Source organism: Bos mutus, chromosome 14 (genome assembly GCF_027580195.1).
Source record: "Bos mutus isolate GX-2022 chromosome 14, NWIPB_WYAK_1.1, whole genome shotgun sequence".
Classification (NCBI taxonomy): Eukaryota; Metazoa; Chordata; class Mammalia; order Artiodactyla; family Bovidae; genus Bos; species Bos mutus.
In genome coordinates, this window is record NC_091630.1 from 65,138,173 (window position 1) to 65,426,530 (window position 288,358).

The 288,358-nt window shown below is 47.3% G+C and overlaps 2 protein-coding genes across 2 annotated transcripts; one reads left to right on the forward strand and one right to left on the reverse strand.

Annotated features, from left to right (window-relative positions):
- The first annotated feature begins 38,596 nt into the window (after positions 1-38,596).
- On the forward strand, positions 38,597-218,924 carry ZHX2 (zinc fingers and homeoboxes 2). Its single transcript, XM_070382426.1, is given in 5 exon segments — positions 38,597-39,541; positions 122,034-122,102; positions 198,482-199,725; positions 199,728-201,224; positions 217,671-218,924. Coding segments are annotated over 2 exon segments (2,514 nt in total). The 5' UTR covers positions 38,597-39,541; positions 122,034-122,102; positions 198,482-198,704; the 3' UTR covers positions 201,221-201,224; positions 217,671-218,924.
- Positions 218,925-252,684: 33,760 nt separating this feature from the next.
- DERL1 (derlin 1) lies at positions 252,685-277,610 on the reverse strand. The gene is made up of 8 exons (XM_070382427.1): positions 277,267-277,610; positions 267,567-267,675; positions 263,598-263,665; positions 262,558-262,584; positions 261,898-261,993; positions 260,352-260,404; positions 258,808-258,918; positions 252,685-254,958 (listed from the first exon to the last, which is right to left on the reverse strand). The coding sequence occupies exons 1-8, from the start codon at positions 277,417-277,419 to the stop codon at positions 254,820-254,822; spliced, it is 756 nt and encodes a 251-aa protein (XP_070238528.1). The 5' UTR covers positions 277,420-277,610; the 3' UTR covers positions 252,685-254,819.
- Positions 277,611-288,358: the final 10,748 nt, after the last annotated feature.

A 288,358-nucleotide genomic window follows, 5' to 3' on the forward strand; every position in this document is an offset into this window, starting at 1 on the left:
CCCAGCCCACAGCTTCACACTAGGGCATCCCCCAGTCTGCCAGGAGGCATCAAGGTCCAGCTTAGAAAGGGGGTCTTGTTTAATTCCTGGACCCCTCAAAGGTCAGTCCCCTGTGAACTTTAGCTATGAGGGGACAGTATCTCCCTCCAGCCCTGCAGAAAGTGGGGGCTGTCCTGTGGGTCCTCTTCTGTTTTCTGATCGCACCACCCACCTTGTCTTAGGGCCCAGGATTTGGGAAGCCCGTAGTGGTACCATTGTGTGCAGGCCACACCCTCACTGTGATCACCCATCTGTCCTCCCCGGATCTTCCCTCTGGACCAGGGAGCGACCCCTCCCCCAACCCACTTGCAGAGACACTGGTAGCAACACTTCCCCAGCTCCGGGCAACCTCTCAACCTACGTGAGTGGTTTCATAATTCATGCCTGCCCATCAGCAGACAGATTTAGCCTCCTGCCTGCTGAGTCTGGAAATACTGAATATTAAAATATCTCAGATGCTCGCCCTTCTGACGCCCTCGCCTCTCAGATTCACAAGCAGTTGGTTGCACAAACCATCTCTGGGACACACATCAGTTTCTCAGTTAAATGGACTTTGAGCACTTTCATGGAAATGGGAAGGTGTATTTGAGGTGACGGATTAGGTGCATGACTTTGGAGAAGCCCTAGTTCTCTGGCTTTGGAAGCCAATGTATTTTTTGCTGCTCCGCGTCGCTGCAGAACCTCTGCCAGCCCTTTTTGTAGCACCATTTGCAATCGAGGGAAGCAGGAATTCTCTTTGAAGGGGATTACTAAGCTAAGTAAAGCAAAAGATCTGAAGAAACTTTCTCCACCCACCTAGGATAGCCAGTCTCCCAGGAATTAAACTGACCAATATTTGAAGATGGAGGAAGCAGAGAGAATCTTTCCTACTTGGTTAAAAAAAAAAAAGTGTGTGTGTGTGGCTTGTGCCCCCATCTCAAAGGTCTAGCTGACTTCCCTCATGCACATCAAAGACTACCAAGCATTTCCCGCCTTTGATGTTGAAATTTTAAAACCTCTACTGAAAGAATTTCTAGGTTAGTGCACACACCTTTTGCTAATACCCAGCAGTGACCAATTGTAAAAGTGGGTTCAGGATTTCAGGGAAGGAGGATGAGAATTCCCCACAGATTCAAAATAGAGGAAGGGGTCTCTCCTCTGTCCTGGTAGATTTCATTCTTTCCTCCACTAGGAATCCTGTGAGCCCCTGACGCTGGCTTCCAGCACTGAGCAGAATTTGGAAGGAGTTAGAGCTGCTTCTCGGGGTGTGTGATCTAATTAAGGAGGCAAGGCCTCCCTGGGGGAAATGAAAGCTCATGTCCAGGCAACACAGAAAGCCTGTGTGGTAACTTAGCATCAGAACCAGAGTGATGGAGTGAGTCTCTACAGAGAGAATATGAAGTTCCTCTACAACACATTCAGGAAAAAGGGAGTTCAGGCCAGAGTGTGTTGTATAAGAAAGAGACAGGCAAGGCAGACCTGGATTCAAGCCCTGGCTGTGTCATTCACTGTCAGTGTCCCACATTGACAGTGTGGGACCTTTCCCTCTTAGGCCTCAGTTTCTGCATCTGTGAAATGGGAATACAATGCCCACAGAAGAGGCTTGTCCTGAGGCTTCATCAGACTTCTCTTTAGGATCCTTCCAAGCAATGCTTCATTAGGAACTATACCTGGGAACTTTACCTAAAAACAAGAGATTTAGGCTTAAAGGTGATGGAATTACAGTTGAAGGGTAAGTTGTTCGTTGGATTTTTAGTAAATAGCTAAACTAAGCATGATGACTGGGCTTCCCAGGTGGCTCAGTAGTAAAGAATCTGCTTGCCAATGCAGGAGACAAAGGAGATGTGGGTTTGATCCCTGGGTCAGGAAAATCCCCTGGAGGAGGAAATGGCAACCCAGTCCAATATTCTTGCCTGGGAAATCCCATAGACAGAACAGCCTGGTGGGCCACAGTACATGGGGTCTCAAAGAAACACAACTGAGCGCACACACACACACACACACACACACACACACACACACACACACACACATGATGACTAATGACAAACAGGGAGCTTTGCTCACACATCTCCTTCACTGAGGGGGTTCATAATATTCTCTTTTCAGAGTTTCCCAGCCAGGAACCCAGAAGTATTCACCATATTAGCTTCCCATTGCTGCTATAACAGATCACCACAAACTTAGTTGCTTAAGACAAAACTTTATTCTCTTCCAGTCCTAGAAGTCGGAAGTCCAAACTGAGTCTCCCTGTGCTAACAGTCAAAGTGTTAGCAGGGCTGAATTCTCTCTAGAGGCTTTGAGGAGAAGCACTTTCAAGTTTCTAGAGGCCACCAGTATTCCTTGGCTGGCAGTCCCTCCTCCATCTTCAAAACCAGCCACTTTGGGAGAAGTCTTTCTCATGCTGCATCGCTAGTCTGCTCTTACCTGCTTCCCTCTTCCACTTATAAGGACTTGTGATTACACTTGGCCCATTGGGATAATGCAGCAAAATCACCCGATCTCAAGGTCAACTGATTACCAAGCTTAGTTCCATGCTCCTTAATTTCCCTTTCCCACAGGAGCTAATGTATTTGCAGATTCTGGGACTGGAATATTTGGGGGCCATTTACCCCAGCTATGTCTCCAGAGATGGGGAGGAAACTGGGTGAATGGAGAGGAATCGGTCTCCTTCCTGTCTGCAGTAGTGGCGGAGCAGCCCTATGGGGACTGGAAAGGCACTGACGTGGGGGTGGAAGGTGTGAGGTCTGCCCTGACCTGATCACTGCCGAAAACTCTGGGCAGTTCACCCTTTCCAGGGCATCAGCTTCCTCATCTGTAAAATGGGAATGATTACCCTGCCTTTCATCCCTGTATCACCGTTAAGAAGGTTAGATATGATTCCCAGCTGAGGGCCTCCTATGAACTGGGCCCCACGGAGGACCGTGAGGTATAGAGGTCATCTTTAATGACCACAATCTCACTATACAAGAAAATCATTCCATGCTTCCTCGCAGTTTTTTTAAGGATGCTTGGATAATATTTACAGAGTTAAAGACACAAAATAGATATAACTTTAGTTTCAATATTTTCCCTTATCATCGTTAGCATTTCCAAAGTTGACACATTTCCAAGGTTGGTATATTTTCTCTGAGATAGTCTTCCAAATAGAGGCACCCTTTTATTATTCGTTTAAGTCACTTCCAGTTTTTTTGTTTTTTAAGTAACATTAAAATGAGCAATGTCACACACTCTTTTTCCCCTTCATTTTGAATTACTTCTAAGGATGAATTCCCAGAAATGGGTTTGACGGAGTAAAGGATGTAAGGGCCTCTTTCAGTGCTTGAGACATATTCCCAAAATGCTTTCCAAAAGTGCTGTACCAGCGTCACCTCCACTAGCCATTCATGAGTGTGAAAAAAAGTAGAAGTATTAGTCTCTCAGCAGCGTCCGACTCTTTGGGACACCCTGGACTGTAGCCCGCCAAGCTCCTGTGTCCACAGAATTCTCCAGGCAAGAATACTGGAGTGGGTAGCCATTCCCTTCTCCAGGGGATCTTCCCAACCCAGGAATCAAACCCAGTTCTCCAACACTGCAGGCAAATTCCTTACCATCTGAGCCACCAGGGAAGGTTGGTTCATGAGTGTATCAACTTCCTTAGTTTCATTTTTACTAATTTAATTGTATCAGATAAAACTCTGACATTAGTTTAATTCATTTCATTGATAGTAGAGAAAGATACACATGCTCCCATACGTACCTGCTAAGTATTAAGATATATCTTATATGACCCAACTTTTTATGTCTTTGCCAATTTCCCTCCCCTAAAGCAGAACTAATCACCTCTTTGTTGGTCTCCTCTTAGTACCTAGTTCCTGTCTCTGTTCTTGGATACGGACACACCACGGAGCTGCAGTTATTGGCTCACATATGACTCCCAGAGGGAAAGGACTAATATCTTCCTTCTCAAATTACCCTGTCAGTAGCCACTAGTTACATGCGGCCGCTGAGCACTTTAAATGTGGCTATGGCACGGATGCAGACTATTATATGTAGAAGGTTTACAACAAGTCCTATTGCATAACACAGGGAACTATATTCAGTATCTTGCGATCAACCATATTGGAACAGATTATGGGAAGGGTATATATATGTATAACTGAATCACTTTGCTGTACAACAGAAACCAACACGACACTGTAAATCAGTTATACTTCAAAAAACAAAAAGAACATGGCTAGTACAAATCAAAATGTGCTGAAAGCATAAAATACAGACTGACTTTCAAAGATTTGAGAAAAGAAAAAAAGAACGTAAACTATCTCATCAATTACTTTTATATTTATTATATTCAGAAATGATAATATTTTGCTATGTTGGACTGAACAAAATAATTATTAAAATTAATTTCACCTGTTTATTTTTACTTTTAGGGGAGCTACTAGAAAATTTTAAACATATACTTAAATTTTTTAAAACAAAAATGTTTTAATATATTTTAAAATATATTTTAAAATTTTATGTTTCTATCAGACAAAGCTGCCTAGGGACCAATGTTTTTAGAGAAGTAATTCATTAAATGTTTGAGAATGGATTTACAGGTTTTAAAGTTCTTCTTTACCAATTGAATTGTGACTCAGTTAAAGATTATTATCATCATTATTATCCCTCTGCCATATTTATACCTGTCTTTAACATCAGTGAGACCAGTTGAAAATTGCCATTAAAGGCAACCATGACTCGAGAAAGACAGAGAATATGGTTAGTCCAGCTGATACTCATTGAGCATCTGCTGTTGCCAAGCACTTTCTAGAAACTTAGGATCACCAGCAAACAAAGTAGACGTGGGTCCTACCTTGAGAAGCTAATGGGGTAGAAACAGACAGTTAATGACCTTGTATATTAGGAGGTGAGAAATACAGTGGCAAAACGCAGAAGAAAGTGCAGGTGAGGGAAGAGCAGGTGCCGCAGTGAATAAGTGGTCGTGGTAGGTTTCACTGAGAAGATGACAGGTAAGCAGACTTGAAGAGTAGGGCACAGTATTCCAGGGCTTCCCAGGTGGCGATAGTGGTAAAGAACCCGCCTGCCCATGCAGGAGACTTAGGAGATGAGGGTCGATCCCTGGGTCGGGAAGATCCTCTGGAGGAGGGCATGGCAACAGACTCTAGTATTCTTGCCTGAAGAGTCCCATGAACAGAGGAGTCTGGTGGACTACATACAGTCCATGAGGTCTCAAAGAGTCAGACATAGCTGAAGAGACTTAACACGCACACATGCACAGTATTCCAATTGTCTCCCTGGGGGAAGAACATTAGACAACAGAAGCAGCTACTGCACAGGACCTAAGGTGGGGCCATATGATTGCAAGGGGCTCATCTCTTAGCCTCAGTTTCCCCTCTTGGAGGTCTCCTCTCTCTAGTCTTGACAGCTCAAATATGCACAGCTCCACCACCTATATCCCTAAGCACTGCCCCTCTCTCCACCCCCTCCTTCCCCAAGCAGAGGCTTTGGCGGTTTCTCTGATTGTCTGAATTCTAGAAAAGGCTTTTACCTAGAGCACTTGGGGGAGGACCGAAAGGAGCCAGAGAAGATATTTATAGATCAGGACAGTCCGTAGGCTGCTCTGCAAACCCGGCTCATCTATAGGAAGAACCGCCAGTTGCTGAAATGATGATCCCAGGGGAGGTGCCCAGTTGATTTGCCAGTCAGCCCAGGTCCATCTCCACTGAGCGAGTGAGAGAAACGGCAGGATGGAGGCAAATCAAGTTGCACTCATTTCCTAATTGGCTTCCCTGCCACCTCTCCCATTACTGTCTCTTTTCCACTCTGCCACATGAGTCTGGGTGTGTCATTTCTGTTCTTAAAAGTGTTCCATCTGGGAATTCCCTGGCAGTCTAGTGATTAAGACTCCAAGCTTCCAATGCAGGCAATACGGGTTTGCTCTCTGGTTGCAGAACTAAGATCCCACATGTTGTTCAGCATGGCCAAAAAATTAATTACAAAAAGAGTGCTCCATCCAATAGCTCCAAGCCCAAAGTTCTTCGCAGGAAATGGAGTCCATCACAGCCTGGTCTCAGCTGAATGCTTCAGTCTCCATCCTTTTTCCTATTTAGACTCTACTCAACACATCACCAGAGAAGGCAATGGCACCCCACTCCAGTACTCTTGCCTGGAAAATCCCATGGACGGAGGAGCCTGGTAGGCTGCAGTCCATGGGGTCTCAAAGAGTCGGATATGACTGAGCGACTTCCCTTTCACTTTTCACTTTCATGCCTTGGAGAAGGAAATGGCACCCCACTCCAGTGTTCTTGCCTGGAGAATCCCACGGATAGGGGAGCCTCGTGGGCTGCCATCTATGGGTTCACACAGAGTTGGACAAAACTGAAGTGATGCAGCAGCAGCTATGGCATTCTGTCACAGCAGATTAGGACACTGCGGAAGAACAGCTCCTGCCTCTGATGCGTTTCCATGTGACTTAGTTTGGGTTTCCTAAACTTGGTTAGTGGTGTGGTTCAGTCGCTAAGTCATGAGCAGCTCTTTTTTTCAACCCAGTGGACTGTAGCCTGTCAGGTTCCTCTGTCCATGGGATTTCCCAGGCAAGGATACTGGAGTGGATTGCCATTTCCTTCTCCAGGAGATCTTCCTGATCTTTCTGAACCAGGGGATTGAACTGGCATCTCTTGCATTGGCAGGCGGGTTCCTTACCACTGAGCCACCAGGGAAGCCCAAACTTGGTGTTGGTTTCCTCAAAATCACACTCTGAGATAAGGACTTGGATGCAAGGAGTTTCTTTGGGACCTGGTCCCAGGAAGACAAGTGAGGAAGTTAGGGAAGTGAGACAGGGAAGCGAGACCAACAAAGGCTGTGTTCACACGAAGGGTATCTTTGTGGTGTGAAGCTCGATGCCCACTGGGGAGCCCCCCAGTAAAGGACTTCATCTCCCAACTAGACAAGGACATGCTGAAGACCCAGTACTGCCCAGTCATGGAGTTTCAGAGAAAATGACCGCTGCCAAAGGGAACTACCACAACTCAATGGCAAATAGCTGTCCCCCAAACCTCAAAATCCTACAAGGTCTGAATTAGCAATTTCACTTCCAAGAATGTATCCTAGGTGAATAATCACAGATGTGAACAAAAGCACGGCTAAAAGAATTCTCATTCCCAAATTGTTTATAAGAGTGAAAAATTGGACACCATCTAAATGTCCAATAACAGGAAAGTGAATAATTGAATGATGGCTCATTCCTACACTGGAATACCCAGCAGCCACTGAAAGTGATTTTCTGTGAGAGTTTTTAATGCCACAGAAAAGTGACCATGATATTGTTTGGTCATTTTTTAAAAGCAGATACATAGATACAGAAACTAATATATATGGTATGACCTAACAAGGGCTTGTCACATTAAGGAAGCACACGTGCACACACACACACACATACACACACACACAGAGACCTGGAGAGAGATGATTAAAAATGATGACAGTTTAGTACTGATGAACCTGTTTTCAGAGTACCTATTGGTCTATGTCTATTAGATTTAGAGAAGAGACTTAGGACATGGCTGAGGGTGAGGGGAGGAAGGAGAGGGTGGGATGTATGAAGAGGGTAACATGGAAACATACATTACCATATGTAAAATAGATAGCCAATGGGAATTTGCTGTATGACTCGGGGAGCTTAAACCAGGGTTCAGAAACAACCTAGAGATGTGGGATGGGGAGGGAGGTGGGAGGGATGTTCAAGTGGGAGGGGACATGGGTAAACCTATGGCTGATTCGTGTTGATATTTGATGGAAACCAATAGAATACTATAAAGCAATTATCCTTCAATTAAAAATAAGTAAATTTTTTTAAAAAAGAAAAGAATGCTGATAGTGGTAATAGCTGAGCGGTTGAATTATATTTTAATTTTCTTTTTTATCGGTATTTTAAAAATATTCTACAGTGTTCATGTTTTCAAGGGTGGCTCTGACAGCACCAGGCTGCCAAAGCAGAGAGTCTGCAAGAAGTGGGGGCATCACTTAACTGCCTGTCCAAATGGGCGTGTGTTTTTCTCTGATCTGAGAGGTCCCGCTGTCAGTCCCCTCTGGGAGATCGGCTTACCTCTAACCTCTAAGTAGCCCATCTGGGCCATGTGCATCTCTAAAATCACATGGGTTTTCCCAGTGAGAAGATACAGCCCCCAACCAGAGAAGGAAATTAAATGCTTTTCTCAGTAAATTTCTCCATCTCCAAATTCGAATCATTCTAATAGGGCTACCTGCTGATTTATGTTGCTTGAAAAAAGATTAAAAGGAGTTGATTCTATGAAGTTATCAGTAGATTTTAATGGGGGGAGGGGAATGCAATGTTTATACTGCTTTTTAATCTCTGATCTTTATGTCCTTTTTGATACTGTTTCTTGCTCTCTGACCATCCTTTGAGGTAGTATTCAGGCAGGATTTAGGTAAGGAAAGGAGAAGACTATAGAAAATCTTTACATTAACTCAAGAAATATTTTCTGATTTTTAGGAGGGGCGGGGTAAGGGGCGGCCCTCCTGCCCTTCTCTGGTTTTTCTTGCTCACAATAGGGTTAGAGGGACTTTCATCTTTTTTATCACTTCTGGTGTCTTTGGCTACTCCCTCCTTTAATAGTTTCAGCCCAAGAAAGGGAGACAACTCCTGTCACTGATCAGAGCCTGCAGTGATCCTCAGATCACGTTTATTGTCGGGTGGACCTACGACGCCCCTTCACATCCTAGACTCGAGAACACAAGCCTCTTCCCAATTACTCCATCACAGAGCAGAGCCTGCTGGACCTGGCTCCCTTCCTGTGATTCTGTGCCCACTGCTGGGTGTGTGATGCAAGCCGGCCAGCCTGGCCCAAAGGGCTAGTTGGGGAAGTGGACTTAGAGAAGGCTCTGTGGTTTCCAGCCAGTCTAGATTTGAGGAAACAAGGAGAAGGAAACTCCATATTTTCTCCTGGCCTGAGGCCCCGTGCCCCTTTCCAGCTTCTATGAAAGAAGGTCTTCTTGTTGGGGGAGGGTGGTTTATGATGCTTTGGTGGTGGTGTTCAGTCTCTAGGTCATATCTGACTCTTGGCGACCCCATGGACTGTAGCCCACCAGGTCCATGTCTTCTGCATTGCAGGCCGATTCTTTACTATCTGAGCCACCAGGGAAGCCCCCAGTGTAGTAGAAAAAGTTAAAAAAAAAAAGTGGAAGTCAACCAGAAGGTTAATATACTGCATCCTGATACAATGTTCTCTGTCCTGCCTCAGTGAGGGTGCAGCCTGGAAGGGTCTCAGGTAATGAAAGTACTGGAGTTTTCAAGTGGAGAAATACAAAAAGGTTGAGAAAGGTTTCAAAGTCTTCTTTATAGCTTCCACTAAGTCCTGCTTCTCTGATAGAATTTCATGTACTCACATTTCAGTCGAAGTGCATGCTGTTTAGTCGTTTCAGTCGTGTCCCCGTGGACTGTAGCCTGGCAGGCTCCTCCGTCCATGGGATTTCCCAGGCAAGAATACTGGAGCGGGTTGCCATTTCCTTCTCCAGGAAATCTTCCCAACCCAGGGATTGAACCTGGGTCTCCTGCATTGCAGGTGGCTTCTTTACTGTCTGAGCAACCAGGGAAGCCCTTCAGTTCAGGTAGCCCTTGATAACCAGGTAATCAATCAGTTTTTTAAAATGTGCTAGATGAATAAGGTGGAGAAAATGGGACTTAATCTAGTCTTGAAGAATGAGTAGCATTTGGGTGGGTAGGTGCTATCATCTGAAATGTTTGTGTCTTCCTAAAATTCATATGTTGTCCTCTTAACCCCTAAAGGGGATAGTATTAATAGGTGGGGCCTTTCTGAGATGTTTAAACCAGGAGGGGAGCCCTTGTGAATGGGATTAGTGCCCTTATAAAACAGGCTCTGGAGGGATCTCTAGCCCAGCACGTGAGGACACAAGAGGTCTACAACCCAGAAGAGGGCCCTCACCTAGTCATGCTGGCACCCTTCCGTTGGACTTTCAGGCTCCAGAACTCTGAGAAATGAATTTCTATTGCTTATAAGCTACCCAGTCTGTGATATTCTGTTATAGCAGCCTGAAGAAATAAGACAGTGAGGAAGAGATGAGCATGGCAATCCCAGGAGAGGATTCCTGCATGCTTCTACTAAATACGGTCTAGGATTACCACCCTTTCTCAGGTGAGCCCCCTTGCTTTCAAGCAACAAAAATAAACTCAGCCTAGCTCAGTGAAAAGGGGAAGATTTGCAGAAGAAACAATGAATGGGCTATCTCATGAGTCATCCCCTCAGTTTCAACCTCTTGCAAAGACTAACTGGCTTTCTCTGACTTTCAGTTCTCAGAAACAGATCCAATTGGACCAATTCAACTCACATGGTCACTCCAGCCAATCAACTCTTGCTGAGAGTCTGGATCCCATGGGATAAACCTGGCTGCTTTGAGCAACTACCAAAAACGAAGGCCAGTACAAGCTGGACCTCACTAATTCCACAGTTCTTTCATATGCTTGAGGTTCCAGCTGTCCTGGAGTTAAAGATTCAGCTGAAATCTGTGACTGAGTAGAAATCTTAATTCATTGTGGAAAATACAGCTGCCAGACTTAGCAAATAAAAGTACAAGATGCCCAATCAAATTTGAATACTTAACAAAAAAATTTATCCCATGTGATATTTGGGACCTACTTATACTAAAAAAAAAAAAAAGCTTCATTGTCTGAAGTTCAAGTGTAACTGAACTATAACTGCCAAACCGAGTGGAAAGCTGGTCCTTTTGTGGGACTCTGAATTCTTGACATTTCCAAAATAATAATCACATCTCTGGGAATTTAAGCACCCACGGCAGATGTAAGGGTTTTGAATATGCCACATCGAGGACACTGTGAGTGAAGCCAGCATCCTGAGAGCAAGAGGTAGACCTGCATAATTATCAGTGAGTTAAATTGCTTTGTTGCAGAGAGGCAGCTTATTAAACATGCATTTCAATTTTGGAGTGATTGGCTGAAGGACTTGATTATCAACAGATGGGAAATCCCTCGCTGCAGCCGTGACCTTTACCTGTCATGTTGGCACATAGGACCACATCAAAATGACATTGGGACAACTTGATCCCAGTCTCCAGAGCCTCTGGACAGGGCACCCTGGGCTTCCCCAGGGCTGGGGTGGGAAGGTGGAGGGCCACGACGTTTACCTAGATGGGTACATGGCCTCCTTGGCTTAAATGGGTCTTTTTATGACTTCACTCTTCCCTCTCTATGAAAACAATACTGTTCTTAGTTGTTAAACAAACTTGGGTCCCTGTCCTGCTGCTATCTCTTACAAGCTTTATGAGCCAGAGCAAATCATACAACTACGCTTAGCCTCAGTTTCTTCATCTATTAATTGGGAATAATAAATTACCCACTTGCAAGGTTACTGGGAGGAATCAATGACCTCCTGCCTGTTTAAGTGTCAGATTCCATGGACCCCAGCCCCTCAAACTTGTCCTAGTCTCCCTCTTTCCTATTATCCAGGTCCCCAAGGTCAGTCATTTTAGTGATATCCTCCCAGCTGCCTCAAAGTGTGGGACTTGTTACTGTTCTGCTCTGTTTATTGGCAAGCTTATAGATTTATTGTCCCACTGTCTCTGTCTCTGGACCAACCAGCTTGCTGGCATCAAATGAGAAATCATGTTATTAAGTCAAATCACATTACCCAACCCCAGACGGCCTCTCCTTGTACTCAATAATCCTTCTACTCTTCTCCAGTAGATGCACAGCTCAGAGGCTTCATGACTACAACAGCATCCAAAGTATTGCTTATATTTTGCTTTTTAAATAACGTAATATAGTATATTGGGCTTCCCCAGCAGCCCACTGGTAAAGAACCTGCCTGCAATGAAGGAGATGTAGGCTTGATCCCTGGGTCAAGAAGATCCCCTGGAGGAAGGGATGGCAACCCACTCCAGTATTCTTGCCTGGAGTATCCCACAGACAGAGGAGCCTGGCAGTCTATAGTCCATGGGGTCTCAAAGAGTTAGACATGACTGAGCAGCTAAGCACAGCACAGTTTGTCATTATCATTATCATTATTGGTGAGGGAGCAGAGCATAAGTACGGATAGGAAATTTATGTCTTCTGAACTTCCTTCCTTACTCAGAATCCTACCTTAAAGTCAGCTACTTCATAGGACTTCCTTGGTGGTCTGGTGACTAAGACTCCACATTTCCAACACAGGAGGCCTGAGTTCAACCCCTCGTCAGGGAACTAGATTCCATGTGCCTCAACTAAGCGTTCACACACCACAACTAAAGATCCTACATATCGAAACTAAGACCTGGCACAGCCAAATAAATATATTTTTAATATAGGTATTTTACCTCTTTTTTAAAAACAACTTTTATTTTTGGCTGGGTCTTCATTTCTTTGCATGGGTTTTCCCTTGTTGCAGAGAGTGGGAATCACTCTTCGCTGCAGTGCTGCTGCTGCTAAGTCACTTCAGTTGTGTCCGACTCTGTGCGACCCCATAGACGGCAGCCCACCAGGCTCCCCCATCCCTGGGATTCTCCAGGCAAGAACACTGGAGTGGGTTGCCATTTCCTTCTCCAATGCATGAAAGTGAAAAGTGAAAGTGAAGTTGCTCAGTCGTGTCTGACCCTCAGCGACCCCATGGACTATAGCCTTCCAGGCTCCTCCGTTCATGGGATTTTCCAGGCAAGAGTACTGGAGTGGGGTGCCATTGTCTTCTCCATCGCTGCAGTGCAGGGGCTTGTCATTGTGGTGGCTTCTCCTGCTGCAGAGCACAGACTCTAGGTGCTCGGGCTTCAATAGCTGCAGCACATGCTCTCTAGAGCGCAGGCACAGTAGTTGTAATGCAAGGGTTCAGTTACTCTTAGCATGTGGGATCGTCCCAGACCACAGATCGAACCTGTGACCCCTGCATTGGCAGGCAGACTCTCCATCCACTGCACCATCAGGGAAGTCTAATAATTTATTTTAGTTAAATAAATAAAGTCAGCTACTTCTTAAAGTCACCAGTTGTGCCCAGGGAACTCTGCCTGCCTATTGGCTGCATGCGTGTGCATGCTCAGTCGCTTCAGTCCTGTCTGACTCTCTGCGACCCTATGGACTGTAGCCTGCCAGGCTCCTCTGCCCATGGGATTTCCCAGGCAAGAATACTGGAGTGGGTTGCTGTGCCCTCCTTCATGGTATCTTCAGGACCCAGGGATCAAACCTGTATCTCCTGCACTGGCAGCTGGATTCTTTACCCTGCCATATTGTCTAAAAATCCCCATTTGTCTATGTCATATTTGGAGTTGAACCCCGTGTCTCTCCCCTATTGCAATATCCCATCCCAGTAGTCATAAACGTCTCCCTTATCATTTCAACAAGTGTTGGAATAATTATTTAACAGTTAATAACACCTGGAGCATTTCTTTTAATTCTGAGGAAGCCTAGGCTCCACCTAAGACCAAGAAGTCAGAACCATAGGCGTGGTTCTGATGTGTACCAGGATTGAGAACCACTGGCCCAGAAGGTCTACACAAATCTCCTGTGAGGTGGACTGACTCTTAGACTGGAGGGTCCCTTGAATTCTGGCTGGGTTGACCTTCAGCTCTGTCTCAGAGCAGCCCTGTCCCCTTTGTCCAGTCCCACCAGATACTGTGTCACTCCTCTGTACATCTGCTAATGCTACCTTCCCTTCCTGAAATGTCCACTCTATGCCCCCTGCCCACCAGGGAAAGATTACTCACACTGAAGAGCCCACATCAAGCATCACCTCCCCTAGGGAGCCGCTCCCAATTCTTCTTTCCAGGGATATAATGATCCCTTCCTCCTTCTGTCCCCACAGACTTGTCAACGAGGTATCACCACGTGGCCTTCAATAGCACACCTGGTGTTACTGCATTCAAGATCATACCGCTCGTTACTCAACAGGCTAGAAATCATAAAACAAGTTGTTGGGGCAAGGAATGATGATTTGGAAAGCCAACTAACAGAGAAGATGGTGGGTTCGTGCCCCAGAGAACCATCTTGCCTGAGGTAGAATTCAGGCTCCTTTAATATGGCAAGGGGTGGCTGCTGCTTCTGCTGCCGCTGCTGCTGCTGCTAAGTTGCTTCAGTCATGTCCGACTCTGTGCGACCCCATAGACGGCAGCCCACCAGGCTCCGCTGTCCCTGGGATTCTCCAGGCAAGAACACTGGAGTGGGTTGCCATTTCCTTCTCCAATGCATGAAAGTGAAAAGTGAAAGTGAAGTCGCTCAGTTGTGTCCGACTCTTAGCGACCCCATGGACTGCAGCCCACCAGGCTCCTCCGTCCATGGGATTTTCCAGGCAAGAGTGCTGGAGTGGGGTGCCATTGCCTTCTCCACAAGGGGAGGCAGTAAAGTCAAACCTGGTTGTCATCAGCCCCCAGAGGGCATGTGTTCATTTCTTCCTCCCTGCAGTCATGCACAGGTGGGCCTGGTCAGGATGCATTGAGCCAAGCAAAGGTATTTTAGCTCAGTGTTTATTCCCTGGGAAGCAAGTTTCCCAGAGATGGGCCATCATGTACAATTTAAGCTTATAGGCAACATCCCTTTAGCGATTAGCTTAGAATACAAAGGGTCTTCCCTGTCACATCGGGACTTCTTTTGCCCTATCCACAGGCCTGACAATGCACAAAGCAAGCCACAGCATGGCTGATGTCACTAAAACATCAGTGTGAAATGCGGCTCCTCACCAGCCACCCTGGCTAAGGGTGTACAGAGTAGGACTTGATATTCATGTTAACAGACACTAGGTTTTCAGAAATTACCCATCTGAAGTTAATACTGACACCTGAAAAGATAAAAACAAAAACTTTCCATCTGGCAAAATGAAACTTATTATATCTGCCAGAAAACTGTAAACTTGGATAAACCTCAGTATTGAACACATAAATTTGTTGATTTCAAATATTAGGAATCCTACAACACAGAGCATTGAACCTAGTATCAGGAAATCTGGACTATAAATGAATTCAGCCACCTTCTAAGTGTGTAACTTTATGTAAGATACTTAATTCTCATAAGCCTCACATTTCTTATCTATAAAGTAGGGATTGTAATATTACTTCATCTACTTTCTCCAACAGGTTGCTTTAATCATTAAATAAAATAAAACCTGGAAAAGCATGTTTCCGTTCATTGCGAAGCTCCATACAAACATGAGGGAGAATTTGCAATTCTTACTAATTGCTTGTGCTTTGCTTTTTTCCTTAATCAGTATCAACACTTTCACATTCATATGAAACAGATCGAGATGTCCATTCAGGAATAAATATGAAGGAAGGTTTATTTTAGAAAGACTGTGGGATGTTGTTAGAGAGATTGTGTCTTTTCTCTTAGGAAATAATATGCAAATAACTTTATCTTGCTGACATTTTTCTGCACAAACTGGAATAGAAACTATCTTGGACCTGAACAATACACTTATGTCTAAATTGTAAATAATAACTAAGGGGAAAGAATAGCTAAGGAGAGTAAAGAAAAGGACAACACGTGATGAAAACCGCAATCTCAAAGGTGTTGCAGATCCAAAGCAGGCCATGTGTATGTAAACAGATGTATATTGATATTTATCAATGTGCTTGATTCTCCTCTTTCTTTCTTATCCATCTTCTCTCCCTGTATGAGCCAAATCTTTCATTTCCTTCTGGATCAACAAGGTTTGGAGATGTGAACACACTTGCAGTGTATGTGTGTTTTGTCTTTTGGTCATGCTACACAGCTTATAGGATCCTAGTTCCCCAACCAGGGATTGAACCCAGGCCCTTGCAGTCAAAGAGCAGAGTCCTAACCACCGGACCACCAGGGAATTTCCTGTGTGTACGGATATGAGTGTTTGTGTGCATATGTGTGTTAAGTCGCTTCAGTACTGTCTGACTCTTTGAGATCCTATGGACTGTAGCCCGCCAGCCTCCTCTGTCCATGGGATTCTCCAGGCAAGAATACTGGAGTGGATTGCCGTGTCCTTCTCCAGGGGATCTTCCCAACCCAGGGATTGAACCTGCATCTCTTACATCTCCTACATAGGCAAGCAGGTTCTTTACTGTTAGTGCCACCTGTGTGAGTGTTTTTTCCCTCTTTTTTTTTTTTAAGTTTGGTTAATTTACACTGTTTTAGGTGTATGGCAAAGTGATTCAGTTATACCTATATATGTATATATGAGGCAGACAAGGTATTGTTCAAAATGGCGTCTAGCATGCCACCAGTAAAATGCTGGTCATCTGGACCTCGGGTATTTCAGTTAAACATAGACTGCTTCATGTCCAATTCTCTTACCACTTGGGTCAACTCGGCATAGGTATACCAATTACTCACAGCATCGGGGAGCTCTCCCACATTCACCCATGTGGTGTGGATGGGAGTGTTAATCCATTCCATCAGGCTGTATGTTTGGTGAGGTGCACCCCTTGCATGAGTCGCCTAGCCTTCTGCAACGTTTGTCTCAACGAGGGGTGAGTGGTTATAAAGGCTAACCATTCTATCTCGTTTCCAGAACAAATGATACTGTCCATCCCTGCGTCCCAGAGTCACGAAAGCCATGTTGCCAAGGGCTCCCCTTGCTTTTGCTGCGACTTCTTACCCAAGGCAACCCACTCTGCCTGAGTATTTGATCAATACGTTGTGAACTCAGTCACTTTGGAGGTCCCTTAAGGATGCTCCTCCTCCCAGAGGCCATGGGCTGCTCACGCTTCACTTTCTGCTGCACAGCTGGGGCCTCACTGACAAGCGGAGACCTGCGGCCTCACAATGTCCACTGTCATCATCCCTCATTACCTCAGTCCAAGGTGCTGGGCTCCTCGAGGCCACGCATCTCTTGCTCCAGCACGCATGCGCACTACTCCAGCCCTTCCTCTGGTCTCTGCAATTCAGGCACTTGCACAGCATCATGGAAGGCACTGTCCATATTCACCTTCAAGGCGGTTAAGAAAATCCACCCCAAAGTGCCAGAGGCAGTCCACATCTCTTTGTCCGCAAACAGGAACTCACCGCCTATCACGCCTCTTCAGTAATATCCAGTGACCTGCCCACTGCCTCCCAGCCTTCCTTCCACTGGGTACCACATACAAAGTGGTGGCCACCAGCTTGCACCTTCCATCAGAGCCTCAGGCTCCCCTACCTGCTGGGCATCCTGCCGGGTATCCTGCCAACTACACCAATTGTCTCACTGTTTGCAAATTCGCTGAACCCAGGGTAGGCAAGACACAAGTGGGGAAGCTGGAAGAAAACTCGAAGGGGTGTAGGAACTGCAGATATGTGTTTTCTCTCTGGGATGGCACAGCAGCAAAAGGGGTTTCTCAGGTGGGGCTCATATAGGTCTACAGAACAAAAGTGGCTGGTGGCCAAGCAAGTACATCATGACCCGCATGTGCCGTGCTGTTTGTGCTCTCAGCTGTTACATAACCATGCAAAATCATTGTTTACATTGTTTACAGGATACGGGGCGAGAGGGCGCGGGGGTGGGGGGGGGAGGGGAGAGGGCAAGAGAGCGAGAGGGCGTGGGGCAAGAGAGCCTGACTGATGCCATCTTGGCTATGTGCTATTTCCCCGCACACATATAAGTGATATATGGTATTTGTCTTCCCCCCTTTTGTTTTTTGTGGTTGGTTGCTAGCCTGGGGTGGTGGTATTTAATCTTATCTTTGACAAGGCATGTGGTATTAAAGTCTGAGATACTTGGGTATCACAAGCTGCTACACAGCTCTCTGGTTAGGCTACAAGGGACATAGACTAGTTCTGGATGACAAGTTCTAGAAGCAGCAGAGCTAGCCAGGGAGATAAATATTTTCTTCAAAGTATTCTTGACGTAGAAGAAATTTTACAGATCATCTAGTCCAACCCTGTGCACTTTCTCATTCTACAGATAAGGAAATCAAGAATGATCAGAGAGGGGAAAGTGACTTTCTTAAAATCACAGAGCTTTTACACGTCTTTCCTAAGCATCTTCCCTGTGCAAGGCATTATCCTGAGACAGGATAATGGGGCCCTTTGCTGCAGTGCGGCAATCCGTGCACCTGGACACACCTCTCCTCGAGTTACAAAATACAAAGAAAATTTATGGAACTAAAAATAACTGCGTGGATGTGCAGTTGGAGCAAATTCTGGACCAAAAGTCATGTCTGACTCGGAAACCCATGGACTGTAACCTGCCAGCTTCCTCTGTCCATGGAATTTTCCAGGCCAGAATACTGGAGTGGGTAGCCCTTCCCATCTCCAGGGGATCTTCCCAACCCAAGGATCGAACCCAAGTCTCCTGCAGCTCCTGCATCGGCAGGCAGATTCTTTACCACTGTGCGACCTGGAAAGCCTGAAAGTTACAAAGACAAAACAAAAACAAAAACCCAGCCGCCATTCTGGAGAGCTACAAGCAAAAAAACTCAAGTGTTGGAAGCAAAACCAGAATAGTAGGAGATAAAAAAATAACAATAATAAGGCAAGAAGGGAAATTGAGAAGGAACAGGCTGGGAAAGGACAGCAGAAAGCAGTAGGTTGAAGGTAATAGAGGGAACATTGTCTTTAGGAAAAAACAAACAAACACGAAGCACCTGCTGGGGGCTCGCATCAATTTAAAATGCAAAAAGCAAATCAAAGAGTAAGTCTTTTCTGATCATGTTAAGAAGTTAAAGCAACTTGGTAGGATTTTTCAACATAGTTATGGTTCACTAACCTTCTCAGATATATAAACTATCCATTAGATCCATACTTGAGTTAAGGCAGAAAAGACCAGATAAGGGGGGAAAATACAAAGAAAAACAACTTTGAACTACATTTCAAAATGTGCAGGGGCTGGAAGAAGAGCCACTGTGTATGGAGATCCTAAGCCCTGCCGCAGGGGGCCAGGTCACCCTGGAGAGTAAGAACCTGAGAGATCAACACGCATGATGTCATCAGCATGAGTGATTGATTATTAAAGGCCCGGGGTGGGGGTAAGATGACCCAGCGAGAGTGCACGGGGTGAGAGGAGAACCTGGGCCAGGATCTGGGAACCTCTGACCTCTCCAGGGCAGGCAGTAGAAAGGAAGAGTCATGGTGACTTAGGTGATTTCTAGGGGAGCGGATGGCAGAGTGCGGTGGCTTGAGGTAGATGCAAAACAACAAGAAAGCAAACCAAAAAATATCTTTAAAGCCACCCTCCTGGCAGCTCTACAGGGGGCAGAAGCTAGTCCGTCCGGCAGTGGGCATGACTGCAGAATACTTAGATGCTGCCACACACACTGGAGAGCCAGACACTCCCACGGGCCAAAAGCTCACAGGCGGTTCTTGGAGGGTGATTTACCATCATACAGCTTAAAAGCTTCAGGAAGCGCTTCACTCCCTGTGTGTGTGCATACTAAGTCGCTTCAGTTGTGTCCAACTCTTAGCGACACTATGGACACACCAGGCTCCTCTGGACCTATGGACTGACCAGGACCCATGGGATTCTCCAGGCAAGAATACTGGAGTGGGTTGCCATGACATCCTCCAAGGGATCTTCCTGACCCAGGGATGGAACCTGCAACTCCTGCATTGCAGGCAGATTCTTTACTGTGGAGCCACCAGGGAAGCCCGTTTCACTCCCTACACACCCCCAACCATGCACACACACACAGGAATAATACATTTTAAATTTTATTTATTGGCTGCACTGGGTCTTCATTGCTACATGTGGGCTTTCTCTAGTTGTGGCAAGTGAGGGCTACTTTTCGTTGTGGTGTGTGGGCTTCTCACTGCAGTGGCTTCTCTTGTGGCAGAGCACGGGCTCTAGGCAAGCAGGTTTCAGTAGTTGCAGCACATGGGCTCAGTAGTGGTGTCCCATGAGCTTAGCTGCTCCTCAGCGTATGAGATCTTCCCCAACCAGGAATCAAACCTGTGTCCCCTGCACTGGCAGGTGGATGCTTAACCACTGGACCACCAGGAAAGCCCAGAAATAATTCATTTAATTAGGGGACTAAACATCCCGGCATACATCTGCTGACCTGGCATAATAATTGATGGCATCCCCTTTCATTCTCCAAGGTATATCAGTTTGGAAAATGGATTCCATGTGATTGCAGAGGTCAGGGATGGTTGGGACAGGGGTGGGGATTATTACAAAGGGGAAGAGAGGGAGAGACCACTGTGGTGATGGAACAGTCTTACATCTTGATTGTGGTGGTGCATACACAAATCTACTTGTGATAAACAATGAATAGCAATACACACACACTGTACGCTGACACACAATGTCAATTTCCTGGTCGCTGTAGGTAAGTAAGATGTAATCACTGAAATTGAGTGAAGGGGACAAGGTCCTCTCAGTATTATCACTACAACTTCCTGTGAGTCTATAATTATTTCAAGATTAAAGGGCTGGGGTTTTTTATGTGCTCTGGAAGCATCCCCTGAGCACTGGAGCAGGGACTTTGGAGAATGGACGTTCATGCATCCAGCATTTGCTTGGATCTGTGCAGTTGCTGATAGGAACATAAGCAGCTGCTGCAGATAGGAGTTGGAGAAGGCTCTGTTCTTTAAAGTTTGGAATTATGAGACAGGGAGATCAAGAATTCTCGATCATTCTTTCATTAGCTCTGGTACAAGAAAATAACCGTTTCAGCATGAATCAGCAGAGATCAATGTACCTTGTGGAAGTGGATCAGTGGATGGCCCAGAACAGCTTGGAGACAGCAAAGAGGGTAAAGAAGCAGAAAAAGGACAATGGATTTTACTTTGGCATCCCCTGGATATGAGCTTCGTCAGGGTTCAGGAACTTCACAGGTGGCTCAGTGGTAAAGAACTCGCCTGCCAGTACAGGAGAGAGAAGAGAAACGGGTTCAATCCCTGGTTGGGAAGGTCCCCTGGAGGAGGGCATGGCTCCTGTATTCTTGCCTGGAGAATTCCCATGGACAGAGGAGCCTGGTGGGCCACAGTCCATGGGGTTGCAAAGAGTCAGACACGACCGAAGCAACTTAGCACATGCACAATGTTCAGGAAAGCAGAGAATTAATAGTTAACCTCAGATACATAACACAGTTTGGTCAACGGCTTTCAGTTTATTCCTATCACAATTTTTGTCCTTCTCAACCACTCAGCTGATTTTCTTGTTTGTGTCACAACTTTAAAGGATCCCATGAGATATTTTTAAAAAACCATTTCCATTTCTTGAATTATTTGCATTTACACCATTCGCATGTATTTCACTCCGATCTTCACACAGACCTACAAAGTGGATATTATTATCCCCACTTTGCAGAGGAGAAAACTGAGACTCAGAGAGGTTAAGTACCTTGCCCAGTGTCACACAGTTTTATCTGTGTGACAGATAGGGATAGGGCCAGGATTCAAGCCCAAGTCATTCAGACTCTGAACCTGCCTCAGCTCCCCCAGTGCTACAATGCCTCTCCTGGGGTGAATTAGGCAGGGCTAGTGAGAGTTACAGGGTCACCTGAGCTAGGTAAAGCCAACTGCCACCAGTCACAATGTCATTGCTTTGGTGGATGGACCGGAAGTTCTCCCTTGGAGTAAAGCATCAGAGTTGGCCCTGTGCCCCATCCACCCCTAGTACCAGGTGGAGCGAAGGATGCCTCAGGTTTGCCCATCCCTCCCTTTTTCCTCAGAGGTCTGGGTGAGAAAGAGGAGAACCCTCCCTCCTCGCCGGAGCACCCTCAGGCTCTGTGCAGACATCCACGGACTACAGACACTCAGGGCCACACATTAAACTGAGACCCTGGCAGAATGGCCAGATGTCCCCAGCCACTCTGCATACAGAGTAGATCCCAGAAACCCGACCACAGTGTCTCTCTCATCACATCATCCTTTAGGTAAGTGGCATCTGCCTCGCATTAGAGAAGAAAGAATTTTCCTGGCCTGCAAACATCTCCAGCAAGAGCTCCACTGGGAAAAGCCTGCAAATTTCACTCTCACAGCGAAATCTGAGGATTCCAGGCCAAGTCGTTAGATCGGATATTCTGAAGCCAAGAAGGGGAGAGCAGCAGCTGAGACGTGGCTGACATCTTGATGGTTAAACTCCACAAACAGCGCCAGGGATTTTGTCTTCTGCTCACGTGACTCGGATGGGCGAATTGAAACGTCTCGGGGTCAGCCCAGGAGACTGGCGTGGTGACCGTACACAGCTCGGAAGTTTCTCTGCCTTTATCCTCAGACGTGGTTACAGAGGAAAGGGACTGAGAACAATTAGTGGTCAATAAACTATGCTTAGAAACTAGTGGCTACAATTTCTTCAAGTGTATTTGCAGGCCCTGGGGTAAGGACTTGAGTTGCATTTATCTCACTGCAGCCTCAAGAGAGCCACACAGATCTGTGTGATTATCATCCCCATTTTACAGGTGGGGAAACTGAGGCCCAGGGGCATCCAACAGTTTGTCTCAGGTTCTACTGATGGGTCAGCACAGAGAGGATTTGAACCCAGAGCTTGTGCTTTTCATTGTCCTTATTTTATCTCCCACATGGATGGTAGTTGGGTTGGAGGGAGGAGAGAAGCAGAACTAGACCCCAGGCCTGCCCAACTCTAAAGCTTGTGCCTACTCAAAATGTTCCATATATGTAGTCGTTTGGGTGTGGCCCACACACTTGTCCACCCACAAGAGCCAGGCAATGAGCAAATATAACCACCTTAGAAGCCTTCACTTGGAGAGGATTTTTTTTTTATTGAAGTATAATTGATTTAAAATGCTGTGTTAATTTCTGCTGTACAGCTAAGTAATTTAATTATACATATATATATTTTATATTATTTTCCATTATGGGTTTATCATAGATATTGAATATAGTCCTGATTTAGCACATACACATGCATGTCAGATGTTGGACTTTATTGCTTATCCAACCTGTATATAATAGTTTGCATCTGCTAATCGCCAACTCCCAATCCTTCCCTCCCCCAGCCTTGGCAGCCACAAGGCTGTTCTTAGAGGGTGTTCCCATTGGCTATACCTAGTCCCAAGTACGCAGGAAGGCCCTCCATGCTCACCACATTGCAAGTGCCACTCACCTAACCATTAACCAAACTGGCTCTGGCTAAGCTGGGAAACAGACAAAGGTTATCCTGTGGAGTGATTGCATCAGCTTCTCAACCCCAGCCCTGGCACCAGGTGGCCTTAAGCTGACCCATAGTCTGCTAGGACCACAATTGCTGTGCCCCTTTCCAAAGCCATTGCTTTACCCTTCCGTTTCCAGTCCCTTAGGGTTTTGTGACCCCAAAGTTAACAGTAATAATAGCTTCCATGTATCATGTACTTAGGGCATCCCAGGTGGTAAAATGGTAAAGAATCCGCTGCTAACACAGGAGATACGAGTTCTCCTGGGTCAAGAGGATCCCCTGGAGAAGGAAATGGCAAGCCACTCCAGTATTCTTGCCTGGAGGATTCCGCGGACAGAGGAGCCTGGCGGGCTACAATCCATGGGGTCACAAAGAATAGGACACAACTGAGTGACCGAGCACACACAGGTGCATGTGCACACACACACACACACACACACACGCACGCACATGGTATACTTACTGTGATCCATAGATTGGTTTGTTTAATCCCCTCAAACACTCTGAGAGTTGGGCACAATTATTAGCCAAATTTTCCAGGTGACGATCCCGAGACTCAGAAAGGTCAGAGTACCTTTTCCTGGGTCACATGTGTGAGTGGGAGGATTAAGCAGCCAGAATGGAGGGTAAATGTTGGAGGAAGAATACACTGGGCTGATTCTCATGTCCTCCTGCAAAGGGAGTTCTTCACCATTAGGTCGCCTCAGGACACTGGCCCAGCAGTACCATGGGCCAATCATGGTCATAGTCATGGTCAATGTGAACCTTAGAAACGACGTATCATGCTTTCTAAACAGACAGACTTTAAAATTTTATTTATTCATTTTTATATGAAGGATTTATTTAAATGATAATTCCCTGATTATGTGCTAAAGTTATCCATATTCACCCCAATCGCTGACCAGACAATGATTTCTGACATTCAGAAAGATCAATATCAGACCCTGGAAATTCACAGTGGTCAAAGAGATTAACAGGGCTTTTATCCTTTCCATGACAGTAAAGATTATGAATGTATTTTTTTTAAGTTTGATCAAGAATTGAAAATGAAATATCTCATCTTAAAAATTAAAAAGTAATCAAAAAATAGCATATTACCCAAATATTTCCATCATCTGAGGCATTTCTGTACATTTGGACTAAAGCACTGAAAAGACAGACTTTTTAAAAACTGCAGCATACCTTTTATCCCAGCAGTTCCACTTCTAGAATTTCATCCTTCAGATATACTTGCACATGTGGGAATGGACATATTTACAAAGTTACTCAGTATTTGTAACGGCAAAAACTTGGAAGTAACCCAAATGTCTATCACTGTGGAATGGTTAAATAAATTGTGGACTATAAAAAAGTAGTTGCTCAGTCATGTCCAACTCTTTGCCACTCCATGGACTGTAGCCCACCAGGCTCCTCTATCCATGGAATTCTCCAGGCAATAATAGTGACGTGGGTAACCATTCCCTTTTCCAGGGGATCTTCCCAACCCAGGGATTGAACCCAGGTCTCCTGCATTGCAGGTGGATTCTTCACAATCTGGGCCACCAGGGAAGCCCACTTGGAAGCAACCCAAATGTCTATCATTGAGGAATGGTTAAATAAATTGTGGAATACGCAGATGGTAAAATACTCACCAAGCATAAAAAAGTATTTAAAGTGAGCTGTGTCTGCAGGGATACGGAAGAGATATGTAGGCATGTATAGGATATAAATCTCCGCAGCATACTGCTAAGTGAAAAAAAGTAAGACCAGCTTGTATGTTATGCCTCCATTTATGTCAGAGGGAGGAGAGGAGAATAAATACAGGTGTTTTCTCAGATATGCATGGATGACCTCTAGCAGGAGCTAGAGGAAATGGAGAGGAAATTCGTTGATTTCAATCAACCTAGATGCTAGGGAGACAGAAGTGCAACATGGAATTTTTGCTCTATCTCATTATATTTATCATCTGAATGTGGGCAGCTATACCGAAATAAATCTATCTATATAAATATTCACACATATATGAATAATCATAAGGGAACGTTCACAGTTCATTAAAAAAAAAAGTCCCTGGACACAGCAGCAGAGACCTTGAATTTGATCATTGTTTCTGCCACCTTGGAAAAGCTATTGGATGTTTCTGAATCCAGGTTTCCTCCATTATAAGGGGGATGGTGAAGAGAGAGTACTAACTCTCTTCCCAGGGGTGTTGACAAGACTAAGAGAAAAATGTATTTGATTCTTACTTCTCCAGATATTTGTAGAACACTTTCTCTGGGCTAGGCCCTGGAGTCTGGGCTCAGAACTACGTATAAGGGACTTTGCTGGCTGTCCAGTGGTTAAGACTTCACGCTTTCACTACAGGCAGTGGAGGTTCAATCCCCAGTCAGGGAACTAAGATCCCACAAGCTGTGCAGTCAAAAAATAAAATAAACAAATAAAAATCAGCACGTCAAAACTAATGCTTTCTTTAAAATGTAAATCATTTAAAAAAATAAAGGTAATGACCATGGGAATTCATGTGACATTGTTAAAAATTGGAAGCTATATAGCAAAGTGTTCTAAAAGAAAAGTGAAAGCCAAGCAGTTGTGTATAACTCTTTGTGACTCCATGGAGTGTAGCTCATCAGAACTGTAGCCTGCCAGGCTCCTCTGTCCATGGGATTCTCCAGGCAAGAAAACTAGAGTGGGTTGCCATGCCCTCCTCCAGGAGATCTTTCCAATCCAGAGTTCAAACCTATACTTTATAGGATATGCCAGTATCCTATACTGGCAGGCAGATTCTTTGCCACCTGAGCCACCTTAGGTGGTACTTCTTGCCTGGCAAACCCAATGGACGGAGGAGCCTAGTGGGCTGCAGTCCATGGGGTCGCTAAGAGTCGGACACAACTGAGCGACTTCACTTTCACTTTTCACTTTCATGCATTGGAGAAGGAAATGGCAACCCGCTCCAGTGTTCTTGCCTGGAGAATCCCAGGGAGGGGGAGTCTGGTGGGCTGCCGTCTATGGGGTCGCACAGAGTTGGACACACCTGAAGCGACTTAGCAGCAGTAGTAGCAGTGGTAAAGAATCTGCCTGCCAATGCAGAAGACATAAGAGATGAGGGTTCAAGCCCTGGGTTGGGAAGATTCCTTGGGGGAGGGCATGGCAACCCACTCCAGTATTCTTACTTGGAGAATTCCATGGACAGAGGAGCCTGGCGGGCTACAGTCCATAGCGTCACAAAAAGTTGGACATTACTGAAGCAACTGAGCACGGACACATGAGCCACTTAAAAAAAAAAAAAAAAATGTAAGCAAGGTGTGTCCAGGAGCTGTGCTTTCCCATTATGCACTGTGGGATTACTAGCTGGTGGGAAGATGGGCATGAAATCAATAGAGAGCTATGCAGCCAGCTGCCTGTTGTCAGAAATACTGCAGCAAGACGGAGTGGCTCTGGGAGAGAGACTATCACAGGGCTTATATGAGGCCTTTCCAAGACAGTCACACAAGCTCAGACCCACAGGCACTTGCCTGGCCAGGTGAGGAGGGAGGAGCATTGCAGGTGAGGAGGAGCATTGCAGGTGAGAATCCTGAACCAGAAATAAACTTGGAGAGTTCAAGGAAGCGGAAGACAAGCAAAATGGCTAGGGAGCAGAGACCTTGTGGGGAGGGGAGAGCTGGAAGCATCAGGGGATCGAAAGATCTGGTGCCTCCAGGGATGGTGGGAAGGACCCCGTGGGGTAGCTTCCAGGGGCAGTGAGAAGACACGGGTGGTTCATCTCAAGGCAAAGGCGGTGGGTGCAGCATTGCAGATGAGAGAGCAGGCTCAGACCACCCACTTCAAATCCGGGCGCTCCCACTTCCTGGTGGGGTGCCCTGAGGCAGCCCTCTGCTTCTCAGTAAGGAGGCAAACAGTGCCTCTGGGTCAGCGTGTGAGGTTTAGGTGCATCCCAGGAGGAAGTCTTAGCTCAGTGCCTGCTGCCTCTCACCTCTCAGCAGATGGCTTCGCAGCAGCAGCAGCCATCATAAGAGTTGCGGTGCATTTCTGGATGGTCCCTGGACCCAACCTCAGCCTGACTCCTACTTTGTGCTGTCCACAAGCAATGAGTAGTTTTAACATTTTTAAGTTAGTTTGAAAACAAAAACAAAAGAATAGTAGTAATAATTCATGACACATGAAAATCTTATGAAATTTACATTTTAGCACCAATAAATAAAGTTTTATTGAGACATGGTCAACCCCATTCATTTACAGATCTCCTATAGATGTTGCCATGCTCCAACAGCATCATTCAACAGCTGAAACGGAAACCGAAGTGCTGCAAAGATATTTATTCTCTGGCCTTTGAGAGAAAACTTTTGCCAATCCTTGCTCTAGAGATTGGATTACAGAGGCTCAAAAATACAAGGAGGAAGACTGATTAGAAGGCTTTTACTGAGAGTGAGCAAAGGAGAACAGTGAAAGGAAGAGAAGGAAAGAGCTGGGAAGGGGGTTCTGGAGAGGTGCTTTGAAAACTAGGAAGGGCTTACAAACATTGGGCTTTGCCAATCTTTCCTACATTGGTCATGGTCGTGACTACTTCTGTCTGTAAGACTTAAGAGGTTTTTGTGGGTTTGACATCAGTTCCAACATTCTATCATTCTGAGGTATTTTATGGTAACAGCAGAGGATGATTTCAGAGTCCAGGTGACTGACAAGCTGGTAGCATCACAGATGTATAATGCTAGCATACTCTGAGCAAGCCCAGTGCTGGGGTGTATAAATAGAAGTCAGAGATCATCAGGAAATATTCCTGGGGCTGAGGTCATCCTCCTGCTACAAGATCATGGCAGGACCAGGTGAGATCTAGGTCCACATCTATTGTTCAATCACTCAGTCGTGTCTGACTCTGCAATTCCACGGACTACAGCATGCCAGGGTTCCCTGTCCTTCACTATCTCCCAGTTTGCTCAAACTCATGTCCATTGAGTCAGTGATGTCATCCAACCATCTCATCTTCTGTCGTCCCCTTCTCCTCCTGCCCCCAATCTTTCTGAGCATCAGCGTCTTTTCCAATAAGTCGGTACTTTACACCAGGTGGCCAAATTATTGGAGCTTCAGCATCAGTCCTTCCAATGAATATTCAGGGTTACCCAACAGCAAACTAGAGTCAGGAGAACATGATGGATTGGAGAGGGGACCAAAAAGTCAGCTGGAGAATAACACCTGTGAAAAAGTTAGAGCAATTGGATAATTATGGATTATCCAATAATGGTGGGTGACAGGTATGAGGCATCTACTATGTCCCAGATGTTGTTGTCAGCTGTTTACAAGAATCATTTCATTTCATCCTCACAATCAACATTACATGGTAGCTACCACAATTAGCTCCATTGTTCAGATGGAGGCAAAGAGAGAAAACCCAAGACAGTACAACTTGTCCATGAAGGAGTCAGAATTCCATTCCAGGAGATCTGGTTTGGAGCTCCCGGACTTAACCACTATGCTTCACTATCCTCTGTTCCAGCCCTGGTGGTGGGGGGCGGGGAGGGACGGGGAGGTGAAGACTGAGGGTTATTTAGGAACTACATTTAGAGTCCTTTTGTTATTTCCCCTCACAACTCCCACAGAGTATAATATCTACAAGACAGCATTTATTATCTTATGATCGATTTATTGCTTTCTTGAAGTCATATGTGACCATTTAATCCTTGCTCATCAGCCTGCAATGCCATCCTCAAAATGTACACACGCACACGTCTCATCAAGGATGGATTAGGATTTCCAATGGGCTTTTTTCAAACTGCAGGTAACTCTCAAAGCACCCAGAGCACCCCTGGGGGCATAGACAGAAGGCCACCGCTAGATACACAGCTCAGGCCCTCTCCAGCTCTCCCTGACATATCACCAGGTCAACTCTTCCACTTAAAACCCAACCAAGTGGTAGGGGCATGCCTGTCTGCATAAGAAACAGAAGCTAGACCAACGACAACCTTAATTATCACTGCCGATTATTAAGTGCAATGTGCCTTCAATTTAATCCTCTCAACCATCGTGGGTTGGAGAAGCTGGGTGGGGATCATTATCCCTGTTATTCACAAAGGAAACAGAGGGTCAAAGAGTTCAAGTACTTGCCACAAACCCTCAGGGAGAGGATGTCTGAGTCTGTATCCATGCTCAAAACCTCCTGATTTTGAATCCTGCCTCCAACTGCAAGGCCATGACGACTCAACAAAGGAATGAATGAGCAAGGTATAAGGAGCAGCTCTGTTCAGTGGATGGTTATTGACCACACACGACATGCCCAGTATTGTATTAAGCCTTGGAGATGCAATAAGACAGAAATAGTCCCTGCCTAATAGAATATAGAGTCCAATGAAGACAGAATTTATTCATTCAACCAATATTCACGGAGTGTCATCATGTCAGAGCCGGACACAATTCTAAGTGTTTAAATATGTGGCAATGAACAGAAAAGGCAGGGATACTGACCTCATATTCGGGCATTTCAAAACACTGTGATGGAGCATTTTAGACAGGCAGTGGAAAAACTGGAAGGGGAAACAAGTCTGGGGCGTGCCTTCCCAGCCCTCCAGGGAGCCATCCAGTGTTGGTGAGAAGTCTGGGCTCCCGAAAGGGTGGTCACCCACCTAGGCACTTCCCAGAGTCATATGCCAGGGGAAGATCTGGGAGAGACTGGCTGGTTTCCAGCCCTGGGTAGCTAAAAAATCCCAGTTGTGCTGAATGCCCTGGAGTTCTCCAATTATTAATATTTTTAAGAGGTGTCATGAAGTTCTCCTCCCAAGTGCTCCAGAAGAGATGAATTTTAATCCACTTTTATGTAAAGAGTGACTATGTTGGCAAACAATATTCTGTCATGGGCTGGGGGTGAGTAGCATGAAAGGCAGTGCCATGATGTTTAATGCCTGGTCCAAAATATTTGAGAATAAAAGAGATATTTTTAATTAAGCATCTTAGAAGTGGATGCAGTGAGAGGGGACATGGTTGGAAATTTTCAAGTGAAACAAAGCAGGTTTCCCCTCTACCACCATACTCCACAGAGTTCATGACAACTGTGCTTGGAGGTTTTGCATAACTGGACCCCTGCAAGGAGGACATGTTTTATCAGAATCTGGATTAGGGTAGAGGTGGCAGGTTGAAATGACAAGCTCCAGCCACCATCTCCTTCAAGTTGGGATTGGGACCTCAGAGGACTCTGAGACTAAATGCTGGTCCTGGCTGTGCCAAGCTAGCTTGACCTTTCTCCTGCCACGTTGCCCAAAGGGGCACACATTCCATGGCAATGTGAAATTTCCTCTTTAAAGTGAGTCAATTTGGAGGAAAGTATTCCATATACAAGGAAGCAGGTGGTCCTACACGACAAACTCAAGCTGGTGCTGGATAAATGGTTGAAGTTTGAAAACTTTGATTGGACCCATCGCTACCTTTCCTGAATCTGAGATGGAGAAACTGAGGCTCCGAAAGTTTAAATGAATTGCCCAAGGACACACAGCAGGATGCTTCTATTCACCCCTTCTCCAGTGTGCTGTTCACATCTGTCACACAGGAAGCTTCAAACTTTCAAGAAAGAAATGGGATTCAAATGTGGAAGATAAGCTCAGAAACCCTGTGTCAGTGGAGGTGGGGCAGGGGGGGCACAGATGGAAATGTTTCCTTTATTTCTCTAAAAGGAAAATGGATCAAGATCCTTTAAAGATACAGGGTACATCTAAGGCAAATCTTCCAGTCAAGATGTCCCCACAACACCTAATTCCCTTCATAAGAGGAGCTGAGCAACCTCTATAAAGCAGTAACAGTAGATTCACCTAGAGACCCCAAGTACACATGGTAATCCTACAAAAATGGCTTTAAAATTCCATCACTTAGGAATTCTGCTTCTGGAAAGATGGAATAGACACAATTTTCCCTATTCCTCCTGCAAAGGACAACTAAAATCCCTGGACATTACAGGCAAAACCATTTCCAAACCTACAGACTCTGAAAGGTCAAGAGAAGAAAGCAGACCAATTAGGAATCTCAGGATCTGAGGAATGACATGGTCATGAGTTCCCTGGGTTTTCTATTGCTTCGTACACCCCACAGTTGAAGCTGACAAAACCAGCAACCTGCAGGGACCAAGAAGTGCTGGGAAAAAAAATCCCAGTGAAATTCAACCAAAGCCTGCTTTGTCTAGTCAAAGGACCAGGAAAGAAGCAGAGTAGCAAGACAAATTTTTAAGACAAAAGTATCTCTACCCTAGTCAAACAACACAGAAAAAACTGTGGCCCAGCCTTAATGGTGCCTGCAAAGGCCAAGTGAGCAGCCCAGACTTCCATTGGATGAAGGATGGAAGACTATCAAATAAATAATGCTCCAAACATCCCAAATTTCATAAAACAACGTAGAACCACAGATTTAAGAAGCTGTGGGTCCTCAGTTGCTCAGTCATGTCCAACTCTTTGTGACTCCATGTACTATAGCCTGCCAGGCTCCTCTGTCCATGGAAATTTCTAGACAAAACTACTGGAGTGGGTTGCCAAACCCCAAACAGGGTAATTGTGTATGTACCAAACAAAGGAATGGGAAAAACTAATAGAATGGAAAGGGGAACTAGACAAGTTCACAGTCACCCTTGGAAATTTAAACAGCCTTTTCTCAACTTATAAAACAACTAGACAAAAATTAGCAAGGGTATAAAACTCAACAACATCATCAACCAACAAGATCTAATAAACATTTATAGAACACTCCACACAATAACAGAGGAATACACATTCTTTTCAAGTGTCCATGGAACACATACCAGGATAGACTATATCCTGGGTCTTCCAAGCTCAGCGGTTATTGGCAGAATTCAGTTCCTTAATGGTTTCAGGACTGAGGTCCTTGTTGTCTTGACTGTCAGCCCGGGACTGCTCTCAACTCTAGAGGTAGCTTTCAGGTCCTCGCCATGTGACTTCTCCACCTCAGCAGCAGAGAATCATCCTTTCTCACGTTGTGAATATCTCTGAATTCTTCTTCAACCAACTCTGCTTTTACAGAGCTCATAGGATTATACAAAGCCTATCCAGAAATCGTCATAATTTCCAGATTATAAGGCCAACTGACTTGATATTTTAATTAGGTTTCTAAATTCTTTCACAGCAGTTATCTTAGTGCTCAGTTGAATAAGCAGGGCTGGGAATCTTGAGTATCTTAGAATACTACTTAGAGTATCTTAGAATACCACTACCCCACTTTCTATGTTAGGCAAGAAATGAGGACACAGAGATGGCTGGTAAAATACCCATCCTCAAGGGGTTACAGTCAAGTGAATGTAGCAAAGAAGTGACTGGAACACAGGCCAATAATTGCTAATTCAAAGAAAATGCAGTAAATATCCTGTTTACTTCAGAGGAGGCAAGACTAACTCTCTTGGGAAGAATGCAGGCAAGCTTCCCAAAGGGAATGACATTTGATCTGAGTCTTGAAACACAGAGGAGAAGGGAAGGCATTCCAAGAAGAGGGTGCATGACTTAGAAAGACGGGAAAGACCACAGCAAATTTAGGGAGTGACAAGCAATCCAGTGCTGAATCTCAGAGGACAGCATTAGAAGACATGGTTTTAAATGATGCATGGATGTAGCATTAAATGGTCCTGATTCAGAAAGAAAGTTATTTTGTTGCAGTTCTCTTTCCGTCCTTTTAATTAGCTCAAGAAAAAGTTACTGGTTTGTTGTTAACACCTTTCTACACCTTTATCCTCTGGCTCTAACTTCTGCAAATGAAAGTGTCTAGCTAGCTTAAGAGCACTCTTTCTTTCTGTGGATTATTTTTGTTGCTACCTTTCATTTGTTACAATCAGTGTTGGATTTCCTTTTCTGGTTGTAAGAAAAAGCTTATTATTATCATCATTATTAAATAAATACATACCTTTAAGTTTTGAATATAAAATGTCAAATAATTTTACAGGTAGTACATACGCCTCTGGGGCAAAAACTGTGAAGATGGTTTGTAAGTGAGCTAATTTAGGACACAAAGGTGTAATGAGAAGCAATCAAGATTAGCAGTCAGGATTTATAGTCAAACTTGAGTTCAAGTTCAACTCTTCTATGATTCTTAGTCTCCTACTCAGACAGTTGTGAAGACTAAGTGAAACCAAGTGAAGGGGCATCTTCAAGGCGGCTTCATGCAGCAGCCTCTCGAGTCCCAACCACAGTGCATGGCTCTGAAGAACGGAGATACAGGCAACGCCAAACAGGAACTAAACTCCAGCACCTACTGAGTATCTGTGCTAAGAGTATTCAACTGCTTAGGATCTGGGATGTGTGTGTGTTTTGTGTGTGTGTGTATGTGTGTGTGCATGTGCTGGGGAAGGGGGGGTTATTCTTAGGCTGAATTCAGCTGTTTTGTGAAAAACAACTAATATCACAACCCTTTTGTGAAAAGGTTGTCACTCAGAGGAGTGGCCAGCGCAGGCGTCATGGACCAGTCCTCCAATCCCTTGTCTGGCTTTCTCTGTGATCTCAGAATGCTACATCCTGCAGAGATCAGTGGGAAGTGCAGCTGGAATATTCAGACACACATGCAAACGAAAACACACATGCAAACGAAAACAAGCGGAAAACACCTCCCATTTCAATTATCTATTGCTATGTAATAGACTAACATTGGCGGTATTAAACAACTATTATTTTATTATCATCTCCCTTGATTCTGTGGGTTGATTGGGTTACGCTGGGTGGATCTTCTGCCCCATGTGATGTCAACTGGGGCTACAGTCAAGTGGGAGGTCAATTAGTCTGGAATGCCCAAGATGGTTCACTCATATGGCTAACGTCTGACTGGGAATCAGCCAGAAATCAGCTGGGGCCGTTGTCCCTGGCATCTTGGTTTTCTGCAACGTGGCCTCCCCTTGAAGCTTGGGCTTCTCACAACATGGCAGCAGGATTCTAAGAGGAAGGAAGCAGAAAATGCCAGACGCATAAGGCCTGGGCTCATATGTCTCAGAATATCATTTTCATAGCATCAAAGCAATCACAGGACTAGTCCAGATTCAAGGGGAGGGGAGATAAACTCTATCTGTTAATGGCGAAGTGTCTTTCATAAAGGGAGGGAAAGGATTGACTGCAGCCATCTTGGAAGAGCATGGACCATACCCCCTGAAATTTTCATTTACTGCAAAGGGTTTTTACTCTAGAATTATGTGTATATTTCAACCCAGTAATGAGTTATCAAGGAATTTATCGTAAGTCATCTTGAATGATTCAAAAGATTTGATGCAAGGTTTTCTATTGCTAATGTTTCTCACGTTGAGGATTCAAATGAGGACTGACCACCCATGCTGTGTCTCACCAGACACAAAGCCTATGGGCCACAGAAACACAAGCTTTGATCCTGGTAACCCATGTGCTTAGCTAAGGTCATTCTAGGTAAACAGAAGATGCGGATACTCTTGAAAAGCACTGGCTCCCTATAAATGGATAAGCCTTGACAAGAAGTGCATTTATTCTTCCTTCATTCATTCAGCATTCATTTGTGGGGCACCTGTGATATGCCATGTTGGTTTAAACATAAGGATACAGCAGCAATGAACTAAACAAAGTACCTGGCCGTAGGAAGCTTACATTCTAGTGGGGATACAACCAAATAAATGCATAAGTAGATATAATAATTCTCCAGGGTTCTATAAGAAAAGAGAGACAATATCTGATAGGAGCCACGTTTAGACCCCTTTTGGTATGATAAAAAGTGACAAAGATGGGGCATAGAAATAGCATTACTTTTGCAGTTACAAGCCCTGGATTTAAATTGTGGTTCAGAATTTAGTTTGTGAACTTGAACTAATGATGTGGTCTTTATGACCCTCAGTAACCCCCTCCATAAAATGGGAACAATAATGCCAGTTCTGCTTTCCTTATAGAGATGATGCTAGGATCAAACCAGACTGTAAAAATCAAAGAAAAAATAAGCTCTGAGTTTTCCCCATTTGGTAAACTTTTAGCTCTCCACTCCAAGCAGGATCAAGTCACTGCCAAGCCAAGCTCCTGCTGTAAACTTGAAAACATCAAATCCCAGCTCCAATGCTACCAATGCCGTGGGGTGATCTCAGGGCACGAGACATTTTATATCAAGCCATGGGGTGGGGAGATACAGACATGCAAGGAGACAGCCTCTGTCTAGCATGCCTCCTTTCTTCCTTTCACTCGCAGGTATTCAGTAAAGCAATCTGAATGTTCTAAAAGGTCACACTCTGTCTCGCTTTGTTGTAAGTCGTGTCAGTAGTGGCCATTCCATGCTACAGTTGCTAAATTGATATTTAACTGTTTTCATTTCTCTTAAGAGTTTCATAATGGAAAGAGTAAATAAATGTAACATATGGAAAGATACATATCAAAATTATAACCAGTGCCCAGTTGGACTGCTGATGTTTTCTTTTTCTTGTTTCTCTGTTTTCTTTTTTCATTCATTTAGAAAAATGCTCATCTAGCAGTGAATGCAGGGATTAGATAGCTGGAAGGGGTAACCCCACAACCCCCATCTCAATTCCAAATCTTTGCCCACCCCCCACCACATCTCTTTTGAGTTTGCAAGCCAGTGTGGATTTGCTGTCATTAGATTTAGGGTCCCATAAGGGTAATGCTGCTTTTTATTTCTTCTCCTCCTGCCATTTCTAAATTTTTAAGACTTCTTAACCTGGCCTAGTTCTTATCAAATCATGAACAGAAGCTGTTTCCTCCCTACTTGGCCTCTATAAATCACAGTGACAGACTCCTGTCTCTCCTTGGTTTTGAAGCCACCAGACAAAGATTTGAATCCAGATTCTTCTGCTTACTGGCTGAGTGACTTTGAAGAAGCTTCTTAAGTTCTCTGAACTGCAGTTTTGTCATCTGTAAAATGGGAGAGAGAATACCCACAGGGAAGGTTGGTTGTAAGGATTTAACAAGATGATGTGTAAGAAGGGCTAATACATAATAGAGGCTTGAAAGATAATTGCTAATAAAAGCAGTCCTGGGAAGCACTGGAGGCTGTTCTAGGCTGAGGGTGGAGCTTAGGTCGTTAATAAAAGGCAGAATTGTACAATCATTAAGAACTCTGGCTCTAGCTTCTGAAAAATCTAGTGTAAATCCTTGCTCCCTCCATTTGCCTTGGACACGTTACTACATTTCTAAGAGCCTTGGCTTCCTCACCTGTAAAATGCACATAATAATAACTTACCTTAACAGTGGTTCTCAAAATCTTATCCAGGCATCCTGGAGGCCCCCAAGACCCTTCCAGGGGGTCCTCAAGGTCAAATCTGTTTTGGTTATAGGGGTACAATATTACTTACTATTTTCACTCTGATTGTTTCTAAAGTATACAGTTGTTTCCCAGAGGCCACATGACATACAGTGTCATTGCTCTGATGGCCCTGTGTTTGTAAATTCCTGTGCTTTAATTTTTTCAATTTCTAATATGGTAAATGTCAAGATGTATAAAACTCAGGTTAACAAAAGCTATTTGGGGTCCTCAATAATACTAAAAGTCTAAAGGAACCCAAGATAAAATCACTGCCTAAGGGTTGTTGTAACAATTAATTACCGTACCCCTGAAACTAATACAATATTGTAAGTCAACTATACTTCAGTTAAAAAAAAGATTCAGAAGCAACTGGTATATGTATACAAAGCACTCAGTAAACATTATCCCTATAATTATTGGTTCCAAAGCTCCTGAATCATAGCAGATAAGGGTCTGCCTATTCCACCTACACATAAAGCAAACTGAAATCAAATTCCAGCACTTAAGGCAAAAGTCACCCTTGTTTCATCCCCTCCTGTTTATTTATATAGTAAAGGTTGAGTCCATGCTAAACTTTGAACAATTTAAAGACACTGAGGCACATAAGAGGCCCACACAGTGCCCAGGAGATCCAAGTGCCCTGAAGATATGGGAACTCAGTGGACAGTCCAGAGGGCTTACCCTGCTTGGCTCAGCCATGACCCTGGCATCCTATTACTTACTGGTCCAGCCAGAAGAAGGAGGTAATGGTGGGGAGGGGGGGTGGGCGGGGGCAGAGGGAACCTGGCTTATAGAAACCCCTCCTAAGCGGTTGACCAGCAAAAGGGAGGTGCAGCCTCAAACAGGAATAGCTTCCTTAAGGTTTCAGTAATTTCCATGGAAACACGTTGAGAGCTGTCATTTTCAAGGGAAGGTGGGGAAATGGTGAGATGACCTGGAAGAGTCAAGAGTAAGCAATATAAAAATATTAAGAGTTGGGGACATCTTTTTCTTTCACTCTTCAGACACACCCTTGAGGGAAAAAAAAAAAAACCACAGCATCCCTAAATTCTGGTTTTGATGGCAACTAACAGATTAGGATTTTAGAGAGTAGGTATCAAATGAGTTTGAGAAAGATGCGACATGACCTGGATCATAGTCATTCAGCAAATTCTTCACAATATTTTAAAAGTCTGCCTCCCCGGCAGCTCAAGCCTCAGGTGCCAGAGGGTCTCGCGAAGAGACCCCCCACTCCCAGGCCAGAATCTAATTTTATGCTGTTAACAAGCAAACCCTACATCAGCAATAACGGAACAAACAGGTGCAAGCCAGTAAGAAAGTTTTGCATACGAGCTATTTTTATTGCAAAAATTCCTGGGGACCCAAAGAAGGAGATTCTGTTGAAGAAACGAGTCTCTGGGGAGATCCTAGGAAAACCTTTTGGCTTCTTTCTTCTCCTCAGCCTCGGAAACGAAAATGCCAAAAGGTCACTCAGTGCCTTGGCCACGCGGTCAGCCCCAGTCCCGGTCCTCGCCTGCAGCCACTCCGTCGCACCCGGCCACCTGTTGCTGCCCTCGCGCCTGGAGCCGAGTCGCAAGCCGCCGCTAGAGTTCGTTCTAATTCCCTGGAGCAAAGGCTGGCCGGGAAACCCCGACGCTCCGAGCCTGCTAATCTTCAGGGCAGGCGGGGACTCCGCAGGGCCTCCCAGCCTCAGGCTCCCTTTGTCTCCTCGCGGCGCTCAGAGCATCAAAAGTCAACCCCAGACAGCATCCTCTGGACCCCTCTTGGCTCGTGCGCGCTCGCGCTCAGCTCACACCTGGGAGATGCTGACGCGTCGAGACGCCCACGGAGAGGAAAAGGGTCCATCCAAGCAGGACCCGGAGGCGCAGACAGGTTGCTCTCCGTGAGATTCCAGAGCGTCTCCTGAATCCCAAATCCCTTAGAGCTCCCTAGCTGAGCACTGTTGCAGCAGCGCCGCGCCCCAAACGCAAGTTCGCGGTTGCGGAGGCCGTAGGCGGAGAGTAGCTACGTCCAGACTCGCCTCTGCTCTAAGGAGCCCAAGGGGAGATCCAGGGGGAGGCAACACTTAGGGATGCCCTCCCGCCAGGAACGCCGGAGTCGCAATTTCGAAAGTGACCCGCCTCGCTTCCGAGGGACTTGCCTGTGAGCGCCGCAGGGGTGTGCATTTCTGGAAGTCTGAGAATCCCAGCGAACGCTGGCCCGGCAAGAGTTTTTAAGTCAGCTCCCGGGGCGTCTGTTTGTTTATTGACGCTTAGGGGGAAAGTCTGAGGATGTTTAACCAACCTCAGACCTGGCGCAAGCGAAAATCTCAGACTCTCTTGGGCAAAAGTCCTCTAATTTCTAGTCGTTATATAAGTAGGGGCTCTTTCTTACCCTGCCTACCCTAAGCGCTCTCGTTCCTATTCCAGGAGTTAAATGTGTCTCGCTTAAAAAAAAAAAAAATTTTTTTTTTAAGTTGTCATTATTTCCTTGAGTCCAAAGGCGGGAGAACGCGCAGGCCGCGCCCCGGGGCGCGCGGCGGCCCCACCCTTGCGCTGCGGGAGGGACGCGGGGTCCCGGGTGCCGCTGGCTTGCGCTGGAGCAGCCGCGCCCCGCAGTCCCTCCGTCCGCCACTCCACGTGGTCGGGATCAACAGTTTGCTGAGCTCATCAATGACACCTTGAACTTTTAATAAAGAAAATGGGTATTGCGCCGGGAGGGTTCGGCCGCAGCCGCCTCGCCGGGTCCTGCTTAATATTCAATGATCTCGCTCGCGCCTCCCCCTCCTCCCCTAGCAGAAATTCCACCGAGTCCGTTACTGGGCTCAGACTTTTAACTTAATTTACGGGGCCCCCACCCCAACCTTGGCTAGTAACCAGCGCCTTGAGGGCTAGCTTCCCCCCTCCCACCCCTCTAGCTCCCGCCTGAAAATTGACATTTCGCCGGCGTCTCCGGAGGGAGCTGAATTTCACTTTGTAACTTTCTGCGGAACCCGAGCCCGGGTGGCAGCTCGGGTGGTGGTATCGTATGCAAATACGCATGCTGACGTTACAGATCATGTGGGTTTTGGCGTAGATTCCCCACTGATCGAGACATTTTTTCCCCCCTTTTTTTTCCTTTTTTTCCCCCCCCTTTTAAAAAATTTTGGCCACTGTTCTCCGTACGGGGGCTTCTGTCTGGCTGGCTGGCTGGCAGGCTGGCTTGGCCCCCTCTTTCCCACGGAGCCCGAGCCGGGCGCCCGGTGGGGAGTGGGGAGTGGGTGGGGGGGGAGCCAGCAGAGTTCCATTTTGGAACGCCCCTGTGCCGCGTCTCCGCGTTCCCAGCCCGGGTCCCCGCGCTCCCAGCCCCCGGCGCAGGTAAGAAACTTCGCCCCGGCGCGGAGCACCCCCCCACCGCCCCGGCGCAGCCGGCCCCGAGCCCCGCACGCCGGGCACCGGCCACTCCAGCCCAACTTTCCCACCGCCGCCGCCGCCGCCGCCGCTCCCGAAAAATGTGTTGTTAATGGGACTTGGCCGGGTTTGTGATTGCAAAGGGGGGCGCGGGATGGGGGTGGTAGGTAGTGTGCAGGCTTTTTTTTTTTTTTTTTTTTGCGGGTGGGAGGAGATCAGAAGAGTCAGAGGTGGGGGAGATTTTTTTTTAAGAGTTCTGATTACAAGTTTGGATAAATGGGAGGCCGAGCGAGGAGGAGGAGGAAAAAAACATGTCTACGTTTCCCTATGTCGACATAAGCCACAAAAAAATATGGCGTCCGCTTTCGACAGGGCGTTACGTAGACCCGACTGTGTTTTTATTTATTTATTTCGGGGCCGGCTCCCTCCCTCCTTGGCCCGAGCGCGGCGCTTTGTGCGAGCGGGGCCGGTCCCGCAGGGACTCGGCCGGGACGTGGCCCCGGCTCCGCGGGGTTCGGCGGGCGGGGGGCTGCGTGTGTGTGCTCCCCGCCGTCCCCCACCCCCCCCGCCCCGCGCTCCCCGCGTCTCCCCGCTCCCGGTGACGATTCGCCGTAACGTGGTGGCAGGAAGCATGACGCCGTGGGCTGAGGCTCGCCTCTCCGCTCTGCGCTCCTGGCGGCTGCCGGCGGCGCGGGCGGGCGGGCGGGCGACCGGCCGAGCTACCTGCCGCGCGGGCCGGGCCGGAGCGCGGCGCTGTCCCCACGCCCCGCTCAGGTGCCGGGGAAGCCGCGTGGGGAGGGGCGGCGGGGGACACCCCGGGACCCCCTCTCCGCAGGGCCCGGCGGCCCGCCCCAGCCCACCGTCGCCACCCCCTCCGCGCACCGCCACCCTCCACCCCCCGGCCCGGAACCGCAGGGGGCGCGTTTCGTCTCTGCCCCCACGAGAGAGGTTCAGCTTTGTTGGTGTTACGGCTCCTTGGTGGGGTCCCCGGGACTTGGTCGACTCTTCGCCTTTACAAACTTGCCCCTTTCCCAGCCGCTGTGCAGGAGGCTGCGGAGGCGCAGATGAGCGGAAAGTTGGAAACCAGTGAGCATCACAGGACGGTCCCCTTGGGCTCGTCGCCGTGCGGAGCTCGGGAGGCGGCGGCGGAAGGGGAGAGGGGTGTGGGAGGCTGGGGAGAAAACTTGACGGGGAAGCTAAGTTGTGATTTGCTCAGGCTTCCACCTGATGGATTGGTTTCCAAGCCAGTGGGGTCTCTGCCTTCACAGTAATTTCCGCGATGGCCTTTTGTTTGTCTGGAAGGTGGGGGAGGAGGAAGGTGGGGAAACCAAGACTTTCCCTGGACCCCTCCCCTTGAAAGTGGCGCTGCCCAGACCCTGGAGTTCTGTCCAGCGCAATCCCCGACGGTCTCCCTCTGTTATCAGTGTTAATGTTGAATGTTAGCCGCTCAGTCGTGTCCGACTCTTTGCGACCCCGTGAACTATGGCCACCCCCACCCTCACCCCAAGTCTCTCTGTCTGTCCATGGGGATTCTCCAGGCAAGAATACTGGAGTGGGTTGCCTTTCCTTCCTCCAGGGGATCTTCCTGACCAAGGGATCGAACCTGGGTCTCCCGCATTGCGGGCAGATTCGTTACCGTTTTAGCCATCAGGGAAGCCACCTGGTGTTGTTAATGTTACTAATAGCAGCTCCCCAAGTCCGAGTCAGGCCGGTGAAGGGGAGCGGGGTGCAGGATTTGGGGGACAGGCATTGCCCCACTTCGTTCCTCTGGTTGCTCAAACCTCGCACAATTATCCTCTTAAAACACACACATACATAGACTCATTCACTCACTCACATGCACATTCTCTCTCCTGTAATGTTGAGCAGAAGTGAATGCCTTGAAGTGTAGGGAGTGAAGTTCTGAGAGCTCTTCAAGATTTCCGTCAAAAGGTGATTTTCTGTTTATGAGGGCAGTGAGTTAAAGTAGTGGAGTCCCAGGACAGTAATGTCAAAAAGCATTTGGACGACAACCAAGTGGAATAAATATCTTGTAAAATGGCATGTTTAACAGTAAAAATAGATTAATGGAGCCCTCAAGTGCTTGAACGGGACTCACATGAAGGTTTAAGTTTAAAGGGAAAGTTAATATAAAGCTGTAGACACATCTTCTTTTAAGGCCAAAGGGGGGAAATGTACAAGTAAGATTGAAATGTGTCCCTGACAGTGACTGGACACACGATCTGGGAATATCGTTGCTATTTAAACACTCTGCTCCATTGACTGTTCTCATGTGCATATTTGCCTTCTGGCCAGGTTTGGTGTCAGCGAAGGATCCACTTGGAAGTTAACAGCTCTTAAGGGGAAAATTCAGAGGCCAAGGTTTTGGGGTAAATGGAATATACTAATTCCCATTTAAAGGCAAAAATCAAGATGCCACAAATGTTTGTTGGCACACAAGTATTCTCCCAATGTAAATGCAGCGTGTCTTGACATGCCCAAAGGCAACCCCACCTCAAGTGTCCTGTCCCCATCAGGACCATGAGACTCAGTGGGGTGCTGTGCATTTGACAAAAAAGGATAATGACAGTGTTTGATAACAGTTGCTAACACTGTTTCAGTGTGCCAGGCATAATGCTGTATATTTTACATGCTTTACCATTTAATTCTCACTATAACCCTATGAGATAAATACGATTATTATCCCAAGTTTACAGTGGAAGAAACTGAAGCTCCGAGAGGTGACAAAAACTTGCCCAGAAGCCACACAACAAGAGTTAGACTCCGCATTTGAAGCCAAGTCTTAACAGCACTCCAGTATAGCAGCTCCTCAGATATGGGAAGTTGTAGTTAGAATGAAAAGTAAAGGCAGAAAAGAGGGAACAGGGACCACTGCCCAGTGGTCCAAACTTGTAGGAATTTTCCTGGGTTTCATCTCCTACATGAAAGAAAGTAAAGTCGCTCAGTCATGAGCGACCCCATGGACTGTAGCCTACCAGGTTCTTCCATCCATGGGATTTTCCAGGCAAGAATACTGGAGTGGGTTGCCATTTCTGTCTCCAGGAGATCTTCCCGACCCAGGGATTGAACCTGGGTCTCCCACATTGTAGGCAGACGCTTTACCATCTGAGCCCCCAGGGAAGTCCTAATTCATCTCTTAATTAATTTATATTTAGCGACTCTGTGTTGATTTGTTTATTCCATAACTATAATATTCATCACACTAATAAAGGGCGATAGTCATTAAGCACTTTTATATGTCAGGGACCAAGTGCTTAAAATTAAACTATTTTGTCTTTGTGAAACCCAGTGGGGCAAGTACTGTCATTCTCTCCTTTATATAGATGAGGACCTAGGAGCACAGAGAGGTTCTCTAACTTGCTCAAGGCCAAACAGTAAGCAGAGTGCCAGACTCCAGAACATGTGCCGTCCACATGCCAGTGCGCTATTCTAGACATGTTGGAGATGCTGATGAAATGGAGCATCTCTCTAACCTTGATGCAAAGCCCTGCTCCAGGCACTAGGGAGATGTTAGTGGACTGAGACCCCTTACCACCTAGGAGTTTGAGCAGCCAGCAGGCCACATCAAGCAGAATTAAATAGGTGCTAGAATTGAGAAGAGTAACTACTGTGGAAGTAGCATGAAGGGCAATGGCACCCCATTCCAGTACTCTTGCCTGGAAAATCCCATGGACAGAGGAGCCTGGTAGGCTGCAGTCCATGGGGTCGCAAAGAGTCAGGCACACCTGAACGACTTCACTTTCACTTTTCACTTTCATGCATTGAGAAGGAAATGGCAACCTGCGCCAGCGTTCTTGCCTGGAGAATCCCAGGGACGGGGGAGCCTGGTGGGCTGCCGTCTATGGGGTCGCACAGAGTTGGACACGACTGAATCGACTTAGCAGCAGCAGCAACAGCAGCATGAAGGGCTCAGTTCTTGCACTGTGAGGGATCCCATAGAGGATTTCCTAGAGTGAGTAGCTGGGAAACTGCCCGTGATTGAGGAGGAACCATGTCTGGAGGTGTGTCTGGTATCATTGCACACAGCTGTTAGCACCAGAAATTCTGCCCACCCATGACTTAACCAGATGGGGGCCTATTTGTGTTGGACAAGAAGAAAGTGGGTGGAATGGTGCCTCAGCTGTACCACTGGGGACCGAGGCTCTGTCTTTCTATTCTGCCACCCATAGAGTTTTACGCATTTGACCCCAGGTCTATCACCTCATGGTGGGAAGGGGGCTGCTGCATCTCCAGGCCTCACATCTGCCTTCCAGGAAAGGGGAAGTAGGATGACTGAGGCACACAGAACATTTACCTAGTGTGGCTTTACTGTTACGTTTGGAAAGGGACACCCCTCTCAGGGACTTCTGTCCTTAGCTTGACCAGAACTGTGCCACATGGTCACCAGAACCTACTGGAGAGGGGCAATCACATGTTTTTAGTTAGGCGCATCAATGCCATAAATACACTGGAATTCAGCTTGTAAAGCAGAAGGGGTGAATGGTGGAAGTGTTGTTGAGCTGGAAGATAAAGTGTGTGTGGCCTCCGATGAGAAAAGGGGTGTATTCTGGATGAAATTAAAACTGCGTCCTAGGGGCCATGTGTGTTCTGCTGAGGTGGAGAGGGAGACGCAGGGAAGATTGTGCAGAGAGATGATGCCAGACTTGGAGGCAGACGTGGAGGAGGTTGATTTAATTTGTAGGTACTAGGGAGCCATTGCAGGCTTCTGAGGAGGGACTGTCAGGTTTCTTAAGAAGGTAAGACTGACAGCAGTGTGCCTTATGGAAATAAATCAGCTTGGTTCTTATTTGAACTAGAATGAGTTCTGGAAAGTTTCAGACCAGGGGACCAGTTCTGCCTTAGGGCAAAAAGAAGACAACACACTAAGAAAGTGAGGGAGATTTTCTTTTAGGTTCTGCCAATAGGAATCCAAAATTAACCTGATGTTAGTCAGCTATTGTGTGCATATTCAGTCAATTTAGTCGTGTCCAGCTCTTTGTGACCCCATAGAGTGTAGCCCACCAGGCTCCTCTATCCTTGGAATTTTCCAGGCAAGAACCATTTACTTCTCCAGGGGATCTTCCTGACCCAGGGGTCAAATCCCCATCTCCTGTGTCTCCTGCATCAGGCAGATTCTTTACCGCTGAGCCACCAGGGAAGCCTTTAGTCAGCTGTTACCAGGAAGCAGCTAGCTTTCCTTTTGCAGTAACTAATGAGTAGAACTGGACACAATGGAAAGGAGCACCAGTTGATTCCCCAAACACAACGCTTGCCTTTCTCCTGACCCTCAGATTCCCCGGGTCCTACCTGCAGCTCCAGCACTCATCAGCAGAATAATTTCGGTTGTGACCCTTCAGCTTTGCTTTTTTTTTTCTTTCACATTTGTTTAAAATTGGAGGATAATTGCTTTACAGTGTCGTGTTGGTTTCTGCCATACAACGTGAATTAGTCATAACCAAAGGTTCGTCTAGTCAAGGCTATGGTTTTTCCTGTGGTCATGTATGGATGTGAGAGTTGGACTGTGAAGAAGGCTGAGCACGGAAGAATTGATGCTTTTGAACTGTGGTGTTGGAGAAGACTCTTGAGAGTCCCTTGGACTGCAAGGAGATCCAACCAGTCCATTCTGAAGGAGATCAGCCCTGGGATTTCTTTGGAAGGAATGATGCTAAAGCTGAAACTCCAGTACTTTGGCCACCTCATGAGAAGAGCTGACTCATTGGAAAAGACTCTGATGCCGGGAGGGATTGGGGGCAAGAGGAGAAGGGGACGACAGAGGATGAGATGGCTGGATGGCATAACTGACTCGATGGACGTGAGTCTCAGTGAACTCTGGGAGTTGGTGACGGACAGGGAGGCCTGGCGTGCTGTGATTCATGGGGTCGCAAAGAGTCAGACACGACTGAGCGACTGATCTGATCTGATCTGATCTGATGTATATAAACAGAGGGGATGCTCCCAGAGGCCCTTCTGTCAGTTTCCCCACACTGGCTTCCCCCAGAAAGGCCACCATCCCTGATTCTTTTCTCAGTTAATCACTTTATGATTTGGGGCTGTTACATATAAACCTGTTTCCTCAGCTCTAAAATGGAGATTATTCCAGTAGCTGCTTTCTGGATTGTTGTGAAGCTGAAGAAATTTACAGAAGGGTTTAGCATAGTGCCTGACACGTGGATTCTGCTCAGTAAATGTTACCTGTTGTCACCATCCTCACCTGCCATCATCATCTTGCCACCACCTCTAAGATGTGACTTTCTTGTATCCTTGAGAGGGGCCAAGTAATTAACATGCATGAATTTGTGCCATAGATTTCAAGACCCCAACTGTCCCCAGTTCATTGCAATTCTCCTCCATCCCACCCTCTCCCCACCACGCACACACACACACACACACACTCACATATGTGCTCATTTGTGGCAAATCTGAGCAACTTCGGACACGGTGAGCTCTCCTGAAATATCACAGTGGGACCCTGGTGCACCGTTCAGGTAATGTGCTGTGTCATGGTTAAATTCAGGCAGTGCCGTTCTGAAAAGATGCTCAGCTGCTCACATACCCCGGTGGTAGACAACAGAGTGGGCATTGTTCTGGGTACTGACAGGGTAGTTTCTTTTGTAGTTGAAAAAGAGAAAGTCCTCTCGATTCCCCGCCCCCACCCTCCATCAAATAGGTTGTGATTTTAACAACATCCACCCCAATCTGTTTCCTGTTTCTATGCTTCAAGTCATGCATTTAAGATGGGTTGATTGGCAATGGGGTGTGTATGTGTGTGTGTGTGTGTATGTGTGTGTCTCCTACACACACACGTTTAGCAGACCCCCAAGAAGAAAAACTGTCTTGGCAACAGTCCATCATGTTCCACCCAAACTTTAAAAGGGAATCAAAAAAGACCAGAGTCAGAATCAAGTTTTCTTGCTGACACCTCTCTTTACCCGCCACCCCACCCCTGGTGAACAGTTTACCTGTTAAAAGCCACAGTCCACACACTTTCTTCCTCTTCCTGCCCTCCTCTTGTCCCCTAGCACCGAAACGCTTAGTGGGGATTAAATCTTATTACAGTGTTTCAGTGCAACAGTATTTACCATGTGAAACCTGTAGCGAATGAAATGCGTGTGCTGTTCATTCATGGGGGATCGATATGAAGGAATGTGGCCCAGGCATTCACTCACTTAGGTATAAGAGGCTCAGAGTAGACTTTAGAGGTGCACAGGCTTGGTTTGGGATGGAGAAGTTCAAAGCACCTGCTGGGTTTACTTTCCTGGATTTAAAGCCACGCCTGGTTCACCTTGCAGGGGGAAATTAGCAAAACCCTGGGAACTGTTTGCTGTCAGGCTCCGGGCAGGGAGTGGATTCCTGTGTTTCTGGGGCCTCGAAGGGTGGCCAGGCTGATTTAGCTCTTTCTCTGGGAGGGAATGCTCCCTGTCGGGGGCCCAGAACAGACTCTGTGGGAGAGAAAAGTAGCCTGCTGTTGAGAAGGGTAGAGAGAAAAGATGAATGAGATTTCCTGGGATGGTTGGATGCCTGCACCTGCGGCTTCTGGACTCCAAACCAGCTGCAGAAAACCGAGGAAGGACCAGATTCTACACAGAGCAGGCTGCAGGCACACATGCAGGGGTAGTGCTAGCATGACGGTTTAAATCACTGTTGCAGAAAGGCAGGAGAACCAGTCCTCCGCGGGGCCGCCATTTGTATCCCTCAGAAGCATCTCCCCCCACCCCGGGCCCCTGACCCCAGCTGTGTCCACTCTGGCTGGTGAGATTGAATAGAATACAAAGTCCCCTGCCCTCCCCAGACACACCACAAACACAGTGCCCCCATCTTCAGAGCAGCAAGAGCATCCAAAAATTGGGTACCTACTGTGTGCCAGGCACCCTGCTGAACGTGCTCTCTTCACTGTGTCCTTCAGAGTGACTCTGAGGAGGGCATCCAGGGCCACGGTGGAGCCTCATCTTAAAGACCAAAGGAGACCAAAGCGCAGAGCGGTCAGGTGCTTGGTCTCAGAGAGGAGGTAGCCGAGATTCGCATTCACATCAGCCTGATGCTAAAGCCGATACTCTTATGCATCACCAGGTCTTTATATGTATATGTAACTATGTTTATGTATCTATTTTTGGCAGTGCTGGGTCTTCCTCGCTGCGGGTCTTTAGATTGGGTGAGCAGGGGCTGCTCTCTAGTGCAGTACTCGGGCTTCTCGTTGCAGTGGCTTCTTTTGTTGTGGAGCAAGGGTTCTAGAGCACACGGACTTCAGTGGTTGCGGCTCCTGGACTCTAGAGCACAGGCTCAGTAGTTGTGACACTTGGACTTAGTTGCTCCGCAGCATGTAGGATCTTCCCGGATCAGGGATCGAACTTGTGTCTCCTGCATCAGTAGGCTGATTCTGTACCACTGAACCACCAGGAGAGTCCCTCACCAGGTCTTTCTGATGTCTTCTGGAGGCCTGGAACTATATGGAGGGAGAAGGGACAGTTTTCGAATGAGTTTCTGGACAGTCTGACAGCTTTTCTGCTAAAGGAATGTAGGGGTCAGTGTACGCAGGCGCGCACGCGCGCAAGTGTGTGTGTGTGTGTGTGTGTGTGTGTGTGTGTGTGTGTGGTGTAAGATTAGTTAAAACAGAAGAGAATTCCAGATCTGTGCCTGTTATCCTTAGCCACCCAAACCCCACTCCCAAGACAATTCTAAGCGTCTGTCAGTGTCTACACCAGAACATTCTCCAGGGGGCATGCCACCCTCTCCTCCCTGGCTCTGGCAAGAGAAGGAATCCCAGTGGGCTGACAGCTGAGAGATGGAGACGAAGGAGAAGCTGGGTGCTACTTTCAGGATGCTAAACAGCCTTGCCAGCCAATGGGGGCAGGAGGTAGGGGGAGCAGGCGTTGGGAGGGTGGAGAATGGCTGGGTTGCTGTTTTTATACAATAAAAGAGGATCATTGTAATTGGGAGCCCTTGAATCATAACACGTCTGCCCATGGTTCTTTCCAGCTGCAGAGCCATTTAGTTAAATAGCACAGAAAACTCCTTTCAGCTGACATTACTTTCCTGCTGTTCTTAAACTACAAGACCGGGCTGAATCACTCAAACGAAAAAGCCATCTCAGGCTCCCTTAGCCCCTGTGGGTATGCAGAGCTCCCATGGAATCTTCCTGGCCTGTGCAGGAGGACATTGAGAAATTATTTTCCTGTGCACTGCACCCTTGTCTTTTGAGGAGCAGCATCTTTAAGGTATTTGCAACCCAGTCTGGTCAGAGCTGGATATTGCACATGGCCAAGTTGTTTAGGATGGGTGGTGGCCCAGAGAGGGTAGGGAAAGGCCTCACAATGACAGGGGCTAGAGGAGGCAGGGCGTGTGGACTGACAGCCAGAAGATGGAAAAAGAGACCGCCCCCTCCTCCCAGCCAAGAAGCGAGGGGAAGGGATGCTGGTGGCTGCAGACAGGAGCAGAGAGGAGCACAGGCCCTCACCAAACCTCCCCTGATAGAGAGCACCGAGGCGGCATTATCCTATAGAACGGCCTGGAATTTAATTGATTCTAAGCATGCAGTGAATTTCTGCCAGAGCCACACAGTTCAGGAGAACTGGAAGACTTCAGGTCATTTCCAAGAGCAGAGAATCCTGGGTGCAGGGAGCCACAGAACAGAAAGGGTTTGGATCACTGGTGGGTTAATGGGAGCCCCTCCAAAGATGGGGGGCTGCTGTGAGATTGAACGTGGCCTGACTTCAGCACTTTTAGAAACGGGATTTATTGTAAAAAGTCTAATGTCCTCTGTTGTCCCCAGAGGGGGATGTTGGGAGGATGAGAATAATAGCAGCATGGTGCGTGAGTAGGATCAAGGAGTGTTCTAGCAGGAAGGAAGTTTCGGGGTTGCCTGCTCCAACTTAGGGAAACTGAGGCCCAGAGAAATGAGGGAATTGACCCAAGGATGCCCAATCATATGGCAGTGCGTGACTTTTCCTCTTCTGCGCTGGCTAGTTTACTTCCTCTGTCCAATCAGCAGACACTCACTGAGCACCTGCCAGGGGAAGAAAACAGCATCCCTGCTCTCAGGAAGGTCATGGTCACTTGGCACTTAGCAGCAACTGCTTCCTGACATCAGAGGCACAGGGCCTGAGTGCTTTCTGTGGGCTAGCGCATGGCACTTCTGGGAGATGGGAGGACTCTGTTATCCCCATTTAATCGATAAAAAAGCACAGAGGGGGGAAGTCCTTTGTCCAAGGTTTCTGGAAGCCAGGCAGTCCTACACCACACCTAGTGCTCTTAAGGCTCAGGCTCGTGCACGTGTGTCCCCTCCTACCCTCTGTCCACCTGCGGCTCCAGCAAGAGGGCTGGGGCCCCACCCCACTGATTAGCGCCCTGGGGGCGGAGCCACCAGCCCTCGCTAAGGATAACACAGGGATGGGTGTGTGTTCAGAGCTCGATGAAGGGCCTTCTCCTGCATGGGGGTTGTTCCCGATGTATTGAATGTCAACTGTGCATAGGCTCTGTGCCCCTCACACCTCACGTCATAGCCCAGGTCATCTGTACGGCAGCCCTGCTGAGCAGATAGTGGGGAGGGCAGAGCCGGAACTCCAGCACACATCCGTACAACCCAAGACAAGAACAGTTGCAGCTACATCGGGCAGGCATGCTGCAGCCGGAAGATGCTGATTGGGAGTCCTGGGTGGGCAGGCCACTTAGGGACACAGCATCGCTGGTGATGGGCCAGTGTCTTTTTCTGTAAAACTAAAGGTCTCTAAAAATAAATGAACTTGGAGGCACTTTGGGCAACTTTCAGTTGAGAAACAGATACTTATTTAAGTATAATAAAAAGTCCCAAGTGCTGTGAGTTGGGCCCTGGGCATCTCTGTAGCATAGATGTTAGTACTAGTCACATTTTAAAAAGTAATTTGAGAATAGCATTAAAACATGTATATTATCATATGTGAAACATTGCCGGTCCAGGTTTGATGCATGAGACAAGGTGCTCAGGACTGGTGCACTGGGATGACCCTGAGGGATGGGATGGGGAGGGTGGGAGGAGGGGGGTTCAGAATGGGGGACAGATGTACACCCATGGCTGATTCATGTCAATGTATGGCAAAACCCACTACAATATTGTAAAGTAATTAGCCTCCAATTAAAATAAATAAATTTTAAAACATAAATAGCTTCACATCCACCCATTTAAAATATACATTCTACTGACTTTTAGTGTATCTACAGAGCTATGCATCCATCACTAGGGTCTAATCTTCGAACATTCCCATCATCCCAAACAGAGATCCTGTGCCCCTTGCCAGTCATTCTCCATCCTTGTCTCCCTCGCCAACTCTAGACAACCACTAATCTTCTTTCTGCCTGTATAGCTTCGCCTTTACTGACGTTTCACATAGAAGGATTCATAAAGTACGTGGTCTTTCATATGCTTCTTTGACTTAGCATGTTTTTGCGGTTCCTCCATGTCACAGCATGCATCAGGACTGCATATTACTTCATGGCTAAATGATATTCCATTGCATCCGTAGACCACCTGGGGCTGCCATGGCCAAATACCCCAGATTGGGTGGCTTAAAGGACAGACATTTATCTTGTCACAGATCTAGAGGCTGAAAGTCCAAGCTCAAGGTGTCAGCAGGTTTGGTGGCTCACAAGGCCTCTCTCACTGGCTTGCAGCCGCTGCCTTCTCTCCACATCCTTGCATAGCCTTTTCTCTGCGCACGTGCCTCCATTATGTCTCTTCTGAGTGTTCAGTTTCCTCTTTTTGTGAGGATTGGACTAGAGTCCACCCTTACAGCTTCATGTTAACTTAATCACCTCTTTGAAGGCCTTGACTCACATTCTGGGAATAGGGCTTTAGCTAATGAATTTGGGCGGGACACCGTTCATATCATACCACAGTGGTATCGTGGGCCGTTTTGTTTATTCGGTGACCTGCTGCTGGGCAGTTGGGTTGTGTCTTCGTCTGCCCATTATAATAACGTTGCTATATCTGTGTGCAGTCTCTGTGTGGACATGCGTTTTCATTTCTCTTAGGTGGCTATCTGTGTGTGGAAGTGCTGGGTTTTGTGTTTAACGTTTTGAGACACTGCCACACCATTCTGGCTGTTTCCGTTTTACATTCCCACCAGCAGTGTATGGGAATTCTGATTTCTCCATATCTTCCCCCACCTCTTGGTATTACCAAGAAGCTCCGTTTTACAGGTGAGGAAACTGAGGCACCGGGTGGGGAAGGTCAATCACAGGGCTAGAGAGGAAAGGAAACAGGCTTTGCACACACACACACCACACACACCAGTCTGACCAGTTCCCTACCCAGGCCTGGGACTGATTAGCAAATGAGTCCCCAGTGTGTGGCATCTCTGATGGCGCTTGCTCTCAGGGTCAGCAAGTGCAGGCTCAGCACCCAAGAGGGAGGGGGTGCCTCCTTAAACGTTGCATCCTGGTTTGCTACTTGCCTCACCTTTGTCCTGGCCCAGCCGCCACCCTGCCCTTGTGTGTGGGGTTCTGTGCTCCATGTCAGGGTTGGGGAGGGATGAGGGTGGGGACACTAAAGACAAAGCCACCATCCCTTCCTGGGAGGGGTCCTCAGTCTGGCTGGAGAATTTGTGCATTTGCAGCTCCACACAGTGAGCCGACCTGGACCTGCGGAGGCAGAGTCCCTGCACACAGGGTTGCTGTGCAAGATCACAGGGGCTCGTACCTGTGAGAGACTTCCCTGGTGGCTCAGCGGTAAAGAACCCACCTGCCAATGCAGGAGATGCAAGTTCAGTCCCTGGGTCGGGAAGATCCCCCTAGAGGAGGGCACTGCAACCCACTGCAGTGTTCTTGCCTGGGAAAGCCCATGGACAGAGGAGTCAGACAGGCTACAGTCCATACGGTCACAAAGAGCTGGACCCAGCTGAGGGACTACACAACAACCACAAACGCCTGTGAGGGACTGAGCACAGCACCCAGCACCCAGGCAGCGCCTGGAAATGCTGACCAGCACCGTGGCGTTGGCACAGACGCACCTCACACCTGCGTCTGTGAGGCTGCCCGTGAGTCACTGTGGTTGAGGGAGGGCCTGATGCTTTGGGTCTGTGACTGGCAGCCTCATCCCCACCCCTCGGGAGAGCCGTCACCCAGCGACCAGAGAGTGACCTGAAATGAAGGAAACTGATCATCCACGCCCTCTGCGGACCTGCTCCGCCTGTCCTGGGAGTGGTGGGTCCATCCACAGAGCCCAGCACTGGCTCTCTTTCACCTCTCGCGTTTCCTGGCTGGGCCGCAGGCACTCCCAAGTCTGGCTCTGTTACCACCAAAGCCAGAGTGCAATTCCTGTGCTCGCAGGTTGAGAAAGTACTTGATGGATAGTACCTGTGGGGATCAGGGTGAGGCAGGGAAGGGATGTTCTTTCAGGGTTGGGGAGGCATATGGTTGATCCTAGTAGGATATTTGGGGACTCAATTTCAAGATATCTGGATATAGAAGATGTTTCAGTGATAGAAATGATGAGAGACTTCTTGCTCTGTTTGGTCAAAGGCCACATTGATTCTGCACATGGCTTAAATAGACTCACCTCTCTTAATAGTTTTTCTTGGAATATAATTGCTTTATAATGTTGTGTTAGTTTCTGGCGTACAACAACATGAATCAGCTGTACATATACATATATCTCATCCCTCTTGAGCCTCCCTCCCACCACACCCCCATCCCACCCCTCTTGGTCATCACAGCACCAAGCTGAGCTCCCTGCGCTCTACAGCAGCTTCCCGCTAGTTATCTGTTTTACACATGGTCGTGTAAATGTCAGTGCTGCGCTCCCAATCCGTCTGTCCCATGCTCCCTCTCTCCCCTCCTCTGTCCACATATCTGTTCTCTACATCCTGTATCTGTATTCCTGACCTGCAAATAGCTTCATGTGTACCTTTTTCCTAGATTCCATATATATGCATTAATATATGTATTTGTTTTTAATCTTTCTGAATTACTTCATTCTGTATGACAGGCTCCACATCTCTACAAATGACCCAAATTCATTCCTTTTTATGGCTGGGTAATATTCCATTGAAAATATGTACCATATCTTTTTTATCCATTCATTTGTTGATGGACATCTAGGACTGATGTTGAAGCTGAAACTCCAATATTTTGGCCACCTGATGCAAAGAACTGACTCATTTGAAAAGACCCTGATGCTGGGAAAGATTGAAGGCGGGAGGAGAAGGGGACGACAGAGGATGAGATGGTTGGATGGCATCACTGACTCAATGGACATGAGTTTGAGTAAACTCTGGGCGTTGGTGATGGACAGGGAGGCCTGGCGTGCTGTAGTTCATGGGGTCGTGAAGAGTCAGACAAGACTGAGCGACTGAACTGACTGAACTGAGCTTGCTTCCTTGTCCTGACTATTGTAAATAGTGCTACAGTGAACACTGAGGTATATGTGTCTTCCTGAATTATGGTTCTCTCAGGGTATATGCTCAGTAGTGGCATTTCTGACTCAGTGGTCCTGCCTTGGGGGACGGCGGCTTGCTGGCAGTTCAGACCTCCTGGCTAGCGCCCTCATAGCTCTGCACGTGCACCATGCCAGCCACACAGCTGCATGGAGCCTGGGTGGCCTGTGCCGTGGTGTCGCTGTGTGTCTCGCCAGTGGTCTCAGGTACGTTCTGGCACTGTGACAAGACCTCTGTCTTGCTGGACACAGGCATTTACACTTTGATCCCCACACCTCCATGCCCATCCCCTGCTACCTGAACACCTAGCTCTGGTTGAGTGGTGGCTCAGTAGTCACTGCTCAGTTGATAAACAGAATCGAATAAAATATAATCTGTATGTGTGTTGAGATAGGAGTGGGGAGTCATACTGGGTCTGACTACCGAAAAATGAACAGAAATTTTTCTGGAGTTGGTTTTTCAATAAGAGAGAAGGAGGAAGTCTTAAGGGAAGGAATACGTGTCATGGCTGATGTCACCATTCCCTCCCCGCCTCCACTCCAATGACATGTGGCTCTAAAACACCAAATCTGATTGTGTCCCACTGACCTCCGAAAACCTCCCAGGAGTCATAAACCCAAATGCTCTTAGGGGGTTTTCAGGCAACAGAAACAAGTAAAGGAGTCAGTTGTAGGACAGTAGGAAGTGATTGTGCATGCTAAGTCGCTTCAGTCCTGTCTGACTCTTTGTGACCCCATGGGCTATGGCCCGCCAGACTCCTCTGTCTATAGGATTCTCCAGGCAAGAATACTGGAGTGGGTTGCCATTTCCTTCTCCAAGGGATCGTCCCAATGCAGGGATTGAACCCATTTCTCTTGTGTCTCCTGTTAGCAGGGAGGTTCTTTACCAATAGCATCACCTGGGAAGTGGTAGGTAGTAGATCAAAGTAGAAAGCACATGTCCAGCTGAAAGGCACTCAAAAACCCCAAATCAAAACCATTTGAGTGGACTTTCCTGTCCATGCCAAGGACTGCTGTTTAATAACTTCTGACCCATAGAACCAAGTCCAGATTCTTTGAGAGCTGACCTCTACCCACCAGACATATTTTGCCATAACCGCTTCCCACTCCACCATGTGCCCCACACTTCAGCCATTCAAGGCCGAGCCCTGAACCCCGCATGCTCCACCTTCTTTCCCTTTTCTTTCCTTTTCTACATGTAGGTCCTTCTCCCCAGCAAGACTCATCCCCCAGACTTAGCCGTTCCCTGGTGGCTCAGACAGTAAAGAATCTGCCTGCAGTCAAACCTGCAGGAGACCTGGGTTTGATCCCTGGGTCAGAAAGATTGCTTGGAGAAGGGAATGGCAACTCACTCCAGTATGCTTGCCTGGAGAACCCCATGGAAAGAAGAACCTGGCGGGCTACAGCTCATGGTGTCAGACACAACTGAGCGACTAACACTTTCACTCATTCCTGCCCTGGAAATAACTGCTTAGAAATCCTAGCATGTGGATTTTGACCTTTTTGCACCTCTGTCTCCCTGAAAAACCGTGGACCAACCTCCGCCCCAAAGGAGAGTTTCCTCTTTGTCTTCATGTTCCCAGCACCAACCCAGAGCTGGCCCCGTGAGCAGGTTCCAAATGACTGTCCCTCGAGTGACTGGTTGGTTCTACAAATGAGTGAATGATCATCGGGCCTGTTTGGGAGCCTGTGCTCTGGGTCAGAAGGAGGTAAAGTAGCAGTTGCTACCCGCTGCTGCCCCTAGTGGCTGGCGTTGCCAGTGCCTGGAAGGACAGTCACTGGACCATTTCGTCACAGGAAGCTGGCCAGACGGCTTCCGTCCCAGGCTGCCTTTGTCCCAGGTTTCGGGGCCTCTTGGCCAAATTCTGACGATCTGCCTGCCTCCCTGGCTCCGCCCAGCTGCCTCATCTGAACATCTGGCCTCTGTGCGCATCCTGGGTGCACTTCTTTCCTCTGACGTGGTGGCAACCTTTGTTTCCTTCCAGGAAGACCGTGTCCACTGTCCTGTGTGGCACCCAGAGCAATACCGCAGGATCTTTCTACCACTTCCAATAGTAAACAAACTCTTTTTTTTTTTTTTTTTTGGCCAAGTCTGAACTTGAAACCAAACTCTAAAGGTGGTAGAAAGAAGGACACGCATTGATTGAATGCCTGCTGTATGCCAGCCATTGAGCCAAGCATGTTGTCTAACCTACCTTATTTAATTTCTTTCATTCCCTCAGCGACGCCACTTGGTAGAAATTTTTATACATTCGACATCTGAGGAAAGTGAGCCTTTATGAAATTAACTTGATTTAAAGCCAGACCTGAGTGATCTCAGAGCCCAGGTACTTGCCACCCTACAGAGCTGGTGTGTTAGTTAGAGGTTATGAAGACTCTGTGTTGAGTGCCTCAGTGAGTGGGATACGCAGACGTGGACCCTGCATTTCCTTCCAGAGTCTACTATTTTGATTATAAAAGGCTGCATGGCTAGAGTGAGTAACAGAGGCATCTTTTCTCTTTCCTTTAGAAGGCGCTTCCTGGCACTAACACAGATCCTCATTCTCAAGAAATGTCCTCATGCAGTATTTTTAAAAAAGAATTGTATTTATTTACTTATTTTGGGGTTGAGCTGGGCTTTTGTTGCTGCCCAGACTTTAGCTGCAGCAAGCAGGAGCCACTCTCCAGTTGCGGTGTGCGGGCTTCTCATGTCGGTGGCTTCTCTCGGGGCTGAGCATGGGCTCTAGGGTGTGCAGGCTTCAGTAGTTGTGGTTCCTGGGCTCTGGACCACAGACTCAGTAACTGTGGTGCACACGCTTAGTTGCTTCATGGCATGTGGGATCTTCCCAGACCAGGGATCAAACCCGTGTCTCCTGCTTTGGCAGGCGGATTCTTTCCCACTGAGCCACCAGGGAAGCTCCCTTACACAGTTTTGTCACCAATTTATTTTCCTCTACGGAGGGAAGAAAAAAAATATATTTGTCTCAAGAGAGTTGGCCAGTTTACTAAATCTTACAGGATCATCTCACAGGTTAGGAAAAATAATTGTTGAGATTTAAATTATTGTGTGTGTGTGTGTGTGTGTGTGTGTGTATAATAGAGAATAACTGGCCTGTGACAGACAGGCATGAATGCTCGAGAACAAGCACTGAGTAAGATGTGTTAGTAGTCAGGTTAGGCTAAGCTATGATGCAGTGACAAATAAACCCTGATATCCTACTGGCTTAACCAAACAAGGATTATTTCTTACTTTCATGAAATGCATCAAAGGGCAAGAGCTCTTCAAGGTAGCTGTGACTTAGGGATCCAGGCAAGCTGAATTTTTTTTGGCTGCATCATTTCAAATTGGCTTTCAGGCTCCTAGAGAGGAAAAGAAGACTAAAGAGTCACATATACCCTCTTTGAACGTGTCAGTTCTGCTCACACGACCCTGCCTAACTGTAGGGAGTCTGGAAGAGCACAGGGGAACACATGGATGTTTGTCAAGTAGGATGAGTCTCTATCCAGCAAAGTCCTGGGCTCACTGGCCGTGTTGAGTCTCATGGAGTAAAGATTACCAGTAGCAAAGCCCCAAGCTGAACAGAACTTCCTGCCACTTAGTCGAATGCCACTTCTAGCTCTAAGAACAGTGTCCAATTGTCCTGCCCAATGGTATGTGAGGAAGTGGTCCTGATGATCCAGAAGACCACGAAACATAAATTTTTTTTTTGCAGCATATTTATTTTTCTTACATTTTGTGGAGTACTAATCCAACTTGGTTCTGCCTTAAGCATCCAGTCTGGCACAAAGGAAATTAAAATTTAATGAGGCCCTAATTACTGCCAAGCATGAATGCTACTGAGTACAGGAGTAACTCTAATGGCTGGTGTTTACCATGAGTGAGCATGCATTGTGCCAGGTGGATTCTCAGCACTGGTGGACGAATTTATATACTCCCCCACCTCCCCTCGGAGGACCTGACCATTCCTTTCCTCCCGAGAAAGGCCTGGTTATCTGCATGTAATAGATGAGGAAATTGAGCCTTGGAAGATGAAGGAACACAGCCAGGAAGGGATAGAGCTTGCTGAGCAGGATTGTTGTTGTTGTTGTTCAGTCCCTAAGTCGTGTCCGACTCTTTGTGACCCCACGGACTGGATCACACCAGACTCCTCTGTCTTCCGCTATCTCCCAAAGTTTGCTCACGTTCACGTCCACTGAGTCAGTGATGCTGTCCAACCGGCTCATCTTCTGTTGCCCTCTTCTTTTTCGAGCAGGATTGACTCGTGAGATTGGGAGTGTGTGGGGGATGCAGGAAAGGCCAGGGATTAAATATTAGTGTCATTTGGGAAAGTAGTTGAAAGCTTTTTGTGGATTCAGCTATGCATATACATTCCAGCATCACCGACTCAATGGACATGAGTTTGAGCAAGCTCCGGAAGTTGGTGATGGACAGGGAAGCCTGACGTGTTGCAGTCCATGGGATTGCAAAGAGTCGGACACAACTCAGTGACTGAACTGAACTGATACATTCCGGGGGAGGTGAAGGCAGTGTCAGAAGTGTTCTGGGTGTTGGACACTTTGGTTATTCATACAACATGTATTCCAGCTCCTACTATGTGACAGGCACCATGCAAAACACTAGGAATGCTACGGTGGTGAAAAAGATTCTATTTCAATCTAGATTTATTTTTCTATGAAACTTTCTAGATTTATTAAATGTATTTTTAAATTAATTTTTAAAATATTTTTATTTATTTGGCTATACCAGGCATTCTTTGTGGCATTAAGAATCTTTAGTTATGGCATATGGGATCTAGTCCCCCAACCAAGGATCGAACTCAGGACTCCTGCTTTGGGAACACAGAGTCTTACCCACTGAACCACCAAGGAAGTCCATAAAAGTCCTTGAAAAGTAACTTAAGAACCTTGATCCTAACAACCTGCCCAGGAATGGCCATGTGTTTGAATCTTAGCTCTGAAAACACTGAATGTAGCCCCTGGGGCTCTGCTCAGAAAATAAATACCCTTTTCAACAAGTGGATCCCATAGTCAACCAGCCAAGCATTTGTTGGTTATCACCTTTGCATAGTTCCTGTCTTGAACAGTCAGCCAACCAATATGAACCCGTAGCCTCCAAGATCATCTAGTCCAACCCTCTGAGGTCTTACAGGAGAGGAAACCCAGGGTTGTAAAAAGCTGAAGGCCCTTCAGCTACTTTAAAAGGTTTCAATGTCAAATCTGGCTCCAGAATGATGCAATGAAACCAAAAGCGCTCCTCTCTCCTCTACACTTACATTCGGGAATGTTAAGATAGAGTGTTTCACCTCTCTGAGCTCTTAACACCTTTGCCCATAAGCCTTTCCACCAGCCCAGAGTGCCCAGGGCAGGAGAGCTAACAAGCCCGTCTCCCCACCCAACTCCTAGGTTTAAGCGGGAGGAAGTGAAGACATTCTTCCCTCCGTTACAGAAGGTAAATAACACATGCAACATCAAGTTACCAGCAATGGGAACTGGACTAGAACCCTGTGCATTTTGCTTGTGCTTCATTTTTTTCTTTCTTTTTTTCTTTTTCAGTACTAGAATTTCATGCCAAGTTCTCTGACCAAGTTACTCACTTCAGATTGGAGCAGGGGTGGGGCAGGTAGAAGAGATATAAATCCAGAGAAATCTATTAAATATCGTTTTGGTGAACTTCACATTTTGTAGCTGGTCTGATGTCCAATAAATCCTAGTGTGTCCTGGTTACCTCTGTGGGGTAGAGGGCTTGGTTGGAGTGAGGCTGGTTGTCCAAGGAGGGAGCCGGACGGTGCCCAGTCTTTCTACTGGGAGAAGCTCTCGTTCTCAGCGACCCTGCTGGATGCTGATGTGTGGTCAACTTTTTGTTTCTAACCTTCTGGTTGAGTCCCAACCACCTGCCTCCCACCAGCCCTCTGCCTTTGCTTTGCCCGAATAACGGCATTGGAATTTACTTTTGAGAAAAAGAAAATGCTTTTGGTTTTTGGTAGCCAGTCCAGTATAGCTGGAGTCTGTCTGTCTTGCACTTCAGGTGACCTTGGCGACAGAAGAGGCTGGTCACCACTGGGTGTCTTTCACCGTGCCCCTTTGCATCCTGCTCTCTTCCTCTGTCCTGGGTTCATATAGAACTGGTTGCCGGCGTCATGGTGGCCCCCTAACTTTTCTGCTCTGCTCGGTGCCCACAGAGGAAGCTAGCATGGGGCCTGTAACCCTTGGCTTCTGCAAAAACAGTGGGAGGGTGGAGGGGGAGGTGGTGTCTGGATCCTGGATGGCACAGTGGAGCCCCCAAGCTGTCATGGCCACCCCTGTGCTCAGTAAATATTTGTGGAATTCCTGAGGCAGGCAGCACCAGTGGGCCCACCCTGACCCTTATCTGGGAGGTGAGCTGTTGGAGATTTGACATTCCGTCGTTTGTTCTGGCAGCTGATGAAACGTCTTTGCACCACATGCTCTCCGGCACCCAAAGTGCAGGTTAACGGTGAAAGGCTTACATTAATCGTGAGAATAGCTAGTGGTCACTTAGCTATTAGTTGTTTTTTTTTTTCCTGAAGGGGGCCAGGAGATGAAAATCCTATTAAACTCCAAGAGCTAAAGAACAAATAACTTGTTTTGTTTTGTTTTTCCCCCTTTCAAAACCGTGTGGGAGGCTTGCCTGAAAGACTTAGAAAAACAAAACAAAAACCTACGACTGGAAGTTGTATCGTGTGTAGATAGGTGCGCACACACACAAACAGAACTAAAACAGCACAGCTGGGGAGATGAATATTTTTGAGTCTTTTCTTTGCCGGTGCCTAGGTATTTGTAACCAACTTTAACAGCAGAAAATAGACATTACGGCTGATAGTCTGTTTTAGAAGTTCCACGTTGTAGACCTCCAACTCTGTAAATCAAGGCTTTCAAGGAATGAAAAGACTAGACATTGGTGGTTGAAAATAACAATGCGTAGAAAAATTCCTGCCCCTGGGTTTGCAGGGAGGGTTTACTTATTGCAAATTGCCTACTTCATTCTGGCTGTCTGTAATAAAACTCTCAGAGCAGCATGGGCAGGTTGTCATTTTTAGCAAAACAATTAATTAAACATATTCCAGCACATTTCCCCCATAATGCCCCCTTCTTGTGAAATGGAGTGTCGGAAGTTGGGTCTGACAGCTGTCCTCACGAGCAGGTTTTTTGACCCGGGGCTGCTGTCTGGGGACTCTGGGAACCGAGGGCGGTGTTTTCACCTCAGAGGAGAACTCTACAGACTAAGGGAGCAGAGCTGTTCAGCTGCGTCCTCCGAACCCCAGAGGCACACTTGGAGGAAGGTGGCTGCCACTTCCCAGCCTTCTCTGCCTTCCCGTTTGGAAGAGTCGATGTGGAACTTTCCCACTCTTCTGGCACGAGTATGTGTCCTGAAAGAAATTCCATACACAGGTGAGGGTCGGGAGGCCTGGGGTCTTGAGCTGCCTGCTGACTCTGAAGGGGCCATCCGCTCCCTCTCTGGCCACAGGGTCCCTGCTCATCAAGAGGACGTGGGCTCACAGCCTGGGGGTCACTGTTCCTCGCAGGGGTCTGGCGCTTGGGTTCCCTCTGCCCGCCCTGGGCTGGCAGGGCTTCTACAGGTCAGGCTGCCTGTCAGAGGCCCGCTGCCACCCTGGCTGCCTCAGCGGAGCCTGTTGACTCAGATCTTTCTGGAAGCCTTGAACGTTAAGAAACTGCCCAGGGAACTGGTGTGACGTTTCCTCGGGAAGCCCCCTCGTGTGTGGAGCGGGAAGGCTGCTGTGTGCAGCTCTGGAGGCAGTGGGCCTGGGACAGATTTACAGGGAAGAAGGAAGAAAAGGGGAAGAGAAGGGGCAGCTGGTGGGAGGGGGTGGGGGGGGAGCGGGGCTGGCATGCTCTCAGGGCCCAGTGCCTGCTCGAAAAGTTAATGGGCCGGCTCAGTGACGGTGAAGGGGGAAAGTTGGCCTGCCGGCCGCCCTCCCGGCCCTCAGCCTCTGGAATGCTCTGTTTATTTACGGCTCCGTGGAAGCCTGATGCCTGTTTCTCTTGGGAAATCACTTCTTCCAGGGCTATGGGAGACTAGCAGGATGTCTCCAGAGAAATCTCTCCCCCAGCCCACCAGCTGGAGCATTTGGGGGACTGGGGGAAGGCCGCGGGAGATGCTTTCGGAGAGAGGAGGAAGGGAGCCCACAGGTGGAGGTGGGGGGCTTCCAAGCGGTCCGGCTGAACGAAGACCCTCTGCTTCCCTCTTTCCGATTCTGAGCCTGGGAAGGGGGTGGGGACTCCGGGCTCTGGGGACTTAAAAGTGAAAGCAGCCAAGCAAAAGCCCCCACCGGATTTCCCTCGCCCTTCCCCCGCCCAGCCCAGCAAACAACCCCCAAATGACACCCCGGAGCAGAGGTGAGAGAGCTCGCAGGGGGCGTGAGCTAGACTTGGCGGTTTAACCATCTGGCGTCTTTCTGCGCTAGGCTGTGACGGTGGCTCTGGGCGCAGCTCACACTCCGTGCTCCTCCTCGCCCACTCCGGGAGTGGGCTGGACCTCAGTCCGCTGTCACCTGCACAGGGAGGTGCTCTCTGCTCCCCGTCATCCCCCCACAGCAGGATTTCTTCACCTCGCCGCTGGTGACCCTTGGGGACAGGCCTCCTGCGCGTTACAGGGTGTTGGTACTAGGAGCGCCTTCCCTCCAGTTCCCTTCAAAAGCGTCTCCAGGTGTTGCCAGATGTCTCAAGGGAGCAAAATTGTCCCATCCTTTCTTCCCCTTCTATTGAGGACCACAGGCTAAATCACATCCTCTGTTTTATCTTCATCTCGGCCCTCTTCACTCTCTGAAAAAATGATCTTACTTTTAAAAAAAAACAAAAAACTTCTTATTTTATATTGGAGTGTAGCTGATTAACAGTGTTGTGATGGTTTCAGTGAACAGCAAAGGGACTCAAGCCATACATACGCATGTATCCACAACCCACTTGGGTACTCTTGCCGAGAATTCCATGGACGAAGAGCCGGGTAGGAAATCCATGGAGCCGCAAAGAATCAACACGACTGAGCAACTAACTTTCACTTTCATTCTCCCCAACCCCCCCTCCCATCCAGGCTGCCACATAACACTGAGCAGAGTTCCCTGTGCTATAGAGTAGGTCCTTGTTGGTTATCTATTTTATTAATAAATATAGCAGTGTGCACATGTCCATCCCAAACTCCCTATCTCTTCCCCCTTTCTTTCCCCACTGGCGGCCATAAGTTTGTCCTCTAAGTCTGTGAGTCTGTTTCTATTTACTTATTTCTGTTTATATTTATTTTCAGTTCAGTTATATGTAAATAAGTTCATTTGTATCATGAAATGATCTTACTTTTCTTTTTTCCACTGGATCCCTCTGGTGCACAGCCCAGAAGCACATTATATTCACCTGAGAAACATGTATTACCATATGTAAAATAGATAGCCAATAGGAATTTGCTGTACAACTCAGGGAACCCAAACTGGGGTTCAGTAACAACCTAGAGGGGTAGGATGGGAGGAGGCAGGTGGGAGGGATGTTCAAGTGGGGGGGGACATGGGTAGACCTATGGCTGGTTCATGTTGATGTTTGGTAGAAACCAACACAATACTGTAAAGCAATTATCCTTCAAATAAAAGTAAATGTTCGACAAACGTTCATGAAGTGCTTGCTCTGTGCCAGGTGTGGTGCTAAATATACAGGAAATGCAAAGTTGAGCAAAACGTGACCCCCATCTTTTAGGCACCTCCAGTCCCCTGGGAGGCACAAAAATGCAAAAACATAAGGTTGCCCTTATCATTGCTAGACTGGAGGTATGTGAACGGCAGTTAAAACTTAGAGTAAGCAGTTCCTTAAAAGACTCTAGAGAGGAACCTAGTTTCTCTCCATGAGGTGTCTTACTTACATTTCACACTTGCACATCATCACAACCTTGCATAGTAAGTGTGGCCCCCATTTCCCAGATGAACAAACCGAGGTACTGCATAACTGCTGATAGGGGCCACCTGCCTGCATGTGGCCCAGCCTGGACTCTAACCCAGGTGTGCCTCTCTCGAAAGCCCACATTCTTTCCAGCACATGATGCTGCATCCAGAGCTGAGGCTCGAACAAAGGATCCTGAATTCTCTTGCGCACACAGCCTGCGAGTAGGATCAATCCTGTGTCTGCCATTAACCACCGACTGACTCTGTTTCCTGCCCATGAAAGGCTACCCCTGAAGTCCCTTAATTCTGTACTCTTTCATTCTGTGAAACCAAGAATTGGACTGTCTTCGTCTGGGTTTCCCAGAAGCACCCCCGCCAAGACAAAAATCTAGATGTATGCTGTTTATCTGAGAAGTGAAGGGACCTGGAGCATTTTCAAGAAAGTTACCACTGAGGGCAACTGGGACTTCATCCCATGGGGACCTCTGGCCACCTGATGGCTGAGACCTGTGTGGTATTTACTCACCAGCTTCCATCAGCCACGGCTGTGGGGTACTCCCCAGGGAGCCAATTCTTCTGTGCTTCAGGCCGCCCATCAGGAAGCAAAGGGGACCTGGAACCAGAGACCCCAAGCAAGGAAACCCAGGTGTCGGCAGTTGGAAGGAAGGCTGCGGTGCAGTCGAGCGGGAAGGACAAGGGAACATGGGCGGGGTGTGGGCAACATCTGCTCAAAGGAACAGCTCTCCACTCTCATTCTCTTTTTTTAGTTCTCAGTCTCATTTATGGAGCACCTATGGAATGCAGGGGCTTCCCTGGTGGCTCAGACAGTAAACAATGCCTGCAATGCAAGAGACCCGGGTTTGATCCATGGGTTGGTAAGATCCCCTGGAGAAGGGCATGGCAACCCACTTCAGTATTCTTGCTGGAGAATCCCATGGACAGAGGAGTCTGGCGGGCCACAGTCTGTGGGGTTGCAAAGAGTCAGACACGACTGAGTGACTAAGCACACAAATGTTTACAAGAGTGCTATAAAAGAATAATAATATTGCATACAGAGCTTCAGGCTAAGTTTGACATAGAAAGACGTTCTGTTCTGATGGAGCTGGCCATCATGGGAGGATGACCAGAGCACTTCCTGTCCAAGCATCAGCACCAAAATGTCTCAGGTCCCAGCTTCAGCTCGGGGGTCACACCTCCTCCTCGTCAGGACAAATACCCGTCTCTTTTCTTCACCTCCCCCTCGAGTTCTCTGCTTCAGGACTTTGGAACTGCTTGCAGCTCCTGATAAAGCTCCTCCTCTCTGACTGTCCTCCCTCTGAACCCTTATGCCTTCCAGTTCCTCTCCCTCTGGAATAACCCCCACCCCCGCCTCTTTATGAGTCAGGTTAATATCACCTCCTCTGGGAAGCCCTCTCTGACTAAGTCCAGTGCCAGGTGCCCTTGGCCCTTTGCCAGGGTCACTGTTCTTACTCCTATCAAAGTAGTCTTCGCTGCAAGACTGTCATTACCTTTCCTCTGTAAACCCTGGGGAAGTCAGGGATGCATGTGCCATTAACTCTGGGCATTAAAGCCACGCCTGGGCATGAAAACTCATCCTGAAGTTGAAACTCAGCTTAACTACTTCCTAACTGTGGGGCTTTGGAGAAGGCGATGGCACCCCACTCCAGTACTCTTGCCTGGAAAATCCCATGGACGGAGGAGCCTGGTGGGCTGCAGTCCAGGGGGTCGCTAAGAGTCGGACATGACTGAGCGACTTCCCTTTCACTTTTCACTTTCATGCATTGGAGAAGGAAATGGCAACCCACTCGAGTGTTCCTGCCTGGAGAATCCCAGGGGGAGCCTGGTAGGCTGCCGTCTATGGGGTCGCACAGAGTCAGACATGGCTGAAGTGACTTAGCAGCAGCAGCAACTGTGGGGCTTGGGTTGAACTTTAAGCTTCAGTTTTCCTATCCTTAAAAATGGGCACAATAATGTTTCTTTCATCGGTGGGTAGTGGGAAGCAGGGAGATGTTTATAAGCATTAGAGAAAATTCTTGAAAAACTGAAAAAACAAAAACACAGTATGTACAAGTGTCTGAGTTAGGGTCCCAGCAGGTAATGGGGAGGTAAGGGGAGCTAATGAATGTTTATTGACAGGCGGGTGGGCAGGCTTACGCAGGGTCAACAAGACATGGGGAAGCCCTGGGCTAGCAACAGCTATGGGCCCTGCCTCCTCTACACCTGATGGGGTAGGAGGCCTCTGGAACTCAAGAGCAGGGTAGCTGGAGCAGAATGGCCATGTTAGTTCTTCCTCCAGATAATAAGGATTAGTAAGAACTAACATTTACTATGGCCAGCACTGTTCTAAACATGTTAATTCATTTAAGCCACATTCATGGGGTAAATGTTACTGTTTGACCCAGTTGGCAGATGGGAAAACTGAGGCATGAGTTCTTTTTTTATTTTCTGTATCCCACAGTGGGACGCCACTCACCTGGACACAGTGGTTAAGGACCGCACTGAGACAGTCCACGGGGTCATGGAGCAGGGTGAAGGGGGGAAAGCGGGCGTGCAGGGGAAAGGGAGGAGATCCAGCACCACGGGTGACTGGTGAGTGCAGGGCTACTGCTAGGGCTGCCACTATAATTGTCGTCATCGTCGCATCATCAAAGCGTGGGGCTGTGCCTGGCCCCTGGGCGGCTCAGATAGTTTCCACTGGAACAAATGAACCACCTTCCTGCTAACTACAAATAATGGCAATGTGGCCCTCAATAGCATATGTGTTGAGTAGTATAATTGAAAATGTTATCCCTTCGTGGGGCTTCCCAGGTGGCACTATCGGTAAAGAACCCGCCTGCCGATGCAGGAGATACGGGTTCGATCCCTGGGTTGGGAGATCCCCTGGAGGAGGGCATGGCCACCCACTCCAGTATTCTTGCCTGGAGAATCCCCATGGACAGAGGAACCTGGCGGGTCACAGTCCATAGAGTCGCAGAGAGTCAGACATGAACGAAGTGACCTAACACAACATCCCTTTACACTTCTGGTAATGTAGGAAATGCTTCACGCCTAAGAGTTTTAATACTGTTGACTCAGCGAATTCTTTTTGCCATTTATTCAGGATTTTCAGACTGTATGGGAAGGAAAGCAAAACACCACCATCAGTGTTATAGGCAGAAACAGAAAAGTAGGTTTTTCCATTCGAGGTGAAACGTTAGGCACTTGGAGGTAGCTTTTGGATTTAGGTTGAGAATTTAACACTCCTGCCTGCGGCCACCTGGAAACCACAGGTGATGCCCTGCCCAGCGGGCACCTCACCGTAAGGAGCAAGTTCATGGTGCTAATACACACGACGCAGGGTTTATAGGGTGTAGGAGGCCAGGCTGGCCACCCGAGGCTTAGGAACAACAGCTGACACTCGCCGTGTGCTCCCACAGGCCAGGTCTTCTCCTGAGATGTTAGCAGGGTTTTCTCATCCAATTCCCATGACTACCTTCTACAGTGGGTTCTGTTATTAGCCCCATTTTTCAAATGAGGAAACCGAAGACCAAGGAGACCAGACAGTTTGCCCAAAGTCATCCAGGTAGTAAGTGGAAGACGCCTAATTCAAGTCCAGAGTCTGATGTTGGGAACTTGGGAGACCTTTCAACTGCAGTGCTGATCACTTCTCTGTTAGAGAGTGGTGGAGAGGCCTTGGCTTCAGCCCTTATTTTACAAAGGAGGCTTAGAGAGGTACAGTGATTTACCCAAAGATACCCAGCCTTAGCAGGAAAGTTTAAATGCGTCTTCATGACTGCTTCCGACTCTGTGCCATCCTGCCCCCTTGGGCAGGTCACTTTTTTTTCTACTTACTCATCTGTAAAATGGGACTAATAATTACACTATTTTTAGTTTACTTATTTTTAATTGAAGGATATTTACAATATTGTGTTGGTTTCTGCCATATATCAACATGGATCAACCTTAGGTACACATATGTCCCTTCCTTCTTGAGCCTTCCTCCCACCTCCCACCCCATCTCACACTTCTAGGTCATCACAGAGGCCCAGTCTGAGTTCCCTGAGTAATAATTATACTTTGAAGAGATACGATCATTTCGGTCCTTACTCCTCTTAGATACAAGGACACCATACGATGTGTATTGACACCTTGAGTAAACTGCAAGACGCTCAGCAACAACAACAGTACTGATAAATAACAATAGTATGCCTGGAGCCCTGGTTCTGGTCAGTAGAGTTCAGAGCTCTCATCTGTTAACCCTCGTCATTCATAATCCATAATTCTCACTACACTCCTTCCCGGTTTACAGTTGAAGAATCAGCTACAGAGAAAGGAATAACTTGCCAGGTTACCAAAGCTAGTGAGCAAGTGCCACTACTAAGATTGGAACCTGACTAGTCTGGGTTGGTGCTTTTAACCAGTAGCTGTATTATCAACAGATGTTGTCCATATTGTAATGCTTTCCACTGCAAATGCATGAAACCAGAGAAAGCCATTTCTTCATGAACCTCATGAAGGTTCTTTCTTGCAATGTCCCAGTGGAGATGGTGATAAATGCTACACAGGCTATCTTTTAGGATAAGAGACAGGAAGATATGAGGTTCCTGGAGAGGAATATAAGGGTCCCAGAGACTCGCCCTGTGATGTCACGTTGGCCGTTGTATCATAACAGAAAGGGCAGAGATGTCTGAAGTGGCTGGAGGAGATCAGGCCCAGAGAGACTAGAAAGAAGAGCTGAAAACAGACCTCCCAGGAAGAAAGACAGCTCATGTGTGTAATCCCATGATGTCATTTAGTTGTGTCTTCCACATGTGATTTTGGACAATAGATGACCTTAGGAGCCATCCTGGGCCCATATGACCTGAGCCACATCCTTTACTCGGCTCCAGATGTGTCAGCCACAGAGCCTCAAATTTTAAGAGCAGACCCTGGAGGGAGGCAGATGTGAGTCTGACTCCTGGCTCCACCCCTTTCCAGCTGTGTGACCCGAGGCTACCCCACCCTGTCATCATCTGTGCAGAGAGGTAATAATTCTGTCTGCATCATCAGTCTTTTGGAAGGTTAAGAGAAACCCTGCACTCAGAGAAGTCACCACCAAAAGAACTGGAAAACAGATTTGCTTTTGTGGGGTGGCTAATTTGTATTATAAGCTGGTGGTTTTTATGATCAACCTCTGTAGTTATTTGATTTCTTGACCATAAGCAAGTATTTCTTTGCAAAAATATATATATTTTTAAAGCATTTTAAGAGATCATGAAAGTCAGCACCACACGAAATGCTTGACAAATAGTAGGAGCTTAATAAGTGCAGGCTGTTGATGTCTGTGTGCTCTGACGGCTCTCTGTCAGTATTGCCCGGATGCTTCAGGAAGGCTTGCTGGGGGTTGCTGTTTCTGCACAGTGCCGCCAGTGCCCCAGAATTACAGTGGGAAAGGCGAACCTGCCAGCTTGAGACCTCTTCTTGCCGAATGGATCGTCTCGCTCCCTTAGCCTGTGCCATTGTCGCCTCCCTGCCACTGACCTGCTGGTGGGCAATGTCTTACTCCAGGTCTAACCTTCTACCTGGACTCAGCTAGTGTGATCTTAGCTGCTTTAAACCTCTTGGTTCCTGGGCTGTTTCCAAGGCTGTTTTGCCAGAGCTTAGAAAGGGCAGAGGGGCTTCCCAGGCGGCTTAGTGGTAAAGAAATCCGCCCGTTAAGCAGGAGATGTGCGTTCGATCCCTAGGCCGGGAAAATCCCCTGCAGAAGGAAATGATAACCCACTCCAGTATTCTTGCCTGGGAAATCTCATGGACAGAGGAGCCTGGCGGGCTACAGTCCATGAGTCGCAAAGAGTCAGACATGACTTAGCAACTAAACAGCAGCAGCAGAGAGGGCACAACGGTGCTCGCTGGGATCCAGCTTCCTGGACTCCCTGGAGCAGGTGGAGGCTGATTAACTTCAGGTTTTTTCATGGCTTTTTAGCCAGTAGGTGTGTGTTGAGGGGAGCCACAATTAGGCATCTTTGGTTGTCATTAAGGTGTTTGAGAATGCCACTCGTGAGCTACTTGATAACATGCTGGAGAAATGTTGGACAGTTCCTTTGGAGAAGTTTACAGGTTAAATGACCACTCCAAAGGGTGCCAGTGGACCTGAATGAAATTGCCTGGACCAAGATTCCTGGTAGTGAGCCTGGGGTCTCTGACTCAACCCCATTCTATCAACATGTTTATCTATGGCTTCAATAAAGACCTAAATGCTTGCCTTAGAAGCCATTCAGTCTAGACTTTTGAATTCATGCTGCTGCTTACAAGCTTACAATAACACGTAAAGACCCTTCACTTCTGAAAACCTCAATTTCCCTGTCTGTAAAATGGGAGATAGTAACACCTGCCTTGTTGGCTTCTTTTGAGGACTAAACAGGTTCACATAGGTCCGAAGAGGGCTGGGCCCCAAGCCTGAGACCTTGCAAAGCATCTAGGCGGCTGTCACTATCATTTCTCTGTGGTCAGAGATAACACGAAGCTGGGAGTGAGAGCGATAGTTGAACACGTTGGGTGATGGTACCCTAGAAGATCTCAAGGGACAGGGAGAAGGAGTCAAATCTAGCAACTTACAGAACAGCAGGGGAACAGGGGATGGAGCCCGGAGGCATCACAGAGTCTGGGTGGAAAACGGGTCCATGGACTGCAGGTCCAGGAGTGACCAGCTGTGGAAGCAGGGCTGTAGAAGCATCTTTTCACAGCGCTGATAGAGTGGTGTCCAGTCGATGAGCAGATAACAGCCCTTCTCCTCAGGTCACAAACCTCACTGTAGAATCGCGCTCAGCCCACAGTGTTGTATGTAAAGTGGGACGTCCACAAACTAATACATTGGAGACAGTCCAAAAGGGGAACCAGGAGGCTTAAGACTGACCTCTTTCTTGCCAAATGGATCCTCTTGCTTCCTTATCCTTTGCCATTTTCATGTTCCTGCCACTGGCTTGCTGGTGGGTAAGCAGTACCTTGGGGCTTCCCTGGTGGCTCAGTGATAAAGAATCTGCCTGCCAATGCAGGAGACACAGATTCGATCCCTGGGTCAGGAAGATCCCCTGGAGGAGGAAATGGCAAGTCACTCAGTATTTTTTCCAGAAAAAGCCCATGGACAGAGGAGCCTGGCAGGCTACAGTCCACAGAGTCACAAAACAGTCAGACATGACTTAGTGACTAAACAACAACAGCCACAAGCAATGCCTTACTCCAGGTCTAACCTTGCGCCTGGACTCAGCTAGGGATGGTCTTTGCTCCCTTAAATCTCTTGATTCCTGGGCTGTTTCCATGGCTGCTTTGCCAGGGCTTAGAGAGGGCAGAACGGTGCTCACACTGACTTCACGTCAGACACAGGGACTTTCAGAGCTTAATTTCAAGATGATTTTCAAATCCCTCCTAAAGAAAGAAGTCCCAAGCAGATCCCGTCTCCCATCCCTGCTTTGACTTGAAGCATGACTGTTTCTACTTAGAGTCATTTGAGAAGAGAAAGAAACCATCGCGATGGATTGAAAACAGGGCTCAGTGTATCTGGTGTGTTCATCATGCTGATGATGACTAACATGTATGCCTCACTCACAGTTTCCAACAGACTGTCACACATGGTCATTATGTCATTCTGCCTTGTGAAGTTTATAGGCTGTCACCGTTTTATAGATGAGAAGGCTGAGATGAACTGGGGAAGGTGAAATGATTTGCTTAGTCACAGTACTGATAAGGTTGGTGGAGAGAGACTTGGACCAAAATATGGAGACAGCATTTGAGCTATGACTCAGTGCTGGCTAAACAACCACACTCAAAAACCATCGCCCTTAAGGCTATGGGAGTCCTTCATACAAGAGAGACTTGCATCCTGTCTTTCTTCCTGAAAACAAGCACAAAGAGCTGTAGCAAATTCCTAGGGGCATCACCTTAGACGCAAAAAAATATTAGAGAAACCAGTTTCTAGGCTTGCTGCTGCTGCTAAGTCACTTCAGTCATGTCCGACTCCATGCAACCCCATAGACAGCAGCCCACTAGGCTTCCCCGTCCCTGGGATTCTCCAGGCAAGAACACTGAAGTGGGTTGCCATTTCCTTCTCCAATGCATGAAAGTAAAAAGTGAAAGTGAAGTCGCCCAGTCTTGAGTCCCTACTAAAAAGATCGTTTTCCTTCCCTGGGATCTGGGTGGCTGTTTTGGTTTTACTAACTTAGGTTTGTGAGAGATTGACACCATTGCCACATTTAGGAGTTTGTGTTGATGTAGCTGTTGTAGAAAAGCACGTATTGGTCCCCACCATCTATATGCCTGCGACTAATTTTTTTTCTCTCTCTCTTCAATTTCGTGCAACTTTTGCTTACAGCCTACTTGGCATAATTGACACATTGGCTCAGACCTCTAAGGCTGCCAACTTGGAGCCTTGGATCAGTGAAATCAGTTATGACAGACGTGATTATTTACAAGAAAATAGAAGTCACTATAATTAGACCTTTGAAAGAGTCCATTTGGGTAGAGAATGAGGAAGCCCAAGTGTAACCTGGCATGATGCGTCTGGATGTCAGCCCTGAGCAGGTCCTTCTCCATGCCGTGGAAGGAGGTGCTGGGGTGGCTGACACCCTCCACAGGCAAGGCCAATTATCAGTGCTCAGGGTACAGCTCTCAAGAGATGGAAAGGTGGCTGGTAGAATGACCATTAGACATGGCACCAGAAGGCTTCAATTCTCAGCTCACTCATTTGTCCTCAACATTGATTTCTTTTTCCGGTTGTAATATGGGGATGACAGAAGCCCCATCTCATCACAAGGTTGTGAAAATTAAAAGTGATAAAGTAAAACAAGTGTCCAGCATTGTGCCTGGCATGAGCCAGCAGGCAGAAAGCGCTGAGTGGTGGATGTTCTTACCCCTCTTGAGCAAAGCACTTAATCTCCTTGAGCCTTGCTTCTTTTCATTGGAGAATATAGATGAAACCATCTCATACAAAGGATGTGAGCACTGGAGGAAATGAGGTGTGTGAAAAGGGTTTCATAACCATTTGTGGCTATTTCATGTCTCCATCTTCCTATTATTATTTTTTAAATACCCATAATAGTTATCATTTATTGCATGCATCGGGAGCCAGGCTTTGTAGTAAGAAGGATCAGTTTCTTCATTAGGCACAAAAGGCATGGTGCCCAGGGCCCACAATACTTTTAGGGCCCCAGAAAATGTTTCATTTTAACTTCACTTAAAATTAGAAGAAAAAATGAACATAATGTATATAAAATTGAATACTAAAATAATAAATAATAATAAACATAACGGTTAATCCAGCCTGGAGTGTATTTGTCTTTATATCAATGTAACATTAAAACCTAATTTTTTATGGGTGTTGAGTTTTTTTAACATAGGAGGGGTCGACACGCAGAGGCAAAAGTGCCTAGGGCTCGCAAAAGTCATAATGCACCCTTGGTTGTGGGAACTTTACAAATGTAGATCCAGTCATTCTTAGGAAGGTTTTTTTAATTCTCATTTTGCAGATGAGGAAATCTAAGCTTAAAGAGGTTAAGAAACTCATCCAAAGGTTACATGGTAAATGAAAGTCTATATTAGTCAGATTCAACTAACAGCTGTAACAACCCCAAAATTTTAATGGTGTAACAACTTAGGAGTCTATTTCTGCCCATACCACAAGTCAACATGTATGTCCAGCAGGCCGTGTTCCACACTGTGATTCAGGGACCCAAGCTCCTTCCCTCTTGTGGCTCTGTCTCCCTCTAGTCCTGGGAGCTCTCTCCATTCAGTGGGTGGGTGGAGAAAGGAGAGAACCCCAAGTGGGAGGTTTTTAGGAGCCAGGTCTGCATCACTTCTACTCAAATTCCACTGGCCAGAAAACTGTCATATGACCACCTGTCACTGCAAGGAAGTCTGGGAAATGTAGTCTAGCTGCTGCCTAGTAGGAAAAGGAGAACGTGAATACCGGGGAGTGCTCTCAACCCCTGATGCAGGGACAGTCAGTATTGGATGCCAGCCCAGGTCTTTTGTACAGAGTCCATGCTCTTTCCACTCAGATGGTTCTTGTCACTTTTAACTTCCACAAAGCCCCTTTATGGGCCCTCTTCTTTTGCCAGACTTGCCTACGCACTGTTCCCTGCACCAGACCTTTGCCTGCTTGGTCCCAGTTGCTGTGGTAGCACTGGGAGGGAGTTCCTCCCTGCCCTGGATTCCCTTTTAGGTTACCTTAAGAAGGCTGCTCTCTGTATCTCCCAATCCCAGCTGCCTGGCTGCTTCTGGGCATGTGATGAAGCCAGTGATCACCTCCTCAGTGTAAGAAAGGGGGGCTCACAGAGGGTTTCAGAGGCAAGAGGAAAGAAGTTTGAGCTGTAGTCTTGGCTGCACCATGAGCTGTGGGCACAGCATCAGCAGGAAGGGGGTGGTGCCTGATGGTTGGGCAGCACCAAAGAGCTGCAATCCTGGTGGTATGATCATTTACCAAAAGTGACGCGTGAAGTCTGCCCCGAACCCATTGATGTGTGTTGCCTTTGAACTTCCAAAGGACAAAGCTGCTGGGGCCAGCTGGAGGCTAGATGCCCTGTGGGCGCTGTAACCCTTGGGCAAGCCCAGCGACCCTGGCAGTGTTCTGGTAGAGCTGGTGTTGGTGGGCACCCAGCTCCTGTAAGACCAGGTCACAGTGATCTGTTAGGAGACCTCTGAGTTGGAATAAATCCCTTCTCCAGGAAGCCCTCAGTGATTCCCCACCTCTTCAGAACTCAAGGGCACTTACTGTCATTCATCTAAAGGCCCTGATTTGCTTTGTGACATCTCTCACAGTCACCCTTTATCTACTGTTAGCCTCAGAGACAAGGAACTGAAACCGTGTGTGGCCAGAACCAAGTGGTCAGGATGCTCTGAGCACTCTGTAGGCATCACAGACTCAACAGTATTTAGTCAGTTCTAACATTTCATCCAGATTCACATCCACAACTGGTTTGTTGTAAGAAGAAAAATGGTATCCAGGCACCATCCTTTCTTTTTATTTGATGGGAAAAGCACACTTTTTATTTTTGTGATGGGAAAAGCACACTAAGGGGAAAAAAAAAAGATTTTGCCCGTCGTCATCTGAGATGTTCGTGGTCATCCCCCTTGTCTCTGTAAGGTGAACACAGTCGCAGTGGATAACCTGTGTCCCTGTCCAAAACAATACAGCTTCAGGCAGACCTGGTCACGTGCCCTGGCTGCCATTCGCCGGCTGATTGACCCTGGATACGTTCCCTCATTTCTCTCTGTTTCCTTATCTGTCAAATTCGGATCTGACTGTGGCTAGCTCATGGAGTGGCTGCAAGTTTAAAAGGAAAGCATATCAAGACAGTGCTTGGCACGCAGCTCTCCTCCCAGCCCCCCTTAGACTCTCACGCAGGCGCAGAACCTTGCTTCAAAATGTGTCTTGCAAGAAGACTTGGCATCCAGGACGCGCCCTGGGAAGAATTTGTTTTTGTTTTAATGCCGAGGACGTTTGCATGAAAACAGGATCTTCGTTGCTTAGGAATTGATCAACTCCTGCTGCTGCTTTTCCCTTGCTGAAGTGCCAGTCCCATATTTGTCGCAGGAAAAAGAGGAACGGTAGGGATGGCTGGGACCTCCGCAGAGGCAGGATCGTGTGGCCCCTCGGGGTGGGTGACAGAGGCCACGGAGTCAAGAGATTCAGGAATCCATCCCAGGGTGAAAAGAGCTCAAAGGTAAAGGGTGTCTTGGCCAAAGGACTGCCACATGAGCAAAGATTTTCTGTGGGTCTCATTTGACTCTGGGAGAAGAGGAGACAGGGTTTAGACAGTGGTCTCCACCTGCAAGGATAAAGTGCAACAGAGCAGATGGCAAGCAGGAGTGATAGGAACCACTGTGTACAGCGGAGAGGCTGGGAGTGAGGAGCTGGACAACCTCAGGGTGGACATGTGCTTAACCTCTCTGCTCCCCCGTTTCCTCACTGATGAAGCAACATGGAAGTTAAATGAGGTGTGTGTGTGTGTGCTAAGTCGCTTCAGTCGTATCTGACCCTTTGTGACCCTATGGACTGTAGCCCGCCAGGCTCCTCTGTCCGTGGCATTCTCCAGACAAGAATACTGAAGTGGGTTGCTGTCCCCTTCTCCAGGGGATCTTCCCGACGCAGGGATGGAACCCACGTCTCCTTTGTCTCCAGCATTGGCAAGCAGGTTCTTTACCACCAGCACCAGCTGGGAATGAGAGTTAAATGAGATGCTGTGTGTTAAATGGCTGGTGTTGAGTAGCCCTCAGTAAAGCCAAACCGTTCATATTAACAATAACCATTCATCACAATACCAGATGCTCTCCATCCTAAGGAAGAGACAGCCAGATGACCACAGAAAGCTGTTCAGAGGAAGGACTTGAACTTGGTTTGGTACAGCTGTGTCCCCTGAAGACCATTCTGGAGGAGGTTTGGAGATGCTTTCTAAGACATTGAAGTAAAATTGCCCACATGAACTTAGAGGAGGGTTCCCAGGACTCCTGCTCCGTGGGGCCATGCCCCACCCACTTGTGGCCCCAGCCTGGTCCCAGGAGCATCAGCACAGAAAGAAGCAAGATGAGAAGAGCCCGGAGTGACAGCTCAACCAGTCAGGCCCTTCTTGCTGCTGCCATGCTTGGCTTCCCGAAGGCAGTTGGGTGTTTGTGTCCAAATGCCCAGGAGAGGCCAGACGCCTTTCTCTTTCTGTATCCTTAATATATGCTAATCAAAGCTGAGAGCCTGCAGAAAATATCAGCTTGGCCAAGCCCTGCTCCCTTGCCTTGGCCTGCCCACCCTCCCTGGGCTTCCCCTCCCATCTGCCCATCCAAGGGTATCCATAAATCCAGCTTTCGGAGCCCTTGGGGGCTGGCAAGGCCGCCACGGACCTCAGTCACATCGCAGTGGAAACAATTGAAAACCACTTGGCAAAACTATGGGGTGATCTAATGTTTTATAGGGAGAATACATTTTTCCCTCCCCATTCTTATTCAAGCCTTGGGGGGAAAGCCGGCCGCCCTGCAAGCTCCATCAGGCTGGTACCCCAGGCTTCCTGACTCTTTCCTTGCCTGTCTCAGGTCACCCCGCCGTGGGGAGGCCAGGCTGCCCAGCTGGCTTTGGCCTCCTCGCAGGCCCCGGAGAAGCAGATCCGGCCTTACCTTCCTGGCTAGCCTGGCTGCCTGAGTCCCCTCAGAGGTGCGGCTGTGGCCACAGGGGCCTGTGGGGAGGCCCATATATGGAGCCTGGGGAATGTGGGCTCTGGCAGGTGGCCTGGAAAAAAATGGCCGTGTTCTGAGGGTGAACTCCGGCGGATTATAAATAGCACCGCCTCCCTTCCCTTTCCAACTTGCTGTCTGTCACCGCAGGGCTAAAGGTTTAAATTCAAGAGGACGGAGCAGGACCAGGTCGGGGGCGGGGAGTGGGGAGGAGGGGGAGATGCCGGATCGTGCAGGAGGTTCCGCTGCTGTCTTGGGGTTGATGAAGAGAAGCATCGCCAGCCAATCAGTGGGGCTGAGAGAGTGGGACGTTTTTTGTAGGAAGGGGAGCAGAATGACTCCTGATTTAATGCATTTTCATAAACCAGTAAGCACTGAGGGAAGACCAAGGGAAGGTCTAACTTCAGGAGGTGGTTTTAGAGAAGCTTTAGTGCCTCTAAAAGATTAATAATGAATATCAGCTGCCTCAAAAGTTCTGAAAGGTCAGCCATTCTGGCCCCCAAATCAACACCCACGGCCAGGTGCCCACAAAGGCCCAGCCTTTGAGCCTTCTCCCAGAGGGTTTCTCAGTGGGTTGTCGTGTGTCTCGGACGCCAAAGAAGCAGGGTTGCTCACTCTGCGGACCTCAGCACTTTTTGCTCACCACGAGGAGGGGGATGAATTTAGAAGGTGCTGGAAAATAAAGAAGTAAAGGAGTGTGGGGCCCTGGCTATAGAAAGCCACCCTGTCCTTCACACCTGGGAAGAGTGATGGGGGAGATGTTTCAGCGAATTCTGAAGGAGGAGGGGCGGCCTGGGTCTGCAGAGTCCTTGTCTGTGTCTTTGGCTCTGTGCTCCTAGCGGCCAGGTCTCCTGATTGACTGCCCCTCCTTCTGTGGTAGGCACTCCGTGGTTGGGACTACAGGAGCTCTGCTGGGCGCCGTGAGGGGACACATGTGCCTGGAATCATGTTAGGGGCGAGCACGCCTCCATTGGCGTTGGTGATTCCTCTGTGAGCCGGCAGGCTGGCCATGCTCACTCATATCCTTCCTTCCAGCACTTGTGGCTTTTGTATCGCTAGCAATGATTTGGAAATGGGTTAATTGATAGAGTCCTTCTCTCCTACCTTTGTTGTTATTGTTCAGTCGCTCAGTTGTGTCCGACTCTTTGTGACCCCATGGACTGCAGCACACCAGGCTTCCCTGTCCTTCACTATCTCCCAGAGTTTGCTCAAACTCCTGTCCATTGAGTTGATGATGCCATCCAATCATCTCATCCTCTATCGCCCCCTTCTCCTTCTGCCCTCAGTCTTTCCCAGCATCAAGGTCTTTTCCAGTGAGTCAGCTCTTCGCATCAGGTGGCCAGAGTATTGGAGTATTGGAGCTTCAGCTTCACCATCAATCCTTCCAATGAAGAGTCAGGGTTGATTTCCTTTTGGATTGACTGGTTTGATCTCCTTGCTTTTATAATCCTCATTTCTTGTGCTCTATGGAGTGATGTTTGAAATTAAGCATGTGAAAACCACAAAATTAAGGAGGAGCAGGTGAACTTTTGTTATCTTTTGGATGCTTCTCAAAGGATCTCCGACCTCACAGAATACAAGCCCTGAGTAAGACGTCCTCTGGGTGTGGGTGGACATCGGAACTTGACTGGGCTGGATTTGGAGTGACCATCTAAGGGAGTGGTTTTGAAGCTGTGCTTCAGCAGCTCTGTTGGGGGAGCTGCCCCAGAGGCCAAAACAGAAAGAGCCTCCCAGACCCTCACTCCTATTTTAAGCCGAGCAGCTCCACTTTTACCTGTTTTAGGTTATCAGATTACATTTTTTAAAAAATGGACTTCATGCCTTAAAAAGTTTGGAAACCAGCATTGCAGCTCGCTCGATCATTTTAGTGCTGAGTAAATGGAAGAGAGGGAAAGGGATTTTTTCAAGATCATGCCCCAAAGCCAAGACCTCTGCCTGGGTACATCCTGTGCTCATGGCTCTTGTTTTGAGAAGGGAAATCCCAGGGTCCTCGGACTGGGAAGGACCACAGAGAGCAACTTATCAACACCCTTTCTTCAGTAACTGAGGCCCCGGGAGGTGACGGGATTTGTTCAAGGCACAGTCATTGCCAGACCTGGGATTTGAAGCCATCACAGGTACTCATCAAAGAGGCAGGACATGCTGTAAGAACCCCAAAGGGCGGCATCATCCAATCTAGACAGCTTCCCAGAGGAAGTTTACACTGAGCTGAGATGAAAAAGATGATGGGCGACTGGGTGACGAGGAGCGAGGAGGGCATCCACACAGAGGAACTAGACTCAGGCCTGGTCCTTTGCCCGTCTTACAGCTTCAGGGAAGCAGAGGCTGGGAAAAGACAGCAGCTCTCGTGGGTGGGCTGCTCCCATCTGTCTCTGTGTTGACCTGTCGCCGAGGGAACTCCACGGTGAGTGGCGTCTCCACCTGCCAGGTCAGGCCATGTGCTGCGGCCTCTCAGAGCAGCCCTCTGGCAGACCCGGAGCCCAGCTTATCAGGAACAGAGCCGGGGCAGGATGGCGGCTGCTGGGAGCTTCCTGCCTGCAGGACTTGAATGCATAATGCACCACGTCTGATGTGAGCTCTGAGAAAGTCCAGATGCCTGCCTGCTCCAGACAGGAAAGGACATCACGGGGACGCTGCATTCGCTCTCAGGGCAACTCCCTGCAGCTCTTTTGCAGACAGACAGTGTTAATCTCTCCCTCTGGACAGGAACTTTCCATGAGGCTAGGATGTGCCCTGCTTGGACCTCGGATCTTATTTCTGGTCCTGGGGTGTACAATGTATTCCTTTATCAGGACTGAAGGAGGACTTGGGTAAAGATCCCTGGAAATGGGCACATTGCTCGTCATCACCCAGACACACTGTAAAAACAAATACATGTTCTTTAGGACGCAACATCCTAGGAAAAGGATCCCCATTCTCTGCTTTCTGGGACGTGTGAAAAACAGCACCTGCTCATGCCTTCAGAGGCCGTGTTGTCTAATCTTGGGCTCTCAATTAGTCTCTAGTCCAGCGGCACTAAAGGGGACCTAGGGCCACCCAGGAGAGAGTGCAAGAATTGCCAAACCCAGAAGTGCAGCGGAGACCCCCGAGTCACTCCCATTTTCTGATGCGCCTTCAGAGGGGGGACTTCTAGGTGACGTGTCCTCCTTTGTTTCCATGACGTGCCCACCTCAGTCCTGGGAGCCTGTGCGGGAGCCAGCGTCGCCCTCCAGCTTTCTCTGTGCCAGCATTTCTCAAAGCCCGTCTGAGGAGCAGGAGTCGTGCAAAACACCCTGTGACACACGGTTCCGTTCTCATGTTAGTTTGGGAAACGCTGTACATGGATTCCTCCTGCACGTGAGGACTCGGCTCACAGAGCATCACCTCCGAGGGGTCTTTCCAGACCTCCACCCCCTTACCTGCTCAGAGTCCTTTTCCATCCTGATTTTGCACTTGTCTGTTTACTTTTGTGCAGTCTGTCTTCGCCCGCACTAAGCAATGCTCTCCCCGTTCTTGCTTGCCTGTTTTTGTTCAGGCCTGCGTCCCTCGTGCCCAGAACACTGCCTGGTTCAATAAGAGAATGTGTCAAGTGCACACATGGACCAATTAATGTATTCAAACCCTCAGGGCTCCTTCATGTAGAATTCTGTTTAACTCTGGTTAGCTCAGTATTTTTTTTAATATTTATTTTTATTTATTTGGCTGCGCCGGCACGTGGGATCTTTGCATGGGATCGTTGTGGCACGCAAGATCTCTTTTAGCTGCAGCGTACAGGATCCTTTTCTTAGTTGCAGCATGTGAAATCCCTTAGTTGCGACATGTGGAATCTGGTTCCCCGACCAGGAATTGAAACTGGGCCCTCTGTGTTAGGAGCATGGAGTCTTAGCCACTGGACCACCAGGGAAGTCCCAGCTCGGTATTTTTTCCTACTTCTTCCCCCTTTTCTTTAATTGCCCAGCTCATGTCATCACCTAGGACCAAGTCACACTGGGCCCTGGGAGGCCAGCCCTGCTGAGAGTAGCCAGCTTCCTGGTCCCACGCCATCTCATCCCCAGGCCTCACTCCCTTTGTGGTCTGATGACCAAGGGAAACTGGCTTGTCCACTAGTTCACTCACTCCTCTGCTCTGAGCCTGTGAGGACAGGGACCTTGCCTGTCCTGGTTCACCATGGAGTCCCCCATGCCTAGAGCCGTGCCTGGGAAGTGCTCGGGGTGATTTCCCACATGAATAGCCCCCTTTTCTGACTCACCCTCATCCACAGCCCATAGGACTTCAATTCCACCAAACACGCTCCAGGACCTGCTATTTCCTGTCAACCCTCACAGCCAGTTGCTGGCCATCTGGTACGGTGGCGGCTCCCTTTATCCATCAAAACACCAAGTGACCATGGACACTGTCTGCCCAGGGCCCCTGTGTTTTGGAGGAAGAAACAGAGGTTCCAAGAGGGCAGGTGGTTCCAATTCAAGACTGGTCCCCCAAGTCTTACTGCGTTGTCCTCCTGCGTTAGTCTTCCAGGGCTGCTGTGACAAACTACCACAAACATGGGGGCTTAAAGAACATACACTCTTGTTATCTGACAGTTCTGGAGGTCAAAGGTCTGAAATCGGTCCAAGTCCTTGTCTTTTGCAGACTCTAAAGCTGCCTGTATTTCTTGGCTCATGGCCCGTTCCTCCATCTTCAAAGCCAGCAGTGGCCAATTGAGTCTTTCTCAAGCTGAATTGCCCTGACCCTGACCCTCCTTCCTCTTTCACTTTTTAAAAAGAACTAATTATTTGGCTGCACTCAGTCTTAGTTGTGGCACTCAGGGTCCTCACTGGATCATGCGAATCTTTCGTTGCAGCATGTGGACTCTCTGACTGTGGTGCTCAGGCTTAGTTGATCTGCAGCATGTGGGATCTTAGTTCCCTCACCAGGGATCAAACCCACGTTTTAACCACTGGGCCAACCAGGGGATGGAAATGGAAGACAGGACCAGATTTTCACGAGGTGCCTCTGTTCGAATGCGCTAGGATTCTGTGAGGCCAGGAGTGCTGGGGAGAGCGGAAGGCATCTGCGAGGAGGTCCGGGAAAGGTCTCCCTCTTTCACTTCTAAGGTCCTTTGTGATTATATTGGGCCCATTCAGATAAGCCAGGATAATCTCTCCATGGCAACTTCCTTAACTTAATCACATCTGCAAAGAAGCTTTGCTGTGTCAGGTGACATATTCACAGGTACTGAGGATTAGGTCATAGCATCTCTCATAGTATTTGTCACATCACTGTATAGCTGCTTCAGTGTCTGCCTGCCTGGCTAAGCCATGACTACCTCACAGGCAGGGCCTGGCCATCTCTGTGCCCAGCTTTGGCACATTCCTGACACTGAGAAAGCACACAGGGAGTGTGGGTCTCCTTGGCTGAGACAGAAGTGGTCCTTATTCATTTTACTGCATTCTCCCCATCCCCATTTCCATTCAGTGATGAAGGCGCCACCTCCCCGCCCCTGCCAGGTTCTAGTGTTCAAGTTCTGCCATGGGATCAGTGCTCACCAAGATCGAGAGAGACCCAGGCAACATCCACATTTTTAGACTCTTCACATACTAAAATATGAAAAAAAAAATGCAAGCTGATTATAGACATTGTAGATCTGTAAAATAATTAAACTAGTAAATTAACTCTTTTGACATCTAAAATACAATGCAATAGAATTGTCTTGCAAGCTTACAGCAGGTTTATATCTAAAATACATTCATTCAGGGTATTCTTTGGGTGTGCATGCTTCAGTTGTGTCCGACTTTTTGCAACCCTATGGACTGTGGCCCGACAGGCTCCTCTGTTCATGACATTCTCCAGGCAAGAATATGCGCAAGAATACTGGAGTGGGTTCCTGTGCCTTCCTCCAGGGGATCTTCCCGACCCAGGGATCGAACCAGTGTCTCTTACTTCTCCTGCATTGGCAGGTGAGTTCTTTATCACTAGTGCCCATTCTATGGGTGTTAGAAGCTCAAATTCAGATTGCCGCATACGTGTCTTAGAGGGACTGTGAAAAGTTGAAGTGTGTGCCCTTTCATGAATGAAAGGCCTGGCCCAAGAAACCTTCCTATTTATATCTCCAGGCCTCTGGCCTTTGCTTGGAATAAAGGGGGCAGGAAAGGCCTCTGGGGTGCTGTGTTTAATACTCGGAGTCAGACGTTGGGCAGGTCACATCCCTCATCCAAACTACTCATACTCAGCTGGCCCGGAGCCCATGACCTCTAAGTTCCCTTTTCACCAACATCTTGTCACCTGGAGGGACTTAGGACAGATTCTGGCACCTGGTTTGAGGTTCTGATGTAGCCGTGATGACAGTTCTGGTTCTGGCCTGAGCTACAAAGTGATTGGATCACTGAGCTGCCTTTCCTGGACCTCCTCGCAGATGCCTTCCGCTCTCCCCAGCACTCCTGGCCTCACAGAATCCTAGAGCATTTGAACAGTGGCACCTCGTGAAGATCTGGTCCTGTCTCCCCATCTGCAGTCAGAGAGGGCAAACCGCCTTCCCCATGCACCCAAGTGGGGATTGAACCCCAGGTCTCCCTGCTCACCCCCTAGTATTTCAGCTACACCATATCAGCCTAGAAGAAGTAGGCTGGTTTCTTACTCTGCAGGGAGTGCAGATTGAAAAGCACAGAAAACCCTGATTTTGAAGCAACTTTGATGGCTTTTTGAGAGAAAACAGAACCAAAGGGGGAAAAAAAATCATCACAAACAGTTTAAAATAATTTGTATGTTATACGCTTTTCTATGTCCTATTTTACAATAAAAACACAATTTAATAAGCCACAAAAACTAAATAAATGGGGTTCCAGGCCCTCAAGTCAGCCAGGAACCCTTAACTATTTTTCTGAGCTCTCCCAGGCCTGCTCTTATTCCACTCACGTTGCAAAGCCTCCTTAGCCCGCTGTCCACCATGGAGCCTGCACGCCTGCTTCTATGGTTTGGGCTGGTCCATCATTCATTCATTTGCTCCTCAAAGTAGTTGTGATGGTCCTCATTTATTCAGTGCATCATATACCCCCAGGTTGGGCTTCCCTGGTGGCTCTGCCGTAAGGAATCTGCCCACCAATGCAGAAGATTCAGGAGACACGGATTCGATCCTTGAGTCAGGAAGATCCCCTGGAGAAGGAAATGACAACCTACTGCAATATTCTTGCCTGGGAAATCCCATGGACAGAGGAGCCTGATGGGCTATACCCCATTGCGTCACAAAGAGTCAGACATGATTTAATGACTAAAAACAACCCCTAGGTTGCCCCTGATGGCACACAGTGTGACATAGTAAAAACAGCACAGACCCAGGTGTCCAACAGAGATCTGTAAGTCTCCTGTCTTAATCTCTCTGGGCTTCAGAGTCCTCATTTGCAAGTAAGGGGCGTGGCTTAAGTCAGGCTTGCAAACCCAAATGCATACAGAGGCCAGGCAGGTGAGCAGAATGCAGGAGGCTAGCCAGGGGTGAGTAATAAGGAGTGGTGGTGACTGGCAAAGTAGAGCATCCATGCCCAGTCTAAAAGGGACACTTGCCGCTGAGATCCCACTGAGTGTTCCCATGCAAGGATATGGATTCAGTGAGGTGGGGGAGCCCCTTTTGAATTTTTCAAGAAGACCTGGAAATCTTGATTTTTATGAGATACTCCCAAAATATTTAAAGCATTGTTTAAAGTCAAAGAAAATATATCTAAGGGCCAAATCCAGTCCCAACCACCTGTTTGCAAGCGGTGGGCCGGAGCCTCGATAGACTGCATTCGACTTTCCCTGTCAGGGGAGATGTTGCCATGTCGGCCTCACTTCCTTTGGGTCTGGATGTGTGTTTTTCTCACTGCAGTCAAGGCTCTGTCCCTGGAAGACAGGAGAGGCTCAGTTAACACTGGCTATAAAGGGCTAGATCCCCATGTTATACTCCTGAGTGCCATCCCCACCCTCACTGTAGCCCGCCAGGCTCCTGTGTCCATGGGATTCTCCAGGCAAGAATACTGGAATGGGTTGCCATTTCCTCCTCCAGGGGATCTCCCCAACCCAGGGATCGAACCTGAGTCTCCTGTGTCTCCTGCATTGCTCCTCTTTATCCGCTGAGCCATCGGAGAAGCCCAAAACCAACACAGCACTGGATATACAGAGATAGGGCCCAGTAGAATGTACTCTTCGGAAAAGGCAATGGCACCCCACTCCAGTATTCTTGCCTGGAGAATTCCATGGACGGAGCCTGGAAGACTGCAGTCCATGGGGTCGTGAAGAGTCAGACACGACTGAGCGACTTCACTTTCACTTTTCACTTTCATGCATTGGAGAAGGAAATGGCAACCCACTCCAGTGTTCTTGCCTGGAGAATCCCAGGGATGCGGGAGCCTGGTGGGCTGCCGTCTCTGGGGTCGCACAGAGTCGGACACGACTGACATGGCTTAGCAGCAGCAGCAGCAGCAGTATGTACTCACTAAATAAGCAACAACAGCAACTTGTAATGATATTGTGGAATCAGCTATGAAAAAGAAGATACATAGAAGCCCATGGATTTTGGCAAAATAGGTGTAATGTTTGGTAAACAGGCTGATTCACCTAAAACCTCTAAGAATAGAGACGCTGGTCTGTGATTGATCCTCCTCCCTTTTAAAAGTGAGAGAAATGGAGTCTTGCTGGCTTCTGTCATTTTTCAAAGGCTGCAGCAGCCCCTTCGGGCCTCAATTAATTTATTCCTTCAAGCCATAAATTTCTCTCTCATCCCTTCTTTATTTCCTCCTTCATTGTCTCCTGCTCCCCAGGAGCCAGTAGACTTCTCAAGGACACGTCTTACTTACCAGGGGCAGGACTTGGGCTTTGGGCAGAAAAGCAGCCCATTATGCCCCAAATCTGTGGCTGTGAGAGTGATCACACCTTCTGCGGCTGAAGGGAGCACAAAGAAACACTTGAGCCCAGTGGCATCAGCCGCTTTTCTTCCCCGGAGGGAAAATGGGCCATTCTTATAAATGTACTCCATTCCCACCAGCCCTCCGCTTAACCTCCAAGCAAGAGAGGCCCCAGTTTCTAGCAGGTTTCCCGGCTGGACACTCCAACAACATATTAGCATATTTTGCATTAAAAAAGGACTTGGAAAATGAATTAAATGATTGGCATGGTGTTTCTAAAGGTTTTTTCCAAACTACTAGTAATTGTGTGGTTTTAGAATTCACCATCCCTGGCTGAAATACCCAGGGCCTGGCAGCCAGCTTAATCAGGAGACATTGTACCAGGCGGGGGCATATTTTAGGGCTCGTGATACCCAGTGATTGCCTGAACAGTACCTGGAGACTTGCTAAAGAGAACCTTGTCCTAGTTTTTCAGCAGAGCTGGCAGTTCATTTTCCTTGCTTACAGAGAGAGCTGAGATTTACGCCCATTCAAAATCTCTTTTTATGAGAGGGGCTGGATCTGCCCTGCAACCATCTGCTGAGGCTCCAGGCAGTGTAGACAGTATCCAGATCTGACAGTGAGCTAAGTGAGGTGGAGCTGGGTGCTCGGTTGGTCACTTACGGCCCTTCTCTGAGCCAAGAGAGGTCAAGGTAGGGGAGCAGGGGTGGATTGGAAGGCTCAAGTGTGTTGGAAGCTTCCAGAACATGTTTGGAAAAGTGTTAGTCACTCAGTTGTGTCTGACTCTTTACAGCCCCATGGACTGTAGCCCACCAGGCCCTTCTGTCCATGGGGTTTCCCAGGCAAGAATACTGGAGTGGGTTGCCATTTCCTTCTCTGGCAGACTCTTCCTGACTCAGGAATTGAACCCAGACCTCCTGCTTTGCAGGCAGATTCTTTACCATCTGAGCCACCAGGGAAGCCCAGAACATGCTTGGGAAAATCCTATTTTGGTCTAGTTCAGTTCAATCGCTCAGTCATGTCCAACTCTTTGCAACCCCATGAACCACAGCACACCAGTCCTCCCTGTCCATCACCAACTCCTGGAGTTCACCCAAACTCGTCCATTGAGTCAGTGATGCCATCCAACCATCTCATCCTCTGTTGTCCCCTTCTTCTCCCACCCTCAATCTTTCCCAGCATTGAGGTCTTTTCAAATGAGCCAGCTCTTCACATCAGGTGGCCAAAATATTGGAGTTTCAGCTTCAACATCAGTCCTTCCAATGAACACCCAGGACTGATCTCCTTTAGGATGGACTGGTTGGATCTCCTTGAAGTCCAAGGGACTCTCAAGAGTCTTCTCCAACACCACAGTCCAACCTCCTTTTTTGCAAGTGAAAGAGATGGAACCCAAAGAGACTATGACTTGCCCAGGGTCACCAGCCATTTTCACTAGAAAGAATTCAGATCTCCTGACTCTTCATCCAGATTTGTTATTTTTTTCAAGTCCAAAAAAGAAACCAAAAAGAAAAGATAACCAGGAGATCAGGGTGTGGGGTTGGAAAGGATTCCTAGGGGCAGATTAGGAAGGTTGAGATGGAGGAATTTAGGAATGGCAAGCTGTGGTAGAATCTCTGGCTTTTTAGAATAACAGAGGGTTGTTACTCTGTTATTTTAATTAATGATGATAATGATAAGGTAATAATTGGTAACATGTGCTTTCTTGGAGCCCTGTTTTGTCTCCTTTAATCCTCACACAGCTCTGGGAAGCAGGTCAGTACGGACATATCCCTGTTTTACAGATGAGAAAACTGAGGCCCAGGGTGATCCAGCTCTGATTTCAGAACCAGAATCTTTAGGGGGAAAAAAAAGAGACTCCATAAGTCAATGATCAAGAAATGGTAGCAGCAGGCCCCTGGAACGTATTAGGAACAGAGACAAGATGAGGAAGAAAAGAGCTGGAACACAGGAGGGCGCTAGGGGCAGCCAGAAGGTTCCCATCCAGAGAGTAGAGTGAGGTGCAACCGGCAGGGAACTAAGGGACCTCAGAGAACCAGGCCCAGGTCTGTCTGTGGGGAGGGCGGCTCTGACCTCAGGGCAGAAACGCAGACCTGGGGCTCAGGAGGAAGGAAGCCAGAGAGAGAGAGAGAATACCTATACATATATTTTGTGTGTGTAGAAGGAAGATACACACACACACACACACACACACCCTCTCAGGAGTGGCTGTAAGGGAGAGAGAGATTACCTGGGGGGTGTGTGTGTGTGTGTGTGTAGGAGGAGGAAGACACACACCCTCTCAGGAGGGTGTAAGGGACAGTGCATCCTTTAACCAGCTCAGCCAGGGTCATTTTGTGCAAAAAGAGAAGCCAAACAAAACCCGGGAGGACAGGCAAAGCCGCGGCCGCTGCGTGTCCCCTGGTGTCCATCCGCGGAACCTCAGGAGAAACATCCCCGGCGACAAGCTGCTCTGCCTGGCTGTAGAGAGAACGTGCGGGTGTGTGGGAGGGAGACGAGCGTGAAGGCAGGCCCAGTGCACGTGGGGCGAGGCGGACGCCGGCATGGCGGGGAGGGGGCTGCCCTGAGGGGCTGCGTGGTCTGTTTCATCTCAGATATTTCCGCCACCTCTTCCTGGGATTCATGGATGGTGTGTGTGAATGGGTCCCTGGATGACTAACTCCAGGTTATTCTCATTGGAAATATAAACCAAGTACTATGGGTTTGGGCTCTACCAGGGCCTTGTGGGTTGGCTTATATTCTACACGAAAGCACCCAGGAGACGGCAGATTGGTATCTGCCATCACTCATCCTACAAATTGAGGGTGTTGATCTTTTTTTAAACCATCGTTGAAACACTGCATTTCAGAAAAAAGTTAGAAAACATTGACTTAACTGTTCACCAGTGAATGAGTAGAGTATTACACAACTATTTCAATGTTGGGTGTGAGGACTGTGTAATAATAAGGGTAGATACTTGCATGGAACATTGGGTAAAGCAAGCAATATATCAAGTGTATGGGTAGTAGAACATTTTTTTTAAAGAAGCTCAGTCGTGCCCTACTCTTTGCGACCCCACGGATAGTAGCCTGCACCAAGCTCCTCTGTCCATGGGATTTTCAAGGCAAGAGTACTGGAGTGGGTTGCCATTTCCTTCTCCAGGGAATCTTCCCAACCCAGGGATCGAACACAAGTCTCTCACATTGTACAGATGCTTTACCTTCTAAGCCACCAGGGAAATCCTTTAAAGAATCTGGATGTACCCAAAGTCAGAGAGGTTAAGTAACTCCCCCAGAGCCACACAACTGATAAGTGGCTGAGCCAGGATTCAACCCAGATGGGGGGGGGGGCGGTGCATCCTCTCAATCACCACTATGCCACACTACCGAGAGCATCTTATGAAATTTTTAGCTCCAAATCTTCAAATACAAAATCATTTGTTTTGACTCTGCAAGATGTGCATGTAAGCAAGGCCTATGACCTTTGCTCTCATTACAGAACTTTGAGAAGTTACAGCAGTGATTAGAGTGGTTAGAGTTACACTTTTCAAAATTTATTTAATGAGCTTCTATTCCCTTTAGAAGGATATGCACATAAATCCGTGCATACAAATTGGAAAATAAGAAAAAAAGGAACATGAGAACCCTCCCATCTTATTCCAGGATTCCAGGAGCAGAGCAAATGTCTCTACTTAGGCACTGTTGGAACTTAGTCCCTTCAGGCTTCTGTGATAAAATACCATAGACTGGGTATATGTATTTTGGGTTTATGGCTCATGAACAACAGAAGCTTATCTCCCACAGTTTTGGAGCCTTCAAGTGCAAGATCAAGGGACTGTCAGATTCAGTATCTGGTGAGAGCCCACTTTCTAGTTCACAGACGGCTGTCTTCTCATGGTGGCCTTACATGGAGAAAGAGGCAAGGGAGCCCTTTGGGGTCTGTGTTGTAAAGGCACTAATCCTCTTCATAAGGGCCCCATCCTTGTGACCTAATCACCTCCCTAAGGCCCCACCTCCTAATACTATCACCTTGGGCATTAGGATTTAACATATAAATTTTGGTGGGGGACACAAGCATTCAGTATAGCAAGGACTGAACATAAAAGACTGGCTCCACCTTCACCTGCTAAGGAACTCAGGGATGAGACCAAATGTACAAGTGAAGTCACGTGACAACAATCGCAAAGCAACAGCATCAGCAGTTGAGATGTCTAAATATTAAGGGTGCCTAAAGAGACTTCCCTGGTGGTCCAGTGGCTAAGACTCAGTGCTCCCAATGCAGGGGGCCCAGTGCAACCCCTAGTTGGGGAACTGGATCCCACTTGCCACAGCTAAGAGTTTGCATGCCGCAACTAAGACCCCACACGCCACAACGAAGACCAAGTGCAGCCAAATACATAAATAAAAATAAATACTTAAAAAAAAAAGTGCCGAAAGGATATAGAATGAATGACACCACAGATGGAATTCAGTCTGATGGGTTTCTTCTTATAAAAAGTTACGTTTGGAGGGGCATTTTGAAGTATCGATGGAAGAAGGAATGGCACGAACTGATTACAAAGGGTATTGATGAGAAAGTGGGCTTGTCGTTCTAGATGGAGAATCTGAACTTGCCCTGTTGAGGTGGTTGAAGTGAAAGTGAAAGTCGCTCAGTCGTGTCCGACTCTTTTCCACCCCATGGACTGTATAGAATTCTCCAGGCCAAAATACTGGAGTAGATAGCCTTTCCCTTCTGTAGCGGACCTTCCCAACCCAGGGATCAAACCCAGGTCTCCCACATTGCAGGCATATTCTTTACTAGCTGAGCCACCAGGATTGGGGGAAATTTACCTCCTACCGTGGGTTTTTTTTGGTCTGGCCTAATCATTGAAATGACACATGATGGATTAATGTGAGAAAAAAACCAGTTTTCTCCATAAACATGGGACTTCCATAGAAATGGGGCACCTTCTCTCAAATGACCAAAGCAGGCTGTTTGTACATCATTTTTTGACAAAGAAACAATTCTTCGTGAAGATAACACGAAACAAAGGGGCTTGTGCTTGGTATAGTGGACTAACGGAGAAGTAACAGTTTGTTTCTATAACTTTCTTAGCCTTGAATTTCCTAACCCCATGAGAAGGGTGCTCTCTATCCTTCTGGTATAGGAAGGGTCACTTCACGTGGGACGTTTATGTCTCACTTTCAAGGGGAGAGACAGAGTCAGAGTGGGTGTTTTTCAAATATTTATTTCGCTGTGCCGGGCCTTAGGTGTGGCACTCAGGATCTTCCATCTTCATTGCAGCAGGTGGGGTCTTTAGCTGCGCCTTGGGAACTCTTTAGATGCAGCAAGTGGGATCTAGTTCGCTGATCAGGGATCAAACCCGGGCCCCATGCATGGGGACCATGGAGTCTTGACCACTGGACACCAGGAAAGTCCCCAGAGCCAGTTTTTTTTAATATCGTTCTTTTTTTTTTTTTTTTGCTACCAAGTGTTTCTCAAGTAACTTTAAATCAAGATAATCACTATGTCGTTGAGACACACTGGGGGGCAGCCCGCCCTGCCTAAAGGGACTTTGTCCTGTGAAGCTTTGCTTATGACTGAACATCCAAAGGAAGCCCACCTGGGCAACCAGCACCAGACCTCTCTTTGATCTTGGTTATTGTATAAACTAGCCTGACTGCAACCCTGGCAGCATTCAGTGGTCCACGATCCTTTCCAAAACAAGAACTGGTTCAGTGAGGTCACCTACTGGTCACCCCATTTGCGTTTGGTGGTCAGTGCCGGTCAGGGTGGTGGTGGTGTTGCTGTTCAGTCTTTCAGTCGTGTCCGACTCTCTGCGACCTCATGGACTGCAGCATGCCAGGCTTCCCTGTCCTTCACTGTCTCCCAGAGTTTGCTCAAACTCATGTCCATTGAGTCGATGATGCCATACAACCATCTCCTCCTCTGTCATCCCCTTCTCCTCCTGGCCTCAATCTTTCCCAGCTTCAGGGTCAGAGTGTAATTCAGCTAAATTAATTTTGCAGATTCCTAGTGTTTTTACAGGTGGGAATGGAGGCCAGAGAATTTGAGATTTAAAAATGCATTTCAGACATACCGTCAAGTTAGAGCTTCGTTTTGGTCCGTTGGGGGTGGCCACCAAGTAAACAGCTTGATTTCCCTCCCCACTGGAGGTACAAAACGCAGCATTCACGTTCGCCAACAGATAAATGTCTCCAATCCCTGGCAGTGCTTAATGGCTTTTAGTAGAGTTAAGGCTGGGAAAAAAGAAACGGACTTCCTCTCATTGGGTAAAATTAAAACCCCGAGGAGACGATTCCATTTCAGGCAGACCCTTTCCTTCTCCGATGACTCATCCACAGCCCAGCCAGCTCCCTTTCGGCTTATTCAGGTAAAAATGGAAGGCAGAGGCCACCCGACTGGGGCAGGCAGTGGGGGTGGGGCTGGGGCTGATGAGCTGGGTGTTGGCGGTTTGTCAGCTGAGATTTGCATTTCTAATAAGGGCCACGTCCTGGGGAGCTGCAGCCCAGTGACTGTGAGTCTCTCTTTAAAAAAAAAAAAATTATATACAGTTTTATTTTTATTTTTTAATTTTTACAGGGGTATAATTGATTTACAATGTTGTTTTTGTTTCAAGTGTACAGCAAAGTGATATACGTGTACATTTATCCACTCTCTTTTAGATTCTTTTCTCATACAGGACATTATAGAGTATTGAGTAGAGTTCCCTGTGTTACACATTAGGTCCTTATTGTGGCTATGAGTCTGTCTCAGAGTGCTGCGTTTTGCAGGGACCAGTGCAGGAGTCTTCATGGCTCAGACGGTGAAAGATCTGCCTGCACTGTAGGAGATCCGGGTTTGATCCCTGCGTCAGGAAGATCCCCTAGAGAAGGGAGGGAATGGCTACCCATTCCAGTATCCTTGCCTGGAGAATTCCATGGACGGAGGCTACTGTCCATGGGGTCTCAAAAGAGTCAGACACGACTAAGCAACTTGCACTTTCACTTTCTGAGACCCTATACTGAGACCCTGTAACAGGGTCTTCCTGGGGAAGACCTTCCTGGCCTGAGCCTTTAAAATTCTATTGTAGCAAGATGCAGGGCTCGCTGGGGAGGAGTCCTCACCAGGCTGTCCCTCACCTGCCCTTTGTCTATGTAAGAGAAACATGAAATGGTGCACTCCGAGATTTTGAGATTTATTGTTTTTTCCGAAAAGAAGTCCCCAGGCATGTCTATCCCAGCATTATTTATACAGTAAAAAAATTAGGAAAAGAAAAACAACGTTCAACAAGAGGTGAATGATAAAAGAATTCAATGATTAAGTAAATTAATCATTAAATAAATAAGTAGTAGAAATCCCTAAGGCATACAATAAGTCTGTTAAGTAATGTGATTTTTCTATATGTTAAATGAAAAAAAAAAATGCAGGATACATACAGTACATAGTTTTTATTTTTTAAAAAACATACACACAGATGGAAATATAGCAAAATGTTAAGGTAGTTCATCTGGAATCAGAGATTATGTTTCCTCTTTTACTTCTTAATTTCCTACAGTACACCTTTTTTCCCCTGGTCATAGAAGTTAAATGTCACAGCAGGAAACTATCATATACCCTCGTTTCTTTCTTTCTTGGTTTGTTTTCCTTCCTTTTTTATCTCCTCACATGAGAACATCAGCTATGCTGTCAGTGGAACCGCCTTGTTCTGCGCAACAAACATTGTATTGCTAACAGGAACCAGAAATCCACAGGGGTTAGGACAAAACCTACCCCTCACCCTCGTTCCCTCCTCCTCCGTGAGTCCATCTAAACCCTTCTTGAGCGTATTTATAGTTTTAGCTGGTACAGCCTCTCGGGCCCACGGAGTTCCCTGTGTTTTCCACCCTCGGTGTGAAGTGGCAGAGGCCTGCCCAATCCGTATCCTCAGATGACCTCCTTCAGAGTCCAAGGGTCCTCCCCGGTTTTGCATTTCTAGGACTGAGCAAACAAAATGAGAGCGAAGACTACACATTCGCAATTAGCCGAGTACACGTCCAGACAACGTTGTTGAACTTGGTGCTGGAAGAGACCTCAGAAACTGTTTAGGCCAGTGTTTTTCTAAAAGTCCACATGATGGGAGTCAGTATTCCAGAAACCAGTGGAAGCTGTACACGACCCAGGATATGGTGGCACTGGCTGCCTAAAAATATCATTTGGGGGGGAAAGGGGGGGCTGTTTTCGTTTTGCTCTAGGCTGGAAGCGGATAACAATGGCTACTTTGTTTGGATCAGAAACTCCAGCATTTGCACAAATGCTTTACTGCTTTGTTAGTGGAGAAACTAATTAATGTATGAGAGACAAAATCTTTTAAAATTCAGCATGTGGGAAGGTGGACATGGATATGACCCATTATCTGGATTCCACCTAAGAGGTGACGAAGGCAGGAATATCCAGCATGCCTGATGGATGAGAAAATGGACTGAGGGCAGCTGCCTCACCCCAGCTAAGTAGGCTGCTACATGGAGGCCAGTGGCTTAGAATCCAGGTGTCCACCTTGGAGACCTGGGCTGCCTCCAGGGCACCCACTCTGCCTGTTTAAACCAAGCCCCTGAGATGCGTTTCCTGTACTGAAAATAATTTAGCAGACTGAATTTTTGACTGCTCCAGCTGTGATCTTTTTTCTAGACTGAGTCCTGAGTCTGGAAAATTATTATTTTCATTGCCTTTCTACATCTTCTCCCATCTTTCCCAGCTGTGAATACAGACTTCCAGGTTTAGAAGATTCCAGTAGGAAAGCAGATGGGCTCTGGAATCTTGACAGCCTGGGTTCAAATCCTGCTTCCCCCACTCACCAGACTCTCATGCCAGGTGTAAACTTCTCTGAGCCTCACTTTTCCCAACTGCAAAATGGGAATAAAGATAGTATCTGCCCATAGGATCATTGTGAGGATTGAATTACATAATGAATGAAAGTGCTTGCCTGGTTCCTGGTGCCCAGAATGTACTCAACAAAGATGAGTTGTCATCCTCAGCACCATCGTCATTATTATCCCTTTTCCATGGAAGAACCACAGCCAGGACCAGAGTCAGCTTTGAACCTGTTTTGCTTGGCTGGACTAGGGACAGTGTCCCCGCCTGCTGTGTTATTCGCTTTATCTTCTAAGGGAGAGCGATTCATTAGCTCCTAGTCACCTGGTACCCATTTTCAAGGTCCTGAGGACTGACGTAGTTTACTCAATCAAGGTCGCACAGCTCCTAGGGGCAACAGGAGAAATCTCCCACGCAGCTCTCTAGAGCTCATCACTCTGCAGAGCTCTGTCCCTTGTGGACACCTCCTCAGATCCTCCAGGCTAGGAAAGAAGGGAGAAACAGGTGAAACAAATGACCAGATTCTCAGGAATCCTCATTGGAATCGCCGAGTGTCTCCTGCATGCCTGCTGCTTGCTTAGTCGCTTTCCTTTATTCAGGAGATTTCAGTGGAGCTGATACTTCCTGTTTCACGTTCCTCCCCTCCTGACTATGCCGGATCCGCCAGCCCCACCTGAGTGTCTCAGATGCTGGGGTGGGTGATGGGGACACTTGGGGCGGGTAGCAGGGCCAGGAGTTGGCTGGTTTTAAGCCCTTGTTCCCGCTATGCTTACCCCAGAGGGGGGTGTTAAAGGAACTCTGTGAGGCAGGTGTACCCCTGAAAAGGCCCTTGTAGGTCTCTAAGGACCCTCTGGCCGGAAGCCTCCCTACCTGCATCAGCCACTTCCTGTACACACCTTTCAGATGGCAGACACTCTGAGACCACAAAGCTGAATGAGCTGCACTTCCTGCCTTCATGGCAGCTCACGGGGCGGGGAAATTGAGGCCTGGACTGTAAGCCGAATCAGTGGGGATCCTTGCACCTATAGGGTATTGGGGGATGGCATTCCTGAGCAAAGGCACTGAGATGTGACCTTGCACGCAGCGGGGAGCCCATCACTTGCTTGCTGTCTGGTTGCTTTGAGTGTATTTTTTCTGCCCTGGCTAGACGGTAAGTGCCTCTAGGCAGGAGATGTAATGAGCCCTGCTCCTTCTCTAGTCCTTGTGCTTGTGGGGTGATGGACAGCTTGGAAAGCACCTTCACCTGAGTCACTTTATTTGACCTGCTCAGCAGCTTTGTGATGTCAGGTTTTATCCCCATTTTACAGATGTGGAAACTGAGGCTTTGAGAGGCGATTTGGTGGCTCAACTACTCAGTGACTGAGCCTGGATTTTGCATTCAGGTCTGAGCTCTGACTTGACCTCCTCCCCAGATCTCACCCTCATGGCCAGCACTGGGGGAATGAGCATGGATTCAGTGCTTGGCAGAGAAGGTGAGATGCTGAGAGGGAGCCAATATGTAAGCATGAGCTTGAGGGGCTCAGTGGCAAAGACTTTGGCAGGGAGACCCCTGGCTTAAGTTCCTGTGACTACAAGTATGAGCTACCTGCACTTAGAATAGTGCCTTCTGTTTGGGGCTCAGTTTCCCTGGATGGAAAATGGAACGATAGTAGGAGATTCCATCTCATAAATCTATAGAAATACGATTGAGAACTTTGGTCTTCAGCACTTTCTCATCTCTCAGCGGCCCCAGTCTACTAGGCCCGCACTCCCAGCCCCCTCTCAGGCACCCCCACCCCTGGGTCTCTTCCAGCCTCCGTGTGTCCCTCTCTCCAACCAACCCAGCCTCTAGCCCAGTGGGATCACCAGGGGAGCCTGTTAAAATGCTGACTCCCAGGCAGCATCCCAGAACCTGATGGCTCTGAGTCCCAGGGAGATGGGCTCAGGAACCTGCATTTCTCCTCTGAACACTCCCAGGAAATTCTGCTCATCAGCCAGTCTTGGCAATCATTGGGTGAACTCGGTAGTCCTCCAACTTTGGCAGACATCAGTCCCTTGGGGTGGGGTGGGAGTGGGTTATGAAATGACTGAGCTGCACCCTCAGAATTTCTAATTCAGCAGTTCAGAGGTGGGGCCCACAGATGCGCTCTTCAAACAAATTCCCAGGTGATACAGGGACCACACCTGGAGAACCACGGCCCTAGCTCACTCCCCAAGCAAAGCAGCAACGGCATCTTAACTTGTGGGCGATGGCTGGGTGGAGCAGTCCTGTCAGCACATGAACTTTTAACAGAGACCTTCGAAATTACTGAATAATTATAACAACAGCTACCGCTTACTCTGGCATGTGCTACATGCCAGGCCCTGGCCTAGATGTCTACGTTCAGTGTCTCATTATTATATTTGGGTTTACAGATCCAAAAACTGTGGATGTGATGAGGTGATCATCTAGTTTATTGTTGTTGATCAGTTGCACAGTCGTGGCCGACTCTTTGCGACCCCGTGGACTGCAGCACACCAGGCTTCCCTGTCTTTCACCATCTCCTGGAGTTTGCTCAAACCCATGTCCATTGAGTCAGGGATGCCATCCAACCATCTCATCCTCTGTCATCCCATTCTCCTCCTGCCCTCAACTTTCCCCAGCATCAGGGTCTTTTCCAGTGAGTCGGCTCTTAGCATCAGGTAGCCAAAGTATCTACAAGTGCCACCAGGACTTTCTAGGGGAAAGCTTGGGCTGTTCTTTACCCCACAAGGCCTCTCTTTGCCGTCTCTGGCAGGAGTATCAGGAGAATGTCCAACCAGGTTCACCATGCAGGCTGAGGGTGGGATTTTTGGTTGGAGGAGACTTTCATTAGTTCCCCACAAACTGTCCCCTGCTGGTGGTGGCCCTTACACCCTTCGGACAGCCTGCCTGCTGCTCATCTGCTGGTTTTGCCCACTTTGAAGGGGCCCCCATGTAGGCGGGGGTCCTTGCAGCTCTAGCAGCCGGAGCCCCTTGGGTGAGCCTGGTTGTTGTTGTTTAGTCACTCAGTCGTGTCTGACTCTTTGCAACCCATGAACTGTAGCCTGTCAGGCTCCTCTGTCCATGGGCTTTTCCAGGCCAGAATAGTGGAGTGGGTTTTCATTTTCTTCTCCAGGGGATCTTCCCTACCCAGGGATCGAACCCACATCTCCTGTGCTGCTACATTCCAGCCTGCTGGGGTTTTGTGTGGGGTCTAGCCTGGCTGATGTTCTGTTTGCCTGTAAGGCCTTGGGATCCCAAGGAACATTCAGCAGGTAGCAGTGGAGCTGGTGCGTCTTAGCAGGGGAGCTTTTTTCCCTCTAGCATGTGAAAATTGGCCTGTTGTTTAATAAGAAGCTCACTGATTTGTGAAAACATGTAAAACACAGAGCAACTAGAAAATACAGGTGGCCAGGAGGGTTTTATCCATACTTAGCTCTTTACTCTTACTACTCATCAACATAGACAAACACACACACACACACAGATCATCGTGCTTGTGTATGTGTGTTGTTTTGGTTTGGGTTTTATTCCAGTTATATCTGGCAGGGATCTCAGGTTTTCTAAGGCAGCGCCTTTCCTTCAGCATGTCCTACTTCTTCTAACTGTTCTCTTCTCTCTGCAAAGAGAAGAAAGGAAGGAAAGAAGGAGAGGGAGGGAGGGAGAGAGGAAAGGAAAGAAGGAAATGCCCTCAGACATGGATCCATTGGGGTGGCCAGGGACCTCCACACAGTGGCTTCAAAGTGTTAACGCTTTCTGTTTTAAGAGGATAGACATGCATCGTACCTGCCCAAACTCTGTCTGCGCTCTTGAAAGCCGCTTGGTGGAGCCCACCCATGTTGGAATTGGCCTTGAAAGTCAGTAGCTCTAGCCCAGGAACTGCCACTTAACCATGCCACCTTCCTCCAGCCCCCGTGGCCAGACTGATTTGCCCATCTCCTCCGGGAGGTGGTGAGAGCAGAAGAGACCATGGATCTAAAACCTTCCCTCCAGTCTGAGAGCTGGGTGGAATCCCAGGAATCCAGGTGTTTTCCTGAGAAACCTGAGGCCCAGAGAGAGGAGGTAAACTGCCAAGGCAGAAAAGCAGACCTGACTACAGTAGAGTTTTGTCCTGGGGGTCTTGTTGCTCTCTCCTTCTGAGTGATTGGTTTGCAAATGATGAATGAAGTATCAAGTGAAAGGGAAGGAAAACTTCTCTGTGAATCTCTCTGGCCAGAGCACCTTTGCCAGCTGCTAAAACTGAACACTTCGAGACTAAATACTCAGTTTGTCTCTATTTCCATCTCTCTGTCTGTCTGTTTCTCTCACACACAGTCACATCCATGCATACGCATTTCTTGGTATAAATAGCAAAAAGGCAGTGACTGTTCTTTACAAGAAAAGAATTACACTCTTTTTCACTGATTATGGGGAAACGTGTTGACCATTGTCTAACTTTGCAAGACAGAATGTAAGACATGAAGGAGTGAAGCTTGACATTAAGAAGAATCTATTGCCCAAACTCCCTTGCATCCATGGAGCTTGGTGGCCTTGTATTTGCCTAACCCCCATTTCCCCATTAGCTGTATCCTCTTTTCACAGACAGACACATTCCTGGTTCTCCTGCCCCCAACACACATAGGGTAAAACAAAGAACATGGGCTATTAAAATAGAGGAGTGGAACTCTATTTCTCACTAGCAGTGTGACCTTGGGTAAGTTACTTAACCTCTCTGAGCTTTAGCTTCCCCATCTGGACAATTGTAACACCCCTTACTATTCCTTTAAGGATTGATAAAAGTAAAGCAGTAAAAGTGCTTAGGGTCTTCCTTGGTAGTCCAGTGATTAAAACTTCCCCTTCCAATGCAGGGGGTGCAGGTTTGATCCCTGATCAGGGAGTTAAGATCTCAGGTGCCTTGGGGTGAAAAAAACAAAACAAAAGAAGAGAAGCAATGTTGTAACAAATTCAATAAAGACTTTAAAAATGGCCCACCCCCCCAAAAAAAAAGTTTTTCAAAAAGTGCTTAATCCAGGACAGACACAGTGTATGAGCTTAAGAAACGTTATCTGCTGCTATTCAAAGTTAGACATTGAAGATCATATTCTTGCATTGTTTTCATAAGAGAATAACCTGGTTTATCATTTAAATAAGATCTCTCTTTAGGCCTCTAGCAATCTGACTGCTCAGTAAAAATTCTAATTTTTCTGCCCAGGGCAGAACAAATATGGTCCCGGTTTTAAGCGCATCATAGCTGGGTTGTTATCTTTGGAATACTGAGACACCGGCATGGGAGTGTTCAGCACTGACTTGTGCATATAGATATCCTTATATCTGAAAAGGATATAAAATTGCAAACACTAAAAGATAGCAATGAACTGGAAATCATGAAAACAGGAGTGAAAACACAAAAGCCCAATTATAATGGAATAGAGTTATGTGGTATGCTTGCATGCGTGTTCAGTCGCTTCAGTCGTGTCTGACTCTTTGCAACCCCATGGACGGTGGCCCACCAGACTCTTCTGTCCTGGGATTCTCCAGGCAAGAATACTGGAGTGGGTTGCCATTTCCCTCTCCAGGGGATCTTACTGTGCTGCATTTTCTGGTTTACAGAGTAGTTTTAGCTGTTTCTCATCCCAGTGGTCTCACGACCAGCCTGGAAGGCAGGTATGATTCTGTTCATTCCACAGAAAAGAGAGTCTTAGGTTGATGCAGCGGGAAAGACAGGCCGGAGCCACATCACACTGGGCCTTGCAAGACTTGGTAAAGAAATCTAAATTATTCCCAGTTCAGCAGGAAGCCTTCAAAGGCTTAAGCAGAAAAGTACTGCAGTCTTATCTACAGTTTTAGAAGATCTCTTGGTAGAGAGGGGAAAGAGCCAAACAGGAGCCAAGGAGGCCATGTAGAAGGTGGCTTTGGAAGTTCAGGCAAGAAATGACAGACTTCCCTGGTGGTCCAGTGGTGAAGAGTCCACCTGCCAGGGCAGAGGACATGGATGCAACCCCTGCTCTGGGAAGATTCCACATGCTGCGGAGCAACTAAGCCCCTGAGCCACAACTACTGAATTTTGAGCACTCTGGAGCCTGTTCTCAGCAACAAGAGAAGCCACCGCAGTGAGAAGCCCTCGGCACCACAGCTAGAGAGTAGCCCCAATCCCACAACTAGAGAAAGGCTGCTTGCAGCAACAAAGACCCAGCACAGCCAAAAAAAAATTTTTTTAATTAAGTTGTTCCTTTCATCCTGGTGGCAGCAGGGGCTGTTTTTCAAAAAGGAAATTGTATAGTGCTTATGGCAATAAGCTTCCCTGGTGGCTCAATTGGTAAAGAATCCTCCTGCAATGCAGGAGACCCCAGTTCTATTCCTGGGTCGGAAGGATCCGCTGGAGAAGGGATATGCTACCCACTCCAGTATTCTTGGGCTTCCCTGGTGGGCTCAGCTGGTAAAGAATCTGCCTGCAATGCAGGAGACCTGGGTTGGATCTCTGGATTGGGAAGATCCCCTGAAGAAGGGAAAGGCTACCCACTCCAGTATTCCTGGAGAATTCCATGGACTGTATAGTCCATGGGGTCACTAAGAGTTGGACATGGCTGAGCGACTTTCACATGGAGATAAAGAGAAGAGGGTGGTTGGCGATGTGGTGGTCACAAGGTGGTCTTAGGTGGGTTGACTGTGGATGTTGATGGGGAGGGAGAACCAGGTGTGGCGCCAGCTTCCTGGCAGGTCAGTGGGTGGTTGATGGTGGGTTGATGGTGGTTAATGTCTGCAGAGGAACAGGTTTCTGTGGAGGTGAGGGGAGGCTTTACTTGGATTTATTTTTGGAAGGAGGGTATCTCCTTCCAATCACTGGGCCTTCTTATGGCAGAGAACAGGCTGTATTCTCCTGCTTCTGGGCACTGAATAAATGGTGTCTGTGAGCTGGGTGCACTCAGGTTCAGCCTAGGGCAGCCTGTCTCCAAAGAATGCCACCGCTGGCCAGGCACTGCGTTCCTTCTGCCGCCAAGGAACCAGGGAGCCATTAATGACCCCTTCTGAGAACTCTGGGCCCCCGTACAAGAAACAAACAAAAAGCCCTGATGTCCTGCCTTCTCGCGTTTCAGGCTTTGGTAGCTTTATCTTTTGCCAGTCTCCACAGGATCTTTCCTCTGCTAATGTTGGAAAGCGATGCTTGTTTTTTTTTTTTTTTTTAATGTTGTACTCAGGCCTTAAATAACCTTTACCATGAAGTAGATGAAGCCTAGTAAAATGGTATTAATAATAACATTGACAACAATGATGAGCTTTGGTAAAGTATCCTCTTTTATATACACTGTTTGAGTTTAGCCTGGAGACAATCAAGTGAGCTAAGTGGCAGGTTAAGCTCTGTTTGGGAGGCCAAGGAATATAGTGGCCACGGGCATTAAAAGTGTGATAACAATGGCATTGCCGAGACTTCCCTGGCTGTCCAGGGGTGAAGACTTCGCCTTGCAGTTCGGGGAGTGCAAGTTCAATCCCTGGCCAGGGAGCTAAGATCTCGCATGCCTTGCAGCCAGAAAACCAGAACATAAACAACAGAAGTGATCTTGTAACAAAATTCAATGAAAACTTTAAGAATGGTCGACATCAAAAATTACCTTTGGAAAAATGGCATCTCTGAATTAAAAGAATTGAGGTCCTTGGAAGGGGCTGGCCTGTAAACAGTAGCTGCTGTTGTGTACATGGTTAGTGTCTAGACAGAGGCGCAGTGAAACCGCACCACACACACAGCAGTGGAACCAACCCTGAGTTGTGTACTTCAACAAAAGTTCAAAGTGTCAGTCGCTCAATCATGTCCGACTCTTTGTGGACCCCATGGGCTGTAGCCCACCAAGAAAGTTGTGTAGGATTTGTGGTATTTCTGGATGCCATTCTCATAAGGAAGCCATGTTCCAAAGTCATGTTCAAGGGGATCCAGGCTGCTGCTGGGCCTGGACCCCCATGGAATTCCCCTCCCCCACCCCCTCCTGGGGCTTCCCAGGTGACACTAGTGGTAAAGAACCCACCTGCCAATGCAGGAGACTAGGAGGCATGGATCCCTGGGTCGGGAAGATTCCCCGGGAGGAGGGCATGGCAACCCACTCCATTATTCTTGCCTGGAGCATCCCATGGACAGAGGAGCCTGGGGGGCTACAGTCCATAGGGTCACACAGAGTCAGACACGACCGAAGTGACTTAGCACGCATGCATGCACCCCCCTCTTCAGCAGTTTCCACACCTCCCCCTTGCAAGTGTCCCTCCCAGGTGAGGCGGGTTGAACACACCACCCAGGACTGTTCTGGCCTGTCCCCGCCTCCCTGCCTCCCAATTGGGTGCCCCCTTCTGATGCGCCCCATTCTTTGAAGTAGGGTTCAGACCCCACCTCCACCTCCTCCTTCCCTGAGCCCCACCCTCATGGCACCCTTTTCCAATGGAGTTCTGCATCGAAGCCCTCCCGGGCCCACCTCACCCATCCCAGGTGTGAGTCTTGGCTCCCCCATCAGGTCGATGGGGACAGAAGCCGCACCTCGTACCTTGTGATTCTCCAGCTCCCATGTGCCAGGCCAGGGCCAGAGCAGGTGGCATGATGTTATGCAACTGCCTTGTAGAAAATAGTGAAATAACCATCCCCAGGACTCGCCTGTGCAGAGGGGTAGTGTGTTCATCAAGTCATCCCGATGGGAAGTTTACTCCTTACTCCAGAGGCAGCACCCCAACCCAGAGCCTCTGAGACCCCCAAGAACATTCAGGAACATCCCTACACCCCACACTGTTATCCTCGTCATCAAATCTCTGCCCTTTGCAGGTGGCGCCAAGGCTCACATCTCTGGAATGTGGACTGTCACTCTTTAGAAATACAGTTGTTGGGGAGGGGTGGTCAGAATTGGGGGCAATTATACAGTCATGTGCCCACTTTTACCCTTCGCCACCTGTCCTGCCTCTGAAGACAGCTCCAGAGGAGGTTTCCACACTTGTCCTGGGCACTGTGGAGATGGCTCTGCAGGCTCTGCGGTGGGGACCTTGTTGAGACAGTGCTTCGCTTTGTGCGGGTCCGTTCTGGGAGCGTGTTTTCAGTTTGCCCTCAGAGAGGAACAAACCAGTAAGTGTGTGCGTGAGTGGGACCTGGTTACCTCGTAGCCCAGGTGTGCTTCTGAGGGTCAGCGTGTGTGGTGCTTGTGTTGTTTGTGTGTGTGTGCACCTTGGGGGAGAGAGCGGGGGTCTTCTGGGCCAGTCGGCGGGCCAGGGAGACAGTCCTGTTTTTGAAGCAGCCATAATGTTCCTCCCTCCCCAGCCCCCAAATTTGTTTCAGCCCAGTGGTTCCCTCCACTGACCTGAACGTAATGATTGTATTCTTCATAAATAGAACACCCCCCCCCACCACCCCCGATTCCCAGCCCACCCCCGACATGAACCGCCCTCTGCTCATTAAGGGCTCTAAAAACACACTTCTCTGTGGGAAGATGCCTGGGCCCCTTCACAGGCCCCAATTGTCACAAGTCCCTCTGTCCATCTCTGAAAATGCTGAAGCTCTGACGAGGCATAGGGGTGGGGGGAGGTGGGGAAGGATATCATCTTCCCTGGATCCCTAATATTTGGGTTCTATCCGGTAAAATGTTTTTCCGGGCATCGGAGGGAGAGAAAATGGACCTTTTCTGCTTCTGCTTCCAGGCTGATTTCAGCTGCGGGCAGAGGTTCAAGCACAGCGGGTGTGGCCTGCCCCAGCTCGCCTCCCTCTTCAGTCCCCGTGTCCCCAGTGGGAGGGGAGCCAAGAGGATTTCAGGGTCGGTATCACGGAAAGGAGGTGGTTTTGAAATTCAGATGGTACGCTGTTGCTAAGTGACTGTTGTGAACCTTGGTGGCACTGAAATCTAGGTACCGAGGCCACCACCCCACCAGGGTCTCTCTGGGGCCACTTGTTCCTGGACCCAGAGCAGCTGGAGACTGGAATCACCAGATTGGGTGGCATTCCCAGCAGAGCCCTGGATCCACGTGGTGGCGGCCGAGAGGCACTAGACGATCTGGACAAGGGCCTTTCTGGGTTTTTCAAAGTGGAGAGGTGGGGATCGAGGGCAGGGAAAGGTGTCCAGCCTCCCTGCTAGAAGCCCAAGGGAGCCTGGTCCTGCCGTCCACCAGCTGTGTTCCTGGCATGGCCTTGTGGCTCTGACCTCCAGTTCCTCGTTGGAGACACAGGGTGAAGAGCACCCGCCTACTGAGTGAGCGGCTCTAAAGGCAAGCATCCCCAGCTCTGCGGCACTCTTGCTGCGTGCCTTTGAGCAAGTGACTTCATCTCTGTGCCGGACTTTCCCTGCCGTTTTAGTTTCCTGTGATTGCTATGACAGAGGACCACAGATTGGGTGACTTAACAAAAATCGAACCTCTCATAGTTCTGGAGGCCAGAAGTCCAAAATCCAGAGTCAGCAGGGCCCTGCTCCCTCTGGAGGCTCTAGGAGAGAGTTCTTCCTTGCCTCTTCCAGCATCTAGAAGTTTTTGGCGTAACTTGTGTCTGTATCACTCCCAGCTCCGCCTCTGCCTTCACCGTCACCTTTCATAGGTGGGTTCTTCTCCAGGTGTTCTTATGAGGCCCCTTGCTGATGAATTTAGGGCCATCTGGAGAAGCCAGAATGATCTCATCTTGAGAGCCTTTACTTAGTTGCACCCACGAAGACTCTTTTCAAGTAAGGTCACATTCACAGGTCCTGGGGACGAGGACGTAGACATGTCACTGGGGGAGAGGGACACAGTTCAACCCACTACACTGGTTTATTAAATGAGGATGACAATGGAGATTACACACATTCATGCATCTCATGTTCTTTGCGCTATGCCCAGCACACAGCAAACCTTCAGCATTTGCTCAAGTCATAATCCTCACCAAGTCATCATTTCATAATCACCATCACCACCATCCTCACTACCATCCCTAACGTTTGTGAAGAGGCTTCCCAAACTGAACACATCTAAAATTAACTCTTGCCTCTCATTCTTTTACCTCTCAGAAAATAGATACCTCTGTTTAAAAATCCTGGTTTCCTCTTTCTCTCTCCCACTTCATTACATCTGATAAGTCCTGTCTATTCTGCCTTCAAAATATATACCCAGTGTGACCGCCGGCTCCCAGGATCACCACGTTGCACCCTTCCAGGGGGCACCCTTCCCATTTTGGTGGCTGTGAATGCCACCTCTGGGGTCATATTCAGCCCCGTGGTACTGCTCCCTGCCACCTCCATCCCCATCTCCCAGTTCAAGCCCCGTCACCTCTCACGTGGGTCATTGCAGTTGCCGTTGGCTGTCCTCTCGGCCCCTCTCAGCTGCAGCCCTCCGCTTACTTCATACACAAAACCCTGACTGTCTCCTCTCCTCAAAACTACAGACTTCTTAAAAACACAGGTCAGATTGTCAGTCGCTACTCTAAACCCTACACTGCTTCCCGCATCTCAGAGCAAAAGCCAAAGTCCTTATGGTAATCCCAGCCACATCACCTTTCCCTCTGCCACCAGCCTTGAGCAACACACACGCGCGCGCATGCACGCGCGGACACACATTTGTCCTTGCTCCTTCTCAGTCTGGAACACTCTTTCCCCCATTATCTACGTGGGAAAGATCTCCCTCGTATCGTTCAGGTTCTGCTTAGAAGACATGCTGTCATGGAGGCCTTGCCTGGCCACTTCAGGGTCATAGCTCAGCCAGAACCTCTCAAATCTCCACCATCTTCTGTTTTTTGTTTTTTTTTTTCCAAAGCACATCTGGCTACCTGGCACTGGCTGTTTATTTGTCTGTCGCATCGTCCACCCTCCCCCATCACATTCCTGGAAGGAGACACTGTGTTTTGATGACTGTTGAGTCCTCAGCCCCGAGTAGCTGTTAAGCTCGTGAGAAGCATGTTCTGGATGAGGGAGTGATGACGCGAGGGGCTCTGGTTTTGTGTGTGTCTTCCAGCTCTCCCAGCAGCCACTGGTGTTGATGTGGTCCCCTCCTCATTTTGTCGGGCACAAGAATAAATAAATGTCCCTGGACTACTGAACTCAAGATTGGTAGCAAAAAGATCTGAACCAGCTAGTCTCTTGCCAGAACCCACTTTCCGAATCTCCATCTGTCAGGAGGCAGAAACAAAAGACCGTAGTGACAGACCTTTGGAAATGGAAACGTGCGATGTGAGTGCACCAGGGCGACAGCAGCCAAGCGCAGCACGTCTACGCAGATTGCTCCGAAATTATTTGGGTCTCCTTCCTGTTTAATTTTTAAAATTGTGAGAACTTTTTTTTACTGCCTCCCTAGGCAGTACAATATGAGGGGGAAAGAAACGTGTCCGAGAGGCCCTATTGCTCCATTGAATTTTTACTGTCAGCCTTCGGTGGCCTGGAATGTTCTGGAAATGGGGCACTCAGGCTGCATGAATGTGCCCTTTATTCCAAAAACAGGTCAGTCCATTTTCCACCTTGAGTAAACATGGTGTGTTGATAAGAATCAAATATTTCAGTGTGGGGCCATGCAAAGATGCATTCTCAACTCTACCGCTGAGATAACCTGTGTCCTTAAACAGTTATAATAGTAACTCTTACTGCCTGAGTCTTACCAGGTGCTAGGGACATTCCAAGTGCTTTATACTTGTTAACTCATTAAGTTCCCCAAACCAACCTTGGGAGTAAGTACACTTATTAACCCCAGTCACCCTAGGTGGCACAGTGGGTAAAGAATCTGCCTGTAATGCAGGAGACACAAGGGATGCGGGTTCAGTCCCTGGGCTGGGAAGATCCCCTGGAGGAGGGCACGGCAACCCACTCCAGTGTTCTTGCCTGGGGAATCTCATTGACAGAGGAACCTGGCAGGCTACAGTCCGGTGGATCACAAAGAGCTGGACATGACTGAGCATGCACGCAGTCTCCACAATAACCCTGTGACCCCCATTTTACAGATGAGGGGCCTGAGGCCGCATGGCTCCAGGGCGACCTGTGCGTGTAGTCACACAGTGAGGAAGCAGTTAACCCAGCATCCGCCTGTCTTAACTCAGCTTGTCTGGTGACCCCTCCCAGTTAAAGCCTGCAGGGACTCCTGGTCGTGACTCCTGGATAGAGGACAGTGCTCAGACTTCTTGGTGTCAGGGGCCCCTGAGCCCGAGGCACTCACCCCTCCAGCCCGTGTCCTAGCCCCTCCACCTTCACACTCAGGCACGCTCAACCGCACTGCTCAGGCCATGCCCTTGCCCTGCACCTAGCCTCTCCACTGCCTTCCTTGGAACACACCCTCCTTCCCCTTCTGACTGGTGACTTCCTGTCCACCCTCCAGGGACCAGGCCAAAGCCACCTTCTCCCTGCAGCCTCTGGTGACCCGCCATCCCCCACGCCCTTTTCCCTGCCCAGTGTCACTCTGCCCCAGGGCACCCTGAACCATGCGTCTTTGCTGCTTGGCTCACCTGCTGTCACTGGCACCAAACCCAGGCCTCAGAGAGAGGGACAGTTACAGCAAGGAGCAGTGTGCATGTGCAAGGACCAGATTAAGAGCTTTCTGATTCCTTATGGTTTTTTAAAAATATGTGCCAGCCCAACAAAACAGCTCTGTGGCTGGTGTTCAAACCATGGGCCAGCAGTTTGAGTCTCCTGGGAGCTCCTCGGGGGTTCCTGTGCTTCCCTCCACTGTCGGTGCTTAAACGAAGCGGGGAGAAAGGAAGAGAGGAGAGGAGGAGCACTTACTTTCCTAGACCTGGCAATTTGGCTTCCATAAAACAAGCTGTGTTCATCTGCTCGAGCTGTTGTAACAAACTACCATAAAAATGGGTGGCTTAAACATCAGAAATTTATTTTCTTACAGTTTCTGGAGGCTGGAAGGCCAAGACTTAGGTTCCATTCCTTTCTGTTTCTGGTGATGACTCTCTTCCTCGCTTGTAGACGGCCACCTTCTAGCTGTGTTCTCACGTGGCCTCTCCTCGGTTTTTGTACTCGGAGAGAGCAAGCTCTCTGGTGTCTCTAAGAACACTAATTATATGGGATCAGGCCCCCATTGTTATGACCTCATTTAACCACCATTAGAAGTCCCATTTCCAAATACTGTCACACTGGGGGTAGGGCTCCAACATGGCTTCCCAAGTGGCGCAAGTAGTAAAGAAATGCCCTGCCCATGCAGGAGCCGTAAGAGACGTGGGTTCGATCCCTGGGTCAAGAAGATCCCCTGGACTAGGAAATAGCAGCCCACTCCAGTATTCTTGCCTGGGAAGTCCCATGGACAGAGGAGCCTGGTGGGCTACAGTCCATGGGGTCACAAAGAGTTGGATACGACCGAAGCAACTCAGCACGCATGCGTATAAATTCGGGGTATGGAGGACGCACATTCAGTCCGTATCACATGGCATGCAGGTCATTCAATCCGCAGGTCTTTCCTGTGTCCTCACTATGGGGATTCGGAAAACACCGAAGGCAAACAGCGGAGTCCAGTGGTCAAAATCACAGACTCTCCTATGAGGCAAATTCAAGTTTGATACCTAGCTCCACCACTTGCTGGCCAAGTGACCTCAGACAATCTACCCACCTTCTCTGAGCCTCGCACCCCTTATTATGAAAGGAGGACAGTGATACTGACCACACAGGGCTTGTGTGAGGGTGAAGTGAGATCCAGGCATGTCCACCGGCCCAGCATCGCTGGGGACCCCGCTGGAGGGACAGTTATTGAGCGCATCCTCCGTGTACGGGGCTCCGAGCCGGGTGTGGGGTATCTGGTGGCGAGCAGGACAGAGCGATGCCTTCTTCTCCTTCTTCCTCAAAGAGCCAGATGATAAACAAGGAAATGTGTGATCAGGTAGCAAGCAAGTCAGTCGTTGGCGAATGGGACGTGGGCTGTAAAGAAATAAAACAGGCAGAGGGCAGGATGGGAGGAAAGCCCTCACTGGGGAGGTGAATTGGACAAGAAGCTGAGGCCAAAGACTCAGGGCAGAGTCTTCTGGGTGGGGAAGCGGCAGTCGTGAAGGCCTGAAGGTGGGCACACTGGGTGCCCACATGAACAGTTGGCATTCATTGTGACATGCGACCCCACCCTTGGAGGCCGCCACCCTGTGGGGACACAGGACCTCTGCCCAGCCCTCCAGCCCTGGAGCAGGGCGGAGCCGAACCAGCTGTCAGAGGGGAGCAGAGCCTTGACTGGAGTGCTGGGGGCAGCAGGACAGGGGAGGAGGAAGATTTGGCATTGCGGGCGGGGTCGGGGGGCAGCAAGCATCCCTGCAGGGAGAGGGGAGTTCGGTTGAAGAGCCTGGAATCTGAGGGACCCTCAGAGATTGCTCAGGCCTGAGCCCAGTCCGAGAGCAGTGTCAGTCCAGGAGCCCGAGGCGCCCCATGGATGAGCTCGGCATGAGCTGACGAGGGCAGCAGCCCCCATTGCCACGGCCGGGTGGGCAGGTTGCTCGTTCTGGAGACTGGGCGCCCCACTCAAGATGCAGGGCCCGGGTGGAAATCCAGCGCTGTGAGTCACAACCAGATGTACAGCCTGTCAGGGAGAACCAGGGCCGAGGGGAACTGGTCACGGTTTCCTGGAAGCGTCCTGAGTGTGGGGGAGGGGTCCGCTGAGGACAGGTGCCCGTGGGGGCAGGGCCGAGCCAGGAGACCCGCTGGGGGGCCGGCCCGGCTGCACTGTCAGCACTGGGGCCGAACTTTCCATGGCCACCGGGGGTGTCAGAGCCTGATGCCCATGGACCCAGCTGAGGCACATTTGGGGTCCTCCGTCTCCCCTCCCACAGCGTGTCTGGAGTTTCCCGGACTTCTGAGAGGTGGCATGCCCCTCAGGGTGTGGATGTGGGGAAAGCAGCCCAACTGGGACTTCTGCATTGTCGTCCCATAAACTTGGATCCAAATCCATGGACTTCCACAAGCTCAGCCCCTCTCTGGTCCTGGTTCCTCTCACCTCCAAACGGATGGGATAAATTGGGAGCTCTCCGAGGTTCCACCCAGGCAATTCCTTTGTCTTCCTCCCTATAGATAGGAGTGGGGGCTTCCCAGGTAGCCCTAGTGGTAAAGAACCCACCTGCAATGCAGGAGACATAATGAAACACGAGGTCGATCCCTGGGTTGGGAGGATCCTCTGGAGGAGGGCCTGGCAACCCACTCCAGTATTCTTGCCTGGAGAATCCCACGAACAGAGGAGCCTGGCAGGTTACAGTCCATAGAGTTGCACAGTGTTGGACACGACTGAAGCAACTCAGCACATAGATGAGAGACACTGAGGCCACAGAGCGAGGAGCCTGCTCTGAGGAAGCGCATCTGGAGCTTGGCCAGATCTGCTCCCTTCCCCCACCCCACCCCGTGTTCCAATGTCCTGCAGCCCCTTCCCGATCTTCTCCTTCCTGGCCCCTCTTACCCTCCTTCCCCTCTACCCATGCTCCTCATCTGCAGACATGGAGGCTCAGCCATTCCTGGGGTGGGGGTGGGTCCCAAGTCTAAACCAAGAGAAGAACTCCCAGGGCCATGGCCATCTGTGTGTACTCACTGGGATAAGCAGGCAGGACCTCCTCCAGCCACCTCCTGTCTGAATCCTACATACACATCCTTCAATCCAGTTTTGAACTGGATTGAAGGCGCCTCCACCAGGAAGCCTTCCGGATCTCCCCAGCCAGAGTCATCACCTTACCCAGCCGCCCCCAGGCACCCCACTTCATAATTCTGCAGGTGCCATTTTTACTTTTGTTGTTGTTTAGTTGCTAAGTCGTGTCCGACTCTGCGACCCCATGGACTGTAGCTGGCCAGGCTCCACTGTCTATAGGGTTTCCCAGGCAAGAATACTGGAGTGGGTTGCCATTTCCTCCTCTAGAGGAAACTTCCTGATCCAGGGATCAAACCCAAGTGTCCTGCGCTGGCAGGTGGACTCTACCACTGAGCCACCAAGGAAGCCCCCTTTTTTTACTTACTAGTGTTGTAATTGTTTGTGCAAACATCATAGCTCCTGTACACAATTACAGACTCACTGGACACAGTCACCAATCACCCCGTTTTGCCCATGCTCATCAGCAGCCCCCTCTTTGACATCTGATGTGGTGTTTGGATTCTAGTGTTGGGTAGATATGTGCGGAATAAATAGAGTTTTCTTCCTTCTGTGTAGCACAAAGATTCTTTCCTTCCAGAATGAATGACCGGATGTGTAAGAGCATGTGTTCTATAGCTGCAGTGGGTAGAATCAGCTCCACCGACACAGAGCAGGACCCTGGACAAGTTTCTAACACCCATGCCTCAGTGTCCCCACGTGTAAATCGAGGATCGTCATAACCTCCCTACCTCACAGGCTGACTGTGAAGGTTAGATGAGTCATGCTTGTCAAGTGCTTGATGTCATGCCCAGCAGAGACCTGATTCAGTAAGCGAAGTTGTTAGATTTTGGCAGTACGATATGTAAATTTTTCTTTGATTTTTTTTTCTTTTTTTAATATTACACCGTCTTGCAAAATTCGAGTTTGGCTTTAGGTAGTTGCCAGGTCCTTTCCAATCCTTGCATTCATTGAACCTGTGTCGGGCATTCAGTGCCATCTGCAGAGTCCCTGGATACGCTGGCTCGGAGCAGGGGGCAGGGAAGGGAGAGCGAGCCTTCACTGGCGTAACTGCTCGCCAGCTCGGGGCTAGCAGCCACATGAAGCGCTCTTACTCAGTTCATGTGACTCGACAAATTTGGAATGTGTTGGGGAGAGAGTTTTTCCAGCTATGAGTCAGTATATTTATGCTCTCTCACACACATTTAAAAATTTTAAAAAGAAAGAGACTTTAGCGAGAATTCATTTATGAGTGCAAAGTGGACATCTCTGGAAACTGTGTTTTGACCCTGAAGGCAAATAATACTTAAGATATTTAATAAAGGGTTCAAAACAAGAGTCAAGGGAAAGAGAACACAGCTAGCTGCCTTTTTCCTTCTGTATTTTCAGCTGCTGAAGTGCACATTGGAGGACCAATATAGCATGGGTTTATAAAGCACCTCCTGGATACCCCAATTTATACTCAGCATAGTGGGAAAATAGATATGTGAAAGAAGGGAGGCAGAACCAGCATTTACTAAGCACCTGTTATGTGCCAGGTAATTAGAGCTGGGGTGGGGGTACATGTCCCAAGTTCAAGAGACAGCGTGGGGAAAATGGAATAATTGTATTCAGACATGCTTGGGCTCAAACTACAGCAGCCTACTTTTAGAATGTTATCTAAGGCCCATCTTAGCCCATTTTGTGGATGGCAAAACTAAGGCTCAGAGAAGAGAAAATAATTTGTCTATGGACACAAAGCTCTTAAGTAGTGGAAACCATATTCTAAACAGGGTTTGTTACCCTTCTGCCTTATGCCACACAAAATATGTGATACAGCAGGTTTCAGATATCACAGAAGAGACAACACAGGATTATGTTAGCTGGGAGAAGGGAAACAAACACAGCGACTTCTACAGTTGCACCAGCTGCTGCCTTGAAGCAGTTTCCAGAAAGCAGTATGAGGAGGAATCGCCCCCCAGAAAGAAAAGTAAATAAATAAACTAGGTCTGTGAGTCTCCCTGGCTTCCCTGGTGGCTCAGAGGTTAAAGCATCTGCCTGCAATGTGGGAGACCTGGGTTCAATCCCTGGGTCGGGAAGATCCCCTGGAGAAGGAAATGGCAACCCACTCCAGTATTCTTGCCTGGAGAATCCCATGAACAGAGGAGCCTGGTGGGCTACAGTCCACGGGGTCGCAAAGAGTCAGACACGACTGAGTGAGCGACTTAAGGTTAAGGTGAGTCTCCCTATGGTGAAGAAATTTGGGTTAAATCAGTGTCCCCGAGGAAGGAGGGAAGCAGGCACACCCATTCTCGGTGATAACACTCACATATCCTAAGCAGGTACCACTTTCTCACAGATCAGTCCCTTTAACCACCTCCGGACATGACGGAGTGCACGCGCACACACACGCACGCATGCACACACGCATACACACACTTGACACGACTGAGCATGCGCACGTTATGGATGATAAAGAACCTGCACACACACACACACACACACACACAGAGTTGACATGACTGAGCACTCGCACACACACACATTAGGGATGATGAAGAACCTGCACACACACACACATACACTTGACATGACTGAGCACGCACACATACACACGTTAAGGATGATGAAGAACCTGCTTTTCGTCCAGGCAGGTCCTCTCTGCACACACACACACACACACACACACATACAGTTGACACGACTGAGCATGTGCGTGCACACACACACACAGTTGACATGACTGAGCGTGTGCGCACACACACAGTTGACATGACTGAGCATGCACACACACACATTAGGGATGATGAAGAACCTGCACACACACACTTGACATGACTGAGCATGCACACATATACACACTGGGGATGACGAAGAACCTGCTTTTCGTCCAGGCTGGTCCTCTCTGCACACACACACACACACACACACACACACACACACAGAGTTGACACGACTGAGCGTGTGCGCACACACACAGTTGACATGACTGAGCACGCACACACACACATTAGGGATGACAAAGAACCTGCACACACACACCACACGTTAGGGATGACAAAGAACCTGTGCGTGCACACACACACACATTAGGGATGATGAAGAACCTGCTTCTCGTCCAGGCTGGTCCTCTCTGCACACACACACACACAGTTGACACAACTGAGCATGCATACACATGAGGGATGACGAAGAGCCTGTACACACACACACGTTAGGGATGACAAAGAACCTGCACGCACGCACACACATTAGGGATGGCGAAGAACCTGCTTTTCGTCCAGGCTGGTCCTGTCTGCTGTTATTTACTTTAAAGAAAGAAACCAGCGCCCGCCCAGAGGGCTTGCGTTTCCAGCTCACTTACATCTCTTTTGCACGGGCTCATTTTCATAGACTCCCAGTCTCCAGGGAGCCGTGTCTTTCCCTCGGAAACATGAGCTGTAATCAAAGATGTATTCATCCGCACACATCTGCCGACAGCCACGCCGGAGCCATGGTTCGACGAGGCCTGACAGAAGGAGGCTCAGGCCAGGTGCCCGGGGAGAATTTTTCCCTACACAAATCAGATTGCCCTGTGGTAGCTCTTTGTAAAGATGGCAGAGTCCTAGGCGGTGCTTCTCATATTGCCAGAGGACCTGAGGGGGCCAGGGGGCTAACAGGATTCCACCACCCTTTCAGCAAGGACTGTTGCTGGCCACTGTGTGCTGAGAACTGCAGACCCTGGGAATCCAGCTCTTCTGGTGACTTCCCATCACTGACAGGTATAAAGATCCAGCTTCTTAAAGGCCAGCGAGTCCCTGGAGGAGCTGGCTCCTGTTCTTTCTCTGGCCTGCTCGGCCTTAGCCACTCTGGCCGGCTTCCATTGCTGGCTGTCCAGTGCACCTCCTCCTGCCTCGGCCCTGCACACATTCCCTCTAGCTTTCTGGATTCTTCCTTCCTCTCTTGGCCAGGTTTGCTGCCGCTTGCCTTTCAGATCCAGCTGCCCTCCCCCAGGCCCTCCATCTGCCTCCCTGGTGATCTTGCCACCACTGCATGTGCTTCCCCGTCACGTCTTTGGAGTCTGTTCTCCAGCCCAGCTGCAAGGGTGCATGCATGCGTGTGAAGTCGCTTCAGTCATATCCGACTCTGCGACACCACGGACTATAGCCCACCAGGCTCCTTGGTCCGTGGGATTCTCCAAGCAAGAATACTGGAGTGAGTTGCCATTTTCTTCTCCAGGGGATCTTCCCGACCCAGGGGTCAAACCCAGGACTCTTAAGTCTCCTGCATTGCCAGGCAGATTCTTTACCACTAGCACCACCTGGGAAGTCCTGCAAGGGTAGGGCTCACTTTATCTCCCCAGTGCTGGCCTGAAGCCAGTGCCCCATAGAGAGCTGTTGGTCCAGTGGTTAAGAATCTGCCTCACAGTGCAGGGGACTTGGGTTCGATCCCTGGTTGGGGAACTGAGACCCCACAGGTCAGGAGGCAACTAAGCCCATGCTCTCTGGAGCCCACGTACCACAAAGATAGATCTCAGGTGCTGCAACTAAGACCTGGTGCAGCCAAGTAAATATTTTAAAAAAGATTGCTGAAGGAATGGAGAGACAGCTGCTAAGTCGCTTCAGTCATGTCCAACTCTGTGTGACCCCATAGACGGCAGCCCACCAGGCGCCCCCGTCCCTGAGATTCTCCAGGCAAGAACACTGGAGTGGGTTGCCATTTCCTTCTCCAATGCATGAAAGTGAAAAGTGAAAGTCAAGTTGCTCAGTCGTGTCCGACTCTTCGCGACCCCATGGACTGCAGCCCACCAGGCTCCTCTGTCCATGGGATTTTCCAGGCAAGAGTACTGGAGTGGGGTGCCATCGCCTGTTTCTTCTCTGAAGAGACAGCAGTGAGCAAATTAAACACTGCCCTGCCCAGTGCTGGGCACATCTTCTTGGAGTGTTGATTGTATTTGACAATTTTCAGGAGAAATATTTGGGAACAAACACAGACCAATTCTAGAGTAGCATTCAGTGTTCTTGTCAATGTTCAATGCTTCAAGTTGCACCTGCACACCCCGGGGAGGTTGTGAACTCAGCCTCCTCTATAGTCTCGAGTGGGGCCATCAGGTCTTCGTGGAAGAGTAGGTTGGTTTTGGTGGAAGAGATGGCCCAGTTTGCCAGCAGCTCCAGCCATGGAGTCAAAGTCTAAGGGGCAACCTAGGGAGTGGTGGGGAATAGAAAGACCGTTCAATCAGGCCTGAGTTCAAGCCTGTCACTGGATGTTTTCTCTCAGGGTGATACGTGTGATCACCCTAAGATTCAGACTTGTTGTCTGCAAAGTGGGTATTGAGTACTTGCTCCTCAGAGTTGCTGTGATGAAGACAGAGAAGCCATGGAAGACCCACTCAGTGCGCCTCTCAGAGCAAGCACTCAGGAAGTGGTGACTTTTGTGCTCGTCCTTCACTGATCTCTCTTATGAATTAAAGGTGTTGTTGGTTTCTAAAGTGGAACATTTCCTGGTGCAAAGACAGGCAACTTAAGACCACACTGCCGGCCTACAGAATCATGGCTGCACAGAAGTGGCCTGTAACTTACCACCTTCTTTGAACTTGACCTTCCTGTCTCGTGTGAGCACAGTAGCCCCAACCCAAACCTGCTGATCCCCAGTACTGTCCTCCATGGGTTCTTCATCCTCTCCTCAATATGAGGCCATCACCCCAGGACATCATGACCTGTTTACTAGACCCGGAATTTCTTACTCATCTGCTAAATGTTTGCCGAGTGAAAAAGTGGACTGGAATAAACTGCGAGAGAGGGAGTAACCCTGGGTGTTTTTCTTCGTCTCTGAATGGTTAAAGCACTGTTCCTCTTTTTCCCCTGCAGTTGTCCAGCCATCCAGTGGGTTTAAACTAGGCCAGGAGGGGATAGGAGGGACCTGTAGGGAAAATCCTATGGGCAGATTTTTCCTCATTGGGATTTTGTGCCTTGTGATCATTTCCTGGGGAGAGGTGTGCTGAGCCAGAAAGACTGGAAATGTGTACACAGGGAGAGCTTGAAGGACAGTGAAAAGCCTTTTCCTTCATTTATGCTGCTGCTCACAACACGAGCGTCATTTCCACGTTCAGGAACTGCTGTGGGCACCACGGCACTGAATCCCCCGTGCAGCAAGGAGGCAGGTTCTGTTCAGAGCTCTACTTGGCTGGTGAGGAAAGTAAGGTCCCAGGGAGGGCAGGACTCGGCATCAGATCACAACACAAGTGTGTGAGAGAACCAAGACCAGACTCAGATGTGTCATTTCCGAGACCAGTGCCCTCACCCCCACACTGGTTAGGAAGGATCAGGTGTCTAGTGGGTGATGCCCCAGTGCTGAGTTCAAGGGGAGGGACTTCATTCATGGTCCTGTGCCTCCACTGCAGGGGGGCACGGGTTTCATCCCTGGCCAGGGTACTAAGATTCTACATGCATGTCCAAAAAAAGTGGGAAAAAAAAAGAAAAGGCTAAATGGGAAAATGGAACTGATTCATTGAGACTCCCCAGCTCCAAGAAGAATTCGCTGTTTGCAGCTCCAGCCAAGCCCCACTCCACACCTCTGTGCCCAGGAAGAAGCACCTAGTCAGTTGGGGATAATAATAAGTATCACCAATAATAATAGTAGCTAACAGACTGTTCTGTGTACGTGCATACTATATCTAGCACTTACATGATTCTGAATGCTTTGTATGCATTACCTTCCTCGGTCCTGCAGGGTAATTCAGAGTTAATTTGGGGAAGTGGGAGGACAGAGCATTGACTAGACAGGGTGTCAGATAAGGTAGCCACATGGCTGCATGGAATCCAGTGGGTTCAAAAAGCTTGGGCATCGGGAGCCCGTAACACAGTGGGGCAAGGGGAAGGCAGAGTGATGAGCATTGGCCAGACCTCGCAGGGTCAGAGGCCCTGGGGTGAGAAGTGTGGTCTTTATCCTGAGACAAATGAGGGTATCCGTTAGCTGCTCCCACCTATACCACCTCTATATACATTGGTCTTCCTCACCTTCAGTCTATTATATATCTTTCTCCTTTTTTATACTGTGGCTTTCCTGAGGGTAAGGATTGGATCTTATTTATGTCTGTCTACTACCTAGCATAGAATCAGGATATGTGATTACTCAGTGTGTGGATACCTCAATAAATGATTGCTCATCAGATATTTAATATATTCAATGTTTAATAATGGTTTGTTGTTGTTGTTCAGTCGCTAAGTCGTGTCCAACTCTTTGTGACCCCATGGAGTGCAATGCGCCAGGCTACCCTGTCCTCCACTATCTCCCGGAATTTGCTCAGACTCATGTCCATTGAGCTGGTGTTGCCGTCTAACCATTTCATCCTCTGCTGCTGCTGCTGCTGCTGCTAAGTCGTTTCAGTCATGTCCGACTCTGTGCAACCCCATAGACAGCAGCCCACCAGGCTCCGCCATCTCTGGGATTCTCCAGGCAAGAACACTGGAGTGGGTTGCCATTTCCTTCTCCAATGCATGAAAGTGAAAAGTGAAAGTGAAGTCGCTCAGTCGTGTCCGACTCCTAGCGACCCCATGGACTGCAGCCTACCAGGCTCCTCCATCCATGGGATTTGCCAGCAAGAGTACTGGAGTGGGGTGCCATTGCCTTCTCTATCTCATTCTCTGCTGCCCCCTTTTCCTTTTGCCTTCAGTCTTTCCTAGTATCAGGGTCTTAACATGGTAATATTTAAAAACTATTGCAGTTCAAGGGGTCGCAAAGAGTCATTCACGACTGAGCAACTGAACTACAAAATACATACTACATGTTTGTTATACACAGATATTAGCACCTAAAATATAACTTCTATTATGCAGGCATTTCTGGTCTAAAATGTTATATGTGTGCCTATAAAACCCTGCATTCTGATAAATTCAAAAATCACAGCATTTGGGGGATAACTGGGCTGAAGCAGAGTATTCACAATTCATATGACTCTGTAATGAAGCACAATCCAAGTGACGATACCAGTTGAGTTCAAAGGGCGTAAGTTCTGAATTAGAATAAATACAATAACTATAGGGCCTGAGTGACTATAGGCCAATCAATATTGTTTTAAAAGACAGGGCCGGGGTGGGGGACTTGATGGAAGGGGCTAGCGAAGGGTTGAGGCTGCTTAGGTATAGAGGCAGAAGTGGGCAGATGTCTTCATCCCAAGTTCCTGGGGCAGAGCACTTTCAGGCCCTGCTGGAGTGTGGCAAGGATGGGTGGTCTCTTGAGCCCCCAGCCTTTGCACAAAGACCAGGGCAAACCGAGCCACACGAGCACCTCAGACAGAGCATGTGGCCACCGGAGCCCCAAGGAGGAGCTGGGAGGGCGGACCCCTGTGGCTTGCTCTGCTCAGCGGTGTGTGCCTTGCATCCAGCCACCCTCACTTGGTGGTGCAAAGTATTAACGTGCCAGGAACATTTGCCTATGAACCAGCGCGACGTCCAGGTTTTGTTGACGTCATTTGCCTGTATGCCTTGTGTGCACTGAACCTCCTTGTGGAAGCACGTTCAGCAGAACAAATGTTACATAACGGAAGGATGCCTGCTGGCCAGTTTACATCAAGGAACCTACCAGTCACACACCCTCTGAGGGTTGTGGACTGTTTTCTTCTTGGTCCACAAGTCTGTTCAGTAAACCCATTCTGTGAGCAGAGAGTAAGGCAAGATGGAGTTGGGGCACACTAACCCAAGTGAAAGTGTTAGTCACGTCCGACTCTTTGTGACCCCATGGACTGTAGCCCGCCAGGCTTCTCTGTCCACAGAATTCTCCAGGCAAGAATACTGGAGTGGTTGCCATTCCCATCTCCAGGGAATCTCCCCAACCCAGGGATCAAACCCGGGTCTCCTACATTGCAGCCAAATTCTTTATCTGAGCCACCAGGGAAGCCCCCTAGGCACTAATGAAAGTGAAAGTCATTCTGTCGTGTCTGACTCTTTGCGACCCCATGGACTATATAGTCCATGGAATTCTCCAGGCCAGAATATTGCAGTGGGTAGCCTTTTCCTTCTCTAGGGGATCTTCCCAACTCAGGGATCGAACCCAGGTCTCCCGCACTGCAGGTGGATTCTTTACCAGCTGAGCCACAAGGGAAGCCCAAGAATAGTGGAGTGGGTAGCCTATCTTTTCTCCAGAAGATCTTCCCAACCCAGGAATTGAACCGAGGTCTCCTGCATTGCAGGCGAATTCTTTACCAACTGAGCTATCAGGGAAGCCCTAGGGTACCATAAACCCATGATGTGATCCCTTTCCCCATCAGAAGCAGCTGAGCTCGCACCTCTGGACTTGGATTCTGAGGACCTCAACCCCATCCTGCCCAAAAGCTGTGTGACCTCAGGAAAATCACTTAACCTCTCTGTGCCTCAGTTTCCTCAACTGCAGAATAGCACCAGTGACATCCCCGAGTCCTTTGAAAGAGCAGATGAGCTCCTAGTGGATGGAAAGTTCTTTCTAAACTGTAAGGGGCTTTACAGAGTATTGTCCTTCCTGCCGGGCTACTCAGGTCATCTTGCCTCCTGGGGTGCCTTCTCCTGCCGGATGCTCAGTTCTAAGGGCAGAGGGCAAATCCAGCTACACTGGGATCAGAGTAAATTAATCACTGGGATTCAATGCAGAAGTTGGGATGACCTTTGGGAAATGTTGCTGGCCTCTGACGACAGTGAGGAGGAGGGGACCCCGGCCTCCCTCCCCACCCAATGCCTCCCTCACTGAGCGCTCACCCGTCAGCCTCCTTCTCCAGGCCTGAAGTCATCTGCCGATCCCTGGCCCACTGCTCTGCCCCGGCCCCTCCCACCAAGCCAGGCCTGCCTGTCCCATCACCCTCTCATTTTGCTTCCCCGAATAGCACAGAGGAAAGGAACACTTGATTCCGGAATCACATGAACTCAGGTTTGGATGAGCTTTACCACTCAGCATCATTAAAATCCTGATAGCCAAGTTGTGGTTACTTGAACCTGTCTCTTCCCCTGGGGAATGGGCTACGACTTCCTGACTTCCTTCCTTCCTTCCCAGATGAAGGGGATTAGAAATGCATGCTTTGCAGACTTTAATGTGCCTGGGAATCACCTGAGGAGCTTGTTAAAAAGCAGGCTCTGATGCTTAGGGTCCAACAAGTTCCCAGGTGATGCAGTTTCACCTCTGACATATGGATCCACGTTTGAAGTACCTGCCATAGCGATAGCACTTAGTGGTATGGCCATAAAGATTTTTTTCCCCAAGGGGTGCCCCTTTGAGAACAGGGAGAGATGAATAGAGAAACCTCTGCTCCCCTCAGAATTCCAAGGGCAACAAGAAAAAACAAGCTTGGCTGTAAAGGCGGGCAGGGCGTGTGGAGTGAGGAGAAGCGTGGTCCCAGCCGCGGCTCATAGGCAGGCTCGCCACGCGCACGTGTGCGCTGCAGGTGGGCCTCGGCCGGCTGCAGAAACCTCTAGAGCTCAGGCCTCGACTTGCCACGCTGGGAATGAACGCTTCTTCGCTCTCCTGAGGAATTTTCAAAGCACACAGGGCTCTGCCCAGCAGGAGTCTCCCTGGGCGGAAATCCACATGGAGGGCTTTTGTTTCCAGGACTGCCGTATCTTTTGGACTTGAGGCCTGTAGGCAAAGCTTTCCTTCTCCACCCTCACCAACTGTGAACCTCTGTTGCTGCCAAGGAACCGACACCAGGGACTGAAGGCAACTCGGAGTGGGGGTTCAGGAGACGCGTCCCCAGCCCCACCCAGCACATCTTGCTTTTAGTTTCACTCTCCTAAAAGGCCTGCTTCTCAGAAAGCTGCTGACTCACCCAAGAGTGTGAGGGTCTTTTTTTTTTTTTTTTTCTCAGCATCACCACAAAGCCCCAAGATTCTTGAGGTCAGTTTAACGAGTGGCTAGGCCTTGACCATTTCCTTTCTCCTCCCCATCTCCATCCCAGGATCCCAGGGCCTCAGACCTTCTAGAAATGGGAGTTGATACCCCCGTTCACCTTGCCCTGCTTTTAATATTGATTATTTCTTCTCTGTAGGTCTTGACGCACTGACTGCTCTGGAGTCGAAGTAAAAAGATTCCCAGGATGTAAGCAACACGGGAACTGGTGAGTGACCGTGTGTTTGGCGAAGGTCGGGGCCTCCACTGGATTTCAGGAAGGGAAGGGGGATGGAAGGGAGGCGGGCAGGGGAAGCGGGGTCCGAAGCCCGTCCAGGGGGCAGCTGAACTTTTGCACCTCTGAAGTTGTTTTTGTCGAGATGCACCTGGAAACAGCGTGGTGCAGAGAACCCAACGGTGGGTCCCTTAATTGGCTGGGTCCCTGCCCACCCCTCGCCAGACGCAAACTGGAGCCCGCAGGTGGCTGTGCTGACCTCTCTCTGCTCAGATGCCAGCATCTCAGGCTCACCCTCCGGGGGGCATGGGCTGGGGATCATTCTCACGAACATTGTAACCAGGGTTAGGGACGCATTCTTAGAACACAGAGGGAACTCTGCGGTTCACACCAGTTTGTAAACCATAGCCCCGAGGAGACATGAGTAAACGGAGGCGAGAAAGCCACCTTTGCTCCTTTGAACGGCTGTCACTGGCAAGAGGCAGGTGGGCAGCTAGTGACTCAGCCTAAGGAGAAATTCCTAATGAGGTCAGCAGTGGTAAAAATCGACATCTGTTAGAAGTAGTGAGTTCCCTGTCGTTGGCAGAATCCAAGCACAGGTTGGAGCAGCAAGGATGGGAAATGTTGAAGTGGGGAGGGGTTCTGACAGGGCAGTGTTTTACAAATTGTTCCGTGATGATCAAGAATCCTGGAGGGGCAGGAGGATGAGGGGAAGGTTTAGGGAGAATGAACGACGGGACTTTGTAAGCTCACACGTGCATTCCCTCAGCACTGTCTGTTTTATGGGGCAGACTCCTGCTTTAAGGGCTTCCCAGGTGGCGCTAGGGGTAAAGACCCCGCCAGCCAATTTAGGAGATGTAGGAGACACCGGTTTGATCCCTGGGTTGGGAAGATTCCCTGGAGGAGGGCACAGCAACCCACTCCACTATTCTTGCCTGGAGAAGCCTATGGACAGAGGAGCCTGCCGGGCTGCAGTCCATGGGGTCAAAAAGAGTCAGACATGACTGAAGTGATTTAGCACACACACACGTCCTGCTTTAAAACAGCCTGGAAGTTGCTGGATGAGACGGTCTCTCCCCAGACCTATTGTCCATGGGCCAGGTGTACCTGAGCTCGCCACACGTCACACGTGTGGCCCCAAACACCTGATCTGTGTGAAGGGTGGGCAACTCTCCAGGCATGATCAGAACTCTGATCAGAGGCTCTAGAGAGCTCGCTCCCGTCACAAGACCACCAAAGAAAAGAGTTGACAGTGCATCATGCCATCGAGAGACTTGCCCAGGGTCCAGACCACACAGACCAGAAGGAAAGGCATGGTGGGATTGCTGTGCTGGGTTCCCCGAGTCCCCAGGCTGTGAGAGGACAGTGAGCATGGCTTCCCCAAGGGAACTGCGGTCCTCCAGCATCGCATTGTCCAGTGACCAAAACCTGGCCTGACGAGCATGAAAAGAATCGCACCCTAGACGCCGCAGGTGGAGAAATTGCTCAGGAAAGACACCCATCGCAAAGAAGAGGGTCTGAAGGTCTGAGTAAGGAGCACAGGGGCCTCCTTTGTCCTTTGTCACCGGGTCCTCTTCCCCCGGGCCTGGGTCAGCTGCCGCAGTAAATGTGCACCGAGGGCAGGGCACTGTGGGAGGCCAGAGATGTGGTTCTTTTTCAAGAAACTGACAGCCTGGATGAGAATCAAGTTTGACAGTCCATGTGCAGAAGCTGTGTGTTAGCTGTGTTCTGAGTGCTGTGTAGCGGGGCGGTGGGAGAGGAAGGGAGGGGCTAAACAGCAGCTTAAGCTGTAACTTGGTGCTTCCTTGCAAGTCTTGAGGCACAAGTTGGGCTTTGAGGACAGAGACTGTGTTCTTGATTCAAAGGACCTGAGATGTGCTCAGGAAGTGACTGTTGAATGATTATAGGGAAAGTGATAGAGAGTTCCGGAGGCTGTGTCTGTGGTTAAGATCAGACAGCTCAGGTTCAAATCCTGTTTCTTCCACTAGCCATGGGGCCTCATAGACAGAAGTTGCCAATCTGTCTGTGCCTCAGTCTTCCCATCTGCAAAATGGGCACCATGCAGTACCTACTATGTAAGAGGGCTGCTGGGAGGAGTCAATAAACTGATTCATGGAAAGCTGCTTGGTCCCCTGCCAGTATACTGTTAATGCCCAATAAGTATTAGCTCTTATTCTTGTTCTGGAAGTAGGATGTGATCCCGATTAAGGTTCAGTGTTGGGACAGGAAATAGCAGCAGAGGCGAGAGGACAGAGCACTGGGCCAGGAGTCAGAAGCCCTGGCTTAGTTGCAGGGGGGGGATGCGAGAAGCATCACTCCCCCCAGGTTCACTCCACAGCAGAAATGCAGCAAGAAGGCGGTCAAGGGCAGCTCCATCTTCCCTGCTCTCTCTGCGGTGGTCCTGGCACCAGTCCAAAGGCAGAGGCCACTAAGCTCTTTATTACCTGCTAGGGTGCCTCATGGAGAGTGGTTGGACTTCTCAGGACCTCTCCTTTTCCCAGTAAATGAGAAACCAACGTGACCCACCTTCCCTTGCGGAAGTGAAAAGCTCAGGTACAAGAGAGAGTCTGCTGGTACCAATGGGAAATCATTTGAGACTTGCGCTTGGGTAGTGTCCTCTGGAGCCTCACTGTCAATGAGCGTTGATTTCCCAGCCGTTCTCCAGGGAGCCTTGGCTATCTCCTCAACTGGAAGATAGATTGTCCAAGCGATGCTTCACTATGCAGAAGGCATCATCCACCATCCCAGGATTTGTAGCATATTGCAAATAAAAATGGCACTTGCCTGAAAATTTGTTGGGGTCACCTTTCTTACATTGGTGGTGGACATGGAACTCTGGAATGGGCTTGCCTGGGGACCTACCTTTTTTCTCTCCTGCTTCATCACCCTGTGATCCTAGCTGGATAATAAGATGGTTGTTGTTCAGTTGCTAAGTCGTGTCTGACTCTTTGTGACCCCACGGACTGCAACATGCCAGGCTTCCCTGTCCTTCACTATCTCCCGGAGTTTGTTCCATGTCCACTGAGTCAGTGATGCCATCCATCTTATCCTTTGTGGCCCCCTTCTCCGCTTGCCCTCAGTCTTTCCCAGCCTCAGGGTCTTTTCCAATGAGTCAGCTCTTCGTCTCAGGTGGACAAAGTATTGGAGCTTCAGCATCAGTCCTTTCAGTAAATATTCAGGGTCGATTTCCTTTAGGATTGACTGGTTTGATCTCCTTGCTGTTCAAGGAACTGTCAAGAGTCTTCTCCAGCACCACAGTTCAAAAGCATCAATTCTTCAACACTCCACCTTCTTTATGGTCCAACTCTCATACCTGTACATGACTACTGGAAACAACCATAGCTTTGACTTTGATTATATGGACCTTTGTCAGCAAAGTGATCTCTCTGCTTTGGTAGTTTAAACCAAAATTGTTTACGGCATAAGCACAGCCCCTGTACCTGCAAGGTCCTAAAAACTGTCACTCATGTCCGTCTCCTTCTCCCTGTGCACCCCCTAACATCCACCAAGTGAGCCCAGCTTCAGTTCTACCTTTAGTGGGAAGGGAACAGGGATGAGGCAGGAGGCAGCTTCAAAGACAAACCATCAGAGAGAGGAGGTCCCAATTCCTGGTGCCATCAGCCATTGGCCTCTCTTAGCTTCTGTTCCACCTCTTTTCAGATGAGGTGACTGGGCTAGGTCAGGGGTGACAAGTAGATCTCATCTCCTGCCAATTCTGATCAATTGGTCATGGCTGCCAAGGGCACTGCATGGAGAAGGACTCTGAGGCATACCCAGGAAAGAGGGTGCTGCAATGGATTAGTGATGTCTGCTGGGGAGCAGTAAGGAGGACATAGCCCACGTGCCACCTTTTGGCATTTCAGAAAAAACGATTTCCGAGGCCCCTGCCTGCTTCTGCACATCGTGGTTTTACATCAGGGGGACAAAGCACAGCAAAACCTCATTAATCTGGACCACTTTAGGGACAACCCAAGTGATTGAAAAAGTCATCATCTGAGGGTGCCTATTGCCTGCAGGTGAGCTTTATTATCCTTCAGTTGCAGAGTCAGCTCAGCCCAGCTGACAGGTGCAGAGGCCAGGGTGGTGGTGGTCTGTGCTTGCAGGTCTGACCATATGGCCAAGCACACCTGACCTGTAACACTTCTAGGGCACTTACTCTGTGAGCTTTAGATCAATACCAATGAAACTCAATGAAGCAGGGCTCTTTTGAAGTAGAAAATCACTCCATGGGCAGTTTTGCTTCTGTTTCAAATTGCCAGGGGATCTGAATTAGAGAGGTGTCACTGCACTAGCTGGGAAAAGGCTATTTTTCCAAAATTATATGCAGAAGATGAGACTAACCGGTTCAGAACTACGTTTCTTCTGAGTTTCCTGATCTGTAAAATGGGGAATTAATATACCTCACAGGGCTCTGCAGGAGGGTAATTGAGATAAAATGTGGAAGAGACCCAACCGAAGACCTTGCTCACAAACTATGGTCAAAAGATGCTATTTGTCTCTGCCCCCACCACGCTAAACTCTACCTCCATAATTACCTGAAAGCAGAGCTTTCTCCTTGTCATGCATTCGAGAAAAATGAGGTTACAGATTGTCTTAATAGTATCATAACTTCTCAAATGACTCCTGTTAGTTTTTCAGAGGCTCTTTTTTCATTGCTGATGATTCTCCCCTAGGAGCGGTCCATGTAAACTTTCAACTTGAGTTACTCTACTCTCAGTCTTGCAGGGAGTAGCTGATGCCCCAAGGGTCTGACAGGCATGCACAGAAATGCCTTGGTAACAAGTGTCTCTAGAAGGGACTGAAGGCCATTGTGACTAGACCGTGTCCTCCCCTCAGCTCAGCAAGCATCACCCCCCAAATTCACCCACTATAGGGAGAGTCCGGACAGCCAAGGGGGAGAAGAGCAAGTTGGAACCCACTGAATTTGAGTGGGAGTGCGTCTAACGGATGGGCTTTACTTGCTCAAAATGGGGAAGAAGTTGGAACTGGAACTCCTCTTTCAGCCTAGTTTCTGAGATTCTTCAAGAGAAAGATTCAGTTTATACTTTAAAAAAAAATCAAGACCAGTTAAATCCATATGAAGCGGGGGGAATTGGAACCCACACACAGCTGGAGGAGCAGTTCGCCTCTGATCACAGAAGCCATGGTCGGGGTGGGGAAGGCCTGGAATCCCAAGTGAGCCCGTTAGGACCCCCGGTGGTTAGCCCAGAGCCGAGTTCTAAGGGGGCAGCAGGCAGGCTCACACCTGTTACTCTGGCCATGCTAAGCATCAGTCCCCAGTCTTCTCCAGCCTCTGGCCTGTTCTGGGCCGGATAACATCATGCTTCTCTTCGGTCCTCTCTCCGGGGCCTATCACAGAATAGCTTCTCTGTTGCCTGAAGAGCTGTCCCACCCCCAGAGAAGGCATAGCCAGGGGTCACCCTACTGTCCCACAGGCAGGGATGCAGGGAGTGGGGCCCAGCCTGCCCTCCCGTTCTTTCCACTGAGGCTCCACTCCCTGCTCTGGGGACCCTGTCCTCCATACCCTCCCTTCATCCTTGTCTGGCCTCAGACTCCTAGATACTCCTTTAGATGGAGCTGATGGTGCTGTGGACCAGGCAGGACCTTAGGGTTAAAGGTCGTAGCCTCGCCTCTAGAGGCCTGGCCAGGCATATCACTCCAGACCCAGCAGGTGCTGCAGCATCCCCCTGAGGCCTGTGTCCCCTCTCTGGGCTCCCACAGAGGGTACTGGTGAGGCAGCACCGCAGAGTGCTTAAGACCACACACTCTAGTGCCAGATTGGCTTGGTTAGAATCCCAACTTGTACCTTTGCTAGCCTTGTGATCTTGACCAAGTTATTTAACTTCTCTGTGCCTCAGTTTCCTCATCTGTAAAATGGACCACCAGGTAGGGTAGCAATGATGACTACGGAATTTATGAAACATGTATAGAACAATGCCTGGCACTGAGTAAAAGTGTTAGTAAAACAAAACCAGTAGGTAACTACATGCAGAAGTCTGTTGTGTGATCGCCGACTGACACCAAGACGGTCAGCTTCCTACCCACAGAAATGAAGTCCCTCGTTCTGCCTGTGGGTTCAGGGAGGCTTTCACCTGGACCCTGAGGGAGAGGCCACCTGGGCAGAGGTGCCAAGGGGAGGGAGACATGTAGAGGGTGTCGAAGGCTGGCAGTGCTGGAGCTGGGAGAGCCTGGTGGGGGAGCACGCGGCAGCTGAGAGGGGCAAGCACGGGATGTTCTCGAATGCCGCGCTGAGGTGTGGACTGTTGGCAGGAAGTAATAAGCAGGTCTTGGGAGTTTTAAACCAAGTGATACCGCCTTGGGTTCAGAAACCTGAAGTGGTCACAGTGCGGAGGGTGGGCTGCTGCGAGTAAGGATCAAAGACGAGGCAGGAGGCCAGAGGCAGCTGCAGAAAGATGTCCCCTAGAGACAGGACGTGGCCACCCAAACAGAGGCAGTCACAGCAGGGGCGAGTAAGGGTGTGTCTGCAGAGTACCAATTCAGAGAAAGCATCACTGGGACTTGAACATGGGAAGTGAGGCAGGAGGGGTCAAGAGCAAGCCCCAGACTCCCAGCTTGGAAATCTAAAAGAATGATCCTGTTAACCAGGGAGCAAACAGAGAAAAAGAAGTGGATGTGGCAGAAGGTGCTGGGAACATAGCACTGGGCACACCTGTGGGACGCTCAGGGTCTGGTTGAACAGGTGATCTCGGGAGTCCACATGGCTTGCATTCAAATCCTAAGGGGTCGTATAACTTTCCCAAGCCTCAGTTTCTTCATCTGTATAATGGGGATCATGCAATTATTAGCTGCCCAAGAGAGCTGCTTTGATCAGTACATGTAAAGTGTTAAGGACTATGCCTGGCACAGACAGATTGCTCAATAAATGTGCCCTGGAATTACATTAGTATTAGTATTGATAGTAATCCTAGGATTAGTGTTCATAGCATCATCCTAGTGGAAGCGTCCACCATGAGCCTGGAACCCAGAAGCAAGCTCGGGTCGGGATGGATTAATTTAATAAGAGTCATACATATATAGGTCAGTGATTATCTTATCAGCCTGGCCAGTATGTTCTTGGGGGAGGAAAAGATGAACGTGACCTAGGTGCTTTTCTTTTAATGTTTATTTTTACTTGTCTGTTTGGCTGTGCAGGGTTTTAGTTGCAGCCATTGGGAACTGTAGTTGTGGCATACAAACTTGGTTGCAGCATGTGGGATCTAGTTCCCCGACGAGGGATTGAATCCAGGCCCCCTGCATTGGGAGGAGCATGAAGCCTTAGCCACTGGATCACCAGGAAAGTCCCTGACCTAAGTGTTTTTCAAATATCACCTTCCCCAACTGCCGTTTAGCCCCCACCCCACCCTTGCTGCCCTGTGAAAAATCAACTTGGGCCAGTGTCGCCATTACCCAAAGACATATGCCACATCCCTCAGGCCTGTTGGAATGCAACAAGGATGGACAGGCAGCTGATGGAGGAGATGGAGAGGCCATGGGGGACTACACGTTCCTGGGGACAGCTCAGAGCCAGAGGACAGAACCCTGGAACGTGGTCAACATGTAAGAGGCAAACCCAGAAGAAACAGCTCAATCAGGGAACCAAGTCACAAGTGTCCCACATAACATCAACATGAAAGCCGCTCAACCCTAATGGACTAGATGTGAAGAAGACTCCACCGTAGGCAGTTGGTTCGCCTGCAGATCCAGATGCAAGTTCAAACCACACTCCCATTCAGTAGCAGGTTGAGGGGTCTTTGGGGGCTTCCCAGTGACGCTAGTGGTAAAGAACCCACCTGCCAATGCAGGAGACTTAAGAGAGACAGGTTCGATCCCTGAGTTGGGAAGATCCCCTGGAGGAGGGCATGGCAACCAGCTCCAGTATTCTTGCCTAGAGAATCCCATGGACTGAGGAGCCTGGTGGGCTACAGTCCATGGGGGTCACAAAGAGTCAGACACTACTGAAGCGACTTAGCATGCACGCATGAGGGGTCTTTACTCCCTCCATTATAGCAGTAGACTCAACATCTCTGAGCTAAACAGGGGTGGTGAGGAGAGAAGTGAGAAATGGCAGCCCACCCTCCCTGTACCGTCCACCTAAATCTTCACCCTAGGTGCCCAGCCCTAAACTCCACCCCAGGTTCTCCGGAGCCCAAAGTGTCAGCCAAGGAGGGGGTGACACCTGAAACTGGTAGGAAATGGTACTGAAGTGGATATTGGATTCTATTAGTCAGACTTTTAGTTACAAAATAGAGATCTAATTCGTATTGACGTAAGTGCAAAACAGAAAAGCAGCCCGTATAATTGAAAAGTCTGAGCTGGTCTGGCTTTGAGCCCAGCTGGAGCTAAACAGTGTCGGCGGTGTGCGGTTTTTTGCTCCATCTCCTCCCCCGGCTTTCTTCTATGTGAGCATGTTTCCCCCACCGACCCAGCCCCTTCTCTCAGCAGCCCCCACAGAAAGAGGGCCTTGCGTCTGTCATCGTCATTCTAGCAAATACTCCAGCCTTGAGAAGGTCAGGCCACATGTCCGTCCCTAAGCTGAAGGGGGCTGGCTGAGCCCCAGTAGAGGGACCGTGCCAAGGAGGCCCTGCCTCCCCCAGCCTGTGTGGGATGCCATCCTCGCTTCTGGTGGCCCTCCCAACTTTGGAGGCCTCTCGTGTGTGGGAAAATGGTTCATTTCCTCTCCCTATTGCTGCTGCCACACACCCCTTAGTGGCTTCAATCACACACATTTATTATTTTACAGTTTAGGAGGTCAAAAGTGTGAAACGCATCTCAGTGAGCTAAAATCAAAGTGTCAACAGATTGCATTACTATCCGAGTCCAGGGAAAACCTGTTTCTTTGCATTTCCAGCTTCTAGGAGCTTCCTGAATTCCTTAGCTTGCGGCCCCTTCCGCCTGCAGGCCAGGAGTGGGCAGTCTTCTCATGGCATGTCTCTCTGGCACTAGCTCTTCTTCTTCTCCATCCCATCTCTGACTTAACTCTTGTGATTACCTCGTGCCTGCACAGATAACTCAGCATCATCTGTTCTGAGGTCAGCTGATTCTCAGTCTTAATTCCATCCGCTACCTTAAGTCCTCTTTGCCATTTAAGGTAACATATTCAGGGTTCCAGGGTTCAGGTCAAAGGCATCTTTGGGGGCTATTATTCTGCCTGCCTCAGTGATTGTTACCATCATCAGTTCTAACCTTGATCCAACACTTAGTTAAGAAGTCCCTTATTGTAGTAGTTTAGTCGCTAATCCATGTCTGATTCTCTTGCAACCCATGGACTGTAGCCCACCAGGCTCCTCTGTCCATGGGATTTCCCAGGTAGAAATACTGGCATGGGTTGCCATTTTTTTCTCCAGGGATCTTCCCAACCCAGGGATGGACCCAGGGATCTGCATTGGCAGGCAGTTTTTTTTACCTCTGAGCCACCTGGGAAGCCCAAGAAGTCCATTACATGCCTTTAATTCATTTCATCCTCATAAATCCCCAGAGAGGGGTTATAGCAGGTCTCTCCATCTTCCCATTGAGGAAACTGAGGCACTGAAACGTTATTCATTTCCAAGGTCATGGATACAGTAACCACAGAGTTGAGGCTGGACTTGGACCCCAAAGTCCAGCTCTTCACCAGGAAGTTAACTCATGGAGGATGTTGGGATTCTTAGAATAATGGAAAACAGAGATACTTTCCTACAGTAGTCAAGGTAGATGAGGTGGTGGGGAGGTTGTCTGGTGCCAGATCCCCTGGGTTTATGTCCCAGTTCTGTCCCTGACTAGTGATATGACCTTGACCAGCTCTCTCCGCTTCCCTCTGCCTTCCTGTCCTGGACAATGAAATGAGCATTGCAAGACTACAGTGAACGGGTGGCTGGTTTTATTTTTGTTTTTTAAACTAAGACAAATTCCTGGACCCCAGTTTTCCTTTTCTACACGTAGTTTCCACCTACTTTTAGTGGGGGGAGAAAATCCCATATCTACATCTCCCTGTACTTTTCTTTTTTCCTCTACTTCCCCATAAGGCAGCATGGCAGGGACGAGCCAACCATGACTCTCTCTGAGCAGCCTGTGAGCTAAGAATGGCTTTATATTTTTAAAGAATTGTTTTAAAAAAAAAATGTGACAGAGACTGCATGTGACCTACCAGGCCTAAAATATTTACTCTCTGTCCCTTTCCAGGAAAAGTTTGCTGACCTCAGAAATCACAAGGGTTGGAGAGCCACGCAGCCCTGGTCTGCACTGGCTGCTCGGGGCCCCTTAGACCTTTAGACCGTGAGCCCTTCAGTTGGGGAGGAGGTCCTCTCGTAACCACTGTGGCAGCAGTAGCGCTGGTAGTAACAGCAGAGGTGGCGGTGGCCAGGATTTATTGAGCATTTACTGTGGGCGAGCGCTGTGGTAAGAGCCTCGTGGCCTGAAATCAGACCCTCTACAAGTGCTCTGAGGGACACACTCTGTGAACGCCTGTGATGTGTGGGGAAATCAGAAGCTGCTTGGAGGACCAGGTCACCGGCTTGTGATAACACAGGAGAGGAACAGGGATTTGAACCCAGGCAGTCTGGGTCTGCACTCTGCCCTGCCTCCCTGTTGCCACCATCACCTCTTCTTTCAGGCAGAATCAACTTTGACCATGCCTTTGACCACGCCACCATTTACTCACCTCACCTCTTTCTCCCAGTTCCCCCGCAAAATTCCTTTCCCCTGCAAAAGAGAAACTGTGAGGAATGGCTCAGACTCAAACATGTAAAATTTCATTGCCAGCATCCATCTCTCCATCGTCCATCTGTCCATCACCCATGCATCCGTCTATCCATGCGTCAAGCACACACGGCACCAGGGACTCAGGAGTGCCCACATCTTTGACAGTGCCAGTGGGGCAAACCTCAAGGCCCCAGGTCCCCCAAATTCACTGTCACGGGGAAGCGCCCAGAGGAGCTCATTAAATAGCACCGAGCACTTGACTCGCATGCTACAATTCGGGGCAGCGCCAGGCTATCCCAGCACCCTTCCCCCACCCCACATGGTTACCATGACGACATTATTTTAACAAACAGCTCCTTAATATTTAATGAAAATTATGCTCCTGACAGGCAATCAGAGCAACCACACTGCAGAGCGCTTAGAGGGCTCCGCGAGAACATTTTTGCACGAAGCCTTCGGTTTCCCCTGATGCCCATGTACCGTCCATTGCCAGAAAATGCAAGTGTTCTGGGGGCTGGGAGCCAACGCAATGCCAGGCCTCCATTGCACACAGCAATTGAGAGTTGTCACTTCTTTAATGCAGAATGTCACAGTGGCTACGCGCGGACGGGGGAACGTAATAGCATTATTAAACGCTCCTTTGTACACTGATCTACTAATTTCACCACCACTCGCCTGAGGCTGCTGCAGCCTCCTCTGCTTCCTGTGTCTTGAATCTCGAGCTGGGTTGTGGGACCATGTGCAGGGAGCCCAGAGCCTGTGAGCACCAGGGTGAGAAAGAGCTATTTCCTTTTCAAGGCACCATCTGGTCCCAGCTGGTTGATTCAGTAACAGCCAGGTGCAGGAATGGGAGCACCCAGCCCTCTGGCCTCCAAAGGGCTAATGCCAAGACAGCAAAGACCAGAACATTCTGTGGCAGCCTCCAGCACTCTGATGGCCCAGCTATGGGCTGAGCCTGGGGTGGTGGAGAGCACAAATTAATTTACACATTGGAGATCCCCATTGGGAAAGATGGGTGATTAACCAAGTGGGGAGAGTGTTAGCATGGTGATCTGTTAGCTGTGTGTCCTTGGGTAAATTTCTTAACTTCTCTGTTCTTCAGTTTTCTCATCCATAAGTTGGAGATAATAACACTACCTATGGGACAACCCAACTGTGGTTGTGAGGTTTAAAAAAAAATGAAATAAATGTATAAAAAGCACTAAAATCATTCTTAAAATACTCAAAACAGTGGGCACATGGTAAGTATTAAAAAGCTGCTAGCTGGGATTTCAGGTTCCCATGGTACCCTGCATACGATTATAATAATAGCTGACGTCTGTGAAGGGCTTACTGTCCCTCAGGGACTAAGCAGTCATGGAGGGACACGATGTCATTTAATCTTCACGGGCGATCCTGTGAGGCAGATACTCTCATGATTATCATCCTCACCTTGCAGAAGAGGAAATGAGCCCAGAGGTGTTGGGGAACTAGTCGAGAGGCTACAGTAAGAGGGGATTTGAATCCAGTCTGTCTGCATCTGCCTCCTGACCAAACGCAAAGCGCGCCAGCACGAGGAGCACACAGGTGGTGCTGGGACCACAGGCGCCTCCCTGGAGGGCTCTGGGGACAGCTGTCTGGGGCAAGTGGCCGTGGATGCCTTGAAAGCTCATGGGTCTTCGTGGACAGAGGACGGGAGTTGAAGGTGGAGGAATGGTTCTAAGCAAGAGGACCCTGAAGAGCTTGGACAGGCTGCTCTGAGGAAATCCACAGCCTGGTTGCCTATTCAAAAAGGCAGACTCTTGGCATTGAGAGGGAGCTTATCTTAAACAGATAGTGACCTGCATAATTTGAATACATTTGATTTTTATTTAAGAGGAATGGAAGAGAAAGCATGAGACATGAGAGGGAGGGCAGTCTTTGGAGTTCTCCATTTCCTCATGTAGGGTTTGATTGGAGAAGGCAGTGGCACCCCACTCCAGTACTCTTGCCTGGAAAATCCCATGGATGGAGGATCCTGGTGGGCTGCAGTCCATGGGGTCGCTAAGAGTCAGACAGGACTGAGCAACTTCACTTTCACTTTTCACTTTCATGCATTGGAGAAGGAAATGGCAACCCACTCTAGTGTTCTTGCCTGGAGAATCCCAGGGACGGGGGAGCCTGGTGGGCTTCCGTCTATGGGGTTGCACAGAGTCGGACACAACTGAAGCGACTTAGCAGCAGCAGCAGCAGGGTTTGATTAGGGTCATGTGTCTGTGGGGTTTCCCTGTGGCTCAGTGGTTAAGAAGCTGCTTGTTCAATTCCTGCATCAAGACCCCCTGGAGGAAGGAAATGGCAACCCACTCCAGTATTCTTGCCTAGGAAATCGCACAGACAGAGGAGCCCGGAGGACTGTAGTCCATGGGGTTGTAAAAAGAGTCGGACACAACTTAACAACTGAGCACCCTCACAAGTGTCTGTAGCAAGGGTGTATGTATATGGAAAATGAAAATATTTTGTGCTTGTACCTCCAAAAGCAAAGATTTTTCTTAAATGATGTTTTAGGCTGTGTAGCAGATTACAATCAAAGACATAGTGTACTACTACACTTTTTAATATATATGTGTGTGCGTATATCAGCTATTTATTGTCACAGTAGTGTTTCGTAACAAACCACTACCAAACTCACTGGGGAACAACAGGAAGTCATTGTTTAGCTTTAGTAATTGTTCAGCTGTAGGGTTCAGCCTGTCTGTGTTGGTTTTGCTTATGAACCTGAGGTCAGCTAAGGGTCAGTTAAGTGGCTCTGCTGGTCTCAGGTGGGCTCACCGTTACCTGTGGGACGGCAGGAGGGTGGCTGCTCCAAGATGACATCGGCTGGGATGACAGGGGTGAGCTGACCACACGCCACACATCGTCCCTCTCCAGCCGTCTTGCCCAGGCATGTTCTCGTGGTAAGCAAGTGAGAGTGCAAGCAGAGAGCTGCCAGTGCTTTCCCAAGCCGTGGCTTGCGTCCCATCTGCTAACAAACATCCCATGAGCCAAAGCAAGTCACATGGCCAGAGTGGCAGTAGGGAGGCTCTATGAGGTTCAGCGCCAAAGAGGACAGACATTAGGAGGGGCAGAGAATCAGGACCCTTATCACAATCAGGAACACTTTTCCCCAATATGTAAAATAGATAGCCAGTGGGAAGTTGCTGTATAATTCGGGAAGCTCAACCCTGTGCTCTGTGACAGCCTCAAGGGGTGGGAGGGAGGTTCAAGAGGTCGGGGACGTGTGTATACTTAGGGCTGATTCATGTTGTCGTATGACAGAAACCAACACGACATTGTAAAGCAATTATCCTCCAATTAAAAAAAAATTTTTTAGGGAAAAAAAAAATGTTTCCCAAAATCCACCCAATGAACCATCAAGCCATCAGGGAGAAGAAGTCCTCAGCGACAGATTGGAATAGTCATATAACTTCTTCTGGCCCTGGAGTAACAAGATGAACTTGACCTCAAAGTAGGGCTTCAGTGCACAGCATTGAAGTCAGCATCTGAGTCTTCAGCATCACACCTGATCCCTGCAGGATTCAAGGTGTCTACAGTGATGAGCAGACCCTCTGGTCAAGGAATGGGGACTGGTGTGCTCCCTCCGTAGCACTCGGTTTGGGTGCCTTCTTGTCCTGAGCGGCTTTCTCCCAGAGCCCTGAGAACTTGGTGTTAGCTGTATGTTCCCAGCAGAACTTTGTACTCCAGGTGTGCCCTGAAGGCCATCTGCTTAGAAACATAGGCCAAATGAAAGCAGGCCTTGTCTGAATATTTTTTCTTAATTCCAAATCATTTTTGGTTTGCAGTAGCCCTGGGCTCCCCTTGTGGCTCAGCTGGTAAAGAATCCGCCTGCAATGTGGGAGACCTGGGTTTGATCCCTGGGTTGGGAAGATCCCCTGGCGAAGGGAAAGGCTACCCACTCCAGTATTCTGCCTGGAGAATTCCACGGACTGTATAGTCCATGCGGTCACAAAGAGTCAGACATGACAGAGCGACTTTCACTTTCAATACGTTGAATTTATTTTGCACTTGATACTTCTCATAACGTGAAGGACTAGAATGGTTCCCATTTCACAGGTCAAGAAACTGAGGTCCAGGGACCCTAAGTGACTTCTTCAGAGTGGCAAAGCCAGGTGTGCAACCAGCCCTCTCTCTCTCCACCCCCAGAGATCTCCAAGTTAGCCCCAGGGACTGGGTTCACATCTTGATTCTGCCTCTTGCAGACATGTGATCTTGGGTATGTCACTTACCCGCTCTGAGCCCTCTGGTGAGAATTCTATCTCCCTGATAGGGTTTTTATTTTTAATTTTTAAAAAGTTTTATTTATTTGGGTATTTATTTTTGGCTGTGCTAGGTCATCACTGATGCTTGGGCTTTTGTCTAGTTCCAGCAAGAGGGAGCTGCTCTCTAGTTGCCGTGCACAGGCCTCTCAGTACGGTGGCTTCCCTTGCTGCAGAGCATGGACTACAGGCACACAGCTTCAGTAGATGTGGCACGTGAGCTCAGTGGTTGCAACTCCAGGGCTCTAGAGCACAGGCTTAATATTGTGGCATGTGGGCTTAGCTGCTCCGCAGCACGTGGGATCTTCCCGGATCAGAATTAGAACCCGAGTCTCCTGCATGGAATGCAGAAGGATTCTTTCCCACTGAGCCACCAGGAAAGCCCCCTGATAGGGTTTTTATGATAAGTAAATGAGTTTAAAATTAACTGAGAGTCTTGAGTGCTGCCCTCCAGTCGGAAATGTTCCTCATGCTCTCATGTAATCCTCAAAACCACCCTGAGAAGTACTACTGGTATTATCCCATCTTTACAGATAAGCAGCTGAGGCTCATTGACCCCCAGTGACCAGCCGGAGGTCACACCATGGTGGAGCTGAGACCTGGAGGAAGGCTGTGTGCCTCAGAAACCAAGGCCCCTCTGCTTCCTGTGAAGAAGTTCAGAAAGGATGCACTCATTTTCCTTTGGGAACCTTGAGATTGAGCGGCATGTAGGGGAAAGCCCTGCTGCCACCCTAAAAATCATCTAAAACTGCTGCTTCCCCAAGCATCTAGCCCCTTCAGCCAACAGGAATGTTATTTTAGAGCTGGGGTCCCCAGCTTCTGGGCCACGGACCTGTACCTCCTGTCAGATCAGTGGTGACATTAGATCAGGAACAACGTACAAAATAAACAGGGTTTCCCTGGTGACTCGGTGGTAAAAAACCCTCCTGCAACGCAGGAGACACAGGTTCAGTCCCTGGACTGGGACGTCCCCTGGAGGAGGTAACGGACAACCCACTGCAGTATTCTTGCCCGGAGAATCCCATGGACAGAGAAGCCTGGTGGGTTACGGTCTGTGGGGTCGCAGAGTCGGGCACGACTCAGCGACTAAGCACACTTGCACGCACAATAAGTGTAACATGCTTTAATCATCCCAAAGCCATTCCCACCCACTCAGTTCGTGGAAAAATTGTCTTCCATGAAACCAGTCCCTGGTGCCAAAAAGGATGTTGACCACTGCTTTAGAGAATCCCTGAGCTCATGCCCCTAGGACCAACAGGAAAAAAAAAAAACCCTACTCCAGCTAAAGGTCGAGTTCATTGAACCCTATGACTCAGAAGGCAGTAACATCATCCAGCACTTAAGAAACACTGAATGAATCACGTGCCCAAATTCCTCTGGTTCAGATGTAATATTGCTGCCAGTTTCATTTGCCAGGCCTGTGAGTGTTACTAAAAGGATCCACACTGAGCAATTAGGCCCCTCCACCCGTACCCGACACCTCTCCCATCTATAAAGCTTTCTGAGCACCTTGACAGCAGAGTCTTTCAACTCGTGAAGGGTAGTTAGAGCACGGATGAGTGCCTGTGTTCCACACATAAGAAAACAAAGGCTGCAGCCGTAAAATTTTGGCAAAAGAGATCAAGGCCGACACTGACTAAAGCTGTTTCTCTGTGTTCAATCAAAATCATGGGTCCAGATTTCTGTTCCACCATTTACTGTCTGTGTTGGCGTTAGTGGTAAAGAACCCAGCTGCCATTGTAGGAGACGTAAGAGACGAGGGTTCAATCCCTGGATCAGGAAGATCCCCTGGAGAAGGCAATGGCAACCCACTTTAATATTCTTGCCTGGAGAGTTCCATGGACAGAGGAGCCTCACAGGCTACTAGTCCATGGGATCACAGAGAGTCAGACTCGATGGAAGTGATTTTAGCACAACCTTGGGGAAGTTACTTTCCTTTTCCGTGCCTCTGTTTGCACCTCTGTAAAATGGGGATATAGTGATTACCTTTTAGATAATAGTGATTACCTTGTTCTGAGAATTAAGTAGTTAATCCATATCCTGCGCTTAGAACCACAGTACCTGAAGCACACAGGAAGCCTGTGATAAATACTGCATCTTGCTATTACTATGTGCATGTTGAGTAATCATTATTGGAAATGAAGTGAAGCTTAGTAAATGTAGTTTGGAGACAAAATCCTTAGGGGGCATGGGAGTGGAATCACAAAAGACGGCTGGTGTGATGAGCACATTCCGGAGTCCACTGGGATAGGTGACTTGCCCACAGTCATCCTGCTAGAGAGAGGTCACGTGGGAAGTAGGAGCCAGTTTCCCTCACCCCAAAATCAGGATCCTTTCTGCTTGTCCACAGTTCCTGAGAAGGGGCTTCTGCCCCATCCCTAAGTCCCTTCCTACCACTCTGTAACTTACCATGAGAAAAATGTCTGTATTCACATATCTAATGGAAACCTCCCTGAGCTCCTTAAACCTTCCAGCCAGCAGATTCAATGGTGCTGAGAACCTATGTTTACAGTGACCATGCAGAAAGGAGATAGTCTGTATGGAAGAATACTTAATTAAGCACTGCTGCTGCTAAGTCGCTTCAGTCGTGTCCGACTCTGTGCAACCCCATAGACGGCAGCCCACCAGGCTCTCCTGTCCCTGGGATTCTCCAGGCAAGAACACTGGAGTGGGTTGCCGTTTCCTTCTCCAATGCATGAAAGTGAAAAGTGAAAGTGAAGTTGCTCAGTTGTGTCCGACTCTTAGCGACCCCAGGGACTTCAGCCCACCAGGCTCCTCCGTCCATGGGATTTTCCAGGCAAGAGTGCTGGAGTGGGGTGCCATTGCCCTCTCTGTAATTAAGCACTATTGAGCACTAGGTTTAATGAAATCAATCTCCCTCTCTGCTCCCATGCCCCCTTCAAACTAGAAGCCTGTTGAAACCCTTAACTGGAAGTTCTGATTTGAGCCGTTTCTAATCAGACTCAAAATTGCTAGCTTGTTGTCTTAATCTGCTCCCGAGATATCAGGCTTCCGTGTGTGATTCATCTTTCCTTTCCTTGGACACTTTTCAGACACAGACAATCATTGCACTACGGCTTATCCTGTTGTGGTTATTGTTCCCTGAAAGGAGTGAGTGGAAACAGTAACTTTCCTTGCATATTTCTTCAAGCACCCACACAGCCCTCTTTTTAATTCCAAAGCCAAGTTTTTTTTTTTTTTTTTTTTTTTTGCAACCACTGCGAACAAGGTCCTTTGTTCCACCCTCAAGAATCTTCATTAAAAAAAAAAATCTTCATTAATTTTTTTAAACTTTCTTTCTTCCCTTTTCTGAAGAGTGGTGACCTGCCCCAAGTTGTGAAATAATGACAGTATGCAAAACTGGACCTTGGGTCCCCTAGCATTTCTCCCTTCCCTCCCAAGTCCTGGGGTGCCTGCCTCTTCCTGAAGCCCACTTCTGCCACCCTGGTCCAGCCCTTGGGACTGGCCAGGCGGGGCCTGAGTGAAACTGCAGCGCTGTTGTGTTGGGGTGCGATGGCCATGCTGAACGAAGCCTGGCCCTCGTGGGAGGAGTGGTAGTGGGAACACTGAGAAAACTCAAGGAACCAGAAGCAAGCAGCGGAAACCCTGGGTGCAGGTGGCCATGCAAATTCAGCACATAACGGGGGGTTGGGGGGGTACCTACATTGGGCCCAACACCTGTGCTTTTTTTTCTTTTTCTCTTCTCTTTTTTTGATCAAAGCATAGTTGATTTACAATATTGTGTTAGTTTCAGGTGTGTGCAGGGTTTTCTGCATGACCGTGTGCTTTTCTGATCCTTACATGGCCGACCTGTGATTCTTCCTATTTCCACTTAAAGACACCCCTTCAATTATAGAGGCAAGGATGGTAGACAGAGGGGTAACAATACTGCAGAAAAACAAAAAAACACAGAACCACTGGAGCTGGGGGTGATATGATCTGGGTGAGATTTTTCAGTATTTCCCTCAAGTGAAGTGACAGTCGTATCCAACTCTTTGTGACCCCATGGACTGCAGCCCACCAGGCTCCTCTGTCTATGGGATTCTCCAGGCAAGAATACTGGAGTGGGTTGCCATTTCCTGAAGCAGCATAGAATTGTTGGAAAACAGACACCAGAACAGGAGAGCAGGCAGAGGGGCGATGGCAGCTTGAACCAGGATGGAAAGCAGTGGGAAGCAGTCAGATTTCAGGGTATATTTTGGAGAAAGAGACAATGGGTGCTGCTGATGAATAGGCTGGGGTGAGGGGAAGGGTGTGTTCTCGCCTGCCTGGACTCCACTGCTGAGACCTCGCTGGCTCACGAAGATGTCACCGGATTGCAGTCAGGAGACAGGCCTGAGCTGTGAGCAGTATGGTACTTGGCAAGTCAGGGACAGCGTCACATCACCGAGATGTTGAATTTGTCATTTCCAGAGGAAACACCCAGAGGCCTGTCTGCACAGTGACAGCATGTGGCTATGATTCACGCAAACACACCCAATAAGAATGAAATACAGAGGCCATCAGGAGGCCGAGGCATCTTTGTCCTGCTCAGTAAAGGAAGGGCCCCTCTTAGGAGGTGCAGTGTCTCATTGGAGGCTTGGAGTGGCATTGAAAGTCTTCATCGTAGCAGCCCTGACAATAACAACATATTTTAAACAGTGTTTTTCAGCAGTGGGAGGAGGCAGGGCAGCTTTGTCCCCGAAGAGGACGTAGGCAAGGTCTGCAGACATGGTCAGTTGTCACAGCTGGAGGGGGTGCTCCTGGCGTCTACTGGGTGAAGGATTTCAGCATGCTACTGAACACCCTACAACACACAGGATGTCCCCCTCAACAGAGTTAGCTGACCTAAGTGTCAACTGTGCCAAAGCTCAGAAATCCTGATTTTTTTTCTCAGTTGGAATAACATGATTTCTTTTATTTCTTGTATTTTATTGAAGTGCAGTTGATTTACAGTGTTGTGTTAATTTCAGGTGTACAGCAAAGGGATTCAGATTTTATGTATTTTTTCTTTTACAGATCCTTTCCCTTATAGATTATAATAACATATTGAGTACATATCCCTGTGCTATAAAGTAGGTACTTACTGGTTATATATCTTATATATAGTAGCATGTATACGTTAAGCCCCAATTCCTAATTTATCCCTCCCCCCTTCCCCTTTGATAACCATAAGTTCATTTTCTATGTTTGTGGGTCTTCTACTAGTTTACTAGTAGAAGTTAATTTGTATCATTTTCTTTGAGATTCTACGTATAAGCGATAGCATATGACATTTGTCTTTCTCTGATTTACATAGTATGATAATCTCTAGGTCCATCCGTGTTGTTCCAAATGGCATTATTTCATTCTTCTTCGTGGTTGTGTAGTATTCCATTGCGGGTGTGTGTGTCCGTGTGTGTCTGAGTGACATCTTCTTTATCCGTTCACCTGTTGACGGACATTGAGTTTGCTCCCATGTCTTGGCTGCGGTGAATAGTGAACAGTTAATAGTACTGCAGTGAACACTGAGATGCCTGTATCTTTTGATGAGATGCAATGAACACTGAGGTGCATGAATTATGGGAGAAACCCTAATTTTAAATATAGATATCCCACACTGGGGGGAAATGGTTAACCCTATTCAGGCCTGTTGCAAAATCCTGTGGTTCAGAGCATCGGCTTTGTGGCCTGGTGGGCTCTGCTGGTGTCTACACCTGATACAGGAGTTTCTTGCTCTATATACTTGGAAGGCATCGATGAAGAGTTAAGTATGCATACATTTATAGCAGCATGTCTGAAAGGCTGCCAGTTTCAGGGAAATATTTCTTTTAATTAAAATGCACAAAAATGCCTTTAAAAGTTAAGCAACATGTGCCAAAGATTGGAAGCCACTGAAATGGTGTTCTGTAGGTACCTATCCACACAGTGGGGTGTTACTCAGTCACCCAAGGAAATGAGCTCTCAGGCCGAGAAAACACTTGGAGGAACCTTAAATGCATCTTAGTAAGTAAAAGAAGACAACCCAGCGTGCTTCCGTATTGAATGAGGCCAGCTCTAGCACGTTCCGGTAAAGGCACGACTCCAGGACAGCAGGAAGGTCAGGGGTTGCCAGGGGGTGGCGGGGAGGGAGCACAGGGGATTTGTATGGTGGTGCCACTCCTCCGTATGAGGCTGTGATGGTGGACATATGTCATCATAGATTTGTCAAAACCCATTAAATGAACAATACACAGCGTGAACCCTACTGTAAACTGGGGACTTCGGTTAATGATCAGTTTTGTTGGATCAATATCGGTTCATCAGTTGTGACAAACAAACCATATTAGTGCAGGATGTTAATAGTAGGAGACACTAGAGGAAGAGAGGTGAGGAGGGATGTGGAAACTCTACTTTCTGCACATTTTTTTCTATAAAACTAAAACTGCCCTAAATATTACATATTTAGTCACTCAGTTGCATCCAGGTCTTTGCAGCTCCACAGCCTATAGTCCGTCAGGCTCCTCTGTCCGTGGCATTTTCCTGGCAAAAACTATTGGAACGGTTTGCCATTTTCTCCTCTAAGGGATCTTCCCAACCCAGGGACTGAACTGGTGTCACCTGCATTGAGGGCAGATTCTTTACCCCTGAGCCACTGGGGGACCCCTGCCCTGAATATTAGTCTCTGAATTTTTAAGTTAATTTGAGCAATATGATATATAACAGAATTAACAAAATTACTCATTCTAATAGCTAACACTTACTGAGTGCTTCCAAAGCAGCAAACACATCATAAAATTTTGTTGCTGTCATTATTGTGGGCGTGGCTCTAACAGAAGACCTGGGAAGGAACGGCAGCTCTCAAACAGCACTCACTCAGGTCCGAGAAGGTACAGTGTTGAGCCTTAGAGATTTGGTCCCCACCACAGCCCTAGGAAGAAGGTCCTAGCGTCATCTTCATTTTATAAGACAAGGAAATGGCCACTCAGAGAGGCTCAGTCGTGTGAGCTGTGTCACAGGGCACTGGAGGCGGGGTGCGACTCAGATCTAATTAACGGCTGGGCCCGTGAGCCTGACGTTGTGCTCTGCCGTTGTGCACGCATGTGTGTGTGTCATGTGTTGTGTGTGTGAGAGAGAAATGGAAGAGAAATGGGGGTGATTGGTGAGTGTAACTGGACAGAAGGAAAGAGGACGGAAGAAATGCATCAGTAAATGAAAATATCCCTTCCCCTCTAGTAACAACCATTCTGTTTCTCCGTGTTTGTTTTCATTTGGTCTGGAAGGGTAGCAGGGTAAAGGGATCAGTTGTAGGGTGATGAATGGAAACTAAAATTTTAGTAGTGAGCACCCTGTAGTATATGCAGAAATGGAAACATGATAATGTTGTACACATGAAACCTATATGATGTTATAAACCAGTGTTGTCTTCGTTTTAAAAAATGAAAACACACAAATGAAGGAGAGGGGGGAAGAAAGAAGGTGTCAGAAGAAGACAGAGGAAAAGGGCAAGGAGCCACATTTTTTGGAGCTGCCTGGAGCTGGTGGCCTGGGCTCAGGAAGGTTTTTCCCAGCGTCCCCTGTCCACAGCCCCCGCCCTGTGTCTGGGTCTCTTCCTGTGGGCGTGGCCACCCTCTACCCCTCTTGCCCACCAGAGTTCATCACGGGGTAGTGTGCAGCAGTGACCCAGGCCAACCAGTGTTTCCCTCGGGCCCTGGCCAGCCTGAGAGCTGAAGCCAGCCTCCGTCCTGGGTGGTCCTGGATTGCTTCTCTCGCCCAAAGTTGCATGGCGGGTTCCCAGCCAGCTGCAGAAGTCCCCCCCTCCACCCCCGCTTCTCCAGAGGCGGTCTCCGTTCAAAGGGGAATATGAGGACCTGGCAGCAGCCATCACACTCTTAAATGAGCATGAGCAACCCAGGATCCCAAAGAGCCGCCTCCAGCCCCGCAGATAGCATCAATGCCTGCTGCTTTCAGAGACCAGAAACAGCCACTTGCCTCTTTCAGAAGGTGCGAGAGTGAATTGTCCTGAGGACTCCCTCCAGCTGCCCCACCTTGCATCTTCCCATCCTTTATAAGGTGATGTCATGCATGGGAGGCAAAGTGGCATTCCTCTCTCTCAAGCCACTTTCTCGGTTCTGCCTCATCTCCTTTTTTTTAATCCATCTTAGTTATCTTGACCCTAGTCCTCCACTCACTCACAGAGAAACCCACATGAGGGCCTGGATGTCGTCCTGGTCATTTCTGGTCCTCTCTGTGTCTGGAACCGTGCCTAACACAGAGAGTGTCCTCAAGAAGTGCTTGAATGGCACTGCTCTGAATGAGTTAATGGCACTACTTTGAGTCTCAACCAAGGGCAGAAAATCCAGAGAGGCATTTTTTTCATCCATTCCAGAAGATTTCATATTCTTGTTGTTCAGTCGCTCAGTCGTGTCCAACTCTTGGCAACCCCATGGACTGCAGCACTCCAGGCTTCCCCATCCTTCATTATTTCCCAGAGCTTGCTCAAACTCATGTCTGTTGAGTTAATGATGCCATCCAACCATCTCATCCTCTGTTGTCCCCTTCTCCTGCCCTCAATCTCTCCCAACATCAGAGTCTTTTCCAATGAGTCCGCTCTTCGCATCAGGTGGCCAAAGTACTGGAGCTTCAGCATCTGTCCTTCATTCTCATATTGTCTTTCAACACCCCCACATTGATTTCTCTCATCCCTCTCCCCAGGGCCATCACCAAGAGCTGCATTAAATGACAGTTCATGTTGACACGTGTCTCCCTGTTGCCCTCCCCTGTCTCGTTAAAGGGAACACACAGGTGGGGGCAGACTGAAGAGCCAAAGTAATCGCATCACAGGGGAGGTGTGAGCCCTGGCGAGGACATTTGCAATTATATTAGGTGGGGAAAGGCGCTTTCAGAGGAAGGGACACCTGGGGGTGAGGCTTCTGCAGGGGAACTGGCTTCTCTTCAGAGGCGCTGCAGGAGATGGTTGCTGAGCTGCGCAGGAAGAGGGTGTGGCCGCCGGGATTACTTCCAGCATAATTGGCTTTGCATGGCTCATGTATCAGCAATCAATTTCTGTATTTCCTTTTACAGTTGGAATTCATAAACAAATCTGTGTATTCTCACCCTGTAGCATTTTTTTTTTCCTGCTTCTTTCTGCTGTTTTGCTGTTCATCTCACTAGCACCTAGACTCCTTATGTCTCCTGTATGGACCAGATATTTCATACCTGGTGGCTCAAATGGTAAAGAATCTGCCTACAATCAGGAGACCTGGGTTCAATCCCTGGGTCGGGAAGATCTCCTGGAGAAGGGCATGACAACCCACTCCAGTATTCTTGCCTAAAAAATCCCATGGACAGAGGAGCCTGGCAGGCTACAGTCCATGGGGTCACAAAGAGTCAGACCTGACTGAATAACTAACACACACACACACATAACATGTTCAGGATGCTAGATGTTGAGCAACAAGGGAGTAAGGTGGGTGCCCTTTAGGTGCCCACAATCTAGCAGCCAGGCAGTTTTGAGATTGTGTGAAAAATGCTCCAACCAGTGTATGTGGCACCCCAGTACTCTTGCCTGGAAAATCCCATGGACAGAGGAGCCTGGTAGGCTGCAGTCCACGGGGTCGCTGAGGGTCATATGCGACTGAGCGACTTCACTTTCACTTTTCACTTTCATGTGTTGGAGAAGGAAATGGCAACCCACTCCAGTGTTCTTGCCTGGAGAATCCCAGGGACGGGGGGGCCTGGTGGGCTGCCTTCTATGGGGTCGCACAGAGTCAGACACAACTGAAGTGACTTAGCAGTAGCAGCAGTGTATACATAGAGGAGAGTCTTCTGCAGTGTGACCATCAGGACCATCTTTAAAAATCTCCCATCAGATCCCAGGAAGATCCTCAGTCCTCCCACCTGCCAAGTCAGACCCTCCCCCAAAGAATAAGCTTTATTAAGAGTTTCAATCAGCTCACTCTTAATTTTTCTCTCTCCTGCAATCAGTGAGTCATCAGGCTGTAATTCATTAGGATTACTCTTATCGTCAGTAAGAGCACAGCTGGGCACTCAGTGTCTCGGCCAGAGCTCTCTGCAGACAGGAGGGGCCAATGGTGAATGCAGGGGTGGGGGGCCCACCCTACCAGGTCCTGGGATGCCCCCTCGAAGGAGGAGGACACAGGAGGGAGGCGGAAACACTCACCAGTCTGGATCCGAAGCCCAATCCCCACAGCTCTTGTATAGCTCTTTTCTATGGCCCTTTTATTGAAGGTAGAATTTTTATTAAAATGGATGAGCTCTTCTCTAAGAATTCTTTCACTCTCTGCCCTCTTCTCTGGTTTCCCTTTGCATCAAATGGGCATAGCCAGACCTATTTCATGGGATTCTGGGGAGGATAAATCAAGATAATGAATATGAACGCCTGTGACACAATGATGGAGGTGATTGGCATGTTTTGAGCACTTGTTCTCCATTTTATGCACTATGCATTCAGAGTCTCGTTTAATTCCTACAGAAACACTGTGGGGCTTTTTTGGTTCATTTATCTATCCATGCTTTTAAAAAAGCATTTATTGGGCATCTACTATGGCCAAATATTAGGCAACTGGGGATCTAGACATGAATAGGCAAAGTCGCTGCATGCATGCATGCTAAGTCACTTCAGTCGTGTCTGACTCTTTGTGACACCATGGACTGCAGCCCGCCAGGCTCCTCTGTCCATGGGATTCTCCAGGCAAGAATACTGGAGTAGGTTGCCATGTCCTCCTCCAGGGGATCTTCCTGACCCAGGGACTGAACCCAAGTCTCTTTCTATTTCCTGAATTGGCAGGTGGCCTCTTTACCACTAGCGCCACCTGTTACACCATTTTATAGACCAGGACACCAAGACTCAGAGACAGTTAGTCACTTGGGCAGGGTCGCAGCACCACTTGGCTGGCTCTGAAGCCAGTCCCTGCTCTGCTGTGAGGGACTATCTCCCCAGGTCTGAGCACAGTGCTAGGAAAGGAGAGAATTTTGTTTATGTCTGAAGCTTCCTTCCACCCTCCCCCGGCTTTGTGTAGATTTGATTACAGGACATCAAGAAGAGGACTGCCTTGGGATTAGGAGTTAATGGGTGTGACCTCAGGGAAGTTGTTTAACCCCTCTGAGTCTGTTTCCATGGCAGTGAGTTGGAGAGGAAATTAACAAGGTTGGATGGCCTTTCAAATAGTCAGCATATGGGAACATGCTTTAAAACCTGATGTCCTGGGACTTCCCTGGTGACTCAGTGATTAAAAATCCACCTGCCAATTCAGGGGAAAGGGTTCTATCCCTGGTCCAGGAAGATCCCACAAGGCAGCTAAGCCCGTGCACCCTAGAGCCTATGCTCCACAATGAGAGAGTAGCCCCTGCTTCCCGCAACTAGATAAAGCCCACACGTGTTAATGAAGACCCAGTGCAGCCAAAAATAAATGAATAGATTTTAAAATACACTGGTTATATCACCTTCAGCAAGTTACTGACCTCACTGTGCCTCAGTTTTGTCATCTATGAAATGAGAATAATACAGTACATACTGAGAGGGTTGTTCACTAGAATTAAGTAATCTTGTTCCAGTGGTAACCATTGTGACTCCCTGCTGTCCAGCACCATAGCTTTATTCTTTCCTTCAAAAGTGCAGCAAAACCCTGATATTCTGAGATGGTCCTAATGATTACCTTTCTTACTCTGAAAATCAAGTCTATTGTTTCTGGAAAACGTCATGTCCCACTATTCAGTGTGGGATTTATATCCTTCAGACTGGGAGGTTTTTATTTTGTCTGTTTTTGTTTTTTTTTTTTATGTGACATTTAGAAATTTAATGGAGCAATTTCATTTCCATTGACTGAAGTAGATTTTTGAAAGAACAAGAAAGCTAAAGAGCAGGTTCTCATTCCAGGACACAGCCTCATACATGGAGTGATTTTTGTGTTTTCCTGACAAAGAACTAAGACTTTGTTTTTCCTTCAGGCTAATCAGTGGTGAAACCCCCTGTCTCAAACCCAAGTCAATTCTGTTTAACCAGAACAACTGGGAGTATGGAGCAGGAGATGACCAGTCTAGATGCGGGGACAAGCCCCATCTCTGCGCAGAGGACAGGCTGGGTGCTCTTGCCAGGTGTGGTGGTCAAGTTTGCAAGGCCACGTTTGGGCTTTTTTGAGATCTCAGGTTGCTCAACCTGGAAGCCTAAACTCATGAAATGTCGTGGCTGCCCATCCTCTTCAAGTGAACAGTACATTTCAAGACCTTCATTCCAAGGGACGGCAGCGATGGGTGCCCACTGACTTGTCTGCACTGTGATGACAAGCCACCATGTACTCAGCAGCTCCATGCATGTGACAAGCCCTTCCCAGGCACTTCCTGTCGTCATCCCCAGTTGTTATCAGAAATGCATTTTACAGATGAGGAAACTGAAGCTCAGAGAGAGGGCGTGGCTCACCCAAGGCCACACAGCTATGAAGTTAGCAAGCCAGGTCCTTTTTATTCCAAAGCTCTTTTCATTCTGGTAAACAATCAAGAAAACTTAAAAATGGGACATGAGGAAACAGTAGAAAAAGCCTGAGGAACAGGTGACGATGGTGGTGGTAGTGGTTAACCATCAGCAGAAAAATGCTACTGTCCATCGTGGTAATAGTGATGTTACTAACTATTCATTTTTAGAAAAGGATCTAAAAATGGATGAAAAGATACTTAGTCAATTCTTTTGAAAAGAGTGGAGTTTGTAGGCTTGAATTCCCAATGTCAAAGGCAGAACTGAGCCTGATCAACCTGCTTCTGGATTTTTTTCCTCCCTGCCTTCTTGCATCACAGGCTGCACACTGTAGGCCATTTTTTGCTTCTAGTCTAAATAGGACTAAATGAACCCAATCTGTCCTGCCCACAGAAAAATGAGAGCAGCTGACTCTTATTTAGCGCTCTGTGTGCCAAGCCCTCTTCTCTGCACTTTCTGATCTTAACTCCCTTAAAGCTGCATAAGGATCTTGTGGGACAGACCCCCGTATCGTGATCTTTTTTCAGAGATGAGAAAATCGAGGTACAGGGGAGCCATGTCACTCATGGAGATGACTCCCTGGAGAGCGGCCAGGATGCGCGCCCAGGCAAGCTGGTCCTGCGACTACTCTACCCGCCCCGGCCCAGTAGGACCTGTTCCCAGCCTCGTTCTTCCAGTTGAGCAGTGGTTTTGCACAGACTTGTCCAGTACTCCATGGATCAGGTCACCATTTTACAGAAGTCCTGGGTGTCCAGGGTTAGGGGGTTCCATCCACAGAACAGCCTGTACCTGTACCAGCTCAGCACACCTGTACCAAATCCCTATTGGGTCCAAAGTACCAAACCCTATGACTGCAGGTTCTCAGCTACACCCTCATGGAATTCCAGATTCCTGGAGGGCTGGAGGGCTGGGAGCATCTTGGATATTTCTATCTTCCCTGCCCTGAGCTACAGTCTTCCTGTATCTCCTACATGGACCCTCTCATCTGCCTCTTAACCCTCTCCCACAGCACTGAGAGCTCTTCTCCTTAATGTACTTTTTTTTTTAATTGCAGTATAGTTGCAATCCACACCAGTATTCTTGCCCGGGAAATCCTATGGACAGAGGAGCCTAGCAGGTTACAGTCCGTGGGATCTCGAGAACCAGACACAACTTAGCGAGTAAACCACCAGCCACCACCGTAGTTGCTTCTAGGCTTCCCAGGTGGCAGAGTAGTAAAGAATCCACCTCCCGATGCAAGAGACACAGGAAACGCAGGTTCCATCCCTGGATTGGGAAGATCTCATGGAGTAGAAAATGGTACCCCACTCCAATAGTCTTGCCTGGAAAATTCCATGCATAAAAGAGCCTGGCAGGCTATAGTCCATGGAGTCACAAAGAGCTGGACACGACTGAGCGACTAAGCATACATTACACCCATGGTTGCTTTACAGTGCTGTGTTGGTTTCTGAAATACAACAAAGTGAATCAGCTATAAGTATACACACATCTCCCCTCTCTTGGACCTCCCTCCCCAGACTCCTGACATACATTTGCACTGCTTTTCTTCCCCACTCCTGCTCAATGGGAGTAAGAATTTTCCCTCAACACATGGAACCTAGTTGTTAACTATTTGTTCATATCCTGCCTTGTCTTTCTTATTGGAGCCAAACAGGCATGGTTTCCAATAGCACAAAGAGAGGAGCTGCTTAAATAACAAGGCTTATGAGGCTGGAGCAAGAGGGTGTCCATTTATGGCCTCATTCAGAACCACTCCTGTCTGAGTCCCCGAAGAGAAATGCTCTCACATGTTTTCTTTTTCTCTGTCTGCATCCGTCTTACCTGAGTCTAGAATGTGATGTCTTTCCCTCTTCTTAACCCAATTCCACAGTCACACCTCCCATGCCACTTCCCCATCTCCTGACTTACATGGAAAATCAATGTATTTCAAGTAGGAAATAACGAAGGCAAAGAGCTTTCACCTGAGGTGGAAATTATGCCGCCAGCTTGATGCAAATTGGAGGGAAAGACAAAAATAAAGTGGTGTTAGGTAGTACAGGCGCACTCATAATTCCATGCAGTAATTGCTGCGTTTGTAGCAAGGTGGGCTGGGCGCAGAGCCCAGATAAAACTAACGTTGTATCAAGTTTAGGCTTTTCAGGAAAAGATGTTGGTGAAAAACAGTGGATATTTGTTTAGATTTTTTGCAGAGACATGAATTGTTTTGTAGCCTTCAGTGTATCAGGCTTTTCCCTCTGTCCCCCACCCCCTAAAAAGCAGGGGGCACTCTGGGAACGGAAAGATGATCGTGGAGACCAGTTTACGGTTGGAGCATAACTTCTGCTCATCACACATGTGGGTTCCAATTTCTGAGGCTCAAATGTATTGGTCCTTCATTCTGTCCCCGTGCTGGGTTTAAGTTGGTTGTTTTCAAAGGCTCATAGATGGGAGCTGGCAGCTGTGGGTGAGGCCACAATGTCACCATCAGGGGCATATGCCATTGCCCACTCTGTTCCTCCGCCTCCAGGAAGGATCAGGGGTTGTCATCCATGCCTGAAAAGGAGGTTCCAAATGAAGAGCCATGCATGTCTGCCTTACAGAGCTTGCAGGCGCTGTTATCAGCATTCTCCTGGCAGACAGTAATTGCTCTGCCATAAGGCACTGCCTCTTACATGTACCGCATGCTGATTTTAAGTGACCTGGATGGATATTGATCATTTTCGTGGTTAGGTATATATTCTCAAGAGTAATAGGAAAAAAGATAACCTGTGTTATGTTGTAACCTGTTGTGATACGTATTACTGCTTAGAATGATGCTAGACTTTGCAAAACAATTTCTTTTATTAAGAAAAGAGAATGGGTGGGATTTGTCCACGGCATAACTCAGGACAGTGTGGTGCAGATGACTGAAGTTAAAGGAACCACACTCGAATGTGAGCATTTTTAGTTAACTTTTTAAAAACCACCATGCATATGGTCTTGTCTGCCACACTCCTCCCCCACCCCCCAATTTATCTCCCCTATTTCTGGAAGAATGAAAGAAAAATGTCAGTGTGCACACGAATGACTTTGGGGTATCCTAAAACCATAGATCCCTCATATTCTCACCAAGAGAGCCTAATACAGTGGGTTTGAGGGAGGCCCTGGAATCTGCGTTTTAATAAGCTTCCCTGGTGGCTTCATAGTAGGAGGTCCTTAGGACCTTACTTCTCAAAGCACTGCCTCAGAATATGTGCCCAAACAAAGCTTTGGCATAGAAGGCGCCCTTCTATTTTTTCCCCAGTGATTGATGCCTGCTCTCTGGGAATAAAGTCTCATAAAACCTAATTTAATTGTTGAGTAGTGCTTCCTCTTTAGAACCTCTTGTACATGCAGGGTGGGGGGCCGCTTGTCTCACTGGGATTTGTCAACCTCAGCACTATTGACATTTGGAGCTGGCTAACTCTTGGTCACGATGGATCATCCTCACACATTGTAGGGTGAAGCAGTGCCCTCCCTGGCCTCTACCCTCTAGATACCAGTAGTGCCCTCCAACCCACGCTGTTGTGACAGCCAAAAACATCTTCAGATGTTGTCAGACATCCTCCGGGGGACAGACTCATCCACGGGGAGAACCACTGGGTTATATTGGTCCCTTCATCCCACTTTGATAAGCCTTTCAAGTCACCACTGGACTCAGAAAACGGTGCTAAAAATGCATTTGCCAGCCTCCTGTTTCGAGGATCCAAGTTACTTGAAAACGCAGGTCCCCAGATGGAAAAAGTCTGCTCCAGTAGAAATTATTCATAGCTCTATACCCCCTTGAATTTGTATTCTGTGCATGAAACAAAATGAGAAGCCTGCAGCCTGGCATCAACCTACTTTAGATCAGCTGCAAATTCAAGGGACTTCATGAACTCAGAATATAGCTGGGACAGGGCAGGTGGCCAGTGGACTGCCCTCCCAAGGGAATCCAAATGATCCAACATGTGTTTCAGCCTTACTGTGTGCCTGCACTATGGTAGCTGGTAAGGATACAAACATGAATGAGATGGAGCTCTGTCCCTAGAGAGGCTTAGGTCTATTAGGAGACAAGCATGACATAATGGTCCTTTGCCACGTGGCCTAGCCTCAGATCCAACTCTGCTCATACTAGCTGTGTGACTGTGGGCAAATTACATGGTCTCCCTGTGCCTCTGTTTCCTCAGAGGTAGAAAGGGGACCTACCTCAGGCGGTTGTTAGAAATGGTACGTACATCACGCAGTTGTTTGGAGGGTTCATACATCTAAGGCTTTCCAAACAATGCCTGGCATGTAGAAAAGGCTGTTAGAAAGCCCAGTGGTGGGCTTCTCTGGTAGTTCAGTGGTAAGGAATCTGCCTGCCAATGCAGAGGACATGGGTTTGATCCCTGGTCTGGAAAGATCCCACACGCTGTGGGGCATCTACTGAGCCCATGAACCTAAAGCCTGTGCTCTGCAACGAAAGAAGCCAGCGAACCTCAACTAGAGAGTAGCCCCTGCTACTCTGGTTGTGGTGACAACTAGAGAAAGCCACACGCAGCAATAAAGACCCAGCACAGCCAAAAATTTTTTTAATTTAATTTTTAAAAGTTCAAAAATAAAATTATGTGTGTTAGTCACTCAGTTGTGTCTGACTTGTTATGATCCCATGGACTGTAATCTGCCAGCCTCCTCTGTCCATGGGATTTCCCAAGCAAGAATACTGGAGTGGGTTGCCATTTCCTTCTCCAGGGGATCCCCCTGACCCAGGGATCGAACCCAGGTCTCCTGCATTGCAGGGAGATTCTTTACCATCTGAGCCACCAGGGAAGCCCTATCTATCTAAACCCAAATTCAGTCTTGGATTAGGTAACTATCACCAGTGGATGGACCATGAACGTAACCAGTTTTCACCATGGCTGAGAGTCTGAGACGTAGTTAGCTCCAGCTCTTTGAAATGAGTGGTAGCAATAGGAATTAAATACAGACTTTCCTGTAGCTCAAACGGTAAAGAATCTGCCTGTGATACAGGAGACCAGGGTTCGATCCCTGGGTTGGGAAGTTCCTCTGGAGAAGGGACTGGCAATCCACTCCAGTATTCTTGCCTGGAGAATTCCATGGACAGAGAAGCCTGGTGGGCTACAGTCCATGGGGTGGCAAAGAGTTGGACTCGCCTGAATGACTGACACACAATAGGAATTGAATAGAAGCCATTGGTTAAGTAAAGCTAGATAAGGAAGCTAAGAATTCAGCGAATGTTTACTGAGAGCGTACAGCTCAGGGATCTGTTACATTTACAACTGTGTTCAGTGCAGAATTCATGAGTAACTGAAGACAACCCAAGAGTCTAGCCATAGGGGAGTGGCTTATGCTACCTTCAGACAAGGAAATCTGGCCAGGAGGATAAGGATTACTCTTAACGTGTGGATGGGGAATGGTAACTGTGATACATGGTGACGTGAATAACGCAAGTTGCTAAATAATGCATCTGGTGCAATCCCTTTTGTGAAAAATAATCTCTGTGTGTGGGTGTGTTTGTGCTTGGGAAAAGGATAGACATCAAACCGTTAAAAGCAGTTAGCTCTGTAGGGGGGAGTGGAAATAGAGAAGCAGAAGTGGAGGATCATTTTCCCCTGAACACTCCTGTTATCATTTAGATTTTCAGAAAAATCAGATGTTGCTGGTGAAATTAAAAAATTCTAAAAAAAATTTTTTTTTAATTTAGCTGCATTGGATCTTAGTTGAGGCATGCAGAATCTTCATTGCAGCGCACGAGCTCCAAAGTATTCAGGCTTAGTTACCTCACCACATGTGGGATCTTAGTTCCCCTGCTGCTGCTGCTAAGTTCGCTTCAGTTGTGTCCGACTCTGTGCGACCCCATAGACGGCAGCCCACCAGGCTCCTCTGTCCCTGGGATTCTCCAGGCAAGAACACTGGAGTGGGTTGCCATTTCCTTCTCCAATGCATGAAAGTGAAAAGTGAAAGTGAAGTTGCTCAGTCCTGTCTGACTCTTAGCGACCCCATGGACTGCAGCCCACCAGGATCCTCCATCCAAGGGATTTCCCAGGCAAGAGTACTGGAGTGGGGTGCCATTGCCTTCTCCACTTAGTTCCCCTACCAGGGATCAAATGCATGTCCTCTGCAATGGACAGCAGATTCTTAACCACTGGGCCTCCAAGGAAGTCCCAAAGAACTGAAGATGATTTTAACTAAAAAGGACAGAGCATGAAGGCTGCTCCCATCCTAGGGGTCTATCATCAACTTGCTTAAACCCTTCTTGGCCTCAATTTCCTCAAAATAGGAAACCTCCCAGGAGTGTTGGAAAAATGACAGACGTGCATTGAAACTGCCTGGCCTCTTCGTACGGATGCCCAGAGCTTGCACGTCAGGTCAGAGGATGTTTCCCTATAATGACACCCACCTCATAAGGGTGCTGTGAGAAGTAAATGAAATCAAAGCTGCATAAACATCTGGATCTTAAGTACTCAAAAGACATAGCTGAGTTAGTGCCTTATACCAAGCCTCCCCAGCGTAGAGCCCAGTGAAAGGCATCACCAAAGTATGGCATGGTTTTTTAATTCCAAACCAAACTAATTCAGGGACTTCCCTGATGGTCCAGTGGTTAAGACTTTGCCTTTCAATACAGGGGGTATAGGTTCTATCCCTGGTCAGGAAGCTGAGGATGGCCAAAAAAACCAAAACATAAAACAGAAGCAATATTATAACAAATTCAATAAAGACTTTTAAAATGGTCCTCATTTTTTTTTAATCTAAAAAAAAACCCACCAAACTAATTCTAATGCCTGTTGCTGCATTTCTCAAACAGACTCATTCTCCAGATAGTTTAGGGTCTCCCTGGCTAACAGCATGATGGGAGGACAGATGGCAAAAGGCGCAAGACCTCCCTCCATACTCGCCCTGTGACCATATAACTCCTTTCACAGATGGCGCGGGTTCTCCATGGGTGAAATTGGATGGCAGTCCTTCCCCCCTTGATCCTTCAGGGCTGTTGTGAACACAAATGAGACAGGAGTGTTGTGTAAACTTTAAAGCCCTGTCCACATGGACAACTCTCATTATCATCATCATCCTTTTTATTTGGCCTTAAACTGTAAGAAGGGTCTGTCTCACACCTAACTAGCACTCAAGTATCAGAGACTTCAGCTCCAAAATTAATTTTTCGGAGTACTTAAAAACCACTTGTCACTGGTGGGGGTGGGGGGCGGTGAACTGGGAGATTGGGACTGACACACGTGCACTGCCATGTGCAAAACAGATAGCTAGGGGGAAGGTCTGTACAGCATAAGGAGCTCAGCTCAGTGCTCCGCGGTGGTCTAGATGGGTGGGATAGCGGGTGGGAGGGAGGTCCTAGAGGGAGGGGAGGTATGTGTATACATATGGCTGATTCCTGTCTTTGTAAAGCAGAAACTAACGCAACATTGTAAAGCAACTATACCCCAATTAAACACAGAAATCACTTGCCAGTGATGGCTGCAGCTAGGGTAATAACTGCAAAGTGGGAAAGCAGAGAGAGAACTCACACCTTCCACAAAAGAAGGCCGTTCTTGGCATCGCTTTCAGACAATGATGTTTGGCTCCTGGTCTGAGCTGCTTTAATGGAAGCCCGCTCCAGTGTTCTTGCCTGGAGAATCCCATGGACAAAGGAACCTGGCAGACTACACAGTCCATGGGGTCGCAGAGAGTCAGACATGACTGAGCAACTAACACGATATTGGTCCTCTGTGCTCTGAGCACACTTCCCAGGCCGACCTGCGCTCTGCTGGCAGATGGAGACGTGCCTTGCCCAGGGGCCAGTGGATTCACCATGTTTTCAATCTTCCTTGGTGATTTCCTCCTTCTACAGATGTCACTTAGTTCTAACTTGTTCTGTAATTGAAAACGTCTTATACCTTGTTCCAGAAATCTGTGGCACTGAGCCAGTGGCGGTTAGGACTTACCTGCACAGCAAGCTTAAAGAAAGTTTATCTAATTGGGGCTTGGTAGCCAAAAGGAGTTCGAAAAGTTAAAAACTTTGTGATTGTTCATTGCTCTTTAGGTTCATGTATAGACTTTGCATCCCTGGAGGTGTCTAAAAATAGACTAAATACTCATCCTTCTTATTCAGTAACCCTCTCCTAGACCTCTCCTCCCTCTTGCTTCCACTCACATCGCCTCCCACGTTCGCACCGACCTCCTCGGTGACCCATCAACCCCAGCTTTCGGCCCTACTGTCACTCTCTTCGGCAGGGCCTTGCATCTCATGCCTAGCCTCTTTCTGAAGCCTCCGGTTTTACCGTCTTCCATCCATCTTCCATCCCACAGCCAGGGTGACCTTGGAAAGCACAGGGGTTTCTTGTGCTTGCCAGTCTAAAGCCCTCCTGCCTTCATTGGCCATCAGGTGAGTCGATGTTGCCCAAGGCCCGCGTCCCCAGGATAAGCCCCTCCCACCGCCCCTCCCCGCAACCCTGCTTCCCAGTGGCTCACCTCCTGACTCACAGAAGTGCGTGCTGTCAAACTGGTCTGCTCCCATTTCCCTTAAACATACCACGCCTCCAAACTGCCTGTCTGCCCAGTGTTCTCCTTCCCTCTCTCGTTCACCTGGTAAACTCCTGCTTGCACCTTAAAACCCAGCTCAGAAATCCTCTCCTCAGAGAAGTAACTCAAAGTGAGAAAAATCAGAGCCAAGCCAAAGACTGGAGGGACCAGCAATCACCATTACCGTTTGCTTTCTTAAATCCAGGGCACTGCCCTTGCATGTTTCCTTGTTTGGTCAGGCCTCACCCGACTCTAACGGTAAATCCTATCCTTATCCTGGTTTTGCAGATGAAGACACAGAAGGTGAGAGCCGAGTGACTGGCCCACGGTCACACAGCCAGCTCGCTGTGGAACTGGGATCTAAATGTCAGTCTGTTGGAGGAAAGCTTGCAGTTCGGTCAGCTATCTGGGACAGTGTTTTTCGAACTGTCAGTCACAATTCACCAAGTAGGTGTGAAATCAGTCTAGTAGGCAGGGCTAGCTACATAATTCGTGGGGTCCAGGGGGAAACGAAAATGCAGGGCTCTTTGTTCAAAGAGGAGCAAGCATTTTCCTTTCTTCTGGAGTCTCTCCACTTGTCTTGGCTTCCATGGCCACAGCCTTGACCCTCACGCAGCTGACTGTTTTGAAAATACCGTGCCTTTTCCGCGTGTGCTGCTCACGGGCAGTGTGGCCTTGGAGCTGGCGTCAGCCCTGACCAGCAGTGACAGATAGTCTGGGAGAGGCTGTCAGAGGCCCCTCCTGACAGAAACAGCAAATTTTGTCTGCTGTGTCCACCAGCCTCCTGCTGGCTGGGGCACTTGCAGGAGCAGCCTCTTACAAGCTGACTCCCAGCCGCCTGCAGGCTCATGTTTGTGACAGCGTGGCCACTGGGCTCTAAGAATGGATGTATGATAAGAGCTGGGTGAGTGGCTACAAAACAGCATTCCCAGTAGCGGGGGGACCCAGCCTGTGTAGCCTAGTCAATGGTCGCAAATCCAGGGACCACCCTTTAATCAGCCCAGCTGTGTGCCCCAGACCCAACAGCCTCCAGTGCCTGTCTCCTAATCAGCAACCCTTTGCAAGAGGTGTCTTATCTCCACTTTGCAGATGCAGAAACTGAGGCTGAAAGAACCTAAGGGGTTTGCCCAAGGCTCTGTATTCATTCACTAGCAAATATAAAGCTATCTACTATGTGCCAGATCCTCAGAAGACAGGAAGGCAAAAGAAAGGGGTCCTCGCTTTCATCAGCCTTACTCTAGTGGGAGCCAGGAAGAGGTGTAAAGATCCCAGCTTTATTGAGAGACCACTCACATACCGTGTAATTCACCGGGTGCAGTGCACCAGCCAGCAGGTTTTGTTCTATTCCAGAGTTGCGCACCCCCAGCACAATTTTAGACCATTTCCATCACCCCAGAAAGAAACCAGGTACCCCTGTGCAGTCACGTCCCAATGCCCTCCCTTCCCCGAGGCCTCCCTCCCCCTAAGCTCTTGGCAACTAATCTGCTTTCTGTTGCTATAGATTTGCCTGTTCTGGACATTTCTTACAAATGGAGTCATACAGTTATGTGGTCTTTTGTGACTGGTTTATTTCACTTAGCATCATGTTTTGTAGCATATGCCAGCCCTTCATGCTTTTTTTTCTGCCAAGTAGGACCCCATTGTATGGATAAAGACCATATCTTGCTTGTTACACGTCAGTTGATGGACATACATATCAGTTCCTGTTTTTGATGATTAGGATAGCGCTGCTATGAACGTTCACGTACAGATGTTTGCACGGCAGAAACCCAGATTAGAACTCAGTTCTGCCCATCTCCGGAGCCTAGCCACTATTCCTCAGTAGCCTCTGTGCCCCCCAGAGATCATGCTTTCACAAGCCTGTCTGCCTCAGAGCTAGGCAGGTTTTGAGGGAAAAAAATCATCCACAGCCTTAGCTGAGCCTAGAAGACTTGTTGGCAGGGGTGAGACTCCCAGGAGTCGGGCAGGTGAGGAAGTTCTTCAACAGTCGTGTGGCTCTCATCCTGCCCTCCATGATGGGAACCAGCAGAGAGCAAGGTGTTGGGCAGTGCTGTGTCCTGCGCGACCTGCTCTCAGAGGACTGACAAGACAGGACTAACTGAGGAGTCTGGGCGGCATCTGCAGTGGAGCCTGAATGTGGTGCCCTTCTGGCTTGGTCTCGCTCACAGACCACAGAGCATGTGCTTTAAGTCACTCATGGCTCTTTCCTGAGCCAACTACCTCTTAATGACAAAAGAAAGATTGTGACACAATCAGTTATTGACAGGAAGGATAGTGCATAGAGTCCAGTGAGTTCCAAGTCCACAGGTGAGTCCATCCTATTAACTATGACCTTAATGAGTTCAGTGGGCTCCTGGGGCAAGCCTTTCCTGAACTCCACCCCCACAGAACCTACCCATTCTTTGCTCTATACTCCTTTCTGTTCTCTTCATCCACAGAACATAATCTGTTGTCACATCCCTGCCTGTCTTCTAACCTGTCTCCTCCTTGAACACAGGAAGGAAAGATTGCTTATTGTCAGAGTCAAAGCACCTAGCACAGTCCTTGACACCTTGGAGGTGCTCAGGGGAGGCTGGGGAAGGAAGAAGGCAAGCCGTCAAACAGCTCTGGGGAGTGCCTGCTCTCACCTACTGTCTGTTCCTGGCAGCCAGCTCTCTGCCAGGCTGCCTGGGCCAACATGGCAGCATGTACTGAGCCAGAGAGACAGAAGGACACTAAAGGCACTGTCTTCCCACCAGCCAGGTCACCGTAACCACAAACAGTAAAACAGAGAGAAGGGGCTGAGCGGACAGCAGCCGGAGCAGATGGCATCTGTCTACGACTGACAGGCACAGGGGCCCCACAGGTTATTTCTCAGCCACGCCTGCGGCCCCAGTTCAGCCCTGGCCTAGTTTCAAGCTCATTATATGCCACTGCCAAGCGAAATGCCCACCTTGTCCCTGGTTCCTGGGACCTGCCCTTTCAGGCCCATCATGTGGCATTTTACTGCTTCTAAGATCCGCCACTTATCAAAACCCCAACTAATTAAAACTTGCAACCGATTTCTTACAATCCTCTGCTTCCTAGTAAACCTTACAGGTTAATTCAGATGCTTCCTTCAGCTGCTAGAGAAGTGGTTTTCTCCCTATTGCTTTGTTATCTAAGCTTTTTCATCTTTTCTTAGATTTTTCTGATATTCGGTCTACAATTCAGTTGTTCCCAGAGAAACTTCTCTGTCGTTATGGGGAGGCACATCTCTCTTTATGATGGTTCCTGCGGCAAATATTTTAATGTTTTTCCCAAAGGGGAGCATCTTGCTTTCTTCCCTGCCTTCCCGAAACCTAACTCTAGGCTGAGTCTGCTGTAGCCGGTTCTTTGCAGCCATGACTGTGCACCTACTGAGCACCCTTCCCCCACTTCCTGCTGAGTCACCAGGATTCTGCCTCTTCACCTTTCTTGAACCAGCTGTTAGCATCCCTGAGCCCTTGGGGCTGGAGCTGAATCCTGAGAGCTCATCCCATTCAGTGCCCATGCCTTACAGGTGATGCAGCGACACCTGTTAGGAACGATACCAGGAAGAGCATTCAGGTCTTCCAGTTCCCTTTCAGGGGCCCTCTCCATGCAGACGCCTTGCCAGAGGTACAGCTGGGAACCAAGAGGCCACATCTTACGAGCACAGCTGAGTCACGCTATCAGGGTGTGTGACTCTGAACTCAGCCTTCTCCCCACTTCACTCTACCTCCTGTGGCCCCTGAGGCCTCTCCCACCATCATGGTAATTCACAGCTGGAAAGGACAACGTGTTCTCTTCAAGCCTGTGGATCTCCCCAAGTCCTCCTCTTAGATCATTTACGGAAAATAGAAGATGAGTTTGTCAGAAATTTGTCAGAGGTCCTGTACTGATCATTTGGGGAATTTGCTTGGAAAATCACCCATCTCTTTCCGCTCTTGCTTTCCTGGCTTTCTGCTGTTGGAAAACATTCCCTCTCCCGGTTATGGGTGGTTAAGAGGAGCCTGGGCAAACCTCGGGTTCTAGCAGGGCTGCAGAATTTCTTGGGTTTGCAAATAAAAGCAGCAAAGCCTCCGTTTGTGTCCCATCAAAAGCAGGCTCATTCTTTTCTCATTTCTGGCAGAGTGTCATTTTGTGATGCCTTGGGAAATGGTTCGCTGGTGGTAGTGGATTATTTTCCCCATTGTACTCTGTGGCCTGAAGGCCAAGGAAAGTGATAAACACCATGTCGCGCAAGGAATGGAGGTGATGGGTTTTTAAGTCTCAGCTCCCCTAAATGTGGATTTCCAGCTTGGGGCTTCGATGATTTACCTACTTCCCCTCTTCATCCTCCTGCAGCCCTCGGGATACACGACCCACCGACCAGCAACCTCTGGTCCCAGGGCTATTGCTCTCCTGAGCCCCGGCACGCTGATGGGGAAGGACAGTCAGGCCTCTTGCCTTGGTGGGTTTCAAACCGCCTGCCTTGAAGTGCAAATGGCAGGTGCTGATTCTTCTGTGCCTTTCCGAGCCTCCGCCTGGCTCTTTTATGAGATTACAGGCACTTTCATCTCAGGTTTGGCCCCGTTTCCCGTCCTTCTCAGCGAGGCTCCAAAGACGGGCAACGAGGGGAGAACAAGGAGAGGAGGCCCATTCGTGGCCGCAGCCCTGCTGGGCAGGGCCACCTGGCCTGCGCATCCTCCAGCCGCATCCCTTTGAACCTCGGAGGCTGAGAAGGGAGCACCGGGGACCAGGTTAAGAGGGGTCCTTTCCCCCTTGGCGCCTGGAGGAAGTTGCACTGCATCCTGGGAAGGCTCTAATCATCCCATTGCTTTGTGCTGTTCACTTCAATCCAGGGAAGCAGGGCTCCGGTGCTTTTCTTCTCTTTTAAACCCAGAGGTACTTTTTTGAGGCTCAGGGCTGAGAATACAACCTGTGTCTTACGCTTGTGCTTTATGTGCATGCCTGCACACACACCCTTCTTCTTTGCTCTATTTGCTCATCATCTTGCTCGTCAGGTTTCTTGTCCTTTAAAAGTCCAACCCAGGTTTCCTTCCCGTTTTGCTCCCAGTAAAGGGAGGGGGAGCTTCTACCTTCTCCTCAATCCTGATGCCTTCCTTCCATCCATTTGTCCTCTTTTTGAATCATTTCTTGGGGAGCTTTCCCTCGGGGCTAGCGTCTGTCCTTAGAAACAGGAAATGCAACAAATACCAAGGCGGAGTCCTTGCTTTTCGACTTCATGCTGCTGATCTGCCTTCCCCACTCCCAGCCCCTTCCAGCTTCCCCTCCCAGCACTCCTCTCCAGACCCCAATCCACCAAATCCGCACCATTCCCCGGCCCAGCCTTCCCTTTGTGCCTTGGTGCGTTGGCTCAAGCATTCCCTGGTTCAGCATGCCCTTCCCTCTCCAGGTCCCCATCCTCACCTTCACCTGGCTCCACCCTGGTCTCTGTTAAACCTTCCAGCACCTCTGCCCCCACCCCAGGCAGCTGGCACCTCCCTCCTCTGTGGGCTCGGAGGCAGTCTAACCGTGACCTGTGTTCCTCAGGGCTCCCAGCACTGGGCTCACATTTGGGTCCCCATGTGTGAGGCTTTGTCCCCACCCACTGTGGTGGGACTCCAGCACCCAAGCATCTCCAGGCCCCTAACCAGGAGGAGGAGGGGATGACAGAGGATGAGATGGTAGGATGGCATCACTGACTCAATGGACATGAGTTTGAGTAAACTATGGGAGTTGGCGATGGATAGGGAGGCCTGGCGTGCTGCAGTCCATGGGGTCGCACAGAGTCGGACACAACTGAGCAACTGAACTGAACTATTCCTGGGACCCTCAGCAGACGTGATAGTCTCTAAGAAACTACTGTGACCCCACCTCCTATTTCTGCCGGAGTTGAGCCTCCTCTTCTTGCCCCTCTGAGGCCCCACAGCATCTGACAGAACACCCAAACACCACCGTCCCACCCCCACCGTGAACTCCGCTGTGACGAGGAGAATCCACGCCCACCCTACGTGTCACATTCTCTCACGGGGCCCTAGGAGTGCTGCTTCACGCAGGGATTTTTCTCGCGCAAACTCTCAGTTTTTGCTTGTCCCCTCCTCTCAGAATTAGGCATGGATCCTTGCGACCTGGGCCAGAGGATGATCTGATGGAGATCAGACACCAGGCTTCAGTCACATTGCATTTCCTTGTGATGACTCAGGCGATGTTCCTGAATCAGCGTATGTGCCTTCCCTAAGGAAACATTAGCTCCCAAACAGCTCTGAGTTCTTAGAATTCAAAACATTATTAGCGAGTCTGTCCTGCCAGAATTCCAAATGTGCCCTAACGTGTCTGAATCCTAAAACAAACAATACGGGCCCAGGAGGCACAGCCACCACCCTTATACTCTCCTTGCCCAGAGCAGACATCAGTAATCAATTACAGTTCAGTTTCTGTCCAGAGAGACTGTTAGGATTCTCCCATTAGCATTCTAAAAATCCTGCAGACTGAACCTCTACTCTGAAGGCTTCCTGGATCCCCTCAATGGAAATAATTTCACCCTTTTATTTTTTTAACCTTTCATAACCCTCAGGATTTCACTGCTCATATCTGGGCCCATCCAGGTTATACTAATAAAACTAATGACTAACATCGACTAACTCTTTTTTAAAAAATTGAGGTAGAGTTGATATACAATATTATATAAGTTTCAGGAGTACAACACAGTGATTCACGATTTTTCAATACTGGGCTGTATGCCTTGTTTGTGCGGTATATCCTTGTAGCTTGTTTATTTTATACATGGTTGTTTGCACTTCTTAATCGCCTACTTCTGTCTTGTTCCCCACCCTCCCCACACACACACACACACACTGGTGGCCACTAGTTTGCTCTCTGTATCTGTGAGTCTGCTTTCTTTTTGTTATATTCACTAGTTTGATGTATTTTTTAGATTCCTTATATAAATGATATTTGTCTGATTTCTTTAAGTATAATACCTTCCACGTCTATCCATGTCATTGCAAATGGCAAAATTCCATTCTCTTTTTAATACATGTATCTCACGTCTTTATCCACTCATCTGTTGATGGACACTTAAGTTGCTTGCATATCTTAGCTATTGTAAATAGTGCTGCTATGAACATTGGGGAGCATGTATCTCTTCGAATTAGTGTTTTTGGGTTTTTTATATACCCAGGAGCAGAATTGCTAGGTCATATAATAGTTCTATGTTTTTTTAAGTTTGAAGTATAGTTGCTGTACAATATTATGTAAGTTACAGGTGTATAATGATTCACAATTTTAAAGGTTATACTCCATTTATAGTTATTATAAAATATTGGCCATGTTCCCCATGTTGTACAAAATGTCACTGTAGCTTATGTGTACCTCTTAATCCCTGGCCTATTTTTAATTTTTTTGAGATGCCTCCATACCATTTTCCATGGTGGCTGCACCAACTTACATTCTTATCAACACTGTGTTAGAATTCCCTTTTATCCACATCCTCACCAACATCTGTTATTTAAGTGTTCTTTTTGATGATAGCTACTCTGATAGGTGTGAGTGGTATCTCATTGTGGCTTTAATTTGCATTTCTCTGGTGATTACCGATGTTGAGCATCTTTTCATGTGTGCCTGTTGGCCATCTGTGTGTCTTCCTTGGAAAAAAATGTCTATTCAGGCTGCCTGACCAGTTTTTCACTCGGGTTGTTTGCTTTTTAGGTGTTGAGTTGCATGAGCTGTGTATATATTTTTAATATTAACCCCTTATTGCCATGTCATTTGCCCATTTTCTCTCCTATTAAGTAGGCTATCTTTTCTTTTTATTGATGATTTCCTTTGCTGTGCAATAGCTTTTACGTTTAATTAGGTCCCATTTGTTTATTTTTGCTTTTATTTCTTTTGTTTTAGGAGACATTAAAAAAAAATTGCTATGAGTTATGTCAAAGAGTGTTCCACTGTATTTTCTTCTAGGAGTTATGGTTATCAATTTTACATTTAAGTCTTACATCTATTTTGGGTTTATTTTTGTATGTGGTGTTAGGAAATATTTTAAATCTCATTCTTTTACTTGCAGCCATCCAATTTTCCCAGCATCACTTATTGAAGAGATTGTCTTTTCTCCATTGTATATTCTTTCCTCTTTTGTTATGGATTAATTGACCATGAGTGCCAGGGTTTATTTCTGGGCTGTCTGTTCTGTTCCACTGATCTGTGTGTCTGTTTTTGTGCTGGTATTATACTGCTTTGATTCTTGTAGCTTTGTAGTATTCTTTTGAGCTCTTGCCTTGAGTCAGGCTCTGTTCTAAGTGACTCTTCTTAAACTCATTTAAGCCTCACAATCATATGAAGTAAATGCCATTGTTGTTGTTGTTCAGTCGCTCAGTTGTGTCCGACTCTTTGTGACCCCCTGGACTGCAGCACACCAGGCTTCCCTGTCCTTCACCATCTCCCAGAGCTTGTTCAAACTCATCTCCATTGAGTCAGTGATGCCATCCAACCATCTCATCCTCTGTTGTCCCCTTCTCCTCTTGCCTTCAATCTTTCCCAACATCAGAGTCTTTTCTAAAGTATTGGAGCTTCAGCATCAGTCCTTCCAATGAATATTCAGGATTGATTTCCTTTAGGATTAACTGGTTTGATCTCCTTGAAGTCCAAGGGACCCTCAAGAGTCTTCTCCAACACCACCGTTCAAAAGCATTGATTCTTCAGCACTCAGCCTTCTTTATGGTCCAGCTCTAACATCCATACATGACTACTTGGAAAACCATAGCTTTGACTTGACAGACCTTTGTCTGCAAAGTAATGTCTCTGCTTTTTAATATGCTGTTGTTTGTCATAGCTTTTCTTTTTTGTCAAAGCTATGTTTGTCATAGCTTTTCTTCCAGGGAGCAAGGAGTCACTATCATCCCCATTTTACAGATGAGGCAACGAGACCCAGGAAGGTCCTCAAGGCAGGAACTGTATCCTACCCACCCTTGTCACTTCAGTGGTTCAGCCAACATTTTTATTAGGCACCCATGCACACCAGGCCCTGCAACAGACCTTGAGGACAATATTAGAATCTTGTGTGATGCTTGGGTGTACCCCTTAAGAAATCATTTACTTTGAGCACAATTTTCATGGAAATAGGAGGATGGGAGCTAAATTCAAGGGGAGTAGAATTGAAGAGTGAAGGAGTAAGTTCATTCAAGGCATTTAAAATGAATGAACCAGAGAGGAAAGAACAAAGCTGGAGTCTGACTAATGTCTTTTATCCCCTGACAGCCCGCCCTGTTCTTGTAGAAGCAGATTTTTCCCTCTCCAACACCCCCAAGCTCAGGCATCGGAATTTGTGAAAGAGCTGTAGCCACCAGGGGTGTGGGTGGGTGCCGGTGGGGAGGGCCCACCTCCACACCCCCTCAGCCTCACTCTTCGGGCACCTCTTCTGCCCCGTGCAGGATGACAGAGCCACGGTAGGCCTCTCTCTCTTGTACTCTTGGCTGGGGGGCCATCACCACCAGGCCCCTCCAGGACTGGCTGTCGGCCGGTCCAGATCCCCCAAACCTCTCCTTCCCCACCAAATTCAGCGATGCTGTTTTTCTTCCTTAGAAACAAGCACTTCAGTCCTGGCATCCGCGTCCTTCAGCGCCTTCCCTGCCCCATCTTTTCCTTGCCTCCCATCTCAACTTCCCTTGTTACATCCAGATCCCTTGCCACCTGGTCCTCAGCAGATACCACTATTTGTTCAGTCCTCTATGTCTTGGCCCAGGCCAGAGCTCAACCCACCTTTTCTGGCAAGGGGCAGATAATATTTTAGACTGTGCGGATCAGAGGGTTTCTGTTGCAGCTACTCAAATCCTCCTTGGAAGGGTAAAAGCAAACATGGGCCTAGCTGTCTGTGTCCCAATAAAGTTTTACTTATAAAAGCAAGAGCTAAGCATAGTCAAACCTCGACCAAATTTCTCCAAATGTCTAGAACATCCTTCAGCCTCGTTGCGTAACATCCATTCATTCCTATTTTTCAGGGTTCAGTGTAGTCTCACCTGGCCAGGAAAAAACCCCTCCCCACCACCACTGCCCTATATACTAATCTCCCCTTCACCAAGTCCTTTTCCTTACCATCTGTTACACCTTTGCATGTGTTACCTCATCTGCTTAGATGGTTAGCTGCTTGGGGTGTACATCTTAAACATCCTAAAGGTGCCATTAGATATAGCAATGTGCTGAATTCATAATCAGTACAGAGTATCGATCTACCATTTAGGAGATTTTCTCAGTTGCAGTGGATGAGCTAGGGCGTGGTTTGCTTTTTTTTCTTCTGGTACAGCACGTGGAGGACAGCATGCCATTTATTCATTCCACATGTATTTATTAAGTACTCACTACATACGAAGTACTCCTTTATTTAAAAAAAAAAAAAGTCATGTGCTAACTTCAGGCTCTTACTAGCATGAATATGTAATGACGTCATGTTTTGAAAACCACCAGATTGAGAAATCAAAGACATTCTTAAAGATGAGAGGATGGCAGTGATTACTAGTCGAGCTTCATCTTTCAATTTATAAAGTACGTCTACAGCCATTTTCTCATTTGATCATAGCGACAACCCTCCGAGGGGAATGGTGTTATCCCATTTTACAGATGAGAAGGATGGGCTCAGAGGTTTATGGCCCCACTTGTTTGAAGTCACACAGCTTCTAAGAAATGGAGCTTGACTCCAAAACTGTTTCAGCCATGTTTTCTCTCATAAAACAAAATAAAACCACTCCCCTGATTCTAAAGATCACAATCTAGGTTGTCATAGAAATTGTTGAAAAAATATAAAAAAACAAAACATAAAAACTCATGAATATGCCCTCAGCTTAGACAACCCATGTTAATATCATCTGCATGTTTTTACATGTTTGTGTGTGTTGACACAAAATTGGAATTCTTGTGTATATAATGATGTGCTCAGTCATGTCCTAATCTTCATGACCCTCTGGACTGTAGCCCACCAGGCTCTTGTGTCCGTGGGATTTCCCAGTCCAGAATACTGGAGCAGGTTGCCAGTTCCTTCTCCAGGGGAGCTTCTCAACCCAGGGATCGAACCCACATCTCTTGCATCTCCTGCATTACCAGGCAGATTCTTTACCACTGCACCGCCTGGGAAGCCCATATACTGATATGCAGCTGCAATTCTGGGGGACATTTCTTAAAATTAAGGTACAACTTGCATACAGTGATACACTTTTTGATGGACAGTTCTGTGAGTTTTGATAAACCCACTTTGATAAAGTCAAGATATAGAAGAATCCTATCACCCCCAAATTCCTTTGTGCCCCTTTTAGTGCAACCCCTACCCCAGCCCCTGAAAACCACTAGTTTTTCGCTAATTTTGCCTTTTGCAGAGGTCACTTAAATGGCATCAAACAATACATTGTAGCTTCATTTTTTCCTTAACATTTTATGAGTATGTTCCCACATCATTATATATTCTCCAAAAGTATTATTTTTTTAATGACTCCCAGGCACTCACCCGCCTACGTGCTTTTCCACTCAGTACTGCAGCCTCTTGGAGAATAGAAATGAGAGGTAGAAGGTCATGTTGGAAAGAACAAGGGCAGAATGGACCTGCTTAAGCCCTGTCATCCTTGATAGGGGGTGCCAGCTTTTCTGCCTTCAGGCCAAGGTGGCTGAGCTCCATGCAGGCACACCAAACAATACCACATCCATGATACATGATAGTAATGTGTATCTGGTTCTGTGCCTTTTGAGCCTTCCCTAGTCGTGGCAGCTTCAGATTCTTGGCTTCAGATCCAGAGCTTCCTCAAGGAAATGGATATAAGAGTGTTCCCCCCACTGGTCCATTGTGAGGATGAAAGGACACGGTGTGCGTTACAGTGGGGACCACGGTGCCCTTGAGCATGGACTGGTTTTCCCATTCCTTCCCCAAATGTCTGGCTCTACCTTCCTTTAAAAAGGAGAGATGAGGGCTTCCCTGGTGGCTCAGTGGTAAAGAATCTGCCTGCCAATGCCAGAGACACAGGTTGGATCCCTGATCTGGGAAGATTCCACATGCCAAGAAGAAACTGATCCCATGCGCCACAACTATTGAGCCTGTGCTCTAGAACCTGGGAGTCGAAACTACTGAAGCCCACACACCCTAGGGCCGGTGCTCTGCAGCAAGAGAAGCCACCACAATGGGATGCCCACGCACGCAACTAAAGAATAGCCCCCGCTCTCCACAACTAGAGAAAAGCCTGCACAGCAAAAAAGACCCAGCACAGTCAAAAAGTAAAATTATTTTTTTTAAAAATGGAGGGACAAGTTGATGTTATGACTTCAGGTTGTTACCTAGTTGAAGCTACCTCCCTCCCGTCATCAGAAGGATCAAGAACACATTGAAAGGAAATCAACCCTGAATATTCATTGGAAGGACTGATGTTAAAGCTAGTTACAATACTTTGGCCACCTGATGAAAAGAGCCAACTCATTGGAAAAGACCCTGAGGCTGGGAAAAATTGAGGGCAGGAGGAGAAGGGGGCAACAGAGGATGAGATGGTTGAATGGCATCACTGATGTAATGGACATGAACTTGGGCAAGCTCCGGGAGATGGTGAGGGACAGGAGGCCTGGCGTGCTGGCATGTGGCAGTCCATGGGGTCACAAAGAGTTGGACACGACTTGGTGACTGAACAACAACAAGCACTTTGGAAAGAATGGTACGACTGTCAGAATCATTTTCCTCTGAGAACAAATACACAGGGGACTTCAGACCGGCCCTGAACACGCAGGAGGCACCCCTCAATGCAGGATGGGGCAGGAGCTGGGATGACACTTGTAGCTCTTAGGACTAAAATGGCTCAAGGCCTTTTCTGTCTTCATTTGGGGTGTTGGAGTTCTAGCCATTTCTTCCCCACCCCAACCTGGCATTTTCTTCTCCCTCCTCCTGGGGGACAACTTAGACTTCTCCCAGCAAAGCAAAGTCAGTATCCTAGAGTGTTGCTATGGAAAGAATGGCAACATCCCTTGCGAGTTTATGAAGAAAAAAAGAAAGAAAGAAAAGGAAAAAAAGAAAAAAAAATAGGACAAGCAGGATTTTTTTTTTAAGTGTTACAAAACTGGGAGAAAAACTGTTCCACCACTAAATATATCCACTTACCAAACCAGCAGATGTTAGGGTTTATACAGCGTCAGACTCTCAGTCCCCCAGAAGACTCCTGGCAGAACATTTTCATGGCCATGGCTCCCACAGAGGCCTGGGAGGCTGCTCGAGATTTCTGGGTTGGTGGCTGGAATCTTCTGTGTTGGCCAAACAGAGGATGTGGCAGTCATTTCCAGGGGTACCTCTCAAAAACCTGGACTCTGTTTTATTTGTTATAAAGACCTTCCTCCAGTTCCTCTTACCCCCTGCCATTTCCTGTGTCAGGTCGCCCAAGGTTGGACTCCCTTGGGTTCTTTCCAAATCTCGAACCCCAGCCCTGCCTTGGACTAGCTCTGGTCCTGGAGCATGTTTTTCTGAGTTCGTCATGAGCATCTGAGCTGCAGTTCCCATGTTGGTAAAACACCTACTTTCAAACTGTTTTGAAGTTTTACAATCATACATGAGGCTCCTAGCACGGTGGCCGCACAGAGCCGTTACCCGCGGTGTGTGTAATGGTTAGAGATTCTCCTGCCTTCTAGTCACGTTGTCTGTCTGACTCGGGGGCTGTTGGGGGCTGCAGAGGGGGCAGGTGAACTCGTGTCTCTCATCCTGCTGATGGAGCCAGCCGGGTGGTCCAGGAGGTGTGGGTCCCCACCCCGCCAACCTCAAGCCTTCCTTGGTGTCTTGTGGTCATTCTTAAAATTATTTCCTGGCCTCAAAGTCCAGATGCAGAGCACCTTCTCACACCCTTGGCTGATACCTTGGGCCTGCCTCTGATCTGGTTAACTATTGCTGCCTTAAAAGTGAAAGTGTTAGTTGCTCGGTCTTGTCCGACTCTTTGAGACCCCATAGACCATAACCCACAATGCTCTTCTGTCCATGGGATTCTCCAGGCCAGAGTACTGGGGTGGGTGGCCCTTCCCTTCTCCGGGGAATCTTCCCAACCCCGGGATTGAACCCAGGTCTCCTGCATTGCAGGCCGATTCTTTACGGTCTTAGCCACCAGGGAAACCTTAAAAATGCACCAAAACGTAGGAGTTTCCATCAGAAATCTATTGTCTCTCACAATTCTGAGTGAGAAGTTCAGAGTGTAGCAGTTACGGCTCATCTCTGCTCCGTGCTATCTGGGGCTTTGGTTCAGAGGACTTGAAATGATGGGGCTGGAACAGTGGGGGTGACAGAGCATCTCTCTCTCCTCAGGTAGCTTGAGTTTCCTCACAGCATGGCAGCCTCAGGGCAGTCAGACTTCTCAAATGGTGGCCCAGAGCTCCCAGGGGGAGGAAGCAGAAACTGCATGTCCTCTTGAAGGTCCCGGCCCAGAGCTGTCATAGTGTCACTTCTACCACATTTTATTGGGCAGAGCAGTCACAGAGCAGCCCCAGTTCAAGGGAACAGGAACGGGACATGAGCCCCACCTCTCAGTGTCAATGAATGTGTGGCCATCTTTAATCTGCCACAGTGCAGGCGTGCGTGCTGACGCTTTAGTCGTTTCTGACGCTTTGCGACCCCATGGACTGTAGCTCGCCAGGCTCCTCTGTCCAGGGGATTCTCTGGGCAAGAATACTCAAGTGGGCTTCCAGGGGATCTTTCAGACCCAGAGATCGAACTTGCGTCTCTTATGTCTCCTGCATGGGCAGGTGGATTCTTTACCACTAGCACCACCTGGGAAGCTGTGATCTGCCACAGTATCTACTACAAAATCACTGCCTGCCTGCCCTCGAAGGAGAGTCTCAGAAGCTGGTGGTGGCACCTGGGAGCAGAACCAGAGGCAGGACCCACACCCCAGTCACAGGTGAAGTTGGAGCTCAGAGAGCGCGCCTTTCAGGGCAGCTGGCTGCTCAGAGAGTTATGTGCAGATTAGTCCTGCTTTGGGTAGGGTACTAGTTTCCTAGGGCTGCCTTCACCAAAGCACCGCTGATGCGGTGGCTGAAAACAGTAGAAACTTTCTGTCTCATGGTTCTGGAAAACTGAAGTCATGCTTCCCCTGAAGGCACTAGGGAAAGATCTGTTCCAGACCTATCTCCTAGCTTCTGGTACTAAGTTGCTTCAGTCGTGTCCAGCTCTTTGTGATCCTATGGACTGTAGCCCACCAGGCTCCTTTGTCCATGGGATTCTCCAGGCAAGAATACTGAAGTGGGTGGCCATGCCCTCCTCCAGGGGATCTTCCCAACCCAGGGATCCAACCCATGGTTCCTGCCATTTCTCCTGCATGACAGGTGGGTTCTTTCTGTGCTGCTGAACCACCTGGGAGGTGGCAGGGATGTAAAGAGCCTGCTGGGGGCGGAGGTTTCAGGGAGAAGCGTGTGTGAGTTTTGGTTAGAGCCTTGGGGACCCTGAAAGCTCATCAGACAAGTTAGAATGGGATTCATGAGCATGGGAACCCAGACTGGTTGTTACTGACCTAAGAGGCAGAGTAAAATCAGAGATCGGGGGAGCTTTGCCTGGCAGAAGGCACAGGCAGGCTGGAATAAGGGAGACCGTGGAAGGAAAGACCGTCATTCCATTTCAGCAGTCTAGATGAGGTGTGGTGACGGCTTGGACCAGTGTGTAAATATCTTTGGTGTTACACACAAATGATACAGCTTGGAATCGAATGAAGGAGACAGACTCATGAACTAGGGTGACACGCCTCGGGCGCACACAGGACAAATGACACCGGAGGTCGTAGCCAAGATGATTTTGTGTCATCAGCATGAGTGACAGAGAGTCTGGTGGCCCTGCAGGCACGGGAGAAAAAGGAGGAAGCCAGATGATCACCTCGGCTTGCGACAAATTGGGTTCGCAAACTAGATGTGTGCTAGGTTGCTTTAGTGTCCGGCTGTGTGACCTCAAGGACTGTAGCCCACCAGGCTCCTCTGTCCGTGGGATTCTCCAGGCAAGAATGCTGGAGCGGGTTGCCGTGCCCTTCTCCAGGGGATTTTCCCGACCCAGGGATCAAACCCGCATCTCTTACGTATCCTGCGTTGGCAGGCGGGTTCCTTACCACTAGGGCCACCTGGGAAGCAAACAAGACTCCCTATTATTATTGTTACTGTTTTTGCTATTTCTGTTTTTATTCTCTAATTAACTAGATAGAATACATTGGATACTTTCTATACACCAAGCTGTATTCTGCTTTTCTTTGATTGATCTTATTATTTGATTCTCACAACAACTGTCTGAGGGATAATTTCAGTTATTATCCCCATGATACAAATGAGAAAACTGAGATATCCTTTTCTCTCTGAAATGCTCTGTCCCTCGAACAAGATGTTATTTTAACATTTTTCATTTTAATACCACTCATGACACTGAGCCTTCAATTTTTTAAAATTTCTTCCCCTGTGAGCGTGCTGATATTTCATCAACCAATGCTCAGTGACCATTCTGACCCATTTAATCAGCTGAGAAATAACCCCATTTCTCATTTGTATATAGGGTTTTGCTTCTTGATATTCGTCAGCATGTTTTTAATATTTTGACCAAGCTCCCACACCCAGGGTCATAGCATGTTGGAGCCCTCATGACTGTCAGCTGGAAACTCCTCTGGAAAAGGACAAAAAGAAATCTCAAAAACAGGCCCATCATATGTGAAAAAAAAAAAAAATCCACAAAGTATATTGTTTCAGATTTATAGAGTACAGCAGTTGCCATAAAGATCTAACTACATAGGAAGCTATGGATGCCACATAGTTGGTTATAATTAATTAATGTTGTATCCCACCAAAAAAAAGGGGGGGGCGGGCAAGAGAAAGATCGGGCTTGGGTTCAAACTTCAATTCGGGAGACTGGCTCAGCGCTGTACCACCTGTTGGCACAACAGGAAGGGAACAGCAGAGAGCTGGTGTAAGGAAGGTTCTGAGACAATCACCAAAGGAAATCTCAGCCTCAGGGGCCTCGTGGGGAAAACACGCTATAGTATTTCCGGCTCCGCCTCCTCAGGATTAACAGCTCCTGAGCAATGACACAGGTAAAGTGTTCCGAGAACCATAATGCACGTTCCAGTTCTGAAGGATGTTGATTCCCAGCACCATCGTTACTGTTATTATCATTGATGCGGAGAGGAGGGACTGGGCTGTTGGCAAAAGGGGACACACACAGATTGGTAATTTTCTACCAAAGAGCAGCAGCTTGCAAAATTGCTTAGAAAATATAAAAGGGGAATTCTGGAAGAGTAGGGAACCTTATAGGTTCTTTCTCAAGCTTAAATTGTTTAGAAAAATCATACTTTTCTAGAACCCTTCCACCCAGGACTGACTGGTAAGAATTCTGCCTCCATGGTGAAAGTGAAAGTCGCTCAGTCGTGTCTGACTCTTTGTGACCCCATGGACTATACAGTCCATGGAATTCTCCAGGACAGAATACTGGAGTGGGTAGCTGTTCCCTTCTCCAGGGGATCTTCCCAACCCAGGAATCGAACCAGAATCTCTTGCATTGCAGATGCATTGCGGATTCTTTACCAGTTGAGCTACCAGGGAAGCCCATGGTAGTGATCCCAAAAGAGACTCTGCCTTCCAACTTTCCCTCTGCATCCCAGACATGTTGGGGGTGGGGAAACTCCGGACACGGCCAGCCTTATGCGCTGGGAGAAGGAGAGGGAGCGGTCAGGCGGCACCCCCTGCTCATTCCCCACCCCCAGCCCTGCCCAGTCCTTGGGCTATTCAGCCAAGACATCACATCGGCAAAGCCAACCAGAATCCTCACCCTTTCAACCCAAAGCTGATCCTCACCTCACCTGAGAGGTGTCCCAGGTCCAGGTGGGGCAGCCCTCGCCCGTGGCTGCCAGAGGCCACTTGTCCAAAGCCTCCCCAGTCCATGTACCCTCCCAGGAGCATGGGTACCTCTCTAAGCCCCAGTTTCCCCATTTGTAGAATGAGTGGGGCTGGACAAGCTCGGATTCAGGTTTGCAGATCTTTCTGGAGGATGAGTTGAAGAGGTAGGGCTCCATCAGCAGATGAATGGATAAGAAAGCTATGGTACATATACACAATGGAGTATTACTCAGCCATTAAAAAGAATACATTTGAATCAGTTATAATGAGGTGGATGAAACTGGAGCCTATTATACAGAGTGAAGTGAGCCAGAAAGAAAAACACCAATACAGTATACTAACGCATATATATGGAATTTAGAAAGATGGTAACAATAACCCTGTATACGAGACAGCAAAAGAGACACTGATGTATAGAACAGTCTTATGGAGTCTGTGGGAGAGGGAGAGGGTGGGATGATTTGGGAGAATGACATTGAAACATGTATAATATCATGTATGAAACGAGTCGCCAGTCCGGTTCAATGCACGATACTGGATGCTTGGGGCTGGTGTACTGGGACGACCCAGAGGGATGGTATGGGGAGGGAGGAGGGAGGAGGGTTCAGGTTGGGGAGCACATGTATACCTGTGGCGGATTCATTTCAATATTTGGCAAAACCAATACAATATTGTAAAGTTTAAAAATAAAATAAAATTTAAAATTAAAAAAAAAAAAAAAAAGAGGGTAGGGCATGAATGGGACTAGCTAGACGGCCAGGGAGGAGGTGATCACAGGGGCCCAGACAAGAGGTGATGGTGACTGGGGTCAGGGTGGTGGCTATGGAAGATAATGGAGGAAGGGGGATCATGAACCTGATAGGCAAACAGGCCATGCTGGTGTGAATCTGTGCACGCTCACGTGTGTTTTTCTAAAGGCTGAAGCAGAGAGCATCATCCTAACTAGGACAATTTTATGGAAACTGAAGGCAGCAGATCCTGGCCTTGTGGATCAGAGCCCCACAGGCTGTGGTCACCAACTTATTACTCATTCCCAAGGCAGCAGCCAGCTTCTCATTCCCAAGGCCTCCCATTGGAACGGGGGCCTCTAGCTTCTGCCTGGAAAGAGGGAGCAGCTCACCAAAGGGGAGGTCAGGAGTGACAGGAAAGTCACAGGCTGCAAACCTAGCTCAGCTGGCCCACTGCAGGGGTGTCCCATGGATGCTGTAACCAATAACAAAACAGCACTAAGGGTCAGAAGCCAGCAATCAGATCCACAAGGCTAAAGTGAAGGTGTTGGCAGGGCCAATTTCTTCTACAGTTGTTCTTGTTCAGTCGCTAAGTCATGTCTGACTCTTCAGTAAATCTTTTGCTAATTCTCCCTGGTGGCTCAGTGGTAAAGAATCTGCCTGCAGTGCAAGAGCCCCGGGTTCAATCCCTGGGTAGGGAAGATCCCTTGGATAAGGGAATGACAACCCAGTCCAACATTCTTGCCTGGAGAATCCCATGGACAGAGGAGTCTGGTGGACTACAGTTCATGGGGTCACAAAGCATCAGATATGACTGAACGCCTAATGCTTTTGCTAAGTCATATCCAACTCTGCTTCTGCAGGCTCCTTGCCTTTTTCAGCATCTAGTGGCTGCCTGCATTCCTTGGCTTGTGGTGCCTTCTTCAAAGTGTATCACTCCAGTCTCCATCCCCACATCGTCCCCTCCTCATCTGTAGTCAGATCTCCCTCTGCCTCCCTCTGTAAGAACACTTGTGATTTTATTTAGGGTGCACTTGGATGATCCAGGATAATCTCTCCCACTGTCCTTAATCACTTCATCAAAGTCCCTTTTGCCACAGAAGGTCACATTCCCAGGTTCTAGGGCTTAGGACCTGGATGTCTTTGAGGACCACCATATTCAGCCTGTGATACCCTGGCTCCTGGGCAAAGAGATGCAGAAATACAGCCCCTGGATGTGGCTTTAATTTGTGTGATTTTGTCTGGGATCTAACTGGCTTGGATGAATGGCTTTGTGAAGGACATTCTATCAGAGAATATGAGTAAACCTTCAGCCTTTATTCCAGGCTTTGAGATGAAGGGAAGTCTCTTCGAGGTAGAGATGAAAGAGGTTCAAGAGAAAGCTCTGGGTTTGGGGATGCAAAGGATGGGCTGGAGGGAGGGGGTCGGGGACAGAATGGAGAAAGGGATCTGACAGACAGAATCTAAGCGCCTGCTGAAAAGCCTTGTCTCGCCCTGATCTGTGTCTGGGGAATGGAAAAATCTCACTTCTCTCCCAGCTTCGAGAAGATGAAGTGTGCTCAAATCACCCACAGGAGCGAAACGAAAAGGTTACACCGGGAATTGTCGATACAATAAATCCCTGTGGTCTCACAGCCTCTCTAAACGTTTTGATGGCAGAATGTGATGGATCATGAATCAGAGTAGGCCCATCTTAAACACCTGATACCGCCTTATTTATGTATGTATGTGACACATAAAACCAGACTTGATTCCTTTTTCTTTCTGTCTCCAGGATATTTTTTTTCTTCTTTCAGAAATGCATCAGTCTTCCCCCAGCCTTGGTTTTCTGTGTCCGTGGGTGTGTGTGCCTGTATGTGGAGGTGGCTGTTAGGATTCTTTCTACCCAGAAAAAGGATAATCTGTCTTGAAGATGATGATAGCACCAGGAATTAACTGCAAAACTAATGAAGCCACTTTGTTTCAAAATATGTCTTAATCTTGTTGCCTTCTTTGTTTTGTTTTTAACAAGATTATTGCTCCAAGAAAGAGTGAGTAAAGATGGTACAATGTGAGCGATTTGCCATATGAAACCCAGGCAGACACAGAGATTATTTCCCAGTTGTCCTGGCTTGGATCTACAGTCATAAGCTACTTCAAGCCCCTCCATGGGGTCAAATTAGACTTGCTTTGTCATATGCTTTCTTCAACACTAATGTCTGCTTTATAATTTGTTACAGTCGTAAGTGTTGTATGGAACCTCATTTTCCACCCAAGTCTGGTCTAATTCCAAAGCTAGTGGACTTACCCACTCTGCTTAAACTGGCGTCTTTAGGACCAGCTCAGCTCAAAACGCCTTGATCCTATCATGGCCTTGAGGACAGACAGCCATCCAGCAGAACCCATCACCCCAACACAACCACCTCTGGGAGAAACCACCGACCTGCCCCGTCAGAAAGGCTGTAAGATTCAGGGTCCTCTCGCCAGACTCACATCCTGTCCCTCCCAAAGCTTGTGGTTGGCCTTGCCTTGTGGGCAGGCGCAGGTTACTTCTAAGAGCCTCTCAACTCCAGTGCCGTGCGACACTTCTTGATTGTTTTTTCTCCTTTAGCTTCTCTTGCTAGAAGCAAAGAATGGCATTTGGGTGCAAAGTCTTTATTTGTAAGCCATTAAGACAGTGCTTCATTTTAACTTCAAAAAACTGTAATGCTGTAGTTTTGTTTTTTAATCCAGTCTGTAAAAGGTACTCCTTAGGATATTATATTAAGTGTCTCTTAATATTGTATTAATATAATTATATTATAATGTTTATATTATAATAATATTATATTAATATAATAATTATATTATAATAAAATTATATTAATATAATAATATTATATTAATATAATAATTATATTATAATAATATTATATTAATATAATAATTATATTATAATGTTTATATTATAATAATATATTAATACAATAATTATATTATAATGTTTACATTATAATAATATTATATTAATATAATATTAAGTGTCTCTTAATATTTGATCGAGACTCACGGATGGCTTTTTCTTCCCCCTACTTGGAGATGTTTGGAGCTCTCGTCTCATGTTCATCTACCCCTGAATGGTCCCAGGTAGGGAAAAGTAAAACATTTTTCCATTTACAAAACCACCGAAGAGTTTTGTTTTCATGTTGGCAAGTAAAAAGTTGGACTTTTCAATAAAACTTTTAAAGTCCTTTCCAAAAGAAGTATTTTGAGGGAGAATATGATTTTTAAATTAGAATAGTTTGAAAATTACTTTGCAGTGAACATCAAATGCTGTGGTTAGTGGGTGAGCCTCTGCCTCTGTTTTCACTGGTATTTGTTATTGTGTTGAGGTTATTCTTGCTTGGTATGAAGATCTCAGCTTACGTGTCCTCTCCCCAAAGAGGCTTTCCCTGAATATCTCACTGAAAGTAGGTCTTGGGAATTCCCTGGTGGTGCAGGGTTAGGCCTCCACACCCTCACTGCCAAAGGCCAGGGCTCAATCCCTGATCAGGGAACTAAAATCCCACAAGCGGCATGGATCAAACAGCCAAAAAAAAGGGGAAAAAAAAAAAAGAATGAAAGTAGGTCTTAAATCACCATCACATCATTTCTAAGAGCTTTTTGCGGAGTACTTGGGCTTAGTCACTCAGTTGTGTTTGACTCTTTGTGACCCCATGGACAGTCTCCTATATCCGTGGAGATTCTCCAGGCAAGAATGCTGGAGTGGGTTGCCATGCCCTCCTCCAGGGGATCTTCCCAATCCAGGCAACTTACCACTATCTATAAGTTCTTTGTTTTCTATTTATTTTTTGATTTTCCCTCCCTAGATCATGGGCACCTTGAAAGCAAGAATCTTATGTCTTATTTCCTGAGTATCAAAGCAGTGTCTGGCATGGAGCAGGCACTTAAGGAGGAATGAATGAATGAATGCTTGAGCTGTGTTTTCTTTTCTGAGGTCCCATGTTTCTGCTTCCAAAAAATCAGTCTTCTGCTGTATTTCCCTTTTAAAATACCAGGACTACTGTAGGAAGGAATGGGGCATTGAGGTAGGATTGGGTGGCAGAAAGCACCTCTCACAACCAGCTCTGAATACTCCCAGGGAGGTTTGAAGGTGAGGACTGACATGGACAGATTCAGGTTTAGAAAGATGACATTCAATCATGGCATCAATTGTGATGTAGGCAGCGGCAAGAAATCTGTTTCTAAAAATAAACATTGAAGTTCAGGATGTGATGATTCGAAAGGATTCAAGGTTAGCACTATACGACATCACTCACACTAACATCCCGAGGTTCTTTCTTAAGGGAAGCGAATGGTGTGACAAGAATGAGAGCACGTTGCAAACGGTCGTGCCACCCAGCATGGCAACCATGGCAGGGAAAGGCTAAGGATTGCTGTGTTGTTGTTTTTTTTAATCTTTATTGAATTTGTTACAATATTGCTTCTGTTTTATGTTTTGGCTTTTTGGCCACAAGGCATGTGGGGTCTTAGCTCCCTGACCAGGGATCAAACCACACCCCCTGTGTTGGAAGGCGAAGTCTTAACCACTGGACTGCCAGGGAAGTCCCAGGATTGCTGTCTTAGAAAGAAACAGTGGGGACTTACCCTGGTGGTCCAGTGGTTAAGAATCTGCCTTGCAGTGCAGGGGACATGGGTTTGATCCCTGATCAGAGAACTAAGATCCTGCCCACTGCAGGGCAACTAAACCCACACACCTCAACTACTGAGCCCACACGCCGTAATGAAAGATCCCACATAACACAACTAAGATCCAACACAGCCAAATAAATATTGAAAGAAAGAAAGAAAGAAATGGTGGCAGTTAGGAGGTAGGCCTGAAACTGCATCTGTTGGGACCTTTTCAGTTATAGGTGCCAGATAAAGTCCCATCAGAGTGGTATCAGCAAGCTTCCTTGTGGGAAGGTCTCTGCGTGAGTCAGATCCAGGCGTGCCAGCATGTAGAGGGATACAGTCATGACTCTGCATCTCAACTCAGCTGGTTCTGACCAGCTCCACTTGGGTTGTGAGCTCACCCCTTAATCACTCACTCTCGCTGAAGAACGTGATGCAGTGAGTGGTCAGGACCAAGTCACATGCCCACCACTGGAGGATCCACAGGGGCCAAGAGTGGGTGGGGGTCTTTCTCTAGAAAGAACTGGACTGTCATGGCCAGCGGAGTAAGGAAGGCATGCCAGACAGGCAGGCGATGCATGGCACAACCAGGAGATGCCAAGGTCAGGCCATGATGTAGGGAGTCATTGCAGCTGCAGGGAGAAGCCAGGAGGACTCTGCCTGGAGCACAGGAATGAAGGATGAAGGATGGGAAGCCATTGCCGTTAAGGAGGCAGAGTCAGGAGGGCCTGGTGCATAATCACCTGTGGGGTGGGAGGGGGAGTGGAGGCGCAAGAGGAATCTAGGTTTCTAACTCGAATGACTGAGATCATGATGCTTTTATTTGGAATGAGGAGTGTTACAAAAAGATCAGATTTGGGAGACAGGTGAGGAGCTTGGCGCTAGATGAGCTCAATCCTGAAGCACCAGTGAGACTCCAGGTGATGATCAGAGATGCATAGAATCCACACTTGGAAGAGGTTCTAAGACCAACCAGTCCAGCCTCTGCCAAATTTCCCCTTCAGATCCACCTTCCAAATGGAGATAACTGAGTAGTCTGTTTCCAACCGAGAGGGACTGGGTCATCCACTTTTTAAAATTCATGTATTATTTTTCTTGGTTTTCATGAATCATCTTAGCTTGTTTAAAAAATCAAGTTTCAGTGGACAGTGGCCACTCTGGCCTTTGGTTACAAGTCTGGGTTTTCATCCTCGCTGTCAGCCAGCGTTGGGGAAGGGAGGTCGGGGGCTCTGCAGCAAGGAGTGGGGCTAGAAAGGCTGGTTTCCCAGATGTCTGTCTGCAAGGGTGAGTGTGGAGCTCCAGGATGAATGAGGTCACACCAAAGAGGATGGAGAGGAGAGGGATGAGGAGGAGCCCAGGGCATGGAGGTGACCGTGGAGAATGGAAGAAGCAGCAAAGCAGGAGCTGCTGGGAGGAGATCCAAGGGCACCACCCGGGAGAGCCAAAGGGAGGCAATTTGAGGAAGGCGGTTTGCCCCACAGAGTCAGTGACACGGGGTATATTTGGTGTTTTAAAAGAAAAGCATTGACAGAGCAAGGAGGACAGAATGTGCAGAGGTGAGGGATGAACAGGGCAGTAACAGGAGGGACAAGCTGCAGTCATCTCAAACTGCCTTTGAGACATTTTTGATAGTTGCGTGATATTAACAACAGGTACCTTCCCTGAGTCACAAGCTCAGAGTTCATCATATTGGGGACACAGAGGCAAACCCTGTCCACAGACTTTGTTGTTGTTATTCACTCACTCAGTCATGTCTGACTTTCTCTGACCCCATGGACTGCAGCACACCAGGATTCCCTGTCCTTCACTATCTCCTGGAGTTTGCTCAAACTCACGTCCATTGAGTCGGTGATGCTGTCAAGCCATCTCATCCTGTATCGCCCCCTTCTCCTCCAACTGCTCACTCTCACTGGGTACCCTCGGCACCCTTTGACATGGGTACCATTTTCATCCCCAGATTAGATAGAAAGGCTGAGGCTTCAGAGGACGGGTGTGATTTGTCCAGACTCACACACCAATGAGTGGTGGCCCCAGACCCAGAAAGCCAGTCTCTTGCACTGGGGAGTCTCTCTGCCCCAGGAAGCAAGAGTGATCATAATACTGGGTAGATGATGGTGGCATTGAGCACTTTTGGGAACTTTGATGTTGCTTATTACGTTTGTCTTGTTTTGTCTACTTTTTTAGGGAAATGGCAAGCTGAGGTGATCATAACCCAAAGGGAAGGAATCCAGTGAAGGGAGATAAGAGTGGAGGGAGCCAATGAGTGCTAGGCTGGGGTCCCTGGGGAGCAGAGGGCAGGCCTGGAGGTCAGCTGGAGGTGTTACCTTATAACAGGGAGACCCGCTACCCACTCCAAGGTAGAGAGAAGAGAGATGAGTGTGGAGATGGGGAAGAAAGTGATCATGATCTCGGCAAAATAGAAAGCAGAATCTTCTCACACACGCAAAGTTGGGAGAATTAAAAACACTGGCACAGTTGCCATAGAAATTTCTATGAAATGAACAAAAGATGAGTAAAAAGATGTCGGAACAGCATGACTCAGGTGAGATGAGCTGGTGTAAACGCACAACCCCTGGCATGGGGGTTGGCAGCTGGTAGGGGCTGTGGGGGAAAGAATGCTCTGAGGGGCGGAACGCACCTGTGAACCTCACTCTGCCAAGTCCCCATCACTGATGGAAGTGGTTAAAGCTAGCTCACTGGTTAAAGGCACCCTTCTAGGTAACCAGATGGAGTCAGCGTTAAAGGGTCTCTTTCAGTCCAATCTGCAGTGGAGGTGGAAGTTCACCCATTTCACAGTCGCAGAACTTAGGCTGGCCAAGGGAATGAGTGTGCTGCAGCTGGCATTCTCCAGGCCGCCTGTGGGTTTGGGGACTTGGGCGGTGGGCATCCTGGCTGTGGCCAAAGCAGGGCAGACTCCTGTGAGTAAGAGGAAGAACCAGGATTCAAATCAGAAGCCTGGTTCCAGCCTGTGGCCCCTTCCCCTCACCAAGTGGGCACTCATGGTGAGGACTGAGAGGGAGCAAGGCAGCTGGAGGCCACATCCTCACCTAGTGAAGAGCCAAGGGCATCTGAGCTTAGAAATTCATCACTTTGAGTAAAAGTAAAGTCTGGGCCCCAGGCTCACATGGGCTGATATGAATCTGCCTTCTCTGGCTTCTTTGTCTCTGAGGACTCACTCCCCCACCTCGAGTCCCCACTCCTGCCACTGCTAGCAGGACAGCAGCCTCCTCTCAGCATCACCCAAACACACAGTGATGCTCACGCCACAATCTGTCTATGACCTTACCGCCCTAAGCACAGTGGATCTCATCTAATGTCACCATGTCATTTCACGAACTTCATTTCATCCACTGAAATATTTTGGCTGCAGCAGACCATGCAAGCCCTTCTTCCACCTAGTAAGAGAGTGTCTCAGTGTAGCGAGTTGAGAAAGACATTACAATTCAATTAAAAATCTTACTCCTTTGAACACCCGCTGTGGAGAAGATCCACTCGAAACTTGTGAGAAACTTCATTTATAGACCCAGTGTCAGGAAATGGAGTAGCTAACCATCAGCAGCTGTGTGTTACTGGGACCCAGCAGTGAGTGCAGAGCCAAGGGTGATCTGGGCTCCACCCTCCTCAACCAGCAAGCTAACCTCTCTGAGCCTCAGTTTCCTCATCTGTGAAATGGAGAGCATTACCATCTATTGATGTTGTGGGAATAACAAAGATTTTACATGTAAATGGCATCTTATTACTATGTTATCCACCTATCCTTAACCAGATCAGCAAACCCTTCTTTAAAAAAAAAAATGAGAAACTGAACAATAAAAGTTAAGCACAAACACAGATAATGGGAAGTAGCTTCTGAAAACTCACCTCGCCAGCCACGACTCTGCTATTACACACGCTGTTGTTTCTAAGGATGTCTTACACTCCATTATCCAGTGCCCAGCATCTTTTTCTCTTCCAGCATCGTTACTTTCTACAATTCTTCCCCTATTTCTGCATCGTCCTCTGAACTGTCATTTCCCAGGGGAGCTTGCTAATTCACTCTAGTCCAGCACAGAACACAGCAAGGAGCATCTCCCATCTTCACAGTGCAGGGTTGGCTCGGGCCCAACCACTTCTGAATCAGGAGAGGCCACTGATGGCTTCTTGCTGAGGCCGTCAAACCTGGATGATTGCTAGAAATGCAGATTCTTGGGCCTGCTCCTGGATGCTTGAGTTCAATAAGTCTGGACTGGGGCTCTGGACAAAGCACCCCAGATGGCATCTGATGGTTTGGGAGCCACCCCATAGGCCCACCCCCAAAATTCAAGTTTAGATTTAAAGATAAGCTGGGGAGAAATCAATAAAGGTCAGGAATTAACTCAGAGTCACCAGTGACATTTCAAAAGCCTCTCCCATTTAACAGATGAGACAAATGGAGGCAAGGATGGAGACAGATGAGGAGAGAGCTGGGAGTTTAGAGCAAAACCCAGGATCTGGGCATCCCACTCCTTTCTCCACCCACAGCGCACCCCGGCTCCCCCACCCCCACCGCAATCACCACCACAATATACCTTCCCATCAGAATTCCCTCTCCTGGGGTGCGGTGCGGTAAGGAGAATGTTGTGACTTTAAGACATAAAGGAACAATCACATACACAAACACAAAAGATTTACCCTTGGTGAACTGCAGTGGTACCTACTAACAGCTCTGTCAGAAGACCCAGCAAAGCTAAAAGCATCCGTCTGGGCTTTGATGTCCTGACAAGATGCTTCCTTTGAAAGCTCAGAGACAGTCCTGTAATTTCCTCTGACAGCCCTGGTGAAAGCTCTGAAATAAGAAGTGGCGTCCTGCCAGAGCCTGAAGGTGTGATTCCTTGAGAGCAGCATGTGTGTCCTCCCTGAAAGGCCCAGGCTCCTCCACTCGCCTCGGGCTGTAGACCCTGGCCCCAGGGGACCTCTGTGGCCTGACTCTTCACCTGCCCCAGCGTCTCCCTAGGGAGCTCAAGGCCTGGACATTTCCCTCATCTGACAGCTAGGCTGCATGCCAGCCACCTTGCAAAGAGTTCCCAGGGACTAATCTGACAGTATGACCCATTTTTCCTCCCCTGAGGGCCCCAGGTCACTCGTAGGGAAAGGTCAGGAAATGCTAGTGCCCCGTGTCTGGAGATGAGCAGGGCGATGGGGAGGAGGGAGACCAACTGGGTGGCAGTGGGCAGGTGCTCACTTGGAGAGGCTGACAAAGCCTTCCTCGAGGTGTCCAACACGCAGTGTCATCCTTACCTGGGAGCTTGTTGGCAACGCAGAGTGTCAGTCCCACCCAGACTTCCTGAATCTGTATTTTAACAAGATCACCAGGTAATTTGTCTGCACGTAAAGAGCTGTATCCCAGCTCTGCTGCTCTCGGCTGTGTGATTACGGCCACGCTCCTTAACTTCTCTGAGCTTCAGTGTCTACACAGGGTTCCGGAGAAATGAAACAGAGCACTCAGCTCATTATTAAGCCTTCAGTGAATGTTCACCATCACTGTTATCGAGAGAATGGTTAAGGGAGAATCCATTTTGCCATATTTAAACCCAAATCATACAGCCACTCCTCAGTGGAGAAGGAAGTCCAAACTGAGTGGGAGAAAGTCCAGATAGAAATAAGGAGCCCTCAACATCTACTTAAGGAACAAGCTTAAAGGCTGGAGGAAGGGGTGCCTCTTAGTAGCCTTGACTCTGACTATTGAATTTGGGGCTAGTAAAGATGATGCCTGATGCTTAGCTTGGGGGTTCTTACCTCATTAATGTGCCATTTTTTCCTGCCATCCCCACCCCTCAAAGTTATCTCCCAGCCCCTGCTGCTCCCATGATCCTCCCTAAAAGGCCTCACTACTCCTTCACCTGGTGGCTCAGACGGTAAAGCGTCTGTCTACAATGCAGGAGACCATGGTTCGATCCTTGGGTCGGGAAGATCCCCTAAAGAAGGAAATGGCAATCCACTCCAGTACTATTGCCTGGAAAATCCCATGGACAGAGAAGCCTGGTAGGCTACAGTCCATGGGGTCGCAAAGAGTCGGACACAACTGAGCGACTTCACTTTCACTTTCACTCCTTCACCAGCAGGATGAAACCCCGCCTCTTCAGCATGGCATTCAGTGGCAGCATGATTCACAGTCTGGCCCAGGCTGATTTATCAGGTGCCTCGGGCCTGCCATCACACCTGCCCTTTAGCTTCAGTCCTTTTCATTCCTCTGGCGTTTCCTTCTTCTGACTGCATCGTCTGCCTGGGAGTACTCTGTTCCTCTGATCAGAATCATTCCCCTTCTCTGTACCCGACAGGATCCAACTCTGCCTTTGGAGCCCTGCCTCAGACTCCCAAGGCAACAGAAATAAAAGCAAAACTAAACAAATGGGACCTAATCAAGCTTGTAAATTTTTGCACAGCAAAAGAAACTGTAAAATGAAAAGATACCTGCAGAATGAGAGAAAACATTTCCAAATGATGCCACCGACAAGGGCTTAATTTCTAAAATATACAAACAACTCATACAACTAAATATCAAGAAAACAAAACTAATCAAAAAATGGGAAGAAAACCTATATAGACATTTCTTCAAAAAAGGAATACAGATGGGCAGCAGGCACATGAAAAGATGCTCAACATCATTAATTAGAAATGCAAATCAAAACTACAATGAGATATCACTTCACACCAGTCAGAATAACCATCATTAATACAGTTACCATATAATCCAGCAATCCCACTACTGGGCGTATAGCTGAAGAAAACTATACTTTGAAAAGATATATGCACCCCGGTGTTCATAGCAGCACTATTTGTAATACCAAGACATGGAAACAGTGTAAATGTCCACCAACAGATGAATAAAGATGTGGTGCCTATATACAACGGATTTCTACCCAGCCATACAAAACAAGAAATAATGCCACTTGCAGCAACATGGACGGACCTAGAGATTGTCATACTAAGTGATGTAACGTCACAAGAGAAAGACACACAGTGTATGATACCACTTACATGTGAAATCTAAAATACGGCACAAATGAACCTATCTACGAGACAAAAACATAATCAAGGACATAGAGAACAGGCTGGCTTGTGCCAAGGGGGAGGGGGTTAAGGGAGGAGTGAATTAGTATGGGCTTGAAAGTGAAAGTGAAGTCGCTCAGTCGTGTCTGACTCTTTGCGACCCCATGGACTGTAGCATCCCTCCATGGGATTCTCCAGGCAAGAGTACTGGAGTGGGTTGCCATTTTCCTTCTTCAGGGGATCTTCCCGACCCAGGGATCGAACCCGCGTCTCCCGCATTCCAGGCAGACGCTTTAACCTCTGAGCCACCAGGGAAGCCCAGTATGGGATTAGCAGATGCAGATTATTATATAGAATGGATAAACAACAAGGTCTTGCTGTATCGCACAGGGATACACAATATAGCCCAGAATTATAGTCAACATCCTGTGACAAACCGTAATGGAAAAGAACGCCAAAAAGAATGTACATATATAAAGTAACATTGTAAATCAGCTATACTTCAACAAAGTAAAATTTAAAAATCACACCTCCCCACCCCCACCATCTTCGCTGCCTGACTTTCCTCCATCATGCTTTTCAGCGTCAGCTTCTGCTCGCTCATTTCATGAACGTGAGCACCTCAAGAGCAGAGACTCCTCTCTGCTCGCTCCTGCATCCTTGGCACCCACAAGTGTCTGACGTAGGCTCTTGGGCAGGATGCGATGACTGCATACATAAATCATTGTGTGCCATCGAGGGGTGTTCAGACGGCCCTGCCCTGCTCAGTTGTGAAGAGCTGAATTATTCCCCACCCCCAGATTCATATGTTGGAATCCAAACCCTCAGAATGTGGCTATATTTGGAGATAGGTTTTTTAAAGGGGTGTGTGTGTTCAGTCATGTCTGATTCTTTGCAACCCCATGGACTGTAGCCAGCAGGCTCACTTAAGTCACCTTAAATGAAGTCCTCAGTGGGGGCCATAGTCCAATCTGACTGGTGTCTTCATAAGAAGAGGAGATTAGGAGATAGACGCACATGGAAGGGAGGCCACAGGAGGGCACAGCGAGAAGAGGGCCATCTGTAACCAAGGGGAGAGGCTTCAGAAGACAGTAACCCTGCAGAAACCTTGGTCCTGGACGTCCAGCCTCCAGAACCAAGAGAAATACATTTCTGTGGTTTAAGCCACAGAAATCTGTGTAATTTGTCATGGCAGCCTGAGCTGACTATTGCACCAGCTGTGAACTCCTTGAGGACAAGAACCCATGGTTTCTTCATATCCACATAGGTTCTAGTATCCACAAGGTTCTACTCCAAACCCATACTCAGTAAACAGGGCTCTAATCAAACTGCACTCCCCTTGCAACAGAAAGATGATGATGGAAGAAGCACTGAGTGGTGAAGGGAGAGCCCTGCATAGACAGCCAGAAGTGAGTTGTTCATAATCGTCTACACAGGCTGGCCATCTTCCTTACATGTTATCTATTTCAAGGTGGTGTCGTCTCTTACTTGCTGTTGGGTTTCTTTGTGGGGTGTGATAAATGCCACGGTGGATAAAAGGAAAATCCAGTCAATGGCAAAAACAGACAAAGGAGGCAGGAGTCTGTACTCAGTGTTAGGGCTCCCTTTCCATGTAACAGGTATGTGTGATGCTCTTAGCAGTCGTGTGAGGGGTGGGATTCAAGACAGAAAGAGGCACGATGGAGAAGAGTCACAGAGGAAGGCCACTCCTCACCTCTCCTCTCCTTCTGGGCTCCAGGATCTTAAAGATGTTTTAATCTGCTTGGGTCACCCCTCCAAAGGTAGCGATTGCCCTGCCAACCCCGGGACCACTCGGTGGTGCTTTGGAGTGTTTGCAGGTTAGTACACAACATGCCTGTGCCCAGTTCGGATCTGCTGGGAAGCCGGTCCAGAGCAAGGCCAGTGGCATGGAGCCAGTCTGTTGTCATACTCACCACCCACCGTGGAAGGGACTGTGTTGGAGTTTTAATGTGCATTTTAAATACACATGCTAAGCAGAAATTTTGGTTCATTTGACTTGTTAATTTTTCTCTTATGATGCTCACACCAAAGACTGTAGTTCTGACACTTCTGGTTAACAAATGTGTGAGCCACCTCCCACCTCCGCCAAGTAATTCTGTGACATCAGTTGGTGTCCTATAATTTAACTCAGTTCTGACACTGTCTACCTAGAGATAATGCCAGGTTCTACAGGGTAAGGACTCAGTCCTCCAGGACTTCCCTGCCCAACTTCAGATGCCGCTCGGAAGTCCAGGTTGTCCCCTGTGCTTCTGATGACTCTATCAACTGGAAGCTTCCATGACCTCCTTCTTTAATTAATTTTAATGAATTAATTTGCTAGAGCAGTTCAGGAAAACAGTTTACTTACTAGATTACTGGTTTGTTATAAAAAATATATATAACTCAGGAACAGCCAGATGGAAGAGATACACAGAGCAGGGTATGTGGGAAGGGGTGCAAACTTCCATGTTCCCTCCAGCATCACTCCTCTGGCACCTCCATACATTCATCAACCCAGAAAACTCCCAGGATTCTGTACTTTGGGGATTCTTATAAAGGCTTCATCAAGTAAGCATGACCAATCGCTAACTCAATTTCCAGGCTCTCTCCAGAGAATGAGGGTTGGACCAAAAGTTCTACGCTTTTGATCATGGCTTTGTCTTTCGGGTGACCAGCCCCCATCCAGCAGTCCGTCAAGAGTCACCTCATTAGAATAAAAGACATTCCTATGGCCCAGGAAATTCCAAGGAATTTGGGAACTCTGAGCAGGAAGCACACACTTACAAGTATATATTTTTTATTGTCTCACATTTTGTCTACTCAAGTTTCAAAGATGTCATCTTATGTTTTCTCTGGAAGCTTCGTGGTTCCAGCACTATATTTAGATCTCTGATCTACTGTTAACTCATTTTTTGCATACATGGAGAGGTAGGAGTTGAATTCTTTTCTTTTTCATATGGATATTCAGTTATGCTCTCACCATTAAAAAGAAGACTTTCTCCTATGGAATTGACTTGTTCAAAAATTAACTGACCATAAATGTGGATTTTTTTTTTTGGATGTCCTATTCTGCTCTAGTCACCTAATAGTTTATTCTTGTACCCAAACCATACTGAATTGATTATTGTTGCTTAATAGAAAGTCTTGAAATTAGTTTATAGCCCCCAACTTTGTTCTTTTTCAGTACTATTTTGGTTCTTCTAGGTACCTTGAATTGTCATATAAGTTTTACAATCAACTCATCAGTTTCTTCAAAACTCCTCTTGGAATTTAGGATTGTGAGCTATAGATCAATTTACAGAGAGTGGATATCTTAATAACATCAAATTGTCCAATCCATGAACACTGCATATCTTTACATTTATTTAGATCTTTAATTTCCCTCCCTGGTGGCTCAGCTGGTAAAGAATCTGCCTGCAACACAGGAGACCTAGGTTCAATCCCGAGGTTGGGAAGATCCCCTGGAGAAGAGAACAGCTACCCACTCCAGTATTCTGGCCTGGAGAATTCCATGAAGTGTATACTTCATGGGGTTGCAGAGAGTCAGACATGACTGAGCGACTTTCACTTTTAACTTCTCTCAGCAGTCTTTTTTTTTTTAACATTTTAAAAATTACTTTATTTTAATTGGAGAATAATTACAATATTGTGATGGTTTTTGCCATACATCAGCATGAATCGGCCACAGGTATACATGTGTTCCCCACCTTCCTGAACACCCCCCCACCTTCCTCCACACACTACATTTTAAGGATCCTTGAAAGACAGTTTGAGAGATTTGCTCTTTGCTCTTTTTTTTTTTAATTAATTAATTTATTTATTTTAATTGGAGACTAATTATTTTACAATATTGTAATAGTTTTTGCCATACATTGACACGAATCAGCCATGGGTGTACATGTTTTCCCCATCCTGAACCCCCATCCCATCCCTCAGGGTCATCCCAGTGCACCAGCCCTGAGCACCCTGTCTCATGCATCGAACCTGGACTGGCAATCTATTTCACGTATGATAATATACATGTTTCAATGCTATTCTCTCAAATCATCCCACCTATGATACATATCTCTAACCAGGGACTCACGTACAGAATCTATAAGGAATCCTACTAATCAATAACAAAAAGACAACTTTAAAAATGGGCCAAAGACTTGAAAAGACATTGCACAAAAGAAGACAGATGAATAGTCATTGACATGAAAAATGCTTAATATCAATATTCATTAGGAAATGCAAATTAAAACCACAATGAGATACATTTTATACCCACTGGAGTGTATTTTTTTTTAATGACAGCAAAAGGGCCCTAGGAATCTTTTTTGAAGAGAGGGAAATATTCTAAAATGAGAGTGGTGATGGCTACACAACTTTACAAATTTACCCACAAAAATCATTGAAACATACCATCACAATAGGTGGATTTTAGGATATGTAAATTATCCCTCATTAAGCTCATACATTACTGATGAAAGTGTTAGCCATATATTACAATTTAAAGACACAAGCTGGGCTTTGCTGGCAGTCCAGTGGTTGAGATTCTGCCTTCCAAGGCAGGGAGCACAGGTTCAATCCCTGCTCAAGGAACTAAGGTCCCACATGCTGCGAGGTGCAGCCAAAAATTTTAAAAAACAAAGACACAAGCATGTAGAGAAATTGTAAACAAATGCTGGAGAAAGATAAACATAAAATTCAGGATAGTTTTCACCCCTAGGAAGGAAGGGAGGGGGATAGGAAGTGATAAGGGCAAAGAGGGAACTTCAAAGGTATTTGTAATCTTTTTTCCCTATATTGGGTGATGATACACAGTGTTCATTGTATCAACAGTTTTTATAGCTTACATATAGTCTATAGATTGTTATTTTGTTTCTGTCCTGTAGTTAATAACTGCAACTTCAAATGAATAAAATAAAGCATAAAAGAAAGTAAAGGCAGACCTGATAAGAACACCTGATACACACTATCCAGTGGGGAGTAAGACACAACCCAACCTGAGACTTCATAACAGCACAGAAGGCAGAGTTGGAAGACAGTCCACAGAGATGAAAGCTGGTGGGCATTCACACAGACTCATAAGGCAAATCGATGGAGAATGGGGGACCAGATAGCGAGGAAGAGGATAACAGGTTGGCTGAAAGTCATAACTTCTCCACTTTGGGTTCACAAGGGGTCGGGGGAACACAGCACCCCATCTGTCCTTAAAAAATAAATACGCGTGCATGCCTGCATGCATTCATTCTTTTTTGCTAACTTAGGCCAGTGTACACCTGAAGCTGAAAACCTGGCCAGAAATATGCAGCCCTCGTGCTGGCGAGTGGCCGGCCTCATGGCACTAGTCCTGACCTCTCACTGGTGGCTCACAGACTTTCAGAAAGACAGACGCCAACTCTCTACTGCTCTGCAGACACTCTCCCCCTTGTGCCCGGATTACTCTTCCAAGGGCAGTGGTTCTTGCAGCTCCACGGGGAGAACCCTGGGAGAGGAACGCTTCAAAGACTCACTGTTTAATGAGCCCTCCCCACCCTTCTCTTTTCTTTCTTCATCTTTCCTTCTTTTTAATCTGCTGTGGTTTGGATCCCTGGTTGCCAAATACATTTTAGAAGATATCGTCTATTCTGAACCACAGTTTTTAGAACATCAAAAAGCTTTTAGGATATTTCACCACTATTTGGCTCATTTCTTGGCCTCACTTGTCAACAGATTTAAATAATTCTAGATACGAGGAGTTTCTGTGAAAAAAAGTCTCTTCTCTCCCCTGAACCTATTTCTGCCTCATTTCTTTGTTTTGCAGCAGAAAAGTCTCCTTTTGCTCCCTCTCTTTTAAAATTCATAATTCAAAGACCCAAGCCTCTTGGCTAGTGGGTGCAAATTTGGCCACATTCTGCTGTATCAGTGATACCTCCTGCAGAACTGGGTACCTCCTTTCCCATACAGAGTTCCTCCATCACATAAACTCTGGTGTACACTCAACACCCCTTCACACATGCATAGACACATGAGCATGCACACAAACACAAGCAACATGCAGGCACCTACATGCAAGTGCAGGCATGCTCGTGTGCACACATACTCATTACTGAGCATCCATGAGAGATTTTCCCATAGTTCATACATCTGCATCAGTAGCAGTTGCCACAGGTAGCCATCTTGCAGTTACTTTATCATTCAACCAAGCTTTATGTAAAGCATACTGCAGACCAAATACAGGTCTAGGCTCCAAGGAAACCACAGTGATGAGTTCCTGCCTTTGTGGAGCCTATTTTCTAGAATAGCACCGCTCAGTAGAAGCTCCCTCAATAAGGGCAATGTCCTGCATTGCTTAATACAATAGCCACCAGCCAGGTGTGGTTACTGAGCACTTGACATGTGGCTGGTGCAAATGAAAACTGGAGTTTAAATTGTATTTAATTTTAATTAATATGAATTTAAAGAGCCACATGTGGCCAGTAGCTGCTATATTAGGAGAAAATGGATAGATACTCTCTCCTCCTTCTTCCTCTTTACTTATATAAGTAAACTTTGAATATTAAAAAGTACTATCTTAAAATCTCCTTCTGCATGACTCTCATCAAAAAGAACACAAATAACAAATGTTGGCAAGGATGTGAAGAAAAGGGAACCCTCATACACTGTTGGTGGGAATGTTAATTGATACAGCCACTGTTGAAAATAGTATGGATGTTTCTCAAAAACTGAAAATAGAACTGCCATTTGACCCAGCAATTCCACTCCTGAGTATATTTCTTTAAAAAAGCAAAACACTAATTTGAAAAGATACATGCACCCCAATGTTCATAGCAGCATTATTTCCAGTAGCCAAGATATAGAAGCAACAGATGAATGGATAAAGAAGATACGCTACACACACACACACACACACACACACACAATGTAATATTACTCACCCATAAAAAGAATGAAATTTTGCCATTTGCAGCACCGTGGATAGACTTGGAGGGTATTATGCTAAAGTGAAATAAGTCAGAGACAGAAAGAAAAACACTGTATAATATCAATTATATGTGGAATCTAAAATATACAACAAATCAGTGAAAATACCAAAAAAGAAGTAGACTCACAGAGAACAAATTAGTAGTTACCAGTGGGAGAGGGAAGGGGGAGAGGCAAGACAGGAGTAAAGAGATTAGGAGGTACAAACTATTAAGCATAAAATAAGCTACAAGGATATATTGTACAATGCGGAGAATATAGCTATAACAACTATAAACAGAGCATAACCTTTAATAATTGTGAATCACTGTATTGTACACCTGTAATTTATATAATATTATACAGCAACTATACTTCAATTAAAAAGAACTTTGCAGATTAAAAAAACATTTAAGCCCTTTTCAGTACCAAAATGAATTTCAAACCATAAATAAAGCCCATCAAGAAGCGGAAAAGAATTCCTCTGCTGCTCCAGAGAGGAAAGAAGCAGGAGGCCCGTGGGAGGTTTCCAGACGGGAGATGGACGTGGCTTACGCAAGGCAGGGAAAGGTGGAAGTGGTCTGATACTGGTTTATTTTGAAGACAGTCAACAGGATTGCTGGTGGATTAATTTGAGGGTGGGATGAAGAGCATTTTGGCCCAAGTGTGCCATGATAGAGCCGTTGGTGGAGATGAAGAACTTGAGAAAGAGGGGAAAATCAAGAACCTGATGTTCAGGGACGTCCCTGGTGGCCCAGTGGCTAAGACTCAGCACTCCCAATGTAGAGAAGCCTGGGTTGGATCCCTGGTCAGGGAACTAGATCCCACATGCCTCAACTAAAGGTCAGCATGCCACAACTAAGTCTTGGCACAGCCACATAATTAAATGAACTTTCAAATAAGAGTCTCCTGTTCAGCTGAACATGTCACTTTGGGTGTAGTCCAGCAAACGACACACTTCTCCCTGCTCTGCTGTGTCCATGTCCCATCCTCAGCAGTGCCTTGAAGGACCCGTACCTACTGCTGAGGAAATTGCCCAGCAGGAAAATGCCTTAGAGTGGCCAGGGTTCTGGGTTCACCGGGGGCAGGGGGGATGCCCCACTCCCAGGTCCCACTCAGGTTTGTCACCTGACCCCCTAAGCAGATAAGTGGGCCCCCATGCCCCACATGGTTACTCTTGAAAGTAAGCCTGTTAATTCTACCTTGAGACCTCTCTTCAGTGGGACTCGAGCCCAGGCCAGCGAGAGGGACAGAAGGGGATATGCCATCTGCATCTCTTCTCCCTGGATGTCGGCCATCCCTGTTTCAGAACCCATCTCCCCACTCCAGTAGACACACGATGAAAGGCTCTCCTCTGCAGAAGTCCATGCATTCAGACACTCAGCGTGGTCCAGCCCATCACTTCCCCTGTTGGGGTTCTATTAACATACCCCACCTCCTTATAAGCAAATTGTTCTTCTTTAGTCAGTAAGTCATGTCCGACTCTTTTCCACCCCATGGACTGTAGCCCGCCAGGCTCCTCTGTCCATGGGATTCTCCAGGCAAGAATACTGGAGTGGGTTGCCATTTCCTTCTCCAGGGGATCTTCCCGACCCAGGGACCAAATCCGCATCTCCTGCATTGGCAGGTGGATTCTTTACCACTAAGCCACCTGGGAAGCCCCAAATTGTTCCTGAACTCCTAAATTAATATTTGTTTAATTAAATTCCAATCAACATTCTAACAAAATTTTATTTTGCAGATGATTCTGATTTATGAGAACTGATTTACGTTAATAGGTGATCAGAAAAAACCTAGAATTGTTTGACAAAAGAAGAATGATAAAGAGGAACTCTACCCAATACTAAAACATTCTCTAATCTATGGGGAAAAAAATTTAAGTGAAGCATAAGTGGAAGGCTCAATAGCTAGAAAAGAGATATAGAGCAGATATAATTGAGAAATACCCTATAAAAATTTAATGTATGACCAGGGTGGTTTCACAAATTAGTGAGAATACAAAAACACTATACATGCTACTAAGATCATTGATAACTTTCTAGAAAAATGGTTAGAATTGTATCTCACAGCTTACCCCAAGATCAGTTCAAGTCCAGGTGACTTAAATATAAAAAAATAAAGCCAAAACACTCTAAGAAAACATAGAATAATAGGTCTCAGCTATCAAAGCAGGGAACCACTTTCTAAAATCACTGTGACAAAGATGGATAAATTTGCCAGCTAAAAATTAAAAATTCTCTACCTGTAAAACATGAAAAATAACCATAAGCAAAACTAAAAGGTAAACGACAGACTGGGAAAATTTGCAACAAACACAGAGAAGTACTAATATTTTTAATATGGAGGTAACACTTGTAAATTAATAATAAAACCACTGGGCATCACAATACAAAAATGGCATAAATCCACAATTCACAAAATACAAATGGCAAGTGAATCTTTGAAAACTGTTCATCCTTATTAGCAATCAACAGGAGCACCAAAGCATATTAAAACAGTTTTCCCATATCTAATCGGCAGGGCTTTTAATGGTAATATTTCATGTAATCTCAGTGGTGATTCAGGCACTCATTCACTGCCGGGGAAAAGGCCAAATGGAGCAAAACCTTGGCCATAAGAGTCAAGAGAATTTAAAATGTCGACAGCCTTGGACCCAGTGCTTTTATTTCTAAGCATTCATCCAAAGCTCGTTATCAGAAGTAAGGACTAAGGATGTTGACTGCAGTTTTGTCAAGAAGAGTCAGAAATTAGGAATAAAAGTCCAAAGGCAAATCCATCATGTGTGGTGTATCCCTAAAATGTAATATCATGCTTTAATCATTCTCTTGCTCAATGTTTGTGAAAATGGGAAATGTTCAAGGGAAATGAAGGAACTGTGATATCTGGGATGATGTTTTTCTGTATTATACTTTGATGCATTTTCTATAGTGATACTCCTTTTATGGTAAGAAACAAAAACATTCATGTCCATTTTCTAATGCCCATATACATGCCACTCGCCAGCCCCAGATAAATGTCTTGTTTCTGATGCCGCATCCGTAAGAGTGACTTGCGAACCCAGCCAGCACTTCGCCGACAGGGTTCCCCCCGCCGCCCTAGCCTTCGTGAGATCACAGCACCTTTGCTGCTTGCCTGTATCGGTTGGTCTCTAAACATGAACGAGTGCCCTGCATCTTCATCTGTTTGTTCTGGGCTTGTTCCCACTGTCCTTCCCAGAGAACGGAAGAGAAGAAGAAAGTGATCCTTCATGTTTATGAGCGCCTGCTCTCACGCCATCTGTGCTTACCTGGGTGTCTGCTTTGGGTGCCAGTTGGGATGGGTCACGGGAGCAACTTGGAAAGTGTCGCTGGTTTCTTTTGTCTTTTTGAGGAAACTGACGCTGTCTTTGTTTTTGTCCCATAGGTATGATGCTGCCTCTTGCGTTCTGCCGTTGGAACAGTTAGTTTTCTGTGCTGAAATCATTTTGGGAAACTCAAACACTAGACTTCAGCGTTCAAGGGAAGCCAAAGCCATTGGAGGGGGCAATAAAGCCAAAAACTTTTTATCTGAGTAGTTCCAAAAATTTCACTGCCCTTCCCCACCCACCCCCATCCCCCAAACAAGCCATTGCACACAGACAGGCAGCATGGCAAGCAAACGAAAATCCACCACCCCGTGCATGGTTCGGACATCACAAGTGGTAGAACAAGATGTGCCCGAGGAAGCAGACAGGGCCAAAGAGAAAGGAATTGGTGTGCCACAGCCTGAAATGGCCAAGGATACTTGGGCAGCGGAACCTGAAAACTCTTCCAAAGAAAATGAAGTGATAGAGGTGAAATCTACAGGGGAAAACCAATCCAAAAAGCTCCAAGGTGGTTACGAATGCAAATACTGCCCCTACTCCACGCAGAACCTGAACGAGTTCACGGAGCACGTTGACATGCAACACCCCAACGTGATCCTCAACCCCCTCTACGTGTGTGCCGAATGTAACTTCACAACCAAAAAGTACGACTCCTTGTCTGACCACAACTCCAAGTTCCATCCCGGGGAGACCAACTTCAAGCTGAAGCTCATCAAGCGCAATAATCAGACCGTCTTGGAGCAGTCCATCGACGCCACCAACCACATCGTGTCCATCACCACCAGCGGCCCCGGAAGCGGGGATGGTGACGCCGGGATCTCAGTGAGTAAAACCCCCATCATGAAGCCAGGGAAACCAAAAGCCGATGCCAAGAAGGTGCCCAAGAAGCCGGAGGAGGCCACCCCCGAGAACCATGTGGAAGGGACCGCCCGCCTGGTGACAGATGCCGCTGAGATCCTCTCGAGACTCGGGGGCGTGGAGCTCCTTCAGGACTCGCTAGGACACGTCATGCCTTCTGTCCAGCTCCCACCAAATATCAACCTTGTCCCCAAGGTCCCCGTCCCACTGAACACTACCAAATACAACTCTGCCCTGGATACCAACGCCACCATGATCAACTCCTTCAACAAGTTCCCCTACCCAACCCAAGCAGAGCTGTCCTGGCTGACGGCAGCTTCCAAACACCCGGAAGAGCACATCAGAATCTGGTTTGCCACCCAGCGCTTAAAGCACGGCATCAGCTGGTCCCCGGAGGAGGTGGAGGAGGCCCGGAAGAAGATGTTCAACGGCACCATCCAGTCCGTACCCCGACGATCACCGTGCTGCCCGCCCAGTTGGCCCCCACGAAGATGTCACAGCCCATCCTCCAGACGGCTCTCCCATGCCAGATCCTCGGCCAGACCAGCCTGGTGCTGACTCAGGTGACCAGCGGGCCAGCGACCGTCTCCTGCTCCCCCATCACACTTGCCGTGGCTGGAGTGACCAACCATGGCCAGAAGAGACCTCTAGTGACTCCCCAGGCTGCCCCCGAGCCCAAGCGCCCCCATGTCGCTCAAGTGCCAGAGCCCCCACCCAAGGTGGCCAACCCCTCGCTGACCCCAGCCAGCGACCGCAAAAAGACCAAGGAACAGATAGCGCACCTGAAGGCAAGCTTCCTGCAGAGCCAGTTCCCCGACGACGCTGAGGTCTACCGGCTCATCGAGGTGACCGGCCTCGCCAGGAGCGAGATCAAGAAGTGGTTCAGCGACCACCGGTACCGGTGTCAACGGGGCATCGTCCACATCACCAGCGAATCCCTCGCCAAAGACCAGCTGGCTCTCGCTGCCTCCCGCCACGGCCGCACATACCACGCATACCCAGACTTCGCCCCACAGAAGTTCAAAGAGAAAACCCAAGGTCAGGTGAAGATCCTGGAAGACAGCTTTCTGAAAAGCTCTTTCCCAACCCAAGCAGAACTGGACAGGCTGCGGGTGGAGACGAAGCTGAGCCGGAGAGAGATCGACTCCTGGTTCTCAGAGAGGCGCAAGCTTCGGGACAGCATGGAGCAGGCCGTCCTGGATTCCATGGGGTCCGGCAAGAAAGGGCCAGACGCGGCGGCCCCCAACGGTGCTCTGTCCAGACTTGACCAGCTCTCCAGTGCCCAGCTGGCCAGCTCTCTGCCCAGCCCCTCACCAGCGATTACAAAAAGTCAAGAACAGGTTCATCTCCTGAGAAGCACGTTTGCCCGAACCCAGTGGCCGACCCCGCAGGAGTATGACCAGCTGGCGGCCAAGACCGGCCTGGTGCGAACTGAAATCGTGCGCTGGTTCAAGGAGAACAGATGCTTGCTCAAAACTGGAACCTTGAAGTGGCTAGAGCAGTACCAGCCGCAGCACGTGGTGGACGATCACGGCTATGACACCCCGTCGAGGAAAGTGGTCAAGACCGTCATCACCGAGAACCCGAAGAATGGGAGTGAGGGGGGTCATCAGTACTACAAGGACCCCAAAAAGCTCTGTGACGAGGACCTGGAGAAGCCGGGACCCAGAGGGAAGGCAGGTGGCGAGCAGGTGAAAGACAATTTGCCGGCAAAGCCCTCGGAGGCCACGTCGGACAGGTCGGAGGGCAACAGCCGGGACGGCCAGGCCAGCGACGAGAATGAGGAGTCGGGTGTCGTGGATTGGGTGGAGGTGACGGTTGGAGAGGAGGATGCTGCCTCCGACAGGTCAGACAGCTGGAGTCAGACGGCAGCGGAAGGCGCAGGGGAGCTGGCTGACTCGGACTCGGACAGCGGCCCGGCGGAGGCCAGCCAGGCCTAGACAGGTAATGCCACCCGTTCCCCGGGGAGCCGCGGAGGGGTGCTGGGCTTCCTTCTGTCTATTGACTGTGTCGATACAGTTATCAGGTACAGAGCTGTTGACACAGATGATGTGTTCGCCTCTCAAGCTCTTTTAAAACAAAGGAAGAAAAACAGGGGTTGGCAGATTTTACATCCTTATTTGCAAGGTGGTGCCCAAGTGGCACAGTGGTAAAGAACCTGCCTGATAACACAGGAGACATGAGATGTGGGTTTGATCTCTAGGTCAGGAAGATCCCCTCGAGGAGGGCATGGCAACTCACTCCAGAATTCTGGCCTGGAGAATCCCGTGGACAGAGGAGACTGGCAGGCTGCAGTCCATAGGGTCATACAGAGTCAGACACGACTGAAGTGACTTAGCACACACACAGACACGCTGGTTGTCGGAAACATCACTGCCTGTGGCCTTTGGGCATCTGTCCATTCTAAAGTCTGGTAACAAGGTGACGCGACACAAGGCCTGTTTTGTGTTTGCTGCTATAAGAAACAAACATAAATGATATGTCTTTTCTTTTCCCTTTTGGATTTTTTTTAAGAGCTAAGTGTCCAAATTTGCTGAATAAAAATGTGGGATTGTTTCCTCTAACCTGGAAGGTTTTGAAAGCCCCTGGTGTTTGTGTTGCGGTGGCTAAAGGCAGGTGCCCCCGTGTGTGTCTGATTAAGTAACCCTGCTTGTTGCTGCGCTGATGGGGTCCCCAGAACCCCTTCCAATCTGGACGAGACTGGTATAAATTACGTCTGTGGAGCCACAGAAGCCTGGGTAGGGAGGTTACCATGGTTACTAATGGCCATGTCATCCACATAATGGGACGTGCCACCAAGCCCTTGGTGTGTGCGCTTCACCAGAGGTCTGTGCAAATCAGAACCTGAGTTAAGTTTAGAAAAGGGGCGGGGGGTGGGGGGGAGGATAAGGAGGGAAAGTTCTACCTTGGCCAAAGCCAGTGTATGCCAAGGGCAGCTTAGGACCAGCATGGAGATGCAGGATTTACAGTCTGCCTGGGCTGACTTCTCCAGAGGTCACTCAAAAGGCAACAGACACTCCCCGCCCCCACCATGTCATCTTTAAACATAATGAAAGGTAGAACCTCCAGAATGATGGATAAGGTCCCCAAGAGAGCCTTGGAGAGTACCGTACCTCTTTATTTATGAACTCAGACAACTTTGGCCAGCCATGTCACTCAGTTCATTTATCCAGTCATAAAACGAGGCACCTGGGAAGTAAAGTCCTCTGGAAACCTTATTTTAGCCGGTCCCATCAGCTCTTAGAAGAGCAATTTAACGAGAAGCCAAGCACAGAATGCCATCGTGTCTTTCTCCTTCAACTTTTCAGGAGGAAGTGGTAATATGTTGGGGGTGAGGAAATGGCGCTGGTGATAGGAAGGGGTTAAAGGGCATCATCCATGGTGCCACCTCCCCATCTCCCTCTGGCCATTTTCTTGCTTCTCATAAGACCCTGCTGGGACTTCCCTGGTGGTCCAGTGGTTTAAGACTCCCACGCTCCCAGTGCAGGGGGCCCAGGTTCGATCCCTGATCAAGGAACTAGATCCCACATGCCACAACTAAGAGCCTGCATGGCGCAACTAAGACCCATCGCAGCCAAATTAAAACATAATAATAAAATAACAAATTAAAAAAAAAAAAAAGATCCTACCAGTCCAGCTCATATCTCCCATATTGAAATGAAAGAGCAATTTTTTTTGTCCAATCAGATTCTGTGTGAACGCTTCTAGTTTGCCCTAGATTCCTAATGGTGCATAAACATGTCTACACGATGCCTTTTTCCTCCTACCACATATAGACAGCTGGGTTCAATTCAACTTCACAGATACACTCTGAGCACCTGCGGTGTGCAGAAAACCGCTCTAGGCGCTAGAGAGAACAGGGTGACGAAGACAGAGTTCTCATTCCCCAACCAACAACACTCAACCAACAACAGAGGAAATTACTCTTTCCTTTATTCGCCAGGGTGTTCTGCTGTGTGACGGAGATGAGTACAGCCGTGGGGGAGCACAAGGAGGGGAACCCAGGCTAGGGGTCAGGGCAGGCTTCCTGGAGGAAGGGACAGCTGACTCAGCTGATAGGAAGGAATTAGCCAAGTGCACAGACAAGAAGGGCTTCCCAGGTGGCGCAGTTGGCAAAGAATCTGCCTGCCAATGCCAGAGACGAAAGACACGAGGGTTTGATCCCTCAGTCAGGAATATCCCCTGCAGGAGGAAATGGCAACCCACTCCAGTATTCTTGCCAGGGAAATCCCACAGAGGAGGCTGGTGGGCTACAGTCCATGGGGCCGCAAAGAGTCGGACATGACTGAGCGACAGAGCAGCAGCAGGAACTAGCCATCTCCCTGAAAAGGACAGGAACACACAGGAACATCTTTTTATTTATGGCGAACGCCACAAGAGTATGCTAGAAAATATCCCTAAACGAGATGCTAAGATCTACTCAACACCGGAAGACACCTGATATCCCTAATGGGCCTCCTGATATTTTTCAGACACCACTGTTTTAAGAAAGGGGCCTCAATCTGGCTGCTGGCGGTGCCTGAAAGTTCTCCCAACAAGGCACCCCTTCGAGGAAGCTTTCCACCTCAAAGGGGGAAAAAAAAAACCTCTCCAAAATTACTTCACAGCTTTTATGAACCAAACACAGAGGTCTCTTGAAATTCATAAATATTCAGTGATGTCTTTATTTAAACACATATTTATCTAGGAACCTGCAGTTGAGTGCAATTGCCACACATATAATCCTAGAAATAATGCATGGTTTTGATTTCATTAAAAAAAATAAAAACTTGGGTAAGCAGCTGAGAGCTGATTCTAGGACGGGATTTCCTCTGTGGGAGTGAGCATCCCCCAGCACCACCACCCCGCCCCCAGCCAGTTCCTCAGGCTGAAGCTTGGCAAGGCTCAGGATAGTGTCTGACTGTCCAGGCTCACCTGGCCCTGAGATTAGACGCAAAGATAAGGAATCCTTCCCAAGCCGTGAATGGGGTCACCTTGATTCAGTCTCTGGATCCATCCATTATCAAGCCATTCATTGAGAGACCTGTTCCCATAAGAAGCCAAAAAAGAAACTCCTTTCCTAAAAGTGAGTCAAAATACTTGAGCCAAAGATTGTCAGATGTATGCCTTGATGTTCGGCCAGACAAAGTAGCCCAGCTCTACTTCCATGAAGAATTTCTGTTTATTTGTATATGCCATGTGCTCAGCACTCTTGCCAGCACATCTATTAAGTCATTTAAACTTCATGACAACCCTCTGAGAGAGGTATGGCTCTTTCCTCATTTTCTGCCACGCTATATCGCTTCAGTTGTGTCCAACTCTTTGTGACCCTATGGACTGTAGCCCACCAGGCTCCTCTGTCCATGGGATTCTCCAGGCAAGAATACTGGAGTGGGTTACCATTTGCTTCTCCAGGGGATTTTCCCGACCCAGGGATCGAACCCACGTCTCCGTATCCCCTGCATTGGCAGCTTCTTTACCACTAGCGCCACCTGGGAAGCCCAAGTGTCACTCAGCTGTGTCCGACTCTTGGCAACCCCACGGGCTGTAGCCCGCCAGGTTCCTCTATCCATGGAATTCTCCAGGCATGAATACTGGAGTGGGTAGCCATTCTCTTCTCCAAGGATCTTCCCAACCCAGGGATCAAACCCTGGTCTCCCGCATTGCAGGCAGATTCTTTATTGTCTGAGCCACCAGGGAAGCCCATTTTACGGGAGGCCAAGCTAAGGCTCAGAAATGCTCGCCCTGGTTTCCTCAGCTAGTGACTGGTGGAGCCTGGAGACCCCCTGCTCACACGTCAGTGCACCACCTCGCCAAAGTGCACAACCGTCACCGCCCGGGCTAGACCAACAGGTGTGGTCATGTCTTCATTCTATACGGAACTGAACACTAGTACACAACTATTCACTCACTACTTTGCTGCCTCCTGATTTCTGCCAATTTCCATCTCCTGAGAATTAGGGATGGCTTTGGGGAAGAGGTAAATTCTGTGAAAATGTCAGAAAAAAAATTATTTTCCATAGTTCAACTTGCTTAAAATATTCAAGGCTGCCAAGTCTTGGAGCCTAGCTACAATTTAGGATCCAGGATATGTATGCCCCCATAATCTGTTCAGATTAGCCATCTAAATACAGATGTGTGAACGGATGGATGGAGAAGTGAAAATTTGTAATTAACTATTTCCCTGTCTCTCCTCTACCAGATCCTTGAAGACAGGCACCATTCCCAATTAATCCCTGAATCCCCCCCAGTGCCTGATTCAGAACAGATGCTCTACAGTGGTTTATTGAACCAACCTGAGAATTACTACAGAGAGTTGGCCTCCAGTTATCAGGATCTGGTATTTCAGTCCTCTGCTTCTCCTCATTCTTTTTCCCATCACTCACTAGTCCCATCAGATGACAGCCGTCAGGGGAGAGGAACTGGGGACAGTTTGCTTTCCGTGTGTGAGCAGCTTGAGGGAAAGGTCTGTTGGAGAATCAGTCACTAGCTATTTACTGGGTGATGCTTTTCATGGACTGTACATTAGCCTCACTGCCCTGGTACCTCATGGAGAGTTAACTGCTATCACTTCCTTTTATCTAATTCCAGAGCTTCTCACACTAGGAATTTCCCCTGCACTTTAGGCAGCTTGTAGCAACTTAAGAACATAATGAAATCAAAGCCCTCATTTTTTCAGAGGAAGGATGCTGGCCCCAAGGAGGAGAAATAACTAGCCCAGAGACGTTCACAGTAAGTGCCTTGGCTCATTCATCCACCAGTGTTTGTGGAAAGCCTGCAGTGCCAGGCTCCAGAAGGCTGTGGCACTCAGCGTGTCCCTGCCCTCACGGAGCCCATGTGCTGTGTGCTACGTCATTTCAGTCATGTCCAACTCTTTGCAACCCTATGGACTGTAGCCTGCCAGGCTCCTCTGTCTATGGCATTCTCCAGGCAAGAATACTGGAATGGGTTCCATGCCCTCTTCCAGAGAATCTTCCTGACCCAGGGATCGAACCCACATCTCTTACATCTTCTGCATTAGCAGGCAGATTCTTTACCACTAGTGAGTGCCACCTGGGAAGCCCCAAAGCCCATAGTCTTTGACCAAATAATCTTCCATCAAACAAAAAGGAAACGCTGCCAGGTGACAAGATTTTTTGAAGGAAAGGTGCATGGAACTGTGAGACTATAGAGCAATTAGACCTGATTTAAGGGATTAGGCAAGGTTTCTCTGAACAAGAAGTGGATGAATTGAAATCCAAAAGGTTAAGTAGGAGTTGGCTGGGCAAAGAGGAGAAGCTGTCCAAGCAGAAGAGACAACAGACTCAAAGACAACATACTCCCTGAAACAGGAGGGAACTTGGTGCGTCAGGGAACCTGAAAGGTGGCTACTGTGGCTATGACTTGCCTGAGTTCACACTTCGAAGAAGCGCAGGAGTAAAAAAACGGAATGCTAGGTGGGGTCACATATCATCAAATTATCCCTTGAAACTCCTCTCACTCACCAATAAAGACTATATGTGATTCTGTGTGTATGACCCAGTAGACAAAGTTTGAGACCCTCTGTAATACTTAAGGAAGGAGCGAAAGGAAAGTCATCAGGCTTTCCTGGTGGCTCAGTGGTAAAGAATCCACCTGCCAATGCAGGGGAGACAGGTTCAATCCCTGGTCTGGAAAGATCCCACATGCTGCAGAGCAAGTAAGCACCATGCACCAAAACTATTGAGCCTGTACTCTAAAGCCCAAGAGCCGCAACTACTGAAGCCGGCGGCCCTAAAGCCCATGCTTTGCAGCAAGAGAAGCCCACGTGCAGCAATGAAGACCCAGTGCAACCATAAATAAATAAATAAATCTCTTTTTAAAAAAAAAAAAAAAGGAAAGTCATCTTGCAGATGTCTAGATGTTGTTGAGAACTTTCTTCCCTGGTTGTAAATGGAAGATGGGTGGTAGAAAATTCTAGAACACCCACATGCCCATACATTTGATTCCTTTTTATGATTAAAGTCTCTACAGCCTTAATACTCACTGTATTAGTCAACTAGGGCTGCCAAAACAGCAGAGCATTGACTGAGCATCTTAAAGTACAGAAATCTATTTTCTCACAGTTTTGGAGGCTAAAAGTTCAAGATCAAGGTGCCAGCAAGGTTCGTTCCTGACATGACCACTCTCCTTGGCTTGCAGACGGCCACCTTCTTCGTCCTCACGTGCCTTTCCTTTGTGCATCTACCCTCTTGCTGCCTCTTCCTCTCTTATAAGGATACTCATCCTGTTGGATTGGAGCTCCACCCTTATGACGTCCTTTAACCTTCATTACCTGCCAACATAGGAGACGTAAGAGACAGGGGTTCAATCCCTGGGAAGATCCCCTGGAGGAGGAAATGGCAACCCACTCCAGTATTCTTGCCAGAAGAATCCCATGGACAGAGGAGCCTGGCAGGCCATAGTTCAGAGGGTCACAAAGAGTTGGACACAACTGAAGTGACTTAGCACAGCATGTACACACCTCCTTAAAGGCCCTGAATCTCCAGATACAGTCACCCTGGGGATTAGAGTTCAGCATAGAACTTGGGGTAGGACACAGTTCAGTCCACAGCACTTACCAGTAGACTTGTCTGTTGTTATCAGGACCAAGTGAGATAATATAAGTGAAAGCCCCAGTATAGGGGCGTGGCCTTGGCATCAGCATCTGCTCAATGAACACAACTCAGAAATTGCACAGTCTTCTGCATGTGGAGAACTTGGCCGTCTTGTGTTTCCAAATTGACTGTTTCAGTTGGGGTCCCACTAGTACAAGCCCATGCTTTGGGGTGTTCATGGCACCTGCATCTCAAGGTGGGGATAGGGGGCAGAGGCAACAAGGGGTGACATTTGCTGAGCACTTACTATGCCAGGCACTGCTCAAGCACTTTATGTGTGTTAACTCAACAGCTCTCCATAGACATTATTTTCATTGTCTGATGAGAATGAGTCACAGAAAAGTAACTGGCTCAAGGTCACTGAGCTAGAAAACAGTAGAGCTGGAATTCAAACCCACACTTGTAACTGTGTCGAGAGTCTGCCTGCTGAGTTTAAAACAGGATTCCAAGGAATTTCCCTGGTGGTCCAGTGTTAAGATTTCACTGTCCAATGCTGGCGACTCAGGCTCAATCCCTGATCAGGGAACTAAGATCCCACCTGGTGCAGGGCAGCTAAGCTCACATGCCACAATGAGAGGAGCCCCCTTGAGCTTCAACAAAAAGACCCAGTGCACCCACACACAAAAAAATAATGCATAAATAAAATATAATTCCATTTGCTCAGATTCTTTGAGTTCTACAAGATAATATCCACTGATGGAAAAGGAGCAGGAAGACCCAGTGGACCCTGATTCCTTCTGCCTTTGAACATCTCCAAAAGCAGGGAGCTCTACCTGGTGTACAAGTCTGTGTAACAGGAGGTCCCCAAACCGCTTCAGAGAAAGAGCCTTAGCCAGACGTCCAGAGTTGACCAAGGCCGAATGTGGGGTCAGTTTGGGATAGTGCAAAATTTCCTGCATCCACTGGGAAATGACTTATTCTTTTTCTTTGTCATCCATCCCCCCTCCCAGTAAAAGAAAGTTGGACTCAGAAATGTTATTGAGCTAACAAATCACAGCCACACTGCTTGTGTTTCTGTCTCAGGGACTGCAGCGTTCTCTCTCAAGTCCACGGGGCCCAGGGGACATCCCTACAGGGAAAATTAAGGAGAAATAGAAACAGAAAGCTGGCGCATGGGAAAAGAATTCTAATTGTTTCATGCTTCCCAAAAGGCAGAGTAATAAGGAAACAGATTTTGCTAAAGAATTAGATAGTGCTTTTTAACATTCCAAGGTGTCCCCAAGATATAAAGGGACAGCTGTGGGAGGCAGTGGGTCCCCCCATCCTGGGCAGTGTTCAGGGAGAAGTGCGACATCCACTCAGTGGAAATGTTTGAAGAGTGGCCACAAGGGGCCCAGTGACCTTGCAGTTTCCCCCACAGCTGCGATCTGATGCCCTGGGACTAAGTGACTCATCAGACCATTGGTTCTCTGCACGGGTGAGTGTCCCTGACCAAGTGATAAGATTCCAGGTAGTAGCCCAGGGACTTAGCAAGAGGCCACATAAGTAAAGATCACTGTTGTTGTTCAGTCACTAAGTGGTGTCCAACTCTTTGCAGCCCCATGGACTGCAGCACACCAGGCTTCCCTGTCCTCCCAGAGTTTGTTCAAACTCACGTCCATTAAGTTGGTGATACCATCCGACCATCTCATCCTCTGCCGCCCCCTTCTCCTCGTGCCCACTCTTTAAAAAATCAACAATAAATGAAATGTGAACTTTGTCACCAATCTTGTCTAAGCAGCCACCTCTAACAGTACCGTGCTCTCTTCCTGTGTTTCCTTCATTAACGAACATTTGAGTATCCTCCGTGAGCCAGATGCAGTGGTGGGAGAGATGGGGGTGGGGCAGGGGCTAGCAGTGAACACTGTGGACATACAACTCATCAGGCAATTTGAAGACATCGTGATGACAGCTGCACTGGGCAAGCCCCAGCAAGGGAACATTTAACAAGGCGAACTGAGCGTGTCTGGGAGCAGGGCCTTCTGGGGAAGCGGCCTGCCGCGGGAACAGTGGCACTGCTCAAGGGACAAGGCCACAGGGCTGGGCTGTGTGCCCTCTGTGTCCAGTATCTTCCCAGCCTTACTCGAGAGTGCTGCCAGCTCCCACAGCCCAGCTCCTGCCCACCATGACACACCCTGGGAGAGGTCAAACAAGAACTGAAGCCCAGCGGTTCCAAGAGCCAGGCCCAGAGCCACCCACAGACATCTGGGAACATTGCAAAAACCAAAAAACAGTGACGTTGTCTCCCCTTCTCCGGGTCACCCTTTGGCCTTGCAATCTGGTTTTTGTGGCTTTTTTAATGGTCTTGTTCAGCATTTATTTTTCTTTATTAATACATAGTTGGAGGATTATACACGTTCATACCCATAAGATAGGGAAAAACACATTGTCATAAAAGAAATGAAATATGATTCAAAGAAATAGAACATCCCATGCTCTTGGATTGGAAGAATATTGTTAAAATGACCACACTACTCAAAGCAATCTACATATTTAATGTGATCCCTGTCAAAATACTCATGACATTTTTCACAGAACTAGAACAAATAATCCTAAAAGTTATACAGAACCACAAATGACTCAGAATGGCCAAAGCAACCCTCAGTTCAGTTCAGTCGCTCAGTCATATCCGACTCTTTGTAACCCCATGGACTGCAGAATGCAAGGCTTCCCTGTCCATCACCAACTCCCAGAGCCTGCTCAAACTCATGTCCATCAAATCAGTGATGCCATCCAACCATCTCATCTGTCATCCCCTTCTCCTCCTGCCTTCAGTCTTGTCCAGCATCAGTGTCTTTTCCAATGAGTCAGTTCTTTGCATCAGGTGGCCAAAGTATTGGAGTTTCAACTTCAGCATCAGTTCAGTTCAGTTCAGTCGCTCAGTTGTGTCTGACTCTTGGTGACCCCATGAATCGCAGCACGCCAGGCCTCCTTGTCCATCACCAACTCCCGGAGTTCACTCAGACTCACATCCATCCAGTCAGTGATGCCATCCTGCCATCTCATCCTCTGTCGTCCCCTTCTCCTCCTGCCCCCAATCCCTCCCAGCATCAGAGTCTTTTCCAATGAGTCAACTTTTCGCATGAGGTGGCCAAAGTACTGGAGTTTCAGCTTTAGCATCATTACTTCCAAAGAAATCCCAGGGCTGATCTCCTTCAGAGTGGACTGGTTGGATCTCCTTACAGTCCAAGGGACTCTCAAGAGTCTTCTCCAACACCACAGTTCAAAAGCATCAATTCTTCAGTGCTCAGCCTTCTTCACAGTCCAACTCTCACACCCATACATGACCACAGGAAAAACCATAGCCTTGACTAGACGGACCTTTGTTGGCAAAGTAAGGTCTCTGCTTTTGAATATGCTATCTAGGTTGGTCATAACTTTCCTTCCAAGGAGTAAGCATCTTTTAATTTCATGGCTGCAGTCACCATCTGTAGTGATTTTGGAGCCCCAAAAAATAAAGTCTGACACTGTTTCCACTGTTTCCCCATCTATTTGCCATGAAGTGATGGGACCGGATGCCATGATCCTCATTTTCTGAATATTGAGCTTTAAGCCAACTTTTTCACTCTCCTCTTTCACTTTCATCAAGAGGCTTTTTAGTTCCTCTTCACTTTCTGCCATAAGGGTGGTGTCATCTGCATACCTGAGGTTATTGATATTTCTCCCAGCAATCTTGATTCCAGCTTGTGCTTCTTCCAGCCCAGCATTTCTCATAATGTACTCTGCATATAAGTTAAATAAGCAGGGTGACAATATACAGCCTTGATGTACTCCTTGTCCTATTTGGAACCAGTCTGTTGTTCCATGTCCAGTTCTAACTGTTTCTTCCTGACCTGCATACAGATTTCTCAAGAGGCAGGTCAGGTGGTCTGGTATTCCCATCTCTTGAAGAATTTTCCACAGTTGATTGTGATCCACACAGTCAAAGGCTTTGGCATAGTCAATAAAGCAGAAAGAGATGTTTTTCTGGAACTCTCTTGCTTTTTCCATGATCCAGCGGATGTTGGCAATTTGATCTCTGGTTCCTCTGCCTTTTCTAAAACCAGCTTGAACATCAGGGAGTTCACGGTTCCCGTATTGCTAAAGCCTGGCTTGGAGAATTTTGAGCATTACTTTACTAGCGTGTGAGATGAGTGCAATTGTTCGGTAGTTTAAGCATTCATAGGGGGACAAAAAAAAACAAAGCTGAAGGCATAACCCTCCCAGACTTCAGACTATACTATTGATACAAAGCTAAATAATCAGAACAGCATGGTATTGACACAGAAACAGACACACAGATCAATGGCACAGAATAGCCCAGAGATAAACTCACATACCTATACTCAATTCATCTTTGACAAAGGAGGCAAAACTAGGCAATGGAGAAAAGACAGTTTGTTCGGCAAGTAGTATTGCAAAAGCTGGACAACTGCATGTAAATCAGTGAAGTTAGAACACACTCTCATACCAAACACAAAAATATACTCAAATGGTTTAGAAATCTAAATGTAAGATATGACACTATAAAACTCATAAAAGGGAGTATGGGCAAAATATTCTCAGACATAAATCGTAGCAATATTTTCTTAGTTTCCCAAGGCAAAAGACATAAAAGCAAAAATAAATAAATGGAACCTAATCAAACCTAAAAGCTCTTGCACAGCAATGGAGACTATCAACAAAACAAAAAGGGAACCCCCTGAATGAGAAAAAATATTTTGCTGATTGTGCAATCAACAAGGGGTTAATATCCAAAATATACAAGCAGCTCATACAACTCAATATCAAGAAAACAACCCCATTGAAAAATGGGCAGAAGATCTAAATAGACATTCCTCTAAAAAAGTCATAGAAATGGCCAACAGGCACATGGAAAGATGCTCAATATGCCAATTATATTAGAGAAATGCAAATCAAAACCACAATGAGGTAACATACCTGTCAGAATGGCTATCATGAAGAAGTCTACAAATAATAAATACTAGAGAGGATGTGGAGAAAAGACAACCCTCCAACACTGTTGGAGCACAGGAATGTAAATTGGTATGTAAATATGATGGAAAACAATTAAGATATTCCTTAAAAATCTAAAAATAGAACTACCATATGATCCAGCAGTCCTGCTCTGGAAAAGATGAAAACGCTAAAAGATACATGCACCCCTGACATTCGCAGAAGCACTGTTTGCAGTAGCTGAGACATGTACACAACCCACGTGCCCAGCGACAGACAGCTGGCTTAAGAAAATGTGGCGTGTATATGTGTGTATATAACTCAGCCATAAAACAGAATGAAATATTGCCATTTGCAACAACAGGGATGAACCTAAAGATTATTAGTAAAGTCAGAGAAAGATAAATATTACATGATATCACTTATATGTTAAATCTAAAAAATAACACAAATTAATCTATATAAAAAACAGAAACAGATCACAGACACAGAAAATAAGCTCATAATTACCAAAGGGAAAAGAAGGGGGATGGATAAATTAGGAGTATGGTATTAACAGATACACATTGCTATATATAAAATAGATAAGTGAAGATATACTGTATAGCACAGGAAGCTCTAATCCATATCTTATAATAATCTATAATGGAAAATAATCTGAAAAATAGTATATATATATATATAGGATCACTTTGCTGTATACCTGAAACTAACAGAATACTGTAAATTTACTTCCATTCTTTTTAAAAAATGCCAGATGGAGAACCACGTTAATATTGAGGTTTATCTAAAAGGCAAATTTTTACCAACATGACACTGTAAAGCAATTTTCCTCCAATTAAAAAATAAAAAAACAAAAGGCAACTTTCTACCAGTCACTTAGAGACAGGGTTCAGTTTTCTGTAGGAGAGACAAGATGTGTATAGCCTCACACACACAGGTGAGTTCACATACCCCTAAGGCCATAGTTCTGCACCTGGCTTTCCTCAAGGGAAAATGAAGCAGGACAATATTTCTGGAGCCCCTGTATGTTTTGCACACCTCATCTTCAACCCTCCCAGCAGCTGCTTGGTTGTGGATTGTGGAAATGAGGCTCTGGGAGGCTAAGTAGCTGATCTCAGCACACAGCTCGGAAATGGCTGGCCCTGGACCCGGTTTTCTCTGACTCCACGGTTCTTTCCACTCTGCTCCACCGTGGGCACCCGCAGTCCTGTGCGGAGCTGGCGTTCCTCAGCCTGGTGGGGAATACAAACAATCACTCTTTTCCCACCTTGGGCCTTGTTTCCTGGAGTCTTTATTTATTTGTTTATTCTTATCTTGACTGTGCTTGGGTCTTCCTTGTGGCATGTGGGCTTAGTTGCCTCACCAGGGATCGAACATGAGTCTCCTGCATCAGAAAGCAGAGTCTTAACCACTGGACCACCAGGGAGGTCCCTCCTGGAGTCTTGAGAGCTGTTCAGATGGACATTCAGCCAGAAGCAGCCTCCTTTCCAAAGGCGATAAAAGACCCCGTTTGCTGAGGGAAAGCTGTTGTTTGCGGAGCACAGCAAGGAGCTGACTGTGGCCCACATACCCGTCCTGGGTGTGTGTCTGCATGGTAACAGCAACAAGGCATGTGGTCCTCTCTGGGTGCCCAGGGCCGCCCAGCCCCCATCTTTTTTTTTTTAATTGAAGGATAATCGCTTTACAGAGTTTTGTTGTTTGCTGCCAAACATCAGCATGAGTCAGCCACAGGTATACATATCAGCCCGTGTCTTTGAAGCAGACCTGCACTTTCCTGTCACCTTGTGGCTCCGTGCAGGCAGCATCTGTGCACAAGGCAAGGAGACCAGACCCAGCTCGGGTGTTGGGAGAGGCAGTTAAAGTTGGATTAGCTCCAGGGGAATCCAGCCTCCACCACTTACCACTTGCCTGATGTCATTTGCTCACTAAACCCCATCTCTTCACCGCAGAGCAGGCCTACCTCTGAGGTTACCAGGTTACCATAAGGAGTAAATGAAATGACCCCTGTTGGCACTTAGTATCAGGCCTGGCTCATAATAAGCATGAGATACATTTAAGCTACTCTCACTGTTGTCGCAACCATGATTGTTATTACTTTTGACTCTGCTGCTGAGCAGTTATGTGACCTGGGGAAATCACGTTTCCTCCCCAGGCTTCCTTTTTTTTCCCTTGTGAAAGAAGTAATGTTGGCAGCATCACCTGCCAACATCATAAGGATCCCTGTGGCTTTTACAATTTTATGCCTTTTCCTGGATCCCTTTTGGGTGGTAACAGATCCCAAGGACACCCCTGGAATCTGATTTCATTCACAGACAGTTTCTTTTACAAGTTTTTTTTTTTAATTGAAGGATAATTGCTTTACAATATTGCATTGGTTTCTGCCATACATCAACATGAACCAGTCATAGGTATACATATGTCCCCTCCCTCCCGAACCTCCTTCCCACCTCCCCCCGCTTCAGGCTATTACAGAGCCCTGGTTTGAGTTCCTTGAGTCATACAACAAATTCCCATTGGCTATCAATTTTATATGTGGGTAGTATACCGGCTCCTTCCTCCCCTCTGCCTTCCCGTGTTACAAGTTGATTTCTTAACTGCAGTATTCAGCCTTACTATCAGGAGTACTGATGAAATGTGGGTACCTTTGACATCCAGACGTTGGGAATGACACAGTATAGTTGATCTGCTGATGCCTTTGGCTGAGAAGTCTGCTCTTCTTGCTCTTGGTCCCCACACACACACACACACACACACACACACACACACACAAAGGCTTCTCAGGGCCTTCTCAACCAAAGAAATGACCACGCAATAACAAGCTGTGACACGGCCTTACCAGGGACGAGGCAACGAAAAAGCCAGTGGCTTCAGGAATCTGCAGACCTGATCCCCTTCCAGCCTTTCATGGAATACTGACTGCACACTTCACAGCCCCCAGCCCACCCTTGGATTCCCTGGCTCCCCGGAGCCCACAGTGGAGATGGAGTTCTGTCTTGGTTTGCCAAGGCTGCCATCCAGTACCACAGACTGGGTGGCTTAAACAATAGGAATTGATTCTCCCACAGTCTGCAGACTAGAAGGCTGGTGTTGGCAGAGTTGCCTCCTTCTAAGGGCTGTGAGGGAGCGTGTGTTCCTTGCCTCTCTCCTAGCTTCTGGCGGGTTGCTGGCAGTCCTTGGTATTCCTTGGCTTCTAGATATATCACCCCAGTTTCTGCCTTCATCTTTCCGTGATGTTCTCCTTGTGTGTCTCTTTATGCGCAAAATTCCCCTTTTTATTAGGACAGCAATCCTGTGGGATTAGGCCCCTCCCTGTAGACCTCATTTTAATGGTTATCACCTCCATAAAGGAATCTCCATATAGTTACATTCTTTTTATATGTATATATTTGTTTCTTTATTTGGCTGCATCAGATCTGCACAACTACATCAATTGTGGTGTGCGGGCTCCAGTGTGTGCAGGTTCAGTACTTCCGGCACATGGGCTTAGTTGCCCCACAGCTAAGGGGCAATTGTGGAATCTTAGTTCCCTGATCAGGGATCGAACCCTCATCTCCTGCATTGGAAAGTGGATTCTTAACCACTGGACCACCAGGGAAGTCCCCAAATAGGGTTACATTTTGAGGTATTAAGGGTTAGAAAGTCAACATATCTTTAGGGGTAAAGAAGAGACAGTTCTACCCATAAGAAGGTCCTTGGACTATTTTCATTACTTCAAAGTCTGTAAGAATTAAACACTTCTCCATGCTGACTCTTAATAAACACTATTAAGAGAACAGGCTCTGGAAATTGCCTGAGCTGGAATTTGGGTTCTTCCACTTTCTAGCTGGGTGATCTTAGGCAAGTTTTTCAGCTTCTCTGTGCTCAGTTTCCTTACCTGTAAAATGGGAATAGTAATTATATCTACACCTCTTAGGGTTGATAGAAACATTAAAAAAATACATTTTTTTCTCTTTTTATTTTTTAACTGGAGTACAATTGCTTTACTGTACAATTAAGTGAATCAGCTTTGTACAATAGAAACTAACACAGCATTGTAAAGCAATATTCCAATTTAAAAAATTATAAAATTTTAAACATAAAAATAAAGAGATAAAAAGACACTTTAAATTTCTCATCTTATGTATTACCATTATATATACTATCATATTTGGAAAGGGCTTCATCTAACAAATACAACACAAGGATATATAATACACATGCCAGACACTATTTTAAGTGCTGTTTTATATATCAGCTTCTCATCACAACTACTTTACCAGGTGGATGCTATTACCATCCCTGTTTTACAGGAGCAAAACTAAGCCCTAGAGAGACTGTGACATGTGTATGGCCCCGTGGCAAGTATATAGAGAAGTGTTAGTCACTCAGTCGTGTCCAACTCTTTGTGACCCCATGGACTAGGGCCCTCTGGCTGGGCTCCTCTGTCCTTGGAATTCTCCAGGCAAGAATACTGGCATGGGTTGTCATTTCCTTCTCCATACAGAAAAGTCAGGACCAAAATCCAGACTTGTCTGATTCTGGTGTCTTTGAGGAACCATGGTGACTGGCTGCCTATCCAGGAACAAGAAAAGGGTCTTGTCATGATGAAATGAATCACCTCCTTCACTTGCCCAGAGAGTCATCCTGTTTTCAAAGGCCTTATTCTGAAGGCGCTTAACATAATGTCAGACCATGCTCAGGACACACACTCATTTCTTTAAAACAGGCCCCACATGTGAAGGGCATCTGTCGTCCTCTGACCCCAAGATGACTTGGGAAGTGTCTCCCCACGACAGCCAGGAAGAGGCCACCTCCCCACCTCACCCTGATGCCTTGCATGCAGGGAATGATGGTCATCTCCCTGACATCTTGCCTCTCTGGTCTTGTGTCGTCCTTCTAGGGAAGTCCATCAGAACTGCCGTGCTGATGCAGGGAATAATCTGTCTTCAAAGAAAGAAGAGAACTTCTCTCCCCGGCTGAGGGCCGCCCTGGCCTGAGACTCCAAGTGGAACGACTTCGCTGCGTGTGCCTGCCGCTGCCTCTGCGCACACGCACCTCCCCGAGGCCCGGTGGGAACTGCTCCTAGTGCCAAAGTCCTACTACTGCGTTTTCCACGGGTCCCTGTAAATAGCTGGCTCCTGCGCCCAGGCCCCCACCTCTTGCTATACTGGAACCAATTTGTACAACATGGGAATTTTGTTACCTTTTTAACCGAGGGCAACTTCCTTTTCCAGCTCTACCATTGTAAGGTCTTTTTTCCAGGAGGGAGGGCTGATCACATGTGCTTTTCTTTTTTTTTCCTTTTTTATTTTTATTAATTTGGGGGAGGGGGGGTGTTAGCATTAGTGCCATTATATCTACTGGATTTTAGGTAGGGCGAGTTCGTTTTTAAAGATAGTTTGCAATTTGCGAGATTTCTTCCGGGGAAAAGGGCTGGGATTCAGGCCTCTGTCTGAGCTTGGAGAGGGGTTTACACATGACAGATCTTCCAAATCAAATCCATTTCTATAGTTCTTCCCCAGCTGCCTTTGGGGGTCCCTGTTTAGCCAGGCACAAGGCTTTCTGAACTGCCCCAGGCCAGTCTGGTTTTTTCTGATGGCCTGGCCTCTGAGGTCAGACCTGGGGCCAGGAGAGCTGGGTGGCAGGTGGCTACCCTCTGAGCCCCTTTTTAGAAACCAGCAGAAAGGGCTCACAAGTGCATTAGCATTATCATTAATTTTGTGAAAGTAAAACAAAAAGAGATTGTGCTATCTAGATGGTACAAAGATGAACAGCTTTGGTTTTCATTTCTGTTCCTAACTGCCTTTTCTCAGTGTGGTATTGGACAAGATTTCAGCTTGAAGCTTCACCACGAATTGATTTTTTGTTTGTTTTGTTTGTGTGTTTGTTTTGGGCCAATTTTAGATTCATGAGTGCACTTTTTTTTTCCTCAGTTAGTCCTAACTTCTAAAGAAGAAAAACCAAGAGACACATCCGGTGTAAATGTTGCAATATAAATTGTGTTTGCAGTCCCTTCCCCCCATCCCACTGCCCCCTATTTGAGTACACTGCACAAATAAAATGTTAGGGAGTTTAAAAAAAAACAATTTTTCTAACTTGTTGCTCATTTGTTGTAACTCAATAAAGCAAAGACTAAACATTTTTATAACCTTTTCCTCTGTTCCTGGTTCTTCATTGCTGTCTGGCTCCCAGGGCACAGCACAAGGGTTCCAGCTCACCCACCCCACCCCCGATTCAAATCCATTATGGCCACATTCCTCATCTTTCGTCCTGCCTCAAGTGAGGTCATCGCAGGGTTTTCGGCGCAGAGGGGACTATAAAAACCAGGGGTCAGTGTCAATGTGGGAATCGTCATCGCATCTCTGTGACACAGAGAAGTGATAGGCCTACACTTCTCCCGGTTTTCATAAATAGATTCACAAAACACTGCAGAGGGGACTTTCCTGGTGGTCCAATGGCTGAGACTCTGTGCTCCCAATGCAAGGGACCCGGGTTTGATCCCTGGTCAGGGAACTAGATCCCACACGCCACAACGAAGATCCAGGGCAGACAAATAAACATTTTGTTCAAAATTAAATTAAAAATTTAAAAATGCTGCAGAGCACGGGTGTGGGAATGAGGCCTGTAGGCCACTGCTGCCTCTTGGGTGACCTCAGGTAAGTCACTTCCCTCCTGGGCTGCTGGGGACCAAGATAACTGCTGTTTCTCTCAGAAGGTCAACTTTTGTGTCTCTGCCCAGGTTAGGTTTAAGTTGCCCCTCACTGTTCAAGGTGACCCTCATGTAGGCCACTGCCTTTCAAGCTCAAACAGGCTGCAGAATCACCTGGAAGTCTGGTTAGAGTTTCTGATTGAGTAGGTCTGGGTGGACCAGAGAACACCCATTGCTCCTGGGTGAGGCTGATGCTGCCAGCTCTTGGGCCTCATGTTAGGAATATGTGGTCTGGATCAGCGTTCCCTAACCTTTTTGGCGCCAGGGACTAGCTTCCTGGAAGACAATTTTTCCACAGACTGGGGGCTGGGGGAGGGGTGGTTTTGAGATGATTCAAGTGCATTACATTTATTATGCACTTTATTTCTATTATTATTACATCGGCTCCACCTCAAATCATCAGGCATTAGATCCTGGAGGCTGGGGACCCTAGATGTTTCATCTTCACAGGGACTTAAAGACTTTGAGCCAGTTTATCTACCCCTCCTCTAAACTCTACTATCTCCTGCCAAAAAAACAAAAATAAAAATTCATTCTGTACTTTCCTTATTCCAAAAAAAAAAAAAAATTGAAAAGTGGCTGTAATTGGCTCATCTCCTGGTCCTGCCCTGCTCTTCCTGTCTGTGCTCTGAGCAGTGGACCATCCACAGCCTCATCTCCTCGTGCTGTCCTGTCCTTCCAGCCCATTAATGAACATCAGCCCAAGCGCCCCCCTCCGGCTTCTCCCTTGGCAGTCAGCTGCCTTCCCATCCCACTATTCACCACCCTTGCCATTCAGCTTGGCACTCTCAAGCAATTTAATTCTCCCAGCAAGGCAGTTCCCCAGGCTCCCCCGTCCCTGGGATTCTCCAGGCAAGAACACTGGAGTGGGTTGCCATTTCCTTCTCCAATGCATGAAAGTGGAAAGTGAAAGTGAAGTCGCTCAGTAGTGTCCGACTCTTAGCGTGTCCGACTCCTACCAGGCTCCTCCATCCATGGGATTTTCTGGGCAACAGTACTGGAGTGGGGTGCTATTGCCTTCTCCCAAGGCAGCGTGAGATGCTATCAAATGCCTGAAGAAACCAAAGGGAAAAGCCTGCCAGAACTTTTGTCTTTTTGTATTTAATTTCTGCACCAAAGAGAAAGCCTTGCTAATTGATTGCAATGAAAATACATAGGGCAGACGGTTGTGCTCTTTGAAGCACTCAGCAAAATATGTCAGGCTATGTGTTCTCCCCTGGGAATGACTAAAGGGTGGCAGAAACTAGGAGAAAGGTGGTTAAGGGGAATAGATGGACAGGTGGGGTGAAAGCCATGGAGGGGCGTGAACACCCGCTGTCTTGTCTGCCCCATACCTCTTCGTACATCTATTCCTTCAGGTTTACTTGTCCCCCCTTCTGTTCATCTAATTCTGAGGGGCTGTCCATCACAGTGACCCACTCCCTTCCCACAGGCAAGCCTGGCACTTTAGCCATCAAGCCGGGTGCAGTGTGATGCACAAGCGCTCAGATGCTGGGAGAAAGCTCTCTTTTCCCATTGAGATGGCGAGTGTGATATTAGCCCGGAGCCACCAGCTAATTCCCTGCCCGAGAGAGAAAACCCAGCCTGCAGATAGTGAGAATGAGGCTGAAAAAATCAAGAGGCAGAGGAGGAATGAAAGAAGAAAGAGATGATGGTGATGGTGGTGCTGATGACAGCGGCGACATCATTTGGGTCCCTGGGCCCCACCATTCCTAGCCAGCTCCCTATCTTAACAGTTTCATAAAAACCAACACATTTCTCTTTTTGACCCAAGTTCAAAACCTTTTGATGAGTTGGGTTTCTGTTCCTAGAAAGTCAGCGTTTTGATGATTTGATAAGATTATGAGATTTATAATAAGGAAAAGACAATGAATATAAATAGCCCCATGAGGCTGGTGGTTACCATGCTGGATGCCCATCTCTTAGTCTCTGCTACTCAGGTGTGTGCCCTGCCGCAGCATCACCAGGGTGCTTGTGAGAAATGCAGAACCCAGCCACTACCCCAGACCTGTTGAATCATAATCTGCAATTTGATATCATGCCCAGTTGACTCATCTGCTCATTCAAGTTTAAGAAACACTGCTCTGAAGGCTTTGAAGGGCTCCTCCCCAGCCTCCTCCACAACCGGGGCGTGGTGTGGGATCTGATACATCACGGAGCCTGTTCTCAGAGTGTGGACGCCCCAGGCCTTGGGGAGCCCGAAGGCAGACGCAGTAACAGGATGGCGATCCCGTGGAACCCCAGCTGCGGGTACCCTTGTCCTTCCAGACCACCTGGTGCACAGTCACTTCTAACCAACAGCCTGCAGAAATGACAGCTCTCACTGGCCAGCCACGATACAATCTGGAGAGAACCAGGAGAGACATCAGTTCCCTCCTACCAATTCCTGAGAGCTCCCATCTGGAGTGCCTTGCAGCTGGATGTACTTACAAACCACAGTAGAGGGCCCATCATTACCTCTGGGAGCTTGATTAATAAAAATGAATTTAAAAAGATATCCAGGAGCATCCCATGACATGTTGCAAGTCCAGAAGGTAGGAGGCACATTGCCCTGGACTTTGAGAAGGGGGAAGACAAAGGTTTCCATCCATAACTCTCACACCCTCCCGCAGAACAAGCCCCTAAAGCATTACAGACTGCCTCAGGCTGGATCCTTGAGAAAAAGAGACAGGGCACAAACCGGGGGATTTAAAGGAAGTGCATTAAAATGATGTTTACAAAGGTGTGGGCAGGGCTTGGAGAAGACAAAAAGGGAGGATGTAAGGAGCTTGGTCTGAAGGGGTAAGTGGGTGGGGGCAGTTACTGGAACCTACAAAGGATAGATGGACAGAAAGGGGTTTCTGAAAGGAGATGTGGCCTTCAGGAAACCATGGTGACCCAACAGGAGGAGAAATACCCTGACATCATTCTCCTCCCACCCTCTGTTCTCCAGTCACCGCCTGCTGCTGCTGCTGCTGCTAAGTCGCTTCAGTCGTGTCTGACTCTGTGCGACCCCATAGACGGAAGCCCACAAGGCTCCCCTGTCCCTGGGATTCTCCAGGCAAGAACACTGGAGTGGGTTGCCATTTCCTTCTCCAATGCATGAAAGTGAAAATGAAAGGGAAGTCGCTCAGTCATGTCCAACTCTTAGCAATCCCATGGACTACAGCCTACCAGGCTCCTCCATCCATGGGATTTTCCAGGCAAGAGTACTGGAGTGGGGTGCCATTGCCTTCTCTGCCTCTAAGTGGCCAAATCAACCCAGAAGTCAAAGGGTAAGGGGATCTGTTGGTTCAGTCCATTGCAATCTGCCTCCCAGCACACAGAACAGGTGGGATAAGTGAGGAGGGGGAAACAGATGGTCCAACACACAGATCAATCTAGGGGCTGGATCAGAAAAGACAATACACACCAAGAATGCTATATGGCCCACTCCACATTCACAGCAGACATTAATAATCAATTGAAGTCCCTTTGCCCAGCAGACTTGGACAGCTTTCACAATACTGAACACAGCCTCACCTTGAATCTATTAACCTATGACATAGGTGGTGGGTGCCACTGGTTGCCTAGCTAGTATCCATCCCCTCATTCATCCTTGCTAATATCATCCCAAGATATGGCTCAGGAACTGACATACCCCAATCCCAGGTGAGAAAGTCAATTTCTCTTGCAGCCAGGAGTGGCCAATAAGATGCACGTGCTGGGGCCAGTCTCCTTCCTCCCTGTTCTTACCTTGTGTGCATTGCTGATCTTGACACTAAGTCCTTGATAGCGTCTTTGAATCCCTGAACTAGTGCCACAGCTGAAAATTTTCAAGCAGCGTGATATGTGAGAAAAATAAATACCTGTTTGTTTAACCCACCACTCATTGGATTTGACTGACACTTGCATTAAAGTGCACTCGTAAGTGACACAAAACCTACATGCCATCCTTAGGCTGGATGGATATGAGTCCTCCCATTCATGCATGAGTTCATTTCTCCCTGTGCCACTTGCCAGGTGAGAGAGAAGTTAGGTATAATCTCTCTCCTCAAGGAAACGTGATCTATGTTTTGAAGGATGAGTAGGGGTTGGCCAAATGCATAAATCAGAAAATAGTACAAGGAGCAGAAGTGAAAAAGGTATACAGTGTCAGGATGTTAAGTAGTAGAAATTCAACAAGGAGTCTGTTAATGTGTAACAAAACAAGAAACCATCAGTTTTGAACAACCCACTTTGACAAACAACCGAATCACCCTAATTCAAACATAGTCACAAAGAAAACTAAAGTGGTTATCCACTTGGAAAGACCCTGAGTAACTGCCAAAGAATATGCTATTTGCTTGCTGATGGGAAATCAAAACCATAGTTTTGGATTTACCAAGATGAGTAACATATTACATAAAAGATGTGTAAAGCGAAACAAAATAGCTTCCACATCTTTTCCTTCAGACTTGCTTCCCATCGCTGAATCTGGGTCACAGCCTTGGGCTCAGGTCCATCTCTCCAAATGATCTCCCAGCTCCTCACCCAGTCTCTCTTCCTTGGGGCCCTCTGGTCTGCTTGCTGAATAGTGAGCACTCCCTGAGTCCACGCAATTTCCCCTCTTAGAATGCACCCCTTCCCCATTTCTTCCAGTCCCAGTTGAAGTTCCACTGACCAAACACAGGTACATCTTGGGTGACAGAGAGGCTGGATTTAAGGGAGACACACGTATCCCAGGTGGTTCTCCGGAAGCCCTGCTGCTCTGAACTCCTGTATCACGAGATGTTATGAAGTTCTATCCAGGTACCGTTTGGTTGTTCAATCTTCTTTTAGTGTGATGCTCCTCCTGACCAGAAAATGTGCTGAACATCCATCCAGCATTCCTTTCGTCCTCTCTTTCAGCAACATTCACACCCCTTCCCTGCAGGATAGTCTTCTATACACCTGCTTTTCCCCTGTAAGCCCAGGACCAGACCCTTCTTTCCATGGGTAGTCATGTGACTCAAGCCTAGCCAATCATAGCATGATCTCTGACCTCAGTGAGTAGCCCAAGGGATACACACGTGACACACGCTGGGTTAATGAGAGTCCTCCCTGAGGTTTAAAGAAATTGAAGCAAAGAGAGCTGGGAGAGAGCAAGAAAGAGGTAGAAAGAGACAGAGGCAAGGAGAGAGACAAATGACATAATTTACATATTTGGATCCAGTCAACCTTAGAGTTAGGTCCACCCCATCTTTCCCAGTTACGTGAGCCAATAAATCCCCTTGTGCTTCGAAATTAGTTCAAGTTGCTTTACTGTCATTTAGAAATGAAAGAGTCATGACTAAAACCTACACTCTTACCCCACTGCTCAGCACGTGTCTGCAGAACTGATAACAAAGATGCAGGGCAGATTGGATTACAGTTTGAAAATATACTCGCTGTGATTCCACTTATGTGACACGTTCAAAATAAGCAAGTCTATGGAGACAGAAAGTGGGGGTTGATGGAGCAGAGAGAGGATTGGGGGTGAGGGCTAGGAGATGTGAGATTTCTTTGTGGAGTAATGAAAACGTTACAAGATTGATATTGTGACGGTTGCACAACTCCAAATATATTAAAAGCTATTGAACTGTATGCATCAAATGGGTGAATTTTATAGTGTCTCAATTTTACATAAAATATATTTATAAATTTTCATATATGTTTATATTTTATAGTTATATATGATTATGTATTTTTAATACATATATTTTATAGTTATATATGATTATGTATTTAATACATATGTTTTATAGTTATATTATATATGATTATGTATTTTTAATACATAGCTTTATATGTAAATATATATAGAGAGAAAGAGTGTGATGGTAGAAACTGAATAAAGTTAACTCTTGAATTATAAGGAGGGCTGATTTAAGGAACATTTAAATTACTACAAAATTACCTGTATCTTTTTCCCCCAAAACCTGCTCCTATATTTCCTGTCTTGGTGAACAGTTAATGGCAGCAGCTTCAATCACCCAAGCCAGGAGTCGGGGGCAGTTTTTGCATCCGAGCGCGCACACGTGTGTGTGTGTGTGTGGGTGTGTGTGGGTGTGTGTGTGTGTGTGTGTGTGGTGAAAGTCGCTTAGTTGTGTCCGACTCTGCGACTCCGTAGCCTATACAGGGAGAAGGCAATGGCACCCCACTCCAGTACTCTTGCCTGGAAAATCCCATGGACGGAGGAGCCTGGTAGGCTGCAGTCCATGGGGTGGCGAAGAGTCGGACACGACTAAGTAACTTCACTTTCACTTTTCACTTTAATGCATTGGAGAAGGAAATGGCAACCCACTCCAGTGCTCTTGCCTGGAGAATCCCAGGGACAGAGGAGCCTAGTGGGCTGCTGTCTATGGGGTTGCACAGAGTCAGACACGACTGAAGCGACTTAGCAGCAGCAGCAGCAGCTTATACAGTCCATGGAATTCTCTAGGCCAGAATATTGGAGTGGGTAGCCTTTCTCTTGGATTTTAACCAAACACAAGTTTCTCTCACTTCTAGCTCCCAAATCTCTCTCTGAAAAAACCCTCCACTGCCCCCAAATCCACAGTCATCATGCAGACCCTCCCCTCGTTTCCCTGCACAGCCTCCTCACCTACCTCCCGGCCCCATCTCTCCCCACAGCCCCATCTGTGTTCAAGGTGGCAACCAGGCTCATCTTCTCCACAGCAGAAGTCCCATCATGCCTCTCATCCCTCAGGGGCTCCCAAGCTCCTCTTGGCTCCAGCCCTGCTCTTCCTGGTACCCTGCCTGTACCTCCCAACCTCCAATCCCCTATATCCCCCATCCTACCTCTCCCTTCATCCCCACTCTCTCTCTCTCTCTCTCTCACACACACACACACATGTGTGTGCACATTATTCAAGCCCATCCTCAACTACTCTGCATCCCCCACTCTGTCCAGGTTCTCTCCTGCCTGACCCAGAGGAATAATATCACGTCCTCCAAGAATCCTGTCCTGACCCCTTCCAGGCAAGTCAGGGGCTTCAATCCTCAGTGCTCCTAAAACCCCTTCCATATACCTCTATTATAATTCTAGACACACAGTATTATAATTGTCTCTGTGCCTGTCATATAACCTATGATCTCCTTGCAGATAAAATCTACAACTTTTTTAAGGTTTTTTATTCCTTCCAGTTTTATTGCGATATAATTGACATCCGGCACTGCACACATTTAAGGTGTACAGCATAACAATATGACTTGGGTCTTCTTTATCTTTATTGCTAACACAGGTTCAGGATGAGGCAAGCATGCAAAATTAGGTTGTGTATTGTATAAATAAGGGCTTCCCTGAGAGCTAAGTTGGTAAAGAATCTGCCTGCAATGCAGGAGACCCCAGTTTGATTCCTGGGTTGGGAAGATCCACTGGAGAAGGGATAGGCTACCCACTCCAGTATTCTTGGGCTTCCCTTGTGGCTCAGCTGGTTAAGAATCTGCCTGCAATGCAGGAGACCTGGGTTCAGTCCCTGGGTTGGGAAGATCCCCTGAAGAAGGGAAAGGCTACTCACTCCAGTATTCTGGCCTGGAGAATTCCATGGACTATACAGTCCATGGGGTTGCTGAGAGTCAGACACAACTGAGTGACTTTCACTTTCATTGTAAAAAGAAATCTGCACTAGCGATATCAAAAGTTTAATTAGACTAGGGACAGTAGTAAGATATTTGAAAAAAATCATTTGTGGGAAAATACCCATGATGGATAAAATAGATTACTGTTTACAGACTTCTTCCCTTTACCCAACCTGCTCAAGAGACTCCTAACTGACAGCCTAATTCTTCCTCCCTCATCTCCCGAGAGATTAAGTCCTAGACGTTTCTGGTGTAGAGTCTAGAGTCAGCATGGAAAGAGAGTAGCAAAGGGGTTGAAGCAGAAGGATGTAAGGAAAACAGGCCAAATCAATCGATGTAATAAAGAATGAAGAGAGAAAAAAAGAGGAAGTTCAGTAAGTGGAAGCCATTGCAGCTGGTGGAGAAGGAAAAAATTCTTCAAAGTTCTGGTAAGGGAACAGCTTCAGAGTGCAAGATAGATATAGATATATATATAATTGAGCAAGAGTCCAGAGAACTTTAAGATGTGCTACCAGGCTTCCCTGGTGGTCCAGTGGTTAAAAAACCATCTGCCAGTGCAAGGGACACGGGTTCAATCCCTGGTCCAGCAAGATCCCACATGGTGTGGGGCGACTAGGTCCATACACCACAATCACTGAAGCCCACTCTCTCCAGAGCTTATGCTCTGCAACAGGAGAAGCCGCCACAATTAGAAGCCTGTACACCGCAACTAAAAAGTAGTTCCCACTCTCCACAACTAGAGAAAGCCCACACACAGCAACGAAGACCCAGCCCAGTCAATAAGTAATTTTTTTTTAATAACTTACTATGAAAAAAATTTAAAGAAAAAGACATGCTGCCATGGGATGTACACAGAAGCCTGCTGAATGTCCTTTCAGAAAGATGAGAAAAATATTAAATTCCCTTTTCATGGTTTGGTTTATTTGGATTATGCTTCTGTAACTAATCCTAGGACTGGACCATGTGGCTCACAGCTTCAATAGGGTTACATGAGAAGTTGTTTGAGTAAATGCGAAATGAAACTGGAAAACCAACTGAAAGCGTGTCCTGCTATTAATAGGATAAGTCTCATTACCCATTTCTATGGCCCATGCTCATCTTCACATCTGTTCATGACTGTTCTCTGTCTGGCAGGAATTCTCATGAGACCAACAGACAGAAAAACAGTTAAGCAGCAGAGGACAAGTAACTTTCCACGATCATGGGGCGTATCCATGGTAAGTGTACTATGTGGCTTTGGTCGTGTCCAACTCTCCGCAACCCCATGGACTGTATAGCCCGCCAGGCCCCTCTATCCATGGAATTCTCTAGGCGAAAATACTGGAGTGGGTTGCCATGCCCTCCTCAGGGGATAGTCCCAAACCAGGGATCAAATCTGAGTTTCTAATGTCTCTTGCGTTGGCAGGGAGGTTCTTTATCACTACCACCACCTGGAAAGCCCCATCCATGACAAGGCTATCACAGAATAAAGGGGCACCAAATTCTGGCCCCTGTTTTACTACTAATGGCTTTCTCAACCCTGGGAAAGTCATTTCCCCTATTTAAGCCTCAGTTTCCTCATTTGGAAAATGACGCGGTTTAAATCAGACAACCACCAACTATTCATTCCAACTCTGAGATGGTGTGATCATATGATCCTAGGAATCTGGGCCAACATTCTCTTAAAAGTCTCCAGACTCCAGCTCACTTGGCCAGCAGTGAGCTAAAGAAAGCTTTAGGGCGATAGGTCTAAAGCTTTTGAACGAGGATTGTCAGCACTGCCCATGGGAACTTTGAAGGTGCTTGTGTGCCCATAAACGGTGTTTAATTAAAGAGCAGCGAACAGCAACACAGTGAACAGCCTACTAAAAAGTAGGCTGTACAAGAATATTTCCCCCAACCCAGGGCATATCACTCTGCATCTCTCCTCAACCAAACTACACACACAATGGTATTTGTTAGAAAAATAGAGAACATTTGTTTGGGGTCATTTGACCAGTAGCCCTGGCAAGACAGCTGCCCTTGCTCTCTGCCTGGACACTGTCTGCTAGACACTCTCTGCTGGACACTGTCTCTGTCCAGCCCACAGAGGTGAATAAACCTCCCAGGCTCCATCAGAGAAATCAGGCTGGGAACTGGGCTGGTCTTAGCAGGATGTAGCTCTCTATCAGAATGGCTAGGACTCCAAGGAGGAAAGATTTCCATGGCACAGGGAAACAATGAAACCCTGAAATGGAGAAACTGCATCATTTTCCACATCAGAGTAAAGTTCAGACTTCAGAATGATTTCATCAAAGTCAGATTCAGGAATCTGCCCAAAGCCACAGGAACGAGTGAGTGTTGGAGCTAGGATTTGAACCCAAAGAAAGAAAGAAAGTGAAGTCGCTCATCATGTCTAACTCTCTGTGACGCCATGGACTACAATCTACCAGGTTCCTCTGTCCATGGGATTTTCCAGGCAAGAATACTGGGGTGGGTTGCCACCCCATTTCCTTCTCCAGGGGATCTTCAGGACCCAGGGATTGAACCCGGGTTTCCTGCATTGCAGGCAGATGCTTTACCGTCTGAGCCACCAGGGAAACCAGGATTTGAACCCATGTTTCTCTGAAAGGAAAGCTCATGTCTTTTTTTTTTTTTTTTTTTTTTTTTTTGACTGCCCTGGGTCTTCCTTGCTGTTCGCAGGCTTTGTCTCCAGTGGTTTCTCTTGTTGCTGAGCACAGATTCTAGGGCATGCAGGCCTCAGGAGTTGTAGATCCCAGGCTCTAGGGCACAGGCTCAGTTGTTGTGGCACATGGGCTTCATTGCTCTGCAGCACGTGGGATCCTCTGGGACCAGGGATTGAACCCATGTCCCTTGCGTTGGCAAGTGGATTCTTAACTACTGGACTACCAGGGAATTCCAAGCCCATGCTTTTAACCACAAAGCTTCAGCCCCTCAAGTGTTCATCAGGTCTGGGGACCCACTACAACCCTGGAAGCAGCACATGAGCACAAGCACTCAAAACAGGTTGGTATATGGGATACACGCCCCAAGGGTCATAGCCCCTGAGGACTTTCCATCCTACCCCAGGCCACCCGTGTAGACCATCCCCCCTCCTGGGAGCCTGGCTTTCACGTTTGTGGTCATGGAAGGCTGGCTGGGACAGGAGGTGTGGATTGGGTGGAGTCTTTCAAGGAGCTTTGAAGAGAAAAGCAGACTGAGTAACTGGGGTATCAAATGATTTTTATGATCATCTCCTGTGCACTCCTAAGAATGAAGGACCAAGAGACTAAGGGAATTTGACATCCACGTCATGACCTGTAAAAAACTTTTATTTAGTTGTTTTTCCCAGCTGCCTCTTTGAACCAATTTTTCTTTCTTTTTCTTCCTCCATCATCTGATGGAAGTTGAAGACGCGTGGAATACCTAGCATCTGTTTCTGGCAGAGCTCTCACACCCTGATTGATAATTACCTATTCCTGTGACTGTTCCTCCTTCATTGGGCCCTGAAATCCCCGAGGCAAGGATCTTATCTTATTCATCTGTGTACCCCCAGATGAATCACCCAGCATAATGCTCTCCATCAATAATGTGGGAGAAAGGAAGGAGGGAAGCACCGAAGGGAGGAACTTCCCTCCCTTCGTAGAAGGAGATTAAGAAAGCCAAGATCCAGGACAAAAATTTCAGGCTTTTCTTATATAACAACCAAATGTGGTCTTGACAGGATCCTGGTTTGACCAGAGGAACTCTAAGATAGACATTGAGAGGCAAATGGGAAAAGTTGAATGTGGATGGATGTTAGATGATACTAGGAAATTATCATTCATTACTATTATATTAATGGTCTGGGGATTATGTAAGAAAATGTCATCTTTCAAAGATGCATAATGAAGAGGTGAAATATCATGTGTGCGTGCATACGAAGTCACTTCAGTTGTGTCTCTGCAACCCTATGAATTGTAGCCCACCAGGCTCTTCTATCCATGAGATTCTCTAGGCGAGAATACTGGAGTGGTTTGACATTTCCTCCTCCAGGGCATCTTCCCCACCCAGGGATCAAGCGTGCATCTTTTGTTTCCTTCATTGGCAAGTGGGTTCTTTACCTCTAGCACCACTCATGAGATATATATAATTTACTTTTAAATATTTAAAATATTTCAGAAAACAAAGGATGGCAAACTCATGGTTAACACGAGGTAATGAATATTTATTATACTCTTCATTTTTCTGTACATTCAAAATGTTTCATCACACAAAATTCCAATAAAGCATAACCATAACGCCCTTACCAAATTCAGGAAAGTATCATTACTAGAATTCTACTATCTCATATACAATCCATAAGTATCATTACTACAATTCTACTATCTCATATACAATCCATAAGTATCATTACTACAATCCTACAATCCCACTATCTTACAATCCCAATCCTATCTCATATACAATCCATAAGTATCATTACTACAATCCTACTACCTCATATACAATCCATAAGTATCATTACTACAATCCCACTATCTCGTATACAATCCATAAGTATCATTACTACAATCCTACTATCTCGTATACAATCCATAAGTATCATTACTACAATCCTACTATCTCATATACAATCCATAAGTATCATTACTACAATCCCACTATCTCGTATACAATCCATAAGTATCATTACTACAATCCTACTATCTCATATACAATCCATAAGTATCATTACTACAATCCTACTATCTCGTATACAATCCATTCTAATTTTGCCTGTTGTCTAGTATTTCCCTTTACACCAACTTTTGTTTCCAGGATCCAACCCTGAATTACATTTTGCAGTTACTTGTCATGCCTCTTTCCTCTCTATTTGGAACCGTTCCCCAGCCTTTGGCTTCCACATTTAAAGACATTGACATCCTTAACGAGTAAGGTCACTGTCTCGCTGCACGTGTCTGATGGTGTCCTCATGATTTGGTTCTCAAATGCTACAGGACTCTGGCAGGAATATGACATAAGTCGGCATGGCCTTCTCAGTGCCACACGTCGGAATGTACCGGATGTCCATTTATCCTCTCATTGGTGATGTTGACATCCATCATTTGGTGAAGGTGGTGTCCGCCAGGTTTCTCCACTGTAAAGCTATCATTTTTCCCTTTGTAAATAATCTGTAATCTGTGGCAGATATCTTGAGACTGTGTAAATAGCCTGTTCTCTAATGTTTCTCCCAATGATTTTGGCCTCTGCTATTGATTCTCAATGAACTTGAAAATCAAGTTGAATCACATCTGCTTAAATCAATGAATACTTTGATGGCTGCAAAACCGTGATTTTTGTAGCTCTGTCTTTCCTCCTGCTTCCCTGGCAGTTCAGATGGTAAAGCATATCTTTCCTTCTATGTGTTTAGTTGGCATTCTACTGGGAAGAGCTTTCTCTTTTCCTCCTAGCATAATGGACTCAAAAATGTTTTTTTTTTTTTTAATATAAGCATTTCCATGAGATATTAGAAAGGTGTGTTCTACAGTTTAGCTTTTTTCTTTTTTGGCCATGCCTTGTGGATCTTACTTCCCTGACCAGGGATCAAACCCCCACCCCTGTAGTTGAAGCCTGGAGTCTTAACCACTGGGCCACTAGGGAAGTCCCTACATTTTAGAATTTTTAGGTGTCGGTGCCAATTTCTTCTGCCTCTAACATTATGTGTAGCCTCAGCAGGGCCCAGACTAAAGCATATATGTGAAAGAAACTAAACCAATTTTACCCTTTCCTCCAGCATCCCATCTTGGTTCATTCACTCATTCACTTACTCTACAAACACATACGTGCTATATTTAAAATAGATAACCAACAAGGACCTACTATATAGCACAAGAAACTCTACTCAACATTCTGTAATAACCTAAATGGGAAAAGAATTGAAAAAGAATAGATACATGTATATGTATCATTGAATCACTTTGCCACACGCCTGGAACTAACACAACATTGTTAGTCGACTATACCCTAATATAAAATTAAAAAATTTAAAAATACAACACATACTAAGGGCTGAGCTCTGGAGCCCCCAAATTGAATCCACATCTTCACTAGTGAGGAAGGCAGGAGGCTAGATGACTAACTTCATCCCAGTGCAATGGGCTGTCACAGCAGTGAGCAAAGTGGCCCACCAAAGATCACGGGAAGAAGGGATGGGAAGATGAATGGGACCCGTGGTGAAGGAAGGATGGGACACACACCCCACCCGCCCGTGGGGAAATGGGCCTTGCCCGAGTGTTTGGATCAGTGAGGAGTCAAAGGGCCTAAAGTCTGCAGGTTGTAGTTTTGCCTGGTTGGATGTGGCGAGAGAACAAAACAGATCAAGATTATTTTTTATAAAAATTGCGTCCCACCACATGCACGCTTTTATAACCCCTTTCCTTTCACAACTTGCTCTGGACATTGTTTCCATGTCAACACATGCAGACCGGTTTCAGTGGATTTTCAAATGAGTCATTTTCAGTGTCAGACCATGATTTATTTAACCAACGCCTTGCTGATGGGCAGGCAGGGCGTTTCCAAGTTTTTTTGCTACTGCAATCTTTGTTCATCCTTGGTCTCCTGTGTCTCTGATTGTTTCCTTAGGATAAACTTGGGAGAGGCTTTTGGCTTCCAAGATCAAAGACAAACCTGAAGGATTCAAGGCTGGAGCCAGAGAGGGCGGCATTAGACTGCCCACTGTTTTCCTATCCCTGCCTCTTCCCCGCAGCAGGAGAAAGCTCTTCCCTAGGATCATGCCCCCTGCCTGCCTGGGCTGACTGCAGACGAGCAGGAAAGCAGGGTTTCGACTAACAGCTCTCACCAACTATTGCCAACACAGATGAATTAAGACACCAGGTGGGCACATTGATATTTTCTAGACGTAAAAATTAGAGCATAGATAGATGAATGTCCTGTCCCAAGATACCAGAAAGGAAAACTATGAAGGATGGAAAGGTTGAGAAGTCTCTCTGCCTGGAAACAGGGGAAGAGATGAGGATACGCACGACCAGCAGTTGGAATAGGAGGAACACTGACATCGGAGCTGGGCCATACAAATCCTGTCTTTGGAGGCAAGTCACTGAACTTCTCTGAGCCTTGGTTTTCTTGGGTGTAAAATGGGAAGATAATGGCTGCATCGGGAGGTCTGTGAGGACCGATTAGATAACAAACGTGAAGCCCTGATGCAGTGCTGGAGGGTCAGAAGCCCAAGAGGAAACGTTACCCACCACAGGTGGCTCGGTTGAAGAGAGCATGCTGAAGGGACTGCTTAGATGAGTGTGGTCAGGGCTAAAGGAACAAGCAAGGTGCCCGGATCTGGCCAGGCCTGTGGGGCTGAAGGAGCCTCGGGGGAAGAGTGTTACCAGAAGCCAGTGACCGTTAGTGCCATGTAGGAAGGACCACTAGCTGGAGTCCTGGTTGTAGCTACTGCTGGTGACACAACACCAAAGAGAGAGGAAAAGAGAAATGAAGGAATGCCAGACTCCCTCCCCGCCAGCCCCCAGCCCTCCAATCTCCTGCCATTGCCTCCCAGGGCCAAGCCCAACCAGAAGCCAGTGACAAAGGGCTCTGGGTGGTACAGCCCCGGAGGAGGTCCAGCCTGTGGAAGGCAAACACTCAAATGGACTCCAGGGGATTCTGGCCAAGGAATCCAGGTAAACAAGCCATTGATTCAGAGTCACCAAGATGCAAGGTGGCAGAATTCATCTAACCCAGGCCTCCCTGTTTCAGAGATGGGGAAAAACAGTCCAATATGAGTCATCCGCCTAAGGTCATCTTCCAGTTAGTTACATACCCAAGACCAGAACTGAAATACTATACTCCAGAACCAACTTTTTATTTTCCAACCCACTCCAGCATTCTTGCCTAGAGAATCCCATGGACAGAGGAGCCTGGCAGGCTACAGTCCCTGTGGTCGCAAAGAGTTGAACACAACTGAGACAATTTGGCATGGCATGCATAAACATCTTATTGCAGCCATGTAGCAAGGCAATGGCACCCAACTCCAATACTCTTGCCTGGAAAATCCCATGGACGGAGGAGCCTGGTAGGCGGCAGTCCATGGGGTCGCACGGGGTCAGACACGACTGAGCGACTTCACTTTCACTTTTCACTTCCATGCATTGGAGAAGGAAATGGCAACCCACTCCACTGTTCTTGCCTGGAGAATCCCAGGGACGGGGGAGCCTGGTGGGCTGCTGTCTATGGGGTCGCACAGAGTCAGACACGACTGAAGTGACTTAGTAGCAGCAGCAGCAAAGTCGTCTTTGTAGAGCCATCAGTTCACTTACTCCTAAAGCCTCTGAGCCATAAAAGGTCCACTGTCCCTTGTAAAGTATGAGAAACCAGAGTAACCTCCTCTTTCGTGGGCTCAAGCAAGTAAGAATTACAAACAGTCAGTCTTTAGTTCTCAAGTAATTATCAAGGACAAATCTTCCTTCAAATTCAAATCAGTCCAAATTCAAACTGAAGCTTGGTGGGGGAGAAATGAAGTTGAGTATCCTTTGAGGCTTCTCTGGTGGCTCAGACTATAAAGACTCTGCCTGCAGAGTCTAGTGGGGGAGGCATAATGGTCAACAACAATTACAGCTGGACACCAGCAGAGAGAACTGGAAAGCAGAGAAGCATCAATTCAAAGCAGAAGTGTGGTGCCCTGGTACCCATCGCAGCACTATCCATAACAGCCAAGACATGGAGACAGCCTACATGTCCATCAACAGATGAATGGACAAAGAAGATGTGGGGTGTGTGTGTGTCTCTGTGTATGCTATTATGTATATATAATGGAATACTACTCAACCATAAAAAAGAATGAAATAATGCCATTTGCAGCAATGTGAATACAACTAGCTAAGTGAAGTAAGTCAGAAAGACAAATACCATATATCACCTATATGTGGAAACCCACATATGACACAAATCAACTAACCCATGGAACTGAAACAAAATCAGGGACACAGAGAATAAACTGGTGGTTGTCAAGGGGGATGGGGGTGGGAGAGGGTAGGAGTTAGAGGGTGGGATTAGCAGATGTAAGCCTTTAGATATAGAATGAATAAACAAAAGTCCTACTGTATAGCACAGGGAACTATATTTAATATTCTGTGATAAATCATAATGGAAAGGAATATAAAAAAGAATGCACACGTATGTATAAGTGAGTCACTTTGCTGTACAGCAGTAATTAACACAGGGCTTCCCAAGTGGCACTAGAGGTAAAGAACCCACATTTCAATGCAGAAGACACGAGTTCAATCCCTGGGTCGGGAAGATCCCCTGAAGGAGGGTATGTCTACCCATTCCAGTATTCTTGCCTGGAGAATGCCATGACAGAGGAGGGGCAGGCTACAGTCCATGGGGTCACACAGAGTCAGACGTGACTAAAGCAACTTAGCACAGGACAGTAATTAATACAACCTTGTAAATCAACTACACTTCAATAAAAAGTAAATTTTAAGAAGTGGGGAGGCATGGTTGGCTTCCTGGAGGAGGTGCCACCCACTCCGGGTTCAGAGATAAAGAAGAATAAACCACAAGCAGTAGCAGGTGGGAGGAGGCAGGGTTTAACAGAAACACTGGTAACAAGTGTTTTTCTCTCTTCTCACCTTCTCTCCTACTTAATTTCCATCTGCCTCCCTTTGCACAGCTGAAGGGGTTTCTCTGATGGGAAAACAACCTTGGTTGTTCCATAGAAACAAAGAATCCGCCTGCCAATGGGGTTCAGTTTCTGATCTGGGATGATCCCAGACGCCGCGGAGCAACGGAGCCCGGGAACCACAACTACTGAAGCCCACGTGCCCTACAGCCTGTGCTCCGCAACAGAGAAGCCACTGCAGAGAGAAGCAGCCCACACACTGCAACCAGAGAAAAGCCCTCGCAGCCAAAATAAGTAAATAAAATTACTTTTAAAAAAATAAAAAGAAACACCAGGGTGAGCCCGTCCGGTCTCCACATGCGAATCACCTGTCTGGAGGGCACGTGGGAACCACGGTGCTCATTCCTGCCTGACTTGACGAGTGAGGAGAGAGAGAGGACCTCGGATTTGGATAAAGAGCAGGGACAAGAGGTGAATAGAGGGTGGAGCGGGTCCTGGGAGGGGCCATTTCCATTCCTGGAACTTTTCTCCTGCCGAGAACCAAGGCTAGAGTCCACGGGGCCCGAGGCAGCTGGGGTTAACACTGGACAAGGGGCAGAGAGCATTCACCCTGGTCCCTGTATGCCTCGGATTTCAGAACAGGTGACGCGCCCATTCTTGGCACTTGGAGCTGATAAATCAGCCTGGTGCTGGGCCCAGGCCAGTTGGGTTTCTCCTGGAGCAGTAAATACAAACCCCTGACTTAGCAGGATGTGACTGGCCTCCCTGCTCCAGCCTGTCACCCCCACAGTCCTCACCCTTTGTCTGCACAGTCCTCCATGTCTCTTGTCTTTAGACCCTAGCAACACTGCCCCATCTACCTGAGACCCTCTCCCCAGCCCTGCTTCCTTTATCTGGTTAACCCTGCTCCTTTCTCAGGTCTCAGCTGAGCCACCCCTCCTTCTAGAAGTTTCCTGTGATTCCACCCCCAAGTCCAGGGGAGCTGCCTCTGCTTCGAGCTCCCATGTGTCCTCCACACACCCCTTCAATGCATCTCTCATGGTGACTTGTGATCTCGCTGGGTTGTGGCATCTCCCGTTAGGACTACTTCAGGGCAGAGACCGAAACTTTTCCACCTTAGCGTCCCCAGCACAGCACCAGGCCTACACATGTGCCAAGCCACATGGACACGTGGAGAGAACATTCACCCTCTTGTGGGAGCCACCGCCTCCCATCAGGAGGACCAGAAAATCCAGATCACTCCTCAGCTGAAGGGTCCTTCTCCAGGGCCTGAGAGTGCTCCCTCCATATGAAAAGACACTCCCTTCTTTCTGCTTGCAAAGGGCTTCACGTGCACTTTTCTACCCAGCTTCCCCACGACCCCCAGGGGCAGGTATCAGTCTATTGATTTTACTGATGGTGAGCTGGAGACTCAGCGACTCTGGGAGCTGAGAGGCAGGTGGGAGGTGGTGACGAGAGGACCGGCCCCAGGTCCATCTGATTCCAGCTCAGCACTGCTCCCCAGCTCCTCTGCTTTCCCATCCATGCATCCTTGGCTCTGGCATCGCTGGGTGGAGCCTACTAGCCTGAGATCCGGGTGAGCAGTCACCGCTCAGGCCCCTCCAGTGACATGGTATCCACTCCATGACTCCACCGGAGAAGGCAATGGCACCCCACTCCAGTACTCTTGCCTGGAAAATCCCATGGACAGAGGAGCCTGGAAGACTGCAGTCCATGGGGTCGCTAAGGGTCGGACACAACTGAGCAACTTCACTTTCACTTTTCATTTTCATGCACTGGAGAAGGAAATGGCAACCCACTCCAGTGTTCTTGCCTGGAGAATCCCAGGGACGAGGGAGCCTGGTGGGCTGCCGTCTATGGGGTCACACAGAGTCGGACACGACTGAAGCGACTTAGCAGCAGCAGCAGCCACGACTCCACAGGGGACCCCTGGGATAGTGGGAAAGCCTTGATTCTCCCCCGAGTTCCATGGCTCTTCAAGTGCCCGTGGGTACAGGCCCATGTCCACCAGGAACACGGGGCTGGGGTGACTCCCAAGAATCCATAACCAGTGTTGGGAGGGCTGAAGACACTCCCCGAGGAGAGCCCTCTTACCTGCTGCCAGAGGATAAACAGCTTCTACGTGCTGACTTCCCACAGGTGACTTTCACTGCAATAATTAACTGAAGCCCAACTGGCAAGGGAGTCTGAATAACACAGTTCCTCAGCCATAGTAGTGCAGGAAAAAGTATGAAAGGGCACGTATCAAGTTGAATGTGTGTGTGTGCTCAGTCACTCAGTAGTGTCTGACTCTGCAACCCTACGGACTGTAGCCCGCCAGGCTCCTCTGTCCATGGGATTCTCCAGGAAAGAATACTACAGTGGGTTGCCATTTCCTTCTCCAGAGAATCTTCCCAACCCAAGGAATGAACTCAAACCTCCTGCATCTTCTGCATTGCAAGGCAGATTCTTTACCCCTGAGCCACCTGGGAAATCCAGCAAGTTGAACACCAATAGACAAAACCTGTACCTTTCTAGGGTCATTAGAGAATAAGGTGATGTCCCCAAAACGCCCTCACTTGGGCCACGAGCACGGCGCACATCTGCTTGCCTTGTGGCCATCCCGTGCCTGTTGGCAGTCCTCCATGTGTGGGATTCCTGCCTTCCACCTCAGCACAGAAGTTTCGATCGCCTTTTGCCAGCCTCTCTCGCACCTGGAAACAAGCACCAGCTCCACAAAGCAAGTATAGCCAGGGGCGCAGCGAAGTCTCCACCTTCGGACCCTCAGTTTCCTCATCCGTAACAGCATCAACCTCGTTGGGCTGTTGTGAGGGTCAAACTGATGACGGATCTGAAGGCTGGGAAGTGATTTCCATGGACAGCGTCTGCACCCAGTGCTCCCCAAACATTCGCTCACCGAGATCTCACACCAACCTGATGAGGTGGGCCTCATCTTTCAAGGTTCAAGGAGATATAATAACTGGCTTGAGATTCTAGGGCTGGAAAAGGGCAGTGTCAGCGGTGCCAAGGTTGGCTGGACCCCCTAGTCCATGCTAAATATACAGAAGGCAGGGGGTTTGGGTTCTGCCTCTAACTGAGAAGGCTGTGGATCTTTGGCTTCTTCTGAGCCCCAGCATCCTCATTTGCAGCATGAAGACAGTACTACCCTCAGTTCAGTTCAGTCACTCAGTTGTGTCTGACTCTGCAACCCCATGGACTGCAGCATGCCAGGCCTCCCTGTCTATCACCAACTCCCAGAGCTTGCTCAAACTCATGTCCATCAAGTCAGTGATGCCATCCAACCATCTCATCCTCTGTCATCCCCTTCTCCTCCTGGTTTCAATCTTTCCCAGCATCAGAATCTTTTCCAATGAGTCAGTTCTTCGCATCAGGTGGCCAGAGTATTGAAGTTTCAACTTCAGCATCAGTCCTTCCAATGAGTATTCAGGACTGATTGCCTTTAGGATTAACTGGTTTGATCTCCTTGCAGTCCAAGGGACTCTCAAGAGTCTTCTCTAAAACCACAGTTCAAAAGCACCAATTCTTTGGCACTCAGCTTTCTTTATAGTCCAACTCTCACATCAATACTACCCTCAGAGTGTAATGATTGTGGGGATGACCTGAGTTCATGGTTGGGAAGGAAAGAAATAACATTCCTGAGCAGAGCTAAATTATTTACATATACTACCTGACTTAACAGGGCTTCCCAGGTGGCTTATGTGGTAAAGAATCTGCTCACTAATGCAGGAGACACAGGAGATGCAGGTTTGATCCCTGGGTCAGGAAGATCCCTTGGAGTAGGAAATGGCAAAGCCCTCCAGTATTCTTGCCTGGAAAATTCCATGGACAGAGGAGCCTGGGGGTCCATGAGGTCGCAGAGAGTCAGACACAACTGAACACACACACACACCCTGACTTAACAGACTTCCAAGGTGGGAGCCAGATTATTTCCTTCTAGTTTGGGCTTCTGGGTGCGTCAGGACCGTGTGACTCAGAAGTCCTGAGGGTAACCAGTCCCCAGCTGCCCTCACCACCATTCCTGGAAGCTCCAGCTCCTACCCAGAGAGAGGCACCCAGTCAGAACTGAACCTGCAGGGCGGACTGTCTCGTCTCCTGCTGCCAAGGCTGGCCCACAACTCCTCTGATGGCCTTTGTTCCTTAGGACCCAAAGCCACACACACACACACACACACACAGCCCTGCACTTGGAACTCCCCTCCGAAACCCCATTGCTATCAAGAAAGCCATTGTCAAATGCACACACTTAAAATGCTTAAAGGCTGAGTTTTTCTTCTTCAAGGGCCCATTCCTAATCACAAGAGGCCACTTAGTCTGAGTGGGGCCTGGTGATGCTGATTAATGATTGCGTGTTTCTCAAGAGTGGGGGCCGTTCAGCTGCCTCCCGCCTCAGCGCCTGCCTGACACCTTTCCCAGCCAGGGTCGCTCTTAGGTTCCAGAGGCCTTTGCTCAACACCCACTTCAGCAGGTCCTACACCCCCCTGCCCCTCGCCTCACCCTGCTGCCCCTCTTCCCTAAGGGGTTGGGGTGGGGGAGGATCTGGGGAGTTCATTTCCTCACTTCAGGCCCCCTCCATGGCCCTCCCTGCCACCACACCCCATGTGCATGTGAATATTCATACAACCCCACGCTCCTCCAGACAGTTCATCTTAATGATTTTTAAGGGTTTTCTTTCATTCTCTTTCTCTGTGTGACAGATACAAAAATTATTAATGAGTGAGTGTTGCCAGCTCCCCATGCATACCCCCTTCCATCTCTAAAGGAAATTTTATCTCTGCATATTCACCCTCCTCCCCGCCACCACACCCCATCCCTCCCACCACCTCCTCCACTTCCTTCCAGCCAGGCTTATTCCCACATTTGGGGAACAGAGAATCAGAGAATGAGCTGGGAGGCACCAAAGAGAAGCAAGAAAGTGAAAACAGGGGCGAGTGGAGAAAAGTTGAGATTCAAGGATTCTGGTTTGGGAAGCAGTTTTCTTGGAGGTGGGGAGTTAGGGGTACAGCCTCAGGTATGAGGGTCAAAATGGAACAAAATGGATGAGGATTTTAAGAAACTCCGAAGAAAGAAAGACAACCAAACGTTGGTGCCTTTATACCCCATTCCCGCGGGGGTGGGGGGGTACTATCTCTTTGAGAAACTGGTGGTTTTCTTCTAGAGCAGAACTCGAACATCTCTGTGATCCGGGGATTCTCAGTTCCAGGAAGGAGGTACAGGAGTCCCTGCCCAGCAGATAACGTGTCCCTATGTTCAACCAAAACATGTGCGCTAAAATGTTCAAGCAGCACGGCTCACTTTATCCTAAAATGACCCACGCACCCATCAACAGTAGCATGAGTAAATAAATCAGGATGTGTTTACACCGATACAGCAACAAGAAGGAAAGTGGAACAATTTTGCACAACAATGTGAATGACTCCCACAAGTCATTTAGTGGTAAATGAAAGAGGCCAGACACAAAAGAATTCATGATTCCATTTATAGAATATTCAAAACCAGGCAAGCCCCAAAAGTTATCTACGTAGTTACAAGTCAGGATAGCGGCTCACTTAGGTGTTGATGACCATTAGGGGGTTCTAGAGGGCTTCTAAAGGGCTGACCTAGTGCTAGTTAGACAGGGATGTTCAGTTTGTAAAAACTCATCAAACCCTATACTTGAGATGTGTGAGATTTTCTAAATGAACCCAACTTGATAAAAACTTTTGGAAAAGCAGCAGCCCTGCAGTGGGTCTGTTCTCTGGACTCCTCAAAGATTGGGATCACTGTGAAGCTGCTTTGGTGGCTGGATCATGTTTCTGTAAATGTGATACTGTGCTGAGGCTTTGTATTCTCTCAATTTCTTTGATGGTCCTTCTACACCACCAGGGAGATTGATCATCCTGAGTTCCCCTCGGGATTAGTTGGGATCACGTGACTGAGATGGTTGGATGGCATCACCAGCTCAATGGACATGAGTTTGAGTAAAATCCTGGAGTTAGTGATGGACAGGGAGGCCTGGCATGCTGTAGTCCATGGGGCTGCAAAAGGTCGGACATGACTGAGCAACTGAACTGAACTGACTGAGTACTAGCCAACAGAACATGGGCAGAAATGACAAATCCTACTTTCAGCCTGGCCCCTAAAATCTCCTGCACAATCCGCCACTTGCTCTGTGCCTCAGTCTGCTTACCACCAGCCAAGAATTCAGCGGAGGACTTTGAGGTCCCAGGAGGTCGTAGAGCTACTAATATTTCCCACCATGGCACACAAGTAAGTTTAAAATCCTTGCGCTAGAGAGGAGGCTGAGTCCCTGAATAACTGCATGGAGCAGAGCCCCTTCCTCATTTCCGCCATCCTACCTGCCTACCCACAGTGGGCTGTGATGTGAATGAGAAATATTCCTGTCATGATGGAGATGTGATGGAGACTTGGGGATTGCTTGTTATAGCTGTTGGCCTGACCTGTTCTGACTAATATACAACATGTCTTCCCAGAAAATGCCATTTGGGTTCTGGGTTTCCAAATGGAATCTTCTCTTGTCAATGGAATAAAAGTGAACATTCTCAAGGAGAAATACTTATTCCTTCCTCTAGCATTTCCCTAGTGAAAGTCACTTAGTTGTATCCAACTCTTTGTGACCCCATGGACTGTGCAGTCCTTGGAGTTCTCCAGGCAGAATACTAGAGTGGGCAGCCTTTCCCTTCTTCAGGGGATCTTCCCAACCCAGGGATCGAACCTAGGTCTCCCACACTGCAGGTGGATTCTTTACTAGCTGAGCCACAGGGAAGCCCAAGAATACTGAAGTGGATAGCCTATCCCTTCTCCATTTTCCTGGCACAGGAATTGAACCGGGGTCTCCTGCATTGCAGGCAGATTCTTTACCAGCTGAGCTACCAGAGGAGAAGGGATCTCCCAGGAGAAAAAGAAACTGGGACTTCCCTTGTAGTCCAATGGTTGAGAGTCTGTCTTCCAATGCAGGGGACTTGGGTTCAATCCCTGATTGGGGAACTAGGATTTCACATGCCATGGAGTAACTGAGTGTGTGAGCCGTAACTACTGAGCCTGTGCGCCACAACTAGAGAGTCTGTGTGCCGAATCAAAAGAGATCCTGCATAATGCAGTGAAGGTCCCATGTGCTGCAACCAAATAAATCAACATTTGTTTTTTAAGTAAGCAAGAAACTAATTTTTCTCCCCACTGGAAGACCTGTGTGATTTGTGAGCAGATGAAGAAACTGACCTCAGCCCTTGTGAAGCCAGTGAAGCCTTGGAAGGCCATCCTCTCTGCTCTTCCCTGTGATCAGCGGTAGGCTGTCCTGTCCCTGTGGTGGCTGTGCCAGGAACAAGGGACTCCCAAATTCTGGGGATCCAATTTAGGACACCCACATGACGCCACCGCCACTTCCGCATCTTCCAAGCCAGCTTTTCTCGGTAATGAAGCTGACATTTTTACCTATGTCTGATAACTGTGCTTCTCTCTCTGTGTCATTCCATACTGAGAAGGAAATGGGGAGAGTGATTTACTGGTCCCTAAAAAGCCAACAAAGACTAGGAAAGGAGCTGTTCTCTGTAGCCGTGGTCCAGAAATGAGACCAACTTAGAAAAATCATTTTTAAGAACAGAAGTCAGGGAAATTTCAAGGGATTTATTATTTTTTTAAAAATAGGTAAAAAGGGACTGAAATAGGAGGTGGACTTGAGCCAGCACGAGCTGTGACCCTTCTCTTCCCTCCCAATTTAGATTAGCTTTACTTTTGTCTTTTACATATTAAGATTGGGGATTTCATTAAAGCAGAGTTCCATGTCTAAAAATCATTGGGAAAATCTCTGATTTAGATAATTTTTTCAGGACCTCCCAGCCTAAAGGGTCTTTGAGCTTATATAAAAAATCCAGAGACTTTCCAGGTAGTCCGGGGACTAAGACTCCAAGTTCCTCGGGTAGCGGGCCCATATTCAATCCCTGGACAGGAAGCTAGATCCCATGTGCTGTGACTAGGACCCAGCACAGTCAAATAAATAAATTTTTAAAAAGAAATCCAAATTGCGTTTTTGTTTTGCCAATGATTATTGCCTATGACAAAAGTAGACAGACACTGGGATGCAGAGAGAAACCTCATGGCCGCTTCTAAATTGTTAAAGCTCTCTCAGGAAGCAAAGAGATGCATCCAGGTGACCTTAGCTGGTGGGACACTGGTGGTCAACCTGTCTTGGAGAGATTCTGACAGTGTTCCAGGTGTGAAAGGCAGAAAGAGGCACACTGCATTTAAGGAATTAAGAGAAGATGGCTGCCAGTTTGGGCTTCCCTGGTGGCTCAGCGGTAAAGAAGACACCTGCCAGTGCAGGAGATATAGGTGACTCGGGTTTGATCCCGGCTCAGGAAGATCCCCTGGAGAAGGAAATGGCAACCCACTCCAGTATTCTTGCCTGGGAACTCTCATGGACAGAGGAGCCTGGCGGGCTACAGTCCACAGAGTCGCCAAGAGTTGGACATGACTGAGCGACTGAGCAGCAGCAGCAGCAGTTGACACTTCACTGCAGCACTTCATATAGGGAGGCATTCATTTCCTGGGGCTGCTAAGTCACCATAAACCTGACAGCGGAAAACAATAGAAATTCATTTTCTCAGAGTTCAGGAGGCCAGAAGCCCAATATCAAGGTGTCACAAGGTGTCATACTTACTCCAAAAGCTCTAAAGATTCTGTTCCTTGTCCCTTCCAGCTTCTGATAGCTGGGCATTCCTTGGTTTGTGGCCACATTACTCCCATTTCTGCCTCTGTCTTCACATCACCTCCTCCTCTGTGTGTCTGAGTCTTCTTGCATCTGTTAAATATTTCCTGTTTGTCTCTTATAGGACACTTGTCATGGGATTCAGGATTCATCTAGATGATCTAGGATGATCATCTCATCTCAAGATCCTTAATTACATCTGCAAAGACCCTTTTCCCAAACAAGGTCACATTCCTAGGGTCTGGGAATTAGTCCATGAATGTATCTTTTCAGGGTCACCATTCTGTGCATTACTGCTGCTGCTGCTAAGTCGCTTCAGTCATGTCCGACTCTGCGCAACCCCATAGACGGCAGCCCACCAGGGTCCCCCGTCCCTGGGATTCTCCAGGCAAGAACACTGGAGTGGGTTGCCATTTCCTTCTCCAATGCATGAAAGTGAAAAGTGAAAGTGAAGTCGCTCAGTCATGTCCGACTCCTAGCGACCCCATGGACTGCAGCCCACCAGGCCCCTCTGTCCATGGGATTTTCCAGGCAAGAGTACTGGAGTGGGTTGCCATTGCCTTCTCCAATTCTGTGCATTACCAGGGTGCATACCAGAATTTGAGGAGCTTGTGCATAATGAAATGATGTAAAATTTTTAGCAGCAGAATTCCTCTGCTTCACTGACCAAGAGTCTCACTTTGTGTCTGTTGAATAACTTTGATAAACCTTTCTGAGATGAGTAGGTCTGATTAACTGTGTGGCTTTTATTTTGCTGAGTCAAGAGTTCTGGAACTATAGCTAAATTGACCAAGACATTAGAGAGGACTGGAAAAGCCATATGAGAAAAGCATGAAGAGAAAGGCAGGAAGCCAATTGATAGCTAAAGAGAATCTAGGTTATCAAATGGATTCATTGCTTCAGCAAATATTTATCTCAAGAAGTCTATGCATGCCAAGCTTGGTACTAGGTACTGGGGAAGCAGTGATGAACAGATACAGTCCCTGCTCTCCAGAATGTGGGGACTCACTTTCTTTTGATGTTCAATACCTCTCTCCTCCAAGTGAAGGCCTCTCAGTCGTGTCCAACTCTTTGTGACCCCACTGACTATATAGTCCATGGAATTCTCCAGGCCAGAATACTGGAGTGGGTAGCCTTTCCCTTCTCCAGGGGATCTTCCCAACCCAGGGATCGAACCCAGATCTCCCACAATGCAGGCGGATTCTTTACGAGCTGAGCCATAAGGAAAGCCCAAGAATACTGGAGTGGGTAGCCTATCCCTTCTCCAGCAGATCTTCCTGACCCAGGAATCGAACGGGGGTCTTCTGCATTGCAGACGGATTCTTTACCAAATGAGCTATCAGGGAAGCCCCTCTCCCCAAAAATCTTCTGCAAAATCTACACTGCATACGATCTGTAGACGGAGGGAAGAGATGGGAGGAGGTATTGTCTTGTTCCTGGTTGGAATGAGGCAAACCCAGAGGCTCCTCCAGGAGGTCATGTGATTTACATGCATCATTGGGCCAGCCAGGGCTTTTCAGGCATCCATGTCCCCCTTCTCAAGAAGCAAGAGAGCTTTGATTCGCTTTTGGAAAATTACTTCTACCCTGTTAACAGGGAATGTTTTTATTTTTGTTTTTGCCATGCCTCCAAGGCATGTAGGATCTTAATTCCCTGACTAGGGATCGAACCCATGCCCCCTGCAGTGGAAGGGTAGAATCTTAACCACTGGACTGCCAGGGAAGGCCCTCACAGGGAGTCTTAATTGGTTTGTTGATCAAATGTCTTTCCCTAATTTCCTAGCAATGGGAGAGGCACAAGGTCCAAGCAAGATCAATAAGACCCAGGAATTCAATCATAAAGGGAGAGATGCAAGTACAGAATAAAAGGTGGAGTTGATTTCACTCAACAGAGGTACCAAGATCTGTTCCTGTTCCTTGGACCCCTGACACCCTCTCCATATCATGTTTCTCAACAGACCCTTAGGATCTCTGAAATAATCTATACTCTTCCAATAAATCCCCTTTGGCTTAAATTAACCAGTCCTTGGACTTCCCTGTTGATCCAGTGGTTAGGAATCTGCCTGCCAGTGCAGGCGACATGTGTTCGATCCCTGGTCCAGGAAGATTCCACATGCTGCATAGCAGCTAAGCCCGTGAGCCCTAACTACTGAGCCTGTGGGCCCTAGAGCCCGTGCTCCACAAGAGAAGCCACTAAATGAGAAGTCCGAGCACCGCAACTCGAGAGAGACCCCGCTCACTGCAACTGGAGAAAGCCCTCACACAGCAATGCAGACCAAGCACAGTCAAACTAATTTTTAAAATAAATAAAATAAATTAACCAATCCTTTTGGGGTACCTAAAATCAAAGGACTCTGATGAGAAGGATCATGAGAAGCCCCCATCCCTCCTCTCCAGCAAGAGTGCACCCACAGGGAATGAGGGCCCGGCTACAGGGACAGATGTATCTTCCATCCTAAACACCAGGTTCACGACTTCTGCATCAGGACAGTTTCGATCAAAATCCAAAGTCTCTCTTAAGCTAACAGTGACTGCCCTTCACTAACAAGGACACTCCCCATATCAGTGCCAGCCCTCAGGAAGAGGCCAACACACTGACAGAGGAGAGAGAGGGATCGAGTTCTTCTGGGTCAGGTTGAGGCTTCAAATGACACACGGTACTGAGTAAACATTTCCTGAGTGTTCCTGAAACCTTGCACCTCAATTCAACTCTGCCCTCCTTGGTCGGGGGGGTCTCTCTGGCCCGGATGCCAGAGCAGGGGTTTCTCCTTCTTGTTAAATGCATACGCACAGGCCACAGGGGAAGCCCTCATGGGAGAGAAAATGAAATTTACACCTTCCATTAATCTTCCCAAATGTTCTTGCCTGCTGTCAGTCTATACTGAGACTCCTTTTGCCCAAATCAGCCCAAGTATACACACTCATTAACATAACAGACAATTACATGACTGCAAACAGAAGCTATTAGCTGCCTCTTTAAAAAAGTATCTCAGTTTTGAATCCATTCTTCCCAGTATCTCCAACCTCTTCTAACATCCCCTTTCAGACAATCGCCCCTCCTCAAAAAAAACCCATTAAGGCTCTAGGAGATCAGACCATTTGCTTTCTCACTAAGTAGGCCAAATTCCTGCCCAACCTCTTACCTGGTTCAAATTTCAGTTCAGGTGCACCAGACACAGAAGCCACTGTTCTATGGACTGGGAACACAGCCTTGAATGAGGTGCAGTCACTATCCCCATGACGCTAAAAGACCACAGGAGCGAGACAGTAAGCAAGTGATTATGAGACGGGTCTGATTAGAGATCAGGGTACCAGTGGCCACATGGGGAAACATTCTCCCTGACCTACAAGCCTAGACAGGCCTCTCCTTGATGAAATAATGTGGAAGCTAGGGGACCTGAGGATGGTGCCAGGGTGGGCAGCAGGAGTCAAGAGAATTGCTTCTTCTCCACTGGGACTTTTTGGAAAGCTGGCCCCTGTTCAGAAAGTGTTCTAAAAGTTTGTTTTCAAGTTCATGGGTTTAGAGCTCATTTCTTCTTCTGCAGAAATACACTTACAAATAGTGGCTAGGTTTCCAAGCTGGTCCACTATCACCCAATTATCTGCAATGTGCTGCACCATATATAGCATTTTAACCAGGCAACCTGTTTCTATGGAAAACTTACATTGAGTCCTGATGGAAACGGTGCTCACAAGGCCTCCTCTTCCTCGCTGAATCCCAGCAGTTCCCTTAAGGAAGTCTCCCCAGCCCAGCCCCTAATCCCACGGCTTTGGTTCAGGCCAACCTCATACCTACTCATGACCTTGGATCTGCACCACAGCAACCAACTCAAAACTCAGTCATCTGACCTTCAGTTGCTCCTCTCACCAGCTCTTTCTCCCACTCCTGGTGCTTCAGACAGTTATTTTAAAGGAACAAATGTGAAAATCTTTCAGTGGTTCTCACTGCCCATTTGTTTTTCTCAGCCTGGAATTTTCCATCCATTTTTCAAGACCTAACCCCTCCATCCAATACAATTTCTTTTACTTATTTCTATTCTAGCATCTTATCAAGTCATATTATAATTTGTATTCACCTATTCAACAAATACATAAGTATGTACAACAGGCCAGGCTGTCTGCCTCTGGGCAAAGAAAAAGCTGTGAAGACAGAGATCAGTTCCTGTTTGCATCTGCCCAGTCACTACTCAATAGACACAAAAATATTTTTATTATTCAGTCACTCAGTTGTGTCCGACTCCCTGTGGCCCCATAGACTGTAGCACTCCCGTCTTCCCTGTCCTTCACCATCTCCCAGAGTTCGCTCAAACTCAAGTCTACCGCGAAGAAGGCACTGGCACCCCACTCCAGTACTCTTGCCTGGAAACTCCCATGGACGGAGGAGCCTGGTAGGCTGCAGTCCATGGGGTCGCTAAGAGTCAGACATGACTGAGTGACTTCTCTTTCACTTTTCACTTTCACGCATTGGAGAAGGAAATGGCAACCCACTCCAGTGTTCTTGCCTGGAGAATCCCAGGGACGGAGGAGCCTGATGGGCTCCGTCTATAGGGTCGCACAGAGTCGGACATGACTGAAGTGAATTAGCAGCAGCAGCAGCAGCATGTCTACTGAGTTGGTGATGTCATCCAACCATCTCATCCTCTGTTGTCCCCTTCTCCTCCTGCCTTCAATCTTTCCCAGCATCAGGGTCTTCTCCAATGAGTCAGTTCTTCACATCAGGTAGCCAAAATATTGGAATTTCAGCTTCAGCATCAGTCCTTCCAATGAATATTCAGGGTTGATTTCCTTTAGGATTTATTGGTATATTTATTACACTATATTAATTTTTTAATATAATTTTTTTTTACTACAATTCCCCCCAAGGATGATAAGAATTTATACCTTCAGTTAATATTTCCTACTGTGTTGGCCTGCCTTCCACCTGGCAAGAAAAGAATCTTTTTTTGCCACTTAATACCAGATTCTAGACTTTGGCTTCCTCAACTGCAAAGCAGCCTCTGAGGTCTTAACTCAGAGTTGAGTTCATATCTAATCTTTGGTACCTTCTAGCTGCTTGCTCTTAAATGACTTAATCTCTCTTAAGTGACTTAACCTCTCTCAAATTTCCTTACTTGGGAAACGGGGATAGTACTACCTACTTCACAAGTGGGTTTAAACATTGATTCCCAAACCCAGCTGAATATCAGAATCCCTGGGAAATTTATAAATTTGTAATTTTATTTTTGGCTGTGCAGGTTCTCCACTGTGGTGTGTGGGCTTCTCATTGCAATGGCTTCTCTCGTTGCAGAGCACAGGCTTTGAGGAGCAGTGGGCTTCAGTAGCTGCAGCATGTGGACTCAGTAGCTGTTGCTCTCAGGCTCTGGAGCACAGGCTGAACAGCTGTGGCACACGGGTTTAGTTGCTCCATGGCATGTGGGATCTTCCCGGACCAGGGATCAAACCCACATCTCCTGCATTAGCAGGCGATTCTTTACCACTGAGCCACCAGGGAGCCCCATTAGGAAACTGAAAAAAGATGCAGAATGAGAATGAAGCAAGAAGTCTGGCTTTTTCAAAAGCCCCAAGTGATTTTCAAATATAGCTGGATTGGAAAACAAAGACTGGAGGATGAAATTATTTGTGAAGTACCTGTCACATGAATGGTCAATCCCTGGATGTGCTGCAGAAAATGGGATTCTACCCTAAGGAACTGCTGCTGCTGCTGCTACTGCTAAGTCACTTCAGTTGTGTCCAACTCGGTGCGACCCCATAGATGGCAGCCTACCAGGCTGCCCCATCCCTGGGATTCTCCAGGCAAGAACACTGGAGTGGGTTGCCATTTCCTTCTCCAATGCATGAAAGTGAAAAGTTGCTCAGTTGTGTCCGACTCTTTGCAACCCCATGGACTGCAGCCTACCAGGCTCCTCCGTCCACGGGATTTTCCAGGCAAGAGTACTGGAGTGGGTTGCCATTGCCTTCTCTGACCCTAAGGAACAGAGGTGGGAAAATAAGAGGAACGTGTGAAAGTATTCTGGGTGTTAACTATACACGGAAGGAATTATATGATATGACATTCCCTCCAGTTCCAATCAGAATCACCAGAGCCATTATGGAAAGCACACAAACGGCCAGGAAGACTATGTTCTCAGCCCAGACTTTCAAGATACTAACAGTACAGAGAGGAGTAAATTTTTCCAAAGGTTAGGTTTTGTTGTGAAGTTAATGTTGAAAATTTCAAAGGGGCCAGGATCTCAGAAACAGCAGACTGCAGATCCCACTGTTCGCAGCTGCAGCCTCACCTATTACATTAGTGTTACTCCAAAGGTAGCTCAGCACACCAGGCTTCCCTGGTGGCTCGGACAGTAAAGAATCTGCATGCAATGCGGGCGATCCAGGTTTGATACCTGGGTCAGGAAGATCCCCTAGAGAAGGAAATGGCAACCCACTCAAGCCTGGAGAATTCCAAGGACTGACTGTAGCCTGGTGGGCTACAGTCCATGGGGAAGCACAAAGTTGGGACTTGACTGAGGGACTAACTAGCTTAGCACATGGTGATACTGGCAATGTGCTGTCCTCCGAGACAAGTCCAGCAGTTCCTATTTTTTCGGCCTTTCTCCAGTACGAGATGGGGATGCACAGCCCTGCTCCTTCCCATCACCCAACTTGTGACAAACGAAGAGGGCCCACATAAGACCTGGGCTAGACTTGGATGGTTCCAGAATGGCCTGTGGGTTGTTTCACAATAAGAGAATTAAGTGAATTCTAAGACCGAGACACATGTGTGGAGGTGACAGAAATGCCATAGAGCATACTACAATCAGATATAAACCCTGATCCGATGCTCTGAAGCATGCTGCTTCGTTTCTTTTTTATATGTAGTTTTATTTATGGCTCTGCTAGGTCTTCGTTGCTGTGCAGGCTTCTCGCTAGTTGTGGCGAGCAGGGACTACTCTTTGTTGCAGTACATGGTCTCATCATGGTGGCTGCTCTTATTGTGGAGTACAGGCTCTAGAACACGCAGCTTTCAGTAGCTGCAGCACATAGGTTCAATAGTTGTGGTTCCTGGGCTCTATACAGCACTATAGAGCACAGGCTCAGTAACTGTGGTGGATGGGTTTAGCTGCTCTGTGGCAGGTGGGATCTTCCCTGATCAGGGATTGAACCCGTGTCTTCTACACTGGCAGGCAGACTCTTTACCATGAGCCACCAGGGAAGCCCCATCCTGCTTCATTATAATGAAAACCTATAAACCCTGCTTCCAAGAATGAATCCTACAGGTATTTTCCAGCACGTGAACCAAAGTAGCTACAAAAATGTTTGCTGTGTCGCTATCACAGCAACACACACTGGACACCAAGAGATGACTGGCTACATAAACCACATCCCATCTAGAAGAGGCAGCAGAGCAGCGATACGGAAACTTAAGACAGACGACCATCAGGTTGTACATTTTAATTTATAGTTTTTGCCAATAAAAAGATTAGTTACAAAAAAAGAATCTCTATACAAAATCAGGATTTCTTTTCCCTTTCACAAAGAGAATCCACTGTCACGTCTCGCCTTGCCAAAGCAAATCTCAAATAGCTCGCATGGCAAAAATTATTCCGAGGTAATCCAGACAAAAATTAATACGATTATCAGCTTCTTAAATTTGCTTGAATGGAAGAACGTAGTGAACACTTGGCCTTGAAGAATTCTAAACAACACTTGGAACCTTCAGAAAGACTCTTGCTCTTGGGCATTTGAGCTGCTGAGAGGGCGTGCAGGAAACTAGCTCACTTACCATGAGATTCTTCTTACACACACACACACACACACACACACACACAGAGTCTCCACTCCTGCTTGGTGGGTGCTAGGGCGACATAATAGGAAGAAGGGCTTTTAAAATTTCACAAGTAAATTTTATTGTGGCCACAGGTCAACAGCAGAACACGTGACAGCTGGGGTTCATGTTCTCCCCGTCTCCTGTGTTATCATATAAATTAAATATGGAGAGGTACACGCAAACAAGCCTCATGAAAACCTAGGAGCTGTTTTCAAATCGCCATTTCCTAGAATAACACACATCACTGCTTCAGAGTCATCCTACGAGTGCACAGTGCTTCCATACAGAACCACGCGGCCAACGTCCAGAGACGTTTTAGTTGACTAGGAGTATGGCAGCCTCTCAGCACTGCTCCTAAGCAGTTCACTTTCAGAATAAAAATATAAAATGAGAAAACTGTGCTGAACATCATAGCCTTCAAAATAAAAACTATTTGGTGACAAGCCTAGCTCTGATGGAAAAAGCCCACCTTCGGGGGGGAGGGGGGGTAGACTTGTGGGTGTTGAAGTTGGTCTGATGTACCTTCATGACTCGAAATAAAAAAGCCCTTCAAACACAGATGTGTCTAAAGCCATTACAACCCAGAATTACGTGATTCACTTAGATGTGCTTATAACACCTCCTGAAATAAGATCTACATACAAGGAGCTGCACCCTCCTCACAACTAACTTAAGCATATGGCCATGGGGGTGAAGATGGGGGGCTGGTTTATCCCCCCCCAAAAAAAGACAACTTAAATAGGGTTTAAAGTTCTCCCCTCCACTCAATAAACATATACCCAGAATGAGAACAAAGCAGGATTAATGACCAGATGCCACAAGAGCTTCTCCCTGTGGCCAATGTGAGCTGGAATTTTCTAGCACAATGCAAACCCACTATTCTGGGTACACATAGCGCCCTACACAAGATGCCTATCCCGGGTAAAACCCAGACCCTATGAAAGGTGCAACCCCACTAGTTTTGATCGCTTAACTTGGGATTAAAGAACACCTAGCAGGGCCTCTCGTGCCTCATTAATACCGATCTGGAGTCCTTGCTGACTCAGCGGCGCTTTTATTTTTTTTAATCAAAATAGCTGATGAGGTGGCAAACGGTGACAACTGACAGCAGGTCACGGCAACTCCAAAGGCCGAGGGAGCTCTTCGTCCACTGCTCTGGCTTCTGCCCTAGGGTTACGGTTCTGCCACTGCAAAACGCTGTGAACAGGTCTCTGTGGCCAAGCTGTGGCAAAGGTCAATAAATAAAGAGCTGGTCAGAGGCAGAACCATTTTACAGGCAGACTCCTCTAGCTGGGAATGTGGGAGAGGGAAAAAGGAGGAAGGAGACGTGTGTGTGAGGAAGAGGTAAGAGCCCCGTGGACAGGGGTCTGGTGACCCAATGCCAGACACCCAGCTTGCTGCCGGCAGAGTCGGACCTGCCAAAACCCATCACTCAGATGGAAAAGGAAAAGAAGACATCAAAAATAATACTAATAATAATGGTAATACGGCCAGTTCTGAAATTTGCACAGTTGATAATTTGTTCTTCTTAGCAGTAAGGACTTGAATGAGAATCATGAAACTCGAGGAACACTTTTTTTTTTTCCCCAGGATTTAAAAAACTGTTGTCTTGTTCTGAAAGACTACATTCAGTGTGGGTCAGATCCAACAGCATCAGCTAGAACTCAGTGGTGAAGGCCACCCCGAGCTGGGAGGAAACGTCATCTGAGTGGAGAGGCTGGTGGGCAGGCCGGAGGCCGCTCCTTCACTGGTCCCCGAGCCGAAAGCCCTGGCCCCAGTTGTGTCGACCGCCTCCGCCGTTCTGATCGGCCGCTCGCCTCATGCTAGCTGGGGGCACGCCAAACCCCGACACCCCTCCTCTCCTGCTGGGTAGCCAACGGTACCTGGAGCAGAGTGGACGAGACACAAAATGAGAGAAAACCACAAAGTCATTTCCACGTAGTTGTCCATCTTTATCTCCCTCCCCGGGGTTCCCATGGCATCTGTCACATCGAATTACGTTCATCTGTGGCCACGGAGAGGCTGAGGACAATGTCTCATTTAACTGTCTGATGGCTCAGTGGGTAAAGAATTCACCTGCAACGCAGAAGCCACAGATTCAATCCCTGGGTCGGGAAGATCCCCTGAAGGAAGATCCCCTGGAGGATCCCCTCCAGTATTCTTGCCTGGAAAATCCCGAGGACAGAGGAGCCTGGTGGGCTACAGTCCAAAGTCCCGGTGGACTCCATGCCCTGACCACAGAAGGCACTCACTTTTTATGATTTTTTTTTTAACTAAGGTTTCACACTAACTTCACACTCTGAATTTTTTTTTTCCTGATTACAAAAACAATTTATGTGGGAACAGTAAGTATGGAAACAAAAACGTCAACACCCACAAGCCCAGCAACCAGAAAGAACCATCTATATAGCATCTTGGTTTATATAAATACGTAGCTAGCTTGCTCAAAGGGCCCTAAGTAAATTCAGTTCCAAGGACAAATCCGCAACCAGAGTGTCTGAGCGCCTCACGGCATCTCCATGATGCAACTGGGTTCTTCGCGGCCATCAAGGGACAGTGGAGAAGGCGGCTTTCTGTCTTGGAGTTCGGGCATGTGTTCAAGTTCATTCATTGTGTGTCCTTCAACTGCATTCTTTCCATCTCATTGGGCCTGAAGCTGAGGCCCAAAAAGGTTAGCTGATTTCCCAACTTACATATTAATAAATTCAGAGTCACAGAACAGCTAAGAAAATGTAAACCCAGGACTCTATGCTCTTAGTAGTTTTTCCAACAATTTCCCTTCCTTGATTATTAGTCAACTGAGCATCTATTTTCACCTGTTCCACTTATCAGATCCTGATGCTTTGATTTTTGGCTTGAAGCACAGAGACTGTGATCTGATATCCCGTTTTAAACCCCTCATGGCACCAAGGGCTTCCCTGGTGGTTCAGATGGTAAAGCATCTGCCTGCAGTGCGGGAGACCCAGGTTCAATCCCTGGGTCGGGAAGATCCCCAGACAAGGAAATGGCAACCCACTCCAGTACTCTTGCCTGGAAAATTCCATGGATTGAGGAGATTGGTAGGCTACAGTCCATGGGGTCGCAAAGAGTCAGACGTGACCGAGCAACTTCACTTTCACTTGGCACCAAAAACAAACCACGAGGGGTGACCTGCCCACAGCAGGAAGCCTGAGGAGCTCAACCTTATCATAAGGCATTTCCCTCACATTGGGTACTGCTTGTTTAAAAACGCATCTCATCTTCACAACTGCCCTACAACAGGTACTACTATTACCCCATTTTATAGATGGGAAAACTGAGGCAGAATTGAGTCGAGCTCTTCTGAAGTGACAAGCAGGATTCAAACCCAGGCAGCCTGCCTCAAGCTCACACCCCGTCCCACAGCCCGCACCTGCCGCCACCCATAGCGTAGAGCGCTTGATTCAGACGATAGCAGTTAGTGACCAAAGTCCTCGTGTCTTTACACATCAACCCTGTTAGCTGTACGTTCCCTCTGCAGAAAGACAATTAATCGCCTTGTAAAAACAAAAACAACGGAAGAAGATCCGTCTACCTTTTATTTTTTTGGCCTTACCTCTCAGCGAGTGGGACCTTAGCTCCCAACGGGGATTGAAGCCCTGCTGCCTGCAGGGCAGTGCGTTTTCTTAACCACTGGACTGCTAGGGAAGTCCCTGTCTACGTTTCTAAGCAGAATGCAAAACAGTGATACATCTTAGAATTCTATAATTCACATCTTCCCTTTTAAACAAATTCAGCTTGATCATTAAATCAACATGTATTTCCAAGCACTGGTTTCCCAACATGCATAACGTTCTGGCACAAATAACATTCCTCCAAAGTATATAATAAATTGGAAGACTTAAAAAAGGCAACGCCAGGGCTGTCTTGCTTTGCTTCTGACTCTGAGACAATATGGAAGCCATCGCCACTGCTTAAACAGATAGTGAAATTAAATGCAAGTAATTAGTATAAAAAGATACCCAATTATACATAATCAACAAAGATTTATGATAATTTCAAAGCAGTTACTGCTTCTGTAAGGAGCTACATTTTGTCATCTGATCTTTATGCAAAATTTCACAGAAGGGCTTCCACCAACAGGGAAAGCTCATGAGGAAGGCAGGCTCCAGTGGGCTGCTGGTTTTGCCACTAGAATCGCATACATGTTGTTGCCCACAACTGAGAAATGTCTCCAAGCCATTACATCAGAATACAGCCGTTTAAAGTAAAATAACTCTTGGCTGCCCCCCAAAGCAACAAGTTTTGTTTTTTTTTAATGATGCATCTGCCATCAGACTTGATAAACCTAGATTAAAAATCCAAGCCTGCTGTTATTGTGTCCTTTGATAATTAGAAAGCAGATTGGTCATCAGTTTTTTTTTTAGCCTGAAGGCAACTCAAGACTCAGACGAGAAACAAGTTTCTTTTCATGCTCTTAATGAAGGGGGGAGAAAAACGAAGAAAAAGACACACATACACAACAATAGTGTTACTTCTCTGTATATTTCACAATGAAGGATTTTCAAATACCTTCCTCTAGCCTATGACAGTGAGGGCAGGGGGAGGCACTCACGTTTTACTGGCCTCATTGGCCCCTTGGAAGAATGGCGAACTGCACAACATTAAAATGAGCAAGACGTGAAAAGGGTTTTTTTCGCCTTTTTTTTTTTTTAAGCTTCTAAGTGCAAGCTCTCACCACATATGCCCGACCAGAGATCAGGAGAGACTGTCAGGCCGGCTGCGACACCAGATGGCGATTTACTGGCCCCTTCTCCAACAGCCATTTGGTTCCCTGACAGGATGGTCACACTGCTTACACACTTAAGTGTGTCAGCATCTCTGAGCGGGTGGGAGTGTGCATCAGAATCCCGCCCCCCACCCCGCCCCAACTTCAGGAGTGAGGCTGAGAGAGCTTACGTTTACTGAGCACCCGCTACTGTGCTGGCGAGGGTGAACCCCACTTCCGGCCGTCCTGCGAGACGGGGCCACCCCTCAACTCACAGACTCGAAAGAAAGCTGGGGGGAATTTACTCAGTCACTTTCCCAATATCCAAACTGGTCGATGAGGGGAATGGGACTCCGACCCAAGTCTGCCTCCAAACCCAAGATGGGCCCTCAGCCTCCTCCCTAAGTACACCCTGCTAACAGGACAGGCAGCAGGACACAGCCCTCCAGCCTCTCACTGTAACACTGCGAAGCCCTCGAAACGTTCTGGTCTGTGATACTAAATATACAAATGCTTTAAACTGCTAACCGGTGGACCTACTTACCCTCTTACACCTTCCTCAGCTGAAATCTTGGGTAAAACTGGCACCTCTGTCACCCTGGCCCCCTAATGCTCATACTGGAGCCACACATGAGCGCCCCGCCCGCTCAACAGAGCCCACAGCTCCCTGTTCTTCTCCTGGAGCCTGGATTCAGGCTCTTGTGTCCCTGACTGTAAGAGACTACAGAGGTCACTCTAGAAAGCTGACCTTCACCTTGCAATCCTAAAATAAACACAGCCCTTCTTAAGTTTTCCCATGGCTGACATACAGGCCATTTCGGGGTTTTATAGATAGAAGAAGATTCCAGGAGAAGAGCGGGCCTCAGCTTGGAGTGACCAAGGCAAGTCCCTGGCTGGCTCACCCTTTCCCCATCAGACAAAGAGGGAACTCCTACCCCTCATGGAGTCTTTATCGGGAGGCAGACGACCGTGGGCACTGTCAAACAAGACGGGTAGAAGCACTTACAAAAACTGAGGCGTGGATAGAAAATTCCTCCCTCCCAAGTCCATCGGGTATCTGAACATGAGGAAGAAATAAAGATGTCCGACAAGATTTCCAATTAGCTCATTGATGACCCTGCAAACAGAGAGCCAGATGAGTTTCAAGACATTCAAGCAGTAAAGTGAGCCGCAGCAAGTTTTAACTAATAGCAGGGAGAAGAGATCCCTCGTGGCAGCTCATTTCTGGTCCTGGGAGTCTGTGACAGCTCAACAGTGAGCCCTTGTGCAGTCTGAGGGGCGTGCACATTCTGAATGAGAAGCAAAATCGATCCTCTTGAACCAATGGTGTCTGGGCTCTTCAAGGCCAGCTGCCTCTCTGACATCTTTTCAAGCCCCAGCCCATTCTCAAAACATTGTTTTTGCTACTTTCCTGCGTCAGGAAGGGGTGGGGGGAAGTTGTAAGCTTCTGAACGCTTTCAGTCACAAACACCGTATTTGCAAAACAGGGGTATATTTGAAGGCTGGCAAGAGAGAGTCACAGGAGCAAGGAAGAATGAAAAATGTCCGCTCCTCCTGTTCCTGGAGCCATGGATCACGTCTCCCTCGCCTCTTGTGTCCCCGACTGTAGGACACCACAGAGATCACTCTGGAAAGCTAAGCTTCACCTTGTAAACCTAAAATAAGCATGGCCCTTCTTCAGTTTTCCCATGGCTGACATGTAAGCCACTTCAAGGTTTTACAGATCCACTCTTACCGTTACACATCCTTCTCCGTCTCCACCTGCAACATCCTTCCTGTTAGGGACTCATCAGTTTCTACAACTGCTCCCAGACCAAAGCCCAGGACTTGCTCTGCTCTAACAGAGTCTGTTTACCCAATTCATTCCCTTCTGCCTAGGGATACGCAGCCGAAGTTAGAACCCCAGAGAGCAAAGACATCACCAGGTTAAGAACTAGTACTATCAAAATCTGTTTTAAAACATTAAAAATATTTTGAAGTGTAAGAAATGGGAGTTCTTAGAAGAGCCACATCTTGAAATCCTCCTTCCAAAATTCTGAATGGATCCTTTCAAGGTTTTCCTAAGCCTCAGGTCTAATTCCAGACTAGAAATCTGACCGTTTGGCCCAAACTTTCGTACTATCAAACCACTGACAAAACTTCCCATCTGAGAATCTGTGCATTCTTGTGACTGGTGAGCAGTTTCCAAGGCGTTTTGGAAATGCCTTAAAAATTAAAATATGAATTTTATGCACAGAGGAGACAGCTCAGATAAAATTAGGTCTATACTTGCTCAATCTGGACAGTGAATCCAGAAATAAATATTTATTTGAAAACACATATATGGAAGCTATCCTATGACAACAAACTAACAGCAACAAAAAACCATTCAGTGCTAAATGTGCCTAAAGCCCTGCGATTTTAATCCATTACATCCAAATGAAATTATTTCAAAAGCATCATCAATGCTGAGAATCTTCAAAGCGTTATAAAGATTAGGGAAGGAACATAAAGAATAATGGAAGTCTTCCAAGGGTTACTTTGAAATTAGATAAATCTACTATCACTTACGAGCCTCCAATGATATAGTTGAATCCAAGGATAACCCAAGGTAAATAACAAGCCTAGGAGAGAATATACAGAAACATGAATAACTACACCTGCAGAGGATACAGTTGCCAGGGGGCTGAACTGGGTAAGGTTGTCCTGACAAGGGTTTTTATACATCCTTTGGAAAAGTCACTGCAGAAATTCCTTAGCTCAATCTAGCATCACTCCTAGTATACTTGAAACGTCCCATCTAAAATTATACTTATTCGTATGTTAGCAACTGGAGAGACAGTACTTTGCTCATAGTTTTCAGCTACAATACAGGACCTGCTGAATTATAACAAACAGCTTTAGAAAGTAGATGAATGGCCTGTGGATGCTAATAAAAAAATGGTCCACAATAAGATTCACAGGAAGGCTCCAGCCAGCTAATTGTTACCAATCAACTATAAAACAGCTCATTGTTTTAGAGTCTCCTTTTACGTATTTCACGGTTACTTTGAATTCTTATCAAATTATACATCAGTATCTTGAACTATTACTCTCCTAAATAAGACAGCTCTCCAGATGCATTCAACATTTGAGCCCCTGTGAAAAATTTATGAACAGAAACCTCAATTAAGTAGGGTTGGGAGACCAGAAGGGGGAGCTCTCACGTCCTGTTTCAACAGCTGAGCCCAACAGGAAGACAGACTTCTTTCCTTATAAGGACTCAGCCAATGAAAAGCTTTGTTTATCACAGCCCTCTTGACTTCCTTTTCCTCTCTCTATAAAAGCACTCTCCTATCACCGGCTGCAGGGACTAGGATGTGGCTTGCCATGGCTATAGAAGCTCTCTACCGGTCCCCAGTAAACTCGTCTTGTCTGGAGATATATCTGGTGGCCTGTTTACTTGAGGTTAACACCCCTTAACAGAGTCAAGACATCATACTTAAGAACTAAAGAAGTTACAAAAATATCACAAACTTGGAAAGAGAGGGTTACATATCAATAACTTGAAGGCAGAATGTGGTAAGGACTGTAAGAAGAACACAAAATATTTCAGAAGCACAAAGGCAAGACCAGTTCCAGGCAGGAGAGGAAGAAATATGTTCAGTCCCAACTCAGATTAAGAATGGGCAGGATTTACACGAGGAAGAAAATCAAAACGATGTTACAGGTGGAAAACTGTGAGAGGAGGCACAAAGGGAAGTGTTGGGGGGGCAAAAACCCAATCTGTTTCAGCGTAAGTGTAAAATACCTAACGGGAATGATTAAGAAGAGATTTTTAAAGGGAGGGCTCCATCTGAGTATCCTTCCTTCCCTCCCTCTACCACACTCACATCCATGAGATCACTCAGGACACATGCCTGAGGGGCCTGAGGTCCAGAGGGAGTGAGGTCAGCAAAGGAGGTGGGATTGACTAAAGAAATCCAGGGGAGCTGAGCAGGGGAGACGGGGCCTGCTGATGGTTTACTGCTCTGCAGTGACCTCTGCCGGACATGTCAGAAAGTACACCTCTGGGCGGAAAAGCGAGATCTCTGCAGAGACAGATGAAAAGGCAATTTTCCCAACTAGGTTAGAGTACCTTAAATCGTGTTCCAAACCAAAATGACACAATCATGTCTCGATTCAGCTGGGCCCAGACATAAAGTACTGACATGATCAGAGGAATCATCAGCAACTGCAACAAAAGAAGTGAACGTGTAAAGATAAGGCTAAAAACAGAGGCTTAGCGTGAATCCATCTTTTTTGTTTTTAACCTCTCTCCTCCAAATAAATTCTCACACGGCTATTCAAAATGCAGAAAAGAAATTCAACTCACCACAATTATAAATCAGCCCTTTTACTTAAACATGCAATGCATGCTTTAAAATCCTCTAATAAAATACAATTACATTATTTGGGATAGATTCAGAAATACCAGGGTCAAGTTCTGTTACTTGAAAAAAATATGCAAAAAGCTTTACTTTTGGTGTATTCTCTATTTTTAAAAAATACACATCCATGTACATGCACAGAAAATAATGGATAACCATCATTCTCAACGTTCACACTTAATAAAGAAGCCAGAAATGAGCAAGGAAAGTAATGATTTAGGTAACTCACGTTAGAATCTTCAAAATACCATATAATTAATGCAATGTAATACAAGTGAAACTTTTTTCGAAGTTTAAACTTCTGTCGAAGGACATTAACAATAAATCTGAAACATACGAAAGGGCAAACAGTTTCAAGGGACACTTACCTGCATATCCATTGCTAAGCCAGTAATCTTGGTTCGTCAAGTTAAAGATCAGACACAAACACAGCATTCCACACCTAATAAAAGTTCATTTCATTCCAGTTTCCGGAAGGAAAAACACTTCTCTATTGTTCAGGTTGCTTAAAACATCCCAGAACACAAAGGTATCTAATCACCGTCACTGTGAGCACACTATTAGACTCTCCAATGATGAAGAAACTAGAAATTAACTGCTTTGGCCCATGATTCAGTTTGGTCGCCTGTGTCCTCTGTGCCTTGCCACTGCAATTAGGAGATGGAGGGGCCTGTGCCCCCTGAAATAGCTAATGCTTCTACTCTCATTCAGGGCTCCCCAGCACAGGTGAAGTCCAAAACAAGCTTTTTATCTTCCCTTAGAAGAGGGGAAAGGGCGTGCAAAGTGCCACACTTTTCAGGCTCTTGGTCAGGTTTCAGTGGACGCTGAGCCCCAGAGCCATTCTGAGCTCCCCAACTCTGCACCGGGCTGGAGCCGACAAGCCCCTTCTGCCGCACTCACCACCTGGGAAGGTCTGCAAGCCGCAAAGCTGCTGACACCCGCAGCTGATACACAGCAAGCAGAGAGGCCCGCCGGGCCCTCACAGAGGGACTGAGGTACCGGACGGCACTGAAGTCAGGAAGGGATGCTGGCTGTAAATTAGTTTTCTGATAAGGACCGCAGCTTTCGAAAGCTGTCTCACGGCACAGAATCTCTTTGTGCTGCAGTCAACAAGCTGGCACACCCGAGAACACAGAGAACTGGGAACGAGAAGAGGGGACGGTAATCAAAGTCAACCAAATGTGGAAAAACCCCACAAAGACAACAGCAAGAGAAGGCATCACTCTGGGACTATGTGATTTACAACCGCTACTGGAAAGATTTAATGATTCTTAATCATTAACTACAGTAAATAAAGATGCAAATAACTACCACTGGAAATGTTCTACAGATTCCTGCCTATTTCCCAAACCTGAAAAAAAAAAAACAACTGGTTACTTCTGGCCCCAAATAACAGATGAAAGGATACCACGATGCAAATCCAGTTGAAGAGGAGCATGAATAAATAGTCTGCTGGCCTCCCATCAAAAGCTCCTGGAAACAAAAATAAGTCAAATGTCATGGTTCGGAATTTCAGAACAAAGGAACTTCAATGTTGAGAAATACTTCAAAAAACTATAGAGGAAGCAAAAACATGAGAATATTTTTAAATCACTCCTCGGAAGCAAAAGAACATTTTTTACAGCCTAAAACCATGTCTGCAGTAAAGCTGTGGAGGAAAGTCACCTGGGAATCGAGGCTAATCTGTGCCCTCTTGACTGAATTCCAGTCCGTTACATGCTCTGCTCAACTGGCAGGAGCCAGAAGAGATCCAAAGGGAGGACAGTCAGGTCACAGCTACTGCGAAGCCCCTCACAGCCTGCTTGCTGGACTTTCCTTCTCAGCTCCCATCACGAGATGGAGGCGCATTTGTGATTGCCTGGCTCATCCCTTCTTCACCCACTTGCCCGTAAGCTCTATCGGGAGGAATCACGTCCATACTGCCTACCGTTGTGACTCCTCCCCACGAGGCTGTACTCACACACACACACGCTACCTCTCGGTCCGGCACTGGGCTTACTGAGACGATTCAGTCTCCATCTTCCAGGAGCTCACACTCTAGCAAAAGACAACGATGGTGGGGAGAGTAGCGCAAAGCCACACCTTTCCGCAGCCTTGATTCTTCCTCCTCCTCCCCCAAGTGAGGGAGAAGGAGAAGACCTATAACCCCTTTTTACAGACGAGGAAGTACAGCTACCTGACCAAAGCCACCTGGCTTTTAGAAGCAGAGTGAAGCCTAACTACTAGTTAAGGGTTATTTCTGCTACACCACGTCCTGGGCTCTGTCTTATTACGGGCCGAAGAATGGACATCAGCCCCGCTTTCCCTTCTGAGGATGGTCCTCACGCCTCCCGCTGGCAGACTAGGAGAGGGGCAGAGGAAAGAATCGAATGAGGCCAAGGTCCCTCTATCTCGGCCACTTCCCCTCCCCTCCACACCCCATCACAATGACATGATACAAAGTCCACTGTTTAAAAACAATCCTAACAAGCTAAAAAATATAAGAAACTAGTGAATATAACAGAAGAGAAGCAGACTCGCCGAGGCAGAGGACAAACTGGTGGTTACTAGTTGTGGGGGGCAATACGGAGCTGAGGGGCAGAAGGCACACACTGCTAGGTGTAAAACAGGCTCAAGGGGGTTCTGTGCAACGTGGGAAATGTAGCCAATATTTTCTAATAACTATAAATGGAAACCAGCCTTTAAAACCTAAAATTTTTTAATTAAACAATAAATTCGGGCTTCCCTTGTGATCCAACAGTAAGGAATCTGCCTGCCACCGCAGGGTACACTGGTTAGATCCCTGGTCTGGGAAGATCCCACATGCCATGGGGCAGCTAAGCCTGTGCCACAACTACTGAGCCCACATGCTCTAGGCCCGTGGGCTGCCTAGAGAAGCCACCGCAGTGAGAAGTCCACGCACCACAGCGAAGTTGCCCCTGCTTGCCACAACTACAGAAAGCCCAAGCGCAGCTACGAGGACTCACCGCAGCCAATAAACAGACAAAAATAAAGTAACAATAACAACCTAACAAGTATCAGAAAGGCAGAAAGAAAATCTACCTAAAAGAAACTAGATTTCAAGCCAAAGTCGCTTCTCTTTTCCTTATCCACCCCCGATCCCACCTCAAAGGCACACTCGAGCCACAGTTTTAAGGATGCTTAATGGGAGGGGATCAGGATGATGTATCAGAGCTGAAACTCTTCACAAAATCTCTAAATTCTAGTAACAGCTGTGCTTCTTTTGCTGTGGTTTTGGCTTTGTGATTTCTAAGGATTCTTTATATTGAATATGTAAAATGCTGTAATTACATAAACTACAGTACTGTATTATTTGGCAAGCTTGCAACTGGAAATTTACAAATTAACTGGTCCTCAAATTGCAGTCTTCTAGTTTCACATCAGAATCCTTATAAACCAGCCAACACTGCTAGAGACTTAAAATAGCCAAGCAGGAAAAAATGCAGGTGGCAAACATTTTGTCGCAATGTTATCTTGAAACTGTATGGTGGAAGGCAGACAGGGGTCAGTAAACTGGGCTCCAGTCCTAGCTGTGTTTCTCAAACGGCTTTGTGACCTGTGGGGCAGGTCACCACCGCTCCAGACCATGGTTTTCTTGTCTGTGAATTGAGAGGGTTAAACTGAAAGATCTCAAAAGTTCCTCTCTACATGAATGCTGGTATAGCATTATTCATAAAGCAAAGAAGAGAAAACAAGTCAAATGTCCCTCAGCTTATGAATGGAACAACGAAATGTGGTAAATCCATACGACAGCATCTTGACCTGGCAATAAGAAGAAATGAAGAGGGACTTCCCTCGTGGTCTAGAGAAGACTGGACTCCCAATTAAGACTCTGCACTCCCAATGCAGGGAGCTCCAGTTCCATCCCCGGTTGGAGAGCTAGATCCCACGTGGCACAACTAAAGATCTCGAATGCTGCAACTAAGACCCAGTACAGCCAGGTAAATTTTTTTTTTTTAATTATTTTTAAAATTAAAAAAAAAAGGAATGAAGTGCTAATCATAAATACTACACGGAAGAACCTTGAAAACACCACGTTAAGTGAAAGAAGTCAGTCATACAAAAGACTGCAGATTATATGATCCCATTTATAAGAAATTCCTAAGAGGCAAACCTAAAGAAGCAGAACATAGGTTAGTGGTTGCCTGAGGGCCGCAGCAGGGTCAGGGGAAATGAGACTGAGTAGAAATGGGGAACGGGTAGAGTGATGAAATGTTCTAAAACGCATTACAGCAATGACTGCACAGCTCTGTGAACATCCATTGAGTTATACACCTTAATGGGTAGAACTGTATATGAATTATAGGCCAATAAAGTTGTTTTTAAAAATGCCTCTCGGGGGACTTCCCTGGGGGTCTAGTGGTTGAGAATTTGCCTTCCAATTCGAGGGACATGGGTTCGATTCCTGGTCAGGGAACTAAGATCTTACATGCTGTGGGGCATCTAAGCCCACATGCCACAGCTAGAGAGCCCACATTCCGCAGCTCAGACCCAACACAGCCAAAATAAATAAGTATATTTTTAAAAATGACTCTCAGGACTTCCCGGGCAGTCCAGTGGTTAAGACTCCACACTTCCAATGCAGGGGACCAGGATTCAATCCCTGGTTGGGGGACTAAGATCCCACATGCCACGCAGTATGGCAAAAAATAAATAAATCCTAGCTATATATTTTTTAAAAGTTGAGTGTTTCCTCATGACTGATTTATGTCAATGTATGGCAAAAATCACAATATTGTAAAGTAATTAGCCTCCAATTAAAATAAATTAATAATAATAAAAAAAAAAGTTGAGTGTTTCACTTACAGAGAAGTCTAGGCTTTTACTTGCAATAAGGTAGTGTTTTTCAACACCAATTTAGGAGATGTATACACTTCAGCCCAACTGTGCCTTAAAAAACAGGGATTGCCATGTGACAGAAATGAGGGAGATGTCACGATAAGTGAGAGGTAAACCACCTAGCCACTCAGGATATGAACAAAATGTGTGCCCTTGTATCTCTGTCACCTATAAAATGGTGACGCTGCTGCCGACACCCCATGATGCTCCTGTGGGGATTAAAAATCAAACAATCTAAGTGTCTTGTAGAGTTCTGGCAGAGCTACTACTTACGGAACGTTTACATCATTAGGCCCTTTCTTTTTTTTTTTTTTTGGCCATACTGCGTGGCTTGTGGGATCTTAGTTCCCTGACCAGGGATTAAACCTGGGCCCCCTGCAATGAACGCGCTCACTCCTAACCACTGGACCACCAGGAAGTCCTGAGTCATTTCTTTATATATGCTAACTGCCCTCAAAATGCCTCCACTACATAAATACACGGATTAGCAAAACAGACAAAAACAACACTTAAAAAAACCAGGGATGACATACCTGTTTCGAGAGTCGAGTAGAGTACTGATATAAGAAGTATAAATTGACCAAATAAAGAAATCCAGTGCCTGGACCCACAGGGAAGTAAAAGGTGGCAGTGATTGGCCTCCAAATCTGTCCAGATCAAAATAAAACACAGCTGTTAGTTTCTCTAAGCTGAGGGGTTTTTTTTCCTTTTAACTAAACAAAATTAACCCTTGCAAAACATTCTCCTCAGTGATAAGAGCTATCACCAATATAATTTAAGAAAACAACTGAAAAGTTTTATCAGCTACAGTCCCATCAACCTGCAAGTCCATGGAGTTAAGATGGCATCATTTAACAAACAATACATACTTCTAGACAAATTGAAAACAATACAACAGAAGTACATGGCTAATCCTTACTAGGATGAGGCTTACAGCTATGCCTGTCATAAATGAATCATAGGGCACTTCCCTGGTGGTCCAGTGGTTAAGAACCTGCGCTTCCACTGAAGGGGGTGTGGATCCAATCCCTGGTTGGGGGACTAAGATTTCAAATGTGCACTGCATACTAAGAGCTTCAGTCGTGTCTGACACTTATGACCCCCTGGACTGCAGCCTGCCAGGCTCTTCTGTCCATGGGACTCTCCAGGCAAGAATACTGGAGTGGGGTGCCATGCCCTTCTCCAGGGGATCTACCCAACCCAGCATCTCTTACATCTCCTGCATTAATTAGCAGGCGGGTTCTTTACCACTAGCGCCACCGGAAGCCCAAGATTCTGAATACTGTGGCCAAAAATAAATAAATAAAAACTTTAAAATTGAAGTACAGTATCAGGACTTCCCTGGTGGTCCACTGGTTAAGACCCCAGGCTCTCAATGCAGTCCAAGTACTCAACTCTGAGTGAAAGTGAAAGTCACTCAGTCATATCCAACTCTTTGTGAACCCATGGCCTATAAAGTCCATGGAATTCTCCAGGCCAGAATACTAGGGCAGATAGCCTTTCCCTTCTCCAGGGGATCTGCTCAACCCAGAGATTGAACCCAGGTCTCCCACACTACAGGCAGATTCTTTACCAGCCGAGCCACAAGGAAAGCCCAAGAATACTGGAGTAGGGTAGCCTATCCGTTCTCCAGCAGATCTTCCCAACCCAGGAATCAAACCAGGGTCTCTTGCCTTGCAGGCAGATTCTTTACCAACTGAGCTATCAGGGAAGCCTGTAAATAACATTGTGTATCTTATTCTTGTCTAATTTACTGGCTAACACCTCCAGAACATCAAATAGTAGTGGCTGAAGATGGCAGCCTTCCCAGACTTTTGGAAAAGCCAACGTAACACTGGCTTTTGGCTTGACGGCTGTGTGTCTTACTGCATGAGTATGAAAGACGGGGTCCCTATATCAAGGAGGTCTCAATAATGGGGAGCCTGTTCAAAGAAGCAAGAGTGGGCACAAGGAAGGGAACCCTAGTCTCAGAAAAATGAGTACAAACTCTCAAAGAACTGTGAGAGCACAATAAATGAATGGGTACGGCTAATAATCTGGGTGTGGCTGGATCAGAGGGCATTCGTTGTGGGGCCTGGCCAGGCATGGCTGGCAGGTCACATTCTCCAAGTACAGGACTGTAACCCTCTGAGCTTCATTCCTAGTGGGGGAAAATGCACTTTTCATACCGTGAAAAGTCACTTTCCAGCAACCTTGTGCTTAAACCAGTAAAACAACACAGGTTAAAATTCATTTGGGTTTATTCACAATTTTATCACAGAAACAGAACAGTCAGACAGAAAGAGCCCTGGAAATGATCTGAAAAGACAAGAGATTTCAGCCAGGGCTTACATGTTATCATTCTTCAGCCACAGTTTCCATGGTAAAGGAGGAATGATATCCTCTTTGGTTTTATCCATTTTGGTCAATGGCTTAAAAAAAAATAATAATGTGCTATTATGTTCACGTGCATGCCCTAATTCAAGAGGTGGATTTTATAGATGAGGCAACAGGATGAAAAAAGGTTAAGCAATAGCTAATAATTGGTAGAGCTAAGAAAAGTTTGTCCCAGACAGCCAGACTCGGGAGTTTATGACACTAAGCCTCTATTTTTACAAAGCCTCTCACAAGTGATATCATTATTACGAGGTATAATTAAAATTGGTAAAAATGTTCAGTACTACTATACGGCTTGTAGAATCCTCAAATGAACTGAGAGCAAGCCCACAAATTCACACTCTCTACTTCAGAAAAACACTGGGGGTAAAAGACCAGAAGCAAGAGAGCTGTGGCCTTGGCTCCTAGGAACCCGTGGGGCCTTGGAAATGTCTAGACCTTTGAGTTTGCATCTTCATCTACCTGTGACATTTGTCTTTGACTCTCTCCTTCCTTGACTCACAGATTTTGTCAAAGCTTGCAATTAAGAAAGTAGATGAAAAAGGTGCTTTACCAAAAAAAAAAAAAAAGTGGGTGCACCACTATCATTACAATATCTTTTAGAAGACACGTGCTGACCTGGTTTTTACAAATTCCCATTTTAATCTACCCCCACATTCTTCTACGTTACTCGAGGCCTGATTTTGGAAAAGACACCTCCAGGTTTTTCCGACTACATTTTTCATCAACACTGACGACACAACACTATTTTCAGCCACTGTGTGCACCTGTGCTTTGGAAATCAGCAACTGTCAAAATACTGCACTTTTTTTCCCAGTTCATTGCTTACCCTTGAGTTATACGTGCTCTCACTGACCTAAGGGACTTGGAATTATCTTTGTATTACTTTAAAATTATAATATGAAAACACCAGGAGACAGTTCATCATTTCAGAAGGACACAATGTAATATATTTTTGAAATCCCCATTGAACAACATAGCCAACTAAATGCTCTCCTCTCCTCTAATGGGTATGGAGACAGTTAGTATAAGGAAATGGCTTTATTTTCAAGGCTGGGAGTGGTAAAGGCACTTTTTCGACCCTAGAAAGCCTGCACTGATCCCCTGATCCCTAAGACACAGCCAGGGGCAGTGAAAAGGGCATGGGATTTACAGGCAAGCATCTTATTTTAACTCCACAGAAACCCCAAGGCAGGAAACATCACCACTCACCTTTTCAAGAGGAAAGCTAGGTCCCTCATTAGAGCTGAGGTATCATGGTATCATGCCCAGAGTTCCCCACTTAATGGGGGCAAGAAGCCCATGTGCTCCCTGGCATAGAGGCCTTCAAAGAAACACCAGACACTGTTCATCAGCGTCAGCTACTGGTCCAGCGACTTCTGATGAGTGTTTAGTTCAACCATCCTTGAATGAAAATCTCCCAAACAACGTGCCAACGTGCTACTGAAAACATTACAAATGCCATCCAGAGTCTAGGGTAGTTGTTTTTTTTTTTTTTATACTATCAGAAACAAAAAATTGTCTGCAACAGTAAGGACTGGTTGATTTGGAGTTAAAAAAAAAATTCTACATGGGTCATCAAGTAAGTAAGAAAGAAGAGCCCCATGTGCCAAATGCTGGTATTAGCAAACTCCAGCTTTTCCTTTTTTTGGGGCAGGCGGAGGCGGGGGAAAGGGGATAGGGAAGGGAATACTAGACAGGCAAGAAAAACAAATGAAACCCACTCAATTTCAATTGTGGACTAGCTATTAGGAGTCATCAATTCTACTCCTAGATATAGATGTATGCTTATGTTCACCAAGAAGTGTTCACTATTCATCCTAGCCAAAGCCAGAATTCCCCCTAAAACCCTCTTACCAGAAGAAAGGGTAAATAAATGGTGGTGTGTTCACACAAGGGAACAATACAAGAATGAGCAATCTGTAACCACACACAACAATGTGGGTGACTCTCAAACTGCTGAAAAGAGGCTAGACACACAAAAATAAATACTTGTGTAATTTCATTTATGGACAAGTTAAGAAAATTGGCAAAAACCATCTACAGTATCAAAAGTCAAGACAGTAGTTACCCCTGGAGATGAGAGTGACCAGAAGGGAGCAGGAGGAAGGTCTTGGGGGATGCTGGCAATATTCTGTGTCTTGACCTGGTTGCTAGCTACAAGGCAATTACTTTACACATATACATGAAAGCCAAAGTTGTTCAGTTGCGTCCGACTCTTTGCAAGCCCATGGACTATACAGTCCATGGGATTCTCTTGGCCAGAATACTGGAGTGGGTAGCCTTTGCCTTCTCCAGGGGATCTTCCCAACCCAGGGAATGAATCCAGGTCTCCCGCATTGCAGGCAGATTTTTTACCAGCTGAGCCACCAAGGAAGCCCATGTATACACACATATCCTGCCTGTATACTGTAACTCAACAAAAAGTTTAAAAATGAAGCTATGAGCTAATGGGTAACCTTAGCTACAGACCACAGCAGAACCATGTAATGTGGAGAGCGCTGCAAAGGAAAGATTTAAAACCTGTACATACCAGAACACTTGCCACTAAAGTTCTAAATCCAAACCCTGAAGCTACTTCTATGCTCAGCCCCCAGACCAAGTTCATTCCCCTCCCAGTTATGTGTCTATATAATGCTTCTCCAACACACTCAGGTGTCAGGCGGCTAGGCTTGCTGTCATCAGGCTAAATGCAATAACATGAGCAAAAGCCTGGCAAATATGGCACCAGGCCCGAACACCGATTTGGCTGGTGCCAGTTCTTATTATTCCTGGAAACAAGAAAAATTGAGAGTTCGTATCTTCTCATTTCCAGTCACGATGCTTTTAATAGGACAGGAAAATAATTCAGCAGTTACATAGTTACATTTCAATTACAAATTAAAATTAGAATATTACTGCTCAAGGAGAGAAGGCAGCAAAGGCAGGAATTGGCTAATAAATAAAAATAGGCACTATTTTTTAATCGATTATCCACCAGACTATTTACTGGGCACTTCACAAACATTTTTACATGTTTTATATAAGAGAGGCATGAAGTAGATAACATTTTTCCTCAACTTGAAGATAATCATTTTTTCCCCAAAATTAGGATGTGCCTTATAATCAATACATTCATTTAGTGTAATTTGTACTTTCCTACTCTTCCAAAAAATATTAAAGGAGCATGTCATAATCAATGGAGTGACAACAGAGTTAACTTATAAATTATCCCCACTTTCAGTGAAGAGAGGGCTTCCCTGGTGGCTCAGACAGTAAAGAATCTGCCTGCAACGTGGGAGACCCAGGTTCGATTCCTGGGTCGGGAAGATCCCCTGGAGAAGGACATGGCAATCTACTCCAGAATTCTTGCCTGGGGAATCCTGGCAAGGATATCCTGGCAATTCCCTTGCCACCAGGATTCCAGGATCCTGGTGGGCTATATAATCTATGGGGGTCACAAAGAGTCAGACACGACTGAGAGACTAACACACTTTCAGTGAAGAAACCAATATTCAAAAAGGACAAACAGCTTTCCTGGGGGCATGCCACTAGCAAGGGGGCTGAGCCAGGCCTGGGGACCATGACTGAACTACTTGAAATCCACAGTCTTTCTACTCTCACAGAAAAGGAACAATAATTTGCTATGCCTGGTTAGAAAGAAATCACGCTCAAAAATGTTTTGTTAAATACTTCAGTGTGTATTTTGGTAGATATTATGCAAAGGAGTTAAGAGAACTATCTGAAACTCACCAAAATAGAAACTGAAACAGCAGCTGTCTATCAACCGGGGTAACACTGACCTCAGGATGACTGTGGGGGCTCAACGAGGTAAACTAGGAAGAAGCCAACACAGATGTAAGAAGGTGATGTTATTTTGCCCAAAGAAATGAAACATCCCCATGCAGGGAGCCCTGAAAGACATTTCAGAAACCACAAGGGCAGCAGCAAATTGCCATCTCTCTTCCAGTTAATCAGGGACCAATATGGAGCCATTTCATCCCTGTGGACTAGCTGACTGATGGGTGTGAGATGTGAAGGATGAAGAACTGTGGACAACAGTACAATGAGTCTTAACACACACCTATGCCTTTCCATCTACCCAAACTAAGGAACTAACATTACAAATGTTAGAGTTCCAAATCAACAAGCTTCTCACAGGAAACCCACGGATAAGGAGGAAAAGTAACCTTTCTCACTTCCAACATGAATTCACAATTTTAAATCGACCATCCCCAAGTTGTTCAAAGATGCAGATTTTAAAGAAAAAAAATGAGCCTCTTGCACAAAGCACATAACACACTCTTTGCCCCCATCCATCAGTCTCTCAGATATGGTTTTTCCTTCAACTGCTTCAGCTGAAATGAGCTCCTCCAGGTGGGTCTGAAAGCTAAACTTGTTCAGAAAGAGCAGGAGTCAGAGCAGCAGAAAGAAAGGACAGATACTGGTCTCTCCACACCTGGGCAGTCAGTGCACAGTCCTGCCTCCTGCCAACAGCTTCCCCCCCTTCTCAGGATAACAAGCCCACAAGAAATAACCCAAGGAAGGTAGGAGAACTATGCAAAGTGTGACATGAATGATGACCTTTCTGATCGGTTCACCGTTTTTAACATTATACACCTGGAATCTATTAGAGGGCTTCCCAGATGGTGCTACAGGTAAAGAACCCACCTACCAACGCAGAAGAGGAGCCTGGTGGGCTACCGTCCATGGGGTTGCAAAGAGTCGGACACAACTGAAGCGACTTGGCACAGTCTGTAGGAAAGACTTGCTTTTACTAAGCTGACTACAGATGTAACCAAGGTTTTGCAAGGAGAGCTGAACAGCCAGTTTTGACCAGGCCCTTCTCATTTATGACCATTTACTATTTACGATCATTTATGACCACTGCACATTACCTAACATGCCACTGGGCAAAAGTGCACAGCATTTACCCAGGCAACAAACATTTCACCAAAACAAATAGAAAAGAATATGCAATTCTGGCTGCACACTCAGATCATACTCTAATACCCAACTGCCTTACTGAACTTCACCCGGATGCCTACAGGATCTTTAGACTTACTATGGCCAAAATATAACTCTTTATCATACCCTCCTCCACCCCCAAAACTCGGCCTCTCTAAACATTCCCAATCTCAGAAAAGAGCTCCACCAGCCACTCAGTTGCTCCTGTGAAAACAGTGACCTCTTCGAGATCTGCTTCTTCAGCCATTCACCCTTTGCATCCATTAGGCTGCAATCTTGCCCACTCCAACTCCCAAATCTATCCACTTCTATCTCTGAGACACCCTGGTCCAAATCACCATCTTTCCTGCATTCTAACTTGACTTATCTCTCTGGTCCCATTACCTAGCCCTCCCTTGCCGCCATTCACAACACCAAGTCCATCCCACAGAGTTGTTTAGTCGCTAAGTTGTGTCCGACTCTCTTGCGACCCCAGGTACTGTTGCCTTCCAGGCTCCTTTGTCCATGGGATTATTCCTGGCAAGAATAGTGGAATGGGATGCCACTTCCTTCTCCAGGCAATCTTCCTGATGCAGGGATCAAATCCTGCATTGCAGGCAGATTCTTTACTGTTGAGCCACTAGGGCCTCCCCTCACCCCACAACGAGTAGCCAAGAGAATATTTCAGTCCTTTGCTCAAAAGGCTCTGCCTTTCTAGTGCCTTCAAATTAAAGTTCAACCACAAAGCCGTATACGATCGAGCCCCAGCCTACTTTTCCATCTTTGCTTTATTGTATTTACCCCTGGCTATCTCTCTGTCCTCCCTACTAATCCTCATCCCTCCCACTGACTTTGTCCTAACCATTCAGTCTTCTTCCTGATTCTAATTCCTGCCTCTAAGCCTTTCACTTATTATTTCTTCTTCTTGCAAGACTGTCCCCAGAGCCACATCTTCCCAAAACTGGCTCATCTTTCAGATTTCAGTTCAAATATATTCTCTGAGGCCTTTCTAGAATACTCTATCAAAGTCACCATCGCATGCCTCTCTCTTACTTTCTTCCTGTTCACTGTTGTACCCCTAGTGCCCAGCACTGGTTCCATGCATTCAACCAATAAGTAAGCACTTGCTATGTGCCAAACACGGATCCAGGTAACAAAGACAGTGGTACACAAGACAAGTGGTGCTCATGGAGTTTTATTCTCTGAAGGGAAGCAGGCTGACAAACATCAAGGGCTGATATGCAGCAAGAAAAATTATGGGTAAGGGAGACAGAATGAAGGAGAGGCACTATTTTAGAGCAATCATAAATGTCAATAAGGTGGCATTTGGGCAGACTTGAAGGAGGTAAGGAGGTACACTATGTCTATCGTACTCAAGCAGAGAAACATCACATGCAAATATCCTGAGGAGGGATGGAGTTTGGTGCTGAAGAAACAGGAAAGATCCCACTGTGGAACCTAATGTACAAGGTGAAGAGTAGTAGGAGATGAGCTCAGAGAGGCAGTAGGGGGCCGTGCAGGCCAAAGGACTTGAACTTTACTCAATCAGTTGAGAAGACATTAAAAGGATCTGGGCAGAAGACCGACAGGACATGGGTTTATGTTTTAAAAGGATCACTCTAACTGTCTAGAGTTAAGACTGAAAGGAACAAGGCTGGTATGATAATGGCTTGCAACAGAGAATAAAAAGGGACTGCATTCTGGATATTTGTTAAAAGTAAACAGAATTTGCCAACAGACTGTGGGATGTGAGAGAAGTCAAAGATGACTCCATGACTATTAGCTTGAGCTCCTATAAAAATGGAGTTGCTATTTACTTCTAGGGGAAAGGGTATAGTGTTGGACACATTAAGTGTGTGATGTCTGTTAGTCATCTAAGTAGTCATTTCAAGTATATGGTTGGGCGTACAAGTCTGGAAGTGAGACAGATCTGGACTCAAAGTATGTATATTTGTATTTGAGAAACTTCAGCTTGTAGAAATGATTTAAAGCCATGAACTAAACGAGATCACCTGCAGCTAGGGAGAATACAGGAAAGAGGGCCTGGGGTACACCACAGTATTTAAGGATCAGGAAGATGAGGAACCAGCAAAGAAAACTAATAAATAGCCAGTGAAGAGAAAACAAGAGAGTGTTACCCACAGTCCAAACAATGTGTTGAAATTAATGTCAGATCTTAGTATCAGACCTGCACTGATTAAAGATTTAAATCACAGAATCCGGTCAATAAAGATAAACCTCCAGAAAACTAATATTCGCTTACCAGAAATATTACCCTGGACTGTTTCCTGAATGCTTAAAAAAAAAAAGATTCCATTTCTGGAGCAATTTACTCTTTACTAGGTCCTTCATAAATTCAACTACGACTGCCAGATACTAAGGACTTGGGAGACACACAAATAAACAGACTCACTCTTTGCACCTCGGACTTTCAAATCACTCCTGCTGGGAAGAAACTCCATTAACATAAAAAGAACTCGGCTGGTGGTTGAGCAAGGCGACGTCCACATGCCACCCACGTGGATGACAGAGCGAGGTCGGAGGGCAGGTGCTCCAGGTGGCCCCAGCCTGCCACTCACTGGCGTACCACAGATCGACAACTTATCAGTCTTACCTTCCCACTGCCGCCTTCTCGGGGCACAGAGGGCGGGGAGCACAATCTTAACAGAAGGACGAAATCAGTCCCTTCCCACCGGGCCAAACCGTGGAGCCTCCATGTCTCCAGCAATCCAGGCCCACGCTCGGACCCCTTGGCCAGCAGTCCACCCGTCCGTCCACCCGACCCCCGGACCAAAGGACCCCGCCCTAAACCGCGGGAGCCTCTGCACTACAAGTCCCACCAGGCACCGCGCGTCCGCAACCGGCCAGTCTACGCTCCGCCGCGGCGGGGCCACCTGGGGTCTGTAGGCGCCACTTGCCCGGTCGTCGGTCAGTACCTGGAAGCGATAGAGGAAGGCTTCGGGCCAGAGGAAGAAATAGGCCGGGCTGATAAGACCGAGTTTACCGACTAAGGGGACCGCGACAGTGGCGGCGAACCAATAGCGCGTGATGGTCGGGATGCTCCTAAACCAGTCCCCGATGTCCGACATCTTCGCCTCTTCGGTGGCCGGGATGCGCACAGCCGCCCGACTCCCCGTCCCGGCCCCCTCACGACGCGGCCTGCTCTGCGAGTGGAAAATGTCCAGGCGGAAGCCGCCCCAGCCCCCGGTGCAGAAGGCGGGGACCGGCGGACGTGGCGCCACCGAATTCGGACCAGCAAGGGAGAGTTCGGCAGCGAAACTTCCCCTTCCGGCGGCCGCCGACGAAGTTGACTAGAAGCCCCGCCGCTTAAAGGGCAAGCGTAGTTTTTCACCACTGGGTAGAAACTTGGCGTCTCGGAGGCGGGGCGGAGAGGGGCGGGGCCGGGCCGGGGCGACAACACGACTGGTGGGGAACAGTGGTTGCCAGCAGCAACGACAAATATTCCGGCCAATGGCGAGGCTAAACGCCCTCTACCTAGTCCTGCCGATTTCTAATCCAGGTGGGTCTACTTGGAGGGTATTTAAAGGAGAAGGAGGAAGTTAAACTACCACATAGCTCCTCGTTTGTTCATTGTTTCGCACAGAAGTTTGTTGAGGGCTTGCTAAGTGCCAAATAGGGTTCTAGACCCTGGAGGTGATGCAATCATCAGAGCTGTTGTACCTTCTCCCCTGGAGTTTACATACTAACCAAGATAGGGAGGTAATGAGCAAATAATTGAATAAGATAATTACAAGCGAGTGATAAGAGAAAATAGGATAGTGGGGGTACAGTGGCAGGGTGGGAGTGCAGAAGTGTGGGAAGAGATGACCACTTTTAAAAATATTTTTTTTCAGGGTTTTTTTTTTTTTTTTTAATTTTTTTATTTTTAAACTTACATAATTGTATTAGTTTTGCCAAATATCAGAATGAATCCGCCACAGGTATACATGTGTTCCCCATCCTGAACCCTCCTCCCTCCTCCCTCCCCATACCATCCTTCTGGGTCGTCCCAGTGCACTAGCCCCAAGCATCCAGTATCGTGCATCGAACCTGGACTGGCATCTCGTTTCATACATGATATTTTATATGTTTCAATGCCATTCTCCCAAATCTTCCCACCCTCTCCCTCTCCCATAGAGTCCATAAGACTGTTCTATACATCAGTGTCTCTTTTGCTGTCTCGTACACAGGGTTATTGTTACCATCTTTCTAAATTCCATATATATGCGTTATTATACTGTATTGGTGTTTTTCCTTCTGGCTTACTTCACTCTGTATAATAGGCTCCAGTTTCATCTATCTCATTAGAACTGATTCAAATGTTTTCTTTTTAATGGCTGAGTAATACTCCATTGTGTATATGTACCATAGCTTTCTTATCCATTCATCTGCTGATGGACATCTAGGTTGCTTCCATGTCCTGGCTATTATAAACAGTGCTGCGATGAACATTGGGGTACACGTGTCTCTTTCCCTTCTGGTTTCCTCAGTGTGTATGCCCAGCAGTGGGATTGCTGGATCATAAGGTTTTTTTTTTTTTTTCAGGTTTTATTAATTATTGGCCACATCCTGCAGCATATACGATCTTAGTTTCCCAACCAAGGACTGAACCTGAACCCCCTGAAATGAAACACTGAGTCTTAACCACTGGACAACTGGAGAAGTTCCTGAGAGATGGCCACTCTAGATGAAAATGGTCAAAGAGAACTTACAGGAGGTGACCCTTGAGCTGAGCCCCCCGAAGCAAAACTCTGAGGAGTTTTCCAGGCAGAGAAAATAGCCACTTTGCACACACACACAAATGTTCCCTGCCCTGTCAGTAAACAAAGAATGTTGACTTCCATTCCAGTAAACAGTGACTATTGCCTGCCATCAAGCCATCAGCCACTGCCGCACCCAGATAGTGGGCACCCAGGAGAAAAACAGGATACTGGCTCTAAATAGTTAAGATGCATATCTAAGGTATAATTTCAATGAGCCAAATTCTTGCATCTTCCCATAAATCGAAAAGCACTAAACGATTAACTTGAGATGTCTGGTTTTTGTGATTAGTACTAATCCTTTATATTTCTGCTTTGTTTCAGCAAAACCTCCTATACATCTTGACTTCTCCCTTGCCTCTTCAGAGCAGGTCTTCAGAGCTATGTTGTTGTTTAGTCACTAAGTTGTGTCCAACTCTTTTGCAACCCCCATGGTCTGTAGCCCCGCCAGGCTCCTCTGTCCATGGGGTTTCCCAGGCCAGAATACTGGAGTGGGTTGCCATTTCCTTCTCCAGATCTTCCTGACCCAGGGATTGGACCTGTGTCTCTTGTGTCTTCTACAGTGGCAAGCAGGTTCTTTACCACTCACACCACCTGGGAATTAAATTCCTCAAATAAAACCTAACTCATCACTTTTAGGTTATGCAGTTTTTCTTCAGTCAACAGCTCCAACTGGCTTGGATTGTTGAAGGAACTGAAAGCAGAAATGCTCAAGACTCAATCTAGTTTACTGGGTAGGACTTAAATTACAAGTAGATGAAAATCTATCATGCTGTTAAAGGAATATATCAAAGGATGCAGAGTAGATGTTTTCTGGTTGTTTTCAGATGTAGGGTTGCTGGGCTGCACCCTGCAGACCCTACAAGCCCCTTACATGCCCAGCTTCAAGACCAAAGAAATGATGATCTTTTACTTTTATCAGTTCATTTCACTTTTTCTATTTCATATTTAGTGCTCCCATTTCACTTAGTTTATGTTTTCCAATTTTCCATCTCTTTTTGTTGTTGTTAATCTTTCTCAAGACTTTATCAAGCACAGTACAAAAGCTTTTGTATACATTTATATAAATAGTATGTATAATATATCTTTTAGAAAACTTGTGAATTTTTGTCTAACTAAAAAAAAAGTATGATGTTTTGATTCTACTTGTTTAACTTAGTATGAATAGAATGCTAGGCTTTTAATTAAAAACAAAAGATATGAAACAAGCAACAAAGGTTTACTGTATAGCACAGGGAACTATAGTCACTATCTTGTAATCACCTATAATGGAAAAAATAATCTGAAAAATAACATATGTCCATACGTATAACTGAATCACCTTGCTGTGCACCTGAAACATTGTAAGTCAACTATTCTTCAATTATATATATATAGAAATATATATTTATATATAAAGAAAAAAAAAAAATTTTTTAAAGGCCAAAGGAAGAGCCCAGACTCAACCATGGAGACATCAATGGTTTACTGGATAAAGGTAGTTTACACTTCTGAAGCAAGGTACTGGAGCAACACCTCACCATATGTGGCAGACGGTAGTCAAGACATGGTAGCAATTTTTGCTACTTGGGAAAGGGGGAAGTTACAGTTATGGGGAAATTGGCCTTAGGTTGGGTCATCGGTTACCAGGGAAACTAGCGGAGGAGCGTGCCCTTCACTGCCCCTTTAATAAGCTATCCTGGGGAAGATGTTCGGATCTAAAGATTAGAGCAGTCACTGGCTGGGTCAGGGGTAGGACGGCCAGCCACTTGAGTCAGGTGTAGGTGAAGCAGGCACTGTGCAGCAGGGAATGTACTGTGAGCAAGAGAACAGCCATGTTGGTTGGCCGGGTCATATCAGGACCTGCAGTTTAAGACTGATGCAGCCAGCCAATAGAAAAACCACTAAGAACACACTTGTAGTCCAGAGGGTTAGATTTCTTAATTTGCTGGTCAGGGAGAATGCACTCCAGAGGAAGCTGAGCATCTTGCCAAACAAAAGAGACTAAGGTCATTATTGGATTCTAAGGAAGGGCAGAGTTCTGGCATAATTTCAATGAAGCAGCATTTTGATAGGCTCAGAACAGAGAGGAGCTGTGTATCAGAACAGAGAGAAGCTGTGTATAAAGTGTTAACATCAGACCTAAGCCTAAGCTGAGAAGCTGATCCCGGGTCCTCTTTCCTTGGAAATCTCAAAATTAAGATAAACGTAGGATGTTGGGCCTGAAAACTCCTTATCTAAAGCTTTGAGCTTGGACTTAACAGCCTGTGTCACAATGACCCATATTCTTCAGGTCCTTCAGCAAGAATGGGGTGTTCCATCCACCAGGATATAACTTCAGACTGCAAAGTTTCAATCAATCTATTATTTTTTGAGAACATTCCTCAGCACCACGTCCTCGATATTAATTAACAAAAGCATTTTTTTACATAACAAAAAGGCACAAAATATTCCATATCTAAAAAGCATATACAGTATTTGGGGGCCTAATGGATATCAAACACAGTAAATATTGGGTTGGCCAGAAAGTTGTTTGGGTCTTTCTAGAACATCTTACAGAAAAACCTGAACAAATTTTTTGGCCAACCCAATATGTGAAGCAACCACTTACCTGTACAAAGCTGTTTGGGAATGTACATTGGTACAAACTTTATGAGAAGATACTTTTGATATAAAATAAAAGTAAAAATGCTGTATAAATAACAACATTTGGAAAATTTGCCTGTGGTTCCTTCCCAAATCTCTCCCCATTTTCTTTTAGCCACTACCCATCATAACCCAGGTGGTGCTGGTAGTAAAGAACCTGCCTGCCAACGCAGGAGACATAAGAGCCTAGAGTTCAGTCCCTGGGTCTGCAAGATCCCTGGAGAAGGGCATGACAGTCCACTCCAGTATTCCTGCCTGGAGAATCCCATGGACAAAGGAGCCTGGGGGACTACAGTCCATAAGGTCTCAAAAGGGTTGGACATGGCTGGAGCAATTTAGCACGCATGCACACATATCCAAGGTACAGTGAGAGAAAGTGGGTTATCTAGCTTAAGTGCAGGGCTAAATAAGGTTTCTCTGATGAAATTGTAAGTAAGGTGCATGAGGGGGGAAAAAAAGAACAAAACAACATTCACCCAGTGTTTGTCAGGAGTTATTTCTGGGTCATGTTCTAGAATTGAGAGTGTTCACTCTGAAATTCAACTTCAGACTTTAGAAACACAAATTTATGAAGTTCCCTGGTGGCCTAGTGGTTAGGATAACCTGAACTATGTCTCTCCTGCTATATCCAAAATATATTTCCTATTTTTTCTCTTTAAACAAAGAAAAAAGAACTTTAAAAATTGGAGGGAGAGACTTCCCTGGTGGTCCAGTGGCTAAGGCTCTTCACTCGCAATGCAGGGGGCCTGGGTTCAATCCCTGATCAGGAAAACTAGATCCCACGTGCCACCTCTCTGAGTTCTCATGCCGCAGCTGAAAGGTCTCGTGTGCCTCAACTACGACCCAGCACAGCCAAATAAATAAATACCTTTCTTTAATTGGAGAGAGACCAACAGTGGAGAACACAACACTGCCTAGTGCTGAAACTCAGCAGTGTGCTGTTGAGTGACGCTGACAGACAGGGAACTGATGACTTAAATAGCTTTCTGTCGCAACAGTTATATAGGAACACCATCCCAGTGGAATGACTGCCATGTAAGTGCCTTCTAGATTCAAGAAATCCAAAACACACTGCAAAGATGTAATTAATCTTTATGTTAATTAGTAGGAGGGGGGTTTTGTTAGCCCCGTCTTGTAGATGAACAAGCTATGGCAAGAATAATAATTCATCTCAGATATACCTGGCAGAACCAGTCCTGTATTTGTAGTCATATGCCTGGGATTTAAAATTTGGCACACTGGACTGGGAGACAAGGGGATTACTAAATAGCATATAAAGCATTTCCTATTTGTTATTCTGATTTGTGTGTGTGTGTATACTAAATAAGCAGCCTTCTACACAGTGTAGAAGAATCAACCTGGATTCCAGTCCTGTCTCTGTCCTCTGCTGATTGTGTGACCACAGGCAAGTCACTAACCTCTTAGTTGACTCTTTGAAAAGGGGAAACAGTATTACCTGCCACCTACGTCGAGGTTGTTGTTTGTTTGTTGAGAGCCTGCTGTTTACCAAGCACTGTGGTTGTGTTTTGGGGGCATCAGCTCCATTACTGTTCACACTGTTGTTGCCAAAACTCAGGCTCTGTTCACTGGTGCTGGGTAGAAGCTCAGAGACAGAGTTTTGGGTGAAATAAAAAAGAGTAGCTTTATTGCTTTGCCAGGCAAAGGGGGCCACAGTGGGCAATTGCCCTCAGAACTGTGTGTCCCACCCCGGAGCGGGTAGTAAGGAGTTTTATAGTGTTCAAGGAGCAGGGCATAGTCAGCTCGTGGGCATTTTTTTGACTGGTTTGTGGTGAGGTAATCAGGAGTTACCATCCTCAGGCTTTTGTTTCCAACAGGTCTGGGGTCTATGTGCTTGTGGGCACCATACACTTCTTCCATCTGGTGGGAGTTTCAGTGTCTGCAAAACAACTCAAAAGACATGGCTCCAAATATTATAGCACTTCTCTGGTGATACAGTAGTTAAGAGTCCACCTGCCCATGCAGAGCACATGGGTTTGATCCTAGTCCAGGAAGATTCCACATACCCCAGGGCAGCTAAGCCCATGCGCCACAACTACTGAGCCGGGGTGCCCTAGAGCCAATGTTCCACAACTAAAGAGTAGCCCCTCCTTGCCACAGCTTGGGAAAGCCCACGCACAGCAGTGAAACCAAAACCCAGCACAGCCAAAAATAAAGATAAAGTTGAAAGAAAATAGTTTCAAGGTATACCACAGATAAAAGACTAATATCCCCAAGGAAATAAAGAACTTGTAAAAAGTGAGGGAAAAAAAGAGTAAAACCTGAACAGAAATGTGGACAAAGTACACAGATACTTCACCAAGAATTATATTACCCTAAAACATATTGCCAACAAAGGTCCATCTAGTCACGGCTATGGTTTTTCCAGTGGTCATGTATGGATGTGAGAGTTGGACTATAAAGAAAGTTGAGCGCTGAAGAATTGATGCTTTTGAACTGTGGTGTTGGAGAAGACTTTTGAGAGTCCCTTAGACTGCAAGGAGATCCAACCAGTCCATCCTAAAGGAGATCAGTCCTGAGTGTTCATTGGAAGGACTGATGTTGAAGCTGAAACTCCAATACTTTGGCCACCTCATGTGAAGAGTTGACTCATTGGAAAAGACCCTGATGCTGGGAGAGATTGAAGGCAGGAGGAGAAGGGGATGACAGAGGATGAGATGGTTGGATGGCATCACCTACTCAATGGACATGAGTTTGGGTAAACTCCGGGAGTTGGTAATGAACAGGGAGGCCTGGCCTGCTGCAGTCCATGGGGTCGCAAAGAGTTGGACACGACTGAGCGACTGAACTGAACTGAACTGAAAACATATTGAAAGATATTAAACTTGTCTCATAATAAGAGAAATGCAACTTAAAACCATACTCAGATACTGTTTCTCACCTATTAGTTTGGCAAAAATCAGTACCCCTAGGGAGGGAATTTATCACAATAGAAACAACATATACATTTATTCTTTAATCTAACAATGTCAATTTTGGTAGGTCAACCTGAAGATAAACCTGTAACCGTACAAAATATATATATATATATATTTAAAGTTACATGGAAGGTTATTTATTGTGTTATTTGTAACTGCAACATATTGGAAAGAACTTAAATTTCTATACATGGAAAACAGATTGAGTAAACTATAGTACAGTCACACATTAGAATAACATGCAACTGTAAACAAAGAATGAGGAAGATCTCTACAAATACACATGGAGTGACATCCAGGATACTTTGATGAGTGAAAAAGAGAAAGTGCAGAATAGTATGTGTATGTATACACATATATTGGAGAAGGGAATGGCAACCCACTCCAGTATTCTTGCCTGGAGAATTCCATGGACAGAGGAACCTGGCCGGCTACAGTCCATGGGGTAGCAAAGAGTCGGACACGACTGAGCGACTAATACACACACACATATATATATAATGCAATCATGTAATATAGGAGCAAAAATAAGAATACACCCACACATACATTAGAAAGAACACGTATGTACACCTTAAACTTATACAGTTTTATATGTGAAATATATTTCAATTTTAAAAAAAGGAGAAAGAAAATAAGTACAATCTTGCCTCAATGAGTATGGTAGTTGGACTCTAGGAAAATTTAGTGTATGTAAAATCCCTGTAAATATCCTTTATGTTTATATGTAAAACAGAATTTGGTTCTAGTGTAACTATCCCAAATACAGTTTTCATTTACAGGAATAGCTTGGTAACGTTCCAAAGGGTGTGAGACCAATTTATACACTGCAGGATGTCAGCCAAGCATCCTTGCTCCCGACCTAAATGCCAGTGGTGCCCCCAGTCATTGTGATAATCCCAAAACAATCATGATATGGGTTGACTTGTACTCCCCCAAAAGATATAGTAATGCCCTAACCCCCAGTACCCTGTGAATGTGACCTTATTTGAAAATAGAGTCTTTGCAGATGTAATCAAGTTAAAATGAAACTAGGCTGGATTAGGGTGAGCTAAACCACTGGATTAGCAACGACTTGGTATCCTTATAAAAAGAGAAAACAGACACAGACACACAGAGGGAAGGAGGTCATGTGACGACAAGGGCAGAGATTCGAGTGATGCTAGACGGGATTTCAGGGTTTGCTGGCCGCCACCTGGAGCTATAAGAGGGGCAGGGAACAGACTCCCCTAGAGCCTCTGGAAGAACCAACCCTGCCAGTACCACAGTTTCAGCCCTCTGGCTCCTGGAGATTTGAGAAGATACATTTGGGTTGTTTTAAGATGGCTCAGCCGGAGAAGGCAATGGCACCCCACTCCAGTACTCTTGCCTGGAAAATCCCATGGATGGAGGAGCCTGGTGGGCTGCAGTCCATGGGGTCACGAAGAGTCAGTCATGACTGAGTGACTTCACTTTCACTTTTCACTTTCATGCATTGGAGAAGGAAATGGCAACCCACTCCAGTGTTCTTGCCTGGAGAATCCCAGGGATGGGGAGCCTGGTGGGGTGCCGTCTATGGGATCACACAGAGTTGGACATGACTGAAGCGACTTAGCAAGATGGCTCAGCAGGTAAAGAATCAGGAGACACAGGAGATGCAGTTTCAATCCCTGGTTCAGGAAGATTCCCCTGGAGGAGGAAATGGCAACCCACTCCAGTATTCTTGCCTGGAAAATTCCATGGACAGAGAAGCCTCACGGGCTACAGTCCACGGGGTCACAAAGAGTCAGACACGATTGAGCAACTAAGCACGCAAGTACCTAAAGTCACCAAGTTTGTGATAGTTGGTGACAGCCCTGGAAACCAAATACAAAGCTCCCACATGGGACTTCCCTGGTGGCACAGTGGGTAAGAATCTGCCTTCCAATGCAGGGGACATAGGTTCGATCCCTGGTCCAGGAAGATTCCACAAACTATGGGAGCAACAACTTGAAAGCCTGTGCACCTACAGCCTGTGCTCTGCAACAATGAAGCCACCACAATGAGAAACCCTTGCACAACTAGAGAAAGTCCTGGCACAGCAATGAAGGCCCAGCACAGCCATAAATAAATAAGTAAAAGCTCACACAGGGTGCTGAACACATTACAGGACTCCTGTCTTTGTGTCTCCCTCCTGTTTAGTGTCCAGTCCCCTGCTCAGACATCACCCCTCAGGCAGTATCTTCCCTAAATCCCTTAATCCAAGTATCACCCCACCCCATTGCTCTCGTCCCTTTACTCTGCTTAAAATTTTCTTTACTTTTCATTACCGAACGTGATATCGTTTCTTTCTTTAGTTGTCTGTCGCCCCAGCTAGCATGCCAGCTCCATGCAAAGGTGACTGACTTTGGTTCCCTGTTGCACACCAGCACCCAGGACAGCCCTGGCCAGCAGTAGGCATTTCATTGACATTTACTGAACCAATGAGTGAGTACACCTTTGCAGAGGAGGGCAAATGTAACTGTTACATAGTAAGGAAAAGAAGAGACTAGCTCCCCTGGAGAAGAGAGCAATGAGAGATACCAAGAGGTTCTGAGAGCCGGAAAACTTGGAGGAAAAGTCATGTGAGATATTTTACTGGGAGTTGGAGGTGTGTCCTCTTTTAGTCATGGAATTTTAGTTGCAGATGTGATGTGCAAAACATGCATATGCTTGCCTGGCAAGGCACTGGAGCCAGAAAGGCTACATCTGTCACATTCGTTTGAAGCCAATCCAAGTAGGCTAACGTGCGTTTGGAGAGCTCTGAGAGAATGTTATGTCTTGTACATGCTGTCAGCAGCAGGAGGGGAAAACGTGTTGGGAAGAGAAAACACGTATTAACAAGCCACGTTCGTGCTGTGAGGTCACACACAGGGCTTCTCAGCCTCGGTGCTGTCGACACTTCGGTGCTGTTTACAGTTGTTGGCTGGTGAGAGCCTTCCCTGTGCAAAGGATGACTGGCAGCAAACGACAATCTCAGCAGTTACGATAACCAAGAACGTCTGTAGACGTGGCCAAACATCCTCTGGGGTTCTGGGAGCAAACTCACCCTGGTTGAGAACCGTTCAGTTACATGTGGTGCTGGTCCACTCTCCCTCCTTCATTTGTAACTCCACACCCACACGTAGGAGGACAACCCTTCAACGCCCCTCAAAGACGATTTATTCCTTGTGGACTCCCTCCAAATGTGCCCTGATATTTTCTGAGGTCATCTGTGGTCAACCATTTTGTTAGTAGCCTCCAACAAAACACATCTCTCTGAATTCCTGCCCAAGTGTAGTTCCCATCTACACTGAGTCTAGACATGATCACGTGGCCTACTTCAGCCAATGGGACATTGACAGGCATGCTGATGGAAACAGAAGCTTGTTAAACACTGACACGTTCGAGCTTGTCCTGTTGGAACATTCCTTTGTTGGGAGCCAGAACAAAGTTCAGGCTAGATTCCTGAAGGACCAGAGACCACATGGAGATAAGCACTGATAGATGAGAATATCTATCAGATGAGGATATTCCAGGATTCAACTGCAACTGAATGCAAACATGAGTGACCTTGGCTACACCATATGAAGCAGAAGAACTGTCCAGCTGAGCCCAATCAACTCACAGGATTGTGAAAAACAGGAAATCAGTTTCGTTTTAAGCCAATAAGTTTTGAGGTAGGGTATTACAGGGCAATAGTCAACTGAAAATGATGCTGGGAAAGATTG

Excerpts from the sequence above, each read along its gene's own strand:
- DERL1 (XM_070382427.1), bottom strand. The coding sequence starts at position 277,419 with ATGTCGGACATCGGGGACTGGTTTAGGAGCATCCCGACCATCACGCGC. Across the intron at positions 260,405-261,897 it reads GGTTTGGAACACGATTTAAG|GCTTGTTATTTACCTTGGGT; the intron begins GTACTCTAACCT and ends ATTCTCTCCTAG. Across the intron at positions 258,919-260,351 it reads AACTATATCATTGGAGGCTC|GGTCATCAATGAGCTAATTG; the intron begins GTAAGTGATAGT and ends CTCTGTTTGCAG.